Here is a 288,358-nt window from a genome sequence, read left to right on the forward strand (position 1 = left end):
ACCAAACAAGGGGAGATGGAAAATCACGTACAGCAGGTATCTCCAGTGTCAGTGGGAACATGGAAACTGAAGGGAAGTGCCTCCTCTCCTCCATGAGGCACCTTTAGCGGACTTGAGCAAACTTTGGTAGAATGAAGTCAATGCACCCAACCCCTACAAGGATACAGTAAGAAAGAAGGAAAAAAAAAGGCACCTTCTTTCTATGTAATCAGTAAGGAAAGGGAGGCACAGATAACTAAGCAGATTAATTAGCAGCTGGGAGATTAATACTATCATGTTAACTGCTGCAATTTAAACACAACACAATCCCTTCTTTTGAGACCATCTAAGTTACAGAGTAATTATAAGCTATGTGTTACAAGAAAGAAAGCTCTCCTTAAATAATTTAAAACACATCAAGTGACAGCAATAAATCAATTAATAGAAAGGAAAGTTCTATATACCTTTTTATCAGACAACCAAGTTTTCTTCTTTTGTACGGAGTAAGTTAAAAAAAAAATTTAATCAAGTAAATAACATTTTATCTTAGCAAAATGGCTCCAAATCAGTACATCTGTAGGAAAACAGGAGCTGGTCTGCATATAACCTCAGACAGAATGTAAAAACTGCTGAAGACTCACCCTATAGCTGGAAGTATTAGTGCACATCTTCATTCAAAGGAAACTCAGTATGAATAGAGAATGTTTGCAGGAAGGGAGAACCCAAAAAAACACTGACTGCTGTAACCATCCAGATCTTTGGACTCAGCTAAGAGAACAGATAAAACCCACCCTCTAACTCAGGAATCAGCATCCTTTTGCATCTCAGGCACCTGTTTTATATATCTTGTCCTAATTTCCTGTGCCAGGGAAGCTTAAACTATGATTAACTACTTGTTAGTTATCAGGTGAAGACCCTATATGTAGGCAGAAGCTGAAAGACATTTTGTAACCAGGCAGAAGATTGCCATAACTGTGTTTTATTTTCATTGGAAGTGATATAAAAGTTCAAGTTGGTAGTGTTTTATGTTTTGTTCAGGGATAACATGAATAGGTAAATCTGATCTCTCACCTACTTTTCCCAAAAGTGTAAATAAAGCTCAGGTTATTTTTGTATACTCCACCCCACCACCATCTTTCCCTCTTGTGCAGATCTCCATGTGAGGGTCTTGCTGTGGCATGCAACCCAGACTAAAAAAGATTGCCCGTATGCTATTTACACTTTGGTACATGTCATCCAAGCAGTACTGATCTTTTTGTAAGAGTACCAGTGTGGTTCAACTATCTGGAGCAGAATTCAGTTCTGGGGTGTGCTAGAGGCTCCTTTTTGAAGTTTCTATTAAATGTGTTTCAATAATTTTGGACAATTGAACTAGATATTTGTATCAAAATAAAATTCCGTGGCAAGGTAGTATTTTACTATATAATCTTCCTATCTTCAAATGTTAACTTTTGCATATGAAGGGCAGTTGCTGGTGTACACATATTCCCAAGTAGTTCGGACATCCTGCCTGTCAACTGTTTAGAGATGATCCCAAATCAGACTCAGATTCCCAAACCTTGAAATTTTTGATACCTTTAAAAATAAAGGAAAAAGAAAATTTTATTCCATCAAGCTAGTATTTATATTAATAAGTTATAATAAAAACCTATTATTTATGAGTACCATTTTCTGCTCTCAGTCAATTTTCCAAAAGCCCTGCTACTGGGTGAATAACTCAGAAAGCTTTAGATCTGAAAAACATGGGGTATATGAGCAGCTGGCACAAATGAAAGGAGTTTTGAGCTAAGAATCTGACATTCAGATTTTTGTCTCTTTTTTCATGTAGCTGTATTCCATAGCAGGAGCCTAAACCTGAGAAATTAGCAGCCAACCTCTTACTGATATCAGTGGAAGACTGAGATGGGCAGGGCTGCCTTCGAACAGGCTTGATAGAAGTCATCTGTCACAAAAGTGACAAAAAGTCACAAGCACATGAGCAAGACGAGACCTATATGGCAAGAGCAAAGCAATGGGTGGTTCTAACTCCGCTTGCTAGAGCACTGCATGATCACAACTTGCCTTAAAGTTTAGGAAATTGTATTCCAATGGGCTGGTACGAAATATATCTATACTGTTAAGTGGATTAAGACATTATGGTGTTAGTCATGCAGATAAGGCTTTGTTACCCTTATGGTGATCTGTAGGAGAAAGAATGTTTGCCTGCAGAGGAAATAAGACAGTAAAACTGCTCTGCTCTTGTACTGCTGTGATTCAGTGGTCAGGAGCCATTTCCACTACTGAAAAGTTCAGGTCCAACAAAAATCCTCTGGCAGTCTTAGCTGGTGACTTCATGATAGCTTCAGACAAAGCCTTCTGCTTGAGATAGGACATGAATTGAAACAATCTGGTAAAGAAAAACATTGAGTCAGAATTCAATAGTAGTGCAAATTTAAAAGTCTCCCCCCACCAGACATATTTTAATGAATGCATAGTTACAGGGTCACTATGTTATCTCACTTTTCTTGTGTCATTAACTGAGAAGAGAGTTTTAAAAAAGTGTCCCCACAGAAATCTTATTCATATGTTTTATTATATGCTCCAGCACGGGCACCACTTTAGTTTAATGGTGTGTTGGATGATGGTACAAATTTATAGCCAAAGGTTTACATCACAGACAGCTGGAATGAATAACAATAAATTAATTTAAAGTGCTACAGAAGTGCTCCCCATAGTATGCAGTGCTTATGTGCTCAAGGCTAATAATTTATAAATGCACGTCTTTTATAATCCTGATCTAAAGTCCTGAAAGCAGCTAGTTAAAAAGCAGTCACATGACATAAATTATTTTTATTAATATTTCAAATGCATGATTAGGGTGGGCACCATGGTCATTAGCATTAGATAGCTTTCATTTATGACCAAGTGCAATGAAGCAATAGCCAGAGACAGAGAAAGTAGCTAAGCAATGGCACAACAACCGTTGGGAGACTGGGAGTGGTCATATGCTGCTGCTTCTTCCTCATGATTTTTATATGCTAGTAATCATCGCAACTATAGCTGTTTCCTTTCCTTTTGCTGGTCTGTTGTGTTTATCACATTAGTTACTCATAAGGCCTGAAGGATAAAAATATGTGCTACTGAGTGCAGTCAGAAGCAGGTGTGCTTCTCCATGCGGTTTTCCTTCCATCCCTGGACACTGAACAGCAGCAATGCATAATGCAGTGAGGGGACTGGCCAAAGGATGGCATAATGACTTCCCTCATTACAGCAGCAGCACTAATTTAAACACTGAGCTAATACTAAATTTTCATACAAACTCTTGCTTGGATAGGGTAGGTTACTTTAAAGCATTTTACTTGCTTTGAGAGGACACCACCATTCTTGGCTCTGTGTCAGGAGATTAGAGGGAAGTCATGCCTCCAGGCAAACAAGTACTTGCAGAAAAGCATTGTGGAGACTAAGGATAAGGCCAGGCCACAAACTTTTTTTGGGGTGAGGAACTATTTTTTTTGCTAGTGTAACCCAATATCTAGCTGCAGTCTTCTCTACTGAAAGAGTATATTCACAATTACCGGTGCGGGTAAAAGAGCAACCAGCTCAAATAACTTGGGTAACATTGCATCTTTTTCCCCACCACAGTTCTCAGGCATACCTCACTGCAGAGATGTCACTTATCTTAATACCACCCTTATCTTCTCCAGGCAAATTTGGCTGCCTCTCCCTTTTCTTGGTGAAAATAATTTACTTCTTAAATGCAGAGTCATTAAGCTGGGGTTATAGAAGGAGTCTTTAACACTGAAAGAAGGATCATGAATAATTTCTGTGTCTCTCATTCTGGGCCATTGCCATATATTAGACTACACATTTGAATCCTGACAGATTGAAAAAATATGTGCCACAAGCAACACCATTCACTTCAGTGGTTCTTCTAGCAAAGCAAGTGGAGTGAGACACAAAGTGGGTAAAGTATCATGGTCTGGTCCCTCCATTCCCTCTTTAAAGAAAAAAAAGAGCTTTCTGCATTACACAGAATGCAAACTTCTAAGTGACCATTTGCGATTAATTTTTTTAATATCACAAACCTCTGCAAACTCATACTCTCTATCCTCTTCCTTTCAGGCTTTGAAAGTACTTTGTAATGTAACACATTTTTCCAGAGGTCAATGGGGGCATATTTGCATTTTGATACATTTTAAATTTTTGCCTCCAGCACGCCATTGAAATGCACTGTGCTAATCAGAAGCAAGTAATGATCTCCTAGATACTTGAACCGGGTGACTAGGCATATAAAAGCACCTCAAAATGCAAAATTAGTGAGAGCAATACACAGTAAAAATAAATAAATAAAAAAAGGGCAATGATGCTGGCAAAAGCAGTTTGGATTTGTAAGCTGAGAGTTCTGCCTGGAATAAGCAGCTAATGTGTTTATGTGGACCACTGAAGTGATAAGGGGATTCGAGGGGCTCCGGCATCAGCCGGCTGCACTGATGGACTGCGGGTTTCTCCGAGCATATCATTTGTACGTCAATATACTCAGATGATGCATAAGCATTTCTGAGGGCTTTTTATACCGTCAGCGATACCTCGTGCTCTGAATAACCCAAATCCAAGATTAGGCAGGATCTAGAAAAATGGGGCAGTCCCCAAAGCATGGGTTTATCTGTGTGGAGGTCTTTTATATTTAGCACTAGTGATAGGTTTACATTCAAATATGCCTGCCCCAAGGGTGGTGGAGGTGTATGGGAGAGAAAAAAATCCAGAACTCACGAGATTATTTAATTTTTAAATATTTTTTTTTAAGCGTGAATATCTTTGACAGACAGAGTTGCAAGTAAACATGAGCACTTCCTCACTAACCACCGCATCAGAAGAAAAGCTCCTGACAAGCAGATGTTGCTTAGGCAGTGATCAGCTAGGCAGCGTGTGTGCGTACGGGGGAGAAGGATGGAGATACAGCCAGGCAGCGTATGTATTAAGGCACTGTGGTGAGTGTGTGTGGCTGCAAGTGATGGCAAGTATGTGTGTGAAAATGACACATGAGCAAAACCGAGCTGCTCCAGTGAGTATTTTGTACGTATTTTTAAGAGAAGGCAATGAGAAGAAGCCAGGGAAGAAAAACTGAAAAGACGAGGTAGGAATGACCAGGCGATTGCGTGGCTGGGCTAACAGCAGTGCAAGGTAAGAAATCTAGGCATCAGGGAAATCATTTAAAGCCATATTGCTTCGCTTTGGAGGTGAGAAAAAGCAGATGCACTCGGCTACCATGGAATGGCTCTGACAGCAACTACAGCCGCTTGATTTTATTTATTTATTTTTATTTTAACGAGTTTCATTCGCAGAAAGCCCAGGCTGTAAACCCAAACCAGCCTGCGCCCCCCACTGTGACCCCCTCTCCCCCCAGCACCGGGAGCGGGGATCAAAGCCTCCCTACAGCAGGACAGCCCCTTCAGCCAGCCAAGTGAACCCTCAGGCAACGCAGGAAAGAAAGGGGGAGAAAGAGAGGGAAGGAGGGAGGGTAGGGGAGCAATGGCTGAAATTCAGCGGCTCTGGCCATTTCCCGGGAGCTGGGAGCATTCGGAGGCGGCTGGGCAGAGCGGGAGCAGAGCCCATCCATCTCGGTCGCCAGACAGCGGCCCTTCGTCGGGAACACCGCCCGGCCTCTGTCCTCAGCGGCACACAAAGCCAGGCGACAAAGCAGAGGAGGAACCAACCCTGTGTGCTGTCAGTCCTTGCATCTAGAAAATACAAGAGGAATTAGACATGACATGGGAAAATATTTTTTATATTCTGTAGAAATTTTATATTCTGCAGGTTTTAATATTCTGTAGGAAATCCTGTGTTTTCGGGGAAAGAAAGAGGGGTGTTTGTCTACATGGAAATACTGTCAGGTGTTTCCTGTGCTGCTTCCAATGAAGAAAGCACTGCATCAGGTAGGGCCTTGCTCTGTAGATTTGTCCAGATACCTTAATTCAGCCAGTCCTTCATATATTTTATCCAATGATATAATTATAGAATTAATACAGAGACACTGTGGCTGAGATCTTCAAAATATTGCTTTTGTGGAAGCCAGATACCTGTGAAAGTCTGGCATAGGTCACTTAGTCACGGAGTGAGCCTGATTGTCAGCTGAGGTTTCTGAGTCTTCTTCAGATTCAGATTTTTTTCATGCAGTCAGCTTATTCACTGTGAAAGGTGTTTTCAGATCTACAAAATTCAGTGCAAACTTCATAAATAGTTATAGCTATGCAGTTCAACATTTACTAACATTAAAAATGTTTATTTTCCATTTAAAGAGGAGCTAGACTTCACAACAGCTAAGTTAAGGGATGCTCAGGAAGGTTTCTTTAAGAGTTGAAATAGTACTGTTTTATCTGAAACAAAATTTGATATGCTTTTATTTTCCAGGAAACAAAAACTAGGTGCACTACTAAATTAAAACCCAATTATTCTCATAGTTCTCATACCATCTTAGCTACTGTCCCATCCTTCCTGTTTTCTACACCAAGAGCCTCAAGTACAACCACATGGGGATGCATGTATGGTTGCTCACTGACTTGCTCTTTCCTGAACATCTGCTGAGCAGCGTCTTATTTGAATGAATTATGAGTCTGGCTTACAGCAGGTCAGAAAATTTCCATCAGAACAGTTTTCTTGAAGAAAATAGCTTTCAGGTAGAGGGAATTTTTTGTAAAAATATAAAATTCCATTTTTCCATAGAAAATGGGAATTCTGTTCAAAATTCAATACACACTTCACTGAAGATGCATGAAAAAGAGTAGAAATTTTTTATTACAAATGAAAAAACTTCCATCATGTTTTCAGTGAAAAAATAATCAAACAATGTACTAAGTGGTACTAATTCATGTTTTATATTTGTTACGCTGATGAGTGTAAATCTGGAGTAACTCACTTGGCCTCAGTGAAGTTACTTTGATTTATACTGTTGTAAAAAAGATTGAAATCTCAGTCTGTGTGGTTGGTTCTTGTGATTAATACCTTTGCCTTCTAGGTACATACATACAGAAATAAAAAACCCAAAAAACATGAGGCTTGATGGGTTCTCGGTTTGGACTGTTGTGAAGAGTTCTAAGTCCCAGTGGATTCAGTTTCAGGATTGCTGATCAGACACATGTAAAAAATGTGGAACTTATAATTAAAAGTAAGAACATGCAGCCAAGTATTTTAAAATTAATTTACAACTATATTTTTATCAGCTATAGTTTGAAAATGATCAGTGTTATACAGAACACTGGCTCAATTTTAAAGGGTAAGTCCATTTCTTCCAGTAAATTAAACATATTGTAAAATATCTTTAGAGCTGATGATGGATGAGTTTAACAGCATCTTAGCAATACTGAAAAGTCTTTATAAGTCTTTAGATTTATTTGTAGACCAATATATTTCCTCTTTCACTTGTTAAAAAAAAATACCCCTTTGTTCTTGCCTTCAGAAGGCCACAAGCCATTCCCACAGAAGCGAAATGCGGGGTAAAAAGTCTTTGTATTACCAGAAGTACTTCAGGATCTGGATTATGAGTCAACGGTAGTTACACTTCACAGATTGAAGTAGAGAAATTAGGTATCAATATGCAAATGCTACTTTTTATTTTTAATTCGGCTGGTTTGCAGGCCAGATCATTTAATCTAGAAGTATCAATTGAAATGATCACTAATGTTGCACTGCTTTAGGTTGACAGGTATCAACCTGAGCAAGAACTCTTGCAATCAGCTTTTAATGCTTTTTCAAAGTGGTGCCAAAGTTTTAGACCTGGTAAATAAGTAATTGTGGGTAATTCTGGTTTCCAAGGTAAATAAATAAAGTGAAGAAAACAGGATGAGGGCAAATTCATCCCTGGTGTAAACTCACTGACTTCAGTGGTATTACACTAGAACTAGTTGTGGAGTAGGATTTCTTATGCAAACAGTAACATGAATTGTGTTAAATAAGAAAGTTCCTTAAATCATGCCTTGGGCAAAATAGCTCAGTTAATCCCAAAATGTTGTTGCAAGAAAATTCCTTCCTTTCCACAGTGTTCTAGGGGAGCTATAAGGCATGTTACATAGTCAAGCTTTTCCAAAGCATTTAAATAATTTTTTTTTCTTGTTTCAGATCAACACACTATTTTTGTGAAGTATTTTATTGATTAATTTTCATATCTCCCCCCAACCACAAACCAAACAGACTTACAAGGTTACTTAATGCAAAACTTCATGTTTTTGCCAGTTAGTTCTTGCATATGTTACAGAAAATATCAACTCTGCTTCCCTGTCTGTAAGCACCTAAAATAATCTGGCCCCCATTTTAAATATGCTTGTATGAAGTCAGGGGACATTTTCCTAGAGTTACCTCAGCACTAGGTAACACAGCTGTCCAGGAATAAATTTTTTAATTTCAGTATATAATAAAACCAAAAGGAAGTGAAAATGCCTGGTGTAATTAAACGTTGGCATTGTTTGCTTTGACTCACTCAGAAGCTAGGAGCTGATTTTTACTTTCAACTTTCTGCTATACACTTTCTAAAATCACATGAGAGAAAATAAACACTGAGATGACAATACTGAAATAATCCTGAAACATTTCAGAGAAGCCTCTACTGTGATTTTTCCCCTGTAATTGACATATGCAGTGATAAATTTTTTTGACAAAATAAAGTTTACAGGCAAAAAGGATTCTGCCAAATAATTTTCAGTGAGCTTCCTAAAGCAACGCTGCTGTGAAAAATAAAAATCATAACGAGTTTTATTTTATCCTGCTTTATTTAAGAGCCCAATGTGTCTGTATGTTGTGACCATGCCCATTTGTGATTAACCCTAGAGCCTGATAGTTTTGGGTTTGTCTCAGTGCTGAGTGATTGCTTTCTTTCCTGGCAATTGCTCTCATTTTTCTGAAGAAGGCAACTTTCATGTGAGCAGAGCAGCCTGCTCCCTATTCCCTTCACAGCAGTTCCATGTGCAGAACAGCAACCACAGAAGTTCACTCTGCTTTGCTAGAGTTGTACCATGCACCAGACGCACTCACAATACCAGCAGTCTGAAATACTGCTGAGTAGGGGCAGCAGGAGCTGGGTCTTAATGATTTGCCCCCTTCCAATCATTTGGGTTTATTGATTTCTCTAATTAAATATGCATTTCACTTCACCATTATTCCCAATGATCCCATTCAATCTCAATGACAGGGCCAGAGTAGAAGGGCCTTTGCTTACAAACTCCTTTTGGAAAGAGTAAGCCCCTGTAGGGGCTCTTGAATACCTCCAAGTATTAGTCCAGTGCTATTTGGCTACATCCTCCTTTCCTCATTGCCCTGTTTCCACCTACCTATTCAGGCCTCTCTTCTGTCTCCCTTTCAATGGAGGCTTCCAGCTTAGCTTTGGAAGTCTGGAGCTGCAGCTCTGATTGACAGTTGTGTATGTAAAGCTGATTTATTTGGCTGGCATGGTGCTGTGCCAGGTAAGAGGTCATCTCAATGGTGAAGCTGTTAAGAAACTAATTGTGTGATGAACTGCAGTTACGAGAGTCTTTACTTTTAGATGAAGTGTTTGCTTCATCTAATCACATTTGCTACCAAGGATTGTTCTTGTTTGCCCCTTTTCCACTGTTTGAATTGGAAGAATACCAGGTTTATAGCAGGGATGGGCTTGGCCAGTTGGCTCCCAAGCCTTTATTGTTAGCTTGTAGGTCCCTTCATTTGTTAAAAGACTGAAATACTGTCACTGCTGTGTTTCCTTGCTTTCTCATCTCAAACTAGGAGGCATTGAACTTGCCAAAATCTGAGTTCAGCACTCTGTGTTTGTTCTGCTTGTGTTAATGAAGTCACTAATCCCTAAATGAAGGGCAGGGAGCTGTTTGGGTTAGCAATTGCATCATCTTTAACACAGAAAACAGAATCCCTCACAACACAGGTGAGTTAACGAGAACATTATTTCCCTCTGCTTTGCTTTCAAATGTCTTTCTGAACAGTGGGTCTAAACTGAAACCTTGGGTTGCAAAATACCAGTCTGTCAGAAGAGAGAAATCAGGGAAGAACTCTGTGCCACAAGATCACCTTTAATTAGGTCTTGCTCATTGCAAGCAAACACACCTTCTTAGGCATTTACCTAACAGAAAAGCAGCCATACCGCAGCTTGTCTTTGCTGTTTCTACCTGGGGAAGAAACGCTGGTAAAGGGTGGACCTAACATAAGCTAAATGCTTCCCATCATCAAACCACAGCTTCCATGGGACCAGTGCCAATCACTTTTCTCCAGTCATGGGTGCTGTGCAGTAGCACCAGAAACATGACCTCAGATAGTTTGTCACTCTGCGTGTAACGCAGATTTAATGCTGTTTGCATGAAGTTGGTGATCACATTTTTCTCTGGAGAAGATTATGTTGATTTTGCTTACAGATATCAGTTTCAAGTCAACATTGACTCATTCTAAATCAGACTAGCTTGAGGTGAAAACTTCGAGTTTCTCCTGATGCCAGTGCAAAACTTTCTCCACAGTCACCGCCTGCCTCCCAGAAAATGCATACTAAAGCCTGAGCCCAGGCTCCACACTGGCATGAGGGAGTGGCTGCAAATGGCTCTGGGTATTTTGCAGAGCCCTTATAAGAAATAGTTTTAGAGGCCATTCTTAAATAAGTTACTTTTACCTGTTACAAATATGTTTCAAATTTGACATGTATCATTCAGAATCTAATTCTTAGCTGGTGTTACTCTTACCTTTTCCTTTGCATACAACAGTATGCAACACTGCTTGCGTTGGTCCTTGTGCCCTGTTCCTTTCCTTTTGAGTCCAATAGAAAGTTTCCTATAGACTTTGCTGAGCAGTGAGACAGACCTGCTAAACTTTACCTGTGAGGGCAATTTCCTCCCTTCTTCATGGTCTCATTCAGCAAGGGCATATTGAAAGCAGTGCACTTGCAGCAGTCTACCCGAGCATTAGGAGCTGCACCCTCTCAAAAGCCAAGAGCTTCAAAAGGGAGCCTGCACTCAGTGGTAAGAAACAGCAGGCAAAGGAAAATGACAGCTGGAGCTCAAGGAGTAGGAAAGGTTTGGTGAGCAAGGATTTCTGGGGAAAGTGGAAAAAAGGAAATAATTAAAACAGGATCATGAGTTGAGGCTTACTCTGATATACCAAACCATAAATTATAGAGGAGAGGCAGAATTTGCTTGTCCTTGTGACATTGCACATTAATGAACCAGGACTGCTCTGTGATATTCTGCACAGACTAGAATTTATGTGGCCCTCCTTGCCCTAACCATGATTTTTTCAACTCAAAGAGAGATTACAGATTTGATAAACAGGAAAATGATAAGAAAAAGTCAGATCAGGAAGGAAACCTACATGCTGCCTGGTGGGATCATGGTAATAGTAGATGTAGGTTTTGTGGTGCCTGAGGACCATCAGAGCATTGTAGAAACCACAGAAATGAGCCGGTGGTCATGCTGCTGCACTGGTGGCAGCTTTGAAGAAATCAGATCAATATAGATTTCTTCTACACAGTCACGTAGAATGGCATGCACATCCAGAAACCCATTTCCATCGCTGGTTATTCGTGTATCTCCCTCCAAGCCCTCACATAGTTTGACCTGTACATCCTCCTCACATACCACACTCCCCCAAAAGATTAGCAGCATTTATCTTGCATGTGTGCAGGTGCACATGCGCCCGACCAGCTTGGGCATGGAGTCACTACTGTCCAGCCCCCAGTCATTTTCTGGGTCCTCCTTAAAAGCAATTAGCAGCTTTAACATCAGAGAGCAAATTCAATCATGGAATAGCTCTCCTGCAATCGGTACAATTAGCAGGAATGCGTTTGACCCTGGCTTCACCTTCTCTGAAACACAGTTCCTGGTACAAACTGTTGCACTGCATTTGAGAGTGACATGTTACCAGTAACTGGATGTCAGGATCATTGTGTGAAAACAAACAAATCTCCAAATAACTGGGAAGTCTTGAACCAGAAATTGGCATAATAAAGGTAGAAATAATTCCTATTTTCCCATGTTACTTCTCCTTTCTTGTGATACAAAAACAATGCAGTGCACCACAGCCCTAACTCTGAACGTGTGCCGTTATCCATAACGTCTTACAAAAGCACAGCCAAAGCGGGGGTTTGGCCACTCTGATGTGGAAATGTAAATCTACTTGCACAGAGAGAATGTCTGAAACACTTCTCCCTGGTATCACAAGGAAAGTGAAAATCTTTTGTTTCATACATATTTTTCTTATGGAGCAGGATATTTTTACATTTTCTTTTGTTTTGAAGGAAACAGCAACAAAAATATCTTCTGCCTAGGCTTGCACTGCTTCTCTATTCATATGTAGATAAGAACCATCTATCTTAGAGCTGGGAGACTGGGATTCCTAAGGAAGAAGAAAAATCTGGATGCCCAGCAGACCTGCATTACTGGCATGTTGCACCCAATCTCACCTGTGGTTCACTCTGGGAACAATATTCTTATTTCTTGAGGATATGGGGATCTGTAAGGCACTTACTTTTCATTAGAGGGATAAGGAAAAAAAAATAAATCTAAGAGGGAGCCAGCTCCTTGTCTGTAGGTGAGTTGAGGTCAAGATGACAAAGTATCTCTCTGAGATAGTATTATTCAATTATAGCTCAAAGTATTTGTGAAAATGGTAAACTAATGAGTAGCACAGTGCTCTGTTTTGTCTGAAAAATTTAGGTGCTTGGTTGTAGAATAAGCTTTACTTCTTTACTTAGGAATACAGCCATTTCTTTCTTTCTTTACTTATTTTTGCTCATGAGAAACCTTGTCTTCCAGCCACACTCACACAATTGTAGTCCCTCTTCTCTTTTTAATTTTCTTTCTGACTTTCAAAGAATCCTTTCCGTCCTGTGTCACACTACCCTGCTCATTCTGTGACGTATGTACAATGACCTGTCTTCTCTGCGTCATATGTGGTCTAATCCTTTTCCCTGAGCATCATTTGCCCAGTAATCCTTTTCCTTCTGTGACACAAGCACAAAACGCCCTTTCCTCCACTGTCACTTGCAGAACAATCCCTTACTTCTAGTAGCACATAGGCAGAAACCCTTTACTTTCTGTGCCAAACACATAATGATCACACTGTAGCTTTCCTTCAGTATAAGATTGACAATGCAGCCTTTATGTTAATTCTACAAAGAACACACCACTGTCCTTTGATTCCCAATTTATCCAAATATTAACCTTCATCTGACCAGTGAGGAGTATGAAATACCATAGTGAAAAAAGCAAGGTATACAGCCCAAATTTTTTTCTATGTTTTGAAGAACTTCAAGAAATAACACCAACTTTTTGAAATGTTTAAAGAAAGAGATGAGAAGAAGTACATGGATATTATAGCATTTTCCCCATTACTCTTTTTTTTTTCCCCTTTTGCTCCCCTCTTTTTCAATGATATGATGAAAAAAAAGAGAGGCGGAACAAGAAGAAGGAATATAAAACTGGAGGTGACTCAGAACTGGAATCCAAACTTAGTCTTTTAAATAACTCTGGCTTGTGTACTTTACAGGTGAAATATTTTTTTAAAAAGCTAAACAAAAAGTTAAAAAATGTTTTGGCTTAACCCCTGCCTTCTACTGCAGCAGACCAGTTACCAGAGCAAATCAGAGTGAGAAAGCAAGAGACTAGTGATCACGACGACATGTCAAGTGTCATCAACTGAACAAGTCATTTTGCCTCCTTTGCTTTAAGCCTTATCCAAACTCAAACAGATACCTGCTTAACCAGGCCTTTGCAGCCTCCTCCGGCCAGGAGAGCCCTGACTGTAGCTCATCCTCTGGGCAACCACAGCAGAACAGGAAGCTCATGGGGCTTGGCAACGATTACCCTAATTTGATATCCCCTTTACACAGCAGTGTTGCATTTTGTGATGATTTGGGCTTAAAATGATCCTGTTTCTTTTTTTGGCCTACTTATTTCCACCCTACTGTCACAACATGCTTTCAAAACAGAGCTTAATTAATTAAATGCGAAGTCTGACCCTTTGCAGAAACCCTACATTTAGACCCATTGTGCTAAATTGGTTTTGTCTGCTATTGAAGTGGCATATGTTTGCCAGGATTGGTTTGACACTGTATCTTTGGTTAGCTACACATAAATTCCTTGTAAGACAAGCACTGGTTAATACCTCTAGGTGCTCCTGTGTTTGTAATATGCTCTGACATCTTATGTTGCTGGTGCATTTGAAACGCAAGATTTACTGTGTTTGCTCCTAGAGTAGCTGCGGTACATGCCATTAGCTCCTGATTGGTACTAGCCACGATGGCTGCTTGAACAAAATTCAGGGTGGAAAACCACCAGCACATTTTTTGAACAAAGATAGTAATTATGGTAATCATATCACTTTAGCATTTTTCTTGCCTGTGTTTATGAACAAGTGATGTGAGCCAATGAGAACAGCAGCTTCTTCCCTTCAAATTAATTCCTGCTTTGGAATATCAGGATAGATATGATAAGACTTGCAGTTTGGTATGTTTTCTTCTGCATCTTTTCAGTGGTGCATTACACATTCACTGTAATTCTTCACCTCTACTGTCACTTTTATGGCAGTGTTTTCCTTTTCCTCCTCTTCAGTCATGGGCATGCTAATCTTCTGTGTCACAAGCAGAACAACTCCTCCTTTATATGGGCCCCCTCCTCCCTGTGCACAGTCCTGGATTATGCAGTTAAAAGAAAAAATAATTTCGCCTATGAAACACAAAACAATGCTATTGTTACTGTTGTTATTTTTACTTCCATTAACCACTAAAACCAGTCTGGACTGAATAAATAAGCAGCTATTTGTGTTGTGGGTTTCAATGCTGATCATAACCCATTAACCCCATAGGAGCAAGGTCCCTGAAAATTCTGAATAATTGTGGGAGTAAACTGTGATGAATTGGGCCTGAGATAAGAGCCAGGCATCTTTAAAAAAATCTGGACCATGTTCTTGGCACTCAGGGTTTGTTCTATGTTGCAAGCATATCTTGCTTTTTTTATCTTCCCCCATTCAAATGAATCCCTTGGGAAACGCAGAAAGAGTCTACTTATAAAAAGTGTTTGCTATAGTTCCTTCTATTATTTTCTGATTATTTTTATTATTTTTTTTTTGACTGAAAATATTTGTATGTAAAGAGCACCTTACTATTCTTTGGGGCTCATCTGTTCATACTGCTTATTCTGTACTTGAAATTGCTATAAATCTCACCCTGGTCTCATATTTTTCCCCTCAAATAGAGACTTGTTAGCTGTAACTAGTCTTGGACATGCTCCTCTGACATGGACGCAGCTGATATAACATGGTTCATTGAGCACAATCAGTTAGCAATATTCCTGGCACCAGTGTAAGTGTGCTGGCCTGTCCTTAACTAGCAAGCTGTGTGGCCAAACTGGTCCATAAGCTAAGGGTGGGTAGTTCTCTCTTACTACATCAGCTGCTGCTGGAAGCAAAGGAATGAATGTTTTTCACGTGTAACAATGAATTTTAAGATCTCTTCCCGAACAAGTACTTGGGAGGCAGAATGATAGCTCTACTCACAGATGCACAGCTCTGCAAAATAAAAAAAAAAGAGTTAGTACCCAGTTACAGTCTACCATGTATGCCCATGGGCATACATACCACCCTCCTCAGGTAAAAAAATATGAGGTTAAGAGACCAGCATTTCATTTGTTCTACTGCATAAAAGCAGCCATTCAACTACTTTGCCCCATAATTTCTGGATCAGTCCCAACCACTTCTAGCTGAATCGGACTGTCCCTTTCTGAGAGATGGATGGCTTTGATTTAAGGACACTGACTGACAGAGAACTTTCCCACATCCCTTTGTGATCAGTTACAAAGTTTACTGAACTGACCACTTGCTGTTCTCATGGCTACAAAACACGTATTGGCCACCTCGTATTGACATAAACCACGTGTGTAGTAAGCAAAGTGAAGAGGGCTCCTTACGTGAGTAATGGTGGTGAGAACAAGCCCTGCACTAGGCCTCTGGATTCAGGAAATGCAGACTTTCAGGTTCAGAGGAGGAACTCAGCCTAAGATTGCAGCTGGTCAGAAGGACTGACACCACCACTTCATGCAGTGCTCTTCAGTGTTGGAAACTTTTGTTCTTACTGACTCATCTTCCCTTTCTCTGTCTCTGAGACCACAAACTATTTCTCAAATTTAAAACTGCTTACCTGCTGTGGTTGAAGAGCAGATGAAAATAAATAAATAAAAATTAAAAGAACATTAGGTGTAACATCCCTTTCTTTCAATGCTAGCCGTGTCGCAAGATGGACTGTGAGACAAAGGGCCAAATCCTGAACTGTGGGGAAGCAGAACTTGAAGTATGTAAATATTCTTTCTATACTTTAAGAAAACATGTGCAAACTGAGAAAAGTAGATACAGTGTTAAAAGATAATGTTATGAGAAAAATCTTGAGCATATTTAGATGTCTGAAAATATATCCTTAGTCTGAAAAACAGACTAAACAGACATAACTAGATATAATCAGTTAATATTAATAATGCTATGTAAGCTATGAGTAAGCGCCAACATTTAATGATTGGTTGTGAGACATATTCCAGAATATAGTACATTAAGTTTGAGCTTTGTTTTTATCACAGGAACATAAAAACTGATAGGGACAAAATACTGAAGAGGTAAAGGAAGAAGAGGAAACCCCTGTTTTTCAGGTCACAAAGAGTCTTAAGTTTTCTTATAGCATCTTTAACTGAAGTCAGTTTTGAGCAACTGATAACCTAACACTTTGCAGGACAGCATAGAACCGCAGCCTGATGATGAGTGCAGGAATAAGGGCTGACTAAGGAAATGTGTGAGCATTTGCAAGAGAGGGACCTTTGTTTCTTTAAGAAAATTTTGCATTATAGTAATACAAAGATAAGTTGCTTACGATACCTAACATGAAATTGTTGAATGTGCTGGTAAAATCTTGTAGTGAAGTTTAGAGATCTTTGCAATATTCCGAAGCATACTTTCCCCTTTGCCCTTCTCTCTTTTCTTCAGTATCTCCTTTTCTCTCCCTGAGGAAGAAACAATAATTTAATTCTGACTAATATACAGAAAGTCTCCTACGACCACGATGGTTAACTTATAATGAGATGTTTTATGACCCACAGCCTTGGCTTGACTAAATGCCTTCTGTGAAATTTTAGCTTTGTTTTACAGACCTGTAAGACCATACTTAAAGCCTTACCATTTAAGCAGAAGCTGTAGCTGGTGCTGGAGAGTGAGGGGGACTCCTGAAGCAAGTCACTGAACTGCAGAAGACCATTGCCTTGGGAAAACTGTGCTGATGCGAAACCTAGGAGAAAACACAACCACAACAGAAACCAGCATGCACATCTGTGAGCTGCCTCCTGCTCCTCATAAACAAGATCTATAAACTCATTGCCAAAAATTGAAAAAGCCCTCAAATAATCCTCTAAAAAAGACCACTGTAAACAGCTCAGAGAGCTGTTGTTTGACTTGTACAGGAAACCCCGTATCCACTTTCTCCACAGAAAGAGCAGGAATAGAGAAGGTCTGATGCTAACAGGCCCCATCCCCAGCAGTCCAAGCCCACCCACTTGCTAGTAAGGCTTTCGTTTGACTTCAGCCACCCTTGGTGTAGAAATACAGAATAACTGAATCAAAATGCTACAAAACTAAACTGCTGCTGTTCCCAACCCAAGCTGCTAATGGCCAATGGCTGAGACGGCCAAACTACATGAACAGGAGCAGTGCCGAGTTGGGCTCCCACCGCACCATGCCGGTGCTGAGCCTGGAAGGGGTGGGCACTGCAGTGCTGTGGGGCTGTGCCAGAGAGCACCTGCAGGTTGGGTCGCTCTCAGTGGTTTGTGTGCTTGGGTGACCCCCTGCTGCCTTTTGCTGCTTTAAGAGCCAGCTCATTTTCTTCAGAGGTAGAGGCCCGTGCTGCTGGCTGAGAAGGACCCTGGCTCAGCCTTGGGCCAAGATGGCAGGTATCATGCTTCCACCTCTGGTGCTGCCACAGATGTCACACCCAAAGACCTGGTGCCAGTAGGTGTTTCACTAAACAGAGATGCTGTGGATGCTTCTCAGAATGTAGGGTCAATAAGCTGTGCCTTCACATAGGGAAATGCAACATATGTTTCTGAAGGGCTGGAGACTACTAGTGAGAGCCCCTGTGTTATACATTACCTGCTGCAGTGACAGGTTCATATCTAGTCAGAGAGATGTGTGTTTCTCAAGGAGTAAGTTACAGTCTGGGGAAGGACTCTGTAGGCTTGGTGTTTACAGAAAACAGCAAACAGACGAAGGCTGTGGTGTTGGAGAGGAATCATGGCACAGTTGCATGAGTCAGTCTGGTATCAAAGTATTAGAGAATAAATTGCACTACCCCAACTGCAGATAATGCGCAGCAATGAAGTTTTATCTGTGCTCAAGTAAATATTTTTTATGCAGCTAAAGCTATGTTGTAGATGTTCTTCACTAGAACAGATTTTGCCTTTGCTAATCCTGTATTAATCTGTTGGTAGAGCTGTATCTGCATTATTACTACTGGGCTCCTTGCGGAGAGGAGCCACTGCGCACTGGGGGCACGGTTCCTCTCCACCTCCCTTTGTGGAGCTGCAGCTCGGAGTTCACGCTTGCTTGTGCCGGGGGGAGCACCCCGCACAGCCCCCGTTTCTATTACCACTGCGGTGCTCTGCCAGGAGAGGGAGCTAGGACTCTGAGATTCAGTGGCCTTTGATGTTTTCTGTTCACAAATCATGAAGGTGTTACAGCTCTCCAACACTAACACAGCCTTTCCTGTTCGGCTGGGTGGATATTCAGGGGGCGCGTGATTTTCCATGGAGGCTACATGCTGCAGGAGAGGTTCTGTTCCTGCTGGATCCCAGAGGACTCTGATGCTCCGAACCGTGTTTTGAGGCTCTTGGTCACTTTTTCTGACTGCTTCCCCAGGTGAACTCCAATGGGAGTCTGGACTCAGTGAAAATGAAGTGAAGCCTACGGATTCTGGCATCATGCTATACTGCAAAACCACTGAAATGCAACCACTGTTGGAGTGGAGTTGGCCACCAATGGATGCATAGCAAGGCAAGCAACAGCTGGGAGGAGGGAAAAATTTTGGTTAAGGCTACCAGGTGGCGCACAGATGTTTGACAACATTTCTTTTAACTTAGAAACACATCAGCCTTCTTCCCCCTGCAGTATATGTGTTTCATTTTGAACAAGTAACTGGCAGCTGGGGAAAGTTATTAGAAAATGCTAAGTCTATGTTCCAGCACTTGCAACAGCAGCAGAATTACCTGTTTCCTCTTCTGCCCAAGCTTTCTGTCTCCTTTTTCCGATATTGTTGGCCTCAAGTCAAGTTTTGTTTAAGTTATGTATCAGAAGGGGAATAAGTGGAGCTCCAAGCTTGTTTGAAGAGTAGAAAAGGGAGTTTAAATAAAGCTGTCAGAGATACCAACACAACTATTATCTAGGTTCTGGATGTGGTTGGGCCTGCTGGTAAGAAAACAGGAAATAAGTGAGAAAACAATTCTTAAAAATGTGAAAACCAGCCAATTCTACAGGGTTCCGCTCTGTGCTCAGATGTCTGTAAGTGCTGATAAAAGAGCGCATATAATGAGAAAATGCTGTGTCATTATCAAGGGCCCTTTCAGCCTTATTTTAATTTTAGTTTTCTTCAAGTGCCAGAGTCTGGCAAGGTAAGGAGAATAACCTAATTTCTTCTTTGATGAATGAAATGTGGTCACTGACCAATCTACCCTATTTTCCTTCAAGTGGTGGATAGAGATTTGTGATTTCCTCGTATTTTCTACCTGATCTGAAAGTAAGAACAGAGAAATTTGGTGACAATTTTGGAGGCTAGAAGGAGAGATCCTCAAATGGTGCTGGGCTCTGTTAGCCAGGAGGTGCCTAGGAGCCAAGCTAGAGAAAGGATTGTTGGATGATAACATGGTGTGAGCAACCACTGGAAATTGTACGTGGGGAGGCTCCTTCATAAGAAGTGCATTTTATTGGCTCTGTTTTGAGTCAGAAAAATGCTGTGATCTTCTGATGCCCTCAACCTACATTACCCCATGGTCCAAAGAGTCAGCTTTGCCTGTTGGGAGGCACCAGCAGGCACTGCAGAGTGCTGGGAGAGAAGCTGCTCCCAGAAGCATGGCAAGTGGCCATCAGGGTGCAGGTAGTATTTGGTAGCCAGGCCCCCAAGTTTATGTCTCTTTCCATTTCTGTCCTTGCAAAGGGCTCTAACTGATAAGGATGAATGGTGTGGAGTTTTGTATGCAGGAGCTGTGGTTGTGACTTCCCATCTCTGCACCAGCCAACAAGTTATTATAAAAATAAATACCTCAGTGGCAGCAGCAGCAGCATCCCCAAGGGCCTGTTTACTTCCACCAGCATAAACTAATTCCTGCAGAGGAGCTCAAGCCAAATCCTGCAGAGACCAGCAGGAATCTCTCCAGGCTCTTGCGAAGGCAGTTTGCACACTGGAGAAAATGTTGGTGCTTCATCATATTTATCGCCATGTCAGTTAAAACATGCTGTCAGTTAACACCTTTTCTAACACAACATATATTTTCTAAAGCTGTAGGAAAGTGAGCTTTTTTTACCTCCTTTTATTTTTCAACAAGTTATTCTGATTTACTTCTGAAATTGTACAACACACTAAATGGTGGTTCATGGAGTGACCAGGGATCAATTATTACCTTTTCACGTGCAAACTGATTTTAAGGTATCTATCAATCTCTTATAGTCCTATCTCCAGAAAATATGCCCAATTTCAGAAAACTGAAAACATATAAAGGAAGCTAAGGCAGGGCGACATTTGCTTTCCTTGGCTTGCTCTCTAGAAGATGCTTGACGGGTAGGTTTATTATCCGTAGGAAGAATGAACAAGCCAATACACCCTTTTCAAGGTTTGCAGGTACCTTAATGTAACTTGCTCGTTTAATTTGGATCTATATACCTCATGAGAAGGGCAGAAGATTTTCATTTTCAAGGCCTTATTTAACCATAAACCATGTATCACATTAGCTAAGAGCAGGTCTATGAATTTCATTCTATTTGGTGACAGAAGAAATAGGGATGTATATATCACCCTTTAAGTAACTGCTATTAAAAGGTGCATGTTTCATGAAGAAACAGTGTATTCCATGTCATAACATTTTTTATGAAATAAAATTGAGGGCATTTGTAGTATACATATATGAAAAGTATCCTTTCACTCATATGTTAAGAGTATGAGGAAAATTTAAGCCCCTTTTGTGACTGGAGCTGGTCACACCTGGAAAATTAGGATGGATTTTTCTGGCTCCAACAAAGTCAGTAGGAGATTTTCTATGGCCTCATTGGGGCCAAAAATTCTCCTAGATTTCATACTATTATAGATACTGTACAATTTAGCCACCATTAAAATGCTATAATCCCTAGTTTGATACATGATGGGGTAAAAGCACTTACAAAGGTATTGCTTTCTAAACTGGTGTAATTATGGTAGTAATTCCCAAAGAAAGAGTATTGCAAATGCATTTCCAGTTCCAGTTTCTCAATTTTTTTGTCAGTGTTCATTACAGTAGCGATATGCTTGTGTCTAAATCTTGTTGATGTCCTTCCAGAGGGTACTAAAAACCCTAAAGTAAGTAAAGAAAAATTTAGTTGGTGATTCTGACTGGCTGTTCAATTGCCGCCTTTTGAGCCCTGTCCCTCAGCTCATAATCTATAATGCTCGCTTTTATACTACGCAGACTACTCACTCTTTGTTTATATTAACTCACTTACAGTTTGTCTAACTTAAACGGAATTAGGGAAGAAAAAAAAAGAAAGCCCTCCCCTCATGAAACTTGGATGATTTGGGGCTAACAAGCTTAAGAGAGCTGTCAACACTTAGCTGTATTTTCAGTCCTTGGGAAGTTTGCAGCCAGGGCAAAGCCACCCTTTGGGGCAGTGTGGTATGGGGCAGTGAGGGGCTGGCTTCGGTGGGCCTCTAGTGACAGTGCCTGGGGCTCAGGCACCAGATCTCAGGGCAGAGGGTCTACCCCTCCTGGCAGTGTACAGGACAGGGTCCTGAAAGTCTCTTAAGGCACTGAAGAAACATGTTGAGTCGTGAACCCTCCTTTTCCAGTTTTAACAAGTGGATGGACATACAGGTCTCTGAATTATGGCAACAAAAGATTCAAGCTGAAATAAACACCAGTCTCACACGGGGTGAGAAGAGTGCTTGACTGTTTCCTGACAGTGATCATCTCAACAGTGATGAAAATCAGCCAGAAGTAAATAAAATCAAACGTTCTCCTTATGATGAATGAAAAACCTGAACTTAGGGCCCACCTATTTTTAACCTCACAGTTGCACTGGATTCCTCGACAACCGGGAGGAAGCAGATAAGTTAGAGGCTCTGGTATTTTATTTTTCCCAGATCTTGAAATTGGCCTCAGGTGCTCTGTACATGGGTGATAAATGAATTTTCATCTTCTCTGAAGATGTCTAGCATCTGTATTTCTCTTTACTCCATAAAGCCACCTCCTTTCCACTGCTTAACTACGTTCTCAGATGTTATTTGAACAAAGAAGTGCTGTTCTTTAGGCAAGAAAACCAGAAAAAAAACAGTGTATTTATTCTCTTCCTTCAAGTGTGCCAGTCCTTTGACTAATGATGACAAGATTTCTGCTCCTGTTGAGTTGCTAGCTTCTTCACAGGTGCTACCAAATAAATACATCAGTTTGGAATATGATTTCTTACAGCTGTCTGGCAAATTGCAGTGACACAGTCAACTAATTTCTCAGATGCCTTTATCAGTTACCAGATTAAAGACTAAATGAACAACACCTACTTTGGTTAGATACCAGATTAAATATCCAATGAACAATACTTACTTGGATTAGAGTTGAGATGGTCACTGGGTTCGCTGTGGTTTTATATCTTCTCATTAACCCCTGGAACTATCCAGTCACCAACATAACACATTGCAGAAAGGATCTTGGTGTCCTCTAAGCTAGAAGTAAACCTGCAAATAATAACATTTCATTTAAATACATTCCCTGAAACCCTGGTGGTGTCTCAAATAGTCCAGCTTGGACTTTCAGAAGCCATGCAAATGGGTGTTTCTTACTCATGTTCCTGAAGCATACAACATTTATATCTCAAGATTTGATAGATTCTTGTGTAGTAAATAAACCCAAGAATTTCTATTTTTCTAACAGAGAATTTTGTTTATGTTTAATACATTAAGTGTATATAGTACACAAACAGTAACCCATGTTTACAACTTTTTTGAAAGTCCACACTTAAAGAGACATGGAGGCAAGTGGATGTAATACTGAGCTGGGATTCAAAGTGATATCACCATGCTCTAGAGTAGATAACAATAATCTGTCTGTGACAGACACATTTCTTCCACAGTTTTGGATAAATTTTTTTTTTTTCTTTTTGACTTGTGGTCTTTTGGTTAGGACTGCCAAGAAGCTGTTGCATTCTACGACAGAATCTCCAATATTTACACAGTGGATGTTGCAGTCCCTTGGTGAATGTGACAGACAGTAGCATAACTGTCTGGAGGAGGTAACAAGATTTAGCATGAATAGTTTTGTGGTTTGATCCTCCAAATAATAATTAAAAAAATATGTAGTAATGTAAGTTGCCAGCATTATTCTCCAGCCTACCTTCCTTCTACACCGAAAGCAGTTGTGGAAGTCATGAGTGGCCTAAGGCTGACTACAATGGCTGTTTCTTTGGCCTGAAAAAACAGCGTGCAATCATAATCATTAACACCCCCCAGCACTTGATTAACCCAAATGCTTGGGTAAAGTTTAATTACCCAAACCTTTACTTAAGGTAAAAATGAGAAAGTAGATATACCTCAATTGCTTCTCACTTCAAAAGAAAAGCTCATACCAAAAATATTTTTCAATGAGGCCTCTATCTTACAAAGATTTACAGAAGAGCTGAAGTTGTGGCCTCACCAAAGTATAGGAGATGACTCTGAGGGCCTGGCTACATAGCAAGGGTTTAGCAGCTAGTGATGGCTGTGTAGGTGAATAGTGCATAAATCAAGCTCTTTAAGACTTTATGGAACAGAGGGCTGCACTATGTTTTACTGGTATAAGAGGGCTCAAATCTCACAGCTGGTGGCTTTGGTTTCTATAATAACAAATACACTAAATTTAGTGCCTGATACATTAACCAATTTCTTCATGATAAATAATCTGATCAGTTCTATAAGAAGGACAGAAAACTTGATAGGACATATAATCTACTGGGACAGCAGAAACTCTCTGTCACTACTCATGTATCTACATATGAAAGCAAGAAAATGTAGTGCTTCAAGTGTATTCTAAAAGGATCATTGTGCAGAAAAATTCTCTCAACGCAGAAATGAAAAGGTTTGTAACAGGGAGAGGCTGTGCCTGCTCTGCAGTGACAGCTTCATGTTTATTTATTCTAGAAAAAGTAAGAAGGAGATACAGAAGTAAAGACAAGATAATTTTATTCCCAGATCAAATAAAGGAACACAGAGTGTGTTCTCATCAAAGTGATTACTTTAGGGGGAACTAATACAATGAATGTTGTTAAATGAAACAACTTCTTTATAGGGCATCTCACATTAAGGATTTTAGTGTAAGCAATATTTCTGTCAGGCAAAGTGATGCAAGACAAAACATCTTGTAGAAGATACAAAAAAGACCTTTAAGAAGGCGCTAAGTAACAAGACGTGAATATGAACCATTGTGAGAACTCATATAAGATGGCATTTTCTCAGAGACTGCACGCATTTATGCATCCTTATAGAGGTATTCCTTAATAAACATACTCTTGTAAAAATATATTCTCTTTACTACACTTCCTCTGCAGCAAATTATCCCTTTGCTTAACAGCTCTGAGAAACAAGGATGTCAGGAGCAAAAATTACTATTGTCCATTCACTAGTTGCCTCAAATCTTTTACTTTAATTCAGCTTCTAGGTGCTGGTATGCATAGAGCTAAAGTATGGCTGCTCAGCACAGGCAGCTGGGACAAATCCTCGGCTCTATAGGAGCTGTCTTTGATACAAAACTGAAAGACTTGCATGTGTCTCCTTCCATCATGCTGGAAGCCTTAGAAGTAAACCCTCGCAGTGCTGGGCATGAGGTAAGTTTGTAAGGTGAGTTTGTACAGATACATGCTTTCTCAGTACATTTACACATATTCGCACTGGCAATCAGAGCTAAGAAATGTGGACCTACTGTATGTTTTTGTATTCTGAAATGGACATCCGTATATCAGCACACTTGAAGACCTACAGCTACATTTTATTATCCTAGAATCTGAGAGGTCTCAAGGGGTAATTATTTATAAAATGACTAAAACATCTTGCCTCGGGTGCAGAGTTCTGGAAAGCCATGCCTTCTCTAAGGGTCATGAGAGTTAGAGCTGAAAAAGCCTGACTGCATCATCTTGTATTGTTCCCTCCAGTGCCTTTGCTAGTAATTTATCAAATCTGTATTTATCTTAGTATTTATATATGGCTCCCATTGCACCACTTTGCAATATTCAGTTCCTTTATTCTCACAAGGGCCCTATCTGGTACATTCTGCATCACGTCTGATGCAGTCTTGAAGAGAAGGTTCATAGCAACAGAAAATGACAGGAATGTAGTCCCTTTTCCTTATTTGCTACCTCACTCACTAAATTGTGGTTCGATTCTCATCTGACAGGGCTTCCATCTCTCACAGGGGAAAGATCAAATGAGTAGGAGAGTAGGTGGGAACTGAGTTTGTTTCAAGATGGGAAGGGCTCAGAGCTGTCCTCTGTTTTCTGCTACTTTCTTCCACACTATTCAGAACTTTGCAGAAACTAGAGAAGTTATATAATATCTTGCTACAATTATTTGGTCAAGTTCTATGGCTTTTATTATTCAGGAGGTTTGACTGCAAAATGAACATGTGCTTTTTGTGCTGGGATATCGTGTGTTCTCTTCAGGCACTTGCTGAAGTAAGATCTCCATGTTTTAACCTTTTGTTTGTTTGTTTTCTTGAATTCCTTTAATTTCTCAATAAAAATCTACTAAAAAAAAGAAAACAGAAACCCCTAAATAAATAAATAATCACCCAAATCCTTTTGTTTGTCTTTGCATTGGGCAGTTTTTCTAAATTTTTTAATCCTCGCTATAGCCAAATATTACTAACCACAAGTGCTGAAATGCCATCTTCAGTGTCCAGATGTAGAGATACTAGAGATCTCTTCCCCAACCCAACTCTTCCTTGGAACAAGATGTTTTGAATCTGGATGTTTCTGAAGTATCGGATAACCCCAGGGAAAGGCTGTTTGGGTTGGGTACAGAATCAAGAGCAAATTCTTTAGCAAGTGAGTGTCTGCCTTTGTTCTTTATAATTCTCCCAAGGAGGGAAGCACATCCCGTGCTAATAGATACTAATGCTCATTCTGGCTTGCAAATATCATGGATGGACACAGCCAAGTGATGCATGGGAAAACAGGACTAGAGAACTCTGCTCCTCTAGGAGAGTTTAAATGATAAAAACACTATCCAAGAATAACGGAGGGTATATTTTCTATGGAACATATATTTCTTGTAGACCTAGACCCACTTCATTATTACAATTAGAATTCCCCAGGTTTTTATTACCAAAGTATGCTGTCTTCAGTCACAACACTTACAGGTAATGTCAAAACCTGCTGGCACAAACCACCAGTTCTGGCTTGAATGGCTTAATGGTCATTTGTAGAAGTCATCAGCAGAAGTGCAGTGGAATAATAAAACAGAATATGATAAAGTCTGTTAGGAGTCAAAAATTTAAAAAGTTACCTACAAAGGAAAAGGAGGTGCAAGCACTGGCACTTTCATGTCTAACCCTCAAATAGCCATTCTTTCCCTGTCAATTTGGTAGTAATATAGTTTTGAATAATACATTGAATAGACTGTGATCTTAAGGACTTGTTACAGACATTTTCTCAACGGTCCTAATCCAGGCTGGAGGCTGAAGGCTTTGGCTACAGGCTAATGGCTGATTCTTGTTTACCCTCTGGGCACTTTTCACAGTTCTGGCAGTAGAAAACAGCCTTGAAGTGTTTGTAAAATGTGATATACATTTGCATTGTAGCAAATGGGAAATGAGTCCCAAAGTCTTTAAAGCTCACGTTGGTATGAATGTAAATTTAATAGACTCGCAGCTTTTTCATAACAGCCTCCATACTTTCTCTTTGTGAGTCACAAGAGAAAACAATCATTTGATAAAAAACATTTTTACCTTAGAACCATACAAAGAAGTATTATCATTCTTTGGGAAGAAAAAACCATAGATTTAGTGTTATTTTCCATTTATTTTTCATTTTACTTTTTACACATAACAATATAAGTCTTCCTATTACTCCTATTATTAGCATGCGGAAATGTTCAACAAAGAAATTGGCTCCAGTGATGAATCTCTCCAACTTGTTCTAAACCATGGATGTTAATTCCGACACTAGTCCAGTAACTGTATTGTTCTTTCATTCATGAATGTGTAACAAGAATTTCTGGGGATACTGAACCTCCTCTGACCACATATTTTGAGATTAGATGAGGACAGGTGCTGATGTGACTTAAATGGTCACCTTTGCAGACTTTGTATTATTTTACCATGAACATAAATGCTTTTATTACAGATAAATGCACCAAAATTGTATTTTAAAAATCTCTAATATTGCATATCCATCGCACATCTTGTATCTTATTTGAAGTTAAATTTAATCATGGCAAATGAAACTGGATAAAACACTTCTCATTAGCTTTGTAGCTTCACATAGTTTATTTAACATACTTTTCTGGAATTTCCTTGTGGACAAACCTGAAGAAGTAGGCTAAAAATCATAGACTACCAAATAGTTAGTGAAAGTTTCTTCATGCCACGTAAAGAACTGACCTAACGACTTTATTATTGTCTTAAGGGCAGCTCTTTTCCAGCCTCAGTTTTAAAGTTCATTCCTCAACGTAGGCAAAGTAATCATGAAAAAAAACAAAAAAATTACATGTAAAGTTTGTAAAATTTCTGTATTTAAAGTATGCAAGTAGGATAGCTTTGTCAGTACTTCAAGATGCTTGAAAATTGAATTACAAAGGAAACTAGACATCTGCAATGGAAATATATAAGATCATGAATTGGATTTAATGGGCTCCAGTAAATCATAACATTAATGCTATTGCATGATACTTTACCTTAGCACCAGATTAAAGAAAACCCATCTCAGGTTGAAAAACATATACTCTAAACCCTCCAAGTTTGTGAACAGAGCTGTGCAAGCCATTTACTATGAAATCTATAAGCATTTTAAGCATGTCTGACTTTTGGTTTCAGTACAGACATGAAACTTGGATGAAATATTCTTAAAAATCTTAGTCTTTAGAATTTACTACAGGAATTTTCAGGACTAATGGACCTTTATAATTTAGCGTATTTGTAGCAGTTCTAAAAAAATTGAAGAGAACATTTGCTCTTTTGGATGAAGAAACATAACCAATTCCACAAATCCCCTTTACCAAAACATCAACAGAAAGCACAAATATCACACAGAGAAATAATTAAAAAACTTATGAGTTGTGAACCTTGGATTATTAACAGCTTAAAAAAAATTGCAAAGACCCAGTAACTTTATTAGATACATCTTTTTTGCCTGGATTTTCTACCTGGAACTCCTATCCTTTCTTTGAAACCACCTAGCATCAAAACAAAACAAAATGATGGAACAGGCTCTCATTTGTTTAAAATCTAGTGGATATTCTTCAGGGAGCTCTTTCTTCTGTTCTGCTTTCTGCTTTATCATGACTATAAGTTAACTATCTAAAATTGTGGTTGCAGTAGAAGCTTCTGTTGTGCGTAATGGAAAGGAAAAAGTATTTTGGCAACTGACTGAGTAACTTTAACCCAGAATGTCTCTGTTACTTAATGATTGGTTAGAGTATTATTCCTAAAGTTCATCGACATGAAAATGAAACCACCTCTTTGGGAGCTTCCAAGTGTGAGTAAGGGAGGAGTTTCATACAATTTTCCAATTTTATGTTGAAGGACAAGGAAACTGTAGCATTCACTTATTTCTGGCACTGACTCTTACTTCAAAACTAGAGAAAACATTTTTTCCATCAAATCTTGCACATAACTCTGAAAAAGACAATTAATTTGTCAACCTAGGAATCTAGCAAGGAGAGATTAAAAAAAAAAAAAAAGTAACAAGCCATAGAAAGGTCGCAGATGTGCAGGCATAATTACATAATATACATGGTTAGGAGAAAGGTAATCCGGAAATTCTTAGTTGTACTAAATATAGAGATTCAAATGAGAGAATGAAGTAGAAAGTAAAGCCTCCAGGACCAGAATGGAGTGAAACAGAAAATGTCATCAATCCTAAGCCTGTGTTCAGAAAAGCCAGGCACATGCCCTGGTGCCTCTGAGCTCCTTTGGAGTGTGTTCAAAAAGCAGTTAGGTTTCAGCACAGAGAAGGTAACTCCTGCCTCTACCCACGTGGGCTTCGGCTGTCCCTGAGTCAGGGACCCATTCCTTCCCTCCTTGGCACATTAGTCCCTCATTAACAGTTGTGTGAAGATGTACTCTTTTCCAAAGCCTTGTTACCAGTCCAGTGTATTATTAGACACTACCTAACACACAGAAAGAGAAACAAACACACAAACTTCATGGAGGAGGTTTTCAGCTACCATGGAAACACCTAAGCCCTTGAAGAGTCTTAGACCATAGCGCACATGCTGTTTATGAGCAAACAGTTAACTGACAGTCATGTTCTTGGATGAAGTGGGCATCTTTTGGGTTTGTAATTCCTCTGAGGGATGCTGAATACATGGCTGCCTTTGCAGCAGGACAGATTTCCTGAAACAACCTCTTTCCAAAGTTTTGAATGATTGGATGTGGAAAAGACAGCATCGCTATTAGTAAACTTTGGCTAAAGGAGATTGTTAAACATCCATAAAAGAGAGTTAAAGAATTCACTGTTTCTTATTTCTAGCAGAAATAGAGGAGGTTCTTCACACTGCTTCAGAAAAGGGGAATCTTCTCTGGCAGAGAGGGAGTGAGGAAATGGGCAGCAAGGACAGAAACACAACAGCTGACTGTCTGTGCAATTTATGGAATGATTTTTCAGAGAGAAGTACCCCGTCTGTGCAGACTAAAGAAGCTGCCAGCAGTAGAAACAGGCAGGGTTTTTTTTATACTTGGAGGTTCTGGTGACATTTCCCACTTGAATCTAGGGACAGAAATGTGGTGTGGAAAAGGACCAGTAGAAGTATTCCCTGCCATGTTTAAACATGGTTTTAATAACACTAGGGTCACCAGGGTCACCTAGGCCATCTACATTTTTACTGTAACTGGGCATTTGGGTTTAGCATGTTCTGAGAGTTCATACTGAAAATTTCCATACTTGCTTTACCCTATGCAAATGACAGCCTGTTTTTCAGCTGTCAATAAATGAGTGGTGAATTTGCACTCTGACTTGTGTGTAAGAGACATACCAGAAAGTGGATGAGTTTTGTCTTTGGCAGTGCAGCAGAGCTTTTAACATGTGGTTCACTTGCTAGCCTGACACCAGCCTTTAAGAGCTGCTGTGGTTATTCTTTATCCCCAAAATATGATGTCTTTTCCTACTGTCTTGCTGGGTATGACAGAAAAGGACGTTACTCAGGTTTTGCCTTCAACACCTCTATAGTTCAAAGGAGTAAATAAAAAATAATTACAAGAAACAAACGGAAAATCTCAAGCAAACCCCATAATCTTTTTATCCCACCCAAATAGCCTTGCTGGCATTTGGAATTTCCTCCTACTATCAGGATAGCACCTGGATTTCCCTTCTCATTGTACAGTTTAAGCTTTCTATAACTTTTGTACACCCAGAGCAGAAATATCTGCCTCTGTTCCCTTGCAAATGCTCCATAGTAATGGGAAATGAACTGACAATATAGTAGGATGTTGGCAATTTCCCAGTGAAATCAAAGATGGGAATTTTTGCCGTGGGGACTCAGCTGGTGGATGCTGTGACCACATTGGGCTGACAGTATCCACAGAGCATAGACTGCAGGGTGAGGCGGAGCAAGCAAGGGGGGAAGGTGGCTCTCAGACAGCTCAGAGGTGGGAGCTTGGGCCCTGCTCTACATGTGTGACAGATACTGTGCTCAGCCATGGTTAACCATGCTGTAAATGAGGCATATGTTTGCTATACAACTTCTTTTTCATGTACCACCAGCCACAGAGTTAAACCATGCAAATCCAGGAGGCTGGCTAAGCTTTGGTCAAGTCAGAATGGTTATCATACCAACAGATCATATTGTAGTATTGACCTTGATTTAGGAAGATAGTGGTTTTGTCTGAGTCACTCAAATACTGAAATATGTGCTTGACTTTAAGCCTGGGACTAAATCCCACTAAAATACTGTTTAGGACACAGAATAGTTACTGTGAGCAGTCCTACTTAAAGCCAGAGTAAATTTAGAGCAATAATATACATGGTTTTTAATAAATGCAGGTAATGAGACCTAGCAGAACAGCAGGAATTGTGCCTGGCTGGATGTGTTCGTGCAGCCGGGTTATAAGAAAGACCTAAATTTAGACAAGAGCAAACATAAACATAGATAATACATTGCAAGTTTTTCTAGCCCACTCATTCATATATGCCATGCTTTTGTCTCACTCAGTGTCCTGCTTCCATCCCAAAATGTCAATTTGGGTGCTCCTGTTTTTTTGTTCTCCACTGGAAGCACTTAATTTGCAAGAGGTGCTGAAAGTGTTTTATTCAAATTCATCTTCTGACAGGCATCTATACGATGGGGGACTTAACTATGGAAATGATGACCCTGTTCTACCTTCATTACACAGACCAGTTCGAATACAAACCGTGAGGAGTTCTGTGATTGGGAGGAATGCAACATGCATTTAGAAATCCGGATTTAGTCTTCCAAAATGATAAACTTGGCTTATAATGTTCTTTAAGAAACAGACGTTTGTCTTGACTACCACAGCCCACTACATACAGAAACTGAGCTCTTAGTAATTACTGAGAGGGAAGGCTTCATAGGTTTAAAGAAAAAAAATCAAGGCCCAGGTAAAACTATCTTGACATCTAAAAAGTTAAAGAAAGAACTGGGAAAAACAACACTATCTATATTGTAAATATTCTGGATTCTTTCCTGTAGGAGGAAAAAGGAGGACAAAAGGCTCTTCTGTAGATATATGTAAGAAGATGAAGGTTTTGATTTGATCAGTTACTGTCATGCTGCCATAAATGACAAGATTCCTTAATAACTTAGATTATGCAACACTAAAATCCTGATATATAGGGTTATTTAGATCCAAAGTCTTGCTGAAACCAAAGGAATTTAGGATCCAGTCCCTAATTTAGTTTAGATTTACAAGGTAGGACTGTCTGTAGAACCGAGAATTAATGCTGCAGACAGGTAGTTCTGGCACTATTCCTGCTCTTGTAAAAACTGTGATGTCTTTTCTGAGAGGTCCAGAAAGCCATGCAGTTTCTGGAAGTTCGTCCTTTTGAAGATACCTACTGCAGTCCCAAATGCACCTGCTTCTTAGACTCCACTGAAAGAATAGCAGCTCTTAAAAACAGTCTGCTGATAATAAAGCCTCTGTCTTAAATGGGGATTTAGCTATAAAGTACAGAATGGTTTGAGCATTCACATCTTTTACTATCTCCTTCTACATGCCCAGGACACACAGTTCCATGATATACCTCTTCTTACATGTCTAACAAATGGTGCACTTTGTTTCTTAAAACTCACTATCTGTGCACTTGCCTTCATTGTGAAATTTTGTTGTATTTGGGCTTGACATGATAACGACCATAACTGACTTGTCAGTGTAGATCAGAGCAAATCATATTTGGCATGGCAGGTAATTGTGATTAAACCTTGGTCCTATTTTATAATACAAACAAGCATCTCAAGACCTGAGTTGCAAGTGTCCTAATAATCAGACCTCCATTTTCAAAGGTACAGAAATTTTGTCAATATAAGACAATAACAGGGAGACAAGAATTTTAAAAATCAAATGCATTAATGTGATGTATATACTGCAGACTGTAGTTTAATCTTTGAGAAACACAGCTATGTGCAGCATTTTTACAAAGGCATATGAGAGATTTTTAAGGTAACTGACAGGAAAGGAAGGTACAACTTCCTTTCAGAACATCATCCTGTGCCTTTAAAATCACTGTTGGAACAAGCCAGTGTTTTCAAGCTGCTCTCTGCCAAAATGCCTAATGTGTCCTATTATCTGCAACAGTGTGTGCTATTCTTTCCTAAATCAAAGCAGGTATTCAAAACTGGACACATATGAGTAAAAAGTAGAATTGTCACATGCAGTATTTTCTGCATGTGAATGGAGCAGGACCTGAATATGGCCCAGGAAAGATTTTCAGTATTTTAAGATCAATATTAAGATCAAAATATTCAATATTTTAAGATTGTTTTGGAAGCTGTTTGTTGGTGCTTGTTTTCTGTGCAACATAATATTCTCGGGTATGGCTCAGAAGATATCATCGAAACGTATGGGAATGAATGGATCTATGTCTACACAGGTTCACTAGATATTTATCATGTCTTCTGGGAATATGCAAGAAAAGAAAAGAAAGATTTTTCCCTTTTAAACATTTATACAGTTCTCCAGTAGAGCCCGTAGCTGGCTGTATGTGCTTCTTTGTTTCCTGTAGGGAGAGGGATATAAAAAGTGCAGATAACGAAACTTAACTAGAAGGGTAGGCCTCTTAAAAGTATTCATTGTCTGGGGAAAGAGTGAGGAAGGAACTCACCTGACCTTGACCACCCAAGCTTTTAACACTCAAAAAGACTTTCAAAGCTTTTTGAGGGAGATTTACAGCTGTGAAAGCAGAAGGAATATAATTCGCCTTTGCTTCCTCACCTCCCCAAAAGCACCCAAGTCACTTCCGCATTTTTAGAAATTTAAATACATTGTTTTGGGAACTGTTGACAGAATCAGAGGAATCCTTGGCTTAATACCCTCACACAGTCTCTCTCTGCAAATTTCTAGCACTTCTCTTACACTGACTGCCTTTGCTGTGAGAAACAGTCTCCACATCCTGTCTCTCTGTGCCCTCTAGTGAAAAACAAACCTGTCACCCAGGGTCTGTGGCTGGTGCAATTAACACATTACAGCCATGGTAAATTCCTAAAAGCCCTTTTCTTGCTGATGAAGGTAGCTGCTGTGGCAGGCTGACGTTCTCAGCCTTCTGGACTCTTGTTACCAACAACAGTCCAGTCTGGATGCCTTCTTACTAAACTATGGCAATATTATTGCTGGGTTCAACCAGGTCCAGATAGGGTTAGAGATCCACTGTGCTGCATGGTCAAAATTCACAATGTCTACATTTTGTACGATATTATTATTGTGCTAATACGTCCAAATAGCAATAACCAACAATGATATCTGCTTCCAGAAGCAGTGAGAGAATTACTCCAGTCACAGTAGATTTCCCTTGGAGCAAGTTCAACCCTCTGGTCAGACCTCCAAGAGAAGCTAGTTTTGTCAAAGACTTCTTGAATAATGGGCAATATACTAACAAAGCTCTTTGAATTCTCAGCATTTAAGGATCCTTTTTCAGTTTTAATATACATAAACACAGGATTGTTTTGGTGGCAAAAGCAGGTGCTTTTTTATTCATATTGTACTTGAACAATTTCAGGGTCTTTGGGGTTTTAGTGCCTCAGGGCACAAAACAGTAATTCAATGCCTCAGAGAATCTATCTCTAGCAGTTTCTTCCAGTCAGAGATGCCACAAAACCAGAAGAAAGTTTTCTTTTTTACACTTCTTTTCACACATCAAGGAAATGATTAGAGACTGGGGCAGCTTCTGGCAGGTGCAACTCCCAAAGGGGCCCTGTGCTACATATCTCTGTGGTAGGCAATGTGTCTGATACCGTGCTTAACTTCTTCACAGAGTCCCAGCCTGTCTTACTGTTCTCCCACCCAAAGAGATGTTTTGGAGTGCTGGGATGTCTGAATCTGCTTTGAAGTTCTTTACTGAAGGTATGAAAAATCATGACAAGCTACAGGAATGTGATCTCTTGCCTTCTCTCCTCTCTCTCTGCTACGATGTATTTTAATGAATATTCTGGTGTAGATCAGTAGAAAAACCCTGAATATAAGCCTGTGTGAAATGCAGGAATTGGGGATATGAACTTTGCAGCTGGCTTGTACACTTAAAATATCAAAATCACATGTATTCCCTGATTTTTGGAAAATATTGTATAAATTTATTTGCAAACTCTTTACAGCTAGGATCTTCCTGAATTATTTTATTCATTATGTTTCTTCTTTGCAATCAGTATTCATTTCATAAGTCAATAACATATGGGATGTATCAATATACTCAAGTGAAGATGACATGTTCATAACTCATGCAGCTGTTTTGTCACACCTGAGACAGAAAATAATGCTCTGTATCAGTGCTCATCCACAGCTGTACCACATAAATAAAAAAGTAGAGTGTGAGGAAAAAAGAAACAATGACTTAAAAAAAAAATTCAGCTTTCTAACCGCAGGTTGTTGCACTCTTAGGAAAGCTAAGACTCTGTTAACCACAGTTGTGAGAAGTTATCATTTGGAGATTAACTCTTTCCTCTTTCTCAGGGAACACTGCACTGCTGACTATAATCTGTGTGATTCAAAATGAAATGTGTAAGATGGCACGTGTGAAAGAAAGCACCGTGAGGAGAAACAACTGTGCCCTGGGCAGGGAGCGCTCCTGGGAGCCATGCTGCATCCCCCAGTCTTGGTGTTTCTTAGACCAGGAGGAAGGGGTTGGAAATTTTGCTGCATGTGTCTGGCACTTTACTGAGGCTTGTATCTTCAAGTTGTGAAGTTTGTGTCTTCAAGACACTGCAGTTCTCTAGGGGAACTCAAAGAGCTGTGACCCACATCCCTTGCAGCCTCCTTTCCCAGAGCAGAGCAAACTTGCCCCTTCACCATCAGCCACTTCTGCCAAATGTTAGAACTTCCCCTCTCTTGTCTTTTCTCCCCTCCCTCCAGCATGTCTTGCTCCTCCAGCAATGCTCAGAGACAGGAGCCTTTGCTCGCCTGGCAGGACCAAACCCTTCCCCTGCCTGTGGCCTGGCACAGCCGGGCACCCGTGAGTGGCCCTGGAGTGGCAGCAACTCTGCTGTAAGCAGGCAGGCAGAGAGGGGAGGGGGTCCCCAGGCCTCAGCCCCCTTGCAGCTCCTGATTTCCAACAAGGCTCAGAAGTCTCCTATTAATATTGTCACTTGGTTATTCTACTTAAGCTTCCTCATGCTGTGTAGTTGTGGGGGTGATCACTACAGATCAAATTCTGATTATTTTTTTCAAAGTACACAAACATCTCAAGATTTTTTTTTCTTTTTCTTTTTTGCCAGCACTGTTTGATTTAAAAAGATCATCTGTAGACAGGAAGAAAAAAAAAAAAATCTGTCTTTTAAAATATCTGCCAATTCTGAGACTTTAGAAGGGAAAGAATTAGCCACTGTTTATATCAAACCTAGCCAGGACCAAAGCTGTATGTTCTTGCAGCAATTATGTTAATAAACGCCCTGATCCCAGAACAGCGCTGGCCTTTGTTGATCATGTTCGCGAACAAATATAAAGTAGCAAACAGAAAGCATGGTAATGATCACACTCCAGCAGGAACAGCCAGAAGGGAATCGATATTTGCCAAGTAGATTGGGAGACAGCTGAAATTTTGGGGTCTAACAAAATAATGGAGGCAAAAGTAATTACTAGTAAAATTCATCTACTTGAGGTAAAAGAAAAGGTTTATGAAACTCCTTCCTGTTCTTTGTTCCCTGCTGTCTGTTAGAATCTATTGTGGGACTGTGACAGCATTTAGGAGTTTAATGCCCATGGAATAGAAAGTTGTCACAGGTTGATGGGCTCCTGCTGCTAGATAGTGTCCACATCATTAATCATGGACACTTATCTCCTTCGCCTCACAGGAGAGCCAGTACTGACACTTGCTCACTGTACAGTGGAGCACACCAAAAACTATAATCTACCAGTGGTAAATTTACCATGAGATTGTGACAAGGATCATAGACAAATACCATCTGCCTTGTAGCTCAGAAGCACATTTATCACCCAGCGCTGAGGGCTCTGGCTGACCTCTGGCCTTCCCTACACATCCCCGCTTACACCTGCACACACAACACTGTTGCCTGGCCCCTGCACTGGGAACCGCACAGGGTGCAGCTGAGTGTGGACCCCTGACTGCCACTGTGCAAGCATCTCAGTTTGCAGTTTGATCTGATGGACCAGTAAAAACAACTATCAAGTTTACTTTTGAATAGAAAGGAAGTTTTTTCTTTTCATTAAAAAAACCTCTTCAGTTTCATTTGACAGAAAAGAATTTTGTGTGAAAAAACCAATTTGTTTTATTTTCTTAAAGATGTTCCTGATGTAATTAATACAAATTAAAATGAAAGTTTAATTTTACGCTGCAACCACAAGACAGGTGGAATGAGGGGTTCTAATACTTCTTACACTCAGTACCCCAAGTGTGTGGAGAAGTAGAAAATGAGTCAAAGATGCTGGAAACCCAGATTAGCTGAAGTTCTAAATAAGACTTGAGTTTACAAGTGCATTTTCAAAAGACTATTGTAACTAATGTACTGTAAAATATTCTAACTGCTGTTAGCATTTTCTCTTCAAGCTGTCCAACACTATAGGGAGATTTGTTAAATATTTGTTTAATGAAAAAAGAAGTGGAAGACAACTACTCCATTTATAATCTGGTAGTCAAGACTTGGAGATTTGGGAGATGTGCATAAAAACCCAGCATCTACATAAACCAGAGCAAACATCTGAATCAGATTCTACCAAGCTACCAAGAAAAGATGCAAACACACATATTATAAAGTATTCTGGATATTTCTTTAGCACTAGGTAGAACAGGGACAGGAACCCATTGTGTAACTTATTCATCATAAGGGAGAGAATAACACCACTGTCATCCCTTCCATCTCTGGTTTTTGGTGCTCATCCACAGAACTTTTTAAAAGCTAAATTCTTCTGGCAAGTGCAACATAAATTATCCAGATGAGATCAGTTATCCTGAAATCATAGTTTCAGCAAATACAATATGGTTAAGAAGAAAAAAAATAATAATTACTCACTTCTATGTCTTATTAGAGGGAAGGTAGATGGCAGCATATTTTGTTTCTTGAGATATATAAATCAAACTATTTTTACACAAAACATATACAGAAATTGACTAGATTTGAGTATTTGGGGAGAATTTTCCCATAGGGGGTTGAGCTAACTCTTACCCCTCAAAGGTTTTTTAATCACCTGAACAGCATTTTGTTTCTACATTTGGAAGTTTTAATGTTCTGTTGTACTACTCACTACTTAATGAAAGAAAATGAAAAAATCCTACACATTGAAACAATGTAAGTCTAATGTACTAAGTGGTGGGGTGTTTTTATTTTTTTTCTAGAAAAGGCTTTTTTGCAGGCCATACTTTTTTGTAGATAGCTGCTAATGTACCTTGGACACTTCCCATTACATGAACCAGGATTTCCTTAAGGTCTGGAGAAATACTAATGAAATATGACATGTTTATAGGCAAACAGCTCTCTTGATACTTGCAGCTCATATCAAAGGGCTGGTCAGTGTTTCCTTTAGTTCCTTTGGAGCAGTTTTTGCATTCAATAGGCAGAAACTGAACATCTTGAGTGCCAACGAATGTCACAACTGATTATGTAATCTCAAAGGGAGTGATATTTTTCTTCTTCATTATTCTCTTCTCTATTGCATTTACCTGTTTGTATGATCTATAATGTGTCACATGAATTGAAAAAATAAGCCAATCCTTACTGCTTTTTAAAACTGAAAAAAAAGATCATGTTAGATGACTGTTCAAATAAATAAAAAGAATATATTGATGAGGATGAAGTACTTTGAAATGATTTTGCTTAGAATTTACTGTTATAAACACTGGTGATGGGATTTTGATCCCATGTGGCTTAAAATTGGTATAATTTTGCCAAGTTAATTTGTCTATATTGAGAGATTACAGAGGTCAGAACTGCATCTTGATGCTGTTGTGAGTGAATAAAGGATGAATCAATATTAAGTTTGTTCTTTTCATGTTTGTGGTTTTTTGACTGCCTGTAACAATGAGATGCCGGTGTGCTACTATTGTTCTTCATAATGAAAACTTATGTTGGCTTGGACTTTACATTTCAGATCTTCCTTTCGATATTTTCAGATAGTTTCTCTGCAAAGATATGCATACCAAAGTTATGTTGAAAGGGAACAATAAGTTATTGTTCTAGCTGAGATGCTGGCAAAGCTAACTCATGCAATTTATTTTTTTCACAGTTTTGCCTTCATGAAATTCACATTGCTTGATCTCATTTTGAAAATGAAGTAAACTGACTGATACCAGATCACAGAAATAAATGATTGTTTTTCTTTCTCTCCATAAAACATAGTTCTTTGCTGTATAACATAAAAGAAAAACATGCAAACCACACACAAAAGAAAAAAAGATAAAAAGAAGGGGTGTGTTCTTATGTGATTCTGACCTGATCAGCTATGATTACTTAGATACAGCATATATCTTAATCTTTTGAGCCATTGGATATCCATACCATTATATTACCTAACTAGAAGCAAAATGAGTGACCAGAGAGAACTCTACTTTATAACAAAAATGAAAATATTTAAGCAGAAGATAATCATCGACGTTTTTGAAAATTTTGAATGTTTGGTTATGAACTCATTTTGAAGTTACTAGAAAAATTCCAGTCACTTTCATGTTTTCCCAATTTTTTTTTCGCTAGTTGTAAGTTTTCAGACATATTAGCCTGCTCCAGGTATGTTTGTAACCTCCCGCCATGCAAACACAGCCTAATGGCGACACTCATTTCTTGCCATAGAATTAATCTGAAAGATATGTTTTGCACGTATTAGCCTATTTAATGACAGACATACTGTAAACCTTTATTAGTGATTATGGTAATGAAACAGTCAAGGCAGAAAGCAGGAATACTTGTTCACTTTGAATTTATTTCAGGTTTAGTAATTTGTCCCATGTTTAAATCTATCTCTTCATATTGCAAACCCATGCATGAAACCTAGAATTAGCGCACTTGAATAATTTGATGCAACCACATACAGTATGTGAAAGAAAAGCCCAGGAAGAAAGAGTAACACAACACAAATACACCTATCTTTCTGACTTCAAATGTCTCCCTGTACTCGATCCTGGTGAGGCTGCATCTTGAACACTGTGTTCAGTTTTGGGTCCTGCACTACAAAAGGACACTGAGGTGTTGGGGTGCATCCAAAGAAGGGCATCAAAGCTGGTGAAGGGTCTAGAGCACAAGTCTTATGAGGAGCAGCTGAGGGAACTGGGGTTGTTCAGCCTGGAGAAAAGGAGGGTCAGGGGACACTTTATTGCTCTCTATAACTACCTGAAAGGAGGTGGTAGCGAGGTAGGTGTTGGTCTCTTCTCCCAGGTAACAAGTGATAGGACAAGAGGAAATGGCCTCAGGTTGCATCAGGGGAGGTTTAGATTGGATATTAGGAAAAATTTATCCACTGAAAGGGTGGTCAAGCAGTGGAACAGGCTGCCCAGGGAAGTGCTTGAGTCACCATCCCTGGAGGTATTTAAAAGATGTGGAGATGTGGAGATGTGGAGCTTAGGGACATCACTTAGTGGTGGACTTGGCAGTGTTAGGTTTATGGTTGGACTCGATGATCTTAAAGGTGTTTTCCAACCTAAACAATTCTCTGCATTCCACTGGTCTGATAAAACGTTATATTTGTAGTGCAATGCTCTAGTAGCTATGTGCTCCTATATAATTCCATCCAGTTTCTTAACCACAAAGAATACACCAAATCAAGGAACTGCTCATGCCTTCTTTCTCATATTTCACTTGAGATATTTTATTTACTTTTAGTTATTTTCAGTGCATTTAAAGATTAAAATGTGGGATATCAGTAAACTGTTACCATAATTTGGGGTATATTTTTTTCCTTTATTATCTTCTGTGACACTCCTTTGCTCTTAGGTTTAAGGGAGCTGGTGAAGGGCAGATACATCCCTGGAGAAGGAACAAGCACAATTCTCCATTCCCCCATGTCACCTGCAGCATTTCAAGCTCTGTATATCATTAGGAATATCCTCCTTGCACCGAGGTCTCTGGCTTGGAACCACAGGTGTAGGAAGTTAGTTCAGTTTCTGCCTATTCAGTTTTAAAACTCATAATTGTGTCTGTTTAATCATGGCTTCTGCCGAGATATGATCTTATGATCTTACAGTTCTCTCATAGCCTGACACTAATTTTATAAATAATCTGAAAAATGAAGAAAATACTCTTCCTAAACTCTCTGGATTAAAGAAACGCTTAAACAGGCAGAAGTCTAGATGTGGCCAGAATAAATCCTCCTCTACTACTCAGACTAGAATTGGGTAAACTCCATCTACTTCCATTTTATTGAAATATTGGTGTACTCTATATGGCAACCTGCTGGACATGATGGTCTTGCATCTGCATTTCAAAAAGGATGCTGAAAGGCATTGGAAACCATTCAGAAAAGAGATGACTAGAATGACTGAAGTATATAAGTATGCATTACTGGTATACAGAGAGGTAGCATTTAGAAACAGAAATCTGGCTAATTCTGACTAACAAAAAGTAGAGCTTTTAAACTTACAAGATAATTAATAATTGGATTGATTTACCTGTGAATGTGGTAGATTTTCAAGTATCCAAAGCCCATAAATCAATATTTGGTGTCTTGATAAGAGATCTCTAACAGGTTAAATGTAACTTAATGCACTAAGAAGTGAGATTTAATAAAAGGGACTCAAAATGTAGCACCGTAATATCCCTCTGGATATGAATTGATATAATTGATATAATTCTGTAAACTGTGTTTATCTAACATCTATTCCAATATTCATACAAGAAGTCACAAACTGTGTATCGTTGGGCAGATGCCCAGTAGAACTGGTGCCCAGCAGAACTGGTCCCCAGCCTCCATGTGCAACTGCAATACAAACCAGGCGACAGATCCTGATGATCACTCCTGGGATTTGTTTTCACCAGAAAATCAAGCAGTCCTAGAGGAGTGCCACTAACTAATATTATGTGAAGCACAACATTCAGTGCAGAGAGGTAGAAATTTCATTTAATAGGGTATAATCAGCTACTTTTATTTTAAAAGATCAACTGCAGCATCCCCAGCAACAGCATTTCTCATACTTTCCACCAGACTCTCAGGCAATCAGAATCCCAGAGAATTTAGTGCATTTCACAATACTCACTTGATTTCAAAGTTTAAAAATTCACCATTCAGAAAATCACCACTCTTTACCTGGGTTGTGGTAACACATCACATGAGTGTTCCAGGTCCATCTCTGCACAAAGTAAGAATGTTTGAATTACCTTTTCACAATAGGTGAAAAGAGAATAGCTTTTTAAACAGCTACAACTATTCCAGGGGTAAATATGTGAATAAAGCCATAGAGTTTTAGGTTGGGGCTTTCGAAGACACTTGGGAGAATTTAGCATCTCAATTTTATGCCATTTCTGTGGCTTACTCCTTTGAAAACCCCAGTCATGTATGCTTGAAAAACTCATCCCATATCCTTCTAAATAGTCACAGCAGTAAGAACAGTTTGTATTTTATACAATTCTTTTATGATCCCACTAGTGATAGGTATGAGGAAGTCTGTCTTACGGAGAAACCATATCATGTTGGATGCATGCAGCCCTCCATAATAAGTGTTACGCGTTCAAATACTGAAATTTTTTGGCATCTGTTGTTTTCCTGGGAGACCAAGCTCACTTAAAATACTTGGATAAATATTTAGTTTATCTCAAGGAAGATTGTACCTTAAGGAATAAAAAGTACTATGAAGCACCAATAATCAGAAGGTTATTTGTGAAACCCAGTCACATTTGCATTTTTTCCTCTGTCAGTTGTTACAGGGATGTTATGTAGCATTTTAAGTTTGCAGATAATTGAAGAGAATAACCACAATAATGAAATCACTGCTGGATTACGTTCTGATAGGTGACAAATGAATTAATTTGTGATACTGAGCCATTTTATTGTGTAGAGGAAACCTCTCAAATTAATAAAACTGTGAAATCCATAAAGTTCCATGTACCAAATAGCACACCATAGAAAAAAGTATCAATCATTAAAAGAATAAAACTGATAAATGCTAGCAGGAGATCATCTGGAAAAAGAACCTTGTTTTTAAAAGGATTATGCTATAACAGTAGTATACCACAATATGTATACATGCTTACGACATCAGTGTGTATACATCTGTAGATACATACACATATAGATATGTACACACACTGATGTTATGAGCATCTATTACCTGGTTTGTATTGTAGTAGTTCTACAAGCAGGTACCAATTGCATGGTACAGAGAAAGAGCGTTGTGAATTCCAAACAGTTGTATCACAATGTTATTTTTGTGGTGCTTTTGCTTTTTAAATGAAATATGATTTAATACCAAGAAATAAAGCTGTTATTAGGCTCCTTCTAACATGGTTTAGCTCAAATGGGATTTTGTAAAATTGCTAAACTTGCAAAAAAAGAAAGAGATTAGAGAGACTTAAAAATTATGTAATAATGTATTAATTCATTCCCCCCCTGCCTAAGCCTGTGTACATTTGCAAAAGACTCATTCATGTTTCATGATACACTTTAAGAGGTTGTAATGAAGTCACGACACCAACCTTGTCAAAGATACTGCACAGACAGCCCTGGCAAATGCAGAATACAAAAAGCTCTAAAGCAATGACCTTAGTATTCACGGTCTCTCTTTAGCAATACCACAACTAACATTCAGTTATTTGTTAACAGTGAAAGAAACATTTATATTTTTTTTAGACAGTGCAAAGTAACAAGACACAAACCAGACTAGGATCAAAAGCTGAGAGAAATGACATATCCTGAGGAAACAGCATTATTAATTACTGAAAGATTGCCTAGCCAATGGGTCAAGATTAACTCTTAATTAACTCTATAATGTACAGTTAATGTTTTTACAGTTTGAGGTTTTCAAAGTGCACAAGACAATAGTGCTAGCTAATATTTTTCAAGAACTGCTTTTGTGCTTTAAACAACAACTACAGCAAAAAAAAAAAAACAAACCCAGGAAAAAAGGAAAAGGCTTTTAGTAATTTAATTTCAGTACTTTTTCCAGATTTTCAATTTTTCCATTTTTGTATGGCGGGTTTTCAGTTTACCACTTCTTTTTTAATGGAGTAACGGATGGGTGGGCAGACAGAAAAAGGGCAATAACGGATTCCAAAGCTTTCTCTCTATTCTGACTGCACTTCACAGTTGAATAAATGATGAAACCTACTGAAACTTGCTCAACTTTTAAAAATTGAGACAGAAATGTCCTGGGAAATCTTGACAGATATTTTCTCCATTGTTCAGGCATCTCTACTTAGATTATGTGCTTAATAAGTCACCTGAACACCAGGCTCACCAGCAGTATGAATCCTGCTGGTCCATCCATGCATTGACTTAAAGGAAGCAGCATGGTGTGAGGAAAGGCTGCCCAGCCCCAGGCAGCTCTCCTTCCTGCCTTCTCTTTGAAACCTGAATAAAGGGGGCCTAGAGTCTTCAAAAAAGGTGGATAGTCTCTGCTAGCAGTACCCCAGTCTCCTCTGAGGTTGAAGGAGTTCCTCACTAAAGCAATAGCACTGCTTTCTGTTGGACCTGCACCTATGGAGCTGTCAACAGAGGTGGGATTTATCCTGTTAGTTGCCTTCCAGCTTGTGTGCAAACTCTTATTATGCAGAGACAGAAATCTGGATGGCAGGTATTCGTACACTTGTTAGAGGCTTTTTGTGATCCCTTTCGGATCAGGCATTCTTACATTACTTGTCATGTCACAGGTTTGCCTTTTAAGTACTCTTTGAAACTGTCATGTCCTATTTGACACTGATATATCCCCAAGTCGATGTGTATAAGATGAGCAGATAGCAAGAACGGTATTTTTTACCATATGCATAAAAATTCCCATCACTGGCAAAAAGAGCAAAGACAACGCATGCATTAACACACTGAATAGGCCATGATTTTTTTTTTCCACAAATTGGAAACACTTGCTAGATAATCAGTAGTTTCACAGTAAGTAAACAACCAATAATTTCACAGTGATCAAATGATTACAGTATCTATCCAGCCCCCCTAAAACTGAAGCCTTATAGTGCATCCTGGGCCACCAAGACCAAATCTTAAACAGAATATACATTCACTCAATAAAGGAACAGCAAGATGAGAAATTTCTGTGGTAATTTTTTAGTAAATTGATGCTCTGTAAATATGTTTAATATGATGCCAAAAGAATCTCAGCCTAACTTAAAAACAGTTGAGGAAAATGTAAACTGTACTGTGGCACATCTGTTGGCACTGCTGGTAGGGGAGGCTTGGCTCACTGGACTTTGCTGGGATTCCAGGTACCAATGCCAGCCTCAATTTGCACAGATGTAACTCTGTTGAGTTTTAAAACAGCAGAAGCATACATAATTCACAATTAAATATATTTCTGTTTCCAAATAACACCATAACAATGAAAATGTCTTTATTTAGGCTTTTTAAAAAAATTATTTGTATTTTAAATGGACGCACAATTTTTTTTTTTCCTGTGTGTTTACTTCTCATGAGGCAGTAGTGTCAATTGATCCGATTTACAGGAATCTATAGGCACATCTTTTTTTAAATTCTTCTCGCAAAACCAGTGAGTTAAAAGAATTAAGAGTAGGGGAGGCTTTACCTGCATCACTTGTGGCAGTGATCTGAAGGGAGGTGACAAATAGGCATATAATGAGACACATGGCTTTATACCTGACAATCTCTCACATAAAAAGAGTGTCAAGTGTATCTGACAGAATGAAATGAAACTAAAATGTTAGCATTAATTGCTACTCAGTGCTGTATTACCAGCCCCACAATCCAAATCAATTATGAAGATTTGTACCAGTTGTGATACAAAAAAGATTTTGGAAGCCTGTCAGCTCTAGGGTGTCATTACCTAATGCTGATATGACTGCTCTGGGCTCTGCTGAGAACAGGGAAAGTCACAACCACCCACTTTTAGGACTGCAACCAAAATGGCACAATTGGAGTGTTTTAAAGGAAGGTTGACAGGTGTACAGTTAAACATCATGGGTCTGAACAAAAAGATGTACTTCCTGCATGGAAAGCTTAGATTGCTTACTGGAGTACCTCCCATCCCCTCCCCATCTAAATTAAATGAGAATTAGTTCTGTGTGCTGCTTCAGCAGCCATCACATTTATTTGATTATCAAAATTAAAACACTGATATACTGAAAAATTATATACTTATTTTTTCTTAATATTAGGTGTGTGAGAACTTATCCAGGTTTGCTGTCTTGATGAATTAGTCAAGGGAGTAACTTATCAGTGGTGACAGTAGAGACTGATAAAACCTTACAGCACATTCCTGTTAGGTGAACTTCAAGCTGCCTTTGTCACTGAGAAAAAATCCATCTTAGGAGCCATGACATGGGACTTTCGTTACTTCATTTCATCAGTGAGGTCAAATAGATGGTGATTTAGGTAACAAGAGGAATGTTTATGTTAAGGAACAGTAGATGTGGCTCTTTCCATGGGTCATCCCATTGTGCCCACAGAAAGATAGATAGGACCATACTCAAAGGACTGCTTTTATTCAAAATAAAAAGCTTCTTCCATTTCAAGGGAATAAATTGTTCTCCCTTTGCAAATGTAAAATGCACAAGACTGTCTAGGAAGTGTTGACTCCACCATCACTGGTGGGCAACATCTAATCTCTGCACACAGTGCACTGAACTCCTCCGCGTCCCTATTGTCATGTTTCTTTTGAGAGAAGTCTTTCTTGTATGTTGAGGAGAAAATACTAAGTAGAGCAAAACATTTTCTATAAAAGCAAATCTGCAGAATGGAAGAAGGGTAAGAGCAGAGTTATCCATAGGCCCAGCTACTTCCCACTCTTGGGGTTTCCTTTCCAACCCAGCTGAGCTGTGATGAAACAGCAGTGTGGAAGTCATTACTGTTGTGTTGATCATTGGCCTGATGCACCAAACATCATTTAGTTTGAAACTGCAGCTTACTGCACAACGTTAAACACAAATAACTACTTAAATCACACAGTCTCTCTGTCCTAGTAAGAATAACACACCTACATCCACAGGAGAAGAGGAAGTAGAACAACCTGTCATTGAAGCATGACTTCCTGAGTTCCCAGTGAGTTTTTCTTCTTGTTGTCTTTTCTTTTTTTTTTTTTTTTTAAATGCAGATTGAAGTATCGGAGCCTAGATATACCCTATCTTATGAAGCACATTTAAACTATCCCTATCTGTCCCTGATCTAGACTCTACATAAAAAAGAAAAAAGAAATGCCGAAGGAGAGGGTGAAAATATCCATTGGAGAGGAATTATTATTTTAGAAATAAGTAGCTTAAGAAAAAGAATGTTCAGCTTCTCTTCCAAGTTATCAAAGCATATATTATTCTTTAATGGAAAAATGAGAACTACTTTGTGTTATTCCAGACATAGAGTTTACCCAGAGTTTACCAAATAAGGATGTTATTTGAATGGTGCTGGAAATTAAAGCATTAATGTCAAAGCTGAATGAAGCACTGTTTTACCGTGTTTGATTCTTGCTATAGGAAATAGGCTCTTGATTTGCAGCTTTGGACTGGCTCATCAGCACTTGTCCCACCCATCAATTATCAGCTTGCAATATTTTACAGATGTTGACTCTATATTCTGGAAGACAGCAACAGTTCAGGAAAGATCACTGAATAAAGGAACAGTATCCTTCATGTTCCTTAGTACAGAAGTCCACTGTCCGCTTCATCTCCCTTCACAAGCGTATATAACCGAGGTCAACACGATTTAGTATTTTAGAGTATTTTAGTCAGCCAAAGAGACATTAGAAAAGTTGGAGAGAAAATGAAATCAAAAGCCATATAACTTATGCTTGGACTGTGTTCAGTGGAAAAAAGGACATGAGCACATCACATGGTAAAGCTAGGTTAATGTTTATGCATTTTCAGTGGTTTTCCTTCCATATGTAGGCAATATAAAGACTAGTCACATAGGACTTGATTTTTGCTCTTCAGAGCCTCTAAACAGACTAACAGTACAGAATATTGATTGTTGAGCCCTTGTGATTGCTGGGCTCTGAGCCTACTACAAATCTTGAGCCCTACTGAAAATTGTTTTTTATTAAGCTACATCAAAACCTGTTTTAGCAAAGTTTTCTAGTTCTCCTGACTCCTTTTACTCTGAACTGCAAATTCACCATTAGTAAAATACAGACAGTTTAAATAGGATACATATAAATAGTAATAAAACTGATAATTAAAAAAGAGATAGAAAAAAAAGTAATTGCCTTTTCAATAGCATGAAAATAAGATATAAATGTGTAAAAGTGGAAGTCTTACATTTGTGCCTTCCAAACTGTATGCTGCAAAGTGTATTAGAGACCAAGTCTGAAACCATGAACTTATTAATTCTAGTAGTTAAGGACGTAAAACTATGTACCAACTAAAAAGACTTTCAAATTTACCGAATCTTCATAGTACCTGTTTATGCTTATATTTCAGAATACTATTACTAAAATGATCAGTGCTAAATGGTTACACCCAAATTATAATGACCTTTCTGGAATTAATATAAAAAGTTAGCAGTGTTCCTGAGAAAGATTTTTAATGGTTACCATGTAATTTTTTTGGTTATTTCTTATCTTCCATGCTTTCAGAGAATGGTATCTGGTGCTTTAAAAGGGAGTCTAGGAGAACGGCTAAAACCATGTGTCCCACTAACTTTCCTGTGATTATGGGGTATTCTACTAATCAAGTACACATTCACTCAGGAGTAATTATCTTGTTATAGACTTCATAAAAAACCTTGTTATACAGGGTTAATTCTACAGCTAATAAGCGACTATTTTGGTTTCTTCAGTAATTCCTGAAGTCCTTGGGGCTTCTTTTTTGATTACATCTTTGAGTTAAAACCAAACCAAACCAAGCCAGCACACAGCTGTTTACCAGAAGTAGTCACTCAGATTTGGCTACTTCTGCCTGAATTACAAGAACAGACTCTGAGGCACGTTGAATGCTGCAAGCTACCTTGAAGATTATGGCCTCTCAAGGATGAATGGTGCATTCTAAAGAATAAGATTCAGAAATGCACCCAGTTCTGAGGAAATGAGCATCATAACACTGTGTAAAACAACAGACTTTCAGAAGGATCAATAAGAATCTTTGCCCTTGCCTTTATTAAGTTGTAAAGGCTTAGTAAAATTTTGCCAGGAGGGCAAGTGCAGTTATCTTTTCCATCATAGCATTTGAGCCTCATACATCCAAGAATTCTGATTCTTCTTCAATCTCTGCTTGAAAACAACACTAGTTATTGGTGTTAGTATCAATACCATTTATAGACAGTGTTTATGTGTGTAAATACCGTTTATGGACCGTGTTCATGTGTGTAAAGAACTAAGAATTCTACCTGCTTTCACACATAGTATTACCAAATTCTTTATGACAATTTTTGGTTTTGTAATTTGATTGCGACTTGTGGTTGATTCACAGGATCACAGTCCACTACCAAGAGCTTTCCATTATACTTCTGGGCATTATTCACACACAGCAGGTGACAAAACTTGGTGCAAGCCTATTCCAGGGAGACACCAACCGCTCCGAGTAAATCCCTGCACTGGGATCTCAGTGCTCCTACACCCAGCCAAACCTGGGCAGAGGTGGGATGTAGCTCTTGGCAGGCACAGGCCAAGGGGTGGCTGCAGCAGCACCCGCTGCTCTCTCCTGGAGCACTGCTCTGCCTTGTTGCTGCCTCAGATCATCAGCGAGCACTTTATTCCTTCAAGCACCTGGCTGCTTAAGATATATTCCCTCTGAATTTCATGTCATGTTTGAAAAGATTACTCAAAATCAATGTGGAAGACAGGGTAGGAAAACAAGTGTAGCCAAGTAATTTCTTAAGCACGGTTATCTTTACACTGAAGAGAACACTAGGGAGTTACTAATCTTTACAAAACAAAAAGGATCCCTGGGACGTGCTGCTTCTCTCTGCAGCCCTTCAGCTGATATATGAGCCCAAAGCCTGGTCAACACTTAAATCCAGACAGGCTCCCTCTTGAATTCTCTGCTCTGGCTGGCTGTTTTTCTGGCAAGTTGTAGTGGGTCTGTATTCAGCCCAGACAACATCTTGCCTTAAATGCATTTTTTTTAATCCTGTTTTGCCACATATTCAGCCTGCATAATTTGAATCCTGAGCCTGGGGAAGCAACCCAATAGAATAATTACTGAGTCTTTCATAAGTGATGCATTGGGCCAGGCTGTCTCAGCAAAATCAATGTCTAGTAGCATCAGCTCCCAGTCTCTGCCCCTCCTTCCCCCAGCCTCCAAATCTAGCTAGTTTTTCAATAAAAAGATGCCCAAATGGTTTTTCACAGACAACCAAACAGAGGATTAAGAAACAGAATTTACAAACCAAACCTGGGATTCAGTTTGATGCAAAAAAACCCCGACTGGGACGTACAGGCTTTGCTCAGTGTACTCGCTGGCTGCTTCCGGTCATTAAAAGCACCAGTTCCCAGGAGTACTGGTGCTTTTCCTAATCTACCATATTTCAGTGTAGCTCATAAAATTCTCCCTTCCAACGCTGTCTGTTCACATTTCAGCTGGATACAGTATTTGTTTACTTTAGGAAGCAAATTCCTGCTCAAATTGACTGTTGCAGTGTATGTCAACAGCATCTCCATTTGATTCCAAGCGGAAAAAATACACATGAAGAAATTCTGCTTGCTTCAGAAAGAGACAGTCTTTAAACTCTTTAGTAAGAGAAATACAGAAATAAATAAATTCCATTAAAATGACTGTTGCAAATAGTTTGATCACAATACAGGCAGATTCAAGAGAAGTTTACCTTTAGGTCAACTAGGTAACAAAATGTATCACAAAGATTTTAGCGATGACAGCTAGAATGGTCTGAAGAATGGATAATGTTGATGTACAATTTATTCAGCAATCTTTTCCTATCAATTTTGAAGTAATGAGTTTGTGAATAAACATGACTTAACTGCTTCAGAAAATATTTCTTCATGGATTAAAGTACCTACTACATGGCCTATTATTTGAGGTACTGTTCAAATGCATCCAATAACACAGTCACTGTCTCAAAGAGCCTACAAATAAACTTTTTTTTTTCCTCCAAATGAACCTACTTATTTTTCATCAGTTCTATTCTCAGTATTCAATCAGTTCCTGGGACTAATTAGTTTCTGCAGTTCCCATAAATAAGAATAAAAAAGGTGAAATTCAAGATTGCTGCCATATCTCTACTGCTGGTTTTAAAATTTTTCTATGTTTCAGGACAGTGATGGTTAGAATAAGTACAGAATGCAGCATTATTTTAACTCACCCCACTAATTACATGCTTTAAAAGAAATATGAAATTGCATTGTCTTGCAACGACTGTAGTGTCTAGTGTAAACTGTTGTAATAAAAAAATAGCTTCTAGATTATCAACATAAAAGAGAAGTTTAAAATCCACTGGAAAATGCAAGTAATTTAAAGATCTTTTTGAAAAACAAAAGCTACTCTGGGCAGATCAGCATTGTATTTATTATTGTAACCATGGAAACAATATAAAACTCCGTCTGTTAAGGTATTCATTTGCTGCCTGCAAATGATGAATATACCGTACTCAATAGGTGAATGAAATAGTTACAATTTCAATAAGTAGCCAGATTTGTGATTTTTGTTCTCTGTAAAACAGAGAAGAGAGCTCCCAGATATGATTTAAAGCTCTATGAAATGTTTGGAATGAAACCACAAACCCTGGGAAATCTGCCTGGTTCCAAAGCTTTGTGAAAACCAGAAACTCAGACTGTGTCTTTATGAAGGTTCATGCTAAGTTTTGAGAACCTGGGGGAGAGAGGGAAGGGAAAATAATAAAGAAAGGGGAAACAAAAAGCCAGCTTAAATAAATTTTGTGCCATCACAAGGTACGTTGAGTCAATCTGGTCTGCTTGATTGAGTCCTGCTTCAGGGTTTGGGCTAATGCAACGTGTGACTAGAGCAGAAGTGTCTGGTCCAAACTCTTCTCAGAACTTTCCAGGTGCTCAGAGACAGATCAGAGTTTGGGATTTGAACTCCACAGCTAGATCACTCTTAATGGGCTGAAATGAAATGGTTAAACTTAGCACTCCAGAAGCTCATTCAGATTGTGGAATTAAGTCCTATCTCTGATTCAAAATTGAAGTCAGATTATTAAAGTGATCAACTTTCTCAGCTTTGAAATACAGTGTTTGTTACTTCAGGGGGAAACCAATGCTGCCAGCAATGACTCTGGAATAGTCAGATGGTGAAAATGTTGGGAACGGCTGAAGAATATATCGACCAACAACTTCTTTCTCTTTCATAATATCAACAGTGATATTTAGTATTAGGTATTTAGTAGTGTGAGATGTTATACACTCTCATCTTTGGTTAAGAAAAAGAAGTTGAATGTCAACACAAATTTGAAAAATAGTTGAAAAGTGACAATGCAAAATTGATACACTTACATGCAAAGTCTCTTACTTGGTGTTTTTCAATCAAATAGCCTAAGAGTTAAGTCTTAGGTTGACAACAGATAGTCCCACATAAAAATCACAAGTATAGACTTGCAAACTGGAATCTTTTCTGCTTTTCATATCAAAGGAGTTATCAATGGAGATCAGAAGTGATAAATATCTTTGGTAAAAATTTCCAATACAGAAGAAACAAGATTGGTTTTCATGGAGTCTACAGAGCCAGAATCTATGGAAAAATCATAATCCATGGATTTCGGGATACAGTGTGGGATCTGACAAGCTACTTGAATATAAGCATGCATTAAAAAGATCCTTTATACCTATTAATTTAAGTGTTATTTGAGAAATCTTCCTGCTTGCTCTTACTGTGGTTTTAGTCCCTGCATATATACAGATCTTGAACTCTAAAAATAGTTAGGAGGAAAAATAAGAGTGCCACTGAAGTGCTGAAATCCACACTCAGATTTAAAGTTAGAGGGATATTTAAATTTAAAGTGTCCTCTCTGAGCAGGTAACTTTGAGAGTCATCTGCATCATAACAATTCAGAAAGTACACCAAGATCCTGTTGGCTTTGGTCATACATATGCTATTATATTAGAAAACATTTTCCTTAAATAATTGTCAAACTTTTCATGGAACATCTTTGCAAAATTTGTTGATCGTCTATTTGTACATTCTCTGTGAATGCAAATGGATATTTACATGTGTTAATGTGCAGTTTAATGTAGAAAGATGCATTTGGGGAGCAGCAACAGATTTTGTGGGCATATTTAAGAATGTTAATTTGAAAATGTGTGCTATAAACTTTGTTAATTTCAGAACAGACCCTAGAGAACTCTTAAGTGGCAAACAGAAAACACCTACTCAAAAAGGAAAGAAAAACAAAGATCACATCAACTCCATTATAGCCAAGCAAGCTGAGCAGAACAGGAAAATTACTGGGGACAATTTTACAAGACTGAATACGAGAAAGCCTTGAAAGCCATCACCTACTTACCAATCATGATTGGTTTATTGTCTGTGGAAGGACATGCTTAACTAATATAGAGGGAGGTTTTCTTTCCAGTGATAACTGCTGCAGTAAACATGGAACAGATACTGGTCACTGTACATTTTGATTTTCAAGAAACATCTGATACACAGTTCCAGATCAGAGATTACTGGCTTTGGTACTGAGACATTAGGTAAAGTACAAAACTATCTGTTAGGTAGGGAGCTGTATTTAGCAGCATCTTTCCTGACAGAAACGTGAAGAGAGACTAACACAGGATTTAAGAAAAACTCCCCTCTCTTTGGAATAAATACTAATAAACGAACCAAAGAATGACACTATTAGCTATGAACTATGAGCTAATGACAATTTTAATGTTACAAACAAAATAAACTGTGTCCCAGAATATTCTTCCCATGGTGCTAGCTGTACCAGGTGAGGAAACACAGGACTCTAAATATTTTATGCACTCCTTTCAATGAAAACTACTCACGCATTTTAAAAGATGGACAAGCACAAACCTTATTCAGATGTAGAGATTGAAACAGACAGTCCAAGTAAATAACAAAGGTGGAATTGAAATACATAGAGGCTCTTCTGAGTAGTCCTATCTATTCTTCTCAGAATCAATATACCATTACCATTTCCCTCTGACTGCAAACTGGAGAACAGATCCAGGTTCATTTGTCACATCAGCCACGTAGACTTGGTAGCACTTTACAACTGAATCCAAGACCTCCAAACCCTTTCTGCATCCACTATCTCTTTAGAAATCTTTAAGTGTTGAATGTTAGATATAAGTAATACAATCTTTCTTCAAAGTAACTGGAAAGAGAAAATCACTTTACTTCTCTGAGATCGTGGAAGAGGGGATTATAGTAAGTTGAAGGCTTTTTATCTTGACTGCTCTGATCATGTGTTCTAATCTTTTTTTTTTTTTTTTAATTTTATGAAACACAGCAGTTGTGTCTTGAATATTTGTTACTAGTAAAATAAATTATTTAATTTTAAAATAAAAGGTATGGCTAAAAATAATGTCTGCCTTAATCCCACAATCTATCTATAAATTACTAATACAAAATATCTCTCTTAGACTATTAGATGTTTTATAACTTGCAGGAATTCTCCCAGGGGTTCTTGCTCTCAGAGTGACTTTTTCTGTGCATAGCTAGATTATTCTTTTAATAAGCTGTTACCTCCTTTTTGCCCCATCGGGTGTTAGAGGTTGTTCTCTGTCTTTCAGGGGGTTCTGAATAAATATAGTCTTTGAACTCCAGGATTTTTGTATCTTATTAACATTAAAATCAGGTAATTTGTATTCTGCTTCTTTCTTTCATAAAATCAGATTTTTTTCTCTCTTCCAAAACCTGGAGAAGAAGGAAAAGAACAAGGTCTTACACTGCAACACAGAGGAGTTAGAGATGAAGCACGCTCTCTAATGACTCTAGAAGTCTCTCATTTTTGCATCCTAATGTAAAAAAACCTCCTCTCTCAAACACAAATGTCAGGCATAGAGACTCTAAGCAGACTACAAGGGAAGAGAAATGAAAATTTACTTGGGTTCTCTATGACCTGGGGTTGGGAGAACTGATGGAGCCTCTGCTGACTGATGGCATTTCTCTGCTGGGCTTGGCTCTGCAATAAAGGTGATAGGTAGGTAGCAACCTCTGCTTTCAGCCTTCCTCATGATCTATTGCATGTTCTCTTTACCTCATCAATTGGCAGAGAAAGTAGAAGTTTCAGATGATTCTGACTTAGGGTGTGTGTGCAACATGTACCTAGCTTGCACAATAATAAAGACATGTGCAGGCTAACATATCCTCAAAGAACAATAAAACACTGTAAAAACCCCAACATCAGCTTACTCTCAAAGTCAATAGCTAAACTGCTTCTGATTTCACAGCTAGCATAGCTTCTGCTTTGAGTCTTTGTATTGCTCACCATTGCAAGATGTGCATGCACCCTCTTAATAGGTTTATGCCTATGAAATGCTTGCAAAAAGATCTGTTATTGGTCATGATTGCTGAAGGAACTTTTGCTAAAAGTAGAGCTAGCAGTTACCTGAGGCCCTCAAGACCTGTGGAAATAGTCTCTACTCTGATGAGATACTGAAGCCGTGAGATAGGGCTACAGTCTTTCAAAAGACAACTATACACACCCAAGGAGCCACTCCAACGTGTGCATGAAATTGCATAAGCTCACATATCTGCCATGTCTTCCTCCCCCTGCCCCTTGACCACAGTAAAATGTCAAACTGTCTCTTCACAGAAGCCAGATAGCCAAATGTTTATTTGGACCCTGAAGGGCAGAATCATAGGATCCATTGAGCAGCTGAAGAACTTCAGCTCTTGACTGTTTGAGTTTATGTAGGGTATCTCCTAACAACACTGAGTAGCCTTATTCTACATAGTGGTAATACAGGTTGGAGGCTACAGGGAAAGGTGTCAGAGAGGTATTTCTGGATAAACACGAATGTCCTGACAGCCAATGTGTTCTTCTGAATTGCTAGAGAAGTAATAGGACAAGTCTGGGCAAAGCTGAGACAGAGCCAGCTGTATTAATGTTTTTAAAAGCCCAGTAAGAATAAATTGCTTTGATGAGGTCACTTAGCTGGATTTGTGTGGCATGGTGCTCGAAAGCAAAATGCAGGAAGAATGGGAGGAACTGATGTGATATTCCCATGTTAAGAGGAAGGGGTCTGTCAAGGGTGCTCTGTAGTGGCTCCTGAACTCTACCAAGTTCCTAGTTGAGGAACAAGAGTCAGGAAAAATAGGGATTCACTGCCGGTTTTACTTGTCCCATCTGATGTACAACAGTGGGTCATTACCAGAGTAAAGCCAGAATTCAGGATTTACTTTGGGTCACACAGCTAGGAGAGAGTGCCAGATTTCTCATCGTAAAAAGAAAGTTAAAGGCCTTAAAAAGCCAACTGGTTCTTTGCAGAGACACAATCCACTATGAAGTCCAGAAAAGACGAGAAATATAACTTCTGGAAGGAGGGAAACTCGAAAATATAAATGCCAGAAGCAGACCTCCTACATGCAGTCCAACAGGCCCAAATCAAGAGATTTACCTGCCACCTGCTTAAACACTGATATCATCAGTGGATAACCATTTGCAAATTCAGAGTCTGTCATACCAAAAATTCGTATGCATAGAAAAGAATTGCTACAGGAAGGAAACTGGAGAGATTTAATACCAGGCAGCGAACCAAACTTGGGTTATGATCACAAAAACAGAAACCAGTTTCAGATACCTTCTAAGTAGCCTGTGAATGACACTCTCTCCTCCAAATCCCCCACACCTCAAGCCCTGTAAAGACTGATTTATTTCTGACAGAGTGAAGAAGATGCCTTTATCAAAACATGCTTTATTTCAAAATGAGAACATTTGCAGGTGATACAAAGGTGTGTAAAATTATCAAGAAGAAAAAACAATGTTAATATAATTAAGTTTATGGCCAGTCATAATTAAATGAAACAAAAAAAATATAGCTGGTCAAGATACTTTCTAGAATTATGTGTGAAAGTCTATGAACAGACTAATCTTGTCCTGTTCAAGTTGTGAGATATTGATGATGCTAGACAGAGATGCCATTGAGGTTGACATCTGTGTTATATTTGTTCAGCAGTGTAGAGTCAAATTAAAAAATACTTACCAACTTCTTAATTTTTCACCAAAAAACCCCACACCTAACCCCCCAAAATCTAGCAGTTTTTAATTGTACCAAGGATCTGGTATAATTAATCCAGCAACTTAACCAACTGCTCAAACACCAACTAAGGTATATTTAGAAAAACTGTGCACAATGCTAACTTGCTGCCTGGGAGACCTAGTTGAGACAGTAGCAGGACACCAACAAGCAGACACAAGCAACAGATCCTGTATTGTCCTTCTTGGTTACTGAAAGAAAAGACTATCAGACATTTTAGAAAAGACTAGGACAGTATCAAGATGAGACAGAGAAGCCTGAAGATCTGTATTACACTTCCTGCAAGGGCTGCAACTAGTCATGCAAGGGCAGTACATTGACTTTGTATTCTGCTTGTGTTTCTGAGAGAATCACACCCTGAATTTTGAAGGTATTACAAAGCAGGAAGGCAGAAGGTAAAGAAGTTCAGCTAAAGGACCTGAAAATTCATACAATAGGGTCCCTTTCCCTTGAGATAAGGCCTGAGTAAAATCTTCCTACATGCACGTTATCTGTATGGCAACTCATATTCCATTATAACTGCCCAGACAGATACACATGTAGTTCCTCCTTTCTATGACACTTCTGGGATCATTGCTTATCACTGACAGGGAGAGTTCCTACCCCTATAGGGGTAGATTCCGACATAGGGCTCTGAAGTGATCAGGTAATGCCTCCCCTTCCTGACACACAAGATGGAAGGAATGAACTACTAATTACTTGGTGTTAAAAATTACTAAAAGCAGTCCCTAGCAACAATTTCCTCTTGCTACGTTACAAAGCATTAAACTTCACGTATTTGTTGCCATGATTTACCAGCCCCACCATCAATAATTATGATGTGCCTCTTTTTCAGAGAAAAGCAAAAGATCATGACCTCACTGTTATTTCTAAAATAAGATGGGCTTTTTTTGCCTGTGTTTTGTAGTGGAAATCCCTGGTATTACACCCACACTGTAAACAATACATCTAGTCTTGTATCACCCAACAGTTTCTGTATCAGTGTGAATAGCAGTATTATATAACAACAGAGGAATACTGCTCAGGTTCTTCCATTCCTAGAAAACGCATTCTTTTTAGAAGCTCAAATTTTTAAATGGAAGTAGGGTAAACACAGGTGATTAACATTTATGACAGAGGAATACAGGGATCAAATCCCTCGTAGTTGCAAACTGGTGCAGCTTCCTCGGTACATCTGCAGTTAGATACTGGAGAAGTATCTACTGCAGTTTGCTCATACTGTTTTGTTCTGTTAATACAGACAAGAATTACCATACTAGATGAGAAATATGGTCCATTCTAATGTGTTGCTTCAGGCCAAGGATATTCAGGGGACAGTGTAATTGCTTTGTATAAAGTACTTAGAAACTCTGTTCTAATCAATTACTAATTGTTGGAAATTCTGTGGAGGTTAAGGACTGTAACTGCCCATCCATTTCATTTAGGTTCTTCTCAAAGCTTACTTGATTTGTTGTGAAATGTTGCATATGAAAAACAGATTAATGTCTTGAGTGTGGATGGAATTTTTAACATAAAAGATGATTATCTAGATTATTGTACTACTCTGTCTGGTCGTATAATTTCATAACTAAAAACTGGAGCTATGGCTTCCTTCCTTTTAGGAATATTAAATTTATTATGAAAAAAGAGTTAAGATTGCAATAGTGGTGCAAGAAAAAAATGCAGACAGGGTAGTTCATATAACTTTACAGTCTCTCAGGGAAGGCTTTGTACATAGCAGAAGTTACAGAAATATTTTCTTACCCCAATTTACACAGTATCCTGGAATTTGAACATGAAACTTTTGTTATTAGGAAAATATGATTCATAATAAAAATATTGTCTTTTTTTTTTTTTTTTTATTGGACAGAACACATCCAAGCATCATAATTTATACTGATAACTTTTCTAGAGGTCTTTATGACTCTTTCTTGTTTTAAATTTTTCTTCTTATGTTTCCATAGTCTTATTTAACATCTTTCTACTATATTTTTCCAATAAACACTCATTTGTTTTCAGTAAGTGCATACCCTGAGGAACATTTGATTTAAAAAAAAAGTATAGGTGATGAAAATACAGAAACATTTATAATTTTCTTTTGTGATGATGCTATTTTTTTCCTACAACTTCCCACATCAGATTTGAGAAGGGTAAGTTACCAATGAATATCATCTTTTCAAAAACATGCTTATGAACATACATAAATATGCCAGAGAGAAAAGATGACCTAAGGATTATAAACTCCCATAATCTTTCCTTAAATTTGAATGGCCTTTGACTCAGGCTCTAGATCTACTGTATTCCATTCACTTTCAATCGGTTTCCTTTGAGCATACTCTATTTCTGTATGTTTTATGGTATGTGGGTACTACCAAGTCTGTTGAACAAATGGTGAGGTACAATTAATTTCTGTTTCAGTCTTTTGAATTTCCTCAAATTAAAATTTACCATCAATAACTTCAAGTTATTTCCCTATTAATGATTAATCCAACATTAACCTAATTTTAACATTATGCATGCTCCTTATTGGCCTGAAGAAGGCATTTAGCAAGGGTTGGGAGCATGAAGAAAAGGTATACCACTGATACAATTTATTACCAGCTTTTCTCAAGAACAATTTCTTAGACCGTTTATCTTGACTCCCAAGTTATTTTTGAGGGTAACTAAATCTGTGGAATTTAAAATATATTTCTTAAACTGAAACAACAAGACTGCTGATTCTCTCAAGTGGAACTTTCCATTTTGTTCAGTTATCCATATCGTCAAAACCAGTACATTACAAAAGCCCTCACATGCTAAGTCTCACAGTAGAGTATTACTTATTTCACTGCTCTAATCCAGTTTTAAGGGGTGTTTAAGAGGCCCATGGATTAAATTTTGTTAACAAAATAAATCTGATTCAACCACATTTCAGGAAGGTCCCCTGATTTTTTTTTCCTTTCTTTACATTAAATGCCCTATGATTATATCACAATTTTCTAAAATCAAAGAGAAAGTAGACTGAAGTCTGCATTTCTAGTACAGCAAGCAAAATGTTTAAAGCATGATGATGATTTCTTCTTCCAAAATCTGAATTCAATACATAAACCAGGAATTCCAGTGTAACTCCAGTTAACCAAGACTGAAAATTAAGAATTTATACACAGTACTCAAACACAGTGAATTTGTACCTCTTCAGCAGAGATCTTAGTGGCTGTCTTGTACCTTGCTTACTAGACCTTTGCTAGGAGTGTGAGAAGTATTTGTACTGGTCCAGGGTAAGTTTTCCCTGTATAGATTTTCTTTCCTCCTCTTCTCCTTGGAATTCCTCAGTGTAAAGGGGAAGAGACCTTTTGCTCCCCTATTGACTTTGGGTTTGAAAACTAGGTTAACTAGAGAAGAACTTCTCTTTGAGACAGATGTATGACAGCTACAGCTTTGGGATCTGAATTCCTGAGAAATAAAGTCCACAGCCAATGGTTTACATCAGTGGTGAAGTCCCTAGATTCTTTTGACTACCTTTACTCAGTCTTTACTTTTGATTTTGCCAGGGGCCGACAGAATACTCCCAAAACACTTGCTAAAGCCTCTTTTCAAATAATTACACTGTTCCTTCCCTCTGCCCCCAGATGACCACCTCCATCTCAGCTGCTACAATCCTGTTCTGCACTGCTACACCTATTCTGATTTCATGACCAGGAAGCAATAACAAAATGGATACAGCTGCTGGAGTATTTCTCTTTCATTTCCCCCCTCTCTGACTTTTCATGAACAACATTCACTGCCAAAGACATAGCCACACTAACCCTTGTACTGTGAAATGAACAGCAAGTGCTGCTACAGATGGCCTCGGAGCGGTTAGCCCTTAGCAATCGTTGGTGCACGTGCTGACAAGTGCTATGATTCATTTCTGAGTGCCTGGTTAAGGCAGGTCACTTATTGACAGGGGACAGAAAAAGCAATCTCTTAACATCCTACCATGTGGAAACAGTAAAGAATTAAATAAGAAAGGCAACAACATTTCTCTATCAAAAAATTCTTGAGCAAACACATGCAGATGATCCTTTGCAAAAGGTCAGGGAAGGCTACTGGAGAGATATATTTCAAAAGCAGATGGTTCATTTGAAAGATTCAGTCTAATTTCTGTTAGCAAATCCTCTTACAAAAGCAATATATTTTTAAAAAGTGCTTGAGGATTTGGATATTCCTGTTTCAGGGTTCCCATTTTAGCAAGTTTTAAAGACACTGATATTTTAGAAGAACCATTTTTCCAGTGCTTTCTGTAAAAAAATAGGCTGCTGGCTTTCTGTCAGACAGGGAGCAGCAAAACAGAACTTAAAACTTCCTAAACCAGGCAATTCTACAAATGATGGCGTTTGGGGCTGTGGTTCTGAACAAGTGAGATGTGGTCACATTACAGGAGAGGTGTGGAGCTCCCAGATCTCCTGTCCAGAGCTGGCAGATGACAGACTTGAGGCCAACAAGGATGTGAGCTGTGGATGGGGTAAAAGCCATGGTGCAGGGGTGGGGATAGGACTGAACCTGACTGGGTGCCTATGTAGAACTAGCTATCTTCTCCAGAAAGGAATCACTGACTGGGGGATTCACACCATCGCTCCTTGAAGCTGATGAAAATTTTACCATTCACAAGAGGAGCGAGATCTGTAGTTCAGTTATTTAACTTTGAATGCATAGCATCATTTCTTTTCCCCTGCAGCAAAAAGAATTAGCTACACTATTACATTTTACCATTTGACAGCACTCTGGTAAACAGTGTTCAAAAGTAAAAATAGGAACACTTTTAACCAAAATGCTGATTTACAACTCCAGAGTGATAGAAAGCAGCCTTAATGCAAATAAAAATCAAGTCCTACATATTGACTTATCTTTTTTTTTTTTTTTTTCCACATTAACAATCTCCATAGATGTAAGAGAGAGAAATTAATTACTCCTGGCCTTACATCATGCTCAATGTGTACTGATGCAAATGCACCCTATTTTAATTCCTCTGAATGTTAATAATAGAGTAAATGAGCACTAGATTATGTTATACAAAAGCAATGGAAGTAATTAAACGTCATTTAATAAAATCATCAGGGATACGGAAACATTAATGACTTATACTCTTCCTCTGCAGGGAGTGGAAGACGTGTTGGTACATAGGAGCCTGAGTACCACTGAGATGAGAGCAATGTAAATATATAAACAGGAATGCTAAGGTAAGTAGTGTATCATATATGAAAAGTCTTAGACTGAAAGCCCCAAGCTACAATGAATTATTTACTTTAAAGCACCAGGAAATAGTACCATCTCAGGCAAATGACAGCAAAAATATTTTCCATCCTCTAAGAGGCAAAACATCAGCACTGAATTACTTTTCATGTGCAAAGCTGGTTAAATGTTGTACTAACAGTGTCTGAGAAAAAATGTTTGAACTGTGAATGGTTGTTCGCTTTGTACAGCCTTCTGTCCCTCCCTAAATTTATATTCACAAATAGCATTGTATTTGTACGACTCTTGTCTGGAATTGCTGTTAGCTCTGTGAATGCTCTCACTTGGCCACAAAACCATATATTAATTTTTTATGACCAAGGACACTGGCTGATCACCATTTCTTCTGCATTTTCACCCATCCCCAGTCATCATTTTTCTGTTAAAAAAATACAACTGTCTCCTAGTCAGGCAGAAGGAAAAGTACCATCCAACTTATTTGATCAATGGTGTACCACAATTGATAAGCTGTAAAAACTGCTTATCAGCAAGATAATTTAAAATCAAAAGGAGCGAGATTTGAAGGAAAAAAAGTGAAAAAAAACCCCACATTAACCAGAAGTACTATTTTGTCTTCATTGCAGTAATGGAACCCATTTCTCTGCCACAGAAGCATTCCTACAAAACTTCCTATGAATATTAAACCTCCAATGAGTGCAAGAATCTGCAGAAAACAGATCTAAGTGATAAATATTTATTTTTCTTTGGGTTGTGTGGTTTTATTATAAGTGTCTTGACTACCTACAAAGGATTAATGACAATTGGTGGTAGTAATGATTGTATTTCTGCAGTTTTCCTATAGAGAAAAATTTTCCTGTATGTATGAACAATTCATGGGAGAAAAAATCCTAACCAGACAGCAGATATCAGCACAATGCTTCACATTTTTAAAGGTTCTCCATAAGTCTGGTCACAAATTTTGCAATTCTTTTCAAGCCTTTTTCAGAAAGTGTACTCATAGTCTAATTCAGTGCAGTGGCACTTAGCTGCTGTGGCATTTCACTAAGGAAGAGCTGCATTTTCTATTTTTTCATAAATAAGGCAGCCACCACTGAGTGGTATGAGAACTTGCATTTTTTATTTGAATTCTAGAGAAAATAGCTTCTAATATTTTGCACAACATTATCTGTCTATAGATAATCGTATTAATTGATAAGATTTTCTCAAGTCTCTCCTCTAGCTCCCCATTTTTTTCCTTTTTAAAATGCACAAATGTTTGATATTTATCTCAGCTCAAGTTTAATCAGTTTAATCCAACTTTTCACATTTGGTATATGACCCAAACAAATATTTACAGGCAGGGCTGAAGGGATTTGCCCTGAGTTTAGTTACATCCATATCTGGCACTTTCTAAAAAGAGTTAAGTGACACAAACTGAGCATAAAACATCTGTTGCACAGTAAGTGGTAGCTGCATTATGGGATGAGGCTTTATGTGATTTCCTAAAAAAAAAAAAAAAGAAAAAAAGAAAGCTTTTATGAAAATTAAATGTTGGCATTACTGCTCATAATGTGTTGCAGAAATATCAATACATTTGGCATAGATATGACCATTAAGAAAATGTATTGAGACTGTGACATGCATCAATGTTTTGCATTATAAGCATCAATAATAAAGAATAATAAATTTTCACTTCTGCCAAATGGATCAGTACTCTGCAGCACTGGTGCATTAGATATACTGATTCTCATTAGGCAAGAAATAAAGCTTGGAGGCCAGTGGCTGGAGTCTGACCCCAGTTTCACAGGCCAATGTTTGGAGCAATTCCTTCAGCTCCCAAGGAGTTACTTTTGGTTTGCATCACTGTGTCCAAGATCAATATCTGTCCCCACAAGTACAGCAAAGGGTGATTTTCCTTCACTTGACGTGCGGAGAAAAAGGGGTCATGCTCGGAACACTGTTCTCTTGAGGAAAGACAACAGCAAAAAAAATAACAGCAGGGAAATGTTCAATCAATCCTGTAGCATTAAGGTGGCACATCAATTTGTGCAGCACTAGTTGTCACTGTGTGGAATCTGGCATTGGTGCCATTGCTTATCCAAACAGATTTGACTTATTTTGTGAGCAACAAAAACTCACAGCACCTAGGACCCCCTTCTCCATTATCAGCAAACTGTATTATTATTTCTATGACAAGAGAGATCTATTTCAAGCTTAAGGTAGGCTGAATAAAAGCAAGGAGCTCAGTCAATAACAGGATTCCTTTCCCACCTATATTAAAGAATGACTGAGGACTTGTTAAAGTTGGTAAAGACAATTTCAGCAGTATTGATGAACTGTTGAGACACAAAACCTGGCTCTTTTAGCTCCTTCTGACCAGGAATTAAATGTCTTCTATTTTGTCAAATATGCAGTGCAGGAAACAAGACTGTGGAGGTATCCTCAGATTTACATCAGTGTGATGGTGATCTGTATTATTATCAGGATAGTGTTTTTGATATTGCTGTGCTTCTGTAATTTCAATTGAAGGACATCTGTTTGAGTAGGTACAGTAAATAGGACCTATTTTGAGAAGCTCCTTACATTTCTCTACTTGAAATATTGATGACTGTTTTAAACTGTTATAATAGCATATCATATTTCATAGAAGTATTGCAAAACTACTCACACAGATAACTACCTAAAGTAATCTTCAAGGTAAAGATTACACAGGTTTTTTAGAATAGCAAGAAATTGAGAGAGTTAGTGCCATTGGTATGACTAATTTCAGAGTCTCCTTGCTGAAGTTTTCCTCCAACACACACATTGTCCTTGACTCTGTCCTGGTGGTGCAGTGCATCTGGTGCAGAAAGCACTCTCTGCCTGGAGAGCCCTTCCTGTTCAGCCCAACAGAGGAACGAAGGGTACAATGTTGGAACAAAGGAATAGATATTTAGTCTGAACTGTATAATTCTGCATTTCTGTAGGTTTAACACGACATCCATTCTCTACCTCATTTGTACTTGTGATGCTACATGTACATGTATTTCAGACATATTGAAATGGTGGGTGATTTTACAGACCATATGTGCTGTAATCTCTAGACACATCGCAGCACGTTAAGGATGGAGAATCAGATGCAGTCCTCAGATTGCTTTTTTGGTTCCTTTGTTTTTGTGTGTTTATAACAGATTCTCCATAAAGTTAATTGAATTTTGCTTTCATAGGGTTTTACACAGATGGGTAAGAATTTTTCATGGAATTTGCCAAGAATGACTTGAAGAAAAAGGTGAGATAGCCAGCAAAGAATCGTTCAGAATTCAACCAGCATCAGGATTAATCAAGTTATTGGTTCTTAAGTCACTTTGAAAGTTTCAAAGTCATCATCCTTTTCCATGTTGCCATCAGAGTGCAGGATACTTAGCAGATAGTATTAATTTCTATTTTTGTGCACTCTGGCATGTATGATTGGCTCATGAAGTGACGACTGTTTTAGACTACAATGTAGAAAGAAATCAGTATTACTGTGAAGTCTTAGCCAATTTTAGAAGCAATCTGTAGCCAAATCTTTCTTGAATTTTTGGTGAGAATCTCAGCTTGATTTTAAAGCATTAGCAATGTTAAGAACTTCACATATGTTTTAGAGAACTAGCTGAAGTGTACAGGATTTTCTGCATGGTTCCCAGCTTACTTATTTTCATATTTGGCTGCATGCAGTCGTAGAAGATGACTTTTTTCAAATTTTGTTTTTTTACAGTGCTTATTAAAAAAAGGCAAAAAGGTTTGACAATTAGTCCAATCATTTTAGATACCTTTTAGTTATCTCCACAGATTTGAATATGATATCGCTGTAGATTTACAAAGGCATTTTTCAGAAGACCCATGCACAAAATCTCTGGTGGAAATAGCTCATCTGATAACAATTTTGCAGGACTGTTCCCCATCATCATTGTCTTACAGTAAGCATGCCAGTGCCATGCAGATATAGCTCCAGTCTCCGCCCGAGACTGACCTTCTGGATGTTAATGGTCTATTTTTGCCTTGTCTTATTGGTCCATTTTGATAGCCTTTACTCAATCTAAGTAGTTCTTTTTTTCCTTTCAAAAGAACTGTTTCCAGAAGAACACTTCCAGTGTGGTTAAACAGAAGAAAATATTTAACATTTAATATAACTAAGTATTATAAATATTGAAAGGAAGTGAATTCCAGATGAAGGAATACAGAAACAGAAAACTTCAAGGATATTATCACAACATTACAACCTGGGCAGATTACAGAAACCAGATGATTCTGAACTAAATGAGTGTTTAGAAGGGGTTGCTACCTATCTGTACTAACCATATCCACTGAAGATCTGAAACAAAGGCTAAATAATTTCAATTAATACAAACTCAAAAAGAAAAATTGCAGGTACAGGTGTAAAAGCTGCATGTTGAATATTGTTCATTTAATGTTTTATGTCCAATGGTAGGATGTTAGTGTTAAAACTTTAATGACTTGGCAGGGTTGGGTCCTCCTCACCCAAACCTTCACTTACACCTGTCTCTCATTGTTGAAATTATAAACTGCACAACTTTGTCAGGGTATCAGCCTGTCAAATTATTGAGACTATTTACATTGTCTTTCAATTATTACCAGTGCAGCATGTGGAATGAGGAAATTATACCAAGGGGGTGTAACAAATCCGGGGTTCCCAACTTGTGGAAGGTGACTAAAATGCATATGTTTGAAGAGACTGACAGTAAGGGCACAATTCTCTGTAGAAAAGATTAGGCTTTAGTTATGAGATCTTTTATACCCTGCATCCCAAAATATCTGCACTGTAAGGCAGAAGATATTATCGGTATACTATTGAGACTTGACATGCTATCATATCATCCATCAAGCATAGTTTATTAAATATGTCCTCTACTAATAACTCCTGCATAGAGTTTGTGTATTTATTAAAAAAAACCAAACCAACCCAATCAACCAACCAAAACCCCAAACCACCCACACCTTCATGATCATTACCATTCATTTAATGAATTGCTCTGGACAAATATAAACAGAGTAAAAAAATTAAACAGAGTACAGGAGACCTACTCAATATTTCATGGCCACCACTGTAACACCATCAATGGTATTTCAACAGGTGTGCTGGGAGTAGGAACTGAACTTGGCTTCTTTAATTAAGATATAAGAGTGCTGTCAGCTGAGCTGCTGTTGTATACTGAACCAGACCATCTATTTCGTGCTAGATAATAACCACGTGCAGGCATTCACAGAGATTTGATGTTGCTATTCCAGTCTCCAAAAAGTGCTACTAAATAAAGCCCTTAAGCAGTGTTTTACCAATACAGACTCTGTGTGCTGATGCTCCAATCCACCAAAACATACGTAGACTTAGACAGCATCCATCTAGTTATTACTGAACACTGTGGAAAGGGGTGCTAAAAAGCATACCAAATCTGCATATGGGAGACAGCAATCTAGCCAGTGCCATTTGTAGCCAGTGTAAGTATTTATAAGGCATCTATCACCTTGGTACACAAGCAGTGCTTAGGCATTTGTGAGCCAGTGAGACATTTTTGGACCAGTGTTATTTACAGAAGCTACAGAAGCATTTTTGCTGAATGCATGCATTTGGACAAGACACTTCACAGATATTCTGTATATGAGAAAATTTTCCTGACCATGCAAGAACACTTACAGGAAAATGCACATTTATATCCAGCAACATGTATACGCGCAGGTCCCTCCCCCATGCTGCACCCCAAGAGATGCTAGAAGCTGTATAACCAGAGAGGAACACTCCTGCCCCAACTACACCATCATCTATCTTTGGAAATTACAGCGTGCCTGCCGGTTTTAAACTGGCCAAAATCAGCTAGGCTTAATCTGACATTGCTATTATCACATATATCAGAAAATTCTTCCCTCCCCGCCCTCCCCCCCAGCCCCATATCATTATCTTTGTGAATACAAATTAGAAAGTATAGCTGGCTAAGATTATGTTCTTGGCTTTTAATGGTATTTCATTTTGATATATGACAATTTCAGGGTAGGACTATTCCCCCTTCCTTTTTCCCCCCTATTAGACACACTCTTAAACTAGATGCTAGGTCTTAAATTAGTACAACTAGTTTCTCTAGAGATCTAAGTAAAACTATATTTTGAAACCAGAAGAGTTAAATCAACAAAACCCCATATGGATACTTTTATTTTAAGCCAAATACCTTAGGAATTGTTTTTGGCTAAGGTAAAATATGCTACTCTTACAGTACAATCTAGGGGATTTACATCTGTTGAACCAATTCCACAGAAAAACGTAAAATGCAGCCGATGAAGCAGTAGATGAGAGTCCTTAATGCAGTTATTTTCATGACTTCCAGTGTTGGTTCAGGTGGTTTCTCACAGTGTAACTCTTGCCCCAGAGTACCTAAGGATGTAGAAGCTTTTACTACTGTGGTGGGAAACCAAATGAAAGAAGTCAGATAAAGAAGATTCACAAGGAAAGAAAAGAATTTCAGGAAAAAACTCAGGCTAAGGTTTAAGTTGTGTGACTGCCCCAAGTACATTTAAGCATATGTTTGTCATCTGGGAAGTTGTAGAAACAAGGAAGTTTTACTTACAGCATGAAAAGAAAGAAAAATGATAATTGTAAACTATGCCCATTGTAAACTAGGCCCACTCAATACACTTGTAATCATTAATTAACTTCACAAATGCTCCAGCAGCACATTCAGAAAAATGAGTAGGGAAAAAGAGCATTCCCTACAGACTGGTGTCTCATGGTTCAACTGCGTGCTTCAGAGCTCTGCGGATCTGATACTTTGACAGAAACAGCTGTGGGTGGGTTTGAGGACTTGCCCTTGCCAACTGGTGCTGGAACTCAGAAATAACACGTCAAAAACCTGGATTGAAAAACTGGAGAAAAAGAAGGAAGAGAAAGGAAAATGCTAACAATACCCTATACTTCTTGCTCACACATACAGCTTAGTAACTTTATTAAAGGCTGTTAATTAAAAAAACCCCATATAAATATGTACATATATACATGGAGAGATATATTTAGTCCAAGTTGAAGATACAACATATCAGGATGACTTGGAAGTCCACAGTCAGGAAAGCACTATAGTTTTTAGATTTAAATATACATTTATAATGATCAATATTTAGCAAAGCTTACTGTAACACATAGTAAGTTCCACTGATGTTAACATAGACTTTGTCAATTGCTTCTGATCTAAGCATGTGTTTAGCTGGCCTGGATGTACAGAAAGATGAAGCTTGCAAACAGGCTTAGAGAACATATTTATTAATGGTTTAGCATATAAGAACACATGGAGATGGAGTTAAATTTCTGTTTGGTTTTAATATTCTTTACTATAAACCTAAATGCAAGCTATGTCCATATTAAAAAAAAAAAAAGCAACATGAATTTGAATAGGAATATTTGGTCCAGACTTCCTTCCTTAGGGGCAGGTTCTTTGCTGGTGCAAATTTCCATAATTCAAATGAGTTACAACTGTTTATACCAGCTAGACTCGGTCCCATCTATCACCTCTATTATCTAGGTAATGTAGAAAATAATCTGTTCAGAGTTTTCATTTCCAAAACAATGTCATGTTACAATTCTCAGCAGAGTCAAAAGGCTCCCCAAAGCCATGTATGAAGAAGAAACTGTAACCTTTTAAGATTTCCAAGCTGTGTGATAAATAATACTGAACTAATAATAACTCAGAGAGAAAGAGAAGCACTGTTTATCTTACTTTTCTGCTTTAGGGGAAAGAATCTAGGTAGCAGATTTTGTCGTGATTTTATTGCTCATTTTCAGTTCTGCAGGTTTCTTTCTTTGTGCTCATAGATTGTAATGACTTTTGCAAGAGAAATAAATCGTATTTCCATGGGAGCATGGAGCCAGGGCGTTAGGCAAATTGCAAAAGATGATGATGAAATTTGGACTAAGCTCACAACATGCTCTAGGTCCTGATGATTTAAAAACATTCCTTTAGTAATAAAAATGAAGTCCTTAAGTGCAATCCTAGCAGCCTGAGTGAAAACAAAAACATACACAGGATTATTCTGGTTTGATTTATAGTGCTTTTGCCTACTGGAAAACTTAGTGCGAGAAGCTTGCCAAGGTCAATGCTTCTGCTTTCAGATTTCTTTATGAAAAAGGAGAAAGCAAGCTGCATTTTCATTTTTTTTAAAGGCTCTGGCACAACGCCAGCCACTAGGCATTCAAGAGGTGTTCTGTAATCCATTCAACTGTAACATAAAGTTTTGTTAAAGGTACGCTAGCATATTCTGTGCCGGCTGTGTTAATCAGTAATGTTCCATTAAATTGGCCACTGTCATATTAAAGAAAGATCTGCACACTTTGTACCTCCTTGTAACAATAATATTTGACAATAATTATAGTGATACCAAGGTGTAGGTGGTCCAGTTGGCAAGAATAGCACAATATTTCTCTTTAATAGTGACTTGATCAAACATGTATGGGTGCTTTGTTGAGGCTTGAAGGGGATTATGATAGCCAAAATAAGAGGAGATAATTTGCTGACAAAGTTTTTTATTCTTTAGGAGAACACAACCTTCTGTGTAAGTGTATGTATGTACATACCCACACACAACTACCTCCCAGAGAAGAGAAAACAACCCTTATACAGCCGTGCACTGAAAAAGCTGGTGAGGTGGAGCACTCTGCCAGAGGGAAAACAGAAAGCATGCCAGGCTTTGTTTGGGAAGACAGCAACCAAGGGCACTGTGTTGAGCTTTCTGCCTTTAACTGAAGAAACGGTGACTGTGACATGGCAGATGTTGTTCAAGGATACGTTTTTTTTTTTAATACCACAAGGCCACCCCTCCCACCTCAGGACAGTCACGTCTGCTGTGCACTACAATTTGCCATACATTACTTACACCAGCACAATAATTAATACAATCCAACAGCACTGAAACAATCACCATTTAAGAAGACAACAAGCCTCTCTATTCCCACTACCTCAAGAATACAGGAGCAAACCACCAGCAGCAAGAGCAATCCAGGTACATGGATTGCCCCCTCTGCACTGGACCCCCAGGTGCGGGGCCATATCTGTCACTGGGCCAGGCTGTTCTACAGTGCAGCCCCACGGCTTGGGGTCAATTCTTAAGAACAACTTGGCTCAGAGTTTCTGATGGTGTTCTTGACAGCTTGTTGTGTGACAAGGCCCTTCTGCATCCTTAGTCTGCTTTGGCATTGGTGGCAATGCCAGTAAAAACCAGCAAAAAGAAAGGGTACTGCTGCTTGAATATGCAGTGTAATGGAAACAGCATGAATGGTGGGAGATGGAGTTGTGGTTTTGGTGTTGTGTGGAGTTGTGCACGTGTGCAAAGTGAAACAAACCTAAGCTTTTGGAAAAAAGATCAAGAAGACACAGAAATACAGAATGGTTGCGGTTGACAGGGACCTCAAGAGATCATCTAGTCCAACCCCCATGCTCAAGCAAGGCCAACTAGAATGGGTGGCCCAGTACATCGTTGTCAGGTTTTGAATATCCGCATGGCTGGAGACTCCACAACATTTCTATTCAACTTATTCCAGTGTTTGACCACCCTCACAGTAAATAAGTGCTTTTTTGTGTTCAGATGGAGTTCCATGTGTGTCAATTTGTCCCCATTGCTTCTGTCTTGTCAGTGGGCACACACAGTCTAAAACAGATTAATGCTCTGTTGATCCACACTGTGGGCTCTGGCTTCATGGAAGTCTGCACAGACACAGCAATCAACCTACTGAAGAAACCTGTACAATTACAACCTCTCTGAGGGGCACTGTGTTTTCTCCTCCATTTCTCTCTACTCCTCTCCAGTATCTCCTCTGGTCAGTTTATCAGGAAAACTTAGTGTGGACATCTGCATATATGACATCTTGAATATACTGAAGTGCATGGAAGAAGTGGATGTGGGGGTTTATTGATTGGTGCAGCATGGCAAGGAATGCTACCTGGGGCACCTATGAAGGTGTCAGCATTTCTTCAGCTGTACATGAAAGGTGAATCAAACCACTGCTTCACACTTTAACTTGCTTGGCCAGTTCACAACCTAGAAATCAGTTTGTACCAGGATGATTTAATTTTGTTAGTAATTTATTTTTTTCATGTGAAGAATAAAAATTAGTATTCTGGCCATTTTCAGATGTTTTATCTTCTTCTTAACAGAACACCATAACTAAAACTCACTGCCCTATTCCAGTGAAGCCCTGTATTCAATCACTGGTAGTGTGTACACACTACCTCTAGCATTTTGCAATTCAAAACAGTCATTAGTAATCAGAAAAGAAGCCTTAGCCTAGACTCAGTAATTAGTATTTCCCATTATACTTACTGGCACTCAGAGTACATTATGAGGTTATTAAGAGATAATGCACAAGTTCTCTGTGATTTCCCCTCCTTTTCCTCAGTGTCTCACGTGCATACTCTTCATGGTATTCAGAGGATGACATGCTACCCAAGCGCATACAAATCGACAAACTTTCACAGAACATTAAAGCTGCATCTCTCTCTCACACACACACACATAGTGTAATACATTATGACATTGGTTCAACACACATGCAGAGAAAGACAACGGCTGGCGTGCTTCAGCATGCCCACCAGCTCCCAGTTGGCCGCTGAAGCTCTCCAGTCCAGTTACTGATCTCCCATAGTACACAGGGCCTCACAAGATCACAGCCTGAGGTAATACAGCCACAGGTGTTTTTTCTGCAATTATTCTGTTTCTCAACTCCACCTTCATTTCATTCTGTGAATATTTTCCTTCAAGACAGTGACACAAAGTGACAGACCCCAGAAATCACCTGTTATGGTTTCTGTGCTGACTTCCCTTATGCTGGGCAGAACAGAACATCCCTTATGGGGTGTAGCTTCTTGCTCCCCTCTCCCATCCCCTCAAATCTGGAAGACTTCACTGGGTAACTTCCAGCAACCATCCCATACATCAGTATAGGAATAAGCTTTTTTCAAATTGTCTTAGAATGTGTCGAAATTAAGTGACCATGCCAAATAACCAAATTAAAGAAACGGAGAGACAGTGGTCACCAGTAAAGCATAAAGCAAGTGGGGCACTGGTTAAAACAAACAGTCCAAGTTTTAGTTAGTTTTCAAAGACTTAAAAGAAAAACTATACTAATATTATATAGTCAGTAAGATGACCTCTAAAAATTTGTAGAGCAGATAAATTTGAAATACAAATTCTTATCCCTCCCTTGATTTGTTAATCCTCAACAACCAGGAGGTGTGAATAGGATTATTATTAAAGCCATCTGAAAGCATGTAACTCAATTTTAATTAGATGATGTTACGATTGTGTGCTAATTTTGACAACTGCTTTGGTGACTTGTTTTCTGAAACAACAACAAAACCAGAATATTTTGTTTCTTTTAAGTTTCAGTGTTTTAATATAGTTTGCCAGCTCAATAACTCCAGCCCATGTTCCTGTTCTGTGTATCATCTAGAGAAGATCATATAAAAGAAGTGAACATTCATTTTCCATAGCTATAAAATTGTGAGAGAGATTTTAGTCACATCAGATAAAGTAATTTGCCCTTTTGCAAGATGAAACACATCAATAAAATAATCCAATATTTATAATTTGGAAGAAGTATTTGGAGAGGAACCTGCTTCAGAACAAAAAAGCAGTTCTAAATCCAGTTTGTTCTTTCTTTGTTAAATGTCATACCTGCTCTAGTAGGCTAATTTTAAACATATCTAAGACACTATTCAAAGTAATGAGATCAGATTGTAAAGGGTTCATCACCCATCATGAAAATCTCATTTTTTCTGTTCTTAATGGGTGTGTGAAAACAAAATAACCTGGATTTTTTGTCCTCCAAAGAGGAACTAACAGTGAACATGTAAGAATAACCGGTTTTCACAGAGGAGCAGGTAGTTTGATTTGGCCTGACTGATCAAGGTATAAGACATCCTGCTCAGATAAAGGATGCTCTAGCCTTCACTCTTCACAACATTGGGCATCTTGTTTGCATAGGTGGTTAAGCTTCATGGGAGGGTGGAACAGCCAACAACTGAGGCATCCACCAGGTGAGAAGTTGCAGCATAAGCAGGGGAGCATGCTGCATGTGCTGGCAGAACTTTCCTTTCGCTGGAAAGTGGGAGCAGCTCAGAAAGTGTAAGGTAAAACTTCTTGGGAAGTCTACACTGATTGTCTCAAAAAAAGCTGGCTGGCCACCATCACTGGAAACTGGAGCCAACACCCAAGTTAAATCAGACCACAGGCAGAGATTTATCTATGCTTCATCTGTAATATGGGTATGACATCGAACTGTGCAATTTTATATTTGTAAGGTACCTTGAGACTGGGTGGAAGGCCAAAAGAAAGTGCCGAAGATTCTGTTATTATGAAAAGCCATTCGAAGATAAGCAAATGTTGATGTTAGCAAAAACATCAACTTCCAAACCTTTTTTTGTTCTTTAGTGAAGTAAATTAATTTACCTATGAAATACATCAAATGTATTGTATTTTGATAACAGCAAATTATCTTACTACCAAGTAAGTACAGATTGGAGAAACCTAATTAGACTTTAACAACTTTTGAAAAATACTGAATGTTATATTTTATACGTGTAAATGTTTGATTTTGTTTAAAAAACAGTCCTCTACCGAAGAAAAAAATCAATCCATTTTATGTAAAGGAAGCTAAACATAAATGGTCCTATTGTGCCCTCAATTTGTACATATAACTTCCATTGGCAGAAATGGATGCTGTGTACATATCCAACTGAGCGAAGTATTGTGTTAGCAAGAATCTCACAATTACAGACAATTATCTTGGTTTTCTTGCACCTGGTGCTTACAAGGACTCTTTGTTAGTTGGATTTCTTGAGGAATGAAAGATTTTTTTGTATGTAAATCTCTAATCTTTCCTGAAGTTAAAAAAACCCTAAAACAAAAACAAAAAACCCCAGTAGAACTACAAGAAACCAAACAACTCTTAAAACACCACCATGACAAAACAAATCCTGAGCTAACTTAAACTGCATGAAAGTAGAAGAGCTCTAAGTGTAGACAGCTTCTCTGTTCATAAATATGTATCTATATATTTATACTACATAGATTATATATGTATCTCATAAATATATATATAAAAATAAATATCAGTCTCTGGTTTATGCAAACATGTACTGCAGGGAACTGGTTCAAGAAATGTTTCTCCACCCACTTTTGTGCACATGTGCCCCCTGCAGCTGTTTTTAACAAGTCAAGTTTCAGTGCCCAGGTAATACAAGAGTTACCCTCATTCTTCCAAGCATGAGAGAGAAGGGTCTGTCAAGAGATAATGATCCTTATCCCTCGATGCTGTTACACAGGAAATGGCAGTAATCCTCACATTCAGGTTGAATAATCATTTCTATTAAAGAAACTTATGGTCTTTTTTGAAAGGCTGCAACACTTCCACCACTTAAGGGAAAATGCTAAAAGTTGACAGTGACAAAAATACCTATGAATGGAGACATGCTCTTTGCTCAGCCTATATATTCCTCTTCCAGTATGGATAAGTTATTAACTTTCAAACTTTGCCACTTCCTTTTAAGCCTTTGCAATACTCCAGAAATTTTGGGTATTCCGCCAAAACCCTAACAAACACTGTAATGTCAGGCTCATACCACTGCCAAAGTAGCAGCAGTGCCACATGCTAAACTGGGAACACCTGGACACTGATGCAGTAGAGAGAGACAGAGAGAAAAATAAAACATGTTCCCCCACCCCCAAAGCTTCCACTAACCTCTGTGCACTCTGACACATCTGATCCTGTGGGCTATACTCCCACTGTGACATAAGTTCTCTCTCCCCCCACAAAATGAGAAACTTTCTTGGGATTTCCTTGATGAGCATCCAGTGTTAGGCACCCAAGCTCAGAAAATAATGGGTCTCTTCAGAATCACAGTTTCTTCTGCTGCAAACCAATTTCAGTTTAACTGAACTAGTTGTAACTCAATAAAATATTCTTTTGTTGTAAGAGTATAAAATTACATACACAAAAATATATTTAAAATAATCTTTCTAAAGTAAGTTTAGGTACTTGAAACCTAACAAAGTGGCAGATCAATCTGGCACTTGACCTCAGCTCAGCCCCCTTGCATGTACAGGGTATGATGCAGTCTTTAATTATATGGTTACATAATTATATTTCCACAGAAACCCAGATTTCTTCAGTGGAGTGGGATATAGAATGAAAGCATATGGCTTTAAAAATGTATTTATGGTAATTTAAAGAGATTAAAAAACAACCAGTACTGAAAAGATCATTTATCTCAGCAGTAGCAGATGGGGCTCCTGCTGAGATCAGGACTTCATTGTGCTCTGCTCCATACATGCACATTAGATCAGACAGCAGTTGTTCCAAAGAGTTTACAGTCTAAGTAGGGCAGTCAGGCAAAACTGTGGGAAAAGGAATTATTTCCTTCATGTTATTAATGGGGAAGTGGACGTACTGAAGCACAAATATGTTAAAGCAAGGTCAAGCAACTGAATTCAGTTTTGCTAAGGTACAAACCAGTTTTAACCCATTATCACTGGACTCCTGGTCTTATACTAGTTAGAGCTACTGGTCTATAAGAGGAATGTAGTTCTAGGTTCACAGATTTTGAGGTTAGGAAGTATTATTACCATGAGCTAGGTTAGTCTCAGTAGTTTCCCAGTATCCCAGACACGCTGGTCTACTTGTTTATCAATGTTACAACTGTAATAGTTCTGCTTTACCGTTCATGGCCAAGTCAAGCCAAGCTGCTCAATTAACATTGCCTTAGTAGATGCTTTCACTTCATTACATAAAATTCAAAATTATCAACCAATATTTCCTCCCAAGAGAAAAAAGTTCAGAAATGACTCCACAGAACAGAACAGGTTTAGCAGCCTTAAAACTAATACCTTTCCCGGTAAACATGTTACACATATATGACAGGTTTTAATTGAATTAACAACTTCTTTGCATAGGGGAGGCACAGAACTGCTAACAAACAGAGTGCTAGGTCAGTGTTAGGGATAATTTGCCTCTGCTAGAATCAATGGTGCCTAAGAAAAACTTGAAGTGGCTTAGACCTGGTACATTTGCTTTAATAATTTCAAGATCTGAAGGAAATTTGATGAAAAAGGACCACCAAAGTTTTACTTATCCAGGAAAAGGTTTGTCAGAGAACAGAGATTTCCTCTAAGCCACTAAACCCCTTCAGTTCACAACTTTTAGACAGTCTGCCAAAAGATTTCTTGGGTCTCTTTTGCCTGCTTTCTCTCACCTGAATAGGCTGAGGAGCAGTTAGATAGAGGGAGTTCTTTGGAAAGCTATGTGCGGGTTAGAGGAGATTCTGAACAGAAAATGAGTTAATAATGAAATGTTACTGCAAAAGAGTTAGTCATTATGCTTGGTTGCTCACATGGTCATCTGACGTGCAAAACCCAGTGTATTTCTTCTGCTTTGGGAAAGTTGGAGCTAGAGTATTTTTATTCAGGTTTTGGTGTGTGTTCCAGGTAAAGTAATTAGATACAACCCACGATTTGATTCAATTAGTATGGTTTAAAAAAAAAAAAGTTTTGCAATCCAGATCTCACATTTCCTTTACAGATATGAACTTCCAAACAAAATTTTCATGTATAAATCAATATAATCAACTACAGTGGTTTTTCAGTCCTCAGTGATATAGATAATATAGAGAATACAGCTAAACTCATTTGCTCAAGAAAAATCAGTCTCTCATATTCTGCATGCTTCTAACCATCTGTACAACATACCTGAAAAAATATTGCCATTGTAATATTATTGTATTATTGTAATTTGTAAACACTACTATATTTTTCAAAAGAGGAAACCTGATTCAGTGCATAAGGAAAGGCTTTAGTCAAAATAGACTTATTCAGATCTTTTATAATAATTTCTATCAGACCTTGACTCAGAAATAGCATTCCTAATATGAGTATCTTAATGAAATTGTTAGAAGATTCAGGGTCAAGCTTTTGAATCTGTAAGAGAAGCTTGAAGCCCAACTCTGTTTCTTTCTCACAGCTCTTTGTTATAATTGATAGAAGTGGCACTCTTCCTTTACACTTACCCTGCACAGTTCTGAAAATGAGACTAGCTGGTTTAAATAGAATAGGAAAGGGTGTGGGGAATGTAGAAATTCACAATGTTGGCAAGATCCCAGCATTTATAAGATGGACATATAAAATTGTTACATTCAGTGCAAAATGTTGCAATCAAAAGCAGATTTCAAGAGATATGAAAGTGACAAAAGAAATGTCTGAAGTCTTGCAGTTGATACACAGATTAAGATTAATATAGATGAACCAGAAATGCCCAATATTTCAAAGGATCTTCAAAGTTGAGTCCTCAAGCAGCATTAAAACAAACCCCCCGCCCCCACTAAATTAAGTCCCTTATCTGTGTTTTCTTATGTTTAAAAAACTGAGCCTGGAACTCTTGTAACAACAGGCGTTGTTTTCTGAGATTGTTTTATTTCTTCGTAGAATTGCTGGGCTGGAAATGTCTATAAAATATCAGAAAACACTGTTCGGTAGATAAAAGTTGCAGAGCATTACAGTGCAGTATTCTTATGCAAAATGAAGTTCTGCTCTACAAGATATTCTTAAACAAGCATGCTTGAGTATGACCCTCAAAAGTAAGTTAAGCTTTTAATATTAGTCCTCAACGCAAGCGTGAACACTTCAGCAACAAAAACATGAACAAAGCCTTCAAGAGAAAACAGATACACCACTGTCTGCAAAAGATAGTCACATTATTTTACACAGACAGTTAATCTCCCATCAATTAGACAGGAAAGATAAGACATTCTACTTTGAGAGCAGCACAGTCATTGTCTTTAAGTAATTTGGGGCCAAATTTTGTTACATATGGTATGTTTACCTATCACAGTGAAGCTGATATCATGTGGTCACTAGTTTGGTTTTTACTCTGAAATTTCTACTGATTAAGAGATTTCAAAGATTATATTTATTTTCTCAGCAACTTCTGTCTTTCAGATTAAAAAAAAATCTGTCTATCATTCATATGTGTTTCATTCAGAACTATGTAACTTCTTAGCAGGTAATTAGATGTAAAACAATAAATGCTGATCATCTGGCTGAAGTGAGGAAAATATTATACTGAACAGTAAGGGATGATTAACTCCTTGAATACTAATAAAGAATACAAGCAGAGAGAGTCAGCTTTAAAAAAAGGAAGCAGAGACACAGAATCATCATGATGTATAGTTAAATCTTAAACATAAAGAAATAGACCACTATGCAATACATCATCTATTAGAATGATGATGGTTTAAAAACAATTGTTCTCTTTTATCCTCAATATAACTTTTGCTTACTAGATAACCCCCAGCACAAACTTTCCCCTTTACAGTGTAAATATTTATTCCACAACTGTACCATAAGCCCACATTGCTTTGATCAGCCTCCCTCCTAGCCAAAAGGTTCTAATGATTTCTAAAGGGACCCATCTGCTCTCAGGATGAAGTCACATCTCTGACTAGGACAGTGGTGTCAGAGCCTGCTAAGCAAGGGACAGCCAGCAACTGCTAGCAGGAACTCTCCTTTGGGGTGGTCACACCAACCCTCTGAATTAGCAAATATCAACTGATTTTGTTTGGTTTTGTTTTGGGGGCAGCAGGAAAGTTGGTGGCCTGATGCAGTAAACTTGAGAGATGATGATGGTTAATTTCTAATACTTCAATCCATGTTAGCTATGACAAGAGCATAAAGCTAAACTGAGCGAGTCTTAATTTTAGGGTACCTTCTTTGGTCAGTTTTCTACTCTGATCTGTTTGTACTATGAGGTCAGTATTATTCAGTCAGTAGCATTTTGATGGTTGTGCTAGTTTATATAATTACTGCCCCTGTGTTATCCCTCTCTCATGCTAGTGCAATCATTTGTGCAGCTGATTTTCTCAGTTCACTTTACTGTGCAATCTGGCTGAAAGTTAACAGGAGAAAATGTGGTGGTGTTTTATTTTTTTTAAAGGACTAGCTTCCTGAACTTATTCACTCTGCATATGTGAAGAAGGAAAATGCAAAAAAAAAAAAAAAAAGGTGTGCTGCTACTGAATGCCTAAATTCTGCCTGACTGCAAATGGAAAGAAAAGCCTTTCCAGTATTCTCCCATAGGGAATACTTCAAATTCAGAGTAATAGCCAGCTTGCAGTCACTGGCTCCTAAAGCACTACTCCCTTCAAAAGGCACCCAAGACTTGCCCTGGAGCAGGCCCATCTGAAGGGATAATGGTTATCACACTGGTTACAAGCTGACTGGTCACAGACCCTGCACTGTGGAGAAGAGCACAGCCCCAGTGGAGCTGGCAGTACTGTGACATGCAAAATGTCATGGGCTATCTCAATTTGTACCAGTTCTGGATCTGGTTCAGTATAAGGGAATGGAAAGATTTATCCTAGACTGGTTCTAACTTCATATGCCTGCATGAGATTTCTCAAGTCTAAGAGGGGCCAGCTAAGCAGTGAAACATAAGATGCTTAATTCAAATGCTAATGTTGCTAACCTACTAGGAGAACATTAGCTAAAGCAATCTGCTACAGTTAGCTATGTATTCATCCTCATCTTTGGGAGACAGGGTGCAGTGGGGCTTTAATAGTGGAATAAGCCCTTTCTGCTCTTTGCCTGTGTTTTATCCTTTGCCTGTACTATAAAGATCTAATTTCTCCTGCTAATATAGCTTAAAAACATGACTGCAATAAGGCAGTGTTTTCCTTCAACTAAAATTCATTTTAAAAACAACCTTCTGTATGTAAAATCTAGCTAGATTTATTTTTCTAATGAAAATTAAAGTTTACTCTTGGCAGATGATGAGGGAGAAATGGGTTAGTGGAAAGCAAAGACATATTCTTCCCTTGACTTGTTTTGTCCGGTCATCTTTCTTACATTTGCCAGAAATTACAAAGCAATTGAGTTCAAACGCACCACACATTGTGAGTCAGAGACTGGCTTTCCAGTGTATTTACCTTGGGTGTATTTGTATACGGGTTGTAGCGAGTGCTGTGGTCCCACACCAGAGACAGGCATGCCTGCACTTCTGTTAGTAACCTTCCAGCACCTGATGAAACAGGAATTCCCTGCTGGGTGGGACTCCCTTAAACCCTGTGTGTTAGGAAGAAAATGCTTTCCTACTGGCATAAAAATTTCCTCATTAGTACTATGTATTGTCAAAACACAGCCGCAAGACCTGGGGCCAGACTCCAGACTGGTGTGCATATGAATCGTGAGCAATCTCAGATGGTGGTGCAGCTGCGGCGGGTGCAAGCGGGTGGCAGGGCTGCAGCGCTCCTGCCTCGGCTGTGCTGGGAGAGGCTGATGCTGCACAGCCTCTGCTCCAGGGATCACAACTGCTGCTGTGGCCTGGGGTAGCAGCAGAGCATCACAGTGTGCCTGCGTGCAATTAAGACAGACTAACGACGTGCCTCATCCTGCTCCCCACCCTTGGCATGTACTTCTGTCATTTCAGCTTGAGCCAAACCTTGCACTTCTCTAACCCCACAGTGAACCTGCTCAGAGCACTACACTGGCAGAAAACTCACCCTACCAAATGAACAAACAAAAACTTGGTTAGGTTCCTGCCAGATTTCCTCCCTCCACCACTTCAGCTGAGTGCTGGTGCTGTGGCAGCCAGCCAAAAAGCAAGGAGAGCAATGTACTAATCATTAGTTCAGTCACATTTTGATAGCACTCATCATTGGATCATCTTGGTTAAAGCATCAGACTGCATCCTGATGAGACTCTGACATTGTTCATAGCCTGCCATAACCCTGATGAGGAGTTGGACAAACATAGCCTTGACCAACATTGAGTGGTGCTCTTGAGCAAGATTTCCAATGGAAAAAGCTGCCCTGACAAGACTTCCACCTATAGAGGACGTTAAAGCTGGCAGATGAGCTCTGTACTCCCTTTCTAAGCAGGTGAGAAAAACGAGACCCTTTAATAAGTAAGAGGGTTAGAAATAGAGGGGATGCTCATACAAGACAACATATGCTATGGCAAGGCCATCATGGAAATCTTTCAAATTTGGAATTTTTACAATTGTATTGGTGTCCCTGTGGATGTTTGAGAGAAACAAGAGATAGCAATAGCCACAAGTGGGAACTCACAGAAGGGGAGAGAGGGAGAACTCTGTAACATTAAATTGAATGAGAAAGTGAACATGGTAGCTAAGAGCACAAGAGTACTCATTTGGGGTGCAAGACACTGTCTTTAGTTTTGGCCAATAAACAGAGCCACACAAGAAATATACACCTGATGTGCACACAGAATCCTCCTCTTCTCTGTTTAATAGGCATGCTTAGGTCAGGAGCTCTCTCTGGGCTAATTGCTTGAGTCTGAAATGGCAACGCTGGTGTTGGGGAGACTGTTCCCATTTCTTATAACCCTGCACATTGCCCGGGCCGTCACCAGCACAGGCTCCATAGGCAGAGTCTGACCTTTCAAGAGAACACCACAGCAAAGGGCGACCAAAGTCACTGCTTCCTCCACTTGCCATCCAAGGAAAGTTAAGGCTCTTGTTTAATTTTTTTGGATTCAAGCAGCTTGTCTTAACAAGCTGCCATTATTTCAAATGGAAAGTGTGATCAGTGGGACTGGTTAGTAACTTGTGTTGTCCTGTTTCTGACTGGTATCATGTTATCTTGCGCTAGTGCCTGCAAATGACATGGACACAAATACAGCTTTTGCCAAAACACTGTATTAATCTTTGAATTCTCGCATGGGAGCACTACTAATAACAGAGCTTCTCTTTCTCTCCATGAAAGAAAGAAGGAAAAAAACAGTGTGTGTGTGGGGAGATCCCCCACCTGCAAGGTCTCTCTTTTCCACCCTGACAATTTTTGTGTGTGTGAACTACAGTAGCTTTTTGTATTCTTGAAAACTGGCCACTCCTAACTGATGAGCTCACTGCTGTTTGTGTCCTGAAGAGACATTAGGGCAGAAATTCAGCAACAGCAAATCAGCATAGCTTTACTGAAGTAGAGAGCAGTGGTGATTTATGCCAGCTATGAGACTAGATTTATCCTGTTTAAAGACACAGTTTATTCCAGTAAGGAACCTCACTCAGCTTACAGGCAGGGGATGAAGCAGCATTTAACTGGGAGGGGGGGGAGGGGAAACCACAGACATTTCCAAATGTACAGAGAAAAAAAACAAACCACTGGACTTGAAAGATACGTGGTAAAGAAGTCACTGATTACACCAATATACTAGTCCTAAGAATTTTTCAGAAGAGCCACACAGGCCAGGGTAGCATTTGAGTGCTTCATAGAGGGAGTGTAAAAATGCACACCCAGAAACAGCAGCAAAGGCACAGCTCTTCAGACAGCAAAATGCCTCCTGGAACTCATTGATACTGGTAGAGTAAGCAGTGCAGGGTGGAGTGACTGCAGATTTCTACATCTACTGAGGAGGCGCAGTGCATTTTCCCCTGCAGGAGGAAAGGAATATGTGGAGGTAGACCCTCCCCTCATCAGCTGTCTCCTGTCCCCTGCCTTTGGAAGGCACACCTCCTTATCAGCAACATCTCCCCCTTACAAAATGCATATGCTGCAGTCTGTACAGATGCCATGTGGCACATGGCATAACATCTTGAGGAAACAATATACTCACTTCTGTTGTTTAACTGATATTAACTGTGTGTGCTCATTGGGCTCTAAGAATCCTTTCTTGGATCAACTATGCCATTACTGCAAATATAAGTAGGACTATAACATACTCTTATAATTCTTGCCTGTGTTTGAATTTCATTTTGTATTCATTTGGTTGGTGCAGCTTTTGCCACAGAATTCAGAAGGCCACAGTTCTCATAATTTTACTCAGTACAGTTATATTGTGATTTTACTGTCCTAAAGCAGCTAGAAAACTTGTTTTTTTTTCCCCTCTGTTATAGATGCGGTCATCGGTTTAAATATGCTACTGCTCACAGTTGACAGCTGTGTAGGTTTCTTTTCCAGTATTCTAGAAATTACAGTTTGCTTTTCAGAACTCCTACTACATGCCACTCCTACTGCTCAGTTGTTAGGCACCAAAGAACATTAAAAAAAAAAAAAAAAAGTGAAATAGTGTCAGATAATCCAGTTAAAAAAAGAAGTTCAGAAGAACATTAACTGCAAAACTACATAACTTAATTCTGGTTCAGAAAAGGTCATATTCATACCTGGGCAATGGTGCATTTAATATTGCTAGACTGTGCAAGGACTTTGTGGACCTACACCACACGTTAATGTGCCCCTGCCATGCTGTTGTGGGGAAACACAGGGAGATACTGTCAGGCAGTCATGGTAAATGTAATACTTTGAAAAGTTAGTTTCTTCAGCAAGTAGCTTGCCACTAAGTGTTATCCTATTTACCTGGAATTTAAAAATCCCTTTTGGCATTCGTCTTGATAGTAGGACTGGTTGAAATACTCTGTAGCAGAAAGAGTTACTATGTGGAAGTGTTCTTTACCTGAAATGGAAAGGCTTTTTCCCCAGGGACAGTAAATACTTACTCAAGGTGGGGGGTGGCAATAAAAAAAAAAAAACAACCAACACCAAAGCAACAAAGACTTTTTTATTTTCCCCCACATTCTAGAAGTGTTTTGTCTTGCTACTTTTTATTTGACACCCATTTAGAAATTATTCAAGACATTATAAAAACTGAAGTTATTCCATACTATAAACTATCTTGGGAGGGCAGGTGGGAAAAGCGGATATCATCATGTCTTTGAAAGACACAGCTTATCATTCCAAATTAGAATGAAAACAATTTTTTTTTTTTTTTTTTTTTAAAAAAAAGAGTTCTCAGAGTAATGATTTTTGTCTCCTGACTGATAATTAGCTTTTAAGGCCTCTGCATTTTTTGCTCCATGACTGATTTCCTGAATGGCCTTGTACAAGTCAGTTATCGTCTTTATGCCTCAGAGCACATACAGCTGAGAGAGATACACACTAGCTATAACCATATGTCATTACGCCAGTGCAATGCAGTGTGTCAACCCAAGTATTATCTTATTCTACCTACATGGAGTACATTCGTGCAGATTTTGCTTACCTAGACAAGTCTCCCATTTGCAATTTGTAAGGTAAGGTAAGGAACATTTATTGTAACTGGTCAAAGTTTAGAGGAATAACTCCTCACTCCCTTCACCAAACAGCCGTAATCATCTTTACCTCCATGCCTACATCTCCCATGACTGACTCTTGAAGCCACAGCTGTACACGTGCTGCTAAAGGCAACAGGTAGTTGTTTTCAAATATCCAAGGTACTGCTTTCAGCTGCATAGGATGTTGTGATCTCCTGTTCTGAGACAGCAAGAAAATTCAATACCTCAATTCAAATACGCACTAAAAAGAACAGCCACTACCTAGGAGGGCAGGGTGCATGGGTATGTGGACAGGAGCCCTGGGGGGTAGGGGTGTGAGTGGCAAGACCATATAAATAACCTTTTCAGGTGTATTATTTTCATCTGTCTCTGAGATTGTGAAGTTGCTACAGCTCTTGTTGCTGCAGCTAAAATGCACCCTCTTGTTATGATGCAGTCTTAGATATGCTTTCCCTCTTGACTGAAGACCTTTCCTGCTAACTAAAAATCTACGTATGTGTTAGCAGTTGCAGCACCCTGGAAGCACTTCATCTATTACCATCAGAGTGTTAGAGGATATTACTGTACACAAATGCAAAGTCAGAAAGATCATATTAAGCACACGTTAGGATACCTGACATTAACTACAGCATGTTTACACAGTATATCTTCCCACAGCTTGCCTGCTTCAAATGCCTTTGCTGAAGTGGCAGATTTCCATTCCACAGCTACCTGATGGAGATGTGAGCAGGAAGAGACTCTTGAAGCTGCAGCTCTGTGCTAGCCATATGTTACTTGCAAATGCAGAAGACTTACCTATTAAAATTCAGAGCAGCTGTGTTCAATGATAAAATGATAACTAGTATCAGCTCTTTCTCCGGGGAGCTGAGCCACCATCATCTGTATAAGGGAAAACCAGTGAACTGAATGGAAAGTCATAGGCAGCCAGAGGAAGGACACAGAACTGGTTTTGTTTGCAACATTTATTCAAGTCAGCTCATGAGGTGAGGAATCCTTAAAGGACTTGCACACTCCACAAGATCAGACTTATTCTATTACATCCTCAGCACTTCCTTTACTCTGTGTGCACGGAAAGCTCTCTTTTAAAGTTGCCATTCCTATTGGGAGCACTTTTATAATCTTATCCTTTCCAGTTTCAGCCTCAGCTCAGCACCTGCTATTTAACTGGCAGATGATCTTTTTTATTACAACTGAAGCTGAAAAATGAGATGACCCATCAAAAGATTCTGGCCTGGATCTCAAATCGCTTAGTATTCAGGGCGTTGTTGATTCGCTGGTTTTGGATTCAGACTGCTTTAAAAAGTCAGTTGCCATCAGCTCATTTCACATCTGGATGTCAAGTTCCCTCACCCAAACTCCTAGTATGTTTGGATATATGATCCTTACCCATTTTACTCCAAATCAGCTCCCACATGCTGCCCCTCACCACAATGAAAGGTCTTTAGTAGCATTTGATAGCTACTACCAGCATTTGCCCTTGCTTTGCTTTCACAATTGCTGTTGCCCTTTCTGCTTGTGGCAACAAGAGAATGTTGTGTGGGCCAGCTGACCCCTTTATGCTGGGCTGCATGTGCTCCACCTCTGATTCATCTTCTCTTGAGTTATACTGTTTTCATTAAGAATTCAAATCCATTAGTGGAAAGAGGCTAGGGACATAATGCATCTTCAACATATTTGTTTTTGTGAACACTTATTTCCCTCCCCTCTTGTAATTCTTCAATTTACTTTAATTAAGCCCTGAAACACAAAACCACTCAGGCTTACTCAGCAAGTGTGGCTGGTGTTCTCAAGCTGAATCCTCTCACCAGTAAAGCTACCAGCATCTAACCTGTCAGGCATGTACGTCATCCTTCTGACACTGAGGGAGATAGCCTGGCATGGGCTACCAGGGTTGGACGAGTAATCAAGAAACTCCTTTTCCATGCCACTGTGCACAGGCAGCTGAAAGCCTTGCTCTCCTCTCTGAGAATTTTTGTGATTTCCTTATTTCTGTTCCTCTTGGGCAGCGAGTCCAGCGTGGGATGGAAAGAAAGGAGAATAAGTCCTCATATTTTCTTTCAGCTTTAGGCACAGCAGTCTACACCATCTCAAGACATAGAGCACCTCCATCTAGTTTTCTCCGAGATCTATGCGCTCCTGCTGTGGGAGGTTTCTGCTGCTGTCAGCTCACTGTGAGCTCCAGATCCAAAGATGCTCTCAATCTGTGCCTAGAGAACATTAAGTCACAATCAACAGGCATTTGATCGGTGCTTAATCAACTGCACATCTAAAGTCTCAGAAACAAAAGATTTTCCCCACATGCTGTGTTTTTGCAGTCTCTAACATAAATGTGAAAGGCTTCAAGAAACGCTGCTAGGGGTGAATGCCTGCAGTGGTCACAAGACCAGTTCCACACATACACTGTATAAGCAGGACTGTTGCTTTTTAAAAATCTCTTCTCATGCCAGGAGATGAGACTCAGCCTTTCTTCATTTAAATATGTGTTGTTTCCACAGGACTTCTAGATGATAAACTAAACCTTTCCCTGTTGACATTACCACTCTGACCAGAATGTGAAGGTGCCACACCATCCTTTGCATCTCTTTATACAATGATATTTTCATTCATTAGTCTTAGATGAAAGTTGGTGTGGCCAGAAGCCTTGCCTCACTTGTTAGTAAGTGCCTACCAGTACTGAGTAATGACTGGTGACTGGGAATAGTGACAGTTTTCCTCAGGAATGTAGAAACCAACTGAGTCAAGGTCTGTGTAGTCCTTGGAATTGCACCATGATGGCAGCCAGCAAAGATACATCAGAGCAAATCATAGCCATCACAAGTAGGCACATGCCAGAAACTCTATCAGAGCACCTAATACCATTGCAGTTGCAAGCTCTAAGCAATTCTTACATTTGATGACAGTTCGAGCATCCTAATGATTCCAATTTTGTGCTAGAGTATACTAAAATTTTGTGGTTGTTATCATGAAGAGCAACAATCATTTCTTCAGTTTATACCCTTCAGCTATTCTCTACTCTTACTATCCTTAGTTTCCTCAAGAGCTAGGAGTCAATTATACTTCTTTTTCTACTCTGGAGACTTGCATCCCTGGTTTTATTCATGTAACTGCTCTCTATGAGTTGTCCTGTCCCCTCAGATGTTTCCAATCTACATACTATTTCACTTATTCCCTCCCTTCCCTTGTAAATCAGGAACATTTTCTGAAGCCTGTCTCTCTTGTATGGTCTTGTGTCAACACACAACCTGACAATGAAAACTCCATGGCTTTTTGGTTTTCACAGCAAGCTTTATCACTTCACTCTGCCATTACCAAACAAGCAAGCAATGCAAGAAAACCTTCATTTGTGCTTTCTGAACCAGGGTTCATTATTGTTGTACATACAGTGAGTCACTACATGGTCAGAGAAGACATTAAAAAAAAAAAAGAGCAAGACAGAAGAGTTGAAGGGACCAAAATGTGCATTTAAAACCAGGGGAACAATGAAAAGACCAACTGAGTAAATAGTTAGGACTAGTCAGGACAGAGCCTTATTCATGTTTGTATTCAACATGTTATTTCATGTATTCTTCAGAAAAAAAAGTATTAATTTCTAATGGTCTGAGAAAACTCCACTAGCTGTTAAATATTATGTTCATAAAGTCTTTTGCTTTGCAGACTTAGTAATGTTCCATCCTCTTTGCAACAGTGAAATCTAAAACCTGAGAAATATCAGATTTTTACATACTACTGAATCATTTCAGAGGCAGAAGCACAATGCACCTCACATCTGAACAAAGTTGTAATATCTAGAAAAAACCGAACACATTTTAAGACTAATATCTGCAAGAGTAGGCCATTTTTATTACAGTAAATGTATGGGAATGGGTTTTTTTTGTTTGTCTTTTTTTTTTTTTTTTTAAATTAAAAGCAGGTTCCATGTAGAAGAATTCCTGTTTTCTTTTGAGGCACTGCTAATCTAAAAGTGAAATTTAGAGGCCACAGCGTGGGAGGGAAGATGAGACACTAGGCTTGCTCCCAGACCATAGTTACACAGGAGGAAGAAGAGAAGATAGAGAAATATGAAGCTCACTGATTATTTGTTTGCTTTCTCTTATTTTGTACTCTTGCTCAGGGACAGTCCTAGCAGACAATGCTGGAGATGGATACATTTTAAAAATTATAAATGTAAGGTGCAATGAGGCAACAATGTCACAGCTGCAGAACATAGTCACACAAAACAAGGACAATATAAATCCAGTATAAATTGTTATGCAATCAGTGAAGATGGAAAAGATTAAAATTGTAAATGGGACAAAGAGTGATGGATTACTAAAGCATTAATGTACAGTAAACCTGTAGGTAATTACTAGTCTCTGAAGATGTTTTCATATCAGTTAAACCAAGAGTTGAATTTCTCCCAATTGTCATTCTGGTTTTGGGTGTAAATTGACTAACAGTAGCAATGGCCGCTTTTTTTAAAAAGAAACCAAACAAAACCCAACCCCCCAGTAAACCCCCAACCCTGACCTGATCCCCCTCCCAAACTGTTTTAGCATTATCATGTAAAATGGAGTCAAATTCTATAATCAGAAATACAGCCCTTACTTTTGATTACAGTTTCTTTTCTGCTGCATACAAGACACTCAGAGTTTTTGTGGAGGAGAGAAAAAGCAAGAATCAAGTGTTTTCATGATCAGAGAGTTCTGGACATAGTCAAAAGATCTGGCAGTTCAGACACAGAAGAGTTTGGAGGTGAATGCTTTATTTGCTCCTGGAGATAGAATTGTTCAGAAGGAGAAATTTAGTACTGGCACAAAGAGGATGCAGCTGATTTTCCATTATCCACTACTACTGGGCAGTGGAGCCACAAGGAAATAAAAGTGTTCAGGTCTGCCAGATCTCTGGCAGGTTAACCTCAACCTGAGCACTCAGAATTGCAAGCTCCTGGAAAAGATCAACAGCCTCATGGCCTCACCTAGCCCCACATCTCCATTTCCTCACTCCAGTGACAAGGACAATAACGAAACAACACTTCATTATCATGCAGTGTGAGGAGCAGAGGGTGAGGCTCGGCTACAGAATGGGAAGGGAGACCCATATTATGAAATTGTAAAGCCACACACAGTGAGAACAGGATGCAGCATGAGTGACTTTGTCTTCCTTTTAAGAGGAACCAAATTCTTTCATAAAGAACATTTGCATCAGCCAGCAGTAATAAACTCACAGAAGGCCTTGATGGATCACTGGTGCTGCCCTTATTCCCTTAAACAATGGGGCACATTGCAGACCCTCAGATGAAAACAGAATGGATTTGAAGAAAGGCACACGGTCCAGTATCTGGTTCCAAGGCAGTGATCAGACTCTCAAATCTCAGCCAAATCACATATGTCTGGCTTTTCAGATCTCACTCAGCCAGAAGACTCCCTTCTTCTAGGCACCTAGCACCAGTAAAAATAAATCTCAGGACTTAAAGTGAAAGACTAAAAGGACTGTATGCCACCAAACTTTGGCACAGAAAGGAAAAAAAGCAGAAAAATAAAAAAGGGAAGCAAAACCCCCACTGCTGGTGAGCCTTAGCAACCTGCATTTTACCCCAAAGGCACTCTAGGTCCCAGTCCTGGCCAACTACCCTGTGATGAGAGCAGAAGAGTCAGTTAACTCACAGCAGCTGACCCAACCACCCTCACAGTCCAGTAAGCACATGACAGTTAGTCCTTGTGCTGCCCACAGAGACCATGTTAGATCTTTCCTTGTCAGCTTATGGTAGGAAAACATTTCTTACATGGACTTTTCAGCACATAATTAAATTATTTTTGGAGAGCTTTAGTCAATCAGAGATACTACGCTCAGTAAATTATCGTGGAAAAGTAGCTTAAATTGCAGTTTCTCTACAATTTATACTTGATCTTAGCCCAGCGCATTGGCTGAAGAGTAGTCTACATTTGCATTAAATGTGACTGGCAGTTATGTTTGGATTGTTTTGTGGCTCTCTTTGCACAAATTACAGAACATGCAGCCAACCGTTCATTTACCTGACCATGCAGATAGATGCTGTCAGTTATTGAGAAAGTTTTTATTGATTCATATATGGATGTATTAACCCATATGACAAAGCCTATGCACACAGCAAAAGGTACTAAGGTAACAGACAAGTGTCCAGGCAGCACAGAAAGTGTAGAGAGCTCTGCTCCCTAAATAGACAGCTCTAAGTTACAAGTCTAATGTTCCACAGTTCCCAGCCTGTAAGAACATCAATTGTTAAACACATTAGCTTTACGAGTTTAGAAAGGAGAATTTTAGTTATGAGGAAGTAAAGGGGCACTAATATACTTGAAATCCTAAAGACACACAAGATTAATTTTACTCTGTATGCAACACTAAAGTCTCTGTAAACTGCAGTTTGCACAAATGAAATCCATCTTGCATCACAGCAGAGCTGTTTGAAATGGTGGACACAAACTCCAGGTTACCACATGCACCTATGTGCACAGCTGCAACTGCTCCATGAGCACCACATGCTAATGTCTGCAAAAGGTGAGGCTAATACTGAGTTCTGCTAGCTCTGGGAAAGAGCTGTATATCTGAATGCTAGCAACCGTAAGGGTGAAGATCAACAGAAGATGCAGTAGCAGTAACGCATACCTTGTTCTATGTTTCCTGGACTCTCTTTTGCAGCATCAGCCCTTATGGCTCAAGGTCTGGACAGCTGTACCATCCTGGTGCCCACTCTTACAGACATATCCCAAAGGAGTCACCAGAAACTATCTCCCCATCAGGATTAGTACTGTATGACTCAACAGTATACTAGCAAACACTTTTTCATATCTATATTTCAACTTCTAGCATTGTTATTAAAGGTATGAGATCACTGATAAAAGAACAGACAAGTTTAAATTATTTATGACTAACGTTTAGCTGTTTTTAGCTAAATCTATGGTCAACATGTTTTTTTCCACCCACTTGTAGTATCATTTGTTTTACACATCCTACACTGAAAGACCACATGGTGCTTCTGCTCATGTCAGTAAAAATCTCAATGGAGGACAAAAACGTATGCAATAGAAGTCTACACATCAGACCTTTGCCTCTTGCAGAAAGAGTTTACATCTGCTCCTACTGAAATGCACCTACCTCACAGGGGGAAGAAGTAACTGTTCAACAAGCAACTGTTCAAGGCTAAGCAACACTTTAAGATAAGAACTGGAGAGACTTTGACTTTCTACCACCTTCCAGTTTACTCAGCTTGATTTCTCTCACGTTTCAAAAAAATAAAAGCATATGACAACCTAAAGTATTCCACAATAAGTAACACAGCCAAATAGATCATTGGTCCTACTGGAAAGGCACCAAATAAAACAACTGATGCAAACACTTTAATGAGATAGAAATCAGATTACTTACAGCCCCAGCAGCCTTCGATCCTTCTCTACAGCAGAGTAGTTTCCAATTAAAGTTACATATTTTAGTGAAGTTTGCTGTTTGTGATAAAAAAAGAGCACCAAAAAAAAAAAAAAAAAAAAGGACAGAAATCTGTTTAGGATTAACCCCTACCTTCAAAGGTGTGGTAACTAAAGTATTCCAACTCCCTGCCTCACACTACAGGGCTCTGAAGAGCAAATGAGCTGTGTCATCTCTCTCACATGCAGGGTAAACTCACAACATCTGGCTAAGCAATAAGATACTCTCCCACCAGAACCTCATCATGCAAAGCTCGTGCAATTAAGCCAATCTGTTTACCTTAGTACTGTTGTAGCTCAGCCCCACTGTTATAACCCTTTCTTGTTTGTACTCTTTGTATGGCTTTTATTTATACAATGTAAATATACATTTTATAGTCAATGAGTACAGCTATTTTTTGAGAAGGGATTGTATCAGTTTCTGATAGCCACAGAAACATGTGAAATGAGCACAGAGGCTAAAAAATTGAGGTTACATATCAAAGCATATATCAGAAAGGCATCCTCAAGGTTGTAAAGTCAAGTACTGCAAAAGTTACAAAATACTAAAATTGAATTTGCTTATGCAATTTCTTTTAGGGTGCTCTTGTGGATATATGGTATGATAAAGTCTTTAATTACATGATCACATACAATTGTTTCTCCTGGACCCCTGTACCTTTCACTGCATAAAATAAACAATGTTCACTTAACAAGAAGCTGATCAATCTTTTGGTTTTTCTATATTATTCAATATCTGGTCTATGTGTTACACACAGCATAATACTATAGCCCTGCTGTAAGGACAGAATTATTCATTTTCTTGTGGGCTGTTCTATCTTGCTTATTACACTGGCATCCAGGTGTCCAAGCCAGTTTCTGATATGAGACTGTTGCTAATATATCCATCACATGTTCCTGTTCCAAGTGTTTTTGGAGTAGATGTCTTTGGAAGCTCCAGTCTCATGGGATCAGAAGCTCAGGTCGGCACTGCATTATACACCTGCAGACTAGTACACTTCAGTTCAGCCAAACTGTTTAAGACTTGTGTTTGACACGGTCCTTGATAAATGGGTGCCTGCCAGAAACAGCACAGTGAAAATCAGAACACCATCTGAACACAAAAATTGCTAGTAATGTAGGAGACTAAAGAGGTTTCTGGGGATATATTCCAAATGAAAAATTTTCATGTTTTCTATGAACCTGGCTCACCTCCCTATCACTGAACATGAAGACTGGCTTTAGTCATCAGTGACTTACGTGATTTTATATTGATCCAAAATCAGTGGCCTAGAGCTTCTCCTTAAAGATCATTTAAGAACCACAAAAATGTTTTTATCTCTGCCTTCAGTCTTGGTTGACCTCAGATAGACAGTAACAGCTTTCAGGAAAAAGTCCTTTGGATAATATGGAAAAGAGGAAATATCCTCTGTTATTAGGAACACAATCACACAATCATAGAATCATTTAGATTGGAAAACACCTTTAAGATCATTGAGTCCAACCATAAATCTAACACTGCCAAGTCCACCACTAAGTGATGTCCCTAAGCTCCACATCTCCACATCTCCACATCTTTTAAATACCTCCAGGGATGGTGACTCAAGCACTTCCCTGGGCAGCCTGTTCCAATGCTTGATAACCATTTCAGTGAATAAATTTTTCCTAATATCCAATCTAAACCACCCCTGGAACAACTTCAGGCCATTTTCTCTTCTCCAGTCACTTGTTACCTGGGAAAAGTGCCCAACACTCACCTTGCTACCACCTCCCTTCAGATAGTTGTAGAGAGCGACAAGGCCTCCCCTGAGCCTCCTTTTCTCCAGGCTGAACAACCCCAGTTCCCTCAGTTGCTCCTCATAAGACTTGTTCTCCAGACCCTTCACCAGCTTTGTTGCTCTTTTTTAGATGCACCCCAGCACCTCAGTGTCCTCGTAGTGAGAGGCCCAAAACTGAACACAGTGTTCGAGGTGTGGCCTTATCAGTGCCAAGTACAGGGGTAAGATCACTTCCCTCGTCCTGCTGGCCACTCTATTTCTGATGCAAGCCAGGATGCTCTTGGTCTTCTCGGCCACCTGCGCACACTGCTGGCTCACATGTAGCTGGCTGTTGACCAACACTCCCAGCCGCTTGCCCAAGCCTGCAGCCTTGCATGGGGTTGTTGTGACTCAAGTTCAGGACCTGGCACTTGGCCTTGTTGAACCTCATACAATTGGTACAGTTTCAACAATAATGATAAATAAATTAGCTTATTCAATACTTTAGAACCAAAAGATGCTTTGTCTTTTGACCTTGCATGCTTATCTAGGCACCATCTTGATTACGATCCATTTCAATTATTTATTTTTAAATGAAGCAACTGAGCCATGAGAAGAAGTATAATGCACAAGCATATTACTAAAGCAGAAGGAATGGTGGGTAGATGAAGTACAGAACAAAGTCTCAGAAAGTAAAACTTCTGTCTTGCCACTCACTTCCCAACTATAGGCATATCACTTCCCCTTCCCTGCTTCCTTTCATATCTCTTGTTTGTCCTGGTCCCTGAGTCTGAATGTTCATTTCAAAGTTGGCAGATGCTGGACTCTGATGCAGCTGAAAATGTTTTGGATCCAGCACTTGGAGAGTAAACTGCATTTAGGCAAGGTATAATCAGGGATAACTCCATGTAAACCCACAGTAATTACAGGTGAGCTTAGCTTGGACAGTTATCTTTAATTTAATAAGTTATGGGCATAAAATGTGAAGTCATGCAATTTCCAGTGCACTGGTTTATTAACTAAGGCAAGCAAGTCAAAGTCCACTAAATGTCATAACAGCTTATTGTTTTAAATATCAAGTAGCACCACCCACATCCATCATGGATTCCATATCTGTGTTCAGGTGCTCATATGGTAGTAAGATAAAGCTTATGAGTAGGATTTTAAGAAAACCATTTAGAGCTGACAGACTCTGGGAGCTAAAATATCAAAGAAAATTCAGTGCCTCTCAGCACAACTTGTTATACAATTAATTTGGTCTAGAAACAGAGTATTTACAGGGTAATTTGCAATACGTAAACTGTTAAGCACAAAATGGCACTCTTTAAGTCATTAAATACAATTCACCTTCATTACAGGCACAGTTGGGATCCAGGGATTTCTTTTTTTTGTGAGTATGAGCAGAAAAAAAGGTTGTTGTCAGGAAGATGACTACTGTAGATTTTAATCAAGTCTAATACCAAGTATAAGTGATCAAAATGATGTTTGATCAACACAACTCACAAAATACTTCGTCTCAACAAGACTCTGATATAAACTGAGCTTATTAATGCACCCAGGAATTCACCTTTAAAACGTAACTCTAGGAGCACAAAGCAGTTAATGTGATCACAGTCAAATAGCAATTAGGTTTCATCAAGACTGCTATAATGGTATTTTCCTTCATGCAAGATAAACTGTTAGTTAAGGGACTATATCATTGTTTCACATGCTCTCTGGTTTTAATAAGCATACAGACTTGAAAAAGCCCAGTAGTGGCTGCTTTTTTAGCGTGTTTTAATCAGCCGAAGTAGTAATTTCTAAACTGAAGTTTAAGGCTACATACAGATTTAACTGTTTCACTGCATGGTTTTAAAGATTCAAATTCATTTTTTCTTCCTCTGATTTATACACCTATAAAAGCAAACAGCATTTTCCTAAGGATCCTTGATCCAATTAAGTTTAAATTTTCTTTCCTCTTCCTGATTTCTACCAGAAGGAAGTCTGGATGCAAGTATCAAACAGTACAGTCTTGTCTATAATTTTGAAAAGACGCATGGGCAATTGGCAGATTCATTCGTGTGTGCACTCCCAAAATGGATAACTGCAACCTATGCATGTGAATTCCTGTCTGTATCCACAATCTAAAGACTAAATTCAATGTCCTTATGACACTGTTGTTTTGTACAAACAACAGAATCTACTCCAGCGTCAGTAGTTATCTAGAAGGCAGTAGGCCTGAGTCCTACTCATGTGGATGACTAGAAGAAACAAGAAAAGTGTTTTCGACTACAGGAAACCCTCAAAAACCAGGTCAAGTCAGCTTCCTGTAAGGACTCAAGAGAACTTCACTCTGAAGTATAAGAGGTATAATAAGAAAGTAGAATTTTCTTTTCCTGATAGGTGTGAAGATGGAGTCACCACTGTTTTGCCTTCTTATTTGGAGCAAATATGATCCAGTGAACTTAGAGCAAATGACTCAGACTCAAAAGTCATTATTAGACAAAACATTATTTGCAAAAAGAGAGAACTGACAACTGCCAATAGTTTTGATTAAGAGGAAGAAATAACTTATTATTTCTCAGCATCCAAGTGAAACACAATTCTTAGATCCTGAACTTTAAGAAATAACAGTAAGTATTTTTATATCTTCCTTGTTTCTTTTTAATTTTAATTGAAGTATATAGTGTATCTTGAAAATGCTATTTCTTTCACTTCATGATTATGGCAAGACTATTAGAATGACCCAGATTTTTTTAGACTTCCATGTAAACTAAAATCACACAAACACAGAACTAGAAGGGATCTCAAGAGAGCACTTAGTCAAACTCCCTGCATGAAGGAAGAATCAAGAATACTTAAATCATCCCTAAGATATTTAAACTGTTCTTAAAATTGCTGGTTAAGGAGTTTACCAGAATGTTGCTATGTAAACCATTGCAATTTCTGAACACCCAGAATTCAGAAATTAAACAAATTTATTTTTGCCATCATTGCAGGCCATTGAGCATAATTATTCCTAACTTAAAAATATCTGGGTAATATTTGAAAGACCTGTATTTCCTGAAAGTCTTCTACTTTCTGTGATAATTAAGCAGTGTTTTTTGAAACTTTCCTCATATGCTGTGCTTCCTAAACCCTACCATTCTTGCTGCTTCCCTTACAAAATTTTCTAAATGTATACATCTTTTGTAGAGTGTGGTGTCCAGAACTATAAACCAGCCTAAGCCTCAACCATGCTTATCAGAACAATACAGATACCTTTTATTTCTAATGTGACACTTCTGCTAGTATAACCCAAAACAAGAGCTGTCTTTTTTTGCAATAGCATCACATTCCTTGCTTATAACTTAGACTGTAATCCATTAGAGTTCCTACCATGTATTCTGAACTTTGTAACTGCTCTGTTTTTGGCTGCACCTACTGATTTTAGTCTTGTTGACACCAAGCCATTTCTCCAATTTATCAAGTTGGGTTTGAATTACAATTCTGTCTCTCAAAGTGCTTGCAGCCAAACCCTTGTGTTTTGGTGTCACCCACGTGATGTAACTATATTCTGTATTTCGTTGTCCAAGATACTAGTGAAAATAACAAAAGAGCTGAGTGCAGAACAGGTCTCTGTAGAGATCCACTTGAAATTCCCTAGTATTTGAGAAATCTTTTAACAAGCTGTGCATTCCCATTATAGTCTTCATATCAGGACTACACTTTTTCAACACCCTTTGAGAAAACAATGCTAGAAAATACCAGATCCTTTATGGAAGATATAGCCCATCTACACTTTCCTCTGAATCACTTACCACAGTCTCACCAAGAAGGTAATTGGATTGGTTTGATAGAACTTCTTTCCCATGAATATACCCACCTATATTCTAATTGTATTATTGTCTTCCATGAAGAAAATAGCTCCTCATAAATACATAATTTTAGAATATATGTGGAGATTGAAGGGTCTATAATTACTCATATCTTCATTTTTCCACTTTTTATTTTTGAAAGGGAGGTTCTGTCTTCCACAAGTTTGCAAAACTACTCAGAGATTATTTTGGTTAGTTTCCTTAAGCACTCTAGAATGAATATCCCTTGTCGACTTGAAACTTGCCTAAATATTCTTTAAAGTGATTGCTTTCTCTTCTGCTTCTCATGTTAAAAGCATTTTGTTAAAAATCTGGTCAGAGTAGACCTCAGAGAAGATGGAAAAGGTGACAACGAAGGTTTTTATCTTCCTGTGCCATTAGCCATTTGCTTTACTGTTCTGTTAAAGATGTATCTTTCCTTTCTCTTTTTTACCTATTAATTTTTAGGGCACTTTCTTTTTACCTTTTAGATCTTTAAAATTTATATTCACGCTAACAAGTCAATGAATAACAAAGACAGTTCTTCATAAATAGCATTTGCTGTCTTCTGGATGCGTTGGAGAACTTCTCTTAATGCTAATCCTACTTTCCCCTTGTCTGGGTTTGAACGATTCCTCCTCCTACAGTTTATATCAAGGCATTTTACAAGATCTCAATTTCTGGTGACATGCTTAAACTGACAAATCTGAAGAAGCCTGGCTAACGTTTACACTGTTCCATAGCTCATGGCTCCTTGCTCTCAGCTCTGCACCATGCACTTGCAGTACTATAAGAACTGGTGTTTTTACACACGTTGTGTAATACACAGTATTTGTCTTGAAGCCATATACTCTGCAAGCTAGTAAATATGAGAACATCTTATTGGTTTTGGTTTATAACACACATGTCTTGCCCTCTGTGGTTCTGTAGAAAATCACAGTGTAAATAAATATGAAATGTCAAATTGTTCAATACTTATATAATTGTATGTATTTACACTGATAGCTTGTGTGAAGTGATGTAGGAACTTGGGAAAAAAAATTACTCTTCAATTACTACTGTAGTGATAGACCATCACTTGCCTGGGGGTGAGAGATAGTTAAAAGCAAGGCAAACTAGAAGTCAGGATGACAGAGAGCATAGAACAAAGAAGTGTAGATTGTTGTTTTTGCACTGCTGTAAGAGTGCAATTGAATTTTAAAACATCACTAGTTTTAAGTTCAATTAATTATTTACTAGTAATAGAAATAGTTTCAGCTGATACATCTGCCCTAGAATCCCTTGATATGTTTTTGGTCTGCAACCATGTTTTTGTTCTCTATTTAACAAAAGTTTGTCCTCCATGTCCCCCCTCTCCCCACCTTGAACCACAGAGGGTATATTAATTGACTGAACATGGAGGAAAAAAAGGAGGGAAAATTTGTCATGCAGCAACTGTAAGGAATCTCTTTTTAACAGCAAACTAGAAACTTCATTAAAAACTGGAAGTACAGGATTTCTGGTACCATTCCCACTTGTAAAAATTCCCATGGAAATTTCTGGGCTTTTAGTTAAAGAAAAATTATTTTCATTCCTCATGCTTTTTCTCCTGGAAATATACCCTTGATAACTGAAAGTTTAGTCTGGATGTTAAAGTATTTATAAGTATTACAATATCCCTTTATTTAAAGACAGACAAAGTCCCAGAATTTCTCTGCCCAATGAGTAGAGTACAAGTGTGCATAAATAATGATGGACTGTTTTGTACAAAGAGGGGAAGGAAGAGGAGAGGTAGGGATGATAAGAGAAAGGACTGACGCTCTTTGCATTGTGTAGAATGAAAAGAAAGAAAACTGCCCCCTTCTTCCTCTCAAAATTACCCCAAACTAAAAATAAAATCAGAGACAAAGGAACACTGCCAGAAGTGTTTACTAGCAGTTTTTTAGTATGTTTTCCAAAAATTATCTGTTCACTTTTTACATATCTGATTCAACAGTCTCTTCTTATACAGTAAACAACATATGTTTAAAATTAGGCCCATATGTAAGGCCTAGTGATATCAATGAGTTTATGGTTTTTGCAAAATTGTAGTCATACTATATACACAATATTTTTTCCTAGAGGTTTTTAATTATGGACACTTTTTCAAAGTAACCAGAAACTGTTAGCATTTGGCATTAGCATTAACTGTTAGATTTTCCACAGCCATAAATACGCAGAGTTTAAAGGTCTAGTTCCTCATCTACTCAGATGATAATTCCAGTCATGTAATAGCTTGTTGTCTATCCCAAATCAAGTCTGTGTAAGCATAAAGTGTGTCTGGCCACATATTCCCTGAAGTTGTATGAATGGCATGTCCCCGCTTTCAGCCCTGAACTCCTGTGTGATTGGCCATAAAATGGCAAGTTTCACAAACCTAGAAGTGGCTATATTTCAGAGAAAAAAAAAGTAATATAAATGTAATTCTGTAAGGAAAGTTGGGATCTTTCAAGTACAGAAAGGGATATCAATGTTGGGAATTATTTCAAGGGCTAAAGCCACAGTATCCAGATATTGTAGACACTGCAGACTTTACAAATTATTACAACTTCAAAAACCTCTAAATATTTCATGAACTAAATTGTATAATCTGGCCAACATTTACAGTAAACCAAATAAGTAACGAAGCTGCCCATTAATTCAGAGCAGAGTGTGATAATAAAACTGCTCTTAAAAATGGGAGTCGTTGTGAATGACTGCTTTTAACATTTTAATAAGCATCATTAAGTACATATGAAAGGTTTATAAACATTTACTTTGCAAAACTTCTCTACTAGCAATAGGATAGATTTTATTGCTTGTTCTTATAGAGGTTTCTTTCTTAAACAGTGAACAGAAAGTAGGCAATGTGTAGCTCAAATTCACTGCAAACCATCAGACTGTATGAAATATTATAAACCTTCTCCCATTCCTGGGATCTAGTTCCAACACATGCTATAAGATTGTCACTTATATTCAATGGAGCTCACTTTGCTTTGGATATTTTCCTTCTTTGTCTGTTGCACATCAGGCAAAACCTTCCTTCTCCCCTTATTTAATGGAATAAACCTATTAGCAGTCAATCATTAACTCCTAGGGGCTCAATTCAGTAAAGGAAAAATTACCTCCACAGTTGCCTGCTGTGAGATCTCCTGATGGCTCTGCAGCTGAAGAGTCTGATCAAAATAGCTTATATGGAATTAATAAAAGGAATACATTGCAGTTACATGGTACTTTCTTACTTTAGAATCTTCAAGTATTAATTAATGAAACTTCACAACATCCGTGTGAAGCAGGAAAAGACTATGAACGCTTCATGAAAGGATAACCAAGGTATACTGAGTTGAAAAGTGCTTCCAAGGGAAAACTGTAAATTGTTGCCAGACCTGGGATTAAAGTTACTCAGGAAGTCATTTGGTCTGTCTATGCAGTTTCTCACACAGCACTGCATTTCTGCAGTTATAGGTTTTAACCACACAAAATTCTCCTTTTTTTTCCCTGTGTGATGAACCCGAGTTCTTCACTACTCTTTCCTATGCCCCTCTCCTGCCCATGTCCACCTCAGGCCAGGTGCACTGTCCACAATGAGCAGAGGAATGCCACCAAATATGCTCGGCATAAAAGTCTATGTACCATATATCCAGCATTTTCTGACGAGTGTTATGGAAACAGGAAATTTCAAGGAACACTGAGTGCTTTGTGTGCTGGACTGCATTGGAAATAATACAACTAAGTTTACTGTCACAGAATTTCTAATTAAGTAATTGCCCTTATTTGTTCTCTACAGCATGGTCTGTTGCTGCTGGGAAGCCATTTTATCTGCTAATCAAAATTAGGCCAGGATTGCCTTTTTTTGCCAGTACTGAGGACATGATCCTTTAAGAGATTTAAGAAATACTGACAAAAGTCTTACTGCAGACAAACCAGTATCAAATTAAAGGCACTTTTGTCAGTATCGCTTATTTTGCTCAGAAAACCCCTTGTTATCATTTACACTGTCAAAACCACTTTTTTTTAGCCTGGTTTCTAAGGAAAAAAATAATGCAATCATGCTACCAGCCTGTCTGTCAGTCCTGACCCTAATGATCTTGAACCTGCCAGCCAATTTCAGCCACATCTGACAATGCCTTCGGGACAGAGGTCTCAAAAATATTCCTCTAGGAATTTAATGAAAGTCAGGAGTTTGTAATGAGAAAATGACTGTATTAATCCCTTCTCTGAGGAAAAGACATGGAGAAAGGAGGCTTTCTTCATTCAGTTGGCAGCGGCTAGCTGTGTACTCACGTGTGTGTGGACTGCCTGATCAGCACAGCGTGCCAGTCAGCACAAATACACGTAATCTGGACTTGTCACAGCAGAAAGCCAAAATGTATATAGAGGGAGGACAGAGAGAGGGTGGGAGGGGTTGCAGAACTGCAGGGAGCAAAGGAATAATGTGTGGCTTTATAATAGGGGGTCATTTTAGGATCATGACAGGGGGGTTATGAACAGGGACTCAGGAAATGGGGGGAAAATTGTAAGCATCTTGGGGAGAGGGGGAGAAAATGGGGCACTGGGCTTATGGGGGAGACCTGCAGATATGGTAGGCAGAGCTGTCATGGAGTGGCTTACTGAGTGGAGTAGATGTAGGTTAATTAATCCTGCTACTTCTGGAATCATTTATTAAATTACATGCAGCTTCTGTACTAGAAAGGTTGACTGGTATATGCCTGGATAGCATATTGTGTAGGACAGGCTTTACACAGGAGTGGCTTTGAAATACAAGAGGGCCATTAAAGGACCTTGCTTTTTTTTCTTTCTTTTTTTTTTTTTTCATGGTGGGCAAATAGGCAATGAGTCAGATCAGCTAAGGGGAATGATTTAGTGATTGATCTAAGTGTCAGGTTTGAAATCACTGCTGTAGACTCCTTGAAACTACAAGGTCATCTCAGCCCTTCATCGTTCCAGGGAAGAAAAATTAAGTGCCATGCAGTTACCACATCTGGTCCTTTGACTGAGGCCTTTAAAAATGAAGGCCTATTTGTTCTACATGGATTTGAAAGAATCTGAGGTACCTGCTCACGTTTCCACACCCTCTAGTGTTATGTAGCAACCTGAACAACACAGATTTTTGTATTTACCTACATACAGCTGATAAAATACATTACAGATAGATAAAATATATACAGGTATATATTACAGATAGATCTGTAATATATGTGCTACGATATGAATGAGTACATGCTTTGCACTGAGAAATGAGAGGCACTGTTAATACCAATGCTAAATATGAGTACTCTACACTGTGTCTGAATAGATTTTTAGACCACTGACAATTCACCCCTGCCTTGATACACACATGAAATTCTCTCCTCTTGCTTCTTTACTAGTACTCAGAGTAACAATATCAGAATAAATTAACCTATGACAAACTCTGTGCCACAATGGCCATCATAGATATTCAGCTGAAGCTAACATGATAACATGGAGTTTAATCTGAATTTCATCCAAACCCACACGTTTAGTTTTTCATGAACTACCATGTTCAGAGAAAATACCTTGACTGAAAATACCCAAACAGCACTTGTTCATCAGCTCTGTGCTAACTCTGTGTGTCAAGGTGAGCTGCACACTGGTCAAACATGGAGTCTAAACAAGTCTTTTATTACTGAATGTTACCTCGCCACTGTCTCTTCTTGCTTCTTGTCTGTACAGTACACAGGGTACAATGGGGTCCTCCTCCATGGCTGCGGCTACCATGTACTGCAGAAACTGTATCTGCACTATGGTACTGATAATAACCACTGGCCTCCGGAACTATCAGTGCATCAACTTTTCATCCCAGCAGCACATTCACTATTGTCACGTTCTCATTTTTAGAGAAAGAAGTCAGATTCAACCATTTCACCCTGAAAACTAATAGAAAAGAAATAACCCAAAGTGGAAAAATTAATTTCATGCCACTTTTAAAATAAACTTAACAGAAGAGAGAGTAAAACAAGTAATAGCTACTTGTGTTTTCTGTAAGCTACTTTGACAAGAAATCAAAGCAAGTCAGGGAAGCATGTTTCTCCAATATTGAGAATGTAGCTATAATAACTGTTACATTAGCCAACACAAATTGAGAAAACCTCCAAATCTGTGACTTGTCTCCACATGTCAAAAGGAGCATCTGGTCTTGTGATTTGCTGAGAATGAAAAATACAGCTTAGTGTAGGGGGAGGGCTGTAAGTGAATTGTGAACAAAGGACACAGCTATCTGAGTGCAGAAGGTGTCTGGTTTAAGTTCAGTTTAATCTTTGCTCTTGTGCCTTCTTTGTTTGAATGTATCCCTGCAGATGGGGGAGGGGGAAAAAAGTCTAAAAGAAGGGAACATCAGGCACTGCTGAAACTCATTTAAATTGCAATCTGCAATAGATATGGACTTGGATTGCTAACATAGTTATAGCATCTGAGGGGCACCTAGAGAGGACCCTTAGCCTTAGCAAAAATGTGTGTGCTTTCGATCCCAGATGAGGCTTGACTTTTTTTTTCTTACATGGTCAGTAGTCTGTATGAAGGCATTGCTCCTGAAAGAGATAAACTAATAACAATGAGTTGAACAAGGCACAGAGCAGACAGGGAATATGCAAATTCCCCACACCTGCACTGCCCTTGCTCTTCTAACCAAAGGCTCACTGAGCTGGCCTGAGCTTCCCAGCTCTCCCTTTGAGGGGAGAGCTAATAAATACCCTGTGAGAACATTCACGTGGAGATTTACTCTTGAATAGCTCATGTACTTCAAGGTATTGCCAGTTTATCCACAGCTTGCTTATATCCTAAACCACATTGGAATTGTCTCTGGTTTCCAAAACTCATCTTGAACTATCTCTGCATCTCCTTTCCAGCTTCGTATCACTTCAAGACCACGTTACCATTGACATATAATTTCTTTGCCTTTATAGGACTCCCATGGTTAGAGGTTATTGCTTGATTTCATCCTGTTTTTTTCCACTTGTCCGCAAAACACCTTCCCACCTTCCTACTCCAGACCACTGAGCTAGTTCTCATGTAAAACTTTCCTGTTTGCTTCAACCAATAACCAACTGACCCTATTCATCTTTCCTTTTCCTTTCCTTAAGAACTAGCTTGCAAAAATCCTGCTTGCTTGCATTTTTTGCTCTTTGAAAATTTAGTTTTCTTTCCTTGTCTCAAGGTTTTGAGGTGTTTCTCCACTTGTGCAAAGCTAAGCTTTGCTGTACTCAGCTCTGCAGAAGCAGTTTGATTCATTCACTTATTCTGTGAAGGAATAAGAGATCTCCGTTCCTTACAAAGTTGGTGGGATAAAAGGTAAAAAGCAAGCAAAATGTAGTAACATCCTATATGGAATATGAAGGAAGAACACACCTTGCAAGGAAAAGGAGTCTGGAGAGTCTCTGTCAAGAAATCAGAACATGTGCAAAGGGCTAGAAAGATGGATGCCATTGGTTTCTTCAATAAAGAACACCTTCATTTTCACAAACATGGACACTTCTCCTGTTATTTTCTAGGAGGGGACAAAAGGGAAAAATGTTGAAAGGTATGTCCTTATTCATTTTCAAAAACCTCTTAACATACAGTCTCTTCTACTTTCATGTGTTTTTGACTCAAAATGAATCTACAAATTAAATAAATGTATGAATTTCTTTTTTGCTGTCCTCATCTGGCTAGCTGTACCTTTTCATGTGCTCTTAGAGGTCAAGCATCAAGACTTCAAAGTTTAGTTGCAGCCTAGTGTGTGATATATATTTCTTCCCTGCAGCATGTGTAAGGGCTAATACTGAAATGCTTTTAGACTGAAAGAGACTTGGAAGAGGTTAAAAATCCTTCAGTGATTTTTACATATTGTTTCACTCAACTTTGTTCCCAGTATCCACGATCTTAAACATGCAACTACCTTTATTAAAAAGTGCTTCTGTTTTTTTTTTATCCATATTGTAATTCAACTGATTTCAAGCAAGAGACTATCCAAAAAAGGGGAGGAAAAGGAATACACATAAAATCTATTGCTTTACTGAAGTTGACAGAGTCATGCTAATTTGCTGCACATGAGGATCTAGACCAAAACCATGCTCAGCATTCTCAAGTTGAATGGCACAGAAATCCAGATGTTTCTGGATGTGCTTTGGTATGGATAAGAAACTATTTTATGTGCTGTGAAGATATCATGACTTGAGCAAAAACCACACATAATGTTTTTTAGTTTAGATATGAAACTACTTTGTGGCCACATTTAGTTAGATTTATTTCACTACTGTCTCCCTTCCTGTACATTCAATCTAATACTATAAAAAATCAAACCTGTCTTACTGAAAGAGTTGACGTCCTCCAAAAATACCTGAAAAGAAATATGATTAAAAAGTTCTCCCCTCCTCCTAAAGCAAAATACTAAACGGAGCTTATTTTTTAAAATTATTTTTCAGTCACCTCTACTGGTTGCTTTTACAGCATCCTGTGAGAATAGTAAATTTTACAGCAACAGATGGTTGTTACCTGTGTCTGTTTTAAGGAGAAAAGATAGCACAATCTAACTACCAGTAGTAGTATTTCTATGCAGAGAAATAAGACAATGGAAAGTAGAAAAATTCAATGAAGTGATGTTTCTTTATGCATTTCAGATAAATATTACTTTGTCTATACATTGATTGTCTTGAAACAGGGCACAAACAATTATCCTACATATAAGGCCCTATGAGCAGTTAGTCTTCTTACATAACTGTTTTATTAAAAAGTCAATATAATTCAGAAATAACGCTACTTCTTGAGATATAGTCCCTTCTTTCTGATACTGCCTGGACAAGGATCCTCTTGCCCAAAGAAGTGACCATTGAATAAGGAGTGTCACCTCTCCAATAAAAAGTGCAACGAGCTAGGTTCTTCCAAAATGCAATAGGATATTATATGTGCTCCACAAAGTGCTGTTCTGGCTGGGGACAACTGGCCAGAGACATGGGAGTCCAGATATCCAAAAGCACCCAAGTGAGACATAAAATAAAGTATTACCCCCCCACCCCATGTACTTCAGCCCTATGGTTCATCACAGCAATTAAGCACAGAAGAATACATTCAGGTAAAATGTCTCTCTTGTCTTGAAAGCCAGTGTGAGTTTTGCTATTCCTTGAGTAAGGGCAATGTTTCACCTTGAAGTATACTTAAAGTTTAGTAGATACTGAAATATTTTTCTGAGTCCTTGCCTTTTTAGGCAAATATGTATGCTGTTTTTTTGGTCCCCCTCCAATAGGAGATCAATTTCTGCCGCCTCAGTGTCATGATACTGCTTTTCTTGTTTTCTGGAGAGTGTTCACATTTATCTGGAAGGTAGCTAGCACTGGGACTAATGAGAAACATCTGAGAAATGTTGCTTTCTTAGCACACTAAGCCAAAAATCCTGAAACAAAATAAACTAGCTCCTTTTTTGGGTATGGAGTAGTCTCCTTTATAGGAACTGTTTTGCTTATTATGTGTTGAATGGAACCAGTCGAAAAATCAAAACAGATAATTTCCTACTTTTCTATACATCTCATTATTTGTCATTTGTGAGACATTCAGTTAACTGCTTTATTTGAGTTTATTTGAGATGATCTTGGTAAACCTACATAATCTAATTTAATTTATTCTAAGTAAACAATCATTCAAAAATTGGTCCTAAAATTCTCATATGAGATACTTCATCTTTCCTTAATCAGTAATACAGTGTTTAAAATGTTTGAGCGATCAAATCAGAAACTAGAAACACAAAACTGTTTGACTTATAAGACCAAACAAAAAGAGAAATTTATAAATAGCCCAGACATAGAAATAAGTTTTATGACCTGCTTAATAAATATAAATAATAAATGTATAGAACCTAAGACATTTGTTAAAAGTGGAAAGAAGTGATTTAATATAATTTTATTTGTAAGCAATAGTTCAAACCGTAAAGAATGCTGACAGTAAACATTTTCTTTATCAACCCATTTGATAAACTGAGAGTGAGCTAGTCACAACTCTTTAAATAAGTAAAAAACAAATTTCATACAGTAGTCACTGTAGCCACCACATTGCCAGAGCATCAAAATCAATTAAACATCTAAAATTATGGAAGTTAAACAAAATAAGAAAAATATTATTTCTCTTTGATATTTTAGCATGAGAACCACTGAGATGAATATCCAGTTTAGAAATTAGAATATTTTAAAATGGAAAACAGGCTATTTTAAAAGAACAAGTAATAATATAGGGAAGCTACTGAACACTTCCTGGTCACAGCAGTATGACACTTTACTATTTCCAGCCTACATGTTCCTGTTACCTCAGATCAATTCCTGTATCCTTTAATTCAAACTAAACATCATTAGGCTGTTGCCATACCATTATGCTCCTCCAATTATTCTTTTAAAACTGAAGTTCCACTAGAGCACATCTTAAAATAACCTCCTTAGCCAACAATGACCCAATCTGACCATGGGGCTCGGGTAGACCTAAACTCCACTCAAGAGGATGGCCAGACCTGCACAGCCTTGCCAAACCTTTGGAAATACCGTTGAGGGAGCTGAGACACCCCAGCACAGCAGCAGCACCCTCCTTTCCTGCTCCTTAGCCCCAGGGAGAGTTTGCACACCATAGCTGGGCATGAGGAGGTCTCTGGGCCGCACAGGGAGCGGGCAGGAGGCCACACAGTTTCCCCAGTCCTGGTGTGCCTATGGCCCCAGCTCCCAGCAGGGGTGAGGACTCTCCCCTGGCATCCGACTCCTTCCCTGTTAGTCCTGATGTGGGCACTATGGAGTCTGTGCCTTTCATTGCCCCAACATTGCCCTGTCCTTCTCTGGCAGATTTGTGACCTTGTTTATTAATTAGTGAATCAGAAGATTCAATATTTTGAGTGGAAGCACTAAATATTGTATGTAGAGGAATCTTTACTAATCTGGACACAGCATCATTTTGAAATAGGTTTTCAGACATTTAATTTCATTATTCCAATTAAAAATTTGTATGTTTATATCGCATTTTTTTCATTTACACCTCAAAACCACTTCTGTTCCCAAACTAGTTAATGCTAAAAATAGATGTGAGCTGTGCTCTGTAATTTTCTGTGCAAAACCAGTGAGGTTCCTACTGAGTTTAGTGGAGACTCTTCTTGCAACCCTACAAAACTTGTCCCCTGCTAGCCCGTTGTCTTTACAATGTAGCTAAGAACAAAGATTGCTCTTTAGAAAAATTCTTAATTGTAGACAATGTCCAAGATTTTGAAATAATTTGCAGTTTTGTTATACTTATTAAATTTTCAGCCTTTTCCCCCCACCCCAGGTTCAAACTCCTCTATCGCACACCATGCATGTATGAGCCTAAAGGCTTCCTCCTGACCATAGCCTGAGGCCGTTGCTGTCTATACAGTTGACTGAAGTCAACTGGAGGTTGTGCAATTCCCATTTTTTTAGTAACTGTATTTAATTTATCTGGAAAACAACAAAGTTTTTTATTTTATATCTTCTAGTCTCTGCTGCCATTGATTTGTCAGTAGAATGGAATGAAAAATGCTATCAAGTTCTGGCAGCTGAACTGCAGTGGTGATGAAAGGTTGCCCTGGTTTTACTTTTTATTGCACCACTCACTACCTTTCCAATGATGATTTGTCTGCACTATCATTTTTACTAGCTGTGGTGCAAAACACAAGAATACTGTTCTCAGCTCATAGCTAGAGGGGAGAAAAAAGTAATCCTTTCATTTCCATCAAGGAGTTTCCATATTAAACCTAGCTGAGAAGGAAAATCCTCCCAATTTAATTTCTATGGAATCTCTTGTCTGGCTATACAACATTTACAATATAAATGATGGCCAAGGTTATGGTTAAGTTAAGCTAGCTGAAAACACAAGACAATGAGAGAAAAATATTAGAGAAAGGAAAAAAAAATTCTATTCACCATGTTCTTATCAAGATGCTCTGTTCATAAAGATTGGGACTATCCTTTAAAATTTGATCAATTTTAAATAAAAAAAAGGTGACATTCTGAAACTCTTAGTGGTAGAACATATGTTTACGTATATTTTTCATACAACAGTAGCAAGAGAAAGAATTGGGAAATCATTCATAGTTGTTGCAAGTAGTCCATGTCCACAGGGATCAGTAATAGTCTCACTGCCTAGAGCTTGAGCCAAAGTTGTTCTTTATTTCACTCTGCATCTCCTGCAGATCGGAGCCTCTTACTGAGCAATTGAGGAATGTAACAAAGACATAGGTTTTGGATTGAATCTGTAGTCTAAAGTTGCTTCCAACTCTGAAAAGGTCTTTATTTCTTACTATATTTACGAGCTTTTGGGGAGCGGGCAGGAACGTTGTGCTCAGGAGGAAAGATGGCAAAAAAGCATGCCACATACAGGTATTAACAAAGCTCTCTGTTCTGTTTCATATGCTTGAAACTTGGATCTGTTGCCCAGGTATTTACAGATGCTGTGACACAAAGATATACGCATGTGCATTTAAGGTCTACCAGGCTAGTAGTCAGGATGAATTCATGGGTATTTTTACTCAGGAAAGCAATCCCAGTGAATGCAACAGACCTGCTCAGAGGAGTAAAGCTACCACAACTTTGTTGCTGTGATCAGACTTATGCAACAACAAGACTCCCACGTAAAATAGCTGATAGGACAGCGGTGCACGTGCCAAGCAACAACTGATAGTGCTTAATGAAGACCATGTGTATTAGTAGGCCTGAACACAGGAAATGAGAGATTTCCCCCTGCTCTTCTAATGATGTCTAAGAGCAAGTTCTCTGTAAAGAAATATTTCTTTAGGAAATAGCTGACTAACTGGAATTTTAAGAAAAAAGGGACAGATTTCCATTACTTTTTTCTTGGATTAGAGGCAGTCTTGGTTTCTGCTGCCTTCCCAGATTTCTTAAAATTGTTTTCCAGACATTCCCACGGCGCTCACATCAGTCCAATATCTAATAACTTTTCCTGAACTGCTTATATTCTAATACAATATCTTTCAGTTCAAAGGACACAGACCAATTATGTTATTCTCCTAGCCAACACTCAGGACATACAGAAAAGCCTTCCTGCTTCTGACTAGTAGCACATGCAGGTCTTACAATCGATTGAGACAAAATTTTCCAAATGCTAACAAGTTTTCGTGATACATCACTGATGTATATGTTTAAGTTACAGAGCCTAATCTATACAATTAGTAATGTAAATTCATGAGCAGTTCAGGTTTAGTAGTACAAAAAATTATGTTTGTCACTATTCATAGTTAATTATCCAACAGAAGCTGGAATATTTATTCTTGTAGAATTGTCTATTGTCACAAGCAAAACTTCAAGTGTAGTCATAATTTTTTACTGTTATTATTTTATTGTTTTATCAACATAACTTGATTTTCTTGAGATGTGTCATTGCACTACCAGGCATTAAATGTAATTATATGAGGGGAAAAAAAGCAAGTTATTCCCAACAGCTTGTTTATTAGACAACACACCAACTTTCATTAGTAAATAAGACAACTTATTTTGGTTAAGCAAGGCTGTGCATGATATTTATAACCCTACTAGATATGCAATTTTAGCACACCTGCTAATAAAGAGATCTTGAGGGAATCCAAAAGCTTGTGTAGCACATTCTTGTACATTAAGTGCCATCTATCTTGGAATACCATTATCTGTATTAAGATGAAGTCTGATATTTGTTGTCTGCCTTTCATATCAGATTAATCAAGCTTTGTCTCTATTTATTTCTAAGAGGTCCAAGAATTTCATATGTGATCCTGGCCTAAATCAGGAGTAATGTGGCTTTGCTCTTCAAACTGTTTAATACTTTGCAAATAACACGAGACAATTTCTGTGAAAATACTATCTTATCACATGACTCTTCATAGAACTTAAATTGTAAACTCAACTGCTCATTAAAAAAAATGTTTTATGTTATTTTCAGGAGTTAGAACAGATATAAAATGTGTATAGCAAAAATGACAGAATGCAGTTTATTTTAAAATCTGTTAAAAAGCTAATAACTGTCACAAAGAAAAGCTTAATGAAATATGGTGCTCTTCAATTTTCTGTTGCCAGTCTGTAGAGAAACAAATGAAAACAAAAAATCTGAATATTACTGTAGAACACAGTGATAGTCAAACAAAACTACATAGACCAGAACTCACATAATTGATTCCCAAAGCAGTTTTGAGGCTACTCCATTCAAGTATTTGGCCATGCCAGCTCCAGTCTATATTGCTATGCAAAGTTCCTAATGGCTTGTGTGATCTTGATGCTAGCACAAATAAATGGTTGCTCAAATGTATTACAGTTATTAATCTGATTTTTCTTCCCTTCATTAAAAGGAGTTTCTGGCCCTTTATTGATATTTTATCTTCTACATTAGCTCCAGATCTGGGCAGGGAAGACATCCAGCTTTCTTTGTAAAAGTGTGCCTTCAGAAGCACGCAAATTTGCTCTTTGCTGGACAAATCACTATTTACTTATTATTTTCAAAAGAAAGCATTTAATATGGAATGGCTTCTTGAAATATTTTTTCAAAACCAGCGTTTTCTTAAGAAAAGAAATATTTTTGTCCAAACTTCTGAACAGTGGTAGTTTATCCCACTAACAGGAGATCCTCTTCATTTTTAGGATGTTGTTGCCAGATATGACCAGTTGTTGAACAGTTTACCAACAGGACTCCCTGGCGGATCCCTAGAGGAATTTCTTCAGAAAAAATTATGCAATATGTTCTAAGACTTTTGGAGCTGATCCTGGAAGTGGGGCAAGGCTGGAATACGCAAAGGCCCAGTTTTCCTAGGTATGATCTTGCAAGCCTATCCTCATATTTCTACAAGATTTTAAAAGCATAAAAATGATGCAATAGGTAATATGATCAAAAATGATAGCACTTATTGTTTAAAATGTAGACACTTTCAGTTGAAGGTTCCAAAGTAATGCCTTTTTTAATTGCCTTTTTTAACCTTTTGCAATCCAGTTACAGCAATAGTTTTAATATTTTGAAGATACTATGGAAATGACAATACTTTGCTGTGGCCAAAAATCTGTGTTTTCAGTATAGTAAGGACTTCTGTGATCATTTTGCTAGCATTTGTATATGATTTCAACTAAGATGGCAAAAGAATGCCTACAGAAACTTTTTTTTTGTTAATGTTTTTTAGCAAAGATATTCAGTTTTGAAAATGAAAATATTTTTAAGGGAAAATGTTGCATTTAAAGTACTACAATTAATTTTCTTAGACCACTATTTATATACACAAATAAGTCCAAATCTAACATAAACCAAAATCTTTGTCTTTCCTTTAATTTCAGTAGGAAATGTTTTGGGTTTTTCATACCTCTCAGAAAAGTCACCAAATTTTTAAAAGAAAATCTTACCAAGTAAGGCAGTCAGATATGCAGCATCACCGTACTATGGGGGAAAACCTGTGCATTTTGACACATATTTTTGTGGCAGATTAAACTTGGGTGGCTGAAGTATCAAAATGCTGCCCGCTGCTACTCATGCTGCCTTTCTGAGGCATGCTGGCTCAAAAACGATGGGGAGAGCAGGATCTGCCCTTGTGTCCTGCCTGGTGCTGTGCTGCTTCCCAGGGAGGCTGTGGACCTCAGCGAGGCACCTTGCAGTGTAATGCAGCTAGATCCATCATTTGATACTTTTGCCAGGAAAATTGAAATAATTTTTGTTTCAGAAGGCTGGCAATTTTATATTTGATAACGCCCACATTAAGCTTCAAACAAATACTTGCATGTGCTGTTAAAGCAGATGTAGTGTTCTGTCAAGAGCAGGCATGAACTTGTAGCCTGGATTTCAGGAGTAGTTTTAAGAAGCTAGATCAATTGATGTATTCGCCATAAGGAGAAAAAAAACTCCCCAAGAATTGTGATTATTGTTACGTATCTGAAATTACTGGCATCATCATAAATTTTCTACCCAAATTGGGAACGTTAATGATTAAATTAAAAAAAAAATCCTAATACTGCAATTAAATAAAGAATGTCTTTTTTGCTAATGAGAGCTAGAATCAAAGAGACACTCTAGTTTTTCAGATAGTTTTGCCAAGTGCCATCCTATAGCATAGAATAGGTAAGATGGTCTGAACACAAAGACTTGCAGCATGTGGAGAAATGGGAAAAATACATCCGTTATGTGTCTGAATTTCTTCCAGTGGTCACAGTGCTTCCTCATTTCATATAAATTATTTCATCTGTGTTTGAAAAGGGCATTGAAGGTCTTAAATGGAGATTGCAAGGGAGGAGAAAAGTTGATTTCCTAATGGGTATTTTCCAGTCTTTTGCTCTACTCACACCTTCTTAAACTGTAATTTGCTTTTATACTGAATGTTCCTAACTGCAATTTAGGCAGACAAAAGTACTTCAAAGTGTGTTTGTTACCTAGAGTATAATCTACTGAAATGTCTTGGAATTTTCAGTTGTTTTTAAAGTATCCGAGTCTAAACCTCCTGAACAGTCCGATTCAATTTTCTAAGTTATTTATACCACTTGCATTTGCATTCTGATCTCTTTAAAAAGTTTAATGAGGTTTGGATAGCTTTATGTGAACTTTTTTTTTTCCTGGACAGGACACATCTCTGGGTTTACCTTTGGCAGTGTCCTGGTCTATAATTGAGCAAGCAACTGCAGGCCTAAGCCTGATCACACAGCCCTGGTGCAGACAGTGTGCAGGCCAACTGGCCTGAGGCGATGCAAAAAGAGCCACCAAAGTTCCCTCAGTGTAAAAGTGACCAATTTTTTTCAAATTTCTAAGGCATCAGAGACATGTGTGTACATACACACACACTAGGGACACACTAGAGATAATGTGATAGCAGCAGCACAGAAGTTGCGTGCACCTATGTCATTTCATTTGCTCTTACTCCAGCTCTGAAAACCTGGGTTGTTCCTCAAACCCATGACTGACCAGAAGGTTAGTCCAGGCAGACAGATCCCCCTTTGGATGCAATAGCTGGAGGCAGCAGGAGGGAGAGGTGTGCCTCTTTCCACACACAGATCCCACTCTCAGTGCCCTCAGACAGAGCTCTGTGGAGAGTCAGAGGCTGACCTCTTCCAAAACCCTTAATCTCTTAGACATTTCACTGTAAGAAAACCTAAATAATTTTGAACATGATGGCAGTTTAAGAATCAGCTCACAGCATCATCTAAAGTACGGATCTGCATTGAGCGAAGGAAACCTGTAGGGGCTTATTGGTTTCTAAATGAGAAAATACAAGGTATGCCAAAATATTCAGCAGGTTGAAATCAATTTGTACTTTTGCAGTGTAAGTGGAAAAAAGCTATCCTCAGATCACCTCCTATATGGGCAATAGAGTTCATGCAAAGCCTGGGGCAGACAATACAGAAGCAGCATGGAAGCAGGATACTAGGTGCCAGGGATAATGATTTTCAAGTTTAGATTTCAAGAAATCATCCACTCCTTTTTAGCTGAATGATACTGTCCAGACTGAACAATTAAAAAATAGGACATTCACTGGAAAAAAGGTAATTGCATATAAAACCAGAGATACTAATGAGAAATAGTGAATATGGACTATACCACATGTTTGACATGCAAACACTAGGATAAAATCACTTAAAACTGTAGGCAACAGCTTAGTTTCATACCACCAAGTGTTTTGCTTTAGAAAAAAGGCAGAGTAAAGGGCTGACAGTTTAGACGAGAATCTAAGCCTGGCTTAGGGCAATTTTGGTGCTGACCTTTGGGATCTGTCTCCTGCAGCCTACATCCACTTTCAATAGAGTGGCTAACTGAGGAGACACACAGCTTTTTGCTGCTTCACAGTTCTGAAATGTCCTGAAGGACCATGGAGTTGAGCAGACAACATTTTAATTGATGCTTCACCCTGTGCAGAAGCTTCTCCTGAAATGCCAATCAGCTGGGCTGGCTCCAGGTGCCAGCAGTGGCGCAGGCAGGGGAACCCCTGCACCTCGCTGCAGCGGTGCAGGGAATTTTTGTATCATTCTCCAGGTACGGCTGCAACAGGAGAAAAGGAAGCAGAACACATGCCTGTTCATGTGCCACTCCAAAGCCCAGCAGCTCAGTGTTTGCCTATCCCAGCCAGCATTTTCAGCTGAGGCCAGGGACTTCCTACTGAGGAGTTAAAATATGGGCACTAAATGCCTTCTGATGAAAGGAAAGGGAAGTATCAGGTAGAGAGGCAGACTGTATAACTGAGGTCAATAGACCTTCAACTTCATTGCCAAGATCTCTGAAAGCTTATTGCCAGAGCCAAAGCTAGTCAAACGGCAGCAAGTCATAGAGCTACCCAAAATTCACCTCTAGTGTGTTATTTGCACACTCAACTAATTAAAAAGACAGCCCTACCTCTAGTAGGATGCAATGCTCAGAATTAAAACAGGAATGTCTTTGATGCTATCTATTTACAACAAGGTAAATTAGTATCATTAGTATCAAAGGAATATTAAAAAAAAAAAAGAAAATGTGTTTTACTGTCAGAAAAATTACATCCTAATACAATCTAGCATTCTCACAACAAATTGACATCCTTACACCAACCCTAAACTTCTCATGTTCTTCCATACGAACTGTAGGTGAACATCAATAATTTTTAAGAAAAGCAACCACAGTAATTCCTAGGATTATACTTAGAAGATACAATCAAAATCCTGCAAATTTATACTTCTTTATTGCTTAATATTATCATACCCTGTGTAGCAAATACTGTTTCTTCTCCAAAGTCTATATTTCCTATCAGGGGCAAGATAACTTTATGACTAGTTTTAAATGCAGTATTCTTCTTTGCAGGATGAACTACTCTGAATTTATGCAGCTTTTATATGTTTTAACAAAGCAGACCTTGCTTAAATATGAAATCTGTCATTTTGTTATAGTTCTAAACTAATCAGGTTTCTTAGCCAAAAAAAGTATATTTTCAATGATGTTTCAGACTAAGATGGCCTGTTGTTTGAAAGTGAGCCCGTTACTTTTTTGCAAGTAGCTATTTAATGTAACAACCAGCAACCTAAAGGCTTTCCTACAAGTGACTTTGCCTGTACAGCTGAATGGAAAGTATTATTTGCTCTAACTGCTGCTTGCAGATGCTTTCTTTGTGGTTTCACGGCTTGGTCATAAGGCAAATCTTTTTAAGTTTTATTTTGTATTTTTACAGCTGTTTAATTGGGACAGTCCCCACTCTGGTATTTATTTGTGATGTTTGTTTATGCAGAAGGCTTTTAGATTTGCAAAGGCAGGGTTTTGCTGGTTGGAGGGGCCAGGTAGAATGTTTATGCAGCTGGTCGCCAGGTAACCCTCCCAAACACTGCTGGAGACCACTGGAATCAAGTGCGAGGATCAGAAATAGTGCTCTCTCCGGGACTATTTGCATTGCAGCACAAGCTCAGATGTTTGCTCAATTTTTTTTGATGTCAGGCAGAATCATAATTCTACTTTGAAAAGATAAAAACTGTGAAGCAGCAATTAACTCTCTTCGATAAGTACATTTTAAGCAGAAGAAAATTAACTGTTTTATTGCTGAGTGTGACTGGGGAAAACCACGACGGTTTATTAATAAAATTTCAGTGTATGGTTGATCCAATGCAGCCAAAAATCCCAAGTCAGACACCAAATATCAAGAGGCTTAAAAAAGAAAAATAAAAACATTACATTCATTCCCAAATAATTAATTTGACTTTTTTCTTTGCTATGATTTTAGCGACTTTAGGCTTAAATTCCATCATGTTTTTGAGTTTTTCTCTCTCTACTTGAGGCAGCTGAGAACATGGGCCTGATTCTCAGCACAAAATTTGTCTCCTGTCCGCAGGATTAGACACAGTATGTGAGTAATTAGCAGCCAGCTCTGTCTAAAAAGTGAGGTCCTATTGTAAAGCAAGGCTTGCTGGTACTGGCAGAGCTGGGAGCTGGAGGAGCCCTTCTGGAAGGCCCTGCTCTAGCCCAAGTACCACTGTCTGTTGATAAAGGTCTCTAAAGCTGGCACTTCTGCAAACCTACATGGAGCACTAACAAGAAAATGTTTGAAGTTTATACCAAAGTGTTACAAAATATCCAGGAAAAAATATACCAATCACTGAAGACATCTGAACAGGTTGAGCACAGTTTAATCTGCTTATGACCCTTTACAGCTCTAAGCATTTGTGGATCTGGACTGAAGTAAAACTCTTAAAAGAAACCCAGTTTTGTAAAATTCAACTCTTCCTTTCCCACTACCTTCATTATGCACATTCTGTGAATATTTGCTTTAGTTCTAGTCTGTATGGATTTAAATGACTTCAAAAGCTCAAAAAAGAGCTCATTTGGAAAGGACAAGTTCTGCCATGCAGTTCCACCTTTTTTTAAAATTTATCTAATGCACCTTACATGTAATTTCAGAAGCAACGTCGCAAATCAGCAAAGGCTGCCTCTAAAAGTTAATCAGTGTTAACAATTCTTCCTGAAAAATTGATATGAAAGAATGTCTAGTAAAACAGGAAGACCAACCAGATGCACGTATTTGGAGACAGAAACATAATGCAAATGGGCACACACATTTCATGCTGCTTATAGAGAAAAACAACTGTTTAAAATGTGCACATGAACATCACACAGTACCTGTACTACACATGGTATGTATAAAACAGTGTGCTGCAGTTTCATTTAAATTGCGTGCTGTCTAGGATGAACCTTTTAAGAGATAAGTGGGGTTGTTATAAGAGCTGCATTGTCAGGGATTCTCCAATGTCTGATTTCTCCTAAGCATTTCTCATGGTATGTTTTAGATCATTGATTGAGGAAGAAAACAGCAAGTTAATGCAGACCCAGAGAGGTGTTAGGATGATACTGTGGGAGGACAGCCATAGACCTTTTCTTTGGCAGTTGTTACTTGCTCAGTCTTGTGAAGAAGATTTTTGCATTGGTTAATTGTTTTAATGGCAAAATGTGCCACATAAGTGGTATTTAACCAGAGGTTTAAAAAGAACAATCATATACATTCACACGAGTGCCTTAAAAATAATCTATAATGTAAATACGAAATTCTTTCTTTTTTCCCTCCTTTGATCCTGTTAGAAGACATTCACTCCCAGAATTACTTGGGGGTGGATGGATGTGTGGTGTTAAAGACAAACTGTTAAGATTTTCATGTAGTCATATGCTTTCAGGAGCTGCAAATTTAAAAATATTTCTCACCCTGGTCATATCTAAGTAAACCTACTTAGAAATTGGTCAAGGAATGGGTTTATTTGGAACCACAGGGAAGAAAAATAAGTGAAAATAATATTTCATTTTGTATCTTAGAACAACCAAGAAATATCAAGACAGTACAATGCACATTATCAGGCCTTTTATTTTTAACTTTTGTATGATTCTGCATTTCACAGAATCACAGAATCGTCTAGGTTGGAAAAGACCTTGAAGATCATCCAGTCCAACCATTAACCTAACACTGAGCGTTCCCAACTACACCATATCCCTCAGCGCTATGTCAACCCAACTCTTAAACACCTCCAGGGATGGGGACTCCACCACCTCCCTGGGCAGCCCATTCCAACGCCTAACAACCCGTTCTGGAAAGAAATGCTTCCTAATATCCAGTCTAAACCTTCCCTGGCACAACTTCAGGCCATTACCTCTTGTCCTTTAGTTTATTACTTGGTTAAAGAGACTCATCCCCAGCTCTCTGCAACCTCCTTTCAGGTAGTTGTAGAGGGCGATGAGGTCTCCTCTCAGCCTCCTCTTCTCCAGACTAAACAGTCCCAGTTCCCTCAGCCGTTCCTCGTACGACATGTGCTCCGGACCCTTCACCAGCTTCGTTGCCCTTATCTGGACATGCTCAAGTAATTCAATGTCCTTTTTGTAGTGAGGGGCCCAAAACTGAACACGGTAATCGAGGTGCGGCCTCACCAGTGCCGAGTACAGGGAGAAGATCACTTCCCTGTCCCTGCTGGCCATGCTATTTCTGATGCAAGCCAGGATACCATTGGCCTTCTTGGCCACCTGGGCACACTGCTGGCTCATGTTCAGCCGGCTGTCAATCAACACCCCCAGGTCTCTCTCAGATTTCATTGTGCTTGGTGTGTTTACATTTTGTACTGCATCTGTAGTATTTGTAGTCATTTCTCTATGAAATCTGCATCATCATAATTACACTGCAATTCTGCATTGTGCAAGATAGACATTCTGCATATGGAAAACCAACTTTGAATGGTCTTGGTCTTGTATGAAATATACTCTATAGAACATGTTTGTGTGCATGTGGCACTCCCCCGAGGCAGCGAAACAGCAGAAAGACCCTGTCCTTAAGGACTACTTCAGTCACATCCCTCAGCCCAAATAAACTAGATTGTGAATGCTATTTGGTCTAAGTTTCTATTTTCTTTTACCTGGATCAATCACTGTGAGCATTTTTGCCTTTTATCTTATAGTCACCTTCTGTGCTTTCATCCAGATATAACTTCAAATAATGGTTTCCACCAGGGATTTTTTCCTTTCTCCTTTTCAGTGTAAAGAAAGAAGTTAAACAAGAAAAAAGGGTTCTGGGCAAATCAATTAAGCTGAGGTTAGTGGCTTTTAAAAACAAACCCCCCTGTATTACTGCTACTAGTGGGTAATGGTAACATACCAATTTGTTTTCATTCCCATACAAACTGTTCTAAGTACCATGGTAACAAACCTAAACAAACATAAATATTATCTTTCATTCTGGTCCCCAAATTTTCACATTTAATGTTGTCCTAACAAATAGCTACTGTAGCAGTTCCCCAGCTATTGTTTCAAAGACATGCTACAGTAAAGAGATTCTCAGTGTCCCTACCAAAATATGCAAGCAGTTGCAGTGCTTAATAAATAATATGTGATTATACGTACATAACTGATTTTATTTAGCAATACAGTTACATGTAACAGTAAGTAGCATATGTTAGGACAGGTTTGGCGAACTTACTGGCATGGCTTATCAGTTTGTTTGACAATCTGAAAAACTAGAGCTGTTTTCCATATCCGTAATACTTGTCAGAAGCATATTATGTGATTAATTTATGATTGTAAGGAAAATAGATGCCTTTAAAAATTGTTATTCCCGTGGAAAATAATCTCAGAGCCTATATAGGTGCTTAGCTCGTTTCTTCTTGATCTGTTTCACAATGTTATATACTTACTACTCACCCACAGTTCAATTTTTGTTTGGTAGTTTGATCATGTTGAATCTTAATTTTCTAATACAAATATACCCTGCTTCTATCTGCCAACTGAGCTTTTCTGTATATGCATCCTAAAGGCTTTGTGAGCAGATAGACCTCCTGCCTCAGGAGGCCTGTCTTTACTATACAGTGACCTGCTGAGGACTTTCTGCTCTGCTGTGACCAAGCATCAGGCTGCTCTTAGCAGACAAAGTGTCTCCAAGCAGTGCCTCACCTGGGGGTGCTGCACTGTCCTCAAAGGGCTTGGATCAGCACTGCTAACTTTAGGTAGCTGTCAGCATATTATAGACAGAGCTCATCTCACATGCATGTTTTGCACAGGATTCTGACCAGACAACTTGGTTTTTAAATAAAGAGGAAGATGCCCCAAAATAGTGATTCTTTAGAAAAGCAGTTTGAATGCAATAGTTCTTTCACGTATCTTCCTCTTGGAGATCCTGTGTTCAAAAAGACAGGGATACATGCTGTTTCATGAGGCTCTTGGAATATCTCCACCATAAAATAATAAAATTGGCCTCCAGAGCTTGGAAGCTCTTGTCCTTTTGTCATGTTCCAGTCTGCCATCATGCAGGCTTGCTCAGCATGTCAAAGCAAGCAGTGCACAATGTTGTTGGTAGGTGATGTCTTCCCATACAAATCTGTTTTCCAAGGCAAGACTTGCCTATTCTTTAACTTGATTTGATTTCAGGGGTAGCCATCAACTCAATGCCATGAATTTTCTGCCTCTGGCCTTTAGTATTCCATCATGGAGGTAAAACCAGAGAACGAAGAGCTGAATATTTATAGTGGAGTATGGGATCTGATTAAAGCACATGCAGAGACCTCATAGGCTCAGAGAGATTTACACCCAGTAAAGAAAATAGTTCCTAACCTGCACAAAAGGAAAGGGCAGAAAAGACAAGCTAAAGTATATAAGTGCAGGCTCATGTCTGCAATGTTTTTAACAGGATAGCTGAAGCTACACAAACACATCGGCCCTTGACCCTAGGCTTATTTGGGTTGGAGGTCTAACACAAAAGCTGTTCTCAGCTCTAGTCAGCTGCTCCTTGGCTTTGGGCATGATCACAGCTTTGCATGACCTCATTTCATCTGGAAAACAGATCTGTTCTGGACAAAAACAGTTAGCCTTGAAATGGCAGATTTTCTGCTCTAGATGCACACTTTTTGCAATGTGTGGTTCACCAAATGTCAGCAGGGCTCCCCAGGAAAGCTGAAATTGTTGCCTGTCTTGCTTGAGCCAATTCAACACTATTGGAGTTGCAATGGGACATAAATTTGCAGTAGGACAAACTATTATTTTTGCGTAACGTTAGCAAAATCTATTTATTGATAATAGTCAGTGGTGCTCAGACACACAACAGGAGGCAATGGACACAAACTGAAACATATGAATTTCCATCTGAATTAAAAAAACCACACAAAATAAACCAGTTGTCTAGAGAGGTTGTAGAGTCTCCATCCTTGGAGATACGCAAAACCTGACTGGACACAGTCATGTGCAACCTGCTCTATCTAGGTCACCCTGCTTGAACAGGGGCTTTGGACCAATGACCTGAAAAGGTCCCTGTCAACCTCAACAATTCTGTGATCCCTGTTCCTATGCTAGATACTGTGCAAAGGTAAACCAGGGAAGGAGTGATCAACCCTCAGAGAGACTTTAGCTCTTTAATTTTCTGTGGTCAAAACTCAGCTATTTGGTGAGTCACAGCGCAGCACTTCTCAATCCTATTCTCAATGTGTTGATATAGAAGCCAAAATCCACTGGGACTTCCAAGACAGATATTTGCACTGAAGAGCATATGAGTGTCTCAAGACAGTTACTTCTCTTTCGAAAGGTTCTTAACTTCCCCCCCAGAAGACAGGTATCATCAACTAAAGACATCTGCTCTTTGCAGGAGTTTTCAGACTTAAAACCAGAAATGATGTCTCGAATGCCAAAATTTCTCAACAGTGGATTTCATTCCACGTGGATACAACTGGAGGCTCTATTTACTTTTCTTTGAAGCCTGAAGTTCACTTACTTCAGCAATACAACTTATATTGCATTTGGGAAACTTTCCCTTAGTTTGCCAGCTTTTGTTTTTATTACCATTTGTCTTTGTTGGTCTTTGTCAGCTAACACCTCAAGAAAGTTTCAACATCCAAATATAAAATAAAATTTAACCTTTTCTCAAATCCAAGTTAATTGGTGTGAAGATAAAATCCTAGACAGACCAACAAATAGTTCATGTTCCATTCATATACACATCTGAATCATTCATAACCCTTTTTTCCTTTGGAAATAAATAAATAAAAAAATTTCAAGTGCACCAGCTGGTGTTTCCAGATATTTGGTAGAAAAATACATGTCTCTGATTTGTCTCTAATGCAAGCAGTCCCGTTTTTCTGGATTCTAGACTACACATGCACACTCAAGAGAGTGCTCTGAGGAGCACAAAGACAGGAACTGAAGTATTTGTTTAACAAAATGCTTTAAAATAAACCAGAAAATCTAACATATGTGCAAAAGTTTGTTCTCCGAGTTTATATTTCAGGATCTTAAAGAACAGATATATTGTTATGAGGGTGTTTAAGTGCCCCTATCTGCAGTTTGAAGGAAAGAAGAACGTCTTTTATGGAGTGGGACACTGCAAAGACTTAAAAGTATTTGATTTATATTCGTAAATTAGAAGCAATACACATTTTACACAACTTAGCCATAAAGAATTAACTTTTATTAGATTCTTACGTACTGTCACACCAGTTGAGTGCATTTTATTCTGGTGATTTTACTGGCACTAGGTTGCTACTAAAACCATGAAACCAAAAACCTATCTGAAAAACTTCCTGCCAGCTGATGCTAGCAGACAGCACTAACTACAACTGCTACTGTTTAATTTTGCAAATCCTTGACCAAATTCACATTGTTTTGAGCCAGCAAGAAGTGGAAGGTTCAGTTCTGCTCAGGTTGCAAGTGTGTGATGGACAGAAAACAGCCACACAGTTCTAAAGTGTTATAGCTTGAAAACTGTACTATCAATAATCTTGTAACTCCCAGACAATGCCTCAGATTCTCTTATTTTTTTAACAGCCTGGCAAACATATTAAAGCAAGCTTTGAGCAACCCCACCACTTACTACCTTTTTACTATCTTTTGCTCTTTGTAGATCTATTACCCATCAATAGTCTTACCTAAACTCTGTGACATCTGAAAAATCATTAACCGTGCTCGAAAATAATAAATATGAAACTGAGATGAAATTTGCAAATTGTACTTCATAAAAAGCTCAGCTATTAAAGAATTAAGGTATTTTGAACAAAGAGAACCTGAGGGTAAGTAAACTCTCTAAATGCTAGGAATAGAAAATTTGAGACCAATATTGTAGTCTATAAGAAGACTTACAGGGAAATTAAGACATTTCTCTCAGTCACCACAACCAGAATTCCTAGGACAGAAATTTGCTCCAAACACAAAACAGTATTTCAAGGTATACTCCTTTGCTCTTGAAATTTGTAGCTTTAGTATTTTTGTTTTCAGTCTCCTATTACTAAAGTTCAACTAAGGAGGGTAGCTTTTCCTATGCACCGTTATTGTCATTAGCCATGGATTTCTATCCATTACCAGGAAATCTGAACCCTGGGAGAACCAAACTTGGACCCTGGAAGAAGAGAGGAGGACCTGCAATCCGGCAGAAGGAGCTGTCTCCTGCCCCCAGCACTGGGGGTTCTGCTTTCATGCTCCTCTGTTCTGGAGTCTCTCTTATTGCATAGTTTCTTTCTGTTGCTAGAGCAGGAATGAATAACACTGATAATAAACATTCATTCATTATTCATCCACTCATCTGTCCCTTATGGCATCATTACAACATGATCTTTGTTTGAAAGGTTTTGGTGAGGGTTTGCTGACACCAGGACACAATGCATTGTTTTGAATGGTGGTTTGTATTTTATGCACAAATGTTACCAGGAGAAGCTTTCTCTTTGTATCCACCATACTACTGAGAGCTAAAAGAACTGTACCCTCTCTTACCCAGAACTGGTTGTAAAGAACCCTGTTAGTGGGAGCAGGATGCACTGAAGCATGTTTCCACTGACAAGATACAAGGTATTACAGTCTGACCCCTCATAGGAACACATTTCCACAGCAAACACAAACTGTTTACAATGGCAGTGATAAAGCATTTCATGCTCTTGACTCTTGCCTTCCTGCTTACACCAGCAGCCAAGAGGCTCCTGGATAATGTGATAGTCTGGAAGAAAATTGACCATAGGAGGAAGAAATCCACTTTAATAAACTGAGTCAAAGGCTGGCTTGGAAATTTTTGTTCTTGTCAAGCTTGTACTTAATAGTTGGGGGATTTGGGTTATACTGTTGAGTATTTATTCTTGGTGATTACTGCATTCATTGTAATTGGTGCTGCTGGAGAGAGGTAGAAAGCATCAGTTGTGTGAGGGTTAGTTTCATTGCAGAAGGCATGATGACAGGAGAGAGCGAGAGCAAGCTCTGCCTCGAAGATCTAGCCAGACAGGTCTGGGAATGAGAACGCTGAAGCACAGAGAAAGATAGTGATTTGCCTAAGGTGAGCCAAACAAACGGTGAATAAGAAAATGGATAATGTAAACTCTGATAGCAGCAATCTCTGCTGCTCATCCAGCAGCCACAGGTTTACATTTGCATGTCTGTTACTTGAATGAAGGCAAAGGAAAAAGTAATTTTTGTAATTACGAGGCAAACTCTCCTACTCAGCTAGCTGCCTCCTCTCATCCTGGCATGGTACCCCACTTATCACATCAATAAATACAAAAAAATGGAACAGTAGATGTAGCTGCACATATTCATATATATTTGAAACTTTCAGCTTTGCTTTTTTTTCCCTATTTTACGTTGCTGCAACAACCCATATCCCTGCTGGGCTCTGATTGCAGCTTTAGCTAATTATATTAGTCAAGACATTTTGTCATACAGTGAATCAGATCCTCAACTGATTTAAACGAATGCAGCTGCACTGATGTTAGTGAAGATTTGCCTGTTCTTACCAATTATTCATTATCTTCCCAAAAATGAAAATGCAAACTGCCATACCCTAAAATACAGTTTTTAAAGTCTTTAGTAGCTCTTCTAGCTTTTCTGGAACACACTGAGAACTCTATTTGCACTCTAGAAACCACAAAGACAGTGTGCTAGCTAACAAAGAAGAAATGAACTGTGCCTTCAGTACATTCTCGATGTATCCTCCCATAGAAATAAAACTTCAAGACTATTGCCACATCCAAATCTATTACATATATCCAAGAAACCAAGAAGTATGGAAGACTACTAGATGACTATTATTATATATAGGATAAAAGAAAACAGAATAGGGAAGATTGCCTCACCGTTATCCTCTAGACTGGAAATCATTGTGGATTGTCACATAAGAACAACTGTAAAAATATTATTTTTCTTTGTCTTATACCAGTTCTATTTGGTCTGGAAATGGTCCTAAGTTCTGGCATGTAAAAAGATTTACAAAGCTAATGAATAAATTCAGCTAGAAGCAAACTAGCTTTGAAAGGCTCCAGTATTCTGCGGCTGTTGGTGTTTAGGGCACTGGATTTACTTTTTCAAATACTGTAGCATGAAATAAAAGCAGATGACTTTCCTCAATCCACTATAGATTTTCTCAGTCTTTTTTCACAGATGACTGTACAAATTCTTTAGCTATCAGCACCTAAACATTCAAATTCTTTCTGGCAACATTAACTCAGGTTAAATTTCAGCTGTCACTCTGCCTTGTCCCTGATGCCTAGAGATACATCTTTATAGACCCACTCATTTTCCATAGCGTTAAACCTTCTGGGGAAGAAAAAAAAAAAAGACATCCTAACAGAGGTTGATTTCTGCTTTGGCATGTAGCTTAAGCTTCATATATCAGATATTTAATGACTTATTTTCCACAGTATTGCTGGTACCAGCCTTGCTGCTGCAGCCTATGTGTTTGTGCAGAGTTTCCTTAGAAATGTGCGGCTGCTTTGTAGCTGACAAAGTTGCAGGAGGTGGCACGTGAACCTTGCAGAGGGAACACAACTCCCACCCTGCGCACATCCCAAGATGGGCCTGGGGCCACCCTTGGCATGAACATGAGCTCAGCATGTGTGCTCTCCCACTGAGAGCACAGAAACAGCTCAGAGATGCTGCGGCTTTTCCAGCCATGTCATGGACACTACAGTTTGCTTGTGAGTGCTGCTGCTGCCCATCGTTTCACAGAGGAAGCTCTTGGCCCTCACTTTCAGCAGGCGGAGGAGCAGTCCCCTCATCAGCCTGGGCTCCTCACCCTGCATGGGCTGTGAGAGCCCTGGGAGTAGGTGCCTTCTCTCAGTCACAGGGGCTTTATAACTTGTGAGGGAGAGGAGGCTGCACCTGCTGCTCCAGTTACTATTCCAGATTTGTAAAGAATTGTCAGATGTTTGGGAATTAATCTTCTGTGCTGGCTCTGGCACTTTCTAGATACAAATAACAAATTGCAAATTATTCAGGTGACTAGTACAAATCTTTTCCCTGTCAATTTTGTAAATCCCAGTGTTCACAGCTCTTCTCAGACAACAAATAAATTAACAACAACCCATAATAGTCATCTGTACCTTTTCCCCATCTTTTCCCTTTCTCAAGGGAAACCATTAAAACCAATCCTTCCTACTATACATAAGTTGAGAAAACATTTTCCTCTATTCTTTCCTCTGACATTCTTAGACTCTTATCCCCCACTGAGAAAGACTATATTTATGAGACCGCTATATTTTAATGGTGATTTTGCTGATTTTTCCACCATAAATGCAAGTGATTTTGAATAGTGCAGTGTTCACTTGCCTGATTGTGAAACTCTAATGTTAACAGGACTATTCATGCAAGCACTCTTCATATTATGCAACAATTGCATAATCACTGCCTGAATATTGCCTTAGGTACAGCTCCAGATTCTCCAAATCTCATCCTCCCACCCTGTTACAAGTTTTCATGCTGCATGCAGCAACAGCAAAAATTCCCTTCAATAAGTACTGAAGATAAAGCATTTAAATTTGGATTCTCCCAGCTTTCTAATGCACTACTTAGCACTAGAGCTCTAGATAGTGCTAGATGGGATTTTGAAGGTTTTCTCATTTTGTTGTGTAGTTGGTTTTGTTTGTTTTTCTGTTGTTGTTCGATGAAAGGAACAGAAATGTTAAAGACAAAACAGTTTTCCCCAGTTTCTTCCTGCAAATGAAACAGTTTTGTTTTACAGCAAACACAAATGGAAGTGCAGCTGTTCAAAATGGATTTCTAGACTTAGCCATTCTGAAATGGAGAAAGGAAAGCAAGGTGATCATTGCTGCCTTTTCTTTGCTTCTCACACTCAGACTTTCCTTTTAGCCACTGCTCTAATCATTTTACTACTCTTCTAATCATTACATTGTTTCTACGTGGTCAAAAGGTGAATAAAAACATTCAGTGTTTGGAAGGCGCATTGCTCTGTAGGGACCAAGACTCATCATCCATACTAGAAACAGTAGTAAAATTAGAGACCATCTGGCCTATTTACCTGCTCATGGAGAAGCAACAGTCCCCAGGCCAGCTGGAGCTGTGTTTGCCAACATTCTGGAAGTCCCCAAAGCTGAAATTAATGACCAGATGTTAGTAGAAGCTCAGCATCACCACCTCCACTTCACATGCCCTACACCTTTTTGTCACAGTTTCAGTTGCCTTTGGATACACGGAGCATGGGACAACTGGCCTTAGATACACTTTGAGCCCCATTTCAAGTGTTCTTAGAATAAGCTGATTTTGTACAGTGGTAGGGAAGGGGTGCAGTGTGTCCATGAAACAATGACTCTGACAGTAAATCCAATGAGCCTCAAATATGCTTGCTACTTTGAGAGCTGCATGTTTGAAAAGATTATCAAAATTCAAATGCTGTATACTCTCAGGCTCTAGCTGTACTAACATATTTTCAGTTTTTATGTATAGTATCAGTAGCAAGTATCCTGAGTGTAGGCTCTCTTGTTTCTTTATACTTGTATGTCTAGCTTTTTTTGGTTTTATTTCCTTCTTTTTTCTTCCATCACCTTTATCACAGGATGCAAAAAAAATGCTAAGCATTTTGATGCATGCAGTCACTATACGCTGGCTCAGTGACACAGATTCCTTCAAGAGACAATATTATCAAATATATTATAGCACTTTGTGAATGCACTTGGCATGCAGCACAAGCTGTTGGGATAGGTAACTTGAAGTGGGGCTTGAATGTAGCCAATGTTGTAGCCAAACCCCTCAAATCCGCTGGTCTTTGGGAAACAGGATGATAATTGTTGCCTGATATATCAGAAGGCTGCATCTACCACACCTACAACTATGGGGAATCTTCAGGGCACAGACAGAACTGGAAGCTGCATGCTATTGCCTTCCCCCAGTCAGCCTCTTCTGCCACCTGACATCCAGGTAAAGGCTGAGAAAAACTAGACTATTAATAGATATTGCAGACATTAATAGAGAGTACAGATTTACATTATAAATGTTTTCCATATTATTTTCTGAACAAACTGATCAAATTTCTTCAATGACTTCAAACATCCAGTAATGTTAATTTGACCTCTTTTCAGAAATTTTTCCCTTATATCCTTGTTAGTGTTGGGATAAGAGACATCCACTTCTCTCCCAGTCCACAGAATGAGTTAGTTCATCCTAGTAGGTAGGCTACCAGATTGGTCAGGCACAGTTTGCCCTTGGTAAATCTATTCTGGCTGTTCCCAATATCATCTTCTCCTAGATGGAACTGAAGATGGAAAATACAAAATGGTGTACTGGGGACAGATTACAGCCCACACAGATTCCTGAGGACTAGATATAATTATTACAATGACAAGAGTAAAGATGACAAATGCAAGATATGAAATTACAAGTATAACACTCCTAGAGTCCATTAACTTCCTTCAAGACACAAATCCCAGGAAATTGTCAGTATGCCTGCCTTTTTTGTACATGTAGAATAATACTGATGATCATATATTTCCTACAGCAACCACTGTAATACAATCCCAATCTCAGAAATTCCATCCTAATATAAAACAGACCATATCAGTAAATGCCAATAGAAACCCCACCTTCTCTCCATTTCAATTACTTCCAAATGTGCACAGTTTATCTGAAGATACATAGGGCATCTCTGCATCTCCCCATTTGGTAGCGCTTATGCAAGAAAAATATGAAATGCTGGCAGCTACATCATTTTAACAGGGAAAATGCATTAGTAACTCCAAAGCAGCTCGTCTGTGTTTAAGTCTTGACTTTGCTCCTTTCTCAATGCTTACAGACTCCTTTGCTCAGGCACACTTTTTGTTAGATTAAGAGAGATTTCAGCAGCTGGCCAGTAACTCAGTAAATTGGAAAGCATTCTATGTATCAAGTCATACTGCCCTTTTTTCTTTGTAACTGAGCTTCTTAAAAATATTAAAGCTGGTGATTGTGCTTACCTAAGGACTGATCTAAAGCTCTTTAGAATCAGGGGGAAGGATTCCATCAACAGGCATTGGACCAAGCCCCTCCTGCTCAAGTAATGATGACTTCTGTGTATCACAGGATTTGGACATACCCCAACTGTGTATGTTAAAGTTACAGATCTTCTAGCACAGAAATGTGTGCGAAACCTTCAGGTAGTTAAAACAGAGAGGGCCCATGAGGAAGGCAATTCTATAATAGGGTAGGTGAATGGCTTTTTCCCTCATCTTCTGACCTCCTACTCCAGAAGAAAAAAAAAAAATGTTCCCCATAAAGAGATGTGGGATTTATTCTCTGCATGTTAAAAAGTTCTGAAGGGTATTTTCCCCTCCTACTGGTTTTGCATCTCCTGGAACTATTTCTCAATATACTTGGTCAAAGGCGTTCTGTTCTAAAGAGATTTCAGTTCTGGAAAAAAAATAACATGCTGAACTGGAAAACGAAGGAAGACAGCAAAAAGTAGAGACAAAAAAAAAAAAGAAATCATGAAGTTATAGCTATAAGGGGAACTTGTCAAAAAGTAGTTTCCGAATCTCAGGAAATATGCCTGTTCTAGAGTCTGGGTTTGGACAAATTTGAGTTGACAGGAAGATGTTTTCAAAAACACGTTGTTTCCATAGAAAATAAGCTCTCAGGACCCTGCAGTTGCACTGACTGACTCATTTTCTCTAAGCTTTGTGATTCTCAAAACTGATGGATTCTAGACAGACCTGCTGGGAGGTCAGCTGTGAAGTCACAGGCGCTGTGACACAGACAACTATTTCCATGTTTTCAAGTCTTCCCCCATGCTTTGCAGTGGGAAGCTGCAGTGGTGGAGCCAGGGCTCCAGCAAGGTGTGCCGGCCACTAGACGCTGTGCCACAGGGCTGAACCTGCTGGGGCTGCCATGGGGGCTTCCCACTTAGGACAGACCTTGGAGTTTCTGCCATTGCAACCTCAGAGACAAATGTTTCAGGCCTATGTTCAGCTTCAGAGCAATCTGCCTAGACTCCAAAGACTTCACTTTTGGGGCAAAATCTTAGGACAGATGGTTTTCCAAAGGTAAGTATCAAGTCCTTACAAGATTGCTGGTTCTGTGGTAACCTGGATGGGATGCCCCTGTCTTCTCTGATCCTACCTTTGGAAAGGTTTCAGCAGACTTACAATCAACTGGGCAACCTTTGTGAACATGAGAAGTATTTTGTTTTCTGCAAACTGCCTTTTGGCATTTGTATGTATAAGAAAACTCCTTTTTCCTGAAACACATCTAGCTTTATTTCTTACTTTCCTCCTTGAACCAGGTATAAATAAGCTAAAGCTTTACCCATTATCCTTGTGAGTTGATGGATCACAAACAAAACCCACATGCATCTAATTTAAGATCTATTCGATCAGTTCTAGTACAATTGTTTTGCCTTTTATGTATGTATTGTACTGCATTTATATTAAATTTATTTCAGTTCATGAAATGAATTCATGAGACATCTAGTGCTCCCGAGATTTAATTAAGACCCGATCAGATAGCAGGCTGCACCTTCCACACAAATATAACTACTGACCAGCAAACTAATTTATGAATATAAATGCTTCTTTCTACCAAAATGTGTTCTTTCTACCAGGCCTCTGAAACCCAGTTAATAAATATGCCACTAGATCCTATCTCCACTTTACACATACAAGTATGACTGTACTCTTGTGTATTAGTAGCAAAGCCATAAAAGCAGGGCATAGGAAAGTTTATACATGAATGAAATGTTTTACCAGGAACAGATGAGAAAATGGAGTCAGAAGGAAAGTTTTCAGTAATAAGAAAATACAGGAAAAAATTTTCATGTGGAAGTTTTAATTATTTCTTCTAAGAAAAAATTTGCTCCTGTGCAAAACATGTGGTGTGTGTTGTAAATAATTATTTGGAAGTGTAGAAGTTTGTTGTTTTTCAACATTTAATCTCTGGTGCTTGTTCTTTATTTTCAGTTCACACCAAAGACTGTTTCAAATTTTACAATGGGTGAAACCTTAAGTTCTGTCTTATTATGATAGTCCATTCCTAGAATAAATCCAAGTATAAAATTCCTATAAGCTATAAAAAGCTTTAATGATGCTATTGTGTTAGTATGTTTGTTTTGTAGACATATACACTGAGATTATTCTCTAACTAAACAAATCTGAAAACATGGATGGATACTAGAATCCTTTGAAGCAACACTGGTCTACTGAAGTGACTGAGAGCGCACCATTGTAGAACTGAGATTTTTCTGAAGTACACTGGAAAATTTGTACAACTTTCAATGATACTAATAGATACCATGTGGCTACAAACTCCATTTGTCACTCAAAAGGCTTGAGTTTGTCTCAGGATTCTTAGTTTGTTTTTAAAATAGAGGTTTTAAATTCTTTTAAGAGTTAAAAGAATGCAAAGATAAAACACACCTATTCCTCTTGATTTATTTTCAAAGAATTCTTTTCTGTTTGTTACTATTTTTTTTTTCCAGAATTACACAAACCAAAACCCATAATATAGTCACAGCTACTTCTCTTCATCTCTGCAACTGGGAGGAGAGTCTGTAGAGAAGATACATGAAATACCCCAGCACTGAGGCTGACTGCATTCCCCACCTATGGCATAGTTCAGGGTAGTTTACAAGCTGCTTTAACACCACAGATTGAAAGACTTCAAACTACTGCCTACCTCCTAACAGTATACAGCTGAGGATTTGTTTATAGCAATGGATATCTCAGATAAGATTCAACCTAGTTGTTTAGTGTAAAGGGCCTAGAGAATCTGATCCATTGTCTTTCCATTGCAAAGATAAATTTAACTGGTAGCTATTCTGTCAAACCTAAACACCCCTAGTTTAACACATGAATGGGTAATTTTGACTAGATATGTTAGTATCCCTTTGTTTTCACTGATCTGAAACCTCTAGGACAGATATAATCATTCCAGTTCTGCCTTTCTTCAACTGTCAAACTAGCCAAACTATCAACTAGTGGTGCAAGTTAATGATCTGACAAAGACTTCTATAGCGTACACAGTTGTCCACAGAAAAATGGATTAAAATTCAGTTTTGTCACGTAGGCTGTCATGCACTCATCAGTTTCTATTTAATTACAAAAGAAAAGTCAGAGAAGAGCCTTAATCTAAAAAGTTCTGATATGCTTCAGTTTGAGAACTGTATACACATATCCAATATGCAACTTTTGTCCCGACACCCGAAAGCTGTGGCAGCGTATTCTGATATCTATACTATCTTAGAATATGGCCTGTCTGGACAAGAAAAGTCTGTTCATTTCTTTAAGTAAATAAATAGAAAAATCAGTAGATTGACTTCAAAGCAATGGGGCCATGATATACAGTCATCTACAGAAAGTTAGTGAACCTGGTAAATGCTTGGTCACTAAGAGGACGGACATTAAAAATTGAACTATATAGACAAAATGAAATAAAAAAGCTTTTACTTTTAATGGAATAACCTTTTGCCAATTATATAAGCAAGGTCAGCATGTAATGGGATAAAACCCTAGATACACAGGAAAGAATAAAATTTTTACTGTCATGATAACCGTTACATACTTCCAATTTAACAAAATTGAATGAATGCTTGAAGTCCAATTCTGACCTTCTTAGGGTGTAGCCACTATTGACTTCAACCCACAGTATTTGGTTTTTAAAATGCTTTTTTCCTTTATACACACCTGGTTTTGCTGTGTGCATGTATATACACAGCCTGAGTTTGCAGTGACGTACTGCAGGTGCTACTATAGTGTTAGGCATGGCTTCTGGAACTGCATTGGGATCCTAATTTTCTTTGCTGCAGGTTACTCAGAACAGAATTTTTTCTCTTGTATATACAAGGCACTTTCTTCTATTCATGCAGTGATTGATATTCAGCTCAATTTTCTCATTCAATGGTAAAACTTGGGAAGTCTCTTTCCAAAAATAAAAAATTTGGATATCCTCCACAAAATACATTATCATCTTTTCTGTTCATCAAGATATTATTTCTCACCAGCACTGTTACAATTCATTGTTGTACTGTTTAGCATCTCTGACAGAAGTGTCTAAACCTTTCTGTTTATATATCACAGGAAAGATCTATTTTTTTTTTTTTTTTTCAGTTTGTGAAGTTAGAATGAATTGGTTTGAGGTTGAAATGTCTCAAATCCATTGTAATTTATATTTTCTTGACCCTAAACAAAAAAACTGTTCCCAGTTTAGATCCCTTCAAAGAGTGAAAGAGGAACCTCATTAAGTTTACAAAGCTTAACCTCCTTGCTTTAAAGAACCATGGAATAATTTCTTGGGACTTGTTACAAGTACTTTACAAAGATGTGTTAATTATCTGATCTAAGTTTACATTTGTTTTATCTTCATCTTGTGCAGACTGTAGCATAATAATTTCATGCTGCCTTCTTACAAATGGCTATTAGAGCAGCAATTGACTTTTAAACCACTTCAAGTCAACTTTACAGTGAACACATGCCTCAATAGCATAGCACTGTCCAGTATACTCCATATCAAGGAAAGACGAGCCCAATGACAAAGAAGGAGAAAGAAAATAACTCATCCAATATTGGAGATTTCTTTTAGAGTAAATGCTAATATGTGTCTGTAATAAATGCCCAAGGAGAGAATTTTGTACTGAGTACAAATCTTGTTGATTTTCAGTGAGATCTATGTGTATATCTCCCTGGGGTCTTTTGAAAATTATTCATTTCAGTGCCAATAAAAATCTTTGTACATTTTCTGTTAGCCTAAATAGCAAGTTTGTTCAAAGGGGTACTGGGTTTAATGGAAATTTACAGAGATGATACTTGTAATCCCAGTGTCCAGACATTACAGTACCACAGAAGGCAAGTGGCCATGTCAGCAGGTTTTCGGGTACCTCTGAGAAAAATTATTGCATTGCAGGACACTAGAGACAGCTGTGAATGTTTGCCTTCATATGAGGTAAGGATAACTGAGGAAATTGGATGAGATTTTTCTTCATTTCTGTCAAAGTCCATACACAAAGAAAACATTTCATTTCTGAACAGGGTATGAAGCAACCTGTCTAAAATAAACAAGTCTGGTTTAAAAAAAAAAAAAAAAAATCAGAGATGTCAAGGACTGCTGCTAGCATCTATAAGAAATGATTCCATAGAGTGGGGTAAGGTACATTTGAAATGACAGGACAAGATAAATATAGCTGTGTGTTACCAACTTCCACTGACTCACAGAATATCAAATCTAGGTGTAATGTTTTCTTCTGCTGTAGTTGGTCTAAAACAAGCCCTTCTATGACCAAATATTTAGAGGAAAGGGCTGGGAAGAGGTATAAGTCTACTTGTGAATAACTAGCTTGTTTTTCAACCTTGGTGATCTCAATTAAAATTCCTGCCTCATGAATGAGTTAATTGTTTTAACTTTCATGACCAACAAACCCAACCTGTGCCTTAAGTTTTCTATGGCAAGGAACCCTTATTTCAGGGTTAATGGAAAATACACACAAAAGTAAGTTCCCCTCACATATCAGGACAGCAGATTCCCAAACTGGCCTTCTAGAGATACTTGGTGCATTGCTGCATATACATGCCCTCTTATGAAACCAGTGTTTCTGTTGTAGCTGGACTTCCCATTCAGACAATGCCAAACATTTTGCACATCTTCAACAGTAGTGCACATCCAAATGACAACATCTATGACCTGGGGCTTTGCAGCTCAAAAGCAGCACTCAGGCACAAAATCTACTGCTGGGGTAGTGAATCACCTAGGCTAAGAGGTCACTGATAGTGCAGTGAAATTCATGTTCTATCTGCCTATACCACATCCACATATAAAGAGCTTATGAAGAGGAACAAGCCTGATAATTAGCTATAGAAGCATTATTAATAGTCTTTTAACAACTGTATTGTCTACTTTATGGACCATATCAGAAATCTCTGTGAAGATGAACTAAAGCTTCAGCTCAGGATTTTCTAGGTCGATATTTCAAAGTGCTTGAAATTCCAGGTTTAGGCATGGACCTCAGAAAACTGAAAAGGTGACTAAATTGAGGTTTGTAAGTACCTACACAGGTAAAAGGGTCTCTGCTGCAACAAACAAAAGCATGATAAAATCCACTGCAGGATATCCTGGGGCAAAAAGGAAGGTACTGAAAGAGATGCATGAGAAGACTCTTCTAACAAACAGCACCAACAGCAGACTAACAACACAAACAGCACCAACAGCAGACTAACAACACAAACAGCACCAACAGCAGACTAACAACTAAGTAGAAGGGGATGCTACACTTTAAGCCTCTTTTCTAAATAGTAATCTAAGAAATAGCTCAATCCCTATTTATTCCAAACTTGAGGGTGACTGGCTTTGTACAAGAATTGCTCTGAAGTCTGCGGAGCCTGTGAACAAGTTGTTTGAAACAGCACAATAATTGGAGGGTACAGCTCACATCTGGGGAAGAAATAACAAGGAATCTGCAGAGAACAAGTTGTTCCATGAACACTGCAGCTAGCTACATCTGGTTTCCACTCAACTCATATCTTCTAGTTGGTTGACTTTTAACTGAATATGTGTGAGCTCACCCTAATTAAACATCCAGTAAGTGTTAGTTGGAAAAAACCCCTTCTTCTATTGCTCCTTGTTTGAAAAGGGATAATTCAAACAGGAAAGAAGCTTTAGTTGAGGAGGAGATTCTCTAATGTTTGAAACAGCAAAAACTCCAAATAACACTTATTTTTTTCCAAGAAGTTAAGCATTCATAAACTGCTATCCTGTGTAGATTTTTTTACTTTAGTAAGAATTTAAGAGATACTTATTTTTTCACTCCCTCCAGTAGATATACTAATAGGATATTTGCTTTCCAGGAGAACTTTTTTCTTTACTTATTAGGAATTTAACATGATTAAGAACTCTATTCACAAGCATGTCTGGTTCAAAAAGGGAAGATAGGTAAAGGTGCTTACGTAAATCTTACTTCCTTAGGAAATCAGGATTCGCATAATTCAGATATGCAGAGAGGTGGAAATAACCTGAGGGACTGGGTAAACTTGGAATTCACAGTAGTTTCCCGGTTGATTAGTGAATCTTATTTCAGCATTCCTCATGGTTGAAGAACAAATGTCCTGGGAAAACCCAAATATTATTTCTGTGATTACCGTACCACCATCTACTCCTTAAGGAGTCTGTGATCCATGAGAACAAAGCAAGGAGGAAATATTATTTCTATTTTACACACAGGCAATTCTGACACTGTTGCCATTTACGATATAGATTTCTTTGCCTGTCCGGGGACATGTGGCTTTATCTCTGAGCTCAGATTTCCAGATCTCTATGCTAATGCCTTAAGCACAAACCTGTTTTTCCTCCTGGACATACTCAGGGATATGTGAACTCTTCTATGTGAGTAATCTCAGCAGGGAAAGGTGATACATCTGTGCAATGGAACATGGTATCTGGCAGACTGCCAGCAAACCCAGCACTGGGGATATTCTGGATGTCATTTATAAAAGAGAATTTAAGCTGCCTGATTAGGTTCCAGATTTTTTTCATTGTGGACTGCAACAAGATAGAGACCCTAAGCAAGACAATTCTATGTAGAAATCAGGAATACTGGAGAAAGATAAAGGCACAGACACTCCCTGCATGCTTGAAGCAGTGCTCCACTACATTGATAATGACAATGAGAAACTATTGGTAGGAAAACTTTGCTATAGTCACTGTTTAATTTAAGGAACTGTTAACAGAATAAACTTAAGGTCTTATTACGGACATAGTCAGAAGAGTACCAATGTGCCTTTTTTTTTTTTTTTTTTAATATGCGTGACAACTACTGTGATCTATTTTAGAGAATAACTCTCACTTTGAGATAGAGTGAAAGCATGCTTTCTAAGCGTTGCCACTATCTTCGAGTAAAAACCTTTGTTAATATAGATTCCTGACCACAGAGCCTTTCCACTAAATTTTTCTTTTTCCCCAGCTCACAAGTTAATTTTTTTTTTAAAAAAATGTGTACAAGTGATAAAGCTACTATGAAACCATAAAGTCTACTAGAAAGACTTCAGCTGATTTCAAAGGGATCCAAACCAGATGCTGTTTGACTAGCAGGCAGAATGTACTTTGTTATTTACACCAGAGAATACAAATTAAAAATGACTAACCAGTAGGAAAAAAAAAAAAAGTTTCCTGTCTTGCCTTTTATACAGTCAGCAAGTTGCGTGAACAGACAATAAAAAGGAAGGTGTTATTTCATTCTGAATGGAAAAAAGCAGAATTAACTCAGGGTGGCTCCATTAATTATCTGCTTCAAATGGAGTGGGAATTATGTAGCCCTAGGAATTTTCCAAGGTACGATCCCTAGAAAAAACTACAGTAGTTCATTAGCCAGCCCCATAAGCTGGAACCATCAGTTAGTGGAGACTCTAAGGTTAATGATTTATTTTCTTGTTTCTGTCTTTTTATCACTTAATTACATTAACTTTAACCTGTTTCTAAGTAAACTTCTCCTAAAAAATCTCATCTTGTGGCTTAAATGGCTTCTAAATGATCTGTCCCAGCACAGTGCATCCCAATTCCACCAAGCAGATAGAGAGGGAGTAGCTCCAACCTTCCAGTCTCTGCATCCTGACACAAGACACAAGGGAGAGGAAAAGGCAACTCAGTATTCCTCTTCAAAGCTTCATGGGCACCTCTGGAGATTAGAGACAGTACTGGACATTATGCTGGACATTAGTGTGGGACTGCTCATTGGGTGGTGGTAAGAAAACTTCCCAATAATCACAAGCATAATCCAAATAGCGTGAACACACCAGTGCAGTGCCCTCATCTTCACCCGTGGGGGAATAAGCTGCTTCCCAGGATATCAAGCAAGTGCAAAAGCAGTCCTCTCTTTCCCAGCACTGCTGTTGTGATTAGAAGCAGGAAACTTATTATTACAAAATAATATCAATTATATAGATATAGATTCAGGAATCTAAGAATGATAGCTATCATAGCATAGGGAACAAGGAATATGCAAAGAAGTCACACTTACTCCTAGCCCTGATTATAGTGTACATTCTTTTCACTTTTTCTCCAATGAGAAATGGCTTCCTTAGCTCCTACACTTTTATGCATCATGAGTCTGATTTAAAAAAAAAATTATTAAGAATTATATGAAGAGTTAATAGATACTCAAATGCTACCTTCTGGTGCTTAAAACTATTGCTTTACAATGGGGAAGAGTGAAATCAGACAGGTGGCCCTATTAGGACCACCAGTGGAAACTGCAGAGCAGAAATGAAGAAAATCCTTTATCTGCTTTTTCCACTTCTGAAGCTGCATTGGCCAGCTTCCATCACATTAGTAACAGCAAAAAGTGATGTCATTTTGCACTGTCTCCACCCTTCTATCCCAGTCTTCAGGGAGGATGTTCTGCTACTAGGGAATTCACAGATCAGTTTTAGAAACCTGCGATCCCCAAGAGCTAAAAACCACAATTTTTTATTTTTATCTCCTTTATGTCTGGAAGAGGAGGAAGATTCAGATGTCTTCTATATTTAAAGATGTCTTTTCCATGCAGTCTGTCAAAACTTCTCTAGGGACCCACTCCTCCCTGACACAAATAAATTCCATAGGTACAGAAGGAAACTGATGCACATTTTCTGTCTGTTCCACACAATCCTTGCAACAGCTGCTGTTTTTCAGTGGAAACAAAAAGCTATTAGGTATCTCTAAGTAAAATAGACAGGGAAATCCCAGAGCCAATATTTAACAAGATACATTAGACACAGTTAATCATGCTCTCCGAAAGCTATCTAAACAAGTAAATATATGCAGAATAACAGGCTGAGCATTTGATCCTCACTCTGTGCATCTAATTTGACACATTTTAGGGAAAACTCCAGAAAAGATCTATGTGAGTCACAGTCATGAATACTTTCTATCTTCCTAGGACAGTATCCTGATTTTGAATCTGTTTTTACTCAGTTTTAGAGGATCCTAAAAAAAAATTACAGTCTTATGATGCCACTGTACAATATGGAGTCAACACTGTGGCACTTGGTCCAGTCACGAGCATAACAACTGGAAATTCATTTGTAAACTTGGTGAACTCATTTAAACCCTCTAATGCAAGTTCTTTCTTTGCAGTCACACCTACGACACATTATTTATAACAGTGATGTACTCTGGGACAGATTTTTATATGAAGACATCCATTTTTAGGCCCATCTGAAACAGCTGGCCTTTTAAAACAAGATCTTCTTACTCCTGATTCAGGAGGAGTGCCACCTACCGACAGCAGGAGCTGTTTCTATTTGCTTAATTAAATTAATCAAGAATTTTAACCTGAGTTGCTGTTGTTTCAGGCAGCTTGCTTCACGTCCAAATGGTGAAAATAGGCCTCAAAGAAAATGGAGCATCATAAAAATCTGTAATGGTAAATGCCAGATTCTCGTTAAAACCCACCTGCCCATGGTGCTGCTGACTAATGAAGAATTCCCTAGCACCACCAACAGTAAGTCTACCAACATTTTCTGCAAAAAAAAAAAAAAAGCAAATAGGATAGAAATATTCACTGTCTATGGATAATCAAGTATTGAATTTAAAAGGTGAATTAGAAAGAAAAGAAATAAAAAGAGCCAAAAATCTGTAGAAAAATGTCTAAACCTGGACAAAACCAACAAATGTCTATATAAAGGAAGCTGAGTATTACAGGATGAATAAAAATACCACTGCATTGTAAAAAGTCAGCTGCATAGCTTCATCAAAAAGTCTTCTGGAAAAGATTTACTATAAATTACACCTCTGCCCTATATACAAGCTTCATAAATGAAGTATAGGATTTTAAGAGACATTTTGTCTTTCTTTTGTCAGGTCTGGAGTCATTAAACAGAGATTAGCTGGATAAATAGAGGAAGTGATTTTTAAACTGTTTGCAAACTTAATGTGAAGAGCCCAGCCTTGCAAATTATCACGTCTAATCAGAGATGCACGCTTCACTGCTCCAGTAATTGTACTAGTATTAGTCAAATTCTTGTTGTCTCCTCATTAGCCATGAAAAGGAGACTCAAGATGTACTTCATTAGAGTATCCTGAATATAAATTGTTAGTCTAAGGAGGAAGAGATGTATTACATACTGTACTGTATATAGAAAGAAGAATATTAAGAACATAAAACATATTGAATCATTCTGGTGTTACACTGAATATATGACTTTAACAACCAAACCCCTCTTCTCCATTTTTACTGTCTCGATCCCCTCTTTTATTTGCAGTGAGACTATAGTACTTGAAAATGTAATTTATAACCAATGCCATAAAAAAAAATAGTGTGGTGTATTATGCAGCCATTCCTGTTTCCATAGCCAGAAGAACACAGTTTAGTCAAGAACTGTGTCTTTAGTAGAGACATTTGATAAATTCTTGACTACTAGATAACGGATAAAGGTGATCTAACTCACATTAAATGTAGATCAAATCAAAAGGTTTGTTCCTTTGATCAGCAAAGCATTTAAATACATGCTCATGCCCTTCTTGATTCAGCAGTGCCCTTAAGTACATGCTTCTAAATCAAGAGAATTTAAACACATGCCTAATATATGAAGCATGTGCTTAAGGGAATTGGGGTTGGAAAAATCCAGCTTGAATAGGATTTCTGAACAGGTCTATTAGAAGGGTAAAAGTAAAAACATTTCCAAGAATTCGAATAGAAGCAGAGGCAAAGCAAATTTTCACATTTGCTTTTTCACAGCTATTTTTGTTGGTGTGAATCCGAGTCTGAAATATTTGTATTACTCAACAACAGTTAAGGGAAGCTGCAAATGAACTAGGCAGGTCACCAAAATGATGTCAATAAATGTCTTCTACCTCTCTACCACAGATTAAAAAGAACCAAAAAGCAACAAACATGCAAAACCATACCCTTTTACCTCTTGAACTACAACACCAAATCATTATGAAATCAGGTGTCTGAAAACTCAAATCTAAGCCAAATCTGGTCTCGCATTTGTTTGTGTGGAAGACTCAGAGTGAGGGCAGTAAGTAATTCAAAAGGGGGAGTTAAGTCCATAATGTATTGTCCAGTAACACTGCTTACTGCAAGAAAATGAACTGGATTTCTAGGCCTGAGGTTTGACTCCCAATTCAGTTGTGTCCTCTCAGAACACAGCAATATCCTCACCCGAGTTCAGTTCTATCCCTCAAAAGATGAGAATCTTCAGACCATTATTATTTACTATAATTTATTCAGCATGCAGGAGCTCATCATGGAAAGGACCCCATCTTGCTTGGACAAGATAACCTGAGCAAAAAAATAACGGTTCTGAAATACTTCCTGGTGCCTCTTTGAACAATATTAAAACACTTCAGCAACCTTTCATACAGAATTAATTAACATAAAAACCAGCCTCCACAATGCAGCAGAGCCCTAAAGTGGTTTCTGGAATTTAATTAGGCTAACCTTCTTTTCTCTACATTGGTACTGCTCTATAATAAGTGCAAATCATTATTAATTCCTTTGGTATTCACTGTAATAACATTAATCATGATGAAGTCTTTTGGTAGTAAAGTGTATGTAATATGTAATTCCATAATAATTTAGCATTAACTTGAAATTAATTTATAAAATATACTATTTGTCACCACACACTGAACATTTATAAAATTCCGCATGGTCATTAGTATTAGGATAACTTGCATTAAAAAAATACATTGGCTACAGACTTAAAGTTCATAAAAACATTTGAGAATTTGAGTGAGAAATGTTAGTGATAATTTATTTAGCAACTTTTCCTTTAAAAACTATAGTAGGGTCATTTTTAGAAATAATAAAATACCATCTATTGTAGAAAAATACTTGACTCCTTTTTCATTACTAACATTTGTGCAACACAGATTCTAGTTTAAAGCTAATTAAAGTCTGGAATTTAAAAGAGTTTGAGGATGTGTAGTAAATGATAACTTAGCCAATTAAATAAGAGAAACACATACAGAAAGAATTTTAACTGTAATTTGGATGTGCTGAAACAACTAAGTGACATGTAAGAGTAGCGCTCTCTACCCAAGAACAGACCAGGTAATCTATGATAGTGGGAGATTATAGAGTTTGAATTTGTTAGCTTTTGGTAAATTAGTCTTACTTTATGGAGTGACCATGAGATGTTGAGAGTTGGTTTGTTTATCAGGAAACATTAGCAACATGGTGTTACAGGCCAGGTCACATGTCATTGAAGCTAATACCTTTGACTACTCTCTTTCACCAAAGATATTACAACTTAAATCACTGTCCCAAAGCAAGGGCAAATAGGTAGCTACCCACTGATTAAAATTATCTGGATAGAATAGTTTTGTTATACATAATTTTGGGAAGAGTTGTAAAAAAGCATTTCAGTGCAGCAAACAGAAAATGAAAGCAAGGACAAGCCCAGAGTGACTGTTGGTATTGGATCCCCAAAAGAACAGCAATACAGAGTTTCTTTGGTTCAGCACTAGTTGAAAAACCTGGTTATTTGAAGCAAGAAAGTTGTTTCCCAATTTCTTCGGTTTCTCTGGAATTTAAAATAAGTCCAGAACTTGTGCATTGTTTATAAATAAACAATTTTGGATCAGAGAACATCACCTGATCATCAATTCTCTCTCCCTATTAGACCAGCCTAAAGGACACTAAATTATAGCCATTGTCCTCAGGCAGGGATTCTGTAATTGCAGGAAAAATACAACAACTTCCAATAGATGGGCTTTGGAACTCACAAAAAAAAAAAAGGAGAGGAAGATGCAAAATAAAAGTGCTTGTCAAGTCACATATCTTGTTGCTACAAAAGCCAAAGTGATTAAGTTTAAGATGCTATCAGACACTGAATGTATACAAACATCCTCAGTGAGTGATACTAATGGAAAAACAGTTTTGTCTTTCCATAGATGATTTGTTTTCATCACTGGACAATGCAAAATCTCTGTATTAAAAATTCACAAAGGCTGCATTTGGAATCCTTTTATCTGTCTGTCTTAAGTATTTCTAAGGTGTCAATCACTATATTATCTAAATGCATTAACAGAGTAGCTGGCTTTTACTAAATATAAAAAGAGATTCCAAAAGAATTCAAGATCAAAACACTATCTCAGCCAGCCACAGAAAACCCTTCTAGGTGCTGGGAAAGACTTCTCACAACAGCTCTGAGGAGTACTCTGGGGCAGATTCTAGGTGCAAGCAACACTTGCACTCTATTTGCAGGGCCCAGAAGCTGATGGGAACACATTTACTTACACAGCCTACAGCTCTGCATACATTCTGAAATTACTTACATTATAGTTTTTGGACTATGCTATAGCTAACATAAACTGTGTGTGATAGTGAAGCAACAGAACATGTAAGCATATGCTACGAGTGGGAATGAATTTAAGTGTGTGTTTATATACTTGGCTGAATCAGGCCCCTCATCACTTGGCCAGATCTTCAGTGTATTTTATATCGGCATTACCTCAGCAGAGCTGCCTCTCCTTTAAATTGGTACAAGTAAAAGGCAAGTATTATATCCCATAAATTTTAGGTGTATTGACAGGTCTTTCCCACCTTAAATGAGAAATACTGGGCATGTCTTTTACTCTGTGTAATTACTTTTCCATAATACTAGTACTCATTGTAAAAAGTGGTTATTTAAACAATTTCTTCTAGCTTAATATTTAAAACTGTATTTTGCTCTTAAAAAATTTATTAACTTAATTTACACAAAAGGAGACTTTGGAAAAACTCAAGGATCCTTTGTCTCATCTATTTCCTGTAATGATTTAATGATTGATAAAATAGAGAAGAAGGATCAGATCTCCTCCTGGTATAAATTGTTAGCTGCAGACCTTGCATCATAAATATCTTCTTCTTTTACATTATTGTTAATGTTAATTACAGGAGAAACCCTAAGAAGTTATTTCTTAAAGAAGTATCAGCCACGATCCTGTGGTTAAGCCTGCACTAAGATTTGTATTTAAAATGTACATTCAGCTATTTAGTTACATACAGTGAATTCAGTTTATTTCTCCCCAAATCATAGCATCTATTTTTTGAATGCAGAAATAATTTTTTAATAATGTATATTCATACCCAAATGACTTACATTTAAGAAGTCTCCTCAGGCTGCTGTTTAAAGTTGGAACTTGATTGAATTCCATTTATGTTCAGTGTCAGTGATAATTCAGTGATAATTCACTATGTGCTGGAAACAAAGAAAAAAACTTACGGCTTGGAAAAATTATTTTCTTCTCCTTGTATATTTTATACTTAAATAAGTTTTTTCCTAGTCATACTGGAGAGTTCTTTCTCATTCTGCCTGTTTTTCCCTCATCAGTACTGGAATTTAACCATTAGAATTGGGGAGGGACAAATTTCAATTAGTCTGACCCTCATTACAAGTGTTATCAGGGCTCTTTTGTGAACCGCCATGGCTCAGCACTGGCCTAATTCCAACACTACTGCTTATGTTTTTTCTCTTGCTTGCTCTGCTCTTTTTCTTAATCTTATTTTCCATTTTTCATGTGTTCTTTTCTGTATCATTTTTCTTCTCACAATTTGCATTATTTTTATATCCTCCCTCTATCCTTCACTTTCCTCCTGGATCCAGTATCTAAGCCTTCAAGTCTCACTTCTTTTCTTCCCCTCCCTTTTATTTGTCTTTTCTCTCCAAGCTTTCCCCTTTGATGGAGGCCCTTCTCGGTCTATCAGCCTTTAAAAAAGAAATCCCAGCAAATTTCCTCTCCCTACAAACTAAGTCTTTCTTTAAAGAAACCATTTTTCATTGCAACTCAAAATAGGCTCTCACTGATACTACAGCTTCACTCAAGGTCATAAAAAGTAGCTTATATATTTTACCAGCCTAGTGATTTTAAGTGTTTATTCTCAACACATGTGAGCCTGAATTAAAAATTCCAGCACATGCCAGAAATCACAGGTATTGCTCTAAACAAATTACTACTCAAATGACTTCATGACACTGTCATGCCAGGAAAAGGGTATTTCTAGGTATTGTATCAAGGTCCCAGACAAGTAACATCTGAAGGCCTAATCATAATGCTTTATGTACTCTAAAAAAGTACCTTTCATCCCCAAGTGTTCTTTCTTTTTTATGAACTCTCCCTACGTAGATGCCATTGGGGTGGAGTTGTTGGACAAAATTATCCCAAGTAGAAATTTTAGTAAAGTATATGGGGTTAGATTCTTATAGAACAAATGATGTAGAATCTCTGACTTTTCTGCAATAAACAGAAAGTTTGTTATTTTAAGGCTCAGTAGAAAAATACCACTTTGCTTGCTTAAAAACTGTACAAGTGTATGATGTAAAAATGAAAATAGAAGTATTTAGGATTTTTTTTTTTTTAATGAAAGATTCCTTGGAAGGCATTCTCAACAATTAGCTGTGATTTGAAACACCCTTTTTTGTGTGGAATTACACACAGAGAAAAAATCTAAGTCAATTAATTACATGCAGAAATTGGGCTAGGTAACATTCATGACACAGTTTCTTTACATAACACTAAATTCTTGTGTACATGAAAGAAACAGGAAGCTTCCCCAAATTTTTACAATTTTACATCAAATTCTTGGCTGGGGTAAATGAGCACAGCTCTTTTATGAGTTGAAAGAGGAAGGAATTTATATGGCCAAACTGTTATTTAATCACTGATTAATAACAAGAATCATGGCTCAATGCAAGACATTATCCTCCTGCCTAACTTGCCCCTGTATTTTATAAGTCTGCCTTCCAAAATAGAGGATAGCCAGCAGTCTTCTACAACTTCCACCTCTTGTCCATGCTCAGAAGTGGCAGACTCTCCATCCAACACTCAAGTTATTGTAGCTGGGGCTATTTACTCCAGTTGGAAGCAGTACTTGGATGTCTCCAACATCAACGAAACATTACCACAAGCTCCTTTCCTGCATTTCCCTCTTGCACACAGTGAGGCAACTAGGCTCTGTATTTTCTCTATTTGGGCATCAGTTTCTCTTCTCTGAGATCAAGGTCACTTGCAAGACCATGCATGTGTAACACCCTGGCTCTACAGAGCACCACAGTCCTTCAGGGAACTGTGATGTTGCTGTTTGTGTCCAGAAGACACTTCCCACAGCAGGACTGTGCCCCGCACCTGGGCTGCTAGATAAGCTTGCCTGGGAAACTGCAGATTTACTACTGGCAAGGTAAATACTCCTGCCAGTAAGCCTGCACACTATGATTTCATAAACACAGATTGCTCCTTGGTCTTAGCCAACCTGTGTTTTTCCCTTTATACAATTGTTTGTCTGCCTAAGCTTTTTTGAATGTTACATCTACTAATTCATTAGCAGCATTTTCATGTAATCCCCATCTATTTATACATTCCCAGTTACACCAAAAGGAAACTCAGCAGGTTGTTATCTAAAAATCACCTAAGAAGGGCAATGTGTTACTATCAGTTGCAGGGTGATGGGGGAGAAGAGATTAATAGGGGTTTGCCCCAGCCTTGGCAAATCTTTTGATAATAAACTAATTCAGATAGCAAACATACTGAGATTAACAATGAAGCTGAAGTATCAATGCATAACAAAGATTATTGTTAGGCAGTTTGATGCTGTCAATTCATATCTTCTTAAAGAGCTATGATGGAACCAAGGGCTTAGAGCCACTTGCAATTCACTCATCCAAAATACAAACATGAAAGATTCTGGATGCTGCACAGGTCTTTGTGTGGTGGCTCTTGCAGGGGGGGAAAATCACAAACTGAAAGACAAGCTTCACTAATTTTCCAGTGAAGCAGCAGCATCACTCACATTTCCTGCAAAGTTCATGGCAAGCCTACTGGGTCTGTATAACATGATGAGGAGAATACTATCCTCTGTCATTGGAAAAACATTGTTATAACGGCTAGGGTTGATTCACCAAACCTAGTATTGCTTTACTGGAGAGAAGGCTGGCTATGCCCTTCCATTAGACTTATCCATTGCATTAAAGGATGTTAAATCATGGCCTTATCTAACTTTCTGAGGCTGCTTTTGAAGATGAAACTAATGGTTTACTGCATTTTTCAAAAATGTTGGGTTAAGTGAATTTTGCCACTCCCTAGGCAGCGTCAAGGAAATTGTCCTGATAGGAGGACATTTTATTCTGCATATTGGGCTCATGTGAGGTTACAGTATCTCAGCATACCTCTGCAGACTAAGGCAAAGTTCAGATACAGCTGTGCTTTTTACAGTTCAGGATATAAAACTCTCTTCACAGACCCTCACCTGCCCAGCAAATCCCAGCTTTCCCTCTCACTGATGCTATAGAGAAGCATTAGAGAAAGATTAGAGCTTAGCTTCTATTCAAGGTTCTTGCTTACGATCTGATATTTGTTGACATTCTACTTATGTCCATGGCTTGTGCTTCTTGGAACATATTAAATTACAGCAGCACCATGTGCGATTACTTCTGTTTCCAGCCATGTAAGGAGGGAACTACACAAATGAAGATAAAGTACCAGGGCTTATTAAGGAAAGCAAAGAACTATCTAAAGTTGGTGCAAGCCAGTTGCTTGGGAGAAAAGAATGAAAACTTTTTGGAATTATATACCATATTATTTAAAAAAACCCCAAAGGTTTAGAAAGAGTTCTGCTAGGCTTCATCCCTCTTTATTTCAAGAGCACCTGCTTACCTGAACCCTGAGGAAAGTTAGGGAGAGCTTGTCTCACCTTTTCACTGTTTTTACTACCTCTTGCACCTGCTCAGAGCAGGTGTCAAGACTTCCCATTTCAGCACAGGTGTGAATACTTACACAAGACTCAAGCAAGGAGCTGGTGTGAGGGAAGGTTTGTTAGCTCCATAAGAGCCCTAGATTTCTTTCCAGAGACAGTCTTCCTTTTTATCTAAGTAGTTCATATGTATCTCAGAAAATCTGACTCAGCAGGCAAGTTGTCCAAACTAGAACCCTCACTCTGAACTTCTGAAACAAGTGATTTATAAGAAATTAAAAGAAACTTCATAATCTCATAGAGGTGCCAAAATTATTGATAGATTCATTCTAATTTTTCAAATAAGGTATTCTGCAAGTTTTTCAAACAGGCAGGGTGAAAACAGCCACTACCAAACTATCTCCTCCCAAAAGCACAGCTCTTGTTTTGCAACCACTATTGTGCTTTTGTAGGTTAACAATGTTACTTGGAGTTTTCTAATCCAAAGGTTGAGCTGGATGCCGGAGAAAGGACTGAGGCAATTGACTCAATGAAACTCATTTCAGTTCCTTTTTGTTTCTTTTAAATTGCACCTTCCTAATCCCTTCTTGCTGCTGTTGCTGAGGATTTCCCAGCCCCTGGGTGCTGTTGATGCTGCTTCCTCCCTGCTATCCTACCTGTCTTGGTGGTAGTTGTCACACAGCCCTACTACCACACTGCTCTTCCCTCCCAAAGCTGCACGCTTCTCTCTCCACTCTGCAGCTAGTCTGAGCAGCACTGTAGGAACAAATTCCAACATATAATAAATAATCTAATCTAATGGGTGAGAAAATTCAGTTTTAAATCATTAAACCCTCAGTTTAAACCTTTTGTATTATGTATTTTTGAACAGGGAAGGGAGGATGAAGGAAGAGGTTTCCTTAATTTTGTGGCAGTTTTTTTTTTCCAGTCCAGTGCTTTAGACAAATTATTTCCCACAGTGCATGTGAGATTGAAAAAAAAAAAAAAAAAAGCCATCCTACAGTAAAATTATAGGCAGTGCCTTTCATTTTAATCAGATAAATTATCACCACCTGACTGATGAATCCACTCTGGAGAGGGCAACGTGACACAGTTTACAACCTTAAGGATTACAGTAGTCCAGATGCTATCATCTTAATTGGAAAAGCACAGTGTTGCCAACTGTCCATGTTAGGAAATGGAAGGTTGCATTATTATTATTATTTTCCTTTGTCTCCACTCCTTTCTTTTCCTCCACATAGACAAGAACTATTAGATCCTTTGTATAGTTTTCCGTATTGAAGTCTTTTTATCAGCTCGTAAAGACAGCCTTTTTGAGACAACATAAGTCCCACTGCATGGGAGCTCAGTGTTTCCATTCCCAACACTCTCATTTTCCTATGCAAAAGGGGAAGATAACAGAAGAGCCTTTTCAAACATTCAAGTTCACCCTCAGAAAGTGCATGAGTTTAAGCCCCTGTGTCAATAAAACAGTAATTACATCATATGTGATAGGTCACAAACAGTAATTACAGTGAGGGAAGGGAAGAGGGATAACAAAGTAGCTAAGGTAATCATCCACAAGTCAGGAACTTCCCAGTCTGACTTCTCTTGTTCTCCTCTTAGCTGTGTGCCCAGAACAACAGTCTAGAGTGCTTCAAAACTTTTTATGTAATTACCTCATACTACTGTGAAAAAATACAATTTTCTATTTAAATCACACCGGGACTTTCAGAAGCATCTGACAAGGCACTGAATTAAACTGGCTAGGCTCAAGCTAGTGCTCTAGTCATTGTTCCTTTTTTCTGTCCTTGGGTGAAACACTTAAATGATACTGTGTTTCAATTTCCCATCTGGAAAAAAAGCCTCTTAGATTGTAGACTGTGTCTCACCATGTCTGATCCTTTTGTGGGGAAGGTACAGTCACGATGCTTAATTATGTAATGTAAAATAATTCCATTTTCTTTTATGCATGTGAAGTAGCTGGTGAAAACCTTCTTTAGCTCTGTCCTTCCTCAAAGTATCCAGCATCGGTTTTCCCTTATGCCATGGCCAGTTTGGGAAGGAAGAGGGAGGAGGAAGAGGGAGCTTGAGCCAATCTTCTGATGCAGGCAGTGATTTAAGGGAGTCTGTTCACATGCAGTTCAAATGCAGTTCTCTGCTGCAAGATTTCTAAACAGAACAACACACTCCCACTGCTGGAGTGTACTTCTAATCCTGCTTCAGAGGGCAGGCAGCTAGGACAAGCTTTGAAGATGGGAGTTTCAGAAGCATCCAATGGAGTTAAGGACAAACCTCTTTGATGTCTTAGTGGCATTTTTGCTCCCAAATTCCCTAGATACTTTGAAAAATCTTTGCTTTATATTTCTAACTATTTTTAGAATATGTGGAAGAAAGGTTGCTTCTAGTCCATCTTCTGTGAGATCAGAATTATCTCACAATATTTCCTAACAGGAAATCCATCAGTCATAACTGCCTAATTCTAGCCAATTTAATTTGTAGAGAAGGCAGCAAGGGTAGGAAAAAACAGTGAGATGCTCTGGGGGTGGTGGAGTCTTTATGGGCTGACAGAATTTTTACCACTTCTGATAGGAAGAAAGGAGACAAAGCTGTCAGTGCTGGAGGCACTCTGAAGCTCTGCCTGTAGTGTAAACTAGAGCACAAAATACACATGAAAATCAAAAAATAGGTACTAGAGCAATTAAAATGAGATATGAGCTATTATATCAGTATAAAAAGGCTTAAACAGCATAAAATTACATAAATTACACAAAATAGCATAACATAAATTAACAAGTTCAAGATGTAATGGTCTGTGGGTTTACTCCTGAAGTCGTAACACTAGATTACGCATGCTTACTGCAACCTTCATGTCTGATTTTGTATTATGGTTGTTATAGTTTGTATGTAATATGATGTGAATATAAAACAAGTCACCAAGTCACTCTTTCTGACCTTTCAAATTCTCATGTCCTCATCTCAAAACCAGACACAGAGTAGAACTGAAAAAAAGAGAAAGATGATTTAAGGGATGGAATGGTTTTCAAACAAATAATGACTACAGATCTTCAACCTGAAAGAAAGACAGCTGAGTGGGTGTATGATAGAGATATTTGAAACATGAGTGGAATGGAGACAGTAAATAGAGAATTAATATTCACTGTTTTTTTCCAACACAAGGACTACAGTGCATCAAATGAAACTAGCAGGTAGAAGGTTTAGATGAAAGAAAAGTTGTTATGCAACATAGTTAAGTTTTGGAAGCCCTAACAACAAGGCACTACAGGTACTAAAAATTATAATTGTTCAACAAATTATAAACTCATAGAAGAAATATACATAAAGAGCTATTGAACAGGAAAGCAATATATTAAATCTTAGAAAGACTGAACTGCAAATTGCTGAAGGCTAGGAGAGTATATGGACAGTATTTGCTTGTTCTGTTCTTATGAACTTCTGTGGATGCTAATGGTGTTGTGGGTGATGACTGAAAATCCTATCTAATCCTGTCTAGTATCCTGGCTCAGCATGGTTCTTCTCAGGTCTCAGTTTCTGAAGTTTCAACATGTGAAGTCATTTGACTGCTCTAGAGTCTGGGGTGATGGGTCATATTTGTTGCTGACTTGAAAAGAAGCCTTTGGCACAAGTGTAGACTCCTGCCTTCAGCTGCGGTTCAGTGCTGTGGCCCATCCTTCCAGTGGTCTCTATCCCACTTGTCTGGTGTCAGGATGCTGAGCTGCATCTAGCACATGGACCCTTGAAGGGAGACATGCTACAGACTGTCTGACAAATGTCCTGAGATGTGAATGGAGCACCAGAGGAACCAAGATCAGTCAAACATGAAAATGAAACAGAAGCTCTGAGATCTGACAGAAATGCTGTCCATGTGCAGAAGTGAGATTTGGGTCAGAGGGATGAGCAATGAAGCTGCAGACCCAAGTGTCTGTATAGAAAATACTTTATTAAAATGAATAAAAGATCATGGTAGATGATTATGCTCTGTTCCTCTTCTTACTGGAACTTAGAAGTGAGTAAACCTTTATATATTCCTTAATATTTCCATATGTAAAAATGTAGCTAAAGTATTTAAGCTTTCAGGGTCCTTTTTTCTTTGATTCTCCCCACCCCTCTATATGTAGTCAAAAAACATATTGTGTGTTTTCTAATTAACCTTTTGTTTAATCACTGAAAATATGTTTTAAAATTTCACTCCTGTTGACACTGCAAGATTGGACAGAAAGGTCACTGAATGACAGTGCTGAATACAAGGAGTCAGTATAAAAGGGAATGGGGGACATTGTGCTCTCTGGGAGAAAGATGAATTCATGATAACATAATCAGTTCAGTGTGACTGTTTGGCTAGGAGGTACATTCAAATCAACTGTCTATCCTACAGCCAAACAATTTTCCCTATTTTTGCTGCACTGTGTTGCCAAGAAAATCATACTACAGCATGTTGGTTCTCTTCACAAGATGTCTGACATCTGTGTCTGCATTAAAGATGCCAGCTTGGTTTTCTGCGTGTATGAAAAGCCACAATATATCCAATGCTTCACACCTTTGCTTGCTGAATGATGCTGTGCTGTATAACTACCAGTATTTCCTTCACTTTATTATAAAATACCCCAAATGAAACAAGAAAAAGAAAAGTATAACCTCCTCGTACAGATTTAAAATAAACCCCACAACTTTAATTTTATATCTTTGAGTTATAAAGACAAATCAGAGGTCATATACTCCTTTTGTCATTAGCTGGAATGGGAAATATTCTAATTAAAACTTCCAGAAGAAAGCCTTTTGCAAGTTTTCAAAGTTCAGCAGACTTGGGATCTTACGAAGTGCTTAATAATGAAAAAATTCTATGGAGAATTTTAAGTTAAGGAAGAAGAAACATGCCATTTCTTAATTAGTCTTTAACCTGTTTCTCCATTGGGCAACCCCACCTCTCAAAGCACTTTAAGTAAAGCAATCTTCTGCTGCATACACATCTTTGCATATTCATGGCATGAGTGTTTTGTTTGGCGTTTGAAAACCATTCAGATTCAAGAGACAGAAGGAAGAAATCACCCATCACTGTTACATGGAGAGTAACCAGTAGACATTTTCATGTTATTACAACTAGTAAACACGATCAGTAACCTTTGATTCATCTGCAGTGTTTTGTTAAGACCTCCTCCACTTATTGAGAGATGAATATTTGAAGCTCTTACTATTGATTTCAAAGTGGAGCTGTACAAACATTTTAATCTGGAGAAACATACCTAACAGAAAAATACAGATCTTATCTATTTACCTTCAAAGAAAAAGAGAAACTGAATCAAGACAGAAAAAAAGTACGTTTCAGGAATGGGAAAGACATAAGTCTAGAAAGACAAATCAAAAGGAAATATTGTCAATGTTATTTTCTTGAAGCATCTATGTTTCCCAACTCTCCAACCATCTAAATAAGTTACCATATTATTTTCTCTATTTTCCATTTTCTTGTGTAGTCTCTTCCACCTATCGTCCCTGGATTGGAACTGACTGCAAAAGGGAATCAACATAGATCAGGCTTTGCTAAAGCTTACTAAGACCAATCCAAATTAAAACTCAGCTGCTTTTCATAATCAAAGTAAGATCTCTGACTAAATCATTATAATCTCAGTATCTTCTGCTCTGCTATTTATCTTTCAGCCTTTTGTTTCTCCATTTCTTTTTTTTTCACTCTCTACCTTTTGTCTCTTGTATATCCCTATTTTCCCTTGCTTTTCTTCTTTCATGTTCACCCTGTAAACATAAAGTAGAAATGGCAAAAACATAATTTGGAGTAAAACTCATTAAAAGGGACTTAAGAGCTATTAACTAATTCACTGGCAGTGGGACCAACAGCACACAACCAACACATGGCAGACACTAAGAAACAACAGGAGACCTGTGCCTCTGTGATGGTTCTCAGTTATTGATGGCAATCCAGTCAGGATTTCTCCATCTGATGGCTGTGTCCAGAGGATAAAGAAAAACTTTAGCATATAAAGAGAGTTCAGACCCTTTTAACTGTTCTTACATCTAACACCACGTCTACAGCTGCTCTAAATTGGTCTGCTTTAGTGGACTACATACAGTGTTCAGGAGATGCATAGAGGAAGCAATCTTCCATACATGGTGACATGAAGCCTTCTTACCTCTACAAGAAACAGGAATGATGACATATATTCTTCAATGCCATCTGCTGGCACTTTATTTAATAGTGAATTCTTTAAAAATACTACATTTAACATTCTTATAAAAACAAGTGTCTGAAGATTCATACTGTTTAGCTTTCCATGGCTGGACATAGAGAAACATGAATCTGAATTGCTCATGACCACTGCTCCAGTTCCCCTGTTACCTTAAAAGCTATCTGAGGGATGCTGCAGCTGTTTTTCAGTGGCAGGAATGACTGAGCTATTTAAAGGGTCTATTCCATTTTAGGGGATCTAACTTTTTTTTTATTGTTATTCACAAAACTTTCATGCTAGCAAGCATTTCATACACTAATTATACAGTAAAAATATTCTTTAACTGATGAGCAAGGTGTCTGAGATACTCAAATTTACAGGGCATTACCTAAATCTGTTTGTATACAAAAACAATGAGAATACTAATAATTACAACTAATGTTCCTGCAGTCAGTGTTTCACACACAGCCATTAACTAGATCATTTCCTTGCTCTTCCCTGTGTCTGTAAGCACAGTGCACAGAACGAATGCTGAGAAGGCCTGACAGGCTTTCTGTGTAGAGAGTTGGTTGTGATGTTACAAAGCAGAGATATATTTGTAACAGGACCAAGAGCTGAAAAATACAGAGGACTTGTAAGAAGCTTAATGTGCAATAGAGCTTGATGCTAGGGGTGAACAGGAGGGCACTGGGACAACTAGTGCTTCTGATCTCTGCCTAGTCTCCCTTTAACATAATGATAAATGATCCTCAATGAATTCTACATTACGGACTCCTGAATATACTTAAATTATTTTGAAAGCTTAAATTTATGTTAAATTAACGCTTTCTCATGATTTCTAGAATAAGGCTGTCCAGTGCTGTCACAGACTGTAAATGAGCTTTTGCAGTATTTGGGGTAAGTCTTGTCTGGTCTATATTCTGTAATAAATTTATCAAGAAGCTATGCCTCTAAGATTGTTTTCATACCTCTTCCACTTGAGAGGAGCAGCAAGGAGGTTACTTAATATTATTGGCACTTATTGTATTCACCCTTTTGTGTATTATTTTAATTAATTCAGGACAGACATAGTTCAGAAGACCTTCCTCAAAGTAATCTGACTATAAATCAATGCAAATTATTAACCTATTAATATTTTACATTTTACTGAAACATTTCAAACACCATACATCAAAATCTACATTCACTTACCATTGTCCTTTTTTTGGAGAAGCTTTTTTTATTTTTTAAATCAGCAGAGTTAATCTGGGAGGAAGATGGGGCCCCAAGCCACAAGGGACACAACCAGACTGAAATTGCTTAAATAGTACAAAAAGATTGGAATAGTTTGTGACATGTAGCACGTCATTCCCCATTGTCTTGCACCTTTTATAGTCATTTGTATCAATACATTTATACCAACGTCTGCAAATAGCAGACACATATATGACTGTATTCCCAGGAAACCCTATGATACCAGACCCCATTCTTACAGATACTACACAAAGAAATGGACTACAATTTGTACCCAGTTATTCAGCTATGAAAGACTAATGTGAGGTTCAGACGTACACAATATTCATATCCTTTTAAGTCATGTGAAAGCTGCTCCTTTTTAATAATAGTGTCTCTTACCCATATTAATGTATAAAAAAATTACTTACATTTAAAAAATCTATTTGGTCTTTCCCTGCAATGACTTCCTGAATTTTGTAAAGATGCACTGACTCTTTAATTTCAGGGCCGAACTTGGTATGAAGATAATGCATAAATCTTTTCAGGAAATGGATATGTTAAGAAGCCATAGATGTTCTCTAAGCTAGACTGCAGAGGTCATCATTAAGATCCAAAGAGGAAGCAAAAGAAAAGAGAAGAAATTTGAAGATGAAGTCAAATGCTTGTTTGTCAGTCTACCAATGACCCCATCTTGACTACATTTTACAAGCTCAATTCCTCCTATAAAAAAACCCAGATCAAACTATATTTTCTGAATGTATTGGATATATTTCCTGTACTCCCACCAGTGAGAGACCTGCAGATGTTCAGTGACTGAGTTTCAGAAGAAGGAGCACAGGCACTTCTTGTTGATTGGAAAGGCTGAAGCTTGTACCTATAGAATGTATCATGGAGAAAACTGTCAAGTTTTGGTACAGTGTTCAATGGTGCTAGTCAGATTTTTTCCAACTGGGACCTGACTCTAGCTGTGATATAGCTATTAAGTCAAAAATAAGGACTGAACAATCCTTGAGCTGGCTATCTAATAAGCTCAAAGATAAAATCAAAGTTTAAGCTATTGGAAAATAAACTCCTATTTAGGAACCTCTAATTTAAAACCTTTTTGCAATTGTTTTCAGGCACGAAGCTTTCAAGAGGGAACAGAAAAGAATGTATCCTGCCCTAAAGATAATAATAGAAAATGAACCAGAGCTGTCGAGTCTACCAGCAGAACCACCAAGGGAAAGTACCAGATGTGGCCACTGGTAGAAACTGTATATAATTTGGCACAGTGCTATATCATCAGCAATTTGGCACAACTTTATTTTGCTCTGTCAAACAGTTGGCAAGTGAATTGTTCCACTAGAATTTAAAGCAGGTAAAATAAAGGGGAAAAGGAGGAAATACATAGTGTTCCTCACAATTAAAGTGATAAACCAATCTACTCTAAAAACTTACAGGCTGAAATCTGCCCTTAGTATAAATCCATATAAATTCAAGGATGGATTCAGGGTGAACATTGCTACCTAGCCTCAAATTAGAATAAAGATTCTTAAAAATAGAAAGCACAACAACCTCATTTCATTTCATGAAGCTACGCAAATTTACATGCACCTATCATTTATTCCCTGCTCTTGATTAGAAACTGTTTAACTTTTTTGTGTCATTCCAAACTCACTTGGGCTTTCAGAAGATCAGCTAAAATGTGTACATAAATTTCTATGCAAAGATGAAAAAGAAAAAAAGGGAAATAAAAAAGTAGGAGTAAAAAACCAGAGAAAGCATCAGGAAAAGTAAAGCTAATGCAGTAAAGATGTAAAAAGTAGGAAGAGGCATTAGGATGGGAAAAAGAGCATACCTTCCTCCTCGGTCAGGCTTCACTTTCCCAAGAGCCCGAGTCTCTCATAAATGGGTACTTCATTTTAGCTGGATTTTTTTTCTTCCTGCCAGTACAGTTACACTGAAAATTTAATGTTCATGAAATGAACACTTGGAATCAATGGCAGCTAGAGTCACTAACTTAAAAAAGTTACTCTGAAATCAGTTGCATCATTCACAAACAACTTGTTAATCCTTTGGTTTTGATCAAAATTATCAGTATTTTTAGCAAGTCAGTAAACTATTTTGAACTCTCCCTTTCTCTCTGTTCACAGACGAAATAAATATGAAATTATAAATGAATGCGGCAAAAAAAAAAAAGGCTTTTACTTTGCGAGAATTAAAAAAAAAATAAATCACTCATAGGCTAAGATAAAAAGGACTCCAGTACAGTGGTTAGGTTACCAGACAGAGAGTTCCTTGAACTAAATGGCAAGGAACACCCTGCCCAGAGGGGTTATTCTGTTGCAGAACAGTGGCACCATGTACCATGGAGAAAAGCACTCCTGCACTGCAATCAGGAAAGTGATAGGGACTGTTTCCAAAAGTGTCCACTACGTGGATGAAGTCCTTTTTCACCAACATCAGCCAAAACTTCCAGTAGGATTAAGTTTTTGAGCCTTCTAAAATGGAAACTGTAATATTGGACTTTAAAAGAGAAAAAAAAAAAAATCAAGAGAGAACCACAGTATGGAGGGCCCTAGGATTACTAAATGGTTTTCAAAATCTGTGTTAATTTGTGCTAACAATCCAAAATTTAACACAGGTGGGTTAGAAATAATACCTTAATATTGTGATATTGCAATAAAAATCACTATCCTAGTAAGAACCACTGCATCTCTGTAGGATCACAAAAGTATAATAGGAAAAAAATTTTCAATATATTCAACGTACTTAAGATATGTTTGGGTTCATGAATACTAGAAAAAAATACCAATGGCAGGATTTACTAGCCTATAAGACAATCTCTTAACAGAAGTGAAGGAATCTACTATGATTTATTAATTTAGGATGGATAGGACAAAGCACTAGAAGATGTCCTGTAGTGAACAATCTTGCATGCCAGTGAGTTACACAATATGACCTAATATGTCTTCTGCATAAGCCTGTGATTTAGCCAAATGCTCATAATTAAAAATATTCATCTGAGGGTGACTGACTACTAAGTAGAACTGAAAGTCTTTGGGAGAACTTGTCTCATGAACAGTTGCATTTTTAAAAAGAAAAATAGGGCCCAGTGAGTGCACCACATCGAAAAGTCAAATTAAGTCACTGGAGACATTACAAGCCAGGAAAAAAAATCAAAATAATCAGAACAATCAGTTGTTAGGGGATGGACTATTTCCTTTTTTTGAAAATGCTTCAAGTTTCTTTCAAGTGTCCCACTTAAGGGAAGGCTTTTGGATTCCTTCTTACTCCTGGGCTGTCTATTTGAGATTACACTTGAAAAGTAGTTGGAAATTCTTGTCCAATGCATAGAAAACCTCTTCTTTACAGACTGTAGAGGGGGGTTTCAGTACAATTTTACAGAACTACACATAAATTGGATCATGCTGGCTACCTCTGAGTCAATATATCGCAAAGTCCTGTTGCTGATGCATGGACCTCTCTCATACATTATACGTAGTATCCTTTAGTAAGAGTAGGCTCTGCACTTCGTGTCACATGGACCCAAACTGTTATGAGGTCTACACAAAGTTTCTCCCTGAAATGTATATCATTGCTCTAAAACAACACAGCTTGGATGTGGCATGCAACCTTCTCTGAATGTACCATTTCACAGGCTGAAATATTTTCTGACGCTGTTAAATCAGAAACACAAAGGCTGGTTTGCTGAAAGCAGCTGTTTTCACTTTTCAGTCAGGCACACACACTTCTATCACCTACCCAGCAAAGCCTGAATTCATTAATTTTCAAGCATTTTTGACCTCTCTTAACTCCATTTCTGTGAGCAGACAGCCCACACTTACAGTGTTTGGGAGAAGTCGTGTTTGAAGTAAAGGCTAGAAGTGCCTTTAAACTGATTTGTCTTTATTGTTTTCTATGGTTTAATGTGTTCCTCTTACGTGGGGCTACTTCCAGAGATTACCTGCAGGTACACTTTGCATGTAGCAAACACTATATAGAGAAAAATTGCAATAGACATAGCCATGCCACACCACAGAGGCGTGATGTGCACCTGGTGTGTGCAGGCACAGCGGTGCTGTCCAAGCACCTCATGGACACAGGCAGAGATGCCAGGTGCTTCTGAACCAGCCAAGCCCGCCTAACTGGGACAAACTGCAAGAGAAAGACTGTGGTTCTTGGAGGGTGATGTTCAGCAAGACAAGTGAAGAATTGGGCAACTGAGGGAGATATTACTAGAAATAATTTGAGGGAATTGATAAAGGGGAAATTTCAGTCTAATATTGTGACGCTCCCATCAGTGTTACCAGGACTGGTGAGATTTGTTCAACTGTGTAATATCATCCAGGAAAACAGATGAAGTTTTGTCACATGAAAAATTGGAAGAATAATTTGACACATCATTCAGATGTATAATTTCTGAAACAGTTCTGCACCAGCAAGTGGATAGGACAAACCAGCTCTTTTCCAGATCTGGGGCCAGCTCCTTATCAGCTGCATATCAGCATGTCTTCTCTGAAATCAGGAGAGCAATCCTACCTTACATCTGACAGTTTGACATTGAATTTCTGTGAGGCTTAATGTCTACCTACAAAGCACCTCCACTCAAGTCTCATAAGGATTTTGACTCTGCAATTGTGTGACATGAAAATTTCCAAAATAGTAACAGAAAACTCAAACACACTATAGGAATAAGTGATTATTTCCTACTAAGATTTCTCTATGACAGTGCAAGAGACCTGATGCCTGTGAAAACTCCATGTCAGTAGTAGGGGGCAGAACACAATCTAGTCCTTAATGGAGTTAGGAGGAGGAGGGATGTTTAAAATAATGTTGAAACACTCCTTTTCTTAAATGCAAAGCAGATTTCAGAAAAAAAGTTTTTTCCCATTTCAAAGTATTTTACGGATGAGCTGAATTATTTTCCCTTTAAGAAAAAAGACAGCTCTCTGCAAAAGGAGTTGATATTAGGATACTCATTACAGGGCAATTACAGTCTACAGCAAAAGCAGTTCTGAAACTTCCATGAAAATCTTCTGCCACTTTTCCACTGGTCATAGATCACATTTTCCAGGCTCAGACATCAGAAGCCTGATAAGTGAGTAATCCTTAAAGAGTTTGCCTTCATCTTTTGCAACCTGCAGGGAAAGGGCTTCTCTGAGATCCAAAAGCTCACTGATGGTAAATGGTTCAGGTGAGACCATTTTCTCCAGCAGTTTTATCCTCACTGAAGTTAAACCCACTGCACTGAGTACTCAGTTGCTGTTTGAAGGGGAAGGGAAGAAAGAAAAAAGAATAAAATGCAATCTTTCTCCAGCTCAATCCAAATGCCTTTTCTGTAGACCTTGGAAACTGATTGCAATTTCAGTCAAAAGAGCTTATCTAGTGGGGGCTACCTTTTGCTCACAAAGCATCCTGACCAAGGGTTTATGTACAAAATGCACCCCAGCAGGATTAAATCCAAGTGGGTGGCTCACTTGGTTTGCTCCAGAATGGGAGTACTATGTTGCAGTCTGTTATCAGCAAGGGCAGGATCCACCATTTTAAAACCTTGCTTCACCTAGTCTGTGAGAAGTGAGAAACAGGACTGGAGCTCTCACCATTTCCCGGCTTGGGCACATGCTTGACAGCTCAGCCAGGCGTTTCACCCACGGCATTTCATCAAAGCTTCCACATCCCTCACAACCCCAAACACACACACACACAAACACTCCCAGAGTTTAGGAAATAATAGCAGTGTGCTGACAAAGGTTCATTGTGAAGCATGCTGTCGTAGTAGCAAAGACCTTTCTAAATCCGCACAAATGTTTTCCATTAGCAAGATCTAACTGATGATGCTTACTTATAGGAGGCAAAACTGACAGTAAAGGAAGACAAGGTAAAAAGAGACCTTTGTTAGACTATGTGATATTGCAGAAGGAGAAAGGGATCACCCTCTATTTGGGAATAGTAATATATTTATGTATTTGGGTAAATTGTTTTTCCACCACTACGTTTCCGCTCAACTGTGGAAGAAAGGAGACTGACATCTGTGGTCTTTGCATTGTAGTTTTCTGACAGCAGGGCATGTGCAATAAAGGTATGTTTATTTTACTTGCCACTCATTTATCATCTCAACTAGAAATATTCCTAAAGAATAGCACTTGCATTGTAGCAGCTGATTAAAGGTTTTCCTCAGAAGACATGTATGAATCTTCACTTTCCCCCAGCACTGAGCTCTGTAGAGCTGCTGTCAGTCAGGAACTGTGGGTGGCATGCCTGCGTGGAAGTGAGGAACACTAATCAGAGCCACGGGAGGCCTTTTCACCCTGCTGCATACGTGAGAAGCAGAAAGGGGAGATGGAACACGTGTCCTAACTGAAGGACCAAATGTATGAATTTCAAATGCTTCTTTTCCTAGAGCCCTTGAGACAGATCTTAAGGGACAACTCAGGATAGAACTAAACAGCTCTTTTATAAATCCAGACAAAATAAGAAGAAAATAATGTAAGGCTGGTTCTCACAGGATGCAGGATACTTGTCTAGCTGGACAGTGGGTCTGAGGCCATGCAATTATTCCTCTACAATGTACGTCCTGACAGGTATTTAAATGTATGCCCTCCCATGGCTAGAGGAGACAATGTCTTGATTTTTGTTCCATTATAAACAGACCAAATAAATTTTTTTTGTCATTCATTAACTCTCTAATATTTTCTTAATTTAATCTCTTCCACTTTCAATTATGAAAGCCTTTGAGATTTGAGTTGTTAGTCAGGCATGGGGGTGCTTCATTTAAGGGCTTTTTGCAATGGTTTAATTAGCAATCAGAGGCTTAGCTGCTTTGCTCAGAGACACTGTCAGAAGAAATAGTGATCCTTTGATATTAAGTTTGGAGAAGAAGATTTCTACTGATGTTTTATGAGCTGAGATAGTTTCATTTTTTTTTTTCATTCTCAATACCACTATGATAAATATCTTCATCTTCTAGTTCTCCACACAGGTATTCCTTCTCTCCAACCTTAGATAAGCAGAACTTGAAATTTTCCTTACTAAAACAACAAAATTCATAAATTCTTGAGGGCAGAGAATCATGTAATACAACACCATAGGAGACATTTACAGTCAGGACTGTATATAAAAATTAAGTAGCAAACTTACATTGCAGTAACCAGAACCATATTTTATAACAACCTCACAGCACCAGGACATGCAGTTAGCTCCTTAGATGCTTATGATCAACTGCATGTGCCAATTAACCGCACATGCAATTTTCTGCCTAGATTTCCAAACATGTTTTTAAAAATGTATGTACCTGATGTACTTTAAAGCACCTTTTCCTCTGTTGTAGGAAACAATTTTCATTATGTAAAAATTTTTATATTTCAAACCCTTCATTTTAACATGTAGAGCCAATCCCCTATGGGAAGATAAAGTTCAAAATTCACGGTATATTCACAGCACAGACTGGATGGAGTTGTCTTGTTTCAGTGCATATAGTGTTATGGTGGAAGAATTGACAGTATAGTTATCAACTGAACATTGTAGATTTTAATACAGACTACATGTATATTTTGAATTTTAAATGAGGCTGTGTATACTATGGAAACATAATTCATCAAGCTAGTTAATTAATGCTTAGAGATAGCTGAAAAATAAATGCTAGCTTACTTCCTGCAGTAATATTGACATTCAAAATTATTTTCTGTTGTGGGCCTTTTAATGCAAAGGTATAATCTGAAAGGCTGTTAAGAAATATTTTAAGAAAATACCAGAAAGCTCTGAATGAGAAGTTTCAAAGTACCTTACTGCAAAATTTAGTTTTAATATTTTCATCAGAAATATAATTGATTTTTTTTTTTTACAGAAAACTTATTTGCTGCTGGGAAAACTTTCTGCCTAAAATATTTTAAACTGTGATACTTCTGATTATTTAAAGTTTGGATATGCTACAGATACTGTGAAATATCATATATAGAGCAGATAAAAAAAGTATAATCCACATCATACAGCTTTAAGACCTTTTTTTCATGAACTGCTAAAGCTGTTAAAAACTGCTTTACTGCACTGGAAGTTGAAGCCTCTGAGATAGCATGTGTTCTGTGCCCAAGTGGCCCAGAGGGAGTTTTCACTAGGATTTCAGATGAAGTTAAGATAGTTTAAGGCCATTACAGGTCACTTTTCTGGACAGGCCAGGATGCTTTCAGCGTCTCAAACATCATGGGGTACCAGGTACTGAACTAAGTCTTCCCTTTGCTGATTTGGCCAGATGGCTGAAGAAGGGATGAGAGGGAAAGATGAGCTGCTGCACTGGCTCTCTTCCATACATCTTTGTAGCTGGGGAGGAGACACTAACTGGTATGTGAGCTATTTTCCCAAGGACAGCTTGCTGAAGAGGCGGGTAAATGATGTAGGACATATCTACAAAATGGCCAGATCCTCAGCTGCAGGACATCAGTATGCTCACACTGAAATTCGAATAATCCTGCATGATACTAGCTAAGCATTTGTGTTCTTTTGGTCTGGTCAGCTTTAGAAAGCTAAAAAGATAGATTTAAAGCACATTATCAGAGCAAGAGAAGACAGTGGCAGTGATTAAAACCACAATGATCCACATCATGCCTTTTATATTTTAAATAAGGTGAGCTAGGTCATAAAATTCAAGTACTCTTGGACTATAAAACAGAAAAAAGTTTTAAGGCAGCACCATAGAATGCCATAAGAGAGACCCTTGCAGACCTAGGAGAAATACAAGTAACCTAAAAGGCACTGGCTAAGGTTATATACATTACTGCAATTCAGTCTTTAGGCTCCCTGCTAGGAATGCTTGAAAGAGTGGCAGTGATGGTCAGTTGCTGATTTATGTACTAGAAGCATGCTGTTGGGGGGTGGGGTGGGGGGGAAGTATATTCTGCCCTTTGTATAAGGCCTCAGCATTATATCAAAGTATTTTTTAAAAAATTATGCTGACAGGATTGCAGAAGAGGTTAATATCAATAGTTATTCTAATGTAGACAAAGTAAATATCTGGACATCTGAGCTAGGTTATTGCTGGTTAGTGTATGTGCATGTGTGACTAAAATAACTGGTTTCCCCTGCAGAATGCATCACTAGGGATGGAATGATACAGGGAATGGCTTATGGTCTGTGTGTCTGATGGTAAAAATCAATGACTTGCCTTATTGAAAGGTGCCCTGAGGGGCAAAAAGCAGTGAATAGCTTATTAGTTTGTGTGCGTATGCTGGCAGATGATAAAGCAGCATTGAAATCAGTCATAGACCATAATAAAGTACCCATCCCCATCTTAAAGCTAGTGTGTACTTCTGTCTCAGGGGAATATGCCTCCATTAACCCAAACTGTGCAGTAACTCATCTTTAACCACAGTACAAATATGCAGTAGAAGAGGAACCAATAATGATTTCTTATGGTTACTGATGCAAAAAATACAGCTGATAAATTACTGGTGTGCAGGGCAAGATTTGTTTTGGTGTAATCCATAATTCTATTTTACTACTATCTGGACTGGTGTAGATGGACTCCAGCTGAGGATCTGGCTTGTTACCAGAAATATTTTAATCATCTCCAAAATAAAAGAGAAAAACATGGAGTGATGCAGCAAAGAAAAGATGCAAGAGACAAAGTGTTCTGACCTTTTTTCCCCATCATTCAGGTCATCCATTCAGATACATAAGACCTACATACAACTACATTGTCACTGAAGTATTTACTGACCTTAAAATGTTGTCATGCTAGGCATTATGTGTCATGCCCTGGGATGCTTTGCTTTGATGGCATACATCTGATTAATGCCAATAATGCCTTCAGCAAACATAATAGCCATTTAATGTGAAGCTTTCCCATAAGATCACTAGGGTAGATCTGGCCAAAGAAGTAGAGGTGATGATTTCTTTTGGTTGCAAGGTGAAAGTACTGACTTCAGTAAGTATTTTCATGCTTTAATTATTTCCTAAGAGATACTGATGGCATCTGTGCTTGTATCCATGGATATCCAAAACTAGTATGAAGTGTGTCTTTTTTAAAGGATTTGACACTTCAAATATGTAGTATTTTGTCTTGAAATATGTCATAGTGATGGCCATATGGGGCAGAATAATTCCCTTAGCTGGACTAACTGATGTGTAGCATTTATTAAACAGATGGATAGACACGTGTACACACACAGAGATCTGCTAACATTATGTTAGTTGCGGCACTCCCTTTAGGACGTGCCTCTGGAAACCACAGGCAGAAATCCTGTCATTGTATTGCTATGTAGAAAGGTGCTAATGGCTTCCATAAAGAAGTTTCTAATAAAATGCTATACAGAAAGAGTTAAGCATATAGTGTAGCAGTTGCATCCAGAATGTCAATAGGGCTGTTGCACCACCAAGCACTTGTTCTTGTCTTAGAAATTTCTGAACTTCCCATTGCAGCAGCCCCTGAAGGAAGAGTGATCAGGCTGTCTTTGCAACCCTGCTTGTCCCAAAGGAGCCTTGCAGCAGAAGTTTCCCAGGTGTAAAGTCAAGGGAAGCAAGAGGGAAAGTCTGTCTAAGCAGCTGGATTTGACTGAGATTTGTAAGTGCCCTGGAAAGAAGTGGCGGAAGTATTGGGGGGTAGGGTAGAGATACCCCAGTTGAGAAGTCTGCAGCTAGAAGTTGTTGTCTCCTCTTCTTAAGGAAGCAGGCCTTATCAGGTACAAAATACATGCCTCTTACATTTAGGATAATCCTTCACACTTCATCACAATGTAAAAGACTATTCCTTTTCTACTGTGGCAGATGTCTAGGGCTTTACTGACTGTACAGAGTAATTTAAAAAATGGCAACAAAATCCCCATCAAAATCATCACTGACAAATTAAACTTGTTAAAGACAAATGGTGATTGCTCTCTGTTAGCTACTCAGAAATTTGAATTTAAGAAGAAACAACACATCATGATATAACCTGAAAAACTTTGCAAAATATAGCAGCAGTTGTGAAAGAAATGTGATACATCAGATGAGAGTGGCTGAAATTTTTCATTCTACTTTGCAGAATAGCAGTTGCACACCCTGATACAAATGTAATCTTTTTTTTGTTTTGTTTTACGGGTATGTATGCAGCATGCTGCAAAGTAGTGCGGAAGAAATAGGGCACCTGTGCTCTTCTCTTACTTTGTCTTCCTCAGAACAAGTCATATGTGATATTAAGCTGTAAATGTTTTCAGTTGTTCATTACTTCATTCCACTGTATAAAGCACTTTTTTGGGGGGTGGTCTACATGTGTGAACTTGGACAAGCCACTCCTTGTATGGCGTTTTCTCACCAGCTATGTAGGGGTAAAAGCATTTATAGCACTACCTTGTTATGAGGACTGATTGTGAAGAAAGATTGGAAAATGGCTAGCATCTCTGGTAATATGGAGCACATATGTTTCTAAGACAGATTAATAATGACATGCTTTATGTAATATTTTATATAGAACATGTTTGAAATTTGTAAACATTGGACCACTCCATTATGGATCAGTCTTTTCCTTATCATTACACTTTGGGCTTTCAACACAATCATGAAAGGATTTGAAATAACACTAGGAGAATATGCAGCTGAACAGAAATGAAGGAATGGGAGTTGCACTTGTATAAGTGGGATCTTTCTGCAAAGAAAACTGGCTTTTATCTCCTCACAGCTGACCATATGCTAAGGAGTGCAGGGTATTCCCCAGCTAAACATGCAGCAGGGAGTGGCAGATAGAAAGGCAAAAATGAATCCATTATTACTGCTATTTTTTTAGAACGGAAACACAACCTTCCTTGTCCTGGCCACAGTTCCTCTAGTTCTTTAAAAGATACACCATGTTTTCAGACTTGTTGCACCACAGATTGAGAGAGAGAATTCAAATGACTATGTTGCCAGTATGGACAATTTTCCAGGAGGTTTCCCCCAACCGAGAATAACATGGAATCAAGAAGATCAGTAACTGTACACTTGATTATAATGCTTCCTTCACAGAAAGTTCCTATCAGTAAGCACACTTGCTTGGTGCCTCAGTCTCTCCTAACTCAATTCTCTTGAAAGGGAAAGGATGACTGATGGCCTCATCTGAGAACTGACCCACAGCCTGCTGAATGCAGTGTGTGCATTTATGTTAACATTTTAGATGAGATGAGGCTTGTCCTTTTGAAACAAATCTTCATTTACTGTGCTTTGGTTTGCTCTTGGAGAGCACTGGATTCCTTTCAAATGAAGCTAAATGGGAAACACACTCCAGGAGTGTACCTATGCATGCCAGTTCATGATAGGAGGTCAGTCCACAAAACCAGACTAGAGCTAAAGTAACCCTCCTTTCCCAAATACACACACTGTAGGTACCAGGTCCTGAGCAGCCACAGTTTCAAGCTGCAGATATGCACCTATTTTGCTGCCCTCCTTGTGAAAGCAGATAAAGCCAAAGAGATTCCCTTCCAGACACCTGACCCCTGCACAGCCTGGTGAAATTGAAGAGAACCCTGCACAAAAGAAGGGGAAGGTTGGGTAGCATTGTAAGTCATGACATGAGTTTCCAGCTAAAATGGGAAAATTCATTTTGTTTTTCTCTAGTTGGATCTTTCCTCAGGAGCTGCAATTTCACATACAGCAAAAGAAAATAAATGCAAAAATTACTGTGGACTCTAACACATCTTTATTTTTTTTTTTTCTTTCCTAGGAACCTTCTAATAAGACTATTCTGATTCCCTAAGGAGGTAAATCTGATATTTCTCCAGTGTGAATCCAGACCCTTCTGGATATTAATCCACTTCACAAAGTCATTACGAATAATTTAGCATAAAAGCAGCCTTTCTCCTCACAAGACAAAGCGCTGAGGCTGAAGCATTTGTAGAGCAGTGTGAAAAACATACTGTAACTGCCTTGGCTCCATTTGGATGGAGTATAAATAAGGAATTTTGGCTGCAAATCCTGTCAGTCTCTTAGTCTTATTTAGCACAAATATTCAGGAAAAACAATGATAATATCATTTGGCTTTCTTTTTTTTCTTTATCCTTTCTTTTTTTTTTATAGTGCTAAGTCAATGCATAATTACTGGAAAGCATTTCTGACTGAATTTTAGATGAGCATTTTGACAAAATATAATATTGGAAACAATCTTTATCAAACATTCATGTGTAGTGTGAGAGATAAAAACAGGAATCCATAATTCATACGGCAGAGTGTATTACCAAGTGTGAATAAGAGGCTGAATTTAAATGAGGGGGTCTGAACAATATTTTCTGCGAGGCATCTGCTTTAATCATTTACATTATTCACTAGGTTTTCCAGAACTGTAAATCTTAAATATATATTTGTGTTCGTGAGAATGTGTATGTAAATACACACATATATGCACACATACACAAAGCATTATACACATCCACACATCAGCACATATTCATGCAGATACAGAAACATGTTTGCATACAGAGACACAACAGTTGAGGGCCTGATACCAAAATCATTCTACATGAATGGGAAGACTCCTATTGACAATGATAGTTTTGGGGATCAAGACCTTAGTGCCTTGGGTTTTCGCCTCTTACCCTGAGTTTGCGGTGCTATGAATAAGATTAAGGTAAAATAAAGGAAAGTCCTTATTTATCCTAAAATAATAGAAACATTTACTTAGTTGACAACACACATTACAGAAAAGCAAAAAACCCACAGTGAATCCCCCTACATTGAGATGAAATCCTAGAGACCTTTCTGTCAACTGTTGTATCCAACTGACATTCTTACCCAAATTGTGTTTTCAGGACTGGCTCACTATGCTTCAGGGAGCAATGACAAGAGAATGAGCAGCTATGCAGGGTTCGATCACAGCCTGCATGGGGCCCCATCCAGATCCAAGGTTTCCCTTACCCCACTGACCCACCTTAACTCAGATGGGAAGGAATTTTAATCCTCCTCCCAGTGATTGTCCCTGCCTAGTTTGACTCTGCCTATGCCACTAGATGTTAACTCTTAGCAAGGTAGCAAAAGGAGTCACCTGATGATTGCTGGGTGTTCAATAAGCCCTAACCAGATTTTTGGCCCTTCATGATTAAGCAGGCCCTCTTCTCATTGGGCTTTCAAATTCTAGGGTGGTTTTTTTTGCTTATAACATAATAACACTTAGATTTCACATAAACTTACCTACTTCCTAATCACACTTTACATTTGCATACAGCTATGGTTATGCATATAGCAGTTACTGCCTCATTTTTGATTTGTAGGAAGGCAAGTGAAACTGATAATGAGTTTAAGGGCTTGCTGTTCTCCACCCCTCTTCTGGAAGAACATCAAGATAGTCCTTCTTTTTCCAGTTGTGGTTACAGTGTACAGTTCAGTCCTCTTATTGAGAATCCCTTTTCAGAGACTTGTTTAGGTAGTACCTGAGGAAGATTCATGATGCAAATAACAAAATACAAAGGCCAGTACTAACCTGGGTTCAGGGTCTGATGCTCACATATTGATTCTGACATTATATCCTACATAAGAAGCATCTGCTGTGCCAGCTTTTGTGTAACTATGTCACCTACATAACTAATCCTTTTATTTCCATGTCCCAGTTTAGTGGCTGGTAAAGCAGTGTCACAAAGCAGTAGCTGTCACTTTGTTTCAGGAGAAGGCCAGAGGACTAGAAATAGCTGAACTCTACTGCAAGGAACAAGGTCCACCTCCTCTGATGGGGCTCAGAGATTGCCTGTTTAAAGAAATCTGTCTCTGCTCCTTCCACTAGCTTTCGTTTGTTAAAAACAGCCCACAGTGTTTTCTTCAATAGAACTCTGGGTGTTGCTTTTTTATCCCTTCCACTTCTCACTCTCTTTCTACTTCATAAGAATGTGTTTCTTGATTCTAGCAGATCTGTTTGCCAGGTCAGGAACAGCTGGTATTGCTGCACAGGAGGTTGTCTTACTCTGGTATGTATGTGTTTATTTCAATAATTGTTACTTTCTTGGAGGGCAACAGTGAACAAATGATAGAAGAAAAATACCAAAACAGTGCAAATCTTTCTCAATACAGCATTCACTGAGTTATATAGGGCATATTAAAAAAAAATTCACAGTTTTTAATTATGTACAGCAGACAAGTCAATGAGGAATCATGCATGAAATCCATGCACTCTGAAGACCAATGAAAAGGAATTTCACCTCTTTTTATGAAGCTGAGCCCAAGTGATTAAAATGATTGTGCCCTATCATTTTAATTCTCTTTCCTCTAAGCTTTCCTTAATGGTGCCCTCTTCCATGCTTAAGCAAAATGATGAATTAATTCAGTTTCTCCCCTGTGGGGCAGAAGAAAAGCAAGATTCAACACATCCCATTCTGCCAATATTTCATTCACAAGGCACATTACATTTACCCACTTTTCCCCTCCTTCATCGTTTTATATTGTTATCCTGAGAAATGTACACAGATCATAGAATTTGTAACTGTGAGACATTCTGATGAGAAATCAGATGTAGTGCAAGACTGTGCAACATAATTTGGAACAAAGCACTACTGAGAGGATGGGGAAGAAGGGCAGGCTCAGATTTGCTGGAAGAGAAAAAGGGGCTGAGCTTCCCCTCCATTAATACTGTCCTGTCCAGGGTATATACTATTGAAGCAGTTGTATAGCTCACAGCTTTCACTATCCTGTTCACAGCTGCATCCAGTGATCTTCCTTTGTGATCTTTGGCTAGTCACTTGGGAGTACTGACACTTCCCAGCTTTAGCCCTTTAACCGAGATGGGAACCTAGGCTCTGGCTGTGTCCCAGCTGCCCCTTTATAGCATCTGTGATGGTATCCTCAAGGCCAAATGCTCTAACCTTACTGCATCTGTAGCAGGATCTTCAGGATTCTTGCGTGCTTCCTAATCCAGAAAATGTATTGGGGGCTTTAAACAATGCTTCAGGGGTTAGATGTACCAGAGTGTCCCTGGTGGGGGTTGCCTGAATCCACCAGTCCATGTCCCACAAGGCTTTGTGGCACGGCCCTCACCACTAGGTCTTCACAAAATGTCCTGCCACTCCAAATCACACAGTGTCTTTTCAATGGCTCTATGACACAGGCAGAACATGCATCCTTTTCACACGTCTGATCATCACATCACCATCTAGGTCTACTGTCAGCTTCTTGTCCAAGGGATGGGAGGCAGTTTTGAGGTGGGATGGTATAGGTACTTCTCTTCAACAAGGCATGTTACTCCTGAGAACTTAGTTGGGAAGGCTTTTCTGAAACAGCCACTTTTATTCATAGACTAACATGGTTTAAAGTCTTAGATGAAAAGCAGTTTTGTATCAGAGTTATAAGCAGGGTAAAATTGACAATAAGGCTATGAGTAGTCACTCCTACTTAGAGTTGGATACATTCCTGCCTATGGAATGAGCAACCACCATACATCCTTATCAGGGAAGTTGCTGTAGAGCTTATGATGGTACATGATCCCAGAAGAGGAGGACAGTTATTCTGTATTTTGACCCTGATATTTCCACGGAAGTGAATACTGAAACATCTGACATACTGATGTGGCTGTGGACCTTCTCCAACCAAAGAATGGCCACCAGCCCAAAGAAAGCTTTTAATAGCCAGGCCCATGCCCAGTTTTTATAGCCTCTGTGGTACATCTGCCCTCCCATGGATGACCATAGACCTCACTCCAGTAAGAGATGCTATTTAGCACTATGTATTTGGCCAGTAAGGCACTTCGTCAGTCTCTGGTCCATTTAATGACCGGGACTCCTTCAGGAGAAAGTAGGTCATCCCCTGTAGGAGTCAAGCCAATGCTTTCTTGTTGTTGTGGTTTGAACTCACTCAGTAGCAAATCGCCACGTGGCCAGTTGTTTACATCCCCCCCCCCCCCCCCCCCCCGGTGAAATAGGGGAGGGACAAAAAAAAAATTGTAGGTTAAATAACAAAAATTTAATAGCAAAACCAACAGTAGTTGTTAGTAATGATAGTAGTCCAAAACGGGTAAAATGCAGTAGTGGCTCACCGAACGGCAACCAGTACAGAGCCCGTCCCCAGCAGCGATCTCGACCACACCAGAGGTGCCAGCCCAGCCCCTCCGGGAACCGAAACCAAAACAAACAACACCCGGGGAGAGCAGCGCCCGCCTATATGCGGAGCTTTGCATCACATGCCATGGAATGGTCCAATGGTCGATCGGGACCCAGCCCTCCAGCTGTGCTCCCTCTCAGCCCACGGAAAGTTAACTCTATCCTGGCCAAACCCAGGACACTTGTGTCTGAGTGACAGCTGGTTTCTGTAAACTGGAAGTCTTGATTAAGGGTCCTTTGCTGTATCTTTTCTGAGTAATATCCTCCTAGTGGAAAAATCCATCTTCTTAGAAAAACCTCAGTAATTAGTAAGGAATAATGCAGGATGCCAGTGAATTTTCTGGGTTATTCTGCTGTCAAAAAGGGAAAGATTAGAAATGGGATTTGGTTTTGAACCAAATATTGGTTACAGAAAAGCAAGTAGGGTAAGGGACCTTTGTGTTTGAGTCCAAACTGCAGCATCATCCATTATTCGGACTCTTGGCACACAGTAAAACATTTTCACTTAATGCAGCCTTTGTCATGGTAATTGATAACTATATTGTCACATCTTTTCAGTAAATCACATCTTTTCAGAAGCTGCCAAGAAGGTCTGGGTTGACTGTATCAGGGTCATGGAAGAGAATAGATTGTGACAGTGGCACAGGGCACCCATGTGTTCCTGAAAAACATCTGTTTGAGTGCTCTGTTTGGGCAGGTAATCAGTGTAGAAAAATGAAGGATAGAAGTGGGCAGGGACTTTTAGATATCACAAAGCGTGTGTTAGGCAGATGAGCGAAGTAGAGGTGAATACTAGAAGGGCGTTGCTGAGGGAGCTTAAAGAACTTACCCATTGAAAGGTTTGTCCACCCATGTGTAGATGGGATTGACTTTGGGTAGGTAGTGGTCCTCTAGAAGTTTGATGTATGAACTTGCAAGGGTGCTGCAGCTCAGGGAACAATCACTGCTGGAGACCACCAGTCAGTGTCAGCATGACCATTAGGACTAAATGATGACCCATAAACTAGAGATGGCCAGTGGACCTCTTTCACTGACCTGCCACTTTTACCTTCGAGAAGATGAGAGGTGTCTTGGGGCAGCAAGAAAATCCTCCTTTTGTGCTGCAAGACTCTGCTAGGCAACATGGAAAGAATGTGAACTATGCCTTCATATGTTGACCAATAAAACAAAGTAGATACCCTTAATTACGTTTCCCAGCCTTAACAGTAGCACCTTAAAAGGAAGCAATTTTAACATTTTGAGCAACTGAAAAATGATCCAGCATGACTAAATCCATAACACTGAAGATTAAAGAAAGTGCATGTCACTTTTTTTGGATGGCCAATTTCTCCTTAAGGAAAATAATACAAGCCTATATATACATTCATGAAAGAAGAGATTTAGATGAGATACTCTGCTACAACTTGAACAATAGCAATGTTAAAAGGTAGTTTTCTAATAAAGATTCCATCCGCATAAATAATGGATTACTGCAGCCTAATAAACCTACCTCTCCTACATAATTATGTAGGAAGCATAATATTGTGTTGCCCTGGCCCAACATTCTCCTCCCCGCCACACACTCAAACACACAGAGATTCCATTTGTAATTAACAGGAAAATTCTCTGTATTAGTTTTCTTTGCACTTTATAGAATAACAGAGAGATTAATTAAGAGGTCTGAATTTCTATTTCAAGGTTCAAGTACTTTCACTGAGCACATTGTGCCTTCAGAATCTGTAGTGTCAGCAGAATTCCTTACTTCAAAACACAGACATTTCTCTTCCTTAAATTTTCCTTTTATATATGCAATTACTAAATGATTGTGAGTAGTTAGGAGGCCCAGACCACATCGTCACCTGTTATGAATCTAACTGTAGTTCTGTGAAATGGGAAGTGATCTCTCTGGAATGAGAGAAATGTTATCTTGTGACGGAATTGGATGGAGACTGTGGGCCTGACTTTTGCTTGTTTAGTTCCTAAGCAGCTGAGTATTTTCAGTAACTCCCATGGAGATCTGTAGGCATCAAGAACACTCACTTACTAATAAAGACACTAGCAATCAGGTGTTAAGGGGCAACGTTGTTCAGTGGACTCTTGTAACCAAGAATTTAAACTCAAGGTCAGAGTTAAAATGAAGAAAGGAAGGGAACAATTTTCCAGCAAAACAGGGGCCAAGGAGTTGCACTTTGAAGTTACAGCAGTTCTTTCATGAAGACTTCATTGTTGACACCATCAACATACAGAGTTCTCAGAGTGAGAAAAACACTACCATTAAAACAAGAGGAGTACCAGAGGCAACTGATCATTCTTCTGGGAAGTGCTTGCAAGGGCACCGGTTTTGTCCATCAAGGTTAGCTACAGGCTTACTTTATATGGTCTTGCATGATGTTTAATATATAGTTATTACAATAAAAGATTAAGCAGCATATAATAATTGACAGACCTAGATCCAACCATTTACTTTTCAGTGTGTCACTTAAAAGTTCTTGAGAAATAAGGGATGTTTGTATTTTTAAAACAGATTGCAGCAAAGTGTAATAAAACCAATATAAACTGCGAAGAAAGTTGTAGCTAATATGCAACATATAAAAACATCTGGGATCAGACTCTGAGATTAGTTCAGCAGCTACCGACCTTCCGTTTCATGACCGTATACAGCATTGCTTAAAAGCTGAGAAAAGGAATGTGGGTGACACATATTAGCAAATATGCTCTAAAAATGTTTTAAAAGCCTAAGGCAACTAAGTGTATGACAAAATATTCACTGACTGCTCCACACTAGATCGTGTGAGTATATTGGAATACTCTTAGCATATGATAACACCATAGCTTTAGACAAAGCCTGGATGGTAAAGGTAACCCAACAGCCTAGCTCTCATTCAAGAAAATGCAGTGGATGTTATTCCCAATAATTTGGAAAGCAGCTAGAAAGTTCTGAGCATTTTTTTTAAGTCCTGTACACCAGAAAATTGAAAGACAAGCACTAAATCAAAGGAGTCACAGAAATGAGGCATTGCAAAAGAAAAGTCTGGTTTCCGTGACAGAAGCTACCATGATGCTTACAGGTTCCTCTCTTGTTCAGCCCCTGTGCTACATTGCCATAGTCAGTCTTGGGCTGACTTGGGCATTCACTAGCGATACATTTCAGACAGAGAATCCAACCCAGAGAGGACAATAGCAAAATAAGGTAAGCAAGCTAGACATATCAAAATACAATTTTTTTGGAAGGATGGATGGATTTTTGTGAAATGAGACTTTTTTTTTTTTTTCTGGAACATTTACCTAAATATTTTCCAAACTAAAATAATTTTCAATCCAAAGTAATTTTTGAAACAAAAACTTTTGATCATGCTTATCTGACATGCATTGGAAAAGCTCAGTTATTCTATTGAGAAGTATTCTGTCTGAAGCTTACTTGCTCTGCTTGAGAAAGATCCCAATGAGATAATGTTCTTCAGGCCTTTTTCTAATTTCCAGTTGTCTTCTTAAAGATCAGAGAGTCACTTGGCAGTGCATCTCTTGTTATTGAGAGAGGGAGTTGAAAAGCATTGTTATGAAAACATTATTTATTTAAAACATTAGTAATAATAATATTCTCATTGTTTATGTAGATTGACTTTAAATAAACATATATTAAAATAAGATTTGATGCCTACACCAAAGAACTGTTATAACATATGATCATTTAATTAGCTCTTTGTTTCCCCTTGATTCACCACTGAACTGTGAGACACTTTGTCATGGATCTGTAAAGAATGAAAACAGAGATGTAGTGAAGCATGTATTTTGGAAAGCAATGAAAATTTTGCACTTTCTAAGTAGACTTTAACAGCCTGTCATCCAAGGGAAAATCCCCATGGGTCTTCTAATCCCAAACAATATTTTGGGAAAATCCTGTCATCTCTTCCCACCGTAGCCTTCTGTAATTGAGACTGAGAACTGTATTCAGTTAATCTTTGAGTTCACCTAAGTATTTATCACCCTTCTAAGTCTGCTGTTCAAGGTGCCTATGTAAAGCTCGCTGTTTTTCCAAGAGTAGACTGTTAAATCATGCTCTACTGAAGATTTCTTTATGCATACAAAGTCTCTCTTAAACAGTGAAAATAAAACAGAAACCAGAACTATTTATTCCAAGGGAAACTCCATCTGCCTTTAATCAGTACACAAACAATAAAGAGATGGTTCAGATTTTCAGTCACGTGCTTTTGCACAGATGTGTAAACCAGATTGTGGGTGTGTAAGAAACAGGCATACATGTATCCCTGTGCACAAGTTTATCCCCATTCACTTCATAAATGACACACTCATGCATAATTCTCCTTCCTCACCAGTTAGCGTCCACAGGTTTGCATGGCCATTAGATTTTTTTTTGTTTAAGCCAGAGTTTTTCTGGAATATCTCATAAAAAAATCATTGTTTCATGCTCTTTTTTTAGGATGACTGAGAGAAAAAATAATCTTTAAAAAAACTATCATGACAGTGGCAGTAGTTAGGATGTTAAACTATTGCTAGTATGACCTCAAACTGAGAAAGCTTTTCAGCACAGCTCAGATGCTAGTGAACAAAAATCATTCTCTATCTGATGGTTGCTCAGAAATCTAGGAGGGCATGATCAGAGTATTGCATTCCATTTCTTAGTGGATAAATATGGATTCACAGCATGCAAATGCTTCTCATCCTGTCAAAAGTCACTAAATAAGCTGTGATCAAGGCTTGATTAGGAATCGTAAAGGATAATCATTTTTTTTTCTCGTCCAGAAAAACTGTTCTCTACAGAACAGGCAGCAGTTAAAGGTTGATGCTTTTTTATATATTCAATAGAGTTCAACAAAATACACTATGGGCCTGAACCTAAGACTGATTTATCTGGCAGCTGTCTCACAATTGCATTTGTACTTCACTAAAACTTTGTAAATTAAAGTGTCTTAAACCATAGCTGATAAGAGCTCATGTTTAACCAAACCTTGTTCCTGACTTACATTTACTATAAGAGGAGAAATCTTTTTGTTTTCTGAAGCTTTATCAAGCATCACTCAGACCTATCAGGCCCATACTATCTGTTCATAATTACCTGGCAGGGTAATGAAACATGTACTGGTCATGCAATCTCCTGTAACAATTTCACCTCTTCTCCCTCTAGCCTCTTTCTTTCACCCTCATGCACTCTCTGTTCCTTCAGGAACATGCCTGGATTTCTCTGTGTCTCCAGAAGCATTTAGTTACAGGATCAACATATAACAATGTGAATCCCACCCTGTTCCCCAGAATTTCCCTTACACTGGCACAGGTTTATTTTCAAAATGTGTGCTAGATGTGATATTGAGCTCAATTTCTCAATGGGCAGTGGGGAACGAGAGAGCAGTGGTCTTAAAATGTTTTGTTTACATTTATTTTAAAACTTTGGTGTTCCAGGAAGTAGGAAAACAGGTTTGGGGTTTTTTTGGGGGAGGAGGGTGGGGTGAGGAGGGGAACATCACCCCTCAGCTATCTTCTGGCTGTATCCTTGGGACTGTGCCCAGTGTTTCTGAACAATTAACACACTTCATGTTTTAAGAGGTATAAAGTTGCACCTCATTAAATGCAGGACCCTAAGTCCAGTGGGACATGACCAAACCTGTCACATTAGTGGGCTTTCAGAGAACAGTGCTAAATTCATTGCTTTTTTTGCTGTAAACCTGATTCAAACTCAGGTCTCAAGCTGAGAGGCTGGTGTATTAACCTAATGTGCCCACTTAACTCTCTCCTAAGTATCATGATAGATTTCTTTTAATCTGCTGCAGAAAATAAATTACTGGAGAAAAAAAAATAAAGATTTGTACTCTTTAAAGACTAATCACTTTCAGGCACTGTATGGCAAACAGCGAGATTCGGAATGAATCCTTTTACTGCATTACTCATGACAGCTTACAACCCAGACTATTAAACATTCATCAATAAAAATTTAACATCCCATCTTCCCTTTGATATCCTCAACTGCTCCCTACATAAGACAACAAGAAGGCTTTCCACAGCTCAGTTTGATGGCAGGACATCAAAGCAGCCTCCACAGCTAGTCTGCTTCGAACAGTTTCTTGTATTTAGAAAGTAGAGTTGTCACATGGGAGGAGAAAAAGCGACGCAGGAGATTCTCTCTGGTTTGAATATATATAATCCCTCCCAAGGGGTGCAGTATGTCCATGTTGTGGCTGAGTGGCAAGCTGAAATTCACTTTTCTTCAGATAAGTATCTGACAGACCACACAGAAGCAGGAAAGAAGAGCTGGATATTTCCCTTTGTTAAAAACAATGAGCACTGCATGCCAGGACTTTAACTGCTGGAAAAAAGGAAAGGCTTTTGCTTAAAAAGTTACCAGGTTTTAAAATATCCTGGATTGAGTAATTTATTGTAGCTACCGTTTGTTGGAGAAGTGAAGTTTGTAAACAAATAAATCTATTTGCTTTCCTGCTGCCTTAAGAAGATTTGTGCTTGACTTGGAAAAGCCAACCAGAAAATTTTCAATGGGTAAGTCCTCTTCAGATCAGCAACTTCCATTTTCAGCTACTTAACAGAAAAGAGCTAGAAAATTAGAGCCTGAAATTAAATCCAGGAATCTCAGAGACAAGTTCACAAGAGAAGATTTGGGGCAGTTTCTGCACCTCCAGTCATGCCCAAATGTCACTCCCTGGCGATTTTTTATTTCTCTCATGTCTACTCTGGCCTAAAGCAAAAGGACAGTGCTGCATGAATTTGAGGGAGAAAAAACTGACTCAAACTTTAAGAAGTTCAGTCTAGGCTGAAGGTTCAGCTCAGTAATGTGATATCCATTTACCTATTTCAAATTTAGGCAACATAGACTTCACCCATTCTCAGTCCAATCTGGAACACCAACAGGTGAATTTACCTACTTCGTATGTACTATTATACCAGTTAATCAGCTGGAAATAAAGATGATATTAAATATTATTTTTATTTATTTAATCCATTTGCAATGTTTGTTATAAAGCTTTAGTTTCATAAGGGAAAAAGATGGAATTTATGGACAGCTGCTTGAAAACATACTATTCTCATGCACTGAACCACATTTGGAAAGTTACAATATCTTCCTTGGAAATATCCCCCTCCAATTCCCTTTCCCTCTGTAAATTCTTTCTACATCCCTCTCACGCAAATTACTCAGGTTCCCTTTAATCTATTTGTTTCCCTGGTACTGAAGAGCTCTTTGATCTAGTTTAAAAAGCACACCCTTTGGCCAAGCTGAGGCTGAATGCAGCTTGTCCCTCATCCTGAAATTAGGTCCATTCATCTTGGGACTAAATCTGTTATTACTAGGCAGAGTGCATGCCAGCAGCTCTATCAGAGCACCTGGCTATATCTTCTCCCAAAAACTGCTGGACCTCAGTTACATTTATTCTCCTGAACCTGACTCAGATCCCCTTGTAATTGGAAGACTTCTGTGACGCAGGTGGATTTTGGGTCAGATGCTAAACTGAAAGGGACCTCAGGGTTGACTGGAGTTCTTAGTTAAGTTCTGCCCCATCTGCCTTTCTCTGGCTTCTGCATCCTGACCCTGATCATTTTGACTGCCTGGGGCCCACCTGTGGTGGCCTGGGGTTTCAGGAATAATGCTTCTGTCCAAATTCTGTCTGTTCCAGGAGGACTGAGGGGCCAGAAGCTGGAAGACAAATCCTACAGCGTGCATCTTTTCAAACAGTTATCATTTTCTCAGTCACAGCTGCACTGTGATGTGGGGGGTAAAAGGGTAAAAAGGAAGATGGTAAAAGAAAGAAAACTATGTTCTGTTGGTGGTAGAAATTCTATTTTTCAAGACTCTTGGAGTCATTCAGGTTTTTTTATCAGGTGACTGATAATTTCCAGAAGCTGTTATTCAGCATAACTTTTGATAGCATGTTACGGTATCAGCTGGCTAAAAAAAAATGGAATTTATGTCAGCACAGGGCATGGAAAGAAGAGGAAATATTGCCCACAATTATGTGTTAATTGACCTGGCTTTGCTTAGTTTTTAGTGAGTTGTTTGGGAGGCAAAGAGCTGCTAAGGAAGCTCAGAAAGAACACTTCCCTGTCAGCCTCTCTGTCCTGCAGTGTTATTAGCAGAGAACTAAAGTTGTTCAGAATCCACATGAACTGCAATCACACCAGCTACAAGTATTTTGCTGTGGCTTTTTACTTAGCTTTAGTTTCTCTCACCTAAAATCCTTTGTGCTCTGCTGAATTACAGCACTGAAATCTTTGCAGAACAAAAAAGTTTAAAAAAATGCGATAAAGGCAATAAATACATTTTCTTCTGTGCTTATACTTAAAATCAGTTCCCATTATTTTAAAATTTTCTCTATCAATAACAGCAGCAACCAATGTCTTTTACTGAGACACGAGTGTCTGACATAAAGTCAAAAATATGTTTTAAAACAATTAGTAGGCTAAAAAATATGGAAATTGATACATTTTCCTATTTTGTTTCTTCCCTTTAAGAAGCAGATTTTGTCATTGTTGTTTGTTTGTTTGTTTTCCAGTTTGGAAATGATTCTGTATTCAGCTACCCAGAATCTGTCTGTAACTCACTTAAGGGCTTTCCATTGACTTTCAGGCACTAGCAGTGAAATAAAATGGGGTGAGAGAATCATAGAATCATAGAATGGTTTGGGTTGGAACAGACCTTAAAGATCATCTAGTTCCAACCCTCCTGCCATGGGCAGGGACACCTTCCACTAGGCCAGGTTGCTCAAAGCCCTGTCCAACCTGGCCTTGAACACTGCCAGGGAGAGGGCAGCCACAACTGCTCTGGGCAACCTGTTCCAGTGTCTCACCACCCTCACAGGAAAGAATTTCTTCCTTCTATCTAATCTGAATCTACCCTCTTTCAGTTTAAAACCGTTACCCCTTGTCCCATCACTACACTCCCTGATAAAGAGTCCTTCCCCATCTTTCCTGTAGCCCCCTTTAAGTACTAGAAGACCGCTATAAGGTCTCCCCGCAGCCTTCTCTTCTCCAGACTGAGCAACCGCAAGTCTTTCAGCCTGGCCTCACAGGGGAGGTGCTCCAGCCCCCTGATCATCTTTGTGGTCTCCTCTGGACCCAATCAAGCAGGTCTGTGTTCTTATTTTGGGGGCCCCAGAACTGAACATGGTACTCCATGAATGAAATGATCTAGGTGGGACAAGAGATTTCATTTGATTTTGAGTCAAGAAGGACCAGAGCAGGAAAATCACACTTCTCTATGTTGCTTCAGAGATGTAAAAGCGTGTGAATACTATTAGAGCAAACACATTGCTGAAATCCCATGACTGGCAGTGCAATTAGTAGTGCAACCAGTGGCAGAGGTGCAGCTTTGAAAACAGCACACAGTGCCTTCTATGTCTCATAGTACACTGTAATTTTTATTTCAGTGACAGTTCATCTTATACGAGGCTATATAAACAAATATCTGAACAAAGACTATTCAGAATGAAAATTACTTGTTTTATGAAAATTTGGGACATTTCCTAGTGTCAGTCTTGTTTTCATATAAAATTATATCACTAAGCATACATTCAGTCCTGAGACCCATTTCAAGAGAAATTTAAACAGGTAGGACACTCAACCCCAGTTTTGCCAGGATAGTGAGACTAGCACCTTTCATTTCTCTGAAGTTCCATAGGAATTTTAAAGACAGCTCCACAGTAGCATGTGCCAAAACACAGCCATCCTTTTGAGCAATCTCTCCCTTTCTTGCTCTTTCACCCTGTTTCCATTACATTCCTGAGCAAACACAGTGCAAATACTCATCAGGATTTTTGGTTCTTCGAATATGTTAATACTCACTGCTTAAGGGAGTGTGGCATGTGGGTTCAAGTCATGTGGGTTTGATTAGTGAAGCTTAATCGACTGAAAATTGTATTCTAAACATTCCTATTAAAAATTACTTTTACTTCTTTATTACCAAAACTAGTGCAGCAGGCATTTCTATTTTTAAGCAGGATATATTCCTAATATAACAATCACATGATATACAGAATAAGGCTTTGCTGCAGGGCAGAGCTGCATCTGTTATCTCAAATATGTAAGCTGTGACTATAATTTTAAAAGCAAAATTATCTCCATGTACTAGCTGTGCATACAATTTTCCTTCTCTTGAAGTAGATTCCAGATGACTGTCTGTCCTAACTGCAAAGCAATTTGAGAAAATTCTCAGCATGTTGGTCAAAATTCACACCTGTGCAGAGAGACTGCACAGACCAATGTGTCATTCAAATCCCACTCAGGTTCTGTGAATCTTGTCTTGGTTCCTAGAAGATGGTGAGAGGGGAAGGTGCTCAAGCATGTCAGAAAAGCAGCCACATGCTTTTATGGTGGGATTTCACTGTTTTCAAGTGGCTAAGCTAAGTGTTTTACACACTGATGAAAGAATTCTCTGGTTTAAAATCAAAAGCTTCAAATCTGGAAAATTTTTTAAAGCTACTGAGGCACAAGTCTAGTTAGTTATAATTCTGCCTTGAAGCAATTTTAACTCTAAATTTGCAGGATTTAACTCTAAATTCATATGCTCTTTTAAAATTTGCACCCAGATATAAGTATCAGTGGACATATATTTTACCAGTACCATTAGTAATTTTAAATTTAAGGGTGTTAGTGAGGGTATTATAGCAATATAACAACAGTGAAACTGTAAGCTGCTAGTATTAATGCACAACAGTCAGTGAACATTTGTGTGATAGAAGCAGAATATAAAAATAACTCATAACAGTAGTGGAATAAGAAAAACATCAATGATACCAACACAGCTGGTAGATTTTACCAGTTTGCATTGGTTCTATAGGTAACAGGGGGGAAAAAAGCATGTTAATACATAGGAGCTCACTTCCCTGCTGGTAAAAGAAATACGGAGTTGTGCAATCTCTCAAACCTCAGTCATCCATCTACCCCTGCTCCCAGTGTTTCAGTGAAAAAGTCCTGTGCATAGAACAAACAGTCTTGTAAAATTCTGTACTCTTGCATACTGCAAATTTGAAGTAAGAAAATGCAAAGAGTTAACTCTAAAATTTTCCCATCCATTTGATTACCAACGACTTTCTTCCAACAGCTGACAATCAAAAGCACATTAGCTGCTGTCAGTCACCATCACAATTTTTATAATGTTGATATCTGTATAGCAGGAATTCAATCAACGTATTAACTCAGTTCACATATGTAAACACACAGAAGCTGTTTCAGTCATGATAACCCTAACTATACTAGAGATTTTAAAATAACTTCATTTTTCTCCTCCAGCTGCTACTGAAATATATTATGAATGGGAGAATTTAAAATAACTGAAATAGTATCCTCCATCTATAGGTAGTGAAGTAAAAGAACAATCTGAGGGATTAAACAAGTTTCACACTGAGAAAACCACTATTGTCTAATTTACAGTGCCTGCCTCAGCAAGAAAGGAGACCAGAGAATACAGCATTGACACTTAAATCAGTGTATCTCAGAGAAGTCAGCATTGATCAACAGCACTGAGGAAATGCAGATCCCACAAAGAACGCCTCCTTCAGATAACTCCAAAGTAAAAACTACTAACACACACCACTGCATAAGAGAGGTTTTGTTTAATTACAGCAGTTGTCCCACAAGGCCATGCTTGCACGCACAGTTGGTTTGAAACTGGTCTGCCTGGGAGTGATCACTGGAGTGGTACAATAACTTGTAAGTTGTCTTGAATTACTACTAACCACCAGTGTAATACCAACAGTAATAGCACTGAGTCCTGAGCCAACTCTGCATTCCTTGTATATTTGAATATTTCTGTGTGTTCCCTTCAAACTGAGACAAACAGCTCGAGATTCAAATGTCTCCGTTAAGAAGTTACAGCACAGTTGCTTAACCCTGTATTTGAGCTCATCATTCATTCACAAGCTTCTCCTCCTGAAATGAATTTGGCACACAATGTGCTGGTCCAGGGATTTCTCACCGTTCCCTCCACTCGCATGCATTTCACACTAAAGCACTTGGCTGGTGTTGAGCTCTAGAGTGCCACAAGTACCACTGCACTTGCTGGCCTGAAAACATGCCAATAAGGAAGAAATTCTAAAGAGCAGAAATAGAGAGATAGCAGGCATTTAACACAAAATATCTGACCAGCATGTGTTTATAAATAATGAGCTGTCAGTAACAAAAGTGAAAAAGTGAGCAATATGTTGAATAGTTCATTTTAGTGCATTTCAGTTGTTTTGAAGAAATAATGGTGGAGCTGGTGGTTAACCACTGCTCTTGACATTTTACAGATGTAACCAAGGGCTTGTAATAAAACCATGAAGCCGCCTGCTGTGAATGTTGTCCATTATTTGTTGAAGCATCACTTCCCATATAGCTGGAAGAAGGGAAAACAGACAGTACACAAATAATGATGTTAAGGCACAAAATCAAAAAGAGTCACATCTCTATATCTAGGGTGACACATTGGTGTTAAAGACACACTGTCAACATAAGACAGTCCACAGGCCAGAAATCAGAGCCTGGAGCTTAAGTTAGTCACACTTCATGTTAAGAATCCATTTGAAATGGTTTGTAGAGGGTTAATATGTGGTTAATAGATTCTTTAACATGTATTGCAGGCCCTCATAGCTTTTGTGGTGATTATAGATGGTTGCAGATGGTTCCACGTACATCAGTAGTAAGTGATAAAGATGGTTATGTCACGTTTGACCCTTCTATAAACGACCTATAATTATTTATTAAAACATCCGCTAATCATTTATTAACTTTTCTTACACTATAAATGGATCTCTTGGTTCCACTGCTGACTCACTGTAATTTCTCAGAACATTCAACTTTCATAATTATAAAACAAGTAAAACAAAATTGGAAGTTATGGACCTTATGAAAATACTACCTAAAGTTAAGGTTCTGTGGTGTGAGTTAGACAAGTCAACTTGAGTTACACAGTTCAGTCATTGTCACAATTCCTTCTACCCTTATAAAAATCATACACATCTATTTGTCATAGAAGAGTTCCATGATACTTAATTGTTGTGAAATAAATTCACAATCCTGATTATAGAGTCACTATCATGTTTTGTTATAAAGTATCCACACATTAAAAATAGACAAGCAGTACTAGCCTAGAAATGGAAATGATTATCATTATCTCTCTTTTATGTATACAGAACTGAGACACGCAAAAATAAAGGACTAAGTTTTCCTGAGAGATCACTGTCTTCACCTGCAGAGTCTACACAGCTGTGGAAAATGCCTGGCTTGAGTTTTAAAAGATGGGAAGCAGAATAAAATTATTTTATGGTTCTGTGATAAAATCCAGTGATGCAGTTTCCAAGTGCTATGGGACATAGTCGTGCTTTTACAACAGGATCATCCTGTCACTCCCTGTGAATATCGGTGATATGTTTAGATAAAGTCATCAACCATTTAGTGCTGAGGACACCCGGGACATATTTAATCCCATCCTCTTTGTAGATTTCTCTTCCTACTTCTGCCAATTCCAAATATTAAAAATAATAAAAATGTTAGCCAGGCCTCAAAATGGTGTTTTTTTCTTCAGTTGTTCTGTTTGAATTATCTTAACCTGTTCGTTTTTATTGATGGGTAATCACACTTTCCAAGCTCTCCAATCACATCTTCCAAGTGTAGTAGTTAGAACTTTGCTTTGCAAGTTTTCAAATGAAAGCTAAGTTACTTCTGAAAAAACAGCAGCTGCCTCAAGCCTTGCTAGGAAATCAAAAGAGGTGGAAATACTGTATTTTTAATCATTTCTGAACATATAATTTTTCCTCCTGATTAAACTAGACGTGCTATCTAGCAGATAAGTCTGAGTTATACCTGATCCAAGGGAATCCAGGGGCAACACATTCCAGACTTTCTTGAGTCAAAAAAAGTTAATGCAACTTTTACAGATTTCTGTATGCCATTAGACAAAGATCCATCCTAGCATCTTCATCACTTTTATTTTTGGTTCTAAGAAGATCCAAGAAGTATACAAAAAAAAAAAAAAAAAAGAGAAAAGAAAACAAGCTGAACTATTTTTAACTCAAAAAGGCTTGACTGAATTTGATTGAAGGACTAGGCAATGTTCCAGTGGTGAAGTGTGTGTTTTATACTATCCAGACTGCTTTGCCCTTTCCTTCACATAATGTTAATGAGTAACAGAGCAACTTGAAAATCTGAGCACTGAGGTGTGCACGTGTTTGGGTTAGTCTATTCCAGTCTTAAGAAGGATTACGAATTGGGAACTACAGCTCTACTGAGGTGTGGAGCTGCATTAATGGTTTTATATGTAATACTAAATCACTAGACCTGTTCCTGGGATTCTTAAGTATCAGACTACATTTGATTCCCCTCAAACAATTAGACTGAGCATCTACAATTCAGCAGATAACAAAAGAGCAAAGGCGAGTTATCAGGTGTTAAGCAAGAAAAGGCCTGTATACTCTATCTACGGTATGTAAACAGTCTGATTTTTGCAAACCATCCAGGAAGGAAATCAATGCTGAGTAAGTTCTTAGTACTCCTTATGAGCCAAATAATATTTTTATCTCTTGTCCTCTGAGGAAAGTGGCTAACACAATTGTTCTGCAATAATTTTCCATGGAGATGTTGTATTAAAAATTCATAATATTCTGCAGTAACTCTTCTAAGATGACAGTGATTTCTACTTTGGAACCAGAAGGCCATGTAGTTAACTATTCCAGAAGAGTTTATTCTGCAGTAGCTATACTGGTATATTTCCTCATGTAAACATGGACATTGATGGATCCTCATGACATTATTAAATCCTATTTATACTTCTCTTAACCAAGGAAATATTTTCATTCTCAATTAAAATTGACTTGAGTCCATGCTCCTGTCAAAAGGGGGAGTCCCTTCTTGCCCTTCAGTTGCATATGCCTGCTACTTTTCTTCTGTAAAAACTTGTGCTTTTATGATTGCCCAGGGATCCAAAAGAAAGAATGAAAATTAATCCAAGACATGAAAAAGGGATAGTTTTCATCAGGATCAATACCTGATTTGACTGCCCACAAAGCTCCATAAGATGAGTGCTGATGAAAGAAAAGACATTTCATGTGCAATCAGAGCAGGGATATCCCATTTGGTATTTGTGTGAATTTATATTTGTTGAAAATAGTCACAAAAGTGCACCCCAGCATTATTTCCCTTTTCTTCTTCCCTTCAGACCTGCTTTTCTTTTAAAATTATAACATAAAACCTTTATGGAATTTACAACTATAAAACAAGCAAGTTATATAGGAACACAGAATTCATGTGACTTTTTTTTTTTTTTTAATGGGTAGTAACTTTTCGCTACCAAGATGAATTCTTATAGAATGCAAAAACTTTGATTTGTGCATTAATTCCAAAATATAGATTATCTAACGTAGTTGTTTGTAAGACAAATGATGACAGCTGGGTTACATAATGATAATACTTTGGTTTAATTTACCGGTGGACACCTACTGAGTGACAGGCTCTTGTCAGATCTTAGTCAGTTATTTTAATGTAACTTGAGGTTGCATTTCTGTAAAATTGTGACAGAGAGGGAGCATTACAGCACTTTACTTCAGGCTCCTAACTTAGGTGATGAAGTGAGAAATTACTTTCTAGATTCCTATAAAGTCAGTATGTATGTACGTATGTCTGAATGATCCTGTAACATCTAAACAAGGAAGATGTCAGACAAATGTTTAAGTCTTCTTGAAACAATCTCATAAAAATACTCAGTAAAATGGTCCTATATTCTGGGCTTAATGTTTCTAAAAAATATAAAGCTGTCAACTATTGTATTTCTACTAATTACTGTTCTTTTAAGACCCCTCTACCAGGGGAAAATGAAGGAAAGGGTTAGCCGTCGTAATATAAATTCAAGAGTGGAAGATTTCTATTTGGATCTGATTCTGTGGTTCAAAAATAAGACAGTAGTTTGATTTAAGCAGAAAAATACTCAGTCACCCTCAATTTACATTTGGTTGACCCAGTTAAAATGATTTTTTCAGGGTTTCTAACTGTGAACAGCCATGCTCACAAGTCACTCTTCAGAGCTTATAAGACTCATCAGTATAAATGCAATATTGAATCCTAAACTAGTATTAAGACCAGCTCACTGATTTCCTCAGTCTGATTTGTACTGTTTTAGAAAATGTTTATTTTGCTGTTATGGTCAGTAGCCTAGCACTTGTGACAGCATTTTCTTAGTGTTATTTTTTTAAATACTTTTAATAAAATGTGTAAAAGGGAGTTTGTGTTTCTTTCCATCAGTAATGTCTTTCAGGGATCTTTTAGACTCTAGCTAGATATAAACAGGTCGACCTGAAAGCCATGACCAAGCATGGACTCTCACACAGAAATAACATCTATTCTTTTATGCTGACTACATCTTCAGGATAGACCTTATAGCTAATGCTCAAGCATGATAAACAGAAATTCAAATTCAGACTTGTTTTCCTGCTCTGCTGAAAATGTACATGAAACTTCTTTTTCTCTTGCATTACATGGGCCCTAGACCAAGTATTGTCTCAAATACAGCAGATATAAATATGTGTTTAACCTATGTGTAGCTAAAAAAGAAAAGCCATGAGTGCTAGCAGCATTTGTATTTTGCGTACAACCAGTTGCCTCAGGCCACTAGAGGCTACTGCAGGCTAGTAGTAATACTCATTTTCCAGACTATTCTGCCATTTCTTGTTTGAAAAGAGAGGACATGGAAACATGAGTTAACACACCTGATATGTTGAAGTAACTTGGAAAAAAACTAAAATTAAGTGCATGTCTATAAGGAGTGTCTTTGTCTGCTTCAAAAGATTTCTGCCAAGAGTCTGAACAGTGGCATTGATTAAAAACACAAAATGTTTTTTATTAAATAGATTAATCAAACTTTGAATCACCTTATGCTCAGGGTCTTAGAGCAAAATTTAGAATTTCTCTTTCCTAACCCTCAAAACCTCACAAAACATTTTGTTTTGTTCCCAAACAAGTTGCTAAACAAATACAGTAGAAGCAACTCACTGTTGCCGTGAACTTTGGTGAATCCTTTAAACCAAGGCAAATTATATTAGACTAGAAATGGAACTCCTCACATCTATTTTATGTTCTCTCTCATTTTCATAAAGGTCATAAAGACAGACTTATATGTCCTCTGTATGCTTTAGAAATTTTTGTGTTTTCTTTTACCTCAGATGTTTCTGCACTAACATAACTTGTTATTTACAAAGAGAAAGTGCATCTACACTAAGGAAACGTATCTGGACCTAAGGAAGTTCAGCATGTTTCTAACGCACATTGGCACGAAGACTACTCAATTCTGAGAAATGGACAGTGATTCATAACAAACAAGAAGTGAGAAAATATATCATTGCACTTTGGATGGCTGATATTCTTATTTGGGCTATGATTTCAGGCCTTTGACAAGTGAATAAATAAGCCTAATATAAAAGTAATCATTAACAGCTTATGTAGAACTGTTCATCAGTTCATGAACATATTTAACATTACCTCTTAAAGGAGACTTTTAAAATGAGAGATGAGCTGTTGCAAAAAGAAATTAAAGGGCACGTGGCAAAAAAGAACTAGGAACTCTAAAGCTAAAGAATTAGCATCAAATTGTTGCTGATTTACTAGTTATTTGATGCTTAAAGAATTTACAAGAGATTCACTTAGTAAAATAGTTTTAGAAAGTTAACCATATTCTATACATTGAAAATATTGATGTTAGTGGTCACTCTAAAATCAGATTTTCTCCCTACATTGTGTTTGTACAGTAGCCAGCACAATAGGAACATAACCATGAGCCAGGCTTTTGAACACCACCATCACGCAAGTAAATAAGTCAGGAAAGAGGGTAGTGCAAGTGCACTAGTACAAGGGAAACTGAGTCAGATTATTCAAACTTTTATGTCATTGGTCCAACTGACAGCAATTACCAGATTTTATTTACAATATTTTTAAAAAACTACCTGCTCTCATTCAGTTACTTAGTTGTTGTTTCAGAGGTTTCCAATTCCACTGTCTGAAGCAAGTGTTTTTTTGCCCCCTCAGGTGGCTTTATCTTACCTTGTTTTACTCCCTATTTTCCAAATAGGCTGCATAGGTACCACTGGCAAAATAATCATATTAGTATACTTTAAGATATGGAGGTTATCAACAGCATAATACACATCAGGAGAGAAACTGGACAACAACTCGCACAGGGATTTATCACCAGCTGGGACTGTTAGCAATGAATGGCTTCAGAGGAGCCACATCTCCCTCCAGGTGAACTCCTGCTAGCACAGGGCAATGCAAACCTCAGACAGGCCTGTGGCCCATGCCCTGCTCCGCACTAACAGTCACTGCCTCCATGCTCTGCCCAATTTGAGCTGCCGGAGCAGACAGGTGCAGAGGGGTGGACACAGCATGCTACTGGCAGCCTTAGTCTGGAGAAGATCCAGAGACAGCTGATGGCTGGCCTGTTCAGGATCCAAATGGAAAAATCCTACTGAATGGAACAGATGTTAGTGGTGCAGGAGGTTCAAAACAAAGGCTATGTCTGAAATCTAAGTCAAGTTTTGAGTTACAGATGCTCTGATTAGGACAATAATGAATCAGCAGTCTCCAGGGCAGAGAAGTAATCCTGGAATTTTGGATCAAGAAACTGTTTTTCAGATATGCATGAACTGTCATTTTAGCATGGTTCAAGAATATCATGGACCATAATCTCTGTTCCTATGAATGAAAAACCACTGAAGGAAAAGGAATTGCATAACATTTTACTAGTAATGAGTTTGGCTTTAAAACATTGTTAACATAAATTACTGACGCAAGTTTCATAAGGGTTTTCTAAGACTCGACACTACCACAGAGCAAAGAAATGAACACAATGCTAATACATCTCATTCATAATGTTAATACATCTCATTCTCAGAGTACAACAGTAGTAGTTTGCTTCTTTCTTGGGCTCTCCTGAATCTTTTGGTGAACTAGGCTGGGCTGGCCCGTGTCTTACTGCCATTGCAATGTACTTTCTGAAGTGTATTACAGAGTAGGTTGTAATTATATTACACTGGTGTCTTCTGGAGAAGGTACAAAAGGGGACTAGTAGAATTAGTAAGTTGGGTTTTTTTAAACATAATGGAAAAAAAAAAAAAAAAAGACACTCAGACAATGAGACAGAATGACATGGCCAGCAAGTCTGTAGAAGAGCCAGGGACAGAACTTGAACTACTCAACTGTCTGTCTTGTGCCCAAAACAAGGCACGCTGATGGAAGAAGCATTTTGAAATTTTCATTTTCCTTGCTTTGAATCAGCAAAACCATCCATAAAAGTCACTGTTATGCAGTAACATTCAGTCACAGAATAGAGAATGGATTTTCCATCTGAATTTCTGACTGAGTTTGAAGTTTTAATTTTTTTTGTCATTTCAAGTTATAGGAAACTCTGTTCTACTCTGTGAAGATTTTAGTAGGTCACTCATTACAATTAACCTGCAAAAAAAGGGCATATCCAATGGTCTGCACTTTCTTGTTTGTTTCAGATAAAAAAACTTGTCAACAAAAATTGTATTTTTAATGCAAATGTATTCTTGTACAACTCCATTGCAACAGAGATGAGACATTCTTCCACAAGAAAAAGAGGAGTTTGCCCAACAGATAAAAAGAACAAGACAGTATCTTGAAACAGAAAAATAAGTGAAGTATCTGAAAGGATTAAATCATGCGGAGAAACTCTCCAGTCAAAACAAAGTTGTCCTTTTGCAAGTTATTTTGTTAAACTTAAAAACAGAGCTTATGTTGTCTCAATTCTTGTTTTAAATACGAACTTTAAATAACATTAAATATAAAGTATATCTTTTGATTTAATTTACTGAACATAAACTGTACAGGGAAATTAGCAAGAAGACTGGGTTGAAGGGAAATGTAATTTCAAAGATCTAGTGTACTCCTGCATGAAATTAGGGCTTCTGTTTTGTTTGTATGGATTACTGAGAATAGGATTCTATTCTGTGGCTTCCTTTTCCTTCATGTGGAACTTGCACAAGATTGAAATGCAGTTTTCAATCCAAGGAAATGGGAGAGGCATTTCATTCCACTTCATTCACTTCAGAAGTCCACCTCTATTCTGCAAGGTACTCAGGCACAAACATAACTTTCAAATGTAGACATTAGCACATAACTAATATCTTGATATTCTCAATGAGCCCTAAGCATGTGCTGAAACACTTTGCTGAAGAAGAACAAACTTAAATATATGTTTAACTGATTTTTCAAGTTGGGATAGATTTAAATATAATCTGTTATAGCTCCCTGAAGGCTAATTTGTACTAAATTTGAGAGATAACATTCATATTATAGATAGTAAAACAGATCTAACTTAAAAATTTAGTGACAGTTTAATCTTTGCGGTGTTGTGTCAAAATAGGAGTAATTATTACAGGCAAAACTGGAGAACTGCTGATGAAATCAAATTTTATTTCTTGTTGAACTTTAATCTCAAAGTATGATACCCTAGTTCTTGCTAGAATATACACCTGTGGAAAGAAAATTTCTAGTGTTGGCACTGGACTTTTCAATAGAAGATTACATAAAGGATGGTAGTAATAACGATGATTTCAAACATCTTAATAACCAAATCTCATAGACTGTTACAATGATTCATTCTAGGGTCTCAATAAGGAGGAAAAAAGTCAAAATTAAACACCTTAATCCTAAGTCTTTCAAATGGCAAACGTGAAACATTCAAAACCTTATATCCATTTCTTTTTGGTGCTATGTGAATAGTCCTCTAATCTGGAGAGGTTCCTGATACAGCAGCTATGATAATTGTGTAAGTCATGGACATATCAATAACTGTAACTGCATAGTCAGCCATTAAGAGCATCACATATTTTAAGGGGTGATAAATGGTTTTGAGTGTCTTAGTATTCACAAAGAGGATGTTTCTCAAAACCACTAATAACTTTTTAGAATGCAGATGGATAATTATAATGCATTTATAGTCATACTATATAGCTAAAATTTATACTATACTTATGCAGACAAGATTATCAAAAAAGGTGTGTGAACTGACTTCTAGTGAGAGTTGGTTAAGGGCTAGATATTTACATTCTGAAACAATTTCATTTTCTCCCATATAGACCTACATGTGTAACTTTAAGCATCCATTTCAAGAAATCTTATCCATCATTTACAAAGCTCACCACACCCTTTAATGACTCTTTAATCCTGGAGAGGGTCAGGGACAAAAGATTTTACTCCATAATACAACAAAAGGAAAATAAAGAATTTGTAAAATTCTTCTACATTCTAAAGATGTGGAAGAAAAGTTCCTGCTGAGATGGTGGCTGCCAGTTCACTGGTTTTCCAATGTCATTCCCCAGCCTCTACCCACTTTCTGTGGCTTTCAGACTTCACTGTTGCTAATATTGGTATTAGTGTTGTCACTGATTTTTAGCTTGCTGCTACATTGGTAATGAAAATAATGGCAAAATACAACCATAGTGAAGGTCTTCACATGCCATTAATGTTTATCAGCTTTGTAAGTCAGTAATTCTTACCACGCAAATGCTAACTATGTATATGCCCACAGTGAACCTTTAGGATCTGAAAGGAAATAAAATATCATTGCTGTGGAGAAATCTTTCTGTTACAACATTCACTAACTAAATCCCATATCTTTATTAAAAGTAAAGAAAAAACATGATACATTGCAATGTGCCAGGATAGCATTAGAGAGGAGAGGGGCAGTGGCATGTATTAGTTATCGAGGGTAACATTTTGGCTTTCGTTAAAATCAGAGAAATGGGGGAACTGAAACTGCTTCTTCAATACAATCCCCTAGATAAGCCAAAAATCACTGAGAGGCAAAGAATTTAGAATCACATACTGTTGTAGCAGAAAAAACATACAGAAATGAAGTAAACCAACCCTTTGTTAACAGTGATCCTTATGTACATATTGGATCAACATGAAGGAATCATTAGTAATTTGTATGAAAATGTTACTCTATATCATTAGGTTTCAGAGACAGTTTCTAACCCAATGGAAAGTGTAAAACTTAAATCATAGTCAGCTGAGTTCAGCCCAATGCAGAAGGAAAATTTCATGATTAATTCTGTTGGGCCAGGCACAGGTGCCTGGAAAACAAATAGGTCCACTGAAACATCATTTGCCCTTATTAACGCTGAAGTCCCATACTGCATATTCTCTAATCACCAGTATTTTCCACAGTTTAAGTTAGAGGACTAAAGCTCTTATATGCCTTTAAAAATCTCATCTTCTTAGACCTTTATTCTACTTTTTACTTCCTCAGAGCAAATCTCTCCCTCATTGCTGAGAGATTCACAATATCCAACATTTCTCATACTCTAAAAGTTTGTTCTACTTAGTTGTTAAGAATATATTTTAGTACTTCCTGATTTCCTTCAAATAACATCATGAATAGTGAATGCCCACATTCCTTTCTGAAAAGTCATTATTGTTCATATAAAATTTAAAAAATCTTATTTTTTGGAGACCTTTGCATTTTCTAGTCAATTTGTACTGTCTCATTTTCCATGATTTGTCCCCAGTAATCACATTGTTCAGCCCTGACTAACCTGATTCATAGCTTTTAACATACTTTAATTGTTTATAATTGATTTTCATGTCTTATTAATCATGAAAGTTATCTCCTATATATTGATCTCAAACCTCCCTTCTTCACTAGTTTCTGCCTTAATTCAAGGATTTGAATGCTTTACAAAAGATGGCAGTGCCTTCTCTGGGACTTATGGCCCTGTTACTTGGAAATGCTTTAGAGCTTTTTTTTGCCTTTAAAATGCAAATTCCCTGATCGTTTTCCAAATGCTTTGTGTTTTCTTGATGGGTGTATTTGGTCTTCTGGAGAGTCTTCCAGAATGTGGGAAGTTTGTGGTTTGCAAAGATGGCCTGGAATATGTAATGTGGCAGAAAAGTTACAAAGACCCCTGGGGGCTGAATTGAAGTCTTATGGGAAGACATGAGCTAGAGCAGTTCTGCTGCTCATCTAAAGTACTCTGGGGTCCAAAATGGCCCTGGTACAGTTTGAATACCAGAAATTGCATGTATGATTGACAGATGTATTTCCTACCCTCCCTCCAGCTGTGTGCCAAGCGCAGCTGATGCTCTTTTCCAAGAAATCTGAAGAACAGATTTCTCTAAATTGGAGATGATGTCTCTGTTTCTATCCATTGTTTCTGGATAAAGCATAATTTTCAGAGATTATTATTTAAGATCATTCAATGAATACTTAATCTAAACATCATTAGTTTGCAAACTCTTCATAGATTCTGTATGAGATTCAGAACTGGGACATATTCTCTGTTCCTTAATTGAACGGCTCCCACTTTCTGCTTTCACTCAAACTTGTTCTATTTGTCACAAATAAATTTTATTTTCTTGCTAAAGGTAATTTTGGATGATGGTCTCATACAGTTATTTATGAAACCTGTCTCTTAGAAAGGCCATGGCTGACACAGGCTCAAGGGAGTCTGTCATGGTTTGAGCCCAGAGGGCAACTGAGCACCATGCAGCTGTTCACTCCTCCCTTCCCCCCCAGCGCTGGGAAGGAGAAAATGAAACAAAAGGCTCAGGAATGGAGATAAGGATGAGGAGGGATGATTCACCCATTATGGTCATGGGCAAAACACAGACTTCTTAGGGGAAGAAAAAAACCCATAAATTTAATACAGACACTAACAACAGCAGCACTTAACAGACAGAGTAGGACCGTGAGAAGCATTACCACATCCTGAAAACACCTTTCTCCATCCCTTTATTTTTCCAGGGCTCAGTTTTGTTCCTGATATCTCTACCTCCTCCTCCAGTGGCACAGGGGCAGGGAAGGGGGGTACAGTCAGTTTGCCACTTCTGCCACCCTGGGAGGGAGCTGAGGACTCCGCACAGTCTTCCCCTGCTCCACGTGGTTCCCCTCTCATGGGAGACAGTCCTCCATGAACTTTCTCCAGCATGAGTTCTTCCCATGGGCTGCAGCCGTTCCTGGGCTGCTCTGGTGTGGGTCACCCCCACATGTTGCAATCCTCCCAGCACCAAACTACAACAGTGGGGGCTTCTTCTTCCCTCAGAGTTCTGGCCTCCTTCGGGCGTAGCTATCTGCTCCCCACAGGCTGCAAATCGTGTGGTGGAGGGGGGTGGCCCTGCCGTCTCAACACGGTCTGCAATGGGGCTCTCTGATCCAGTGCATCTTCCCCCCTTCCTCCTCCTTCCTTCCACTGGCCTTGGCGTTGGCATAGGTGTCCTCGTAACTCTTCATAACTCCAATTCCTCCTTCCAGGTTCCCCTTCTTAAATACATTATCACAGAAGTGTGGCCACCATCGCTAATTGGCTCAGCCTTGGCCAGAGGCAGGTCCCACTTGCAGCTGGGGGAGCTTTCAAGAAGCTTCTCACAGGGGCCACCACTGTAGCCCCCTCCCCCTCTACCAAAAACCCCAACACAAAAACCCTGCACAGAGTCCATAGCTGAATTCATGAAGGACTAATGTACAAATGTTTTCCCTTTCTATTTCTCTGCTCCTTGATAATAAGCCCTTTTCCTGAATAATCAGGAACAGCATATTTGCATTGCACACAGAGGAGTTAATAGAGAACTGCTCAGCTCTTTCACCTAAATACTCCACAGCACTTTAATGCCTCTCATGATTGGATTTCTTTTTCAAAGCTTTTATTTAAAAAAAAAAAATCTGTGACAAGTAGTATTTTCAAAAAGGAATAGTTGTTATATACCCAGATCAGTTGCAGGCAGCAATGTTCAAACACACTGTGGCTTTAATGTCCACTTGATTTATACACCTTTCCTCAAGGATTCTATCTCTTGCATGGTGAATAAGCAAGGTTTCTAGTGTTTTCATTCCACTTACAGTGATAATCATGAGGCAGAGGGCAAGCACTAGCCCATCACAAGCAATATGATTACTGTATAATTACTGGGTTTCTAATAAACAGACTTCAGATTTGCTCTCTTGAAATAAAATAGCATGATTTAAATAAAGACTGATGCATTCCATTAGTAAAATCAACATAACAAATCTTTTGTTTGCTTTGTGTCTGCCATTTTACAGTTTTGACAAGTAAACATTGTTTAAATAAAGAAACATCAGTATTAAGAGGTCTGGTTTTGCTACTGAGGCTGGGAAATAATCAGATTTACCAAAAAAGGATTCAGTCACAGATACTACATTGCATGGTGTCTGTGCTATAGGCCTTGAAAACCAAAATGGCTGTTACAATTAAACATGTCACTTGTTCACTGGAAAATATCATGCCTTTGAACACAAGGGCTATCCAAAGAAGAGCCTAAGAGCATGCCAGTGTAGCAGAGACAGTTAACTAAGAGCCAGCAGGGCCCACCCAAAGAGAGATTTTCATGTGGGAGAATGAGTCACAGAGCAGTTACACAACTGGAATTTGCATACTGGCCCAAAAGGAAGAGTAAATGAGAGAGACTTGAAAATAGTTTACAAATACAGAAGCAAACCCAGTGCAGCTAGAAGTTAAATGAAAGGTTTTATTGGAGTGGAAAGATAATACAAAATTTCAGTCGCATCAGGACTAATCTAAGGTCATTTAGTGGTATTAAAGAGAGAAAACTGAGGGTAACAATTGAGTAGGATAGCCCAGTGGTAGCTGTGTGGGCTCAAGTAAAACACCTCCCAGATTACTAGAACAGCATGTCTAACAGCAACTTGAGACATCCTTGGAGAATATGCTTGTAATATGTCACTGTTTGACACTACAGGCTGTCAGATATAAGGACATGGTGTGCGTCCCTCTCTCTCCAGGCTTTTTTGGGACTCTGACATAGCTGTTCCCTCTAGCCCGGAACAGCTTGGTTGGGCATTAACTTTGACTGGTGCATGCCTACAAGGAGGTTTCAGTCCTTTGCCTCACTATAGCCTTCGGACATACCTGTGTAGAAGCAGGTACAGTTGTACATATGTCAGATTCAAGTGGATAAAAACAAAATACTTTCTCATTTATCTTTTTTTTGTTTTTTTTGTTTTTAAAGCAATGCCACAGAGAATTTCTATTCTGTGTAGAAAAGCTATTCTCTTTGTTGAATAAATATTTTTAACCAAAAAAACCATCACAATCACAAACCAGTTAGATCTACAAATTAGAATTTCTTTGCAGGGACACGCTGAAGTATTCAGTGGCCTGATCAGTACTGTACCCAAATGTCTGCCATTAAGCATTTACAACTACTCCTTACTTCACCAATAAGAATTTTTTTGAACACCACCTTCATAAAAATATGGTGATATGAGGTTCATTTTTAATTCCTGTGGGCAAAATATAATAGGTCATGCACTTTTACCTTCTATATACTTATTATTTTTACATCATCTCACAATGTAGTAATGTCACAAAATGCTTTATTACCGTTGTTATAATGAAAGAAGATTTGGAAAATTGCTATTTCATACTGAGTGAAACAATTATCTTTTTTTTAGACACAAGGGGTTTGTTTTGGTTTGGTTTTTTAATTAGTTTGCCATTTCCTTAATAAAGAGTTTAATTTGTACTGTAAAGTAAAAATTAACATTAAAATATTAAATGTCAAATTATATTTTTCTGAAAATATCTATTTTTTAATCCAAATTGAAACTTTAAAATGGTGATATTTCTTGTAGAATAAAAACCTGATGTTTTGGTCAGCTTTAAATTTCTATTTATCAAAGAATGACACAGTAACTGAATGGTACAGCCACTGACTGTCCATATGAATATAAGTTTTACACAACTCCCTGAAAAGAGTGCTGGCTATTTCAGCTCGGTTCACGTGTATGTTCATACTTTTAACTTTGCAGGTCCCTATTTAAATTCATGTCAAATGCCAGTGGTTAGACATGGACTTGTAGCAAGGGAGGAGAAAAATGACACCTGCTCCAGGCTTCCTTCTAACTTGGATTTGTAATGAGAGTGAACATCTGTTAACACTGTTAGCTTTTCTTAATGTGACATCATCAAGGCTTTCTAGGAATGTGGTATGATGTGTGGGTCAAGCTTTTTTCTTTGCTATTTCTATCACTGAATTGTTTTTGTACAGATTTCCATATTCTAGACTGTATTAATTATTCATTACATAATTTCTGTGAACAATTCCTGGTATCTAAGTCACTGTTCATTTTGGCTGGACATAGGGGTCACAAGCATCCTTGATTAAGTATTCGCGTCACTTAGTATTAGCTACTTGGAATAATCGTGATTCTGAATTAGGAATTCACACTCCATGACTCTTCTCTGATATTTCTTTTAAAACTGTAGGAACAATAAAGGCACTTGTTCCTGCAAATGAATACCGGGGAATCCTTAAAAGTCAAAGTTTCTAATATTCAAACAAATAGTCAAGAAAAAACTGAAGTATTCCTGTGGCACTGTGTTCAGGTGGCTGTCGTGCTTGTAAGTATTTGTCCAGAGTTCAGAATTCTAATCATTAACTTTTGTTACACACAAGTAATAGCAGATTCTGAACAGGTTTTCCTATTAAAATAAGATCTAGGAGAAAAATGAATATCAGTTGGACTGATGAAATAATCTGAAATGTGACGAGTACTAAATGGTGTGTCACAAACTTTTATATGACACACTGATTTTTGAAAAATTTAATTTGATTACTGAGTGGTAGTTTTTATGATTTGAACATGATTTTTTACTTGTAAAGACTTTCTAATGGCTCAATCACTTTGGATATCTTATCACATACTTTATTTTATTTGTAATACAAATAATCAGGTCACAAAGCTACATGATAATAGAATGATGTTAAATAAGCATGTATGCCACATGAGACAAAAAAAGGTATTACAGAAGAGTATTCAAGAAGAGAATGATGGCACCACATACATGAATGATACTAGCTTGGAGATGCAAAAAGGGAACAGCAACACTATTCTCGCTGCATGGAATGATGACTGGAATTGACCCTGATCCAAGATTAGCAGTCAGACATGTCATCGGAAACTTTTACATAACTGTATGACAGATGTCAAAGAGCATACATGGGATGAATGCATCCTAACAGTCAGGATGAGCTGCATTTGTAGCTGATGTGCACTCTTAATGTTTCCCAGGATTAAATGAGATAAGTTGCAGGGTGTTCTCAGTCATTGCAGCATACATTTGAACGTCCTCTCTGATCTTTATTGTCCTTTCATGAAACTTAACATTGGAGCTCTTACTGGATGTAGTTTCAACTGGAGAAAAACTGCTCTCCATTCCAGATTTTAAGATCTTTTTTTGATTGATTCACTTTGGTTTTAGCACAAAACACCAGTGTAACAGAGAATCAGTCACCTGCAATAAAATATTGCCATCTCCAGGAAGCAGTTATTCTGCACCTGCAAAGCTTCTCATCAGCATTCTAAAAATCAAGAAACCTGATGAACTTGGAACCATAAAAAAGTAATAATATAGACAAGATCCTAGGAATTATGTCCTATATCATGAGAAATGCTTGAAAATATTTCATAAATTAGGATTGGTTTATTGTTTATGCAAAATTATGGTATTTCCTAAACCTGCCCCAAAAGATTTGTGGATGAGATTATAATTAATGTTGACTCAATTTCAAGATAAAATTTGAAGCTCTATCTAGCTTTTACCCCCTGTTGATAGCAAATGGATCAAGGAACAATAACTTCAAAATGAATTGGCTGGTCTTTTGCATTGGCCAGTGATTTAACCTGCACTACCACCCAGAATTCTTTGGGGAGCAAATTTTTCTCATTCATAATAGGAACGAATAAGAAGAGACAGTGTGACAATAGAGCAGCTAAGGACTGACTGCTTGTAGCAGGAGTACTTAAAAGAAATCAGAAGGTGTGAATGCAATACAAAGTTTAAAACTTGTCTTGGTCTAATACTTTCACTATTTCATGTCATAGCAGTCAGCCTCTGTCTTTTTTACTCTAATGTTGCATTTCACAAATGAAGAGTTGTGGGCTTCTTAGCTTTGCAAGAAAAGTTAGACTTGATTTACTTATGCCATTTAAACAGCTCACAAAATAGAGTAGTAACTAAAATTTCCTTATTTGAATTCCATGTAGACTCTTTCCCACATCTAGTAAAAGACGTACAATAGTAATAACAGAAAAACCAGAAAACTCTGATGAACCCAATCTTAGTACAAAACAGTAATCCACTATTTTAAATATACAGATTTAAGACAGTGGAAAACTGATTTCTCAACAACAGCATCAACCAAACCATCTACTTGACAAATGAGATCATAATCATATAAAAAGTCCATAAACAAAGTTCCGTGATAAACCCTCAGCATAACAATTATAATTTCTTGTCTGGAGATAAATATTTAAAGAGCTTCTGCTATTCCTTTGGGTAAAGGAAATGTGATATGGAATACTTAATACAAGAAAGAGCTACACATATTTGTAGGATGAAGGTTTTCCAGCAGCACAGGCCCAGCTGCATCAGTCATGCTACCTATATCAGGAGGCAGAAAACTTGAGCACTGATAACTGTAACTTTAATGGTCTACCTAAGGAAGGAGAGGGAACCCCTTGTGAAGTCTCCCGGAAAAGGATTGTGTGAATAAAAAACCAACAATTTAGAAGCAGTATCTACTTTTCCATCCACACACCTCAGGAGAAGTCAATAAGCAGATGTTGTCTCTGTAGGAGGTTCTACTGAATGAATAAGTGAACAGCCATATTCTGTAGTATATTTCTGAAACACTGGTTTGTTCGATAGTACTCACTGAACCATTAGACAAATTTAGAGTCTTTGGTTGAGAACGCCAAATACAAGGAGGACAAAATGAAGGTATCTAGTCAAACTAGTGTAATGTAACATTACAGAGCATAAAGGCATCTAATATCTTTTACTGAAAATTCAATTTTCAACTAAGAAAAAAGTTTCCTTTACAGCTGTCACCAATGTTTTTCATTTGAGATGGTAGAAAATCCCAGTATTTCTAAGTCTTGAACACTGGACCTGGACACTTGGAGTAAGTCTTGGAAGATGTCCCACTGATAATTGCTTTTTAAGACTCCCCAAAGACTCAGACACATGCAAACCCTTGGAAAACAATAGGATAAATATCTGAAACCCTCATAAAAGTGGCAGATGAATTTCACTGTGTGAGTCTAAGTCTTATGGAAAGAGAGATACAGAATTAGGCTAAGCAAATGCCCCCATCTTTGATATATTTCACTGAGATCTCTCAGTTTGAAAAAGTCATACAACAGAAAGACAGGTAGGACTGTAGGAAGCAAACATTTATTTCTTAGGCTAAAAGTTACAAGTTTAGCATAGGCTGATATACCAGAGGTTTTTGAATTCTAGCCAAACCTCCTGCTTGTTATTGTAGACAGATCATGTTTCTCCACTTACACTTCTCTTATGGTCAATGATGGTTCATAATCAAGCAATACCTACTGCAGATAACAGAACTAAAATAATCAGCAAGAACCCCTGAATTTTCATCACCCTTCCATCAACTATAACAAACCAAGCTGGTCCTAAGTTTGTTCAGGGCTGAAACTAAACTGACTATATTATTTGCACTCTTTTCCTCCCAGTGAGCTACATCAGGAAGCCTCAAATTAGCCTTTTAGCCCTCTCATCCAATTCATACATATGCTGAGCAGCCTGTAGCCCTCTCATTACCATTGCCCCATGCGTTACATGTTCTCTGTCACACAGCAGGAAACAGACTAAATTGTTGCATAGTTCCCCAACAGCACTGTTATTTCAGGCTGTCCTGTATATGGCAAATGATGTTTATTAGGTTTGTGGGTTGTAGCAATGTCTAAAGCCTTCAATGCCCTTGAGAAACATGGAAGAGAAAGTGTGTTGTGAAACTGATATTACATGAAAATAAGCAAGAGTGGCCAATTTGAAATCCAAAGGAGTTCTGCTATCTGCTCCAGCGGAGCTGGAATTTCAGCAATGGCCTATGAATGTAAATCATATAAACTGTTATATTCCCAGGCTGTATGCTCTCCCTCTGTGCAGACACTCATGGTGGAGATGAAGCAATGCTAAAATACTTAGGGCTCTTCCTTCTTTAACAAACATATCCACATCCCTCCCTGTGAGCCTTCCCCAACAAGATAGAGAAAAAATCAATGTTGTAGATGTGGCCTTATATATGTATAGCTCCTCAGCGCTTTGGTGATCAAAGATACATCAAGGTCTGACCTTCCTGGCCTATCATACTCACCTTGACTTGATGTCACTATTGTTACATTAGCTGCATAACATCCTTTGTGCCTCCACAGACGTTTGTTTTCTACTACACAAATCCATGCAAAGCTATGTAAACAGCTGAAAGGAGCTGCTTTTGGACATTACCTTAGAAAACCCTGTTATTCAGTGAGAGTGTGAGGCTATCAAGATCTCCTCACTTCACTATAACTTAACTTTGCCTCCCAAAGGAGACAACAAGCGCCTTACAAGAAAGGTCTCTATGACCCTGAGGCAGAAAGAAGGGTTGTAATGTTCTAATTATAATGCCAAAAACTGAAGAGGTAGATATGTCTCCTTCTCATCTGTGAAGATAAAAATGAAATGAGATGAACTTGCCTTGGCATCTTTTAGATTTTTAAAGCACTTACCCCTCTGCACTTCAGCTGGATTACTATTCCCAACAGAGTGTTGTGAAACTATTCAGATAAAATATTTAAAAGTGTAGATCTGGCAATTTTATATTGTGAGTTATGAAACCTTTATTTAGGTTCTATCTTTTATTAACCTCCAGGGTTCTCCTACTGTCCCTAATGACATTGTATTGCATCAAAATAAAACCAAAGCTTTTTAATGGAAGCTGTGCTATTTCTTGTGACTTGATAATGCTAATGTTTAAATTCTAAGTCCTCTTACTGCTGATTAAACCTCCAAAGACTACAGCAGAATTTCCGCTTCACTGCTAGAAAAGAAGAAAACCAGCATAGTTTGTACCAAAGAGATCACTTGAAGAACGTACGTAAGGTTACTGCATTTATGAATAAAGCAAAGCATTATCATTTTTAATAGGAATTAAACAGCTAGAGGGAGAAGTAGGGCAATGCTGTGATCAGTGCAAAGGAAAACAATCTAACCATTTTAATTAACTGTATTTTAATAGCTTTAGTTATAATTGAATAATTTAAATACCAAGGGAAATAGTTAAATCTCCTAAAAGCTTTCTTTTTATTTACATTTTAAATACAGTTCATGGAGAAGGGATGGCACTGTGAAGGCTTAAAATAAACGGGTGGGGAAAACCTTACTAATTCCTGCAGCTGCTGGACCAACAGGAAATATTTATGGGATCTTAGTCATAGCTCTCTGCAGGAGCTCCCATCCAAACCCTAATATATTTTCTACTTTTCTCCCCATTTCCTCAAAATATTACACAATCTCTGGTGCTATTGCCCTTGACTGTTATAACCATAAAATGCACAGAAAGATAAATGTGAAGCAAGGATCATCTAATCCAATTTTTTACATATGCACCAGTGAAGAGGATCACTGCAGAAAATAAAATTATTGGTCAATGCAGAGATTCATTTAGACAGATTATAATAAACTGACACACACACCTTTATCTCATATATAAAAACCAATACCACTCATAAGCAGAGCCTTTCCCTTCTGTACTTTTCATGTCACCTATAATGATGGAGATCATTAATTTATGTGGACAACGTTGTGGAGATCTACAATGCAGAGTTAATCTGTTATGAGGCTCATGCTTCCTCTCATACAGACTTCACCTTTTCACAGTTTCACTTACTCAGTTACATTACTCTAGTTTAAGGGAGAGGGGCAGGAGTCCACGTCTCTCTGTCACTCCATCAGTCTCTGAGACATACCATACTATCCACTGAGCCCACTGTCCTGCCTGCCATAGTGGCCAAAGGCAAAAATGCCTTTTCAGGGTAAAACCACACAGTGATATCTCTGTGATACAATCTTTCAGCTTTTAGCAATTTTTGCAGTTTAGGGATTTTCTGAGCTAGAGGAAATATTTCTGTGTTTAAATAATACAAAACATGACTTTTTAAAATGATGTAAACTTTTAAGGTCCAAAGTATCCTGTGGTGAAGCCTTTCTGTCATACATTGTCTTTTGCTGTTTTGACCCTGCCATTACTTGAGGCCAGTTAGTATTAGGAGACAGTAAAGGATAATTTTCCAGTCACTTCTCCATGCTGGTTGGGATTTAATAGACCTCTGTCATATCCCCCCTCACTGATTTCTTTTTTAAACTGAAGAATCATAGTCTATTTAATCTTTTTTTTGAAAGCTCTTCTAAACCTTTGATCATCCTTTCACACACCTCTACTTCTCTAGTTCTCCTAAAACCTTTTCAAAAACAGAGAAACTGTACCTGCAGACAGTATTCTGTTCACACATTTTTACCTCAGCAAAATAATCTTGCTGTTTTTCTTTCTCTGCTTCTTTTTTTCAGATTGCATGTAAAATATAGAATGTATTATGTATGTATAGCATTTGGTAAGGACAGAGACAAAAGGTGTCAGTAACACTAATGCTTAGAAATAATTAAAATACATGTGTAAATTAAAATATATGTATATTTTTCATCAAAATCTGTAAACCCAAACACAATCAACTTAGGAACAGATCTTACTACTTTTTTTACAGGTGTTATTAATGATAATATTGACTAAATGAGACTTCAGTCAGAATAGAGTGTTACTTAATGGAAGTATTTAGTAAAGTGTTCAAAAATCCTTATACAAGCATCACCCTATAAATTTTGATAGGCTCAGATTTCTAATTCTGGCTCACGTGTTTCTGGAAATATAAAGAGAAGGATATTGAATCTCAGTGTTATTGTTTTTACTGGGTGCCTGAAGTGCATTAGGTGCCTCACAGGCAAGTAAAGAGATTGGAGTCTGTCTCAAAATGCTTCCAATCTAAACATGCAAATTTGATTAAGAGGCTGGAGCATGGATCCAATGCAAAAACAAGATGATCAGTCTGGTGTGGTTGACATTTTTCATTAGAGGACATTTGGCAATACCGTAACTTTTTAAATTCAGGTCTTCTAGACGTTCTCACATCTTTGACTCTTAAAGACTAACTCTTCACAATCATCAAGGTTAACATCGTCCTCAGCTTTAGTTTTCTTCCCCTCATTGTTGGAAAAGTCATGACACACCATTTTGCTGTAGCTTGCTGTACATTTGAGCAAAACCAGGGTACAGGATGCTTTTGTTGCCATGGATGACAAGCTGAGGAATCCCACAACTGGGAACTCTGACAAGATTCCAGAGGATGTTTGACTGACCCAGTGTACAGAATGATGTGAACATCTAATCTAATTTGCATCTTATGCCTTGTTATTACTGAAATACAAATTAAGAAAAAACATAACGTGCTTCCAAAGTCTCAATCCTGGTTTGAATTTCTCACTGATTTAACTGGAAGCTTTACTAAATTTTATGAAGCACAGGAAAATTTAAGAATACAACTGAGCTTTTGGGCAACCAGTTACAACACCATCTATTGACTCAAACTCAAGTAGAGTTACGTGTGTATATATTCAACACAAAATATAATGAAAATTATGACTTTGCTCTCATTAGTTTCCCGAAATTCACAATAAAACCCAGAATGATTAAAAAAAGAGAAAAACTTTATAGTAAACCCTAAAGAATTGTCGTTCTTACATTTTATTATGGTCTAAGTGAAGTTTCATTGCTGTTTCTGTTTCATGTTTAACATGAAATATCTTATGTGTTGATTCAGAATTCCACCTGGCAACAGTGCACTCATACTATTTATTTTAAAATTCTAAATTCATTCAGAATATTTGTTTTTGTCTTTTAATTCCAAGTCAGGCTGTTTCTGAGAGGTAGAGAGAGAAGGCCCGCAGTGAGGACTTATTATAACTTGATAATACCATGTATGACAGAAAAAACATCTAGGATAAAGTCATTTCCATAGCTGGACAGCACTACGAAGAACAAGGATGTTCAGCTGGTCATTGGATGGGGAATTTTCAGACTGGTGAAAGATGATCAGTAAGCCCCTGCCAGAGGGGGAAAGCAATTTTAAAGGACAATATCACTTTGGAGTTATTGCAGTGAGAAAAAGAGACCATGAAAAATGGCAGCAGGAAGAAATTTCATATTCTGGAAGTAAGTAGAGAGGGGGAAATCTTGAATTCCTCAAAAGGGTCTAACATTTGTCTAAATAATATGAAAACCCAATGAGTAAGTTGAGGCAAGAAAAAGGATAATAACACTTTATTGTTTAGTGTCTGCCTATGTATATTAAAACAATTTTGATAGAAAACCTGTGCAAACCCCAGCTATGCATATGAACTGAAGACAAGGCTGCCTCCACATTTGGAGCTTTAGGAAAATATGTGTTTATGCTGTGGAGGAATATGGAAATGACAAGTCAGCAGTAATCCTGGGGCCCAAGGATTTCCAGGGATATGACACCATGTACCCCACATCTCTCAGATCATGGCATTCTACCAACTACATTATGCATATAAAGAAAAACACAGCCAAAAAGTGAAGTGGAGGATGCAGTCTAGCTAATTAGCTACTGTTGACTTATACGACTCAGAGCACAAACTAAGCCTGACATTTTAATATGGGTGCCATAGGTCTCTGACCCACTATCTTATTGATTAAAATTCTTCAGTCTTCCCCTTCTTTCCTTGCTTCACGTTGCTTTGGGTATCAAACAATACACTTGTTAGGGATCTGGCCTAATCCTCAATGACACATCTGATAGGTGTGGGTGGCACTCATTAGAATATGCTCTCCAATACATGATCTGCTGAGGTTCGACAAAGTAAATGCTTATTTTCCTTATCAGTCACTTACTCCCTGCCACTTCAAATGCACGTCCTTCAAGGTATGGCTTTAATCCAAACTGACACTTGAATTACAGTCAAGCGTAATGCCAGATTTCAGTTGTTAACATGAAAGTGCACACGTAAAAGTGGAAAACAGAAATAGCTATTTACAGTATAGAAACAGCATCAAAGATGAGGTCAACGAAAAGAAGGGAATAGTGTAATTAGTTACATAAATAGAGGATTTGCAAGAAAAAGACCAGAAGAGAAAAAGGAGTAAGGATAAATAGCAGCAGCAGTTTGAAGAGCCTAGCTAGGGACAGTTTAAGAGAGTCCTATCTATCAGTGTGAAGAAAGAATAGAAATAGAGTGATAAGAGCTAACTGGCTTCATTATCACATTGTCCAGCAATCTCTTAGCAATATGTATAGCTGATTTCATGCAAAGTCTACATCTGTCTTTCTGAAGCTTGTCAGTAACCAGGAAAGGGATGCAAAGAAAGGATAATCAGGGAGTGTGTAGATCTGTAGTTACCATTAGTGGGGGAGGCTGGACATGCCAAAAATAAGTATATGATTCTTTTTGACAAGAGACTAAAGGTAAAGAAAGAATGTTTACAATATGACTCTTCCTCATAGGGGAGAAAAAGATGCATATGATCTAAGCTGTATGACAGATGTCAAGAAGACTGATGTGTGGGTTAGGAAGATCCTTTTAATAACAAGCTTGCAGCAGTTGGAAATAACTTGTCAGATTAATAGCTATTCTTTTTACTGCAGACCAGCTCAAGGAAATGGAAGTTCTGCATTGGAAAATACAGAGGGGAGAAAGATTTACCTTACCAGAAGCAAACAAATCACTTCATTAACATGAGACCAAAATGTACAGAGTGAAAGTTTTCATTTTTATCATCTTCAGAGCTCAGGGTGCAGTGGTACATTTTAAACTGTATCCGTCAAATGCCTTGGACCTTGATATTTTACTCCTCAGTGATAGCCATGCACTGCACCTATGCTTCAAATTCCTCAGTGAGTGGATAGTTAATACTAGACCCTACAGTTTAGAAGCCAAGTCACAGAGAGACTAAAGGACTTGCCAACGTCATACACCAATTTAACCAAGTCTCCTGAGGCTCATTCAATGTCCTAATTACGAGATCTTCCATTCCCCTTTGCAGTGAAACATGAGATTTACTTGGTGTGCTGTTGTGTTTGAGTTAAGAAGCCACACAGAGTTTCTTAAAATGTAGACCAAAAACATGGAAGGGAAGAAAGCAGAGGACAAGGGGTTTTGTACTGTGCTCCATCATGAGCCAGGGTGTGATGTTCAGAGGAACTACTAAGGCTCTTAAAGGAATAAAATTAAGTAGGACTATAGCAACCTCTAGAGAGTATTCACAACAGGGTAGTAATTGGAACATCTGACTCTCAGATACAGCATGAGATCTTTCTTCACATTTTAACTGTTCTTTTTTAATAAGAACTTAGACTATCTACCATGGTAAATGGACTAAAATTCCAAGTCCATAGTTAATTCTGCTAACTTATATTTTTCCACTGTTCCAGCTGCAGCGGCTGTTTTACTCTATTTCCTTTCCTACTTCATAGTTTAATGTTGCAACACAATGTTAAACAGATGGCTGCACTTCAGAAGACAGGTGACTTCCCCAGAAAGGTCGGCAGTAACACACAATCCTTGGAGATGGAAACAATTATTTAAATGTATTCTTTTCTTTAAAAGAAAACAAATGCATGATTTCTGCAGACCCTTTTGCAACAATTTTATTCTGAAGTCTCTTCTCACCTCGTATTTCACGAGCTTTGCTTTCTTTCAGAAGACAAAGTTTCCATTCCTTTCTCTCAACATATTTTTTTGTTTTTTAGTAGATACTGCAGCATTCAGTACAGATCAAGAACCTCTCATGCTGATCTCTGCACAGGCTGTTCTCTGAAGACAGACAAGTAATATGTAAATAGGTCTTGAAAGTTAAAGGATTTGTTCAAGACAATGTAACAAATCGGCAGTGGAAGAAATAGGACCTGAAATATCTCAGTTTAGGCAATAGTTAGGGACACAGAAATTAGAAATATGCAGTCAGTATATCTGTACTGCCAACCTGAGATCAAGTCTAGAATGCAGCTTTCTCCAAATTTCCTTTTTTTTTTTTTTTTTTTTTGAAAGCAGATATATAATAATTTAATGCATTTTTTTTCCAAAAAATCTCATTTTGCAAATTAGTACCTTCAGCAATTTATTCTCTCTTTTTTTTAAGGACTACTCTAGCTTGGGGAAAGTAAATAAAAGCTCTATGCTTAGATCTGCATTTTAGTGACAGTCTATGTACCACAAATGAGTCTCACATCATAGCTATGATCTATTATTATGTATCACTGAAAGTTCATTACTTTAATGTGTAAAACACAGATTAAAATGTGGCAGGAAGGAACTACAAAGTACTTAATGAATCAAGTCAAACTGGACTAAATGCTAGTGTAAACAGCATAAAAATATATCTTTTGAAAATTAAAAACTATTTTCTTACTTAGCTTTGGGGTTTATTTTAGTTTGTTGTCATTTCTGTGTAGTGAACATTTCTTTTTGGGAAAAATCTATTTCCTAATAAGTTTACATAATGTATATTTGCAATCAGAGAATGATAATACAGAATGGCTTTTACTATTTAAGAAATTGAGTCCTTCTAGCTGGCTATCATTACAGATGTAAAATTTTCTTGACCCAAGGCAAAATATCTCATTTATAGATTGCAGTAAGTAGACGTCCTATGGTCATAGTACAAGATGTAAGTTATAGAGCTCAAGGTCTTATTCCAAGCTATATCATACTGTTCACATGTGAAAATAAACAAGTCACAAACTCACATGTTTAAGGACTAATATTAATTACCATTATAAGCTGAAGTTTTCTGAACTGGAACATGAAGAGTAGATATTGTATATTTTAAGTAGGTCTCACAGTAACTGGGAATCACTTAATGCTACATTTTCATGAAAATGGTAAATTTCTGGGTTAGTGTTTGCAGCTGAAGCAAGGAAGTATGAATTGCATTGTGCAAAGTATAAAGTAGAGGTACAACTTTGCTGCATCATCCATGTTCAACAAAGATTAATTCACATGCAAAAAGTATGCAGAAAGATTTTAGCATGACTTGGAATTTACTTGGAAGATCCTGCCTTCCAAGGAAGTTGAAGAGAATTCAGCTTGTTTATTTTTTTGAAAATTAGCAGCTATGAGTGTGGTCTATAGACATATCAAAGGAGTCAAATTGGTCAACAGCAGAGCTTTCAAAGCTTAAGTACAAAGATAGCGTAAGAAGAAGCAGTAGTAAACTGCACAGAAAAGCTTTGACAGAAAGTTAGATGTTTCAGTCCCTAGAGAAATGAAGTTTTCTAATGCAACAAAACAGTCTATTTAAAGATGGAGTTTGATAAGTCTGTGAACAAGATTTTATGCTGCTGCTGCTGTAATAGCAGCAGACTGGACCTGATGACCCAGAAATTCTGTTCCTGCCAATGCTGTAATTTCTCTGTAAATCACCTCAAGTCCTATGAAATCAGGATAATGTTCTGCTGTTTCCTCTTTGTGTAAAACAGTCACCAACATCTGAGAAGTGTTCAGATCCTGTAGTGTGGACTACCACACTAATGGTTATACATAATCATACCCTACCTCATTAAACCATAAATCAGATTTGCAATACCTCAGCAATACTAAGGTACACAAACTGGTCAGACTATTTCTTAGGCACTTCTTTATTCAATTCAGTCAGGTTTTCTAGTTCTGAATCATCGACCAACACACAGATATTCACTAGATTCATTATGGCTCCATGAATATTTTCCTAAATCATTATCTAATATGGTTAAGGTAAACTTCTGATGTAATATGAAGTTTGCATTGTCAGTACTTCATCACCATTATAGACAGATATATAATACAACTTCTTATTATTCCACAAAAAACCCAACTTCACCACTAATAGTTGAAATTTTAGTCTCAAATAGGTTTTTAAGGATTTTATTTAATATAAAAATGACTGAAGTCAACAGGAAGATTCACAAACTTCAGAAGAATCAGCACAATACAAGGAAGAGCTATTCACATTATTTTTGCTCTTTTTTTGCCACATGTAGATGAAAATAGCCATTAACATAAGCTCCATTATGCTAGCTGATATATTGAGGGAAGAAATAGTGATATGCAGTTTTGAGTGTGATGATTATTTGATGGGATTGTTCTACATTGTTTATGCTAAGCTTTTAGTTGAAGCTTGCAGATTTAATTTATGGAAAATGCCTAGAGTGTTTGACAGATGCTATAAAATCAAAATGAAATAATTAACTTGAGATGAGAATAATAGGTCTAAGGACAAAGACATGATAAGAACAACAAAGTGATTCAAGGTGGGGGAGCGGGGAAAAGGAAAAGCAGTGGGCTCCACCTAATTATAGTTTTCAAAATATGTCTGAAGAGTAGACTCATTGCAAAGGCTTTGTAAAGGCAAAGAAAAGGCTTTACAGAGCTAGAAGTTAGAGATGCCAATATTTAGTTGGCTAAAAGTCAAAAAACTTGACCACTGGTGAAGATTTACCATTGGAACAAACTATCATGGCCAGAAAAGACTCACTTGATATGTTCAAGTGAAGACACGAAGCCTTTGTTGAGCATACATACTGCCCAAGTATAACTTAAACAAATTACTCAACTGACTATACATAACCATATAAAGCACAATGGTCTGTGAAATACAAGAAGTGAAATTATAGTATCAGAAGGGAGGACTGTAATAACTTCCCGTATAAAATAAGTATTGTGTGAATTGGACAACTGACAGTCCTTCATATTAAGGTGCTAATGAGTTAGTCTGTGATCTGTTCAATTTATGTGCCTCTTGAAATGTAGGACTGTCCTCCTAAAAGGATCTGGGCATTAAATTGCACAATTATATAATGTTTTCCCCTCCTGCATCATGGACAACAGTCCCATACTATTTTCCTGGCAGCAGTAAACTCAAATAGGAGGTGAACTGCTGATGCAGTCAGTATGGCAGATATTTGAGTTTCTTTACAATAACCGCAAGGCAGACCTGGAAGACAATGTAGTGGAATTCGTTAAATAATATAAAATGACAGGGAGGCTACCATTGCACAGAAATTGCACCCTACGGTTCTTATGAGGCACGAGGCAGAACCAAATGCCTCCCTGATCCCTGCGGGTATGATTATTTTATAATAACCATGCCCACACCCTGCAGCTGCTGTTTGCTTTATAAAATATATTTCATTGTCCTGTGCTGAAGACAGGAATTATCATTCTTTACTAATTAAAAATACAAAAGGTGGCAGTTTAAGCTGGTAAGTAACAACTATACTAGACCTAACATTAAACATGAGTAGTCTAGTAAAGCCTGCTGGCCCTTCTACCTCATATAGCTCTGAGACATTGGCACCTGTTACAACTTACAGCCTAGTAACACATGAGATACAGTCTTGGTCTGGCCTTCTAAAACTGGGTCCTGTGACTTTGTGGGGTGCTCTGAGGTTCTTTTCAATAAAGGGCCTCTTCTCACCTTATAAAGAAACGTAGAAAAAAAAAAATAAAGACCTGTTTTATTGTATCCTTAAAGCATGGAGGCATAAATCCCTATAGTGTAAGAAAAAAAAAAATTGAATCATCATAAGCAAGAGATACAAAAGTCTCTCAAGTACTGCCTGACTTTCATGAGTAGATTCTGTCCTCTGGAAATATTACCATACCCTTGCTGTTTTACCAAGTTCAATAAAAGGATGTTGATTTGAACAAGGACTAGCTAACAAGCTGCAGGCAACTGTGAGTGTTCCTAGTCAACCAACAGCTTGCACATAAGCTATACAAGGAGGAGTCAGTTTCTGTATATCAGTGGCTTAGTACCTTCTGTGGTTTACACAGCATCCCTTGACCCTTTTGGCTGCCTAGTCAAGAAGTTTCTAAAAAGTATTCTGTTGGATGCTGTTTTCCTCCCCAACCCGTCATACAATCAAAGTGGACTTCTGGTATCAAACATTTACCCAGCAAAAGAAAGTGAGGCTACAACTGCAGGATTGTGATGTCTGTGCAGCACAGGATAAAGCAGAAAATACACTGAACCCAAGAAAAACTTTCCATATTCATCTAAACACACATAATAGCAAAGTGAATACAGATACCAAGCAGTAAATCATCAGGATATATGAAGATGGGGAGGGAGTGTAGACATTCTCTTTTGCCCCAAAGTAAAAGCCTTGTCTCAAAAAAAGCATGAGATGCAGTTCTTACTGTGATGAAAAAAAACCCTGACAGAACAACAGTTTGGGAAAAAACAGACTTTTGTAAACAGAGTTGCTTGAGGGTACCCTTACTATTCCTAGCATATGGTTAAATTATTAAAATATTAAGCTCACATAGTCAATACCATACCCCCAATAAATAAATTCTTACTTTCATAACTACCGAGTTATGTGATTGCCCATTTGGGAAGAGCCAGACTCAGCACTGCTGAAGCTATTTGTTCATGTAGCATGATACAAACACCTCAGCCAAATAATGCCAGAGCACAAAAGGAACTAACAGGACTACTTTATAATGCTGGTTTTCAAAATACCCTTGATCAAATCATGATAAAGCTTCTGTATTACTAGAGTTTGTTGCAGACCGTATAACCTCTCTATGGAGCCTGAAAGCTGCTTTTAATTCATCAGACAGATTTAATCTTTCAAATGACTACCAAGTTCTCCCCCTCCTCAGCCTTTTTTGTAGTTTCTTAGATAACTTACTGCCTCTAATGGAACATTGCATAATAGAGCAGCAGCTTTCTCTCTAATCAAGTTTTAGAAAATTATGCCTGTCACTATTTAGACCTAAAGAAGAAGAGTAACTTTACTTGATGGAAAGAACACTCAATTTCATACCACCCTAGCACGAAGTTTCAAGGTACCAGAGTCAAACCTGAGACCAACTTCCCCAGCTTTTAAGAGGGCAATAGGCTAGGAACCCTTTACTCCCTAATAGAAGCGAGACCTGAGGAAAAAAGCTCTTTGCTTAATACTGCTAACAGGCTAACTCAAACATACACCCTATCTGCCCACATATATAGAAGCTTAAAAGGAAAATCTGAAAGAGCTTTATGCAAAGTTTGAATCTAATAAAAGGAGGAAAAAAAAAAGAAAAGGATGGTGTTTTTCTTTTTAGCTCATGTTTTCCCCTGCTGTCCCTCACAAAGCATCTAACCTCTAATAGGAGCCAAACCAACCCCTTGGAGCACCTCCCTTTTACAGAGTGCTGAGGAACTACTTAATTCTTGACAGCTGGGTCAGCCCAGAGGCTGGAAATCCCTGTGCTTAGGGGATGCAGCTGTGGACACCGCCCCCCCCCCCTCCCCTGCCCAAGTCAGGGACTCTTTCCAGGCCCATCTCCGGCCAGAATCCACACACGGTATCTGCTCGTAAAACAAGATTGCACTGTGCATGTGTCTAAATGTTAGAATTCTCTGCAAATACTCTGTTAGGAAAGTATTCAATCTGTGTCACTGGAAATCTTCTTCACAGCAGATCTGTCACATTTCCCCCCACAAAGTAAACAGTTTTTCTGAGAGGTTGGTTTACACTTTTTTTCTCTCAGCTGATATTCAGCTGAAATCCAGCCATGATGATTAATAAATTAGTCAAATATGTAATACTAAAGTCTCTGTACTACTCACATTTGGAGAAGAAAAAAACCTATTTAAATCCGTAAAACTCAGACGAATTAATGACAAACTGATATTGAATCGAATTAGCAACCTAGGGGGTAAATTTGCCTAGATCCATTGCTCCATTATACTTTTTGACTGTGTGGGTTTACATGTCAATTAAGCAGTCCAGCCTATTTAGTATTATGAAAAGCAAAATTGGATTGGGAAGCCAGCAGCTGAGATGAGATATATGAAGCAGATCCTTTCATTTACTGATTTGGTCATGGCACAAGAGCAGCAGGATGAATGCTTCGCCCGCCTCACATCTTTGCATGTGCTGGCTCCAACCGCCCAAAGAACGTTTTTCCACCACGCACTGCAGACTGCATATACTGTCCACAATGCTGGTCCATGGAAACCTCTGTATATGTTCATTATGATGGACTCTAGACCGTTATGAGGCTGGATAACTAGCCAGGGGTGCACAGACATAGTGGTCATTACCCATTACACACATCATTACCCATGCTGCAGGAATCATACAGGGCGGCTTGGCCTGCTCCTCCCACTGGCTTTCCCCTTCCTCCGACTGGTGCAGTCACAGATCCTGCTATCAGTTATGAGTTTGAAGCTGTGGGTCTAGATTTTGCCATTTACTGCATCCAGGCAATACTTCTGTGGCTGTATGCAGTGAGGTATGAGACTGGGATATAACAGTATAGGTATGCCATGGGTATTTTTTATATATACATAATTTGATATATAATTTAAATATAGTGTGTGACAATTCAGCACCTATTAATCAAATTATAGATATTTTAACTGCCTCCATAATGAATGATGATTGCAAGCTATGCTGCCTGAGTATCACTTTAATACCATATATGCTGGACATGAAGCTCATGAAAATGGCTTTCTGGGCCATCATATCCCATTTCTCCAGAATACTAGCACCCATTTCATATTGCCCTTTTCATAAAGGTATCAACATCTGACAAAGTTTATTAGACATCTAATCAGTTTTATTCCATCTACAAGGCTATTCCAAGACCTCTCCCTCAGGTAGTAAGTGCCTCTTCAAATTTCCAACCTGTTTTAATTCATGGCAAGCTTAATTTAGTTAGCTCTTTTGTCTCCATGATGTTTACTCCTATGAAGTATTTATAAAGTGCAATCAGGTCACCCCCCAAGGGGAGAGAATGGACTAAACCCAAGCCTTTCAAGAAGTGTTCAAAGCTATATTCTTATTCATTCTGTGGACTCTTGGCCTTGCATAAAATACACACACACAAACAGTTCCCACAGTTTTTAAGGCTAATACAGCTCAGCCTCATGGGCTACCGGCTGTAGCTCCTTGTCTGTGTATGAGCCATGTGAAATTTGAAGCTGGTAAAATGGTAAAAATAATGGTAAAAATAATCCCAGGTGTAGAGGTCATTTCTGGAAAAGTTGATCTTACATTGGTAAAGGCAGCCGTGAGACACTGTTCAGAAAAGGTCCAATTAATCAAATATTTCATAAGGAAAAAAGTAAATCAACCCTCAGCTGTGATGAAAATCTTTGTTATTTAGAAACATGCAGTGGTATTTCACTAACAGACAGCAGAAACCCCGCTATGCAATACCTGCTTTAGAGCTAGGGAATCTGCCACTAGTTCATTAGCGACTTTCCCTGCTGATTAATAGTGGTAAATTGGTGCAGATCAAATCAGAATAGCCAAACTGTCTCATACTGTTCTAAAAAAAATCAAAGGTTAGCCCCATCCCAAAGGCTCTCCAGTTACGTTGGTGTGTAAGCTCATGAAAAGAAATGCTCTTATGATTGCCATACCCACCAGGAGACAAAGCACAGAGTATGAAGCTTTTATTCAGATGTAAAAAGAAGGCTGTATTACCCAATAGTCAGCCATTTGCATGATGATGGAGAAAATGAAAGAGACCTGTGGAAAGCAATTCAACAGCTTGCACTAGAAAATTGTTGTCTGATACTGTGCATCTAAGCTTCAGTTGCAGATTTATGCTTCGGGTGGATTGTGTTATATCTCTGAATCGCCTTCTCTTGGGAGGGGGTAAAAACGGAATTGGATTTATATCCCTGTGTTTTCTGAACCAGACACTGGCTAATAATATAGGAGTCTAGGTACAGAATGACATTAAAGGCTGTGAGTATTTGATGTTAATCAATGGATGGCTGTCTCAGTGGGAGTTTGCTCATTTCTGCCTTAAGAGAGCTAAATTGCTACATCTAGCTATGCTGGGCTGTATTGAAACAAGCAGTCAATACTTTCTTCCAGAATCAATATATAAAAAAGTAACTCAATGGAAGTGACCTGAGAAATGTGCTAGGAGGACGAAAGTGAGAAGCAGTCTGTCTCATGCATTATACCCCATGCTGGTTAATCAGACAAAAACATACATACACCTGTAAGAAGATACAGTATTTCAAAGAGAGGCTGCTTGGCCCAGAATTGTCTATGTAAACTGCTGAACAGTAACACTGAAGATTAAAAGCAGAGCAGGCAAATATTCCCCCTTCCATTGACACCTGATACAGAAAAGCACTTAATCATTTGCTTAAGTCTACCCCAATTCAGCCAAGCTGTTAAGCATATGTTTAAGTGCTAGAAAGTCAATAGGATATAAGCATGTGTTTAACTGCTTTGCTGAAAGGGGCAGTTTGCTGCTCAGGATGTGAAAGGTGTGAGTGAAACACTGCTTTCTGCATAGGCCTTTGCCCAATGCCAAATCTAGTTTTCATGAGGGCGGCTGGATCCCTTTCCATCCTTAAAAGGAGGGAATGTTAAAGATGTCACAAGTTGTCCCCCTGAGAGCTGCTGAGCACTCGGAGTCTTCCTCATCTGTCTCCAAAGGAGTAAGATCTTTCCATAGGAAAGAAGGGGAACAGGGAAAAATCCCTAAGAAATACCAATAGCCAAATTTCTGACCCAAGGTGGAAGATTGCTTTGTTGAGTCTGCCTACCTCTGCTGACCCTCACCGTTAATCCAATATTTGGGGCACCATTAATCCAATATTTGGGAAGCACTGGAAGGAATTCACTACTTTTTTGATGGGAGACTAAATAAGAGCCTTCATGATACGCTACGGTGCATTTTCGTAAAGCAGCTGAAGTACAAGTGAGAGCTGCACAAAAAGACAGGGATAATGTGCAGTGACATGTTCATGCAGTATGGGTGTGTGTCAGTATGCTTGGGCTTGTGCGTTTATGTGTAGGAGGAGGGCTGCACCTGCGCCTCAGTCCCAACATCTGTTTTATTAATGGGTCATATGTGGTCTTTGTTAAGTAATTTGCAAAACACAAGTCCCAGGAGATTTTTAGTGGAAGAGTAGAGATGCACCACACTGATTTCCCGATCAAAAAGTAAACATTGGTGAAAAAAAAAAAAAAAAAGAAGTATTATACTTCAGAAGTAACGCTGTCTTCTTATACAAGCCTAAAGGAAATTCCATTAATGTCTCATGGTCTCAAAAGACCCAATTAAAGTTGCTGTATCATAGGCTCCTATAAATTAGGAAGGAAATGGAGGGTTGTCATGATGTGCTTTTAACATCACATCCACTAACTTTTGGTAAAAGCTCTCTTCATAGAAACAGAGAGGCAAGACCCAAGTGTACTCTGAGAGGCAGCATCCTGGAGATGAAGAACACCCCAGTCCTTCTGTCAAACTGTATTGTGATATGTGTCAGAGATCTTAAGTGACAGCTAGAATTTTGGGTCAGATTTGCTCTTAAACTGATTTTGCTTTATTTTTTTCTGTAGTTTTTTCTAACAGTAGCCAAAATAATGGTTTGCTGGAATAAATCTTGGTGGTTTCTTTTTCTTAAGCTTATCCATTATGAAAAGTGTGAGTGCATGGAGCAAATGCATTTTGATTATTGCTGTTTCTCTGGAAGTGCCTCATCTCTATTGGACAGTATATGCGAGCAACTCTCACCTGAACCAGCAACCCAAAAGTAAGCTTAGGAATTCCAGGAACAGGAATATGTCTTCTCAAAACCTTCAAGGACTATTTTGGGTGCTAATATCCTCCGGCAGCATTCCTAGGAGAAAATCATTCTCTGGGCATAAACCATTACACTTCTGACAAGAAACAGCAACAAAAAGAGCCTCAGAAGTTGCCCATGGCAGCTGAAAAGAGGTGACTGTTACTGGATATGACAGAAAGTGAAGGGAAGCTGGTAGCTAACCAGGTATATAGGCTGGAAATAGATGATTAAAAACACTGTGAGCCTTAAGTATTGGATCAAAGGAATAGCTGATTTTTTTTTTTTTCAGCATCTTTTTAAGTAGAAGAGACACAGTTTTTCCAATGTGACAAAAATAAAGCCAGATTAATTTTTGTTAGATCCTGCTTTAGCAGTGGTCTTTATTTAGGACTGTAAGAAGATGACAACACTGGTTTTTGGCTCCAGATCATCAGTTGTATAGATAGCCCCAGTTTGATGCCCTTCATTATGAAAAATCTAGCTCTGATGATGTTCTTTATGCTTCTCCTATAGAAGCTGCCTGTCAGTCACCTGGGATACAGGTTGAAAGCAACCAGAATAAATCATGGTCTGGTTGGGATGAGCAATCTATCAGTTTAGGAGAACTTGTTAAAAAATATTATCTCTCTCTCTATTTTTTTCCCCTGGTCTTTGTTATATGAGTCTTGTGAGGCTTTTCAATTAGTCTTCAATTCAGCATAGTATTTAAAGAACTAGCTTAACTTTAGGATCATACTTAAATAACATCAAAGTAAGGCATATGTTTAAGAGTTGGTTTTGCACCATCTATTGAACTGTTTGACTCCATAAAAATCTATAATAATGAAGTAATCATTTATCAAAATATCTATAAAAATTTTACTAACACTTTAGAAACCATTTCTAAACTTAAATTTAATATAAAATTAGAAAAAATGTGACAAAATTTCAGCAGCATGGTCAATGTGGTTACAATGAACATTTAGCAAAATATGCTCTTTTTTATGCCTTGTACGTCTATATACGAACATATTCAAAGTAAAAATATGTGGTGTTTTCTGAAGCAATGTTAAATCTGTTTCCCAGATTTTTATGGTAATTCTGCAGCTGTGTATTCAAACTCTTATTTAATGCATATAATATTTTTTAAATGGCAATAATTTACTCTAAAAATATAGCTTATAAATTAAAAATTTACTGTAAAATTGTGTCTTCACTAACTTCATAACTGTTTTCCAGTTTACAGTAATTAATCTCTTTTCCATTCCACAGTAGTTCCTGTCTGACACTTGTTCTCATAGATGGGGACAATGGGGACACAGACAGTGTCTACTTTTGATTTTTTAGGTGCTTTTAAGAATCTAAAATGTGGACCCTAAATTACCTGTGCAATATATCTGCACTTTTAAATGACAATTACAGCATCTGAATTAGACATTTAAAATATGAAATGGGAAGTAGTCCCAAAAGTTTCAAATATAATGCAAAAAGTTAGGTAAAATTTTGTCTTCATATCCAAGCTTGCATATAGCTGTTTCATTCAGAGAAAAAAAGTTCAAACCTTGTAATGAACTTTTTTTTTTTAATTTACTTTGGGGAGAAACTCTAGCAATAAATAAAATCTCATAAATAAATCCAGCCATAAGTCAAAAGCTGTGGTAACATCAGGGCTGTGGTGCTTATGTGAAGATTTTGAGGAAAATTAGGGAAGATGAATGGTGTAAAAGGACATATAGCCCAGGTTTCTACTGATTTGATACATGCCTTGTTGTGTCAAGTTGTGTTGATAAACAAAGCTACCTGGGTTCAGTTTCAGTATACGAAAATGAGAGCCCAGTATTTGACACAAACTGACTTTCCACTCTTAAAATCTTGTAACACTTTAACTACATCACATCTGATCATTATTCTTATATCCTAGAAATGTGATCAGTAATACTTCTTTCATACTTCTAGAGGCCTCTACAAAGAATCAATTAAAAAAAAAAATTCCACAGCTACCTGAGAAACAAGTCTTTGTCGTATGCCTCAGGGCATATAATGGATAATACCTACCCCAGATGGCACTTATTGCAGAAAAATGTAATCAGCTGCACAGCAATGAAAAATCATGATAGGACTTTCTTTTACATACCAGTGCAGCCAGAAACATAACCTGGAAACTCCCATTGGCCATTAAAAACTGTTCTGACTGCAATAAGGTCATGTTAGGTCAGCATAGATGCATATATTACTGACTTTTGTATTATAAGTAGACATTAACTTGAAATCAGATGGCTATAACACACTGGAGATTAGCATATGTGTCTACACTTCATACAACTGGAAAGAAGAATGCAAGGAAGTCGTGCACAGAACTATAGTTCCCCGTCCAAGAGGAACAGCTAGCAACTGTGTCAGAAAACAAGAAATACTGAAAGCAACGTCAACATGGAGATACAAAGAGTCTAGCATCCTCTTTCTGGAAAGGCATTGGGAAAGACAAATAAAGCCAGACACTAAATTTAATGACATATTCCTTCTTTGACTGCCCATCACACAATCACAGAAATTCAAGTCCAGTAATTTCCCAAATTTCAAAATTATATCCTGGTGCCACCAGGAAGGATTCAACTAATTTGAGTGAAAATATATGCTGACTGAGAAAATCTTCATACAAAATGATTATCCAGTCGTAGTATCATTAAATTAGATCAACTAATGGTTAATAGGATTAAATTAATCATGGTTAATTGATTAAAATACATTTATAAACTTTTGCAGGATTGTACCTTCATTTGAAAAGAAACTTGGTCTAGGTATGTATGAGTGGGAAATGGGGAAAGATTAGGAGAAGAAGGTGAAATTAAAACAGTGCAATGTACTGAAGGAAGCCGGGAAAGCCTGAGAAGTAAATGGAACTAAAATTTTGGGGACTTAATGTTTTAAAATGGGAATATGGTACCATGTAAATCCAAGAGGATGTTCCTAGCCTCTGGGTGAGAATCATATTATTTTAGGGCCGGCTAGTGCAAATACAGGCTATTCGGCAATCTACGTCGCATTTTGGTTGCAGTGCACCTGTTATTACAAACTGTTTGGAAGTAGCTACTCTTTGAGCATTTAATAGTAAAAAAAAAAAATCAAAACCAATATAAGTATATAATATATTGATTTTAGTATTTTATAGTGCCCCATTTGGTTTCATTTTCTTGAAGAAGGAAACATAGATTTAATATCCTAAATCAGCTAAAAATAAACACAACCATTTAATTAATTAAAGTTCATGTCACTCAATTAAAGAGTGAGTTTAGAAATCAGCAGACCATTTTTATAGGTTTATAAAGCTATAATAAATACTTGCTGTAGGCTGAAATTTTTGCAATTTTTAGCTTAAAGTTTTTTTTGTAACTCCAAGAAATCCATTTTCCATTTTGATGTTAGGAATAAAAAAGAAAAAAGCATTTCAACAAAACTTTAAAAATGTTAATTTTTGAAAAGAGAAAGTTATGAAACTGGCTTAGAAATACTAACAGTACACCAGTGCTGTATAATCTACAGTAGGTTTAATTTATTCATATCTTCAAGAGCTAAATATATCTCATTCTGCACTCAGGCCAGTGATCACTTACACATTTTGATTATAGTGTTTATCTATCCCAATTTTCCCCTTTCCGTGTAGAAAATGTTGTCTGTACAATGGAAGCAGAGAAAACAGTAGTGGAAAGGACCTTGAGAAAAAGAGAGAATGTAATACCTGACAAATAGATCTTACTTCTTATAAGGCATCAGTTACCATTCATTGATTCAAAGCCTCTAGCGCTAGTAAGAAGTTTGCATTATGTATATAAGGTAACGCAAGCTGCTTACATTAGTGGTTGGGTTGAGAGCTGTAGCACAGTTTTCAAGTCAATCTCATGTGTTATTTCAGTCCTCAGAGCATTTTTGGTGCTCATCAGTTAGAACCCATTCAGAGAAAGCTAATCTGAAAGATCTGCTACAGGTGTACATCAAATGTGAATCAACACCCATGGGGAAAATATGGGTTTGAACCAATGATTTCAGTCTTCATGCAGTTTCAAACTTCATGGATAGTCGGGATGTTGACTATAGGGGACCAGACTAAATTCAGTCTAGAGAAAAACACCAAAGTAGTTTACTGTAGACATAAAGGCTTTAGAACCAACTGTTTAGATCTACTGCCAAGCTCCTATTGTGCCTAATTACCTGCTAACGTAGTTACAGCCTAAAACCCTTTTGCTTTAATTTAGGGCCATTACTTCTCCTTCTAGACAGTAAAACAAATTATTCTCTGAAAAACAAATTATACCCTTTCTCTCTTAAAATAACGTTTACATACCAGAACACTGTATCCATGTCTTCATTCAGTCTTCTACAGACATCACAACCTAATCCTTCACTCTTTCAAGACTTTTCTCCTTGCTTTCATCTGGAGCTGCTATAAGTACTCCACACCTTCCTATAGGTGCTGTGCCCAGCCTTTATTGGCACAGCGTGAAATGCAAAGTTTATTTATGTATTTTACAGAAGATGCTCCCCTTACACATTCCAACACAAGATCTGCATTTTTCCAATGTAGGAAATGGACATAATGCTGATTCATACTCACTTAAGATCTATTACAAGGCATGGATCATTTTCTACAAAATTGCCATACAACAAATTGCTTTCCAGTGCATGTCTGTGAAGCTGATTATTGCCATCTAAGCCCATAGTCTCACACTGAGTTGCCTACAAAGTTCACCAGTAGAGCTCTGTGAAATCTGGATTTTCCATTTTGTGAGAATTTTTCCTAAGATTTCATACAATAATTTATTAGTGCTTTACTTCATAGGAAACATCATCATATTTAGACTTCAGAAACATAAGAAAAATGCTTGTGTTGATAAATTCTATACATTTCATTCTCATTTTCACTCAAAATTATGTATCTTAGTCTATACATAAATGATTGAAATGCTCATTTCAAAGTGAAGCATGCTTTTTAAAAAGTCTAAATTAAAAACTTTTAGTAGTGTGTTTACCAACTTTTAAATAAATGCCATCAAAATTGATGTGCTTCAGCAAAATGTTTAAATGAGCTGACATTTTCCTATATAAAAATGTATGTCAAATAATTTTTGAGCTGCTACTCTCTATGTGATAACAAGGATATTTTTGTTCAGGGTACTGCTTGGAGAAAATATTATGCATTAAGAAAAATCTCAAAGGTTGGTAACCATGAGGGGCTGGCTCTGTAAAATGTGGAAGGTAGTATCTCCAACTAAGGTAGGACTGACAGATTAGAGAGTTTAGAGACAGTACAAGCTGGCCAGTTATTAAATAATGGGATAATATGCTACAAATGATCAGTATATGAAAAAATGTTACTGAAACAGTTCTTTACTGCAGACCATTTTAAATAAACCTTTTTTTTTTTGACAAAGTTCAAAAATATATCAGAACACAAGGTGATATTAAGTAATATGAATAAAAATATAATTAAAATGCATGGAAGTGAATGAAAAATTAAACTCTTTTTCCTAAACCTCTTGTTTGGTATTTCTTCTCCTTAGAAGATGTTGAGAATATATGTTTTGTTTCTGATTACTGATAGTACAAAAATCTCAACAAATGCTGTAACCGTAGGACCTGAATGTTTCTCCAAGACCTGCAAGTGCTCTCCATACGAAGTGGAAAGCTGGTGGCACCTAAATGGTGTCTGGATGCTATTCTGCTCCAACAGCAGTGACAGTTCTAAGGTAAGAGTTTCTGAATCTTGGTGTTAGGGAAATTCTGATCTGGGGTTGTAAGATGAACGCATCTCAGTTAATCATGCTTTGTGGTTCCATACACTAATAGAGTACTAAACAATTGTGAGCAGAATTAATTCATCTTGTATCCTCAAAGCATGACACAAACATCACTGATTTAATAATTGTAAACAACTAGATAAGCATCCTTCTGTTTCATACATGAATAAAAACAAAACAGAATTACTTACTTTCTTGTGATAGCTACTCTTTGATAATTTAACCTACACCCTTTTTAAAACAATGATTAAGTGAAATATGTTCATTAATTAATATTTATATAGAGCTAGCATAGGACTAGTTAGTATCATCCATTGCTGGACTTTGTACTTGAGGGAGATCAGAAGTGTTCACACCCTCTGCTCTGAAGCAGTCACCCAGAACACACAGCAAAGAATGAAACATAACTGAATTACTTTCCATGCATTTCTCTTTCACGCTCTCAGTCATACACAATGACTGAATACCTAGAGAGATTTTCTCTCCTTTTAAACTTTCTATCCACTTTCCTTTCCATTTTGTCTAACTACTTCTCAAAAACCGAACTGAGCCCTAGGCCGTGGATCTCACCTGGGATTGCCTTGCACTACCCTGTTCCCTGCTTGCTGGTTATGTATCTTCCTTCTGTATATTTTTATCTATTTATTTTACAAGTGAGAGCTGGGTCTGTCTGCTTCTCTCTATGCAGAGCCTAGCACCATCAGACCCCACACTCTATCAGCAACTGTGAAAATCTTTTAATGAATCCATAGCTTCAGTACAATTTTTGGAAGGCAAAGCTGCTGCTGTGTGTTAAGAAATACAGCAAAGTGCTACCACTTTGGTATTCACTTTTTTCTCTTGTTTAGCTAGCTTACTGTGCACTAAGACTATGGGTCTGCTTCTCAGTCATGCTAATAATGCTTAGATAGCATGAACACTCTTAAAATAGATGTAAACTATTCCCTGAAAATACACCTACTATGAGGAGTCCTTATCCTGTAGCCCCTGCATAGCATCAAAAAGGCTAAGGGCTTTTACAGAATCATTGCTTCCAGAGCCCAAATATGGGCAAAACTGGGGACTCAAGCAGTTTCAACCTGTGGAATACACATTATTTCAGGGAATCTGCTAAAGGTACGTAAAGAAAATAGGAGTTTTGTCAAGCTTCAGTCCTCAACACACAGGTCACAACTCCATTGGGAAGGTATGCAAACCGGAAGTTATCAAAAAACTTTGCAATATTAGTCTTTGCTTTCGTATTTGGCAGGGACAACAGAAAGTAAATTCATGTACAGAAAGCACAAGACTCTGTCTGTGCCAGGATGTAGGCGTCTTATCTATAGTCCTATCTATTCTCCTCCCACTCAGTTAGCTGTATTAATTGAGATTCAGGTGCCAGGGTATAAATAAAAAATCTACATTGTGCTAGCGTGTTCTTCTGAATAAAAAAAAAGCCATCTGCAAAAACAGGTGATTAAAAATATCTGCTTAGAAATATCCATTTGAAAGGTGATTACACATTTGTATTTTTTGTCTGATAATCGAATGTGGTAGTTTATGGAATACATATGCTTTTCCTCTTCCAAATTCCTCCCAGTAAGTAGAGGAGGTCACCTGTCTTTATTGCTAGCATTTGATCTACAGCAATTCACTGTCCTTTAGCAGCATGAAAAGCCTCTAATCAACTGGTAGTGGGGACCCCAGCTGGAAAATGCTGTATACAGTAGTGAAGATGGTACCTGTTCAGAATGAAAATGTACTGCTATACTTGCTTAAAGCTACAGGTAGCAAATCACCAGTCGTTGCAGGTTAGTCAGTTTGGATTTGATCTTTAGAAAACAGGGGTTCTGAGAATTTGCAGCTCTTGGAAGGTGTCAGTATTTGCAAGAAGTCAACAAAAATGACCAAGGATTTGCATGCAACAGCCTTTTTGCCCCCCTCTATTCTTTTGAATAATTCATGACAAGAAAAAATACACACTTCCGAATGGCACCCTATTTACCTGACAAAGAAATGAGCAGAAGACGTAAAGCATGCAAACATTTTTTTGGTGTATAATTTTAGCACAACAGTTGTTGGCAGTCTCCCACAAACATCTCAGGCAGAAATTAGTCACTAGGAAATACACAGACATGATTGTTTACCAGTAAGAACAGGACCCAAGACATACCCTCTATAACTGTAGTGTATGACAATACTGTTGTCTGAAGATGTCTTCATAAATGCACTTAGCAGATCTATCAGATGGGATACTTCACACACTAATTCCTCAAGGCATTGTACAGAAGAATTAATCAACTGTATGCAAAGAAAGATGCAGACAGCAACTATAAAAAGAAGGCACACACATGCAATTCTTACATTTTTGTGGCTTTTAGCAACTGCAATGAATGCAGCCAGATAACAGAGGTTGCCTCAATAAATGCGTCCAGGAAACCAGTGACAGTAAGTGAAACTGTGCATAAGACACTACACAAGCCAGCAGGGAACAGTCTGCAGTCAGAAGATGAGGATTTGCACTAATATAGTTGATAAAGTTAAAAAAACCTAAAAACCAAACAAAACCAAACCCCATCAGCTGTGATTAGATCACAGCACCACAACCATGCTGGTGAAAAAGCAAAGAAGAAAGGGGACAAAGACCCAATCAACGACTTTCATTCAGATGCAAGATAGTGCTCTGGGGAACTGTGGGGCAGGTCCCAGCCATGTGCAAGTCGGTGAGTAACTGATGAAGCACAAAGGAGAAAGCTAGTTGTCCACACCATGTACTAGGCCTACTCCACATAAATACTGAAATCTGATTATTTCTACCTGTGAAAGTAGAGTATAAATTCTGCTAAGTTCTACTAAGATGTCTTGGCCAAGAAGAAACCAGAGTAATTTTACATGTGGAGACCAAATACCTATACATAATGCTTTCTTTTCTGCAAAGGAGGAGAGGGAGAAACAGATGTGACAGAGCAACCTTTGCTTTCAACGCTCTCATTATCCATGTTAGCTGTACCCTGACCCTTCTCCTGAGTGGTGCTGCTGCTGCCTTGAGCAGTCACTGCAGGAGTAGATCTTTGTGCTGAATCTCTGGCTCATAAGCTCATCGGTGTTACTACCTGTAAGCTTTTTTGCTCTGGGAGACTGTCAATACTTTAGTAAAATAATTCAAAAATAGCTGCCTTATAAACAGAGCATTATTTATTCATTCAGCCAAAGCACTTAGAGCAAAAGGATAAAACAACATGCAGGACTATAAATATTTTTTCCTTTACCAAACGCTTGATCTTTCAAGCATTATTACCCTCTTTCATTATGGCTACTCCCATCTTTGGCTAGGAGAAACATATGGTATATTGTGTGAGACCATGAAGCCCTGTCAACATTCACAGACATTTTCAGGGCAGTGCTGGGAAACTACTCAGCCCCCTTTCCCCCTTTTCATCACCAGGGCAGGGCTGGGAACTGCAAAATTTTTCTAGAAAGTTGGAACCAGGATAGCAGTACTCCACCCCATTAATAGCTTTCCCATCGTTTCCCTCAGGACATCAGGTATTTTCTAGATTATCTTTGCTAATACTGTATGTGGGGGAGAAGGGAGGTTTTCTCAGTAGTCTTCATTGTTTTTAACACTTTACAGAGAGGAAGATGTTAGAAAGGTAAACTGAGTTATACATGAGATAGAGAAATAGATAGATATAATAATTTTTTGTTCTTTAGTCACTTCATGTCCACACTTTCCATGACTTCTGTGAATTAATCAGAAGCCGCCTGTCATACAGTGTACAAGTAGGGATATTAATAAAAATTTGTTTAATGTAAAAGCAAAACAGACAAATACCTAGCAGGGAAGTTCTTCTCTTTTTCTTTTTTTTTTTTTTTAATAACGATCGATAAATTCTTGTTTGTCTTTAGAACACAGCTAAACCCTAAGGAAGAATGACATACCATATATTTTAAATAACTATTATAATAATCAATTTCATGGGTTCTCCAAGGTTGAGAGCAAATTAACCAATCAACCTCCACTTTAATCAACTCTTAGGTGATTAGGGCAAGTGATTTGCAAGGCAGCACGAACAACACATATCAGCTTGCTGAGTTTCTGCTGACTCAAGAAGCCTTCTGCGTTTGCATAATAGATCTAATAAAGATTGAGAACTACAGCTGTGGAAGGCTGTCTGATATGAAATATTCTGTGAAGGATGTTATGATGATAATCTTTCTATTGCTGTCATACAAATAACTCAAACCAGATATATGTTTTGTTTGCACACATGCCCAATTACTGGCTAGTATCTCCCAGAGTGCACCTTTTCAAAACAATAATAAAAACCATAGGCTGCCTCTATTTAAACATTAAAAACCTAATATGACTAATCGAGCAGTTCTGTTCAATGCTGTTGTACTTCTCAGATAAAGCTCTTTTGATCATCTTAAATGTTCTCCTGAGAAAAAAATCACTTCTGAATGTAAAGAGTTCCTCAGAATCCAGTCCTTACTTGGTAACATAGAGAGAAGAAAGTTACCTGCTGATCCTGTAACCAGTAGTTATATGTGCAGCATATTTTCCTGGGAATTGAAATGCCAATATATCCTGTGTTACAAAATTGTTCTCTCCAAATGTGAGATGGGACTTGAGGAACAACTATGTCTTTGAATCCTGACAATATAGAAGGGTTAAGTCCTGGATGCAGTCTGAATTATCCAGAAGCCTTTACTATGCTGAACACCTGCAGAATCAGGTGTTCCCCCAAGAAAGATGCAGATGTTCAGTATTCCTGAGGATTTATCCTAATAATATTAATAGCAACAGCAATTGTTTGGGTACTTTCTCCAGAGAAAACATGTGCAGATAAATCAAATAATTATACAATTGAATCTAGGTATTTAAAATAATAGAGACTATTTTTAACTATGCAGTGCCTCGGGTACACATACTCAGTTCCTCATGACTGCAGGGACAGTTACATGCTGCAGTGTAAGAAACACAACTGGCCCTTTTGCTAAAGCCATCTTTTCTCTCCTGCCTAACAGTTATACTTCCTCCCCCACTGAATCTAGGCAGTATTTTCTGGTCTCTTTTTGCCTCAGACATATACTCACAATCATAATCTCATATAAATTAAGTGCCAGGTGGTTAGGTCTCCAGTCCACTTGAGGATATGGGAATCTCAGCTACTCTCACAGGCTCCTGACACTCTGGGTTTCAGTGAGAACAACAGCTTGACAACGTGAGCAGATAGTCACAGGGTAGTATTTGTCTGAATTTTCAGAAAGTCACAGCAGAGAGAATTGCTGTAGCTTCTGAAGCTAGACAAGAAACTTCCAGGCCCCAAAGCTGACTAAATCCTTAAGAACAAGAAATAACATTGGGCACTACTGAGATGGATTTAACAGAGGCTCCCTCCCACAGCTGACACAGAAGACCTCTGGAAGTTACAACTGCTTAATATCCAGCTGAACTTGCATGTGTTGTGGCAGTTAATGTTTTTTGACAAAACTGACTTTAGTATCTTGTTGCTAGCTTGCAGCCTCTAAGGTAGATGTAACATAGGGCCCAGTTCAACACCCACAGAAATCAATAAAGGCTCCAAATGTTAGAAAATGAACAAAGGGTTGATGTAGCAATTTCCAGCCAAGAAATATTTTTTACTCTGTATACAAGCACCCAAAACATGTTTCAACAAATAAATTGAGATTCAGAGATGTAGAATGCTTTAAAAACCCAAACTGAAGATATGCCGTGCAACATTGCAAGAACAGTAATGCTTTTTCCTCAGGAACTTGAAATCTAAAACTAGACTAACACCTGAGTGAATTCTGCTCAACAAAGGACATCCAAATGCGTTGAATATGTCAAAATTTGTATAAAGAAATAATAATTAAAATAATAAATTGTTCGCTTCATATTGTAATCTTTCACCTCAGGGCTTATTTTTACTAATTTGAAACTTATGAGTCTATCACTGTGCAAAATTTACGAGTGCAACAGCATGCAACTTATATCAGCACAATATTGCTGTAAATATACAATGCAGTGCTGCACCTAATCCCAGTTAAATATGGCATATAAAAAAGTCCAGATGTCTACTGCATTTTTTTCTCTTTCAGATCACTCATACAAAAATTAAAAAATATACAGAAATATAATATTTTCTTTAAAAAAGAATGCATAGAAGGCATATGAGAAACCCTAGTCACATAATAATGTTTTCCTCATATGCTTCCATGTATTACTATTTGAGATATCATTAACAGGTCTTAATTTAATATAAAAAACTAAAACTACACATCTCCAAGAACATATTAAAATATGCTTGATTTTAAGGACTTTCTTCTTAACGTACATAGAATTCACATGTAGCTTTTTAATTGAACTCAGTTCTTAAAGATGTTAAAAAAAAACATCCAAAATAAATCTACCAGAAATTTAGAGGTTTTACTTCTGAGTGGCCTTCAGTTGGCAAGCTAGTAACCCACCAAGGGAGTTTATAATAACCTTCATTTTGTAAAATAATATCCATTTTATAAAGAATGCAACTATTATATTATGGTCTTCCCAGGTATATTTATAGGTATGATATCACAGTCTGTGGAATGCATTACAATGGTGCAATCCATGTACAACATGGGAACAACACATACACACACACAAACACATCTGATCATCAAATCTGGTCATACTGAATCTTCTTCGGATGAGTATTACTCCATAAAAAATTAAAGTACAAATAAGTCTGTATAAAGCTATCAACTGAAAGACATATGTCTTTTCACAAAAGAAACCAATGGAAGACGTTCCTTAAAAAGTCACTCTCTGCTTTTCTTACATGTGTTTATTTACAGATTTACGTGTATTTATGTTCAGAATGACTGTTCTCAGACTTAATCAGATCAACATGCTTGTAAATGTATATTTTTATTTTCATAAACCTGTGTGGGCTACTAATCTCTATAGCCCTAATAAAAAGAACTGTGTGGCAATTAGCTCTAACCCACCCATATATATAAGCATTATTACATACTGGGAGCAAATTATCAGGGCAAATCACTAGAGTTAAAATAACAAGATCTAGAATATATTGAATATCTGGTTACGTTAACATGCAATCCAGCATACCTCAGGAAATTAAAGGAAACATTATCCAAAGAAAAATAATCACTGTTTATTTCTATTACAATACCTTCATTTTTCAAATCTTTTCTCATTTTGTCACATAAGATATTTTAAAATCAAGCTGTGAAATAAGAAGTACTAAGTGGCAAATCTCTCAGTCAACTTTATTTTCAGGAACTTGAAAAACAGGTCACTTGTAATGTTTCTTCATGTGTATTTTGTGGAAAAGACTAACTTTCAATTAGTGTTTTGAAAGAGGAAAAAAAAGAGACAGGTACCAGAGCCAGCCTAAAAGTAGCTGGTGCAATAAAATAGCATCTGTTCATAGAAGTCTTCAGATCCTCAGCACTGCTCATGTGTACAGGCTGCAGTGGTTTTGTACTATCTTCAGAGTGGTCTGCTACTTGCCATGAGAACAAAACCAGGAGATCTACTCCCCATCTCTCCTGTAAATTTTCATGCACACAGATAGGAGAGCCCATGGTGGGAGGACCTGTGGCCAGGCCACTTTGGGGCTTGACCACAACACCTCTGGCTTCCATTCCAACTGCCCTCTCAAGGAGCAAGCCCACAATCAGCCTAGGCCACAGAGGTCACTAGCAGCACAAACCCACGAGTGGACTGAGATGTCCTTAGGCTGCAGGAAGAACATCAGAGGAATAATGCTCAGGGCACTTGGGAGTGAGCCAGAGGAAAGGAAGGGCTTAAATATCAGCATGAGAAATTACTCATCAGCACAGTAATCACCCACAGGTCTCTCAGGGTTAATCAATTAATACTCTATGTAAATCACACTTGAACCTGTCACCTGTTTGCTGGCACTGTGGTCTTTAGCAATCTGTCTGTTACTGGATTACTTTAACATTCTCGTGAGCTTCATGATCCCATAAGGGCACTGCACTACTGTACAGATTCAAACCATGACTGAGCTCAGGAGCACTGCAGAAGCATGAAGCAATGTACCTCTCAGCATCCTCATCTCGCTAATCCTCCAGCCCACTGTCTTCTTGATGTGTATACCCAGAACTGCTCATTCATTATGGCTCTACAAACAGTGGCATATATTAAAGCACCAGATTTCAATACAACCAGCCTGTGCAGGTACAGAAAAGCCAGTATCTTTTAAAATACATTTCAAAACCAAAAAATAAACATTATCACAATTTAAGTACTTATTTACTGCATTTTGAATTAAAACAATATTTGTATCAAGCCATTTACTTTATTCCTACTCATAAACTCTATTTCTTAGTTATTTGAATCTAACATTATTTTGAACTACACTGAAAATCAGAAATAATGTTCTCAGTGAAGAAAATAATGTTCTCAGTGAAGAGTCTTGATAAGAGAGTTGCATTCTCTAGCTAGACAGACAGAGCATGATAATTTGCTCTGCATATAAACTTGCCACTAACTCCAAATTATCTTCTTTAGAAAATACATTAATAAGGTAAGGCCACAAGCCATGGCTCCACACTAAATTGAAAGTTTGGCCTTTGCTCTCAGAAGAGGTACTCTACTCTTTTGTTGAGGATGACCAGGTCTCAGCTTCTGCCCTGAAGAAATATATTCACCAGAGGAGTTTGGTAGTTCTGTTTGTTTTCAATGTTTGCTCACATGTGTAAAGGTAAGCATGTGCCTAGTCTCTTCAAGGCTTGAAACCTATTTTATTTGCCCCAAGAGAACAACATGCAGTCTTTATAAAGTAACTGCATTTTTTAAAATGTAAAATGCTTTTAATTACATAAGTATTTTTTAATAATAACATACATAAAGGAAACCAGCCAGAATTCTTTTCCTGGGACTTACAATTAAGGTCAAACTTTGCCTTTAACTCTGTCCTTCAATGCATAGACTTGAAAACATGGCCAAGAACCTACACATCTGGCACCTTTGTTCTTACTGTATTAATCTGTTCCTATCCAGTATGAGACCCGAGTTAACGAGTCACTGATGCTGGTTATCATCCTCAGGCAAGTTTTGACTTCATCGTACTGTGTTTTATATTGACGGCATGGTGCTGCAGAACTAAAACAGACACCTGCCCTGGCTCAAAGGCATGTCTTTCACATGATTCAGCTAATAAAGTCATATGAATAGGAATTTATTACTGAATTTTATGCACACTAAAGTCACCATCTATATAGTTCAAGGCTGGTCTGATCCTTAAGACACTGCAGTATATTATCTTGCAGTGCTGTGCCAAATAATCTGAGCTGGCTGTGAGTGAGTTAGCTTGAGTACCAGAAGGAATATGGCCATATTAGCATGCTGGTCTAGTAATGCATAATATCCTGATCTCCCTTTTTTCTAAGCTAATATATCAGCTGAAATAATTTTGATGGAAAGTTACTCTGATCATTTTACTACTGCTTCTATTAGTTAAGTTAAACCCAGTCATTTATATACAGCAGGTGTGTAGGTATCCCTTCTGAGTCCTTGAAAGCAAATACAATATGAAAAATATCATCAGTGCGGGCATTTTTTAAACAGCAGTGTCTCCAGTCTATCCCACACCACGCACTTAGCATTCAGTGACTGGTCAGATCAGGTACCAAGGCTAGAGGCACCTTTATAAAACTGTTATTTCTCACTTGGGCCATAGTTTTCTCTGAACTACCCAGAAGAAGGGATTAAATAGGTTAGTTGACCAGCTTCCTTTCTTGTGAGCAGTCCAGCACAGGCCCCAGGGAGAGGATTGAGCTCAGGAATGCTGATGAGATTCCATGTTTTTCTTCCTGCTGAAGAGGTTGTTTCTCGAGCCTCTTCCTTTCATACTGTTTCTGCCTTTTCAGTCCTCTTGCACTACTTGCACTCAGACAAGGTACTCGTAAAGACAATGATCTCATTTGTGTTCTCCTCCACAGACCTGGACTTCAGGGGGTTACGTGCTCTGTCATACACAGCAGGGCTGCTCTTGGTCCCCGCTCTGAGCGAACAAGCGCGGCTGTCTATGTGCAGTAAGGGAGTGTGCCCTGTTTCCCCCTCACAGCCGGCCGGCTGCTACCGACTGGACTGCCGCCAGAGGGATAACCTGCTGCCTGCATTCAAAACTGCAAGTGTGTCTGAAGAAAAGAGTCCATCTGTTATCCTCATGGGGAACAGGAAGGGTTTTAATCCATGGGACTCAGCCTTTACTCCCTATTCTCATAGACAATCCCTTTTGTGTTCTTCACAACAGAATACAGGGTAAGACTTAATGCAAGCAGATTTCTAGATAATGATACCAATTCAAATATGCTTTATTAGAATTCCCCCATGTATTTGCTTGATGGCTTTGTGAGGCCAAAGTTGAAAGATGCTGTGATTTTAGGGGTAAAGAAAAAATGTTGGAAAGATATGCTGGTTTAGCATAAGAGCAAACAACATACCAAATTCCTTAAAAAACTGCTGCTGTAACAGCTTCAAACCAGTGTCTGTTGAAATCACTGCTTCCTGCACCAGTCCTTCCTTGCTAAAGACATTCAAGGCTCTTATGCATTCTTATCCACTCTTCAAGATCTCACGAACCATTATTATAGCCACTGAATTAGGACAGATGATTAGCTACTTTTTGTCACCAATCTTGTTTGGTTTAACATCTCACCACCATTTTCAGTCTTCATTACAGTCTATAAATGGAAAATTAAAGAGAAATGTTCAAATTTCCTCACTGAAATTAACTGAAGAAGGAAAATATCTACGATGCAAGAACTATGGTCTGGTGCTGAACAAATATGGTTATTGAACAAGTCAGACTAGCCATGCTTATCAGGCCTCAAGTACTAGACAAGGCTGAAAGCTTCGACATATCAGCTCCAGAGAACTGCCCAGAGAGGACCTGACAGGGGCTGGAAGCTGTAAGTATAAGAAATAAACCACAATTTAGAACAAAATAGGTACCATTTTCAAATTCTATTACATCTCTACTAGATTTATTACAAGGAAACAATTCCCACTTTCTCATACTTACTGAATACTTTCCCTGAATTTTTTTTTGTTCTGTACACATTCGCACTGGCATTCTAAGTCATGCAATTACAAAAAATAACCCCTAACCAAAATTAGCTTACTAATTAAAATATTTATTGTAAATGAATTCTCAGAATCTAGCCTTTTTTCCTTCTCTCATTCCCCTTTGCATTCTTATCAATATAATCAAACATATAAAACAGAATATCTATTTGTGCCATACCTTAGCTATAGCTAGGTCCCATCTAGTAAAGGAAACTATAACTACACAGAAATTCAAAGTTTTAGTTTGCTAACCCTCCTGATGACTTCAGTCTTTGTGTTAGCAGGATGATGTCATGGTGCTGATCTTAAATAGGAAGGGACTTTGTTTCAGATGTGAGTCTATAAGCAATCATAAAGCCATCTACTATCCAGCCTCATTTAAAAGCCACCAAAGTTTCTTAAACTCTTTACTATTCTAGGACAACTGTTTCAGACAGTCCTATTTCTAAAACATATGATGCCCAGTTGTACTTGTATCAGTGTTATCTTTCAAGACAAATAGTCCCTTTTCTGGCATTTCCTTGTAGCAGAAAGAGCAATCATTTTATTAGGCTAAACAAATCAAGTTTTTTTTCTTCTTTTACAAAGTAGGATATATATTTCCCTGTTCATCCCAGTAAACCTTTTCTGTTACAACTTGAAATCATCTTTCTTGCTTAAAAGACCAATGTACTCACCATTCCAAAAGAAATCTTACTTGAGTTTACTGCAATACTATCAGTGCTTGCCTGTAGGAATTATTTTACCAGACACACCCTCAGATCACACCTTTTCCACAATGGTATTTCACTGGTGACTCATAGTTCTTCTGTGATCAACTAAAAGGCCCAGAAATTCTCTTTCCACCATTGTTCCCATTTGTGTAGCTTCTAGATGACAGTATAAGTCCTTGTTTTACAACTTGAACATTAAATTAAATATCACATAATACAGACCAGCATCTGGTTCTTTTGTGACATTCTCATGCTCCTGCTTGTAGGCGATGCCTCCCTTGTCCACTCCTCATCAAGTGTTATTAGCTCATGCCTATTTTCCGTTCCTGGGTCATTAATAAAAATATTAAGATTAGTCCTAAGAGTGGTCCTTGAGGACCTACCTGCCTGTAGCCTTACTTCCCCTTTCAGCACAACCCTCTGTCAGTTCTTTTTAGCCAGTGCTTTATCCACTTTACAGTTCTTGCACTAATCCCCATCTCGCCTGCCTTCACCAATAATTTCCCATGTGGCACCATATCAAATGTTGTACTGAAGGCCAGAAAGATTAGAACTACCACATTTCCCTTGTCTTCAAACAAGCTATTAGAGAAATCTGGGAACCAAGGGTTGAGTTTAGATAAAAATCTCGGTAAGAAATAGGTACTGCACTGGAGGGAATAACAGGAAAGAAAACACTCAGGTTAGGGAGAAAAAAGGTAGGCATCAGGATGCCTTGGGCCTTTGAACTAAAATAGGTGGCATTTAGAATTTCTATGAATGACTTCAAAGAGTACAGTAAAAACACTGGCTCCTAAATTAACTTTTTTCAGGATAATACGAGTGAAGAGGATTTTGAGAAGTACAGAAATAAGGTGAGAAACTCCCATGAACAGTCCTAGGCAATTATGCTGCAGATTCGGATGATAAGTGAGAGTTGACCCACTTGTGTTTCAGGCAGCTAGCACTGGCCTTTTTCAATGCATGGATCACTAACAGTGATGAAATAATTACCCATGTGACGTGGTTATACTACTAAATTAAGCTAATTGAGGTGACTCCTCTCTGCTTTGCTCCTCAGCTCCTGAGTCTTCCAAGTGTATCCAACAATTTGTCTGACAGCAGATATTTTCTCTTTTGCTGCCTCACACGCTGTATCGTGCACATGCACAGTGCCTAGCTATACTGGAAGGAATGGTTTATACCAGATAACTCATACAGGCAATTTAGCCACTTTGTTTCCCCTGTTACTGATTTATTCTCACACAGATGAAGAAATTACCCCTGGTTTTCAGTGTGAACTTGTTGATCTCATATATTTTAGATTAAAAATCAGTCAGATTACTGTAGCAAATACTTGCAATTGTATATTCCATTGCTGAATGGATAAATTATCTGTTGAATATGACATCATGCTTCAACTGTTACTTCACAGACTTTTGGTAAATCACAATTTTTTTAAATGGACTTTTGAAAAAAAACCCCACAATATTTGAATTGAAAAGTACACTTTTGATCCATATTATTTTCAGTGTACATTTTCAATGCAAATTAAAGTTTAAAAAACCCAAAATGCTCTTTAAAAAGTGACAAGTAATTTTTGAAATGGACTCAGTCCATCTAATTCTGTTTCTTCTGGATAAAAACTGACTCTCTGCCACATACTCAAGTTTTAAAAAGAAATGTGCACTTGTTTTCTGTTGTTAAGAGTGGTGTTTTTCTCAAATGGTAGGTTCAGAGGGTTCATATGAAAACAAAGGCCCTTCCTATCAGCTGGTGCAGACAATAGAGCAGCATAGGATATTATGATCTGGCAAGCTATGTAAATTCACACATCCTGCATGCTACCAGTGAGAACTTCATTTCAGACCTGAGTAAACTGACATGGCAGAGGCAGTAGGGAGGCAATTTAAGGAAGGAATCCTAGGGACTGGCCCAGTAGCACAGAGTGGCCCCAGCCTTTTTTTCCGGCCTCAAGAATGAAATAAGAGATGTCAAGTTCCTTTGTTATAGCCCTGTTGTGACCTGCCTATAGATAGGGATGTTCGAATTTCATCTCCCTGCCTCCACTTAGAGGCTATGTGAAAGTCTGATGACATTGGCTTTATGTGGGTGAGGTGGATTTCCCCTATAGTGCAGAGTAACACTTGAAATGCAAAACACAAACATTTTCTTTACAGTGCTAAATGTCCTCATTATTCAAAGGCATGGAAACAGGCCAGAAACTCTGTTCAGATTACCAGTGAACCATACAAGCCAGATGTACAAAAGTCGATATTACAACATGTGAGAAGGTACAGAGAAAAGTGACGACTCCATTGGCTGTAGGACCAAAAGCAATAACAGTATAGATAGTTTATAGTACTTAATCCCTATAATCTGAAAGGTGAGAAAGGATCAAGAGGACTGTATTAATTGAAATATATCTGATTTTAAGATTATGCCTGCTGCTGAGAGATAATCAAGCATACATTTTAAAACAGTAAGTAAAATGGAAAGGAATAATTTCATTCCTGACATTGGATTACTTATCCCGGAAATAATAATATCTCAGATGCTGCCTGACCAAGAAATGGTGCAGAAGCAGGGAATTTAGGGTTCTCTCATGTCCTTCAAAAGACAATCAGTACCATTTTAAAGAAAACAATATTAAAAGAAATGAGCCTCAATGGGCTGAAGAGCCTTTTTTTCATTCCAACATTCCTGATGTTCTTCATAATGTGACTTTTTTTTAAACATTACACCCCTCAATTAACTCATAATTGCTGTCCATGCTATATGAATTATGCAGCATTTGATGTAAATTCAGATTCCCTGGCACTGAAGAAGTCTAAGGACGTTTCAGAACCTAGTGTAATTTCAAAAATAATCCCTGTAGACTGAGGAAGAAAATGAATGTCATCTACTTTTTTTGACACTGGTTGGTTTGTATGGTACTCCTGTGTTAAGTTCTCCTTGGGCTGCCATGAATGTGCAATAGCAATGAAGATCCTAAACTGGTGTAAATGAGCACAATTCAGGAGAAATCAATGGAGCTAGCCCAGTTTACATTAGTGGTAGCTGTGGCTCTAACCAATTTCTCCTGATTCAAATTTTATCCTTGGTGAGTCCTTTACTGAAACTCTCTTACTGAACTCAAATCTGAGTGGAAACTACTACTGACAAAAGCAAAACGAGTTTTGCAATATACTGTGTTCTGAATTATTCAACTGTTGAACGATACCACATTTACCCAAAACAGCTGGAAGAGGAGGAGGCTGCAGAAAATTAGTGCATTGAAATATATGGCCACTTGCAGAACACTGGACAAAGGAATATTTCTCTAACTCTTTATGTCTGTGTTTATTTCTATAACCATGTTTATAAGAGATAATAAAATATGTTAGGAGGGAGTCTAGATTCTAAGTGATTTCTGATGATCTCAGAATACTAAGAGACTCTCAACAAATGTAAATAAATAGTTGTCTAATAAGAGTTATGTACATCAAACTTTTTCCAGTCTACCTAGTACAGAAAAAATTATTTCGGAGACTGGTCTTAGGCTGGGAATATATTTGATCAACAAACATCCAGACATTGAGTCTATCTTCCAGATTTAGAAAAACCCAGCATACTGTTGTCCTTGATATCAAGGTAGAGGTTAGATTTAGATTAGATATAAGGCAGAAATTCTTCACTATGAGGGTGGTGAGACACTGGCACAGGTTGCCCAGAGAAGCTGTGGCTGCCCCCATCCTGGAAGTGTTCAAGGCCAGGTTGGACGGGGCTTGGGGCAACCTGGGCTAGTGGAAGGTGTCCCTGCCCATGGCAGGGGGCTTGGAACTAAATCATATTTAAGGTCCATTCAAACCCAAACCATTTTATGATCCTAAGGCGATGTGTGGGAATTTTCACTAAATACAAGATGAGAGAAAACAAAATAAGCATGATAAGGTGCTCAAGATGGACTTCCATGTGCATTTCTTAGCTAATGTGCTATTCTGAGTTTAGAGAGGACCAGAGTAACCTGTCCTAATTCTCTAACTTTCCAAATCTGCAGCTACTGGCGTGGTGCGGTGCCAGGAGAGAGGAGATCCTGGAGAAGCAGAGACAAGGAATGCTCAGAGGAGGGGGAAGAGCAGAAATGGACAGAGAAGTAAAAAATTAAGGATGGAAGACAAGATATCAGGAAGAGATTATGACCAGTATCCCAGGTGTCTGGCAAGTCAAATAAACAGTTCTTAAAGCCTATAAGGTTTCATCGTGCAATTGCCCCAGTTCAATGGAATTTGGGCTAATGCAAATGTTTGCATTTAAACAGATTTGACACTGAGCTTGACTAAATTCAATCTTCAGCTTTCACAATTTATTTCTTCTGCAGTGCAACAAGATACAAAATTGCAAGACAACACTGAAGAGAATTTTGGCCAGAAAGCCCCAGATCCCATAGTAACAGCTGACATATAGAGATTCCTAAAGATTTGGGGGAATGAAAGTCTAGTAAGACTCCCTTCAAATGTATTTTTCCTTTAGTTTAATTAAATATTTTCAACACAACCATCAACATAAATATAGTTCATTTTTTAACTAAACCAGTTCAGTTGTAGCTCAAACAGATTCAGTGATGCAACGATATTACTTTACCTTCTTAATCTATTTAACAAAGATGTGTTGTAACTAGTGCAATTACAAGCAGAATTTCTGAAATACCTTAAGGACACCAGTACAACTAATAAGATTATGATCTTCAGCAACTTTGTTATTGTATTTGCTGTGCCCAGCCACTCTAAGAAGCTTCTGAGGTTGCACAAATAGGAGGGAAGATGGGTTAGAAGGCCATGAAGTGCCTGTGGTTAGTGTCCTGCTATTGACTGCACTGTCAGGAATATTTATGCAGTCGTTCTGATGTATTACCTGAGTAGCTTATGATCTCTCATACAAGGTATGTATGAAATACAAAAATGTGAATATTTCTACTTTACAGAAGAAAGGCGAGAGTCAAGAAAGAGGATGTGATTTTTCTGAGACAACTAAAAAAAAAATACCTGTGAAATCAAGGGTACTGAATTCAGCATGGCCAAACATAGGCTTCCTCCTCTGCAGCACTGGTTAAGTAGAATTCTACTTCCAGTTTTAACCAGGCAATCACACTCATTTATCTAACAAGTGTAGGTGGAAAGAAGAATCCAGCTCCTTTGTCAATATACTGTAAACACAGAACTTTTTTGCAGAAATAAAGATCTGAAGAGTTAAACTGAGTAGATATTAAGTACCACGCAATGAAAAAAAAGTGACTTAAAAAAACCTGCTGCCAATGTTCCTAATCCTTAGTATTTCTGGCTTCTGGGTGGTTGGTGTTTCCTCACTGCCTGCGTTGCTGCCTCTTTGTCTCCCCGTCCCTCTTCTTTTACCTCTTCGTATAGAGACAAGTACTTAGTCTCTACTGAAAACTGAAGTATAAGCTATCTAATTGTTAATCAGTCAGTAGAAAGCAGCTGATAAAGCAAAATGCCAGGATCACTTCCAGTTGAGAGTAAAAAATTAGGCAAAATTGATCTTTGGTGTACTTTTACCATAACTTCCCTTTCTGGGTTCTTATAGCCTTAAAAACATACTCTTGAAATCAAACAGCCTTCGTTTTCAACAAACATTGTTATTACAAATTGGAAGTCAATTGATGGTTTGCATTGACTTTAACAGAACCAACAGTTAAATGACTTGCCCAAGGTCGTATGAGAAGTCTGTATGAGGACAAGAAAGATTTTATTAGCTGTGTACATTAACATTTTTTCTCTCTGGCTGTGACAGCTCTAAAATTTATCGCCAGTTCCTAGGTAATGCTCTGTGTTGCTATCCTGAAATAATCTGAAGAAAAATTATTTGCTTTCAGGGTTTCTTTAAATGTCCTAAAAAGATGAGGGAATATGACTTTATTTCCTGAAACTTGGAAATAAAGTTGCGTTGTGACTGAAACAAAATTCAAGAGTAGTTATGTTTCTGTCTAAATATTTGTCAGTAAAGCTTTTCATTCCCGCCTCCCCCTTCAAAGTCTGTTACATTCAAAATAGTTAGTCACACCATGGAGCACAGAGATTCCTTTCTGAACATTAGCCATCCAATACAGCTTTTTTTAGAAGCCACCAAGAAAATGGTGACCCCTTCCACACACATATAATACAGACAGTCACTCATGCATTAACAGCCATAAACCCCCAAAGGTCGTTTCCATGACAACCCCAGGGTCCTTAATGACCCTGACAGTTCAATGATTTTGTTTTGTTTGAGAGTGAAGGAATAATAAGTCTTCTCCCATCACCCCCTACCCCCTCTGCTGCACTGATATGCTGTTCATTATCTGATCCTAGGCTCAGCCCTGGAGACAGAGCGGCAGCCAGCTCTGAAAGACAAGAGCCTCGCTGCAGACAAAGAGCAGCGAAGGAGCTGAGCGTGCTCAGCATACTGCAGCAGCACCAGCCTCATTAATTCCATCACTAGCCCAATGAGTTTAAGCGGGTGTCAGGGGTATTACAATAGTTTGTAGCAATATGTTGCATAAGTGAGCCCCAAATCACTGTACAGTTATTTAGAAAGTACATTTTGCATACCACTAGCTGGAGTGCTTTTATTAATGATGTGTACCAGAAACACAATAAGACATTGCAGCTAGTCTGCAGCAAGACCTATAATTTTAATGATGTGATGAATAAGGCAATTAATGTACTTCAATCTATTTCCCATATGTATCATATTTAACTTCAGAAAACTAAAGAGATATCCAAGAGAAAGAAGTATAATAATGCATCACTAAATGAGTAGGCTATTCCTAATGCTTTGAATGCACATTTCCTAGTTCTGCTCTTCAGTTGAACCTTCTATTCTTTAATTAGAAATCAGCTACAGGCGTATGCAGACTTCCATTCCCAATATTAAACACAGTGTATTCATTAAATGGTCTAGAAACTGGCTCATTGTTGATCCGATGTAATTTTTTACAAAATTCCACTAAAAGCCCCCTCCATTGTTTACATGAAATTATATACATACATTTGATCACATTCCAGCATTATCTCATCACAACTATGCTCTTACTAGTGCCATATTAAACCAGCTCTTTGGTGACCTATTTTATGGACGGATGGATCTAAATTGCCTTCGTTTTCCTTCACTTCATAGATTAACTGTGCATTGAACATAAATGGTATAAATTACAGCTTCCAAAAGGTTTCTCTAAGTAGTATCAATAGCCATTGGCCCTACAGCTTTTAGAGTGGCTGCAAGTCACAATTGTGCGGAGGGGCCACAGTTGGGTCTTCCTCTTCCCACTTGTACAGAGGCCTCAGGGCAGTATACTGGGACTAAAACACTCAGTATGGCTGAAAGGTCCTTCATTTTTCTTTATAGGTAAATATGTTACTGTTAGGATAGCTTTGTACCTGTGATGTAAGAGGTGGTCCAACCTTTCTAATGACAGAGATAGAAGTCTTTAATGTGCTTTAGATCAAGTTATATTCAATTCTCTGTATTCAACTTTATTGTGTAACATTCAATCCTTTGATCTAGTGAAGTCCTTAACTCCAGATGGCTTCAGGAGAAACTCGGTATGGCACAATACCTCAGGGTCCGCTCATCCCTCAGAACACAGGTCCCATAATGTAGCCATCCATAAGGACTGTCCCTAACTCTTTAGTTCAACACTCTGCCTTTTATCCAGAAAAATATTTTAGACAAACGAGTATTCCCAAAGAAGCCATCTCCCTCAGTACCTGAAGTCAATGAGCTGCTTGAATTTTTGCTGCCAATCATATGCTTACATTCAGTCTTTATTTGGGAAAAGTTACTGAGTACTTTGTGGGATAGAAAAATTAAAAAGAAAAATATAAAATTTTGCTTTATTCTGAAGAATAGAATCTAATGTGAATCAACCTAGTTACAGACGAAGTCAGAGTTAGGACTGGAGCACAGGCACTAAACCCTTCTGCACTTTCCTAGCACTCGATTTCCACTCCCTCAAACATAATGATACGCCTTTTAATCCTGCCTTCTCTCAGTTTATTCCTCTTCACTACAACCTAATGCAAGGTCACTGGAAAGTCAGAGTAAGAACAGCACAGCAACCTCCAAGCCTCATGCAGGAAGGAAAAGAGATTTAAAGGAAAAAGTTAGCATCTTGCTTCTACACCTAATCGTTCTCAGCAGCATGTCTTGATTGTATACTATAAACGAAATCCAAACTATCAGTTACAGACATACTATAGCCTATGTGCTCCCCAAACATGACATTTCCTCCTGCCTGCCATCTATGTTTCTCTCCATGTTGGCAGTTTTCAAAGTTCTGCAGAGCTTCCCCACAGAGTAATGTCCTAAACAAGTCCTTTGCCTCTCAGTTTTATTACCATGTTCTGTGCATACCCTAGGTTATGCGGATGAAGTTTTGGTCTGATAGCAATTAAATATGCCCAGAGGCATGGCATCTCTCCTCCAAGTGTGCATGCAGCTCTCATTTATGTTAATGTCAGCTATGCACCTTATCATAAGGAGGAGCAGGAAGAATCCTAAAAGTATGTAACCTGAGGAAAACCTAGCTGAGGAATGCAATGATGTTGTGTGCATGTACATAGGATGCAGCCCTCTGATTCCACCTAGTTTTCATAAACAGTGTAAAGTCTTAGGTCACAAAGGAAAGACATTAAACACCAAATATGTTGGGATTCTTATACAGCCTCCAAATGTAACTACACTGTCTATTTCTGGCTTTACAACAGTATAACACAGTCAGGTATGAAACACAATGTGTAGCCTTGCAGAAATTTGGAGAGTTTTTATTATTTTTGTCACAACTAGAAATACTCAGAGAACCTGGGTGAGATTAGGACCCTATTGAAGAGTCTCTCCTCAGAAAACACATAGCATAAGTGTCTCTTTCCTAGTAAATTTAGACACGAAACAGGCAAGATAGACAAAAGAATTGGTTATCTCCATTTTACACACTAGCAGCAGAAGCATATACAGATGAAGTCACTTGCCCAAGTTTACAATAACAGGAAGCAGGAATAGACAGCAAATTTCCTGAGATCTATCCCAGCTCTTTCACTACATTAACATCTTTTCCCCAGTCTGAAAGCTTCCCCTCCCATCTCATTTGCTTCAACAGTTCATGAAACAAAAATGCATCCAAAAAGATTTTTGGTGGGATTCCCTCTTTCTTACATTTCATCTTGTTACAGTCATATACCACATAGTGCAAACAACAGTTCAAATTCCTTTTCCCGCAGTGGACAAAAGACTCCCACTGGACCAGGTTCCACTACCTTTCAGGAGGGATACCCTACCTAGAAAGTGAAAGGTTGAAGCAATATATGACATGTCCCTGCAGTTTTCACTTCTGTTTATAATCCCAATTTGCCAGGGACAATTCTAAAAGTTGTTATTGTACACAATTATGTACAAACCAAGCATGTTGCAGAAAGAAGAGAAGAAAAATGTGGTTTAAATTGAAGGACCATGTGGGATGTGGCACATCTGAATATGTATGAGGCAAGCCCTTCCCAAGAGAATGTTAGTAATGAGGGGAAAAAGCTCAACAATACAGTGTCTGCAAACCATGATTCATCCCTTCCAACACCACAACCATTAAGTATAATTTTATTCATTTACATGGAAAACTTAGGATTTCAAGTTTTCACATATATAATGTCTTGTGAGGTACAATTGCCACAAAGAAAAAAGATTTTAATGTCTAGACCAGAGATCTAGGAGTGAGGACTGAAGGACTCTATTCTTTATTTTGTTATTGACCTCCTACATGAATCTGAGCAAGTCACTTCACCTGAGCTTCTCTAAAGCGCGTCCTAAATATCTCAGGTGATGTGAAATGTACTTAGGGTTACAAAACATTTTAAGATAACCAGATAGATGATGATTCAAAGTGAGGATAAGTGTAAGGTAGTGTCTGTTGTAGTTCAGCACTGGGACGATTGCAACATGCGGGGGTGACCCACACACCCGTGGGGAGCAACTGATGTCGGAGCTGGTTTGTGGAGGACTGTCTCCTGTGAGAGGGGGACCACGCTGGAGCAGGGGAGGAATGCCAGAAGTTCTCCCTCCCCGAGATGGAAGAAGTGAGAGGATTGACTGCACCCCCCATTCCCTGCCCCCTGTGCTGCTGGTGGGGAGGAGGTAGAGATATCAGGAGAAAAGCTGAACCCGGGAAGAAGTGAGGAATGGAGACAGGTGTTTGCAGGATGTGGTAATGCTTCTCACGGTCCTACTCTGCCTGTTACGTGTTGTTGTTAGTATCTGTATTCAATTTATGTTCTTTTTTTTCTTCCCTTAACGAGTCTGTTTTTTGCTTGTGCCAATAATGGATGACTCATGCCTCCCTGTCCTTATCTCAATTTCCTGAGTCTTTTGCTTCCCTCCTTCTCCGTGCTGGGGGGGAAGGGGGGAGTGAGTGGCTGTGTGGTGCTCAGTTGCCCTCTGAGCTCAAACCATGAAAATTAGTCTTAGCTATGCATAGTTAATTATTTACATTAATGTAGTATTTCTCTTTGCTTATATATAAAACAAATTTGTGTTGAGCTGAAGAGAAATTTCTTGAAGTGGTGTAATTTCAGGAGCCATTTGAACCTCAGAAATATGCATTTCCCCTTTTTTAGTGGTACTGTTCATAGATATAATTTCTATGGTAATGAAAAGACAAGACACCTGAAATGAAAGCGTTAGAATAACAAACCTTTTCCATTTCATTGTTAAGAGTAGGACAATAACTGCTAAAGTTCAGATACAGCAGACCTGAGAAAACATTTTTTTTATTACCTGGCTTGCTAAATGTAATCTGTGGCAATTTGGCCAGGCCTCCTGAGGTTGAATCAGAAGACACTACTGTTATTCCTCCCAGTACTAGTTTGCGCTAGTCTAGGCACAGTTTGATGTCAAGAAACAGTCTTCTACTGCCAGAAGGACAGGTATTTAACACTGGAATAAAATACACTGAACCACAGTAAACTCAGGCTTTGATGCTCTACTTCTTTATATTGGAATTATCATGAAACTTGGACATATACTGTACTTTTTTTTTACCAACATAAAGTGATTCTACATTATTTGCAGAATCATTATCAAGTTAGAGATGATTTCTTTAGGTTCTGCAACTAATGACAAGCAAGTACTCTTTTTCTCATACCACGAAAGTATTCATGATTAAATCCTAGCGTTTGACATGGTACAAGAAGAAGCTGGCAATGGAGGAATAAAGTGTTTAGCAAACGTAAAGCAGAAGGTATTTACATGCTATAAATCCCAGGGATTATATTTATTTATTTGACCAGGAGCTGGAATCCTCTTTCCCAAAGCAATTTTGGCACTTTGAAGATAGGTTTTTAGAGGCTCTAGCTGTGGTTTTCAAAGGGTGTAAAGCACATATATGCCTGCTACCTACAAAAATCAATAGCTGAAGCACATAAAAACCCCACTTAAGGACAGGTTGTCAATTGCTTCTGTTGGATGCATATGTAAAAAACAAATAAAATTTAAAAAAAACTCAATCACAATCTAATCCTAGTAACAAATATATTTCAAAAGCACCAAAGTTTCCTTTAAAACCTGGAAAAGAAGTGAAACATTTAATTTTTGATGGCACTGTCAAAAGCCATAGCCACTGTTAGGTAAACTACCTGATCTCCTACCTAAATCCCAGAAAAATATCACAAATCAGGTGGTTTTCCTCAATCTGTTTCACCTTACCTACTCAGAACATGTACATCCCCCCACAGAACACAGAAGTACACCAATTCTTCATTCATTTTTCCAGTAGTTTTTAACCACCTTTCCAAGCACTACATGAAAGGGTAGAGTCATCAGCCCTTCCTTTCAGCATGCTTTGGAGTGAAAGGGAACATGATTTCCCTCTTTTGCCTGGAATTCATTCCTAGCGGTACACATTTGTTTTGTTTAGTGCTTCTAACAAACAACCTGTTGGGAATGTAGGTGGAGAAAAAAACACAGTTTGAGAATCCTGAATGGATTAACCATAAGGTAGACATTATTAAAAAGATGGAGGAAGATCTAGGTATGACTAGAAGCATCATGTTCATTATGCACATCTAGGAAGAACAGGACACCTGGGCTGTGGTAGAAAAGGGATCAACCCTTGGGTTGAGTAGTGAGAATTCTGTCAAAGTTCAGTATCAAGTACTTGAAGCACCTCACGGCTCTGGGCCTATGCTTTTGACTTTATGTCAGTCATTTGCAAGTTAGTTTTTAGAGTGCTGAATCCAAGTCCCTCCTGCAAATCCAGTCTTTGAAAATATTGTACCTTTCAGACATTTAATTTTTTTTCTCTGTATCCAATAGCTCCTGCCTTGTGTCCTATTAAGCAGGATTATTTCATCTGTTAAAAATCCTGATCAAGCAATCAAGCATTCTGTACTTCCTACTACCACCAGTCTGTGAAACCAGCTCTTGTGCTTCAGCTCAACTGAATTCCAAACTGGCTCAAACAGGAAGACACCTCAAAAGGAAGTAATTCTTGAGCATATTTAAAATCAGGTGAGTTCACAGGAATTTCAAAATTTCTGGATATCTTTTCATTATAATGCAATTGTTTGTTTGAAATTACCTATTTTATTTGAACCATCAGGATGCACTTGAGGGCAAAGCATTCCCAAGATGACAGAGGTAAGTCAATAATGTGTTCGAATTTCTGATTTTCATCTGTATAAAACAAATTGTTTTAAGAGACCTTTGTTTTCTTATGATTCTGGGACAATAAGCTGTTGACCTGCTCTCCTAAATCAATTTATGAAAAGCATAAGAGTTTACCTAAAAAGCATAGAAGTTTCCCAGGCATAAGGGAGCATGCCAGATACAGACATCCTGCCCCAACCAACCCTTCCTGAGCATCACTACCCTTGACTGTTCACTGTACTAGCCACAAGGAATAACATATTACAGACACAGCTTCATTGCCACCCAGTGAACATCTGAAACAGAGGGATTCAGCTCTGGTCTGCTTTATCAAATCAGAGCCAGAAACCGTAATAAAAGTTTTGCAATTGTTTCAACAAGAATGGTTCATCACCGTGAGAATGCTTTTAAGCTTTTCTGATCAAGTTATCTATGGCTACCTTACTAATACACCCCCAGAGAAGTGATCTAGATTTTCAACTGTCCACATCTACATCAGGCGAAGAAAGATTGTATACCTTATGCATTTCTTTTCTTTTAATTTTTCTATCTCTAATTTGTTTGCTCCACTTATTTTGTGACTGATGAGAGCAATATTGGTAAACCCACATGTCAATAATCATTGCCAAGTGCCCGTGTCAAAAAAATCAAGAGATGAATTTTAAAAAGCAAGAGAGTTTTGATTTAAATTTTGGAGCTTTATACTGTGCGACAGAAAATGTTGAGAACTTGCCACATGGAGATAGTTTGAACATAACAAATCTTTTCTTCATTTTGCAAGTAGTTATAAGACATTTCTTGTGGCAGCATAACACTGGAAATGAAGGAGGCAGCTAGCAAGCTAAGAGAGCACTAACAAATCTGACTTGGAGGTAGAATCTTCTTTACTGGTGATTTTTTTTCTGCTTTCCTTTCATACTTTTGCTCTGCAGCACAGCTGAACCATTTTGTACCTTTTATATTGGGTTTCCTGAACACGTATGCTATAACATCTCTCATATTTTAACACAGGGCATTCAATGTTTTAATTAATATGAATTTCAATGATCAGTCTTTTCAGATTTTTTATAAAATGCATAAAAATATACTTTCTACTATAGATGTGTCTGTGTCTGCATATATTTCTGTATCTATCCATTCACATAGGGTTCCGTCGGAGCATATATTTCAGTAGAAAACATTTTGGTTAAAAGATTCTTAGATTACTCACCTATTCTGTCATACCCAGGACTAAATTTACCATTTCCATGGCCATGTGAACATTGCAGTATGCCGTTACCAATTGCTATCATGAACATGTTTTGTAAGCAAGGCCACGCTACACTTGTGGACCAAATGGTGTATGCCAAATGATTATGCAGGCCTTGAGGCACTCTGAGTGTATAAACATTCACAGTACAACAGATCTCTGGCCAAGTGGCCAAGAAATTGATTACAGGGCTATGAATGTCACTGGATTTTATTTATAAAAATGCCATAACCCTGGCTCTACTTCATGCAGAACTAGCACTGGCATGTTTTAAAAGTAGTATGCTCTTTGGTGAATTCAGGAGCAACCAATCTTTGCAGCAAATTATGTAGAACAAATAGGAGCAGATCTCACTCCAGCTACAATTTTTCCTGAATTCATGATATCTGACAATTAGACAAATGCATTACAAAGATACCCTGTCTTGCTATAGCATAAGTGAACATGAAGAGGACTTCCCCATAGAGAATATTACAGGAAAAGCGCAATGACACTGAGTTATGTTAAAGATAATTTAGGAGAAAAAAGATAAAACACATCAGAAATATTTTAAAATAAAACCAGTTGAATGTTAGCTTTAAATACAGACATTGAATAGAAAATGTCAGATTCTGGACAAGGGATATATTATTACGGAAAGTATTTTTTCAGTACTATTTACTTTTTCCATCAAATCTTGGTTAACTGTTTTGAAAGGTAAGGAAAAATTTCTGTGGAAAAGCAGAATGACATATAGTGATTGTCAACTGTATAACTCACATTAAAAGTCAGTGGCACAATTTTTACCTTTAGAGATGGCACTCTTAAGACACACATATGGCAATAAAGAGCCATGTAGAAGCATGTTGGTCTTTAGTTTTACATCTGCAAAACAGAAAGTCCCTGACCCTTAAAGTCATATGGACAGTTAACTTTGCACACTGTGTTAAGCCTATTGACACAGCACCTAATTCGAAAATGCACATAAGGGCACATTCAAGTGTCCTTCTCTGGAGCTGAATTTGCTGTCCTGATTACTTCTCAGTTTAAATCAGGGTGTTTTTTTTCCTTTCTCTTGCTGCTTAGCTGGAAGAAAAGAATGTGTGAGTGCTCCCTAATCTGCTCCAGTGCAGTCAGACACAAAGTGTAAACTCACCTTAAATGACTGATAGGCAAAAGCAAGCTGTAGGTTGGAGGCAATGGCTTTAACCAGTCTAATTGTTTGTAAAACGACTGTCTAAAACCTATGCCTTTGCAGAGCTGGTGAAGAATGTGCTACACTCTACAGCACTTGTCACAAATCTGCTCAGTCTACTTCTCTCAGAAGTACCAACTCACGCACTCTAAAAGTAGTCTCCAGACACTTCCCTACAGGCTACATGATTCCAGATCCTCCTCCTTCTACTTTCCTTGAATCTCTGCATTATGGGTCTAGTTTCCTTTTAAGCATCCTCTCCGTCAGAGATACATGTTTCTGTGAGCAGGCAGAGGGAACTGTGAGCTTTGCTGACAGAAAAAAATGAACAGGTAACAATTCTGTGTCTCAGTTTTGACTGTTCTGGTAACCTTCCTCTGAGTAAAACCACCCAGGAAGGATGGGATTCTGGGTTTAATATCCAAAAATGGTTTTCTAGAACACTGATACTAAAAGTGGCACCAATACTAAATGTTGCAATTCAAAATGCAACACATTAATTAAATTTATCCATGATATAACTAGAAAATAATTTAGAAAGATATGTGGTATGTCATATTTACAGTACAATAGCACCCAGAATTACGGTAAACACTGTTCAAGTATTCTGTGACTGTTAGGAGCAATGCCAAGCTACTTCCTGGCAACTCAATGGACCTGAAGAATACAAAGGTGGTTTTGGGCTTGCTTTGCTTCCCTTGAGGTCCTGCCCTGAACAAAGGTTAGCCAGACTACATCTAAGGTCTCAGAACAGCTAATGTGTTTTTCTTTGTGCAGGATCTGTAATCGGAAAGCTTTTGGAGCAGCAGGAGGGCAACCATGCAGTTCTGAGAGACTAGCTAGCACATTTCATCTGTCACACAAACAAGAAACAAATCACTTCCAGTGGTAAGAAACCAACAGCAGTATCTCTAGAATAGATATGGAACAGATCTGCTGCTGTTAGAAATGATAAAGACCTATTGATCTGCTAGTCCAGCCACCTGCAAATTTAAGACTGTACTCTACAGGATATCTGCTATTGTGTTTTTTTTCTAGACTAGTTTCAAAAGACCACATATTGATGATTCCACCATGTCCTTTGAGGTTTTATTCCAATTTTCACATATCTCCCTGCCAAGAGGAGGGGGAGGGGGGGAATTGCTTGATATGCAGCCTAAATTTTTAGTTCCCTAGTCTGTATCTGGATGTCCCTTTAGATAATTTCTTGGTTTTTTGATGTTTACACCACTAGACAAAGGTTTAATTTTACCTTTATTTACCCAGCTTTGATATTGCCTCAGAAATCAGCCCTCCCCTGGATGGTCATTCTGCTCAAATGACCAACACTGGTCATTTTCTGGTTGCCCTTTCCAGCTTGTTAGACTCTTTCTCTCCAAACTCTGTGGGCAGCATAATTTTAGCGATCATCTGTCCAGGATGACAGGCACAGAGAATAAGAGAAATCCAAGAGTGGACGGACCTAATTATTAGAAAACTAGAAGAAGCATGTAAATTCAGGGTGTCAGAGCTTAAAATGAAAATGGGGAAAAACATGTTGTTTTTTTTTTTTTTAGAACCTTTGTAATTGTTTCATGTTGGAAGTGCCCAAGGCTAACCAGCCTTTAGTGGATTGATAAAGGACTGATGTGTCGGGTCTTATTTAGTGGAAGAACCCAATTAATTATTATACAGAATTAGATGCCATTTAGCATTGCTTATATTACTGATGACTCGCTAATTTGGCTGGCTCTGATGTAATTACAATTAATTTACGTCCTTAATCCTAATGCTCTAACCTGGCTTTGATTTAATCAGGCGATGTGGAGGTATCACAATCAAAGCAGCATTGAGGAGCTCACTGCTAAAAAGAGATAATTACACCTTACAAAAACATATCCTTCCTACCACTCACATGTCTTGGAACACTGAATTAGAACAGTAAAAATTCCCAGTCAGAATATCTCAGATGGCAAAGCCTGGTTAAAGTACAGAGAAGTGCTGAGGACACTGCTCAAGATTCTTCTTTCCTTTCTCTCAGAATATGCAAGAATAGTTCTAGTTAGTTAGCTGCAATCTACAGATCTCTGGATAAACCCGAAGAATAAGTAGATCTTCATGCCATGCCATCAAGACAGGATAGGTGACAGACAGTAAAGCTGAACTGCCTATAACATCTTGAAGAACATACCAGTGCAAATTAAAATAATAGCAACAGAAAGCTTAACTCAGATTTTCCTTGGTGAAAAGACAAAGCAAAAGCAAGTAATGATCCCCTTCTTCTGGGGGTGCTGGTCTTTTGCACCCCTTACACATCCCAGATTGCCAGCTCCCCTTGGCCCTTTACCAGTGTCACAGTTTGAAGACAGCTGTCCCTTCTGTCTCATCTGAGAAAGATTGGCTTTACAAGGAATCCTAATGGTGGGGAGAGACAAACAGGTCTCTCTTAGCCATTTCTACATTTGTTAGAGATCCCTTGCTGTTGGTTTGTTCTCTGGTGAAAGGGAGACAAGCAGTTTTGAGGAATCAGTCTTGGTCTTCAAGTGCTTTCTGAGAAACTGGATGTAAGGCAAGTCTGGATACATAGCATGCCATTTTGCTGTGGATTGCCTTCCCTCCTTACCTTGCTTCCTGATGTCCCAGTGGGCTGTAGATCTGCCCCCAGACCCTTACAATACTATGTAATGCCATATTTTCTCCTATTACTACTCTCTTTTTATACTCCTGTTTTGCATGGGTCTGAGAAGTTCCCTGCTTGTTACATTTCTACACTGCTAAATTATTAATCCATAGGTCATTAAGTTAATTTAAGTAATTCTTGCAGAGGTATTTTAGCTACTCATTCACTCTTTAGCATATAACTTATATTTGCTCCACTGTGAAAAGCTTCTTTGCTGCTACTGACTTGAAAGGCACAGAAAGTCTCTCTCTCTCTCCCCTTTGGTCAGCCTGACAAAAAAGCAAGTGACTTCAGCTAAAGAAAGACTACCAGAGCAGAATGCACATGGGGACAATACAAACCTGCTTATTCCTTTGCACACAGCAAATCTTCTTTCAGCCCAGAACAACATACGTTAGTGAGGTTATCATAACACTGGAAGTTAGACAGTTCACAGGCTGGAATGCCAGAAAGTGTTCAGTTTCCAGTGCAGGGAATTTAATTTCAGTTACCTTGCTTATGTTGCTTTGAACCATCAAACTGCTCGTATTTCCCATAACCATAATACCATAAGTACAAAACACTAAACTTACTGTTACTGATGGCAACCAAAGGAACTACCATAACTTATTGTCTTGTGTTTTGTTAAAAAAAACCAGGGCACTTTTATAAGAAAGGACATTAGCTTCCACTTATACTTGCCTGCTATGATACCTTCTACTACAAGCAGAGCCAAATTTGTAAGCCCATGTGAAAGATTATCTTTAAAGGACCCGCATCTTCCCATTTCTCCTGTTGTTAATTCACAGTGCACAACTTTTGCCCAGATGTAATGGAGAGAAGGTGAGCCCCCTCATCCCCCCTCCCCTTGTCTCATACATATCATCGTATTCAGGGTCCTGTACACTCAAGTCATCCCAGTTCAGTACAGCAATTAATTTTGTCCAATATATGCTTAAGTCCTGCTAAAGTCCCTGAGAGTTGAGCACGTTTGTACACTTTGTTGAAAAGAGACAGGCTGCTAAAGCAGAGCATCAGAGGGCAGCCTGAATCCTCTTCTATGTACAGATTTGGTCCAAACTGTTGCAAGCACATTCATTAGTCAGCCTCTAAGCAAGCCTGACTTTATCAAGTTGTCACATTTTGCACAGAGGAGAAAGAAGAGAGGGTAGTTTTGAGAGAGGAGGAGAGCTGTCCCTTCTGTATTATATGAAAACATCTCCCCAACAGCTGAAAGAACTGCAGATGTGTTGTTTTGAGATGCCTTCTCTCTCTACAGCAGGCATGCTCCAGAGGAGATAATGGCTGCCATCCCACCGAGAGCACTGTTATATGATCCTCTTTCAGTTATTTGAAATATGGACTTCACTCAGAGGATTCTAGGAATAGCTGCTCCAGCTGTTCAGGAGAGATAGAAAGCTGTCACAGGAGACATCGTTAGGCTCTGGTAAAATCAGCGGCTGCACTAAAGATCTCACATAAACTCCTTAATGGTTTGTACCATTCAGTCAGGAGTCAAGGAGAAGTGAAATGTGGTCTATGACTATAAGGCAGTTTGTATTCCACGCATCAAGGCTGTGCTTGAATTTGGCAGACAGAATAGGAAAGACCCTAAACAGATCCTTTTATCAAGTGTCTGAGCAGTTACTTGATCTAAGAGGTTTGTATACCTGCAACCAGCAATGTAAATGTCTGAGACAAATTACAAGGCAGCAGTAGTGTTACAGTGAAGGATGAAAGTGCACACAGAAAGGCAAACAAGCAAAGCATTACAACAGCCACTTAATGGCAAACACATTTATTAACATCAAGTGCGATGTTTGTAGGTTTTCCCTGCCACAACCAGCTGCAGATGCCAACTACTTAAAAAGATGAAACAGTGCAGTGAATAAAATAGCGGGATTTTTTTTTTTTTCTTCTTTTTTTCAGCATAGTCTGCCTGCATTCTTGGCAGTGGAAGCAGGCTCCTAGCTCTGTCTTCGAAGGAACAAAAGCCATGCTGGCACACAGCGAGCAACTTGATTTCACAAGGCCTCCTGGGAAGACTGTACAGGAGCACGGCTCTGTGTCTGGCAGCTGCATCCTTGAATAAAAAGAGGAGGAGGAAAAGGGCAGGAAGGAAGGAGCACACAAGGTCTCCATACCATACATGAGAAGCTCTTACACACAATCAGACATCCTTGCCCCAAAGTATTCAATAAAAGAAGTGTTCAAGGTGAACCACTATACTTACTGCACACCATAGCAGCACATTTCACAGGCTACTGTTCTTTTATTAGAAATGCTTCTCAAAGGTTTTATTGCCACCCATAGATTGTAAGTGTTCAGGTTTTTTAAGCATAGAAAAAATAATGAAGTAGTAGAACTAAATAAAAATTTGAAAATTCAAGATACTTTATAAAGCAGATTTAGTATTCTTTCCTTTCACTTTTTGCTTTTACTCAGGAGAAATATGCAGTCAAAACACCAGTGTTGAATGGTCCTATTTCAGTGGAGTACATCAGTTTATTTCAGTTGAAGGGACTGACTCAAAATTGGTATTTTATCACGTCAGTGGTATGACAGGGACAGAAAGCAGCTACAGAAATGAATGCACGACTCGATGGAAATTCAGACAGAGGTAAAGATATTGATATTAGTACTGGATTAGCTCTGAAATCTGAGAGCACAGGGCAAACCTTCCTTATCTATGGTACTGATCTGCATGGAGACCTTGATCCAGGTAAGTAAGGTACAAGCAAAAGCTTGCTCACTTCAGAACCTTAAAAATATTGTGAAGTTACAGTTTTCTTAAAAGTTAAATAGAGTTGAGGATTTTCTGTCTTTCAAAGTCCTAGAAAATTTCTAGGCAAATTAGAAAAAGAAGAGGGGAAAATTACTATTACTGTGATGATATTGGTGTCTCATCACATTTCCAGGATTGGTCTTTTCATTTAACTCCAGTGTAGTTAGACTCATGCAGAGAATTAAATTAATCATTATACAATGGAAATCAGGACAAATTTCCTTAAGGGCATATTGACATTTTATCTCTCTTGCTCATTGGCATAGATGTAAACAGGAGCTGGAAAAGAGTGAGAATCTCTTCTCTTGCCTGTTTTGCATTCGTGAATCACAGTAGGGCTTAATCTAACATCCCCGTTCTTCCAGCAGGGAAGAATGAGGGAGGGCATGCACTCCCTGAAAGTAAACCTCTGGCAGTGCTGCCAAAGGAAAAGCAGTGCTTGGTTCTCTAAGCAAGATGGTGATCCTAATAATAATAAACATCTGGTTATCTGAAACCACTGTCAGAGTTTATTTTAACTATTAGCAGTACCTGGTGGATCAGATTAATTCTTCTTCCTACTCTGAATACTTTATTTAAATCATAAATAATTCTACTGTCTTCAGAAGGGCTCCTGGCATAAGAAATATTATTGCGGGTGTAAATTTTAGAGAATAGAGCCTTTAAAACAAACAAACAAAAACCACCCGAAAACCCACCCTCACCCATCTCCTGTTAGTTTTATGCTAAATCCTTTCTAGTTAGGAATTGTTTTCTGTGTGAAACAGAATTTGCTGATGGTTCAATATTGCAAATGTTGCTGTGAGTTTATGATAATTATGCAACCCAAACAAAACCGACCATGTTGGATTGTCTATAATGGTCACCTCATTTCTTTGTTGACTGATCACCTTGGGTTAGTAGGTTAAGTACTTTACTCTCAGTAGAATGAAATAATCTTATCTGGTCGTCCACTTTACGTCTTAGTAGTGTTTCCATTTTCATCTTTAGCCCAGTTGATCTGAATAGTGGGGATCCTGAACCTCTTAACCTCCTTTAAACTTGTTTCTCTTAGAGTCTGTGTGCAGTATCTTATTGCAGCATTTTACTGCAACTTCTGTGTCAATAATGGTCCACTCTTTTGTCCCTCCCGACACCCATGCACAACATATTCTACAGCTCTGAAGATAGTCTTATTGTCACAAACACAAACTGAATAATCACCTTTCTATTTCAAACATAGGCTCCTTAGCAATTGGCATGTTTATTTCTAATCAACTTTTAAAATGACATCATTCAGAGGTGCTTAACCACATTACTTAATTTTCAGTCTGTATTGCTATTGATTTCTAATATTCTGTCCACATATAAGACATTGCTCAATAAAGCATTTTGTTTACATAATACATTTATCTGCCAGCCAAAAAACTGGGAGATTCTAGTAATATGTTTGTAAATTTGGGATTACAGCTCTTTCATAAATGAGTCGATATGGCTATTTACCAACATAATGCATAAGTATACACATGGTAGTTTTCAAGAAATCTATGAAATAAAAATGAACATAAAGTTCTAGGAAAATTAACTTTGGTTAAAAAAAACAGGAAAAAACCCCACTAAAATCTTTTTCTTTAAGGCAGACACTAGCTCTATGTCTGAGTTCCTCTTATTTTCCATTTGGACCAGAGGCTTTCTAGGGTTCATTGCTTTAGGTGAAGAATGTTAGTTCTTGATGACTTGCAAACAGAAATAAATCGAAGATATACCTGGGAAACAGAGAAAATGGGAAATATTACAGTTCCATTTAATTATTAGTTTTGGGATGGAAAGAACTGTGGGTTTATCCAGTGAGGAAAGAAGTAACTGGAATGAACACAGAATGTTTTTAGATATTTATCAGTTGAAATCCTGATAAAAGCATGAAAAGAGATTGCTGTGAAAAGTTTTCTGTACAAAGTTTTGAGCCTACTCTCTCTGAGACGTTTGAAGTGGACCTCACAAGTGGTACACAGGGTTTTCAGCTCCAGCAATTCCCAACATTTGATACTAAGTTATGTGGGAACCTCATTTTCCACTGAAATATGAGCACATTTCTATCTCTCTTTGCAAGGAAAGACAAGAATGTGGACTGAGTATTCAAACTTGAGAGCTCAATATAGTAAAATCCAGTTAAAAAATAATGTTAACAAGCTTATGATGATGCTATTCTAAAAAACATGCACAAATTTTGGTACACAGGATTCATAATTTTTGACAGTCTGGTTTTGCCAAAACTGAACTCTTTTAAATGAAATGTAGAAGAATAATTTGCTTGCTTGTTACAACAATAATCAGAAGGCCTGTTTGCTTGCTTTTAAATAAAATTATTATTTTCCAAAAAGCAGCTCAGTTCAATGAATTTAAACCATTTGTGAATTCATTACCCACAAGTCCCTGAGACCTCAAGGATTTGTCAAAAAAAAAGTGTAAACCTGATATAAAATATGTACATTCACACAGTAAATATTTAAATAGCCATTTAGTGTGTGCATTTGACCCATTCTGACTTCAGTGTTCAGTGCGTGATTTCTACATGCCTACTTTAGACAGATGAAAAGTTATTCTAAATGAAGTTAGGGAGTCCGAATCAGAAAAGTCAGTTATTAACCTCTACAATTCATCAAAGATAATGTAAACATTTGGTTAAGAAAAATGCGATATGACATACTAACCTCTTAAAAGAAAGACACAACACAAATTTCATAGGAAATGCTTGTTCACATAACTGAAAAGAAGAGCTGAGCAAACAAGAAAACCCTTACCCACAGGGACTAAGCTGTATTTAAATATGTTTGCTTTTGAATTCACTTTTGTGAGAACGTCAGCCAAGTTTCTTCAGTTTAAGGAGAATGACAATCATGAATGAAGTCAACAATATTTTCACAGAAAATGAAACTTGAATGAGTCAATGTGGAAACCTGATTGTACGAATAACTATATTCAATCAGGGGACTGTGTATCGAGTCAAAACAATTCAAATTGCAAATATTAACAATGAATAGCAAGTACTCAAAGAACCACTGACAGAAAACAGTTTGTCAGCAATTTACTTCCTGAAATATATTAACAGCAAACATTTGCTGAGTAATTGCAATCAACAAATTTGTTGAAACACATCCAGTTGACAGACAATTTATCAACAGGAAAAAAAGAAAAACCATATGAGGGAAGTCTTTACAGTTCTTTCGTTAAGCTTTGTGGCCCAACATCACAAACTTGAAATTCGGAGAGTTACCGCTGGCCCTCCTGCTTCCGCTGTGCTTACACTAATTCTAATGCTATTTACAACATTGCTAGCTGATTTCCATACAGCTAAATAGTCTGTGTCTGCAGATTAAATTTTGTACTGCGAGATTATCACAGATAACACTTGGTTTATTTGTTTATTCTCAAACTATGTATGTCCTTTTGAAAGAGTACTTGGGTCAGGTGAAACACTGGAGAGGGATACTGCTCTCTTCCTGGAAAAGAACAGAGCCTGCTCAAGCTCAGAGAGCTAAAACAGCCTGTGAGAGGTGTCAGGAGAAGAGAACTAGAGCATCATTACAAGGAATGGGGGTCCTGATGCTCACATGCAGAAGTAGAGAGTTTGCTGGGCATCCCAGTAATGCATTAGAGGACAGCAATTTTTGGGGGAGGTTTGACAGTGTTGCAATTCAGAAAGTCACCATGGTATCTACAGAAGCATTTTAGTAGCTCAAAAGTGCATTTTTTAAAAGCAAATTTCCTGATTTTCCACACTTACCATGCATTGATTCACATCATGAAGCTGTTTTGAAGCAAGTAAGTTGGATTCCTTTTAGATGAAATTAAACTGGAAAACATTTTCCAGGAGCACACTTAATGTGCTCTGGCAGCTAATGGACATTCAGTCCATAGGACTAGACTACAGCTCATCCAAAATAACCCCCTGAAATGTGTATGGGTGGATGTCACTGCCTCAGCATCAAATATTTTGCTTTACAGAAACACTCCTATTGTCATACAGTATCTGTTAATGTGGATGTAACTTGGGGTGATGGAAACCAAGCCTAGAAGTAAGGATACATATAAACACACAGTAGACAGGATGAGATTGGTTTATAAACCCTGTATTCTGTCTTACTGATCCATTTCAAGCTTTTTCTAGTGTTAAGTATCCCCTTTTGCAGTACAATAAAATTGGGGCTTTTTGAATTTAAAAGGCTTTTGATCTATCTGATGTCCTCTCACAAGGAAAAGGTACAGGCAGGTCCACTTCAAAGTTCTTACTTGACCATCATTTGGTCATCTGAATGTCATTCTTACAACACAGTTGATAACTCCTGGAAATGCTGTCCTACACAAACATCAGTAACAATAATTGTTATTGGTCCAGCATTCTCTTTTGTCATGCCAAACTTGGTATTTGTGCTTGCATCTATCTATTTATAGACATAGTACTGCTCATATGCATGCACTAATAGGTGACAAGCAGGCTTATGCGGTCCATCATTCCTAAGGTATTACCAGAATTCCAGCCATGCACATTAAAGCTGCATGCCATAAGGAAAGAAAAGGGGATAAAAATCTTATTTACGTATTAAAGAATGAACCGAATTCCAGTCTTAATAGATACATTGCTGTACCCAGAAGTGGTATTTTACTTCTGAAATGGGGAATGTTTATGTAGAGGAGAATAGGTATATTTGGGAATAAGTGAGGAGCATGAATAAAACTATATAAATCAGAGAAGACTTGGCATAAATAAGCCAATTACACAGGCTTTTGAACTGAAATCTTTAATAATGCATAAAGTAAAACACAGACATGCAGCAGAGGTAATGCTTACAAATGAGCAAGTCTGTGATGAGTAAACATTTTCCCACAATGAAGATAACATAAAGAATACGGTAACTAAAAAAATACCTCCAAAACCCACCCCAGACCAAACCAGGAATTGGAAAAGAAAATAATTTAATAAAATAAAATAGGATTAAGAAAAAAGTCTATTTAAATTGCATTTAGAAAAATTTCAACAGAGAAAAAAAGTTGAAACCTAGTATAAACCAATATATCATAGTAAAGCTACTGTAAATAAATTAGCATGTTTCCTCACAGTCCACGTTGTTAGCTCAAGCTCTTCGCAACCCATCCTCTCTACTGTCATCCAGCTAATTTCATTCAGTAAGCAGTTAGTTCAGTTCACAAGGGTTCCTGGGGATAGCACTACTGTTTCACATTTCCCGCTAAACCTGAACTGGTGTAAGGTGCTGGAACTACAGTCCTGAGGACAAGAAATCACTTTACAATTGCAGAAGAGCTGAAACAGTGCAAGTTCTTTCACACCAATACAGAAATGTACTTGAGTAGGAGACTGCAATTAGATGGCAAAGGACGGTTGGGGGTCTCTCAATTCTACCCCAGTGCCCCTCCTAAGGCTACAAAGAGGTGCATGGATTCCACGTGGATAGCACATGAAGAGACGAGGAGATGCTGGAAGGACACACCATCAATTCCAAACGGCGGCATTGCACAGTTCAGTGCAGGCAGACTTCCTCACACACAGGTAGCCATCCTAAATTCACCCAGGCATCACATGGTTGCAGAGACCTGTGATTTCTGACTAAAATACTAGAACTGAACTATGTCACAATTTCTTGGGATTTTTAACAGAGGTCCTTTGAGTAAGTATGTGTTCATATTGTTTTATATCGCTTAGCATTTACAGTGCTGAATTGAATGCTGGCACAAGAGCTGAGACAGAAAACCGATACTCCTTGCATAGAGAATTCCATGATCATTTTTCTGACCATGAGCAAAGGGCTTAACTTTTCAGTGATGTTTAAAATGTATTACATAGAATTTCCTGCCTCATGAAATGTTTTAAAGCTAGATATATATTTATAAAATATACCATGAAAGAGTATTTATAAAATACTTCTTAGTATATTTGGACAGAAAATTTAGGTCCATCAAAAGCAAAATCCCATCCTACAATTCTGATTTTTTTCTACACAATACACCACATTTGAAAAAAATTAAGTTTGGATCAGTTGAAATGCTTATTTGATTAGTTTCAAGATATTTAACTGTGCTTTCAAGTATTTAAAAGTTCTGAAAGACTTTGGAAAATTTCTCCAACTTTTTAGGATGAAAACTTGATCTCATCACATTTTCCTGCCCGTAATTTTGTCTTAGGCAAATTATTGTTTTCCATATAAATCCATATTTAGTTAGAAAATGTGTCAAATTTTAAACATAACATTCTACATTCTGTTAAGTCAAGATGTAATTATTTTATTAATAGTTTTGTATTTCACTTCAGATCACACAATGCAAAGGCTGTATTCCTTTTACATATTTCACTTTTTGCTTTATTCATGAATACAGAAGTGGGATATTATAAGACCTGTTGGTCAAACTTCCAATAGCAATTGAAAGCAATCATGGCAATGTCACTATACACAGAAAAAAAAATCCATTATTCCATCTACGGATCAGGAAGAAACCATCTTTGTTTGGTAATGTAGTCTGAAAGAATTCCTACCTTAACTAAGCAAAAAATAGTAAAAAAAAATGAATGCTTCTTGCTACACCAGATTTTCACTGTTTGAGGAATACTCCACAAATTATGTTATGCTTCCCAGATGTATTTTTATTCCATAATTTTCTCATGTGAATCATTTTAACCTGATGCTTGTATGTCAAAAATACAGGAGAGATTAGGATTTTAGAATGTGCACCATACTGCTTATTTAATGACATAAAACACTGCTAAACTTTTGGCTCATCTGAAAAAAATCATTAATGTCAATGCCTGAGAAAACACCAATTTCAATCTGTAAGTTTTACAAAAATTCAGCCAAAAACTGGGCTGCAAATGTAATTACATATTACAGGCTACGAAGTCATGCACAGATTTTCAAGTTTCTTGTAATTTTAACACTATAATGATACAGAAATGTAAAAATTATGTGTGTTTACTGATTTCATTACAAATAGAAATAATAAAGAATATAAAATAATCTATTTGGATATAAAATAATAAAGATATCTCTTCAGGGATTCACTAAGCATCCCAGTAAAATTAATTACCCAATAACTGCAATTAAATTAAATCAAATAACAAGCACCACTAAAATAATCAGCCCACAGAAAATAAGTCAAACAGCCAGCTACCTGTAAGGTCCATCACCTAGGAAGCACCTCTCAGTCCTTTTCCAAAGTTGTAAGAGACTGATGCATGACCACAGACTGAAAAATCAGATCACTTGGTATCAACGGGGCAGTCAGCTACAAAGTTTCAGATCCCTCACAAAAACTGTCCTCACAGCTACCCCCTCTAACACCTCCTCATAACAAAGATGATCCCACTCAGACATCTGTGGTGATTGCAGCTATGACTGCAAGGCACTGGAAGAGAGATAATGCCTTTTGTAAGAAGAATTTCAGTCTCTTAGGGCTTTTAATATCATAATCAAATCTCTAATCACAAGTTTTACAATCATCAGTTTAAAAACGACCTTTATCAGTACCTTGATACCTATTAATACCTGAAGCAGATCCAAGATCACAAAGTTCAACACACTCTAATATTTTCTGCTGGAGTTTCTGTCTTGCCAAAAAAAAGTATCACAAAAGTCTTGAGAAAAGGGGCCGGAACAGTGATAGCAAGGCCAAAAGATGAAGTGGTACCTCCCCATACCAAACCAGTCTGAGTCCTTGGTCTAGTATGAATCTTAACTAACAACTTGATCTATTCCTTAAGTGGAACAAATATACAAAAATAAATACTCTCTCAGTCACAGGGTATTCTGTTTGGGATTTTTGAAGCCCCTGCCTCCAGCCTTGCCTCATTACCTTCAGCCTTGCCTGGTTAGTTCCCATCAATGTGCATCCTGACTGGATGAATACACAGTTCTGACTGACATTACATACCCACTTTGTCCTTTTGTTTAGACACCCAAAATTAAGAAGTGTCTGTAAATTTTAAACAACCTTCACTGAAAAATGTGGTCTAGCTGTAGTTATCACCCTTATAAATCCCAACTATTTTCACTTGTCAAGGTAATTTCTCTGCTTGGGAGGGATTGCCAGCACACTTCCTTAGGACATTTGGATTCAGAAGCTCCAGATTATACCATTAGCCTGCTGAGCAGCTTTGGAAAACTTAACCTTATGGCACCTCGGTTTACTTATTTGGTGGAGATTAAAGTGTCATTTACACAGAAGTCCAAGATCTTAGACTGAAAGTGCCATATAACATTGTCTGTTTGCTATTTTTATTTCCTGTATATGGGTATTTCTTAACCTCATATTTTAATCTTACTGAAAAAAATCTTACATTAAGATGCCAAAAAGCATCCAGGTTAGCTACAACATGTACCATCTCAAAAAACATACATAGAAAGGAATGAGCATTTTTCTAGCCTGTGGTAAGTCCCTTCATATGTTCAAACATATCAGGATTTTTCTGTGTTGGTATTTTTGGGGTGGTTAGTAGTGGGATTTTTGTCATCATCTCTCACTATAATCTCATAGATGAACACCTTAAAATATGGGGTAAGAATTAGAAGAGCCACTGCAGAAAGAAATAATGAGGACAAAAAAAAAAAAAAAAAAATATCATCCAGACTGTAAAATATATAAAAGTCACAAAAAAGAGACATTTAGAAAGAATGGAGGTTTTGGTGGGGGACGGTAAGGAGAATAAAAAGATATGTCAGGAAAGGAGAGAATATAAGAGAGAAGACTAAGTGAAATGACACAGAGAATTTAAGAATTGTGTAGGGTATGAAAAGCTGTAAAAAAAAAATCCACTGTCAAGCCAGGACACGTAGCAGAGATGTAACTGTTCTTATCTGCACTTGAGGGCATGAAATAATTCCTTTTTTAATTTTGCCTTTTTAATCCTGTCAATTGGAGCTGTCACTATGGATGTAATAGCAAGTATCCCAATCACAATATCAAAGACTCTTCACTGACACTCCTTGAAATAGCATTAATATCTGCTCACTAAGGGTAGTACATTTAAATGTTCTTGTGCAATGCTGTAGCTCCCCTTTAGTCAGGTATCAAGCTGCTATTTCACGCTCTGCTTGTAAAATTATTAACAGTTGGCCTAACGTTAGATCAACTGGAGTATGGTTTGCTAGAACAAGACAGTGCTTAATAAGACTACTTCCTACTCTATCAAGTTATTACCGCCGTCATATTTCCAAATATCAGAAATGGCCTTTGGGCCCAAAGCAAGACCTAACTTTTCAAGTGTGACAGGCCTGAACCAAGATGTCAGACTTCGGTTTTGGGGAAAGGTGAATTTAAAATCCAAACTTGGATCTACAAATGTTCTCTGCAAATAACAGGCTCAGTAAAGTCCAGGTAAAAATGTCACAAACATAACTCTTGATCCTAGCACCTTTTATATTCTGTGTTAAGGAATCTTGAAGTGGATGACAATAATATGAGAAATTTTCCAGCAAAATGTTTCCCATTGGAGAATTCAAATCTTTCCCAGCCTCCTCTTCCCCAGGGATATGGGTCCAGGCCTGTGGTTCCAGGCAGTGCTGTCTGCTACTGGGAGCTCAAGAAGCTCACAGAGTGTAAAATCAAAGACTCAACACACAGCTTCAAACTTGCCTTGAACACAGTTATTAAATTCCAAAACAGCACGTTTGTGTGGTCCCCCTTTCCAACAGAGAAAACTCATAGGGCAGTAGTTTTGATCAAGACTCAGTCTCACTAGGGAGTGAGTAAATCCAGTAATATTAACATAGTCTTTGCTCCAAAGAGCTCACCATGTTCTTAGGTGGCTGGTTGTTTATCTCATGTCTGATTCCACTGGTTCCTGTGCATGTTAAAAGGATTCTGCTATTCAAAAATTAAATAAATACCTCAATCAGTAGCAATAGGCCAATAGTGTCAATAAAATGTACTTAAAGGCACTGTACACTATGATAATATGGCATTTTCACATTGTATCTAGGAATACTTACTGAGTCCATGTTAGACCACATTCATCCCTGATGTAACTCAAGAAATTAGATGACTGCTTGTGCCTAAGATTTTAATCTCAGAAGATCCCTAATATTGATGCTTCAATAACAGAAATGTAACATCAGAAATAAGAAGGTAGATATGTATCATCATTACTCTTTCTGACTCCCTGGCTAGAAAAGGAAGTCTAGCTGAGGTTTACATTCTAGAAATTTGACTATTTCATAGAATCACAGAACAGTTTGAGTTGGAAGGGACCTTTAAAGATCATCTAATCCATCCACCCTGCAATGAGCAGGGACATCTTCAACTAGATAAGGTTGTTTAGAGCCCCGTCCAACCTGGTCTTGAAGGTTTTCAGGGATGGAGCATCTACTACCTCTCTGTGTAACTTGTTCCAGTGTTTCACCACCCTCATTGCAAAATATTACTTCCTTATACCTACTCTAAATCTACTCTCTTTTAGTTTAAAACCATTAGCCCTTGTCCTATTGCTACAGGCCCTGCTAAAAGGTTTGTCCCCATCTTTCTTATGAGCCCCCTTAAAATACTGAAAAACTGAAATAAGGTCTCTCTGGAGCCTTCTCTTGTCCAGGCCAAACTGTATTTATACTGGGGGTTGCAGGACCTTACACTTGGCCTTGTTGAACCTCATGAGGCTCACAGGTTCACATGGGCCCACTTTTTGAGCTTGTCCACATCCCTCCTGAGTGGCATGCTGTCCCTCAGGCATGTCAGCTGCACCACTCTGCTTGGTGTCATCTTCAAACTTGCTGAGGGTGCACTCGATCCCACTGTCTATGTCATTGATGAAGACATTAAACAGTACTGGTCTCAGTATGGACCCCTGAGGGGCTGAGGCATATTTCTACAGTAAGTTTTCTCAGAAATGCAGCCACCTCATTTCCACCTCACACTTTCTCTTCTATACTTCCCCATGAAGTAAGCCAGTCATAGTAGTTGTACTTATGCAGCTGCCTGTAGTGAAATAATCCAGGTTAAAATAACAGTAACAATCGTGGGTTTTTTAACCAAAATACAGCAAATTTTATCTTCTCTCTCAGCCAGTGGGTGAGTACTGCAGAGATATACTAAAGGTAATAATATTGCAGTGGTTCTGTGCACTGCTGAAGTAGATTCAAAATGGCAAGATAATGCCGTATTGCTTTTAATGACATTTTCAACTTTACTGTTGCAAACGCTGTTCAAATAGGTGGACAGGTATTCCCTATGAAAACAACTGAAACATAGAGGTCTGTAAGGAGACCCAAATGGACTTATATTTAAATGTCAAGTCCTTAAATATTTATAGCTTGGTTATAGAACAGGTTAGCACAGGGATAGAAATACAATATATTAATATCAACCTCTGAAAAGCAAATTCTCTGGATATTCACATCTTGTGTTTGAATCACTGTAAAGTGGAGAAAAAAAAAAAAACCAACAAGAAAAAAAACTGAAGCCCCACCAACTATGCATAATTTGGCTCTAAAGCCAAATGCTACAATTTAGTATTCTGAACTACGTATAGATCACTGTGATGTGACTTGCAGTGACAGTTCAGCCCTTTAGCCACTTCTGTCAGAAGAGCTGTTATATTTGCTCAAAGCTAAGTGGTATGAAGGAAACGTATTGTGCAGGCCTTAGTATTCACTGCATGTGGTCAAAATCTATCTGCAGTGAAAAACATGTTCAGACCATTCTTTTTTTCTAACAGTGCTTAAGCATTTTGGCATGTTTATTTCTTCTGGAACAACAATGAGAGATGCACTGTTTTTTACTTAAAAACAACTATTTGATAATGAAGTGTTTGACAAATTGAATGTAGTCTGCAAATGTATACAACATGCTGCAGTCAGCTTATCAAGAAAAGGATGAAGAAAATGTTAGAAATGAGTCAAGAACATGGCTTATATATCTCAGAAATTTATCTTACTTCCTTATGTGGAAGCATTATCTACCCAAAATAAATTATTCTCTCATGTTTAGAGCTAAGATTCTATGCAAAGTGTTCTATGGGTTAAAAAGTATCTTAATTCTGCAAATGATTTTTTCACCATGTTTCCTTGAAATGACCACCATGGGAATAACTAAAATATCACCAGAAAATCTTTTTGGTAGGAGGGTAGGAGAAGGAAGCACAGAAGCAGAAGCCCAGGAGATCTGTGTTAAGATTATAACTCACATACGGATTTCATGTGATGCAAATACAGTTTTCACTGACTTCATATGGGTTGCAGACAGTGGATACCTTATGAGGCACATGCAAGTCTTCTGAGCTGAAATTGCATCTTCTGCAAACATTTTCTGCTAGCAGAACATCTAAAGTTCCTGAACACATTGTCATGAAACAGGAAGTCTAAAACAGCTGCCACATCTGGCTGGCAGCCAGTCAGTATTGGCTGGTTACACTGTGAGTTGCTGGTTTAAACTGAAGTGTACCTCATCAACCAGCTCAAGTGAGGGCAGGCAGTGCAGACTGATAGGCAGCAGTTTGTAGGCTGCTGCAACACTCAGCTTGATTTCTTTCTCTCCATGTGACCAACTGGCTGGGTACCATGCTTGTGTTGGTGAAGGGTGAGAAGGCCATGGGCTAAAATAAGAGAGGAAAATGAGAGAAACCAAACACACGAAGAGCAGCAGGAAAAAGTGAGAGTAGAGGAGAAACAACCAAGGGCTAAAAGAGTAATGAAGACATAGTGGGAAGCATCAGACCAGCAAAGAGGGAAAATTCAAATCAGAGTTATGAGAATACTTTCATAATACTAAATACAAAAGAATGACACAGAATATAAGCCTGATTCTACATCTGAAAATGCCTTACAATACTATGGTAGTTTGATACAATTTAAAGCTACATTATTGGTATAGATTTTCTGATGGATACTTTATCCATTAAGAAACCAAATGAAGCCTTTCTATACAAAGAATTAATTTATTCAGATGCATTCAGTACTGAGTTGTAAACTTGTAGTATTTAGTACACAAAACCTTCAAAAGCATCCATCAAATATTTTAATATTCTTGTGGCTCTTTGACATAGTGCATCATATATTGATAGTTTGAGTGTGTAAAATGTTGACCATCCCTAACAAATGCAATGACTTACCATCTCGGTTAATGCTGTTACATTACCGCCCTTATACCTTTGCTCTCCCTCTTCAGCATACAACAGGGACAGGGGACATGAAAATTTAAAAACTGCAAAATCTCATATAACAATTCAGTAATTAGTAAGTTCATGGAGAATTATGTAAGAGAAAATTAGATCACATGATATGCTGAGGTTAAGCAGGTATATAGAAAAGAGCAATTTTATACCTCAACATAAGTAGGCCGCTTCAAAAATTTGCCTTTAAAATGCAGTTGATTGACCTATACACTCATATCTACTTAAAGGTACCTAACTGGTTCACTGGATAGCAGGCAACTCAAAGTGGATCTCAGTTTCATTACATTTTTAGTATATATTTGAAGTATGATAAAATAGATTACAAATTTCCTGCTATATGAAATATTTGTCTAGGTAAATGATAACCAGAAAGATAAAACATGGCACTCAGAAGCAAGTTAAAGAAGTATATAGGAAGAGACAAAACAATCTATACTAAACTAATCTGGAAAACAGTATTATACAGTCATGTCATTATTATTTCTGTCATTGTGATTTCATTAAGAATTTCATAAAACTTCATTAAAATTTGGTGTGTGCTGAAAGTTTTTCTGTAGGAGCCTAAATGGATGAAGTACTTGCGACCTTCTGTCTGCATAAGTACTTTCTGCTTGGGAAGTGTAAAGCTGAGTGTATGCTTACATGCCCAGTAGGATTAGAGTAATCTCTTTTATGGTCAAGTACTGTTTTAAAACAGAAGTAGTAATCAGTTCAGTGCTTATTTCATTATCTTTTTGAAAATGCACTGAATTCAAAATTTCCTTCATTGCTTACCAAGGTACAGAACTCAGATATCAAGGGACTGATATCTTACATGTTACAGAACCATGAGAAGCACTAATAACAAAATCCAGTAATAAAGTGTAAGAGATGCAACTATCATGAATCACTGCAATTGGGGAGGTGCACAAGTTAATCTGACAAGAAACATCATCTGACAGTGAATGAATTTGCATTCATTTACTAATTTGTAATGCACATTTCAAGTTGATTGACATAACTCTTAGCCAGGAAACTCAGTTACTTGCTGAATTTAGTAGCATGGTAGTATTTTAAAAAACCCTGGGTTAACGCCTTGGGAATGCATAGGTGGATCCAGACTTCCTTTCAAAGAAGAAAAACTTCAAGAGAGATGTAAACAAGAATTAAAAACAAATAGAAAATTAAAAATCTAGGGATTTAGTTATATAGCAGATTAAAGACATTCAGATTTTGAGACCCTGCTCTGGGGAACAAAGAAAGCCTCTAGATATTGTGAATTATACCATCTTAATTCTGAGAGATAGTAAAATTTGATATTTATACACACACCATAAAATAGTCCCGCTGAAAGTAGGATACCTGCTTTCCTGATAATATATTATTTTCGTTTCATTCATATTTAGTAAAGCTTTTCCACTGGGGCCAGCATTCTTAATTTTGCAAGAAATGCTGTGGAAACCTTATAGGGTCAGTATCTGTACTTTGCCTCTTCTCCAAAATATATATTGATACCAATATGCTGTACCACAAATTCAGAACTGATTAAGAAAGACATTAACAATCTGCTCTATCACAAAAATTACTTCTGCGTTTTGTACACATCTACCACCTACTTTCAGCTATGCCCACATGGCAGAGCTTTGGATCTAAGTTCAGTGAGAACTCAGGAGCTGCACTGAAATCTTCCATCTCTCTGCCCCCTGCATCCCACCCACTGCTTCATGTTCTGCACTCCTCTCCATTACCAGGCTTTGCCAACCCACCCTGAGCTCATTTCTTGGTTTTCTATGGAGGATAGAAATCATTATTATATCAATATTTAAAGTTGCCTTAGAGGAATGGAAATAGTGCTAGTTGCAGGTAGGTATTATGCTGAAAGATGTTAAGTGGGTGCTGTCAGTTGTTTTTTATTTTTATAGCTTCACCCAGCCTGAGGATGATTTAGGATCTGCTGACCAGATAATAAGAAAAGTTACATGTGCCCCACATTCCGCATGCTTTCTTAAATTTTCACTAAAAAATAATAATCAACAAAGCACTTACTAATTGCCTGGATGCAACTTTCCAAGTTATGAACTTACATCCGTGCAAGGTCTTGCACTGTTCAGCCAAGTGGAAAACATGTAAAATATACATGTAAGAGAGGAATTAGTCTTTTGAAGGAGCCACACAATATTGCAGAGGGTGACACTTGATCATTCTCTGGATGTGAGAGAACATGATCTTCAGACTTCTAATTTGGTGACATGTTACATTGCAGTTACTGCACTGCTAGCAGGTAGCCAGTGCAACTACGAGGACAGCTAAGAACCATAAATACCACAGGACCAAGATTTTGAAAATAAAGTTATTAACTTCTTATATATTTAAAACTGGGTTTTTTTGGTTGTAGATCTGTGCAATTTTCTCAAGCAACTAACAGGTAATGTAGTATTTACTGTTACAGCAAACAGGGTTCACACTGATTATAAAGATGTTTCATGTTACAGTGGAAGTATTTTTGTATGTGTTCACCTGTAATAACTCCAGACATGATTAGCATATGAAATATGACAAGATAAGGAATAGTCATAAAGCAGAACCTAGACTATTCAAGGGTGGAAGAAATTATGAAAAAACTTAGGGTATTCAATACAGGAACACATTTAAACTTTCATGATGATTCCTCTGGGATCTTTTCAGTGCCCTAGAATCAAGAACAAAATTCAAAATTTCCCTGTATAACATACATCTTTTGAAAGTTCATTGCCTAGTCTCCCATCAAGTGAATGAAATTTACTGAATTTACTGACAATTTTTCTCCTTTTTTTTTTTTTTTTTTTTTTTTTTGAGTCATATACTTCTTCCAATGAAATTATCTTCACTTTGAGCTTCCAGGTCATGTCATACTAAGGTGTTGATTTTTTTTTTTCCCTGTTATTTTCGAGTTATAATAAGCTAGTAGGCAATCTATATCAGCAGAAGATCTGTCCCAGTTTAATTTTTTTCATAACTGTAAAGATTTCCTCCCATGCTGAATACAGTAAAGAACACTACAAGGCTCAGAATCTTTTTATTCTTTAGGACTAAATTAATAACACTGGAATTCAGTGATGTTTCTTCTCCTTACATTGACTGCATCTATAGAATATGGTTTCTACATATTTCCAAAAAGATCCCCAGAGGACTGGCACTTGAAGCTTATGGCTAAAGACTGAACAATGAAACAGGTCAGCTTGTCCTAAGAAATCAGGTCATTCAGCTGTATTTCATGTTATCATTTTGACAACAGGGGATGGGGGAACAGACACAGTTGTAAGTCAGCTCTTTGGAAGAACCGCTTACAGAACACGGTGAAATAGCAACACTTCTATTGTAAAACTTAAGTTCACCTTTAATACACAGTCCAATTATTATGGGTGCTGGTGTCCCCATTTTTTCTCCCATTTTTTCTCTGTTTATGAGAAAAGCAACACTTTTCTTAATTTCAGATTGATGATCCTATGTATTTTTTTTTTTTTTTTTTTTTTTTTTTTTTTTTTCCCCCCCCTGGAAGGAAAGCACCACTATTCAAATATTCACTATGGAGGAAATTTTACTGCTGTGGATGTCTGCAAGAACACATTGAACAAACACACACTGAACAGTCATACATTTCATCAGTGAACCTCAGTTTGTGGTAAGATGTCCAAAGCTTGAAATGAGTTCTTCAATATCTATACACTGAAAAAAAACAATATTCATATGGTGACAGCATTCCCTTTGCTTATATAAACTACAGAGGACATACAAGATTTTCTCTGCATATACCCACAAATAGTTCTGACTTTCTCCATAAAGTCACTGAAGCTACCCTGAGATGGACAAATGCATAGTTCTGATATATTTTCTAAGTCTTCATCCACAGGTAGCATAAAGTGAAGCCCGTGGAGCTGTTTGTTACATAGTCTCTAACTACACCACTGCATAGTAGCACACAGTGTAGAGAATGAACCGGAAAGATACTGAACAGAATTACAGGGATGGCTGATTGCTGCAATGTCTTCTGCGGACACCGAGACAGCAAACAGCTTGGAAATGAACTTGTGATCTGCTGATGAAACAGATAGAAATTGGAGACCTCCTTAAAACTTCTAAGAGTTTAATTAAAGCTAGGCATTTTCAAAGATTTCCTAGCTGTGTGGCAAAAGGCTATATCTAGGTCTAGGTCTACGAACAGAACTGTTTCTAGTCCTTTTGTAAGAATTGTCAACTGTGTCAAGGCCTTAACTATGTTTCTAAATACTATGTCTCTAAAGCTGTGGCAAACACATAAAGAAAATCAAAATAATTTTTACTTAGTAGGTATAGGGTTTTAACACAACATACATTGTTAGTGAATCCTAGAGCTGACCAGCCACTGAAGGCATCATCAGAAGTCAATTATAGGTAATAAACCTTGAACAAAATAGTTCTGAATGAATCATCATTACTTGGAACCTTAACTCCTGTAGACAGGGATCTTAGGCACATACACATAAATACATACACACACACTACTTTTCCATTGCTTTTCTAATATGTGCTCCTTTTCTCTTTAAATAGTTGCTTAAGCTCATTTTGTACTCAAAAAATGGGAAGACTAACAGTTCATGTAATTGCAAAGGAGAGAGCAGGTAGGTCTGTTTGACACATTCCTTACTGAAATACAATCGATACTCTGAAAGTGTTTCCTAACCCCTAACTGAGCCAACACAGCAGAACAGTCATAGGATACATTCAACATATCAGCTGATTCTGATTCTTGGCTTATACCTACTTGACTGTAAACAAATATAAGTGAGAACTGGGAAGTTATGAAAATGCTGTTATGGCCCTATGTTGGTCTAGAAATTGCAGATTTTGTTAGAGGAATGAAAACAAGAACTGTAAGTGAGCAGGACCAAGCATGGTTTGAAGAACACTACATATCTGGCACCCAGCCCACAGAGTTACCTGCAAGCCAGGAAATTCTAGTGCGACGAGAGCAAAAACCATGTGCTGTGGATACCAAAGACTGTAAATTTGAATGTCAGAAACATGAACTGGCTAGGTGGCCAGCTAGCTATACACAACCGTAGAGTTTGGGGCTGTGTACTGCATATTAAGACAGGAATAGTTAAGTCTATTTGCTTTCTAGCCACTGGACAGCCAGGCCCTACTGTATCACTCTGTGACCAGCAATGTGCAGTACTTAACTGCAACTTTACTCACAAGGCTTCCTGAATAAATAAAACCAAAGTAACAGTTTGTGTATTAAGTCAGGTGTCTCCTTTAAGAGTCACATATTTTTGGCCACTGGAAAGATCTTGGAAGGAAAAGCTGCAATTTAAATGTTTTTTTTTAAAGAATGGTCACATATACCAAAAAAAGTGTTTCACTGCAGTTTAAATAAGTAAATTAATACTAATATGAAAACTGTCCACTGAGATACTGACCTAAATCTTTTGCTAGAACAACTTATATGCTTATCAAAAAGTTTACCTTCCTTGCTTTTTCTCTGTCTTTTAATTCTGCTAATCAAAGTTTCACGCAGCAGCTTAAATACTAGGCTATGTAAAAAAAAAAATAAATTCTCCTGTCTGTTCCCAGATGAACTAGAAATTGGAAGAAGCCAAATTCCAATTTGCAGGAAATCTGAAGTAAGTCTGCTTTAAGTAGTTAGCCTTTGACTAGAAGGCCAGGCCCTAAGATGTCTGCAATCTTTAAATTGCCACCCCAAATCATTGGAGTTATGCTTAGTTACACCGCTGGAAAATATTTTCTCTCTCTGCTTCCCAAAGATGCAAATCAATTGAATATACACATTTCATCTACATCTGGAGCACTTTGATACATTGTTTCCTTTGATGGTAACTTTTTCTATACTTCATTGACTATCAGGCATTCAAAATCCATGTTGTTCCTGAGACACCATATTAAAGAGGATAAGAAACAGTTGTACCATGATAACTCAGCTGACATTCAGCAGTAACCACTGCATTCATTTCAACAAGCTTGTCTTTTAAAAGTGTTCTCCCCAAATTCCCCTGGGGAATTCAGTATGACTATAGCTAGATGCACAGAGAATACAAAATACCCTTCAACAGAGCTGTGAAATTCTAACCCCAACTCATAATATAAAAAGTGCAGAAAAAACATCTGTGGAGCTACATGACAAAGTCTTCTTAATATCACACACACTCTGGTCAGAACATTTGGAAGATGCATTATCTAGATAAGCATTAACAGAAAGACCTATCAGAGAAATTTCACCAAAACTATCACCTTTTATTAAACCCAGGGGAGATTTTAAAATCACTCTATTATTCTGATGGCTTTAGAGAGCCTGTTTTCTCTGGCTAAAACATGTTTGAATGTAACATGAAAGAAATCTGGCTTAACCTTAGCATTGAAATATGTGGAGAACCGCCTTAATGGTAGAGCCAGATTGAAAGAAATATTTTCATCTTGGCAGACTACACAATATCAGGAGTGGTGTCTTTTGATCAATGTCAGCCTAAATGCCAGCTGTCTGGCTAGCATTTGAGGACTGAGCTCCGTATTAGACATACTTTAACCTCACCCACACTGGCACTTACTTAAAAGCTGGGGATCTCTCACGGAATTTTGGAATTCCGAAGTCTGGAACATCTGGACTGTGCAAGGTTAAAAAAAATGGTCCTGGGCATGCAAAATAGTTTGCAAGTGGAGAGAAAGAAAATAAAACACTCCAGAAAGATATGTTCCCTCTGTATCTAAGAGAGATAATGATCACTGATTCAGTGTAAAACAATAATGTGAAAAATATCAACAATAAAAGAAATTAAGATGACACTGATATTTTTTGAAGTGAGGAGAACATGATGTTCACAACCATAGGTAGAAATTATTCCAGCCTAATTTTAAAACATAATTTCTCTTGAAATCACAAAAGCACATTTCACATTTTTTCAGTGTGCTTGCACTCAGTAGGACTATTTACACTTTTAAGATGAGTAGATGCTTAAACACTGAACTGATTTTGCAATTTGAGTAGAAAAGTATATTATTTCAATTTAAATGACTGTATACACAGGAAAGAAAATTTGCATATATATAAGGTAATATATATAAAAGTACCAGACCGCTTACATGGGAAGGTTTGGAAAGGATACTACATAATCTGTTTTGAAGAAAAAAAAACTCTTAAATAACAAAAAAATCTAAGAACAAGTACATTGATAGCAGAAGAATGTATGATCTTATCACATAGTTTACATTTTGTGCCTATCAAAATCTCTCCGTCCTAAGTCATCCTAAATTCTTTGGAATGCCCCCTCATTCAGCCTGATGATCAAAATTAGTTAGATATATTAGATATAAAGTGGACTGAAACTGTATTAAAGAGAGTTTTGAAATAACGTTACATGTGGTACAAAGTCATTTAACACAATGATGGGTTAGAGTTTACCTGTTGTCCACATTGCCCTAACAAAATGTCATGCATGAAGGCTGACACCCAAGTCTCCAGCTACTTAAGTGATTTTGCCCACTGAATTAACTGAGACCAGCTATCAAAGATGCAAAAATATCAAGAACCTGTTGAGTCATGTGCCTTATAGTTGCAGAGAAGAATTCCCTAAACATGAGGAATCTCCCAGATGTCTAGAGATCTACCATTTCCAACAGTGCTCTCCCTGAAGGCAAGGCCAGGATATGTTGGGAAGGCTCTGGAAGAGTAATCTGCGCTTTAGCAACACCTATCTTAAATATCATTCTCAAGGGAGACATTTATATGTTTTACTACAGAATAGGCCTGGGATCCATCTAGCATGCACTAGAGGTGTAACAAACAGAAAGGCAGGACCAAAATTTATAGCGTACCACCCATGTAGACACACACAATCCACCTTGAACAAACAGTTCAGGAACAGCACAAAATCCAAACCAATTTGTATTTTCACAGAGGTGGTATGGTAACAGGTTGAAGGTGGAAGAGGAAAAGGGCTTTTTACGATAGTGCTGAATAATATTGGTTCCAATCAAAGGCAATAAGGGCAGGTGTTACTCAACAGTCCACCTACAATGCTTAAATTCTGAATTATGACAGTATCTGGATGAATTGTGCTCAGTGAAACCCCCTAGAGCTCTCCAACCTTAGCCCATTACTATAAGCATAAAATAAAAGTAGCTTCACTTTTCAAGTGGAATGGTTCTGGCATCACATTAAAATTGAGACCACATACTAAATCAGTTTGAGACATAAATGTATTTTCCCTTAACTCAGGGAAAGATTGCAATTTCAAACAGGAAAAAAAAAAAGTTTTAAAAAGGCGAAACATTAATAACCCATCCTTCACTTTACTATTGAATATGATCTGGTCCAGACTACAATGGTTAATATCAGGAACTTGAAATGCATATTTGCTTGATATCATACAAATTCCCTTTGATGCAGAGTTACTTTAGTCAGGGGAAAGCCAGTTTAGCACAGACACAGACTGATTTCCTGATAATGGACTTAATAGCTGAGTATTTATTTATTCCTCCTTCATGACTGTTTGCTGAAGAAAGAGAAAAAAATAACACCTAGTCAAGTGAATATTGCATGTGAGCTTTAGTTAATTTTTTTCCTCAAAATTCCACCCAGAACAGCTTAGACTGATTGCAGGACTGTGTGCCAGAGAGGGAGGAGGACCATTCTTTCCAGCCTTATTTCTTCTCCATCATTTGCTTAGATCTTGGACCTACAGGCCCACGTGTTAGGGGCAAAATCTATTCTGTTTCCTTCTCCATCAGGAGTGCCAAGAATGCAGAAGTGTGGAAACTCAGCTTTGCAACGACAACAGACTTGCTCTGATTACATTTTTATAGAAATGAGAAACTAGTTGTGCTGAAATTGTGGAGATTATAAACACTGTGTTCTATATTGTGCCATCAGCTTTTAAGCAGATGGCTCAGTTTATTCAGCAGATGTCCTGGTAGCATGATCTATTCCAGTGTTTGACTACAAATAAACTGACTAGGTTGACCAACCCTTAAGGAATTCATGAAAACTTCTCATGTTCAGAATAGTTCTCAACAGGAATATTTATATATTACTAGTTTTCATGAGTATATATTACTGCCTCCCTTCATGATCTCATAGCCTTTTAGACATACTAGCTTTCCTCTCCCAGAACAAAGTGCTGTCATCTCTGCAAATCTCAGCTGTGAAATGTAGGAGTGAAAATTATGCTATGATTTTTTTCTGATCATACCCTATTTGGTGTAAAGTTCAAAGGTCTGAGATATGTAGGATTCAGTGGAATGTATTTGTTGGTTGTATTCAGACCTGATAAAAAAAAATATGTGACATGAGCTAGAAACAATTTTAGCTTCACTTAGAAATGTGTTGTACTAATTCCCTGCTCATAATGGTAGATAAGAACACAGGAAAGGAACTTTTCAAGCCTGTATACTGTTATTACTTTTACTTTGGTGGAAAACACAGTTCTCTGCAGGACTGCTAACAGATGAATATTTTCTTTTTATGACTGAGCTAAGAGCTACAAAAAATAGACACTGTTAGCAACCAGGAGCTAAGTGTACAAACAGAAGGGGAAACAGAACTTCAGAACCAAGTCAGTGGTGTTCTACTGAATGCAAATTTTCTGCCAAATAAAAATCTGGCCAGTCATCTGAAAAGTTGTCCCAGTGGCAGAAATAGCGTCACAAGAAGGAACTATTTAGTTCAACAAGGTTAGGATAACTGATGGTTATATTTTTTAATAACAACAACAACAATAATAAGTTGTTTCGTTTGTTTTGTTTTGAAAAAAAAAAAACATTCCTAGGTATTTTAGGACTTCTTTTATTCAAATAAAGTGAAGGAATCCATTGTACCTTGATTTTTTTGAACACACATTTGATTTTGCCAACTTCTTTCATTGTTGTATTTCAGAGTTTCATGTAGACAGAAAAATTTCTGTTCAACCTCTGATCTAACAATTATGCCTTGCAAATGACTTAATTCTAGAACATTTATAACTCATGGCATTGGATTTAGTTACCGTATAAATGCAAATATTTTAGTGAATCTGTCTTTTTTGCTGCCACAACTATTTTTCCAGCTACTGCATTAGCTATCTTTACATATACCTGTGATAATTAAGTGATGAAATATAGTCATGTACAATAGAGTGAGACAGTCCTTTAAAATGCCCTTGTGACTCTTGTTTCCTTATAAATGCTATAATCTTTAAGGCTAATCCTGTTCCCATTGTGTACGTGCTTTCATTTTCACACTGCTGCTCTTAATAACACCATGAACTAGAAATGACACTTTGGAAAAATCTCTGAATTTCACTACAACTGTATCCTTTGTCTGTGTTTGCTAAATACTGTATGAAATGTGAAGTTCTACTGTTGGTACCCTTTTTATGACATATCTGGGGAACTATTCACATGTTTAAAATTAAGCACATTCTTAAGTTTGTCAATGAACTGATGCTTATACCTGTGAAAGATTTTGCTTGCAGAGGAATCAGAGCCTGGGGACTAAAAAATGTGAATCTCTGCAGTATAGAAACTGTTACTTTCAATACAACATTATATGTTATTGCAGTTTCTGGATCACTCATCCCCAGAGAAACTTGAAAACAGAATTGAGCTAATAGATATGATGGCCACACCTGCAGATGTGGTACAGGTTTACAAGCGTCCCATACAAAGCCTATAAATTTCCATCCTGAAAATTAATACCATCTATAATACAGTACATGTGCAAAAATCTCTGCAGGCTGAATAGCACCCAAAAGTCCAGATGGTTTACTTCAATGAAATATTAAAAAAAAACCCCAACATCTAAATGGGCAAAAACCATCAGTACACTCTTTACAAGTAGAGACTGCTGTAACTGACAATTATGGAATAAAACCATCTTCATTAACACTTTATACTTTCCTCCTTTTCACTCTGCAGCAGAATAATCCATGCTTATTCTTGATAGACTAGGCAAACTGCATGACATCTTTTAATGTATCAAGACTATTACTTTACTCAGTTGATCATAAATCCAGCTACACCTACCCAAAAGATACTGTCCATTCCTATTCTCTTCTCCATCCCTTTGGAATAACAAACATAGCTTCAGTTCATTATTTTTGTTTTAACCAAGTTCTAAATATTTTCTGTTTCTACATTTTTTGTTCACCTTCATCCCCAACTCACTCCTCTTTCTTTGGAAACAGCAGTTACATGCTTTAGGACAGCATTGAAATCATAGCCAAATGGCTCCCATTGCTCTTATTCTTGTTCAGCCATGAAAGCCAGGAACAGTTGAGACTATTTTGCATGCACCATACAAAAACCAAGTCTATTACTATGGACTTATTTTTATTAGTTCTTTCTTTTTATGGATCACAAATACCTTGTACCTTGAGAAGGTTAAGATTTCAGGCTGAAAAATCTCTGTAACTTGATAAAGAGAGCACACAACTATATGGATTAATAGTTGGGGTTTGTTTGTAATCTTCTCAACACCCATACATCATTGACAGACATCTATGTTTTCAGTAATTATTACAATATACTTGAAGGAAATTCATAATATGGAATTAGAAATTTGTTTCTATCAGTTTTTGAAAGATGATGCTCACAATGCTACAGAAAAGATTGACTCATATTCCTTTAAAAAACTTGTGTTTAACTCATCTATAACCTTGGTTAATAAAATAAGCCTGACTTGAAAACTGCAAGGTTTCCTCTCAAGCTCAAGAAGAGATTTTCTGCATTGTTTCCTGCTAATTGTTTAGAAAGTTTAAGATCATGAAAACCAGATTTTTGTCTGATATTTCAATAAATTACTCTGATTAACTATAACTCAGCATTACTGTTTCAATCTGTCTCTACTGTTAAATCTCCTGGAAAACTCGTGAAGAGTCTCTGTTGTTGAAGTAATAATGCAATTAACTGTATCTAACTACAGTAGTAGGACAGGTGACTACTTCGTAGCAGCTTTGTCCTCTGGTATTTTATTGTAGCTTGGAGATGACTTAAAGGTCCATTCTTACTTCATAATTATGCCAGGAATCAGAACTCCCTTGTTTCAGAGAGGGGTGCCAGATGTCAGTGCCTGGCCAGGCAGAAGTCAACTGCCATAGAAGGCATTCTGCTGATGGACTCTCTGTACAGCACAAGAAGCCCAGCCAAATATATGAGGGTATAACTACTCCTGGCCACCAGCTCATTTAAGTGTAAGTGAAGAAAGAGGAGGCTGCATTAGGAAACAATTCTTAGCTACCAGGCACCTTTCACTTCCATACCAGTCCTTGCTTGCCACTCCTAATCTCATTCTATTCAATGAAGACATGACAGCTAAACTCATAGCTTTGAACAAATGGCTGTGCATTAGCTTGTTTCAGGACCATGCTAATGCAGGCAGATTGCTTCTGGGCTCATACTTGTGTTCCTGCAAGATTCTGTACTATTATTTCATCCAGACTTGGGCTTCTGCACAGCATTGCATTGCACCATGAAAACACACTAAAGCAATTTTACAAGCAAGAAATTACCTAATCCATAGGTACCTATCCATGGTACCTATGGATTAACAGGAATTTAAGCAATGAGGCATAGTTAATATGCAAATCACTCTTGGTCCTAGACTCCTAAACTTCAGCTCAGGTGGAACTGAGGTATATGAACCTGGTTTCGAATCTGGACCTCTGTGTTTTATGCTTTTCAAATCTGTCTGAAGTGCATAGCAAAACCACAAATTAGTTCCGTAAAAAGGATAGGAGAAAGCTATTTTTCAGTAGTGAAACACTACAACAGTAAGCTTGAAAGTGAAGCAAGTGTCCAAAAAAAAAGAAAAAAAAGAAAAAGAAAAAAAAAAAAAGAAAAAGAAAAAGAAAAAGAAAAAGAAAAAGAAAAAGAAAAAGAAAAAGAAAAAGAAAAAGAAAAAGAAAAAGAAAAAGAAAAAGAAAAAGAAAAAGAAAAAGAAAAAGAAAAAGAAAAAGAAAAAGAAAAAGAAAAAGAAAAAAGAAAAAGAAAAAAGAAAAAGAAAAAGAAAAAGAAAAAGAAAAAAGAAAAAGAAAAAAGAAAAAGAAAAAGAAAAAAGAAAAAGAAAAAAGAAAAAGAAAAAAGAAAAAGAAAAAAGAAAAAGAAAAAAGAAAAAGAAAAAAGAAAAAGAAAAAAGAAAAAGAAAAAAGAAAAAGAAAAAAGAAAAAGAAAAAAGAAAAAGAAAAAAGAAAAAGAAAAAAGAAAAAAGAAAAAAGAAAAAAGAAAAAGAAGGTTGGGAAAGGAATAACTTGCTGTGTGAAACTGTAGCAAAGCAAAACAACATGAGTGAGCTACAGTTTGCCAAAGTAGCTTAAAGCAGTCCCAAAGAAGCAAAGGTCTGTCAGAGAGAGAGAGCTTTCCCCTACAACTCTGATCCTCAAGTTTAGAGCTTTCAGGCTATAACTAAAAGGAACACAGTTTGTTACAACAGAGAAATTTTTAACTCAAGCTACATTAACAGGCTTGCTTTTCAGTTACATGGTGTTTTATTCTGCTGCACAAGAGGCTCACTTTTAACTACCAGAGAAGTACTTTTATAGAGCTTGCTAGTTTAACTTCTGATCAGCCTTTTAGTTCTGAGCTACTGTCTCCCTGCTTCCATCCTTGCCTCCTTGCTTTAAATTAACTCCTTAACTGCCACTCTACTCAAGGCATCTTTGAGTGTACAAATTTTCTGTTTCAAAGAGCCTCAATTTATCATTCCAAGAGAAAGATGGCAGGTATGGGAAATACACACCATAAGTAACATTCCTATACACCTTTTAAGTTTCAGGGCAGACTGTTGTGAGCCTTCCCTCTTGCCATGGCACAAATTATACCAGGTCACATCATATCTAGTCTTCTCTTGAAAACTACTCAGAGGATGCCACTATTATTAAGGTCTGAGCTGAGGTAAACCCAGTAGGCAAATAAAACAAAAAACAAACATAGCTAACAACCTTCACATCCACTTCCACTATTTTTTTGTGAGATTTGGTTGCTATTTGAACACTTTTCTGTTTCACCTGATCTCTCAATCAGACTATGAAGTTCAGCTTTCCAGGCATTCCCACTTCATCAGTATCACACTACAGGCAGCCCTGTGGGAGTTCTCGCTTTCACTGGGATAACATGAGGGCTCTGTGGGTTCTCCTTAAGGCCACTGAGGTTTCTAAAAGGATAGACAGGACTCTAAAGGGATTTACCAGCAGCCTGACAGCCACTGATTTTGGTGCAAGTCAGACTGTTAGATGGTTTCGAAAATCCCAGTTCAAGGCAGTTTCCTCCTGTAGGCACCTAAATCTCTTTAAAATAGAATTGCACAATAAGGTCATTTAAGGAGATCAAATAAGCTTTAAGTGGCATATGGCTATAAAACCAACAAAAGCAGCTGTTAAATGATAACAGCTTTTGGACATGAACTACAATAGCTAGGATGCTTTTTAACTGGCCATTTAGATAAGATAGAGAAGAATGAAAAAAAATTAATAAAAAACATCAGAAAGTTCTCTTCTAAGTAGAAATCTATAACCAGAATTCTAAAAGTCACAGCAATGAACTTTTTCTGTTATCTCTAGAAGAATTAATTGTACACTATTTTTCTGTTAGTTCGCTGTTAGTAAAGAAATGAAATTATTTGAACACAACTTTAAAGTAAGTATCAAATCACAAATTAAGTTGGACAGAGAAACTCTCTGCTGCTGAGGTTGTAATCTATATTCAGGAAAAAACCAATGCTGGTTATCCAATAGTTCTCCTAGTTGGATGAGAGCCTTTGTGTACTACAAATAAGGTTCAGTGAAGTTTGACCAAAACACTGGGTTCTGGAGAGCTCCCCACCACCTCCAGAAGCCAGCCCTCAGCCTTTCCTTTTTAACTGATTACTCCTACTATTGTTCAAGAAGTCCCTTCCCTGCCTTCCCCACTGCAGTAACCCTTTCTCTCTTCATGCTGTGGGCTGCTGGGTAAGGAGGGTGAGGGAGCAGCTAGACCAGAGCTGGCTCTCATGCAGTGGAGTGAATGGGCAGGTCAATCCTGCAGCTGCAAGGGAGAAGGGAGACATGAATGAGGGCACAGGGATACTTCCCTGCCCAGCAGCAGCTGCTACCACACATTATCTTGGTTTCTCAAGGAGGAATGGGAGATCAGCTGTCTGAGCTGGGTACTACTTGAACCCTATTTTCATGGCAAAGACAAGGTAGGCAGTCTGTTGCTCTGGGCAAGTGGCTATTTCTATTCTGAGATTCTGAGTACCCCTGAGATAGAGGCACTTGAGGAAAACAGTACAGGCAATAACCCCCAAAAAGTGGAATACAGCAGTCATTATCGGAGATAATGATAATAGAAATACTAAGTCATTATCAGAGACAATCCTACGTATGCAATCATATTCTCATCATTTTCCTATTTACTTAAAATTGTCCTGTGAGATAGGGAGAATTGTAACTGCTACTAAGATACAGAGAAAGTAAGTGACTTGCCAGCAATCACAAAGGATGGGTGCAGTTAAGCTAGAAGTGGAACCCATGGTATCCCATAGGGTCACAACATGAGGTATCCATTCTATGCCTTCCATCATATTGCTCCTACATTGGCCTCAGCTGCGTTTGTACCAGGACC

General features: G+C 38.1%; 1 long non-coding RNA gene across 16 annotated transcripts; it reads right to left on the bottom strand.

Moving 5' to 3' along the window:
* Nucleotides 1–499: 499 nt before the first annotated feature.
* On the bottom strand, nt 500–174,180 carry LOC141945843 (uncharacterized). Of its 16 annotated transcripts, XR_012629639.1 has the most exons (12): nt 174,054–174,149; nt 146,152–146,250; nt 22,779–22,909; nt 20,255–20,393; nt 19,206–19,404; nt 17,129–17,236; nt 16,831–16,955; nt 15,357–15,480; nt 14,313–14,604; nt 6,036–6,165; nt 2,148–5,696; nt 500–1,554 (listed from the first exon to the last, which is right to left on the bottom strand). It is a non-coding gene; the product is annotated as an uncharacterized LOC141945843 (long non-coding RNA). The 16 variants fall into 16 exon arrangements; XR_012629635.1 differs by having other exon boundaries at nt 14,313–15,480; XR_012629631.1 differs by having other exon boundaries at nt 14,313–16,111.
* Nucleotides 174,181–288,358: the final 114,178 nt, after the last annotated feature.

Source organism: Strix uralensis, chromosome 7 (genome assembly GCF_047716275.1).
Source record: "Strix uralensis isolate ZFMK-TIS-50842 chromosome 7, bStrUra1, whole genome shotgun sequence".
Taxonomy (NCBI): domain Eukaryota; kingdom Metazoa; phylum Chordata; class Aves; order Strigiformes; family Strigidae; genus Strix; species Strix uralensis.